The sequence below is a fragment of the Asterias rubens genome, chromosome 1 (genome assembly GCF_902459465.1).
Source record: "Asterias rubens chromosome 1, eAstRub1.3, whole genome shotgun sequence".
Classification (NCBI taxonomy): Eukaryota; Metazoa; Echinodermata; class Asteroidea; order Forcipulatida; family Asteriidae; genus Asterias; species Asterias rubens.
The window spans coordinates 17,062,922-17,337,526 of record NC_047062.1 but is presented as its reverse complement, the minus strand read 5'-3'; the positions used below and the strand labels follow the sequence as shown (position 1 = coordinate 17,337,526).

The 274,605-nt window shown below is 39.3% G+C and overlaps 16 protein-coding genes and 2 long non-coding RNA genes across 20 annotated transcripts; 9 read left to right on the top strand and 9 right to left on the bottom strand.

Annotated features, from left to right (window-relative positions):
• The first annotated feature begins 229 nt into the window (after window positions 1-229).
• On the top strand, window positions 230-17,084 carry LOC117289880 (Kruppel-like factor 18). The gene is made up of 12 exons (XM_033771072.1): window positions 230-381; window positions 2,987-3,115; window positions 5,754-5,906; window positions 7,064-7,248; window positions 7,785-7,962; window positions 8,569-8,766; window positions 9,189-9,431; window positions 9,754-9,935; window positions 10,669-10,895; window positions 11,182-11,483; window positions 12,046-12,280; window positions 13,731-17,084. The coding sequence occupies exons 1-12, from the start codon at window positions 330-332 to the stop codon at window positions 14,173-14,175; spliced, it is 2,529 nt and encodes an 842-aa protein (XP_033626963.1). The 5' UTR covers window positions 230-329; the 3' UTR covers window positions 14,176-17,084.
• LOC117289889 lies at window positions 7,958-9,295 on the bottom strand. Its single transcript, XR_004518993.1, has 3 exons — window positions 9,212-9,295; window positions 8,552-8,693; window positions 7,958-8,037 (listed from the first exon to the last, which is right to left on the bottom strand). It is a non-coding gene; the product is annotated as an uncharacterized LOC117289889 (long non-coding RNA).
• Window positions 17,085-21,773: 4,689 nt separating the features above from the next.
• LOC117292671 lies at window positions 21,774-34,734 on the top strand. Of its 2 annotated transcripts, XM_033774816.1 has the most exons (13): window positions 21,774-22,008; window positions 23,360-23,485; window positions 24,315-24,691; window positions 25,389-25,596; window positions 26,174-26,386; window positions 27,219-27,458; window positions 27,716-27,879; window positions 28,491-28,723; window positions 29,298-29,623; window positions 30,208-30,436; window positions 30,944-32,082; window positions 33,685-33,740; window positions 34,228-34,309. In XM_033774816.1, the coding sequence occupies exons 1-12, from the start codon at window positions 21,927-21,929 to the stop codon at window positions 33,714-33,716; spliced, it is 3,369 nt and encodes a 1,122-aa protein (XP_033630707.1). In that variant the 5' UTR covers window positions 21,774-21,926; the 3' UTR covers window positions 33,717-33,740; window positions 34,228-34,309. The 2 variants fall into 2 exon arrangements, with proteins under 2 accessions (XP_033630707.1, XP_033630699.1); XM_033774808.1 differs by lacking the exon at window positions 33,685-33,740 and having other exon boundaries at window positions 34,228-34,734.
• Window positions 34,735-50,749: 16,015 nt separating this feature from the next.
• On the bottom strand, window positions 50,750-70,417 carry LOC117290289 (dimethyladenosine transferase 2, mitochondrial-like). The gene is made up of 9 exons (XM_033771602.1): window positions 70,358-70,417; window positions 68,671-69,498; window positions 67,679-67,918; window positions 66,874-67,022; window positions 66,188-66,277; window positions 65,680-65,739; window positions 64,359-64,510; window positions 63,428-63,677; window positions 50,750-52,593 (listed from the first exon to the last, which is right to left on the bottom strand). The coding sequence occupies exons 2-8, from the start codon at window positions 69,227-69,229 to the stop codon at window positions 63,443-63,445; spliced, it is 1,485 nt and encodes a 494-aa protein (XP_033627493.1). The 5' UTR covers window positions 69,230-69,498; window positions 70,358-70,417; the 3' UTR covers window positions 50,750-52,593; window positions 63,428-63,442.
• LOC117298598 (galaxin-like) lies at window positions 52,691-55,386 on the top strand. Its single transcript, XM_033781920.1, has 4 exons — window positions 52,691-53,444; window positions 53,721-53,913; window positions 54,414-54,608; window positions 55,142-55,386. Exons 1-4 carry the CDS (start codon window positions 53,310-53,312, stop codon window positions 55,384-55,386), a joined length of 768 nt encoding a protein of 255 aa, XP_033637811.1. The 5' UTR covers window positions 52,691-53,309.
• Window positions 54,680-61,107, top strand: LOC117290279. Its single transcript, XM_033771591.1, has 8 exons — window positions 54,680-55,375; window positions 55,488-55,690; window positions 56,034-56,263; window positions 56,981-57,303; window positions 57,817-58,042; window positions 58,419-58,776; window positions 59,240-60,488; window positions 60,879-61,107. The coding sequence occupies exons 2-7, from the start codon at window positions 55,517-55,519 to the stop codon at window positions 60,485-60,487; spliced, it is 2,559 nt and encodes an 852-aa protein (XP_033627482.1). The 5' UTR covers window positions 54,680-55,375; window positions 55,488-55,516; the 3' UTR covers window position 60,488; window positions 60,879-61,107.
• A 344-nt stretch (window positions 70,418-70,761) lies between the features above and the next one.
• On the top strand, window positions 70,762-80,627 carry LOC117296525. Its single transcript, XM_033779500.1, has 11 exons — window positions 70,762-70,908; window positions 71,485-71,727; window positions 72,187-72,280; window positions 72,645-72,836; window positions 74,148-74,234; window positions 74,677-74,876; window positions 75,567-75,717; window positions 76,005-76,118; window positions 76,575-76,717; window positions 77,395-77,548; window positions 78,282-80,627. The coding sequence occupies exons 2-11, from the start codon at window positions 71,603-71,605 to the stop codon at window positions 78,618-78,620; spliced, it is 1,599 nt and encodes a 532-aa protein (XP_033635391.1). The 5' UTR covers window positions 70,762-70,908; window positions 71,485-71,602; the 3' UTR covers window positions 78,621-80,627.
• A 1,371-nt stretch (window positions 80,628-81,998) lies between these two features.
• On the bottom strand, window positions 81,999-83,214 carry LOC117298576 (potassium channel subfamily K member 5-like). The gene is made up of 2 exons (XM_033781898.1): window positions 82,953-83,214; window positions 81,999-82,597 (listed from the first exon to the last, which is right to left on the bottom strand). Exons 1-2 carry the CDS (start codon window positions 83,212-83,214, stop codon window positions 81,999-82,001), a joined length of 861 nt encoding a protein of 286 aa, XP_033637789.1.
• Window positions 83,215-85,093: 1,879 nt separating this feature from the next.
• LOC117298566 (potassium channel subfamily K member 10-like) lies at window positions 85,094-86,767 on the bottom strand. Its single transcript, XM_033781887.1, has 3 exons — window positions 86,437-86,767; window positions 85,541-85,872; window positions 85,094-85,261 (listed from the first exon to the last, which is right to left on the bottom strand). Exons 1-3 carry the CDS (start codon window positions 86,765-86,767, stop codon window positions 85,094-85,096), a joined length of 831 nt encoding a protein of 276 aa, XP_033637778.1.
• Window positions 86,768-93,915: 7,148 nt separating this feature from the next.
• Window positions 93,916-96,340, bottom strand: LOC117295988 (potassium channel subfamily K member 16-like). Its single transcript, XM_033778821.1, has 2 exons — window positions 95,977-96,340; window positions 93,916-95,343 (listed from the first exon to the last, which is right to left on the bottom strand). The coding sequence occupies exons 1-2, from the start codon at window positions 96,296-96,298 to the stop codon at window positions 94,511-94,513; spliced, it is 1,155 nt and encodes a 384-aa protein (XP_033634712.1). The 5' UTR covers window positions 96,299-96,340; the 3' UTR covers window positions 93,916-94,510.
• A 3,929-nt stretch (window positions 96,341-100,269) lies between these two features.
• LOC117297500 (potassium channel subfamily K member 16-like) lies at window positions 100,270-102,197 on the bottom strand. The gene is made up of 2 exons (XM_033780578.1): window positions 101,358-102,197; window positions 100,270-100,984 (listed from the first exon to the last, which is right to left on the bottom strand). Exons 1-2 carry the CDS (start codon window positions 101,674-101,676, stop codon window positions 100,362-100,364), a joined length of 942 nt encoding a protein of 313 aa, XP_033636469.1. The 5' UTR covers window positions 101,677-102,197; the 3' UTR covers window positions 100,270-100,361.
• Window positions 102,198-125,606: 23,409 nt separating this feature from the next.
• LOC117293150 (39S ribosomal protein L14, mitochondrial-like) lies at window positions 125,607-129,936 on the bottom strand. Its single transcript, XM_033775390.1, has 3 exons — window positions 129,835-129,936; window positions 126,983-127,065; window positions 125,607-126,413 (listed from the first exon to the last, which is right to left on the bottom strand). Exons 2-3 carry the CDS (start codon window positions 127,063-127,065, stop codon window positions 126,050-126,052), a joined length of 447 nt encoding a protein of 148 aa, XP_033631281.1. The 5' UTR covers window positions 129,835-129,936; the 3' UTR covers window positions 125,607-126,049.
• Window positions 129,937-133,419: 3,483 nt separating this feature from the next.
• LOC117299950 (farnesylcysteine lyase-like) lies at window positions 133,420-138,593 on the bottom strand. Its single transcript, XM_033783570.1, has 6 exons — window positions 138,486-138,593; window positions 138,170-138,363; window positions 136,389-136,464; window positions 135,448-135,878; window positions 134,524-134,736; window positions 133,420-134,377 (listed from the first exon to the last, which is right to left on the bottom strand). Exons 1-6 carry the CDS (start codon window positions 138,488-138,490, stop codon window positions 133,770-133,772), a joined length of 1,527 nt encoding a protein of 508 aa, XP_033639461.1. The 5' UTR covers window positions 138,491-138,593; the 3' UTR covers window positions 133,420-133,769.
• Window positions 138,594-142,630: 4,037 nt separating this feature from the next.
• LOC117288504 (neuroendocrine convertase 2-like) lies at window positions 142,631-177,850 on the top strand. The gene is made up of 11 exons (XM_033769391.1): window positions 142,631-143,093; window positions 158,969-159,073; window positions 167,251-167,424; window positions 168,955-169,063; window positions 170,118-170,232; window positions 171,365-171,453; window positions 172,607-172,782; window positions 173,788-174,003; window positions 174,621-174,721; window positions 175,657-175,884; window positions 176,288-177,850. Exons 1-11 carry the CDS (start codon window positions 142,899-142,901, stop codon window positions 177,114-177,116), a joined length of 2,337 nt encoding a protein of 778 aa, XP_033625282.1. The 5' UTR covers window positions 142,631-142,898; the 3' UTR covers window positions 177,117-177,850.
• A 4,669-nt stretch (window positions 177,851-182,519) lies between these two features.
• Window positions 182,520-194,883, bottom strand: LOC117298484 (protein piccolo-like). The gene is made up of 5 exons (XM_033781766.1): window positions 194,048-194,883; window positions 193,483-193,631; window positions 184,388-189,214; window positions 183,255-183,461; window positions 182,520-182,761 (listed from the first exon to the last, which is right to left on the bottom strand). Exons 1-5 carry the CDS (start codon window positions 194,881-194,883, stop codon window positions 182,520-182,522), a joined length of 6,261 nt encoding a protein of 2,086 aa, XP_033637657.1.
• Window positions 194,884-205,904: 11,021 nt separating this feature from the next.
• On the top strand, window positions 205,905-214,270 carry LOC117296115. The gene is made up of 4 exons (XM_033778990.1): window positions 205,905-206,413; window positions 211,131-211,650; window positions 212,234-212,298; window positions 212,823-214,270. Exons 2-4 carry the CDS (start codon window positions 211,137-211,139, stop codon window positions 213,954-213,956), a joined length of 1,713 nt encoding a protein of 570 aa, XP_033634881.1. The 5' UTR covers window positions 205,905-206,413; window positions 211,131-211,136; the 3' UTR covers window positions 213,957-214,270.
• A 3,723-nt stretch (window positions 214,271-217,993) lies between these two features.
• LOC117293894 (leucine-rich repeat-containing protein 58-like) lies at window positions 217,994-230,831 on the top strand. Of its 2 annotated transcripts, none has more exons than XM_033776381.1 (12): window positions 217,994-218,143; window positions 220,511-220,707; window positions 221,518-221,675; window positions 222,307-222,449; window positions 223,129-223,260; window positions 224,185-224,350; window positions 225,250-225,431; window positions 226,085-226,139; window positions 226,361-226,521; window positions 227,581-227,702; window positions 228,956-229,117; window positions 230,290-230,831. In XM_033776381.1, exons 2-12 carry the CDS (start codon window positions 220,623-220,625, stop codon window positions 230,457-230,459), a joined length of 1,536 nt encoding a protein of 511 aa, XP_033632272.1. In that variant the 5' UTR covers window positions 217,994-218,143; window positions 220,511-220,622; the 3' UTR covers window positions 230,460-230,831. The 2 variants fall into 2 exon arrangements, with proteins under 2 accessions (XP_033632272.1, XP_033632265.1); XM_033776374.1 differs by having other exon boundaries at window positions 220,506-220,707.
• A 34,507-nt stretch (window positions 230,832-265,338) lies between these two features.
• LOC117305053 lies at window positions 265,339-267,279 on the top strand. The gene is made up of 3 exons (XR_004520643.1): window positions 265,339-265,380; window positions 266,335-266,391; window positions 266,944-267,279. It is a non-coding gene; the product is annotated as an uncharacterized LOC117305053 (long non-coding RNA).
• The last annotated feature ends 7,326 nt before the right edge of the window (window positions 267,280-274,605 follow it).

The following is a 274,605-nucleotide window of genomic DNA, read 5'->3' as shown; positions in this document are numbered from 1 at the left end:
TGTGCTTTATGAAATTTGACCAAGGTCAGAATTGACCCGGTTTCCAGGTCACATGACAGCCTTGGCCATCTAGTGTGCCAGGCCGACCTGGAAATCGGCCACAAAAAGGGAGGGGGTTATATAGCCCTCCCCTATATCTATTTATGGGCAGTGACGTAATTACACACACAACCGCGATGTATAAAAAAACCCGATTGCATAGTTCTGTCACAATACAGCGACACATGCCTCAACGTGCGTGAATCCAGTCCATGCTCAAGGATTCTTCAGTGCTTTAATTCGTTTGCTTTTTGACAGCGGTGCCAGGGTGAAAATCGTCGTTTTTTGAAATGAGTGTATCCACCGCACACTTTTTACTTTTCATGATGGCTTTCGTAAGGGGTAAGTTGCATATTAATTATCATGAGAAACTTATTTTCAAGAAAGGGGGGGGGGGTACTTCTAAAGAGTACATAGGCCTACTAAAGAGTACAAGGATTTCAACCTAGCGAACATTGACAAAAATCTAAAAGTTCATAAGATAGGTATATAATATCTTGCAAATGAAAACAAAAAAGTAACTGTAATAACAAAACTAAAAGAGGAATATTTCCGCCTAACTACGAATCAAGTAGAACACCCAACCTCGTCTTTTAGGAGAACGGATCCCGGTTGTTACATTCGTTTCCTCGTTCAAAAAATTCCGTAACTTTTTATTTGTCCTGCTGATTGTGATTTAGAGAATCAAATAAAGAAGCAGACAAACTCCAAGCTTAAATAATGACCTTTTTGAACATTGAAACAAATTCTGGTAAAAAACTGATTGGGACAGAATCCTCTGACATTCATGAAATATAGACATCCTTACAATTTAAAATGTAGTGTTTTAACCTATTTTTGTTTTGCCCTTCGCGTTCCATGCCGACATTGAACGAGCACGTGATGCAAAAATTAAGTGCTGGCATGAAGTTAAGTATTCCACTCACTCTTATTATGATAATTAATAGCAAAAAGGGTTTTGTTGTTGTTGATATATATAAAATACAGTAAACTTTTAAATGATGAGATGTTAAAACGTTCAAGCGTTAGTTGAAACTAACGATCAGCACGTTGGAATTACATCTGAGTTAGTCATCTCCCAGAAAAGTACTTAGGAGCCTATGTAATTATGCAACGCAATTCAAAATTTCATCATAATAATTTTGAGACATGTGCAAGCTTGTATTCTTTGGGACAATCTTTTCAAAAATAAATCTCACAACATAACTTTCTCTTTATGTCAAAGGAATGCCAAATGTTCAACAAGTTTACGGTTCACAGTAAACTTTCATTTTTGTTGGTGTAATCTCTAACAAACTTTGACTTGTTTTTCTTTTGTTGATGATTCTTCAAATATAACGTCAATAGGACGTTCAATAATGATTGGTTTTAGAAACGACTCGGTAGTAAAATAATTGAATAGGCTTTATCACACTGCCGCCATCTTGGTCATGTTCCCCGTATATCCATCACAGTGGGTAACGCTAATACTCATTGCACAAAACAAACCCAGACCATTTCTCCTTCCTGCCTCGGTTTCGTTATATTTACTTATTAATTTATTTTAATTCTTCGGACAATACAATACTTATTATATAACAAGCAGAGGCCGTCTAAGGAAAGGCAAACAAAATGTCATCCAAAAAATGTGCCTTCCCAGCCCTTTCTCATAAAAAGAGCATATAATTAACTATTTGGATGAGAGAAAATCAAGATGGCCGCACTCAGATGGGAAAAATTGTCTTCCCACAGCCATCTGTATCACATCGAAAAGTGCCGTATGTGCGACATATGCTTTTTGCGCGTTTGATAACCTTCTGTTCGACACATTTCGGGGAAAAGTGTGAAACATGTTTTTGTAATAAGAAAGACGAAGTGATTTCCATTTACGAGACACTTAAACACACGAAGCAGTTTATTGTTTCAGTGGAACAAGTTTCTTCCGAATGAATGATCTCTATTTTCTAGGATTTTCTGAGCTACAGTGGACGATTCGATATAGGCAATAGATAATTTTAATCCAGTACTTAATCAAATGATTGCATAATAGTACTTGCAAAGTGTTGCATTTGGATATAATAAGCTGGTTACATGCATACCGTAATAAATGAGTAGGCCTGTAACCCTTGAACTCTTCACTATTATACTGTAGGCCTTATCAATCAGCAAATTAAAATGACTTCCCGGACTTTGAGAACAATTTACTCACGAGTGTATTAATGAATGGAAAACTTTATTAAACAACAAACTTATTTCAGCTTTCCATTCTCGTCTTGGTACCTCTTGAATGCTGAAACATCATGAGAGAAAAATGTAGCTTCAAGAAACCTCCTTTGCTCATTTATCACTAACATATACACGTGATGCTTAACAATTAACATTTTAGGCCTATTATTCTTTTATGTTCACACTAAACATTTTCTTCAGCAAAAAATATACCACAAATCAGAACAGAAACTTTAAAGCAGACATAATATAAAACACTTTTCTCCGCGAAGTGTTTCCACGGCCCATCGTTCTGAACGTAACCCGCATAGTTTTGGTTCAAGCATAGAAAAAGGACATTTCTCTATGGTTCAAGACGCCCTGTTATAAGAGTGAAGCTTTCTATCGGCGAAGGCACGAGCGTCTTGAACCTAGACTAATAACATAATATACGGAAGGGAATTTCTTAAAAACACACTTGTAATTTTGTTATTGCGTGGGGAAAACAACCTGCCTGCCCGGGTCAACTTTGCACATTGGCCTTTGTCATCAGTGCTTCAAAGTTTTCCATGGTGCCAAAACACATGGAAACACAATTTTAGGGGAGAACTGCAGACGACATTTCTTATGGATGTAGTCTTTATTTTCCCGTTAAAAATTGACATCGTGAAAAAGTACCTACCCATGGTTCAAAGGACAATGTTTGTATGTGTTTATTGGTTTGCCTATAATGTTTCAACAACTTGTGTTTTACTTTATTTAGGAACAAGAGTTCAGCATCTGTCATGCAAGGACCCCGTGACCTCCACTGAAATCGAGTACAGTCCCATCACCCACGTATGCTGTGATGGTCACGTACACGATGCAAGCGACGGCATTGGTCAAAACTGCTGTAAGTTTTATTTTTAAACAATAATGGCGCACGTGCTAAAAGCACATTTTGTTTTGTCCCCAATTTCATCATCTTGCATGGTGGGACGTCCCTTTTTAACATGAATGAGAAACATGGCAAGGGATTTACCTACAGTGATTATGAAATATCTGATAACAATGGCCATTTACAGAATTTGTTCACTTTTTGGTAAAACTAGTCCTAGCCTTGATACACACGATAGCACCATACCATTAACGGTTGAGTGACTCTCATAACATACCATTTTCGAAACAATGGCTTTGGCAAAATCAGTTATTTTAAAAAGTTATGCGCTTGAAGTAGTCCTAAAACTACTTTCAATATTACTGCATTGAATACCAATTAAGCGATATTTTTTATATACAAATAAAAAGAAAGCATTTTTGTACACAGTATTTCGAGCATACCATTTTCGGTTTTCAAAACATTCTCGCTAAGTTATTTCAAAATAAATAGATTTGAATTTCTTTCGGTTTACTTCAAAAAGCCTTTATTTGTGGGAATATTTTATCCTTCAAAGTTGAAACTTTAAAGTTCAAACCCTTGGAAGTTGTTTGGACTGGGCCTCAGCGATTAACCCACAAATCCAGAACAATGCCAAGTCTTACACCCCCGTACGTCTTCTGAGAAATGTCAATAAGTGGCAAGGTAAGTGGGCAAGCAAGTCAGAATTTACGTCATCGGACGAGTTATGTTAACGAGAACAAATTCGAAGAAGCCAACGCCAGATTTTTTTTATAAACAGAGAGCAATATCATAGAGCAGCTTAAAGGCAGTGGACAGTATTGGTAATTGTCAAAGACTAGCCTTCACAGCTGGTGTATCTCAACATATGCATCAAATAACAAACCTGTGAAAATTTGAGCTCAATCGGTCATCGAACTTGCGAGATAACAATGAAAGAGAAAAACATCGATGTCACACGAAGTTGTGTGCGTTTAGATGGTTGATTTCGAGACCTCAAGTTCTAAATCTGAGGTCTCGAAATCAAATTCGTGGAAAATTACTTCTTTCTCGAAAGCTATGGCACTTCAGAGGGAGCCGTTTCTCACAATGTTTCATACCAACAACCTCTCCCCATTACTCAACACCAAGAAAGGTTTCATGATAATAATTATTTTGAGTAATTACCAATAGTGTCCACTGCCTTTAAGCACATCAATGTAACCGAGAGCAGAATGTTTACTTACAAGGTTGCCAGCTAAGTTTTTTGTTTTTTTTTCCCCGCTCAGCTTGGGATTTTAAGCAGTGTCGTCTGCTTGAGTACTTCAAGGTATGCAGTGAGCAGAATGTTGCTTATAATGTATATACCAGAACAAGGTTACCAGCTCAAGTACCATGCCACACGTGCAATTTGTGACTGGTTTCCTGCTTATTTTCGCTCAGCTGGGAATTCTATAAAATTAAGACCCCCGGGGAAGGTGCTCGACACTTCTTAGTAAATCCCCCCTCCAAACTTTTAATGAGACGAAGAAGAAGGCAACTAAGGAATCAATCTTTAAAAACAACCAGCATAAAACCATATTATAAAACTTGTCCAATAAAAGCTGTGATTACAGTTTTGTCGTGAGAAGTCAAAGATGCCATGCTCGTACCTCTCCCTAAAACCAATGGTCTTCATTTTGGTGTTTGTTTGGTTAAGCATCGTGCCAACGTTGTGCCCCACTTAAAAACTTGAACTTCCCCTTCTGACGTCTACACTACGTCATTGACAATGGGCCAAGGATCAAATGGCAACACGTCACCATCACGAGTTGTTGTTGATGTTTTGTGCCGGAAGTGGAAATTCCCTATTTTCTTTTAATTGAGATTTTTTTTTTAAAGTTATGAATTGTAACTTTTTTTAAAAGCAACAGTAGAGTGAGAAATCAACTCGGGCGTGAATTCACGGTGAATCTGAACTGCAATTTGTACTTAACTTCCTTTTCCTGATGTTTCCCACTGCAATTTTTAATAAGCATTTGAGGGTTGTTATAGCTCCATGGTAACAGACAGTAGCAGGAACCCCCCAAAATGGAAACGAAAAATTCGTAAAAGTTTTGGTACATTAAATAACCCCAAAATTATGTCTTTGCTCCCACTCCCCTTCCCCGCCCCATCCCAGCCACCCCAAAGCGAAAGAGATGGTTATGATTCCACTTGTTCATATTATGCGACAAGCGGCATCCGGCATCGTTGGTTTTGAGACGAGTAATATTCCGTTCCCTCCCAAAGTGTTCTTCTACCACACATTATGATGAGCAACCTGGGGTCACATTGTGGACGCCAACGAAACACTCAGATTTTGTGTTCATTCTTCAGTAGTGTAGGCGTGCTGACACATTCGTTCTTATTATAAAAGAAGACTAGCAGATGCTATTTTATCTCTAAATTTGATAATATAGGCATTTTATAAACTGAAATTCAGAAGGAAATAAATAAGTGAGTTTTAAATTGTCATTCTATGAAATACACTAATTTTAAAGTGTTTTTTTTTGCGTAATACTATAATTACCAATTCTGGTAATAAAATAGCTGACAATGTTTATGTCATCAAGTACGTGACAATTTCAACAACCTAAACTGCTGTTTGAACACCACATATTGACTAAATGCAGACATTATTGTTCGTTTTTAGGCGGGAAACAGTTATACGACAATTTGTCATCTAGTTGCTGTGGGCAGGAAGTTCTGTCGGTGTCTGGTCAGCGACAGTGTTGCGGCGGCGACATCCCCTATGACGTCACAACCCAGATGTGCTGTGGCAGTAAAGTGTACACTATGACAGACGGTAAGCTAGTTTTGCATGAGGAAAAATAATAACCTTTAACAAGATTTTTCTTCTCCAAGGAATTCATTTACACCATCTATCGAGAAACGTGTACATGTATACCACCAGGCTTTGAAATCAGTTCAGCACATTTCGTTTAAAGGCACTGGCCACTATTGGTAATTACTCATTAGTTGTTAACGTAAAATCTTACTTGGTAAACGAGAGCTGTTTTAAGTATAAAACAGGCTCCTCGAAACGTAGTTTTTGAGAAAAATGTATTTTCTCATCCAATTAATAAAAATACTTGAGGCCTGTGAAGCCCTTCACCAGGCATCTGAACGAGTACAAATTTGTGCAACAAGGTTGTTTTCTTTCTTTCAATATTCTCTTGCAACTTCGATGACCAACTGAATTAAAATTTTCACAGATTTGTTACTTATGCATGTGTTGGGATACACCAAGTGAGAATTCTGTAAGGTGTCCAGTGCCTTTAGGAAACTGATTTTAAGGATGCTTTTATACAAAATTTGTCTTGTCTCTCTCAAATTACACGTTTTGATTCGGAAGATAAACACCAGTATCAACTTTATACAAAGCTTTTAAAATTGTCACTTTTATTTTGGTTCATGAATGAACCACACTTTTTACACCATGTCTTCAGCAATTTAACAAATAATAGCTAAAACAATATTTTTAGGAGATGTATTATTAAAAACATTCTGTGAAAAATGAAAAAAGAGTTCAGGGTGTCACAGTATGAATTTGAAAAACTGTTTTGAAGGCAAACAAAAAATTGTATAATCATTCAGTTTGGGGTAACAACATGTGTATATATATATACATATAAACTTTGCTGTGTAGAATTCTGAAGATTGATTAGTTCTGAAATGAACAAATCCAAACAGCAAAGAAGATATAAACATGTGGTACTACTGCAAACTAAAAATATATTGATACCTCAACATGCAATGCCTCAAAACTCATACAAAAGAAAATAAATTTTTACAAAATCTTAAGGAAAAGGGTTAGTCAATGGCCTGACGTTTCGACCCTAGCAGAGTCTTTCTCAAAGGCTAAAAATGATAAGGCTAATTCTATTTTCTCAAGAAAAAGATAAATACTGAAGATCTAGACTAGCCTGAAACCCTCTTGTTGCGCACAATTTCTATCCACAGACTTGACCACATGCTGCGGGGGACATGCTATGGATGCAGCCCATGATACATGCTGCTCAGTTACCGACTCCATGGGAATGTCTCTGGTACCTAGGAAGGGCAAAGGTCAATGCTGTGGCTCTGATTTGACCTTTGACCCTGTGATTCAAAGGTGTTGTCAATCAGGTGATGGAATACTCAGTGAGGTAAATTTTCAGAACATTTTATGGGAGAGTGGTACACAATAATTTGAGTCATCGTAACATCAAGTCAAAGTTACAAATTGAAAGAAAGAAATCACATCCTAATGCAGTACTGCCCTCTACTGTTTATATTAAACTAACAATGATATTCTACACAATCATTGTTCCTGATTGTATGATTATCCTTTCATCTTTTGGTAATTCACTCCAAGAACTTGGAGTACTGCCCTCTGTTGTTTGAAAAAAGAAAGTACTTCCAATTGATGAAAAACCCAGCATGATTCATTTCCTTAGAACAAAGGCAGTACTGCCCTCTACTGTTATGATATCACAATTAATTACACCAACAACTTTAGTTGTTTTGATACTTGTACACAAAACCTTCAAAACAAACCTAGTTTTTGCTCAGAAGGAAATCTTTAAAAACTGGGTTGACAACAAATTAAAGTTAAGAGGGAACATCAAAGGCAGCTCATAGAAGTTAATGGCAAAACCCTGTATATGTTACAACCTTACTGTATTTCCTTTACATGTTTTAGGTTGTATCAAGAAACAGTAGAATGGCTTGCTGTGGTGGACAATCCTATGACACGTCACACCAACTCTGTTGTGGTGAAACGGTATCTAACAGGACATCTGAAAGAATGGAGTGCTGTGGAACTGTAACTTATGACCCCAACACAGAGTTCTGCTGTGCTGATGCAGTTTCTCTTATCGGTAATCACATCTTCCATAGCTATAGAGATGCGTGTGGGGCTGGAGTTTGGGTGGTCCGATCTTCCTGAAATTGAACTAAAAACAGGGCATCCGTTTACAAAATGGAACCATTATTTTTGAAGATTATAGCTTTTACTCATGGTTGTTAAAAATCACTTTTGTCCATGGCAGCTGAGAGCTGAATAATGGGAAAATATTAACAGTAGGAGGAAGAGTCATAGATTTAAAAATTAAAGATCATAAAAAAGTAATTGGTGAGAACATCTGCAGCTGTTGATAGTATAAACTATTTTGAAGGAGGATTCCTTTGTAGTAACATGGTTTTGAATGATTTTTCACCTCAAAACATTTGAAAAGGAGAAGATTTTTTAGGGTTGACTGAAACTAGAGATGCGGTTGGTACCTACTCGCTTTACCTCGCTTAATGTTTTTGTGTGAAAACACTGGAACAGTTTTTTGCTCTTTTCTCAGAGAATAAGAGACTCAGCTGAAACTTTCACAGGTGACTTTGATTGATAATTATTTTGCCTTTATATCACCATTACGTGAAATTAGCATTATGTCGAGAAAAATCAATCTAAAACCCTACCTTTAATCCATCTGCAGGTAATGGAAAATGTTGCGATGGTCAGGTGTACCATGCTAACAGAGCATCATGTTGCCTTGGCATCCTTCAGGATGGAATACCGGAGGTTAGCGGAGTTCAGGGATGCTGCGGACAGCTCTCATACCTGCAAACAGAATCAATATGTTGTCAGGGTCGACTGCATCCAAAGACCGAAGCAATGCAGTGTTGTGGCCAAGGTAACGCCAAATTGTTTTAATAAATATAAGCTGATAATGTACAATTTTCTGCCCATGTGTACTTATAATCTTGTTGTTGTTAATAATTTGTGTTCCTTTACTGTTTCTTTTTTAAAGAAATTTAAAATTTCAAGCTCTGCTGCAGTTATGTAATACTCAGAGATGACAAACCCCCAATCCAATTTGGAATGTATGTCACAATGGTGCCGGGGTTTGCTCATCTAGAGGTTGCAATACAACATATTGCTAGAGTAAAAGAAAACATAATCAAGGTTGTGATGGGAATGTTAAATGGTCCACACACATTTTTGTGAATAATTTACTCACAAACTCAAAGTTCAAAATAAAAGCAATATATAAACCAAAAAAAATCAATTGATGAATTTTAAAAAACAACACTGGTTCCATTTCAACTTCAACAGATGCTTTCAACAGTAACACTCACCTGTGTTGTGCCGGTACCCTCCATGGTAAATCAACCCCAAGTGACGTTTGCTGTGGGGACAGGCCTTACGATCCCATCACACAAACTTGCTGCCCCATTAATGGTCGACATGGCGAGGAAGTGTTCCCAGTCGAGGGTGGACAGTGTTGCCGAGATAAGGAAACGGGCATGTTGGCGTATAATCCGAGCAAGGCAACCTGTTGTGTAGGAAGATCAAATGGTGAGACTTTTAACAATCTGAGAAATCTCAAAAGTTAACAGTTTCTACAAAATTTCTTTGTTAATGCAATTTATGAAATATTAGTTCATCAATTTCAGTATTAAATACAAACAAAATTAATGAATTGTATTTTACCAACTTTAGTTCAGCCCTAAAGATTTCAGATTGAAATTCTTAAAAACCAGCCTGTAACGGCAACATGACGTCTTTCCCCTCTCACTCTTTCTCGTCCCCCCCCCCTCTCTTAAACTCAATCCAAACTCCCCATCCCAAAACTCTCACAGCCATTGATAACACTTTAGCTTCTCCCTTTTCCCAATAGATGTATTCTACCCTGATGTTCCAGCGAATACAAGCTCTTGTTGTGGACGATATCTTCTTCAAGACACACATCTGTGTGATATAAACGCTAACCGTCCTGTGAAGAAGACATCTTTAACGGATGATCGGCTCTGCTTGAGCAGGAACTGGCGTCGAACAAGGAGCTATAATTCCCAAACGCAGGTAGGTTTTATGTTTTTGTGTTGATTAAAACCCTTCACAGGCCTACTTGCCTGAAGGGCCCAATTTCAAAAAGCTGTTAAGCAGAAAATACCCCTAGATGAATTTCTTTGCTTAGCAAAAATTAAGTGGGGCACCATTCACAACATTGCAAGTAATTTTGGCTGGGAACCTGTTTAGTGCTTGGCAAATTTGTGTGCTTATAGGCTTTACGCAATTGGGTCCAGGTGACCTCAAATATCCTCATCTCCTAGGTCATACCTCACCAACATTTTAGAATTTTGATGTGATTGGAATGACTGACCCAGTAATAAGCACTTGCTATTTGGGCATACAATGTACATGTATGATATATTTGATGTATTCTGAAAGCGCCATTATCATACAGTTGCATATAATCTTGTTATGTTCTCAAAAAGTGCCATAATGTGTAAGATGTTATCATGGGAGGGCACTCAGGAAATAATTTAAGCTTTAAGATGAAAAACGGCAACATAAATCAGCAAGATCTTGCTTTGGTGAGAAAGACTGTGCCAAAACATTGTTTCAACAAAATTTTGAAAAAGCATAAAGAAAGCTGGGCATTTTAGAATCAAAATTGAGAAAAAAGCGGGCACTTAAAGAATACAAATCAGTAATACAAAGAGGATTTTTGAGAGTTTGTGAGAAGTGCCTTGTGGCTGAGAAATAAAACTGTTCAATCATTTACTAACAATCATAAAATGTTGTATTGTAGGTTTGTTTTCATGGGATGGTGAGATCAAAGAACCGGATCAGCAATGGCTGCGGACCTCACATCCTAGACCCTCTGACTGAGATGTGCTGTATGGGCACCATTCATTCCCTTCAAGACAAGAATGGCAACCAAAAGATGTGCTGTCATCGAAGCACACGGTCATACGTACCAAGATACCAGAGTTGCTGTAGTGGGAGAGTGGACAACATACCTGCCCTTACAGCAAAGTATGTCAAACTAATCTAGTGTAAAAAATTCAAATTAAAGTTAATTTGCTCACGAAGGCAACTTCATGTTTATGATTTTGTCCAAGCACATTAAACATGTTTAAGTTTATATACGATTCATAACCTAGTACAAATGCAAACAGCAGTTAACAGCCTGAAGTTTTGACCCTGGCAGAGTATTTCTCTTTAAAATAATTAAATAAAGTTAGTTTGCTCACGAAGGCAACCTTACTAGTAGTGTTAAGATTGATATTTACGAACACCCTGAAATTGCCTTCATTTTTAGATGCTGTAGAAACAGAGCCTACGATACAACCACCCACACCTGCGATAAAAATGGAATCATCCGTTCGGTCTCGGAGATGGCGCTGTTTCCACTCCTGTGTGGGAACCAACCCTACAACCCGTCCGACCACAAGTGCTGTGGGCTGATCCTGATTGGTCCTCACCAGACATGCTGCCGAGGGGTGGTGTACGAAACGGGTGTCAACAAATTTGGGGCAGGGGAGTGCTGTGATGGGGTCAGAGGTTACAACCCAGAGCGAGACATTTGCTGTGGGGGTGTTCTTCATGAACGAGTTGCTAAAGGTAAATCTACTGTTTTGTTTAACGCGTTTTCTGCTATTGTTGGTTTCCAATATGCCCCAGACTCCTCCCCCCACTCTAGCCCTAATCCATTTTATAATTCAGAGTCATTTTAAAAGTCTGTCAAGGTTAAATCAAAGCAATTTTGTTATTAATTATTAAATAAAAATATTAACACACATTTGTAAAGCGCCATATCTGTCAGAAAAACTCTCCTGGCGCATAGAAAAAAAGAAATCTGCCAATGACAGTTTTTAAGGAAAATTGACAGCAGTGGGTGGAGAACAATACTGCGAAAAAAGAAAAACAATTGACAGAGATAATCGACTGTGACCTACAATGTTCTCCCATAAAAAGTTGGTCCGCCAGTTAAAACACCTGAGAACCAGTTAAAGGCAACAGGCTTGTTCAGAGTTGAAAATTATTCCTATGCTTTATGAAATAAGCTGAAAAAGATAACGGACTAGTGACATGACAAGCTTACTGCAGGAGACCCTGACCAACACACATTATGCAAATCAGATGAAACTTCATTAAATCTGTCTTCATTTATTTGTCTTTACAGGGACGACTTGTTGTGGCACAACTTTAATAGAGCAGGCTGATTTAAGTGTCATTTGCTGTGATGGAAGTCTCCAATTATCTTTAGGGGGTTTCAGGAGAGACTGCAATGGAGGGACAGCATTTAACCAACTGGCAGAAACCGTATGTGATGGAGTTGTCTACCCGCAGCCAAATGGTGACTGCTGTGGCAAATCCCTGTACAACAGCACCGGTGAAATCTGCTGCAGCGGAGTTATGTAAGCATTGGCCTGGTTCCCCACCCCAGCCCTTCTATCACTAAACAGCCTAACTCAAACATTTTCACCCGCTCACTCACTCACTCAGTTGCCCACAGGTGAGCTCGAGTCTGGCTTTTCAACTTCTGTCAAATATTTGGGTATTATTATAATATTATTATTATTGGTTTATTAAAGAAAATTCAAACTTTGCAGCCAAAAGCTGAATTGAGTTTAAAATACAGAGTATTTTTAAATGGTATGCTAAATTAGATACTTTCTGGGTAAACTGATGGCATTTTTGTTTTCATTCAAAATTTCAAAAAAAGCAGACTATAAGTGTAACATGTCCCAGCTAGGCCACTTTTTTACACTGTCACCTGTTTTTTTATGGCAGAGCAGCCAATCTCTGTGCATTGCTTTTATGGCAGAGCAGCCAATCTCTGTGCATTGCTTTTTCCTCTGCCAACTTGCTTTTCACAAATTGTACTTTTTTTTTTAGTTAGGCTGTTTTGCCATTGAAGGGCCTGCCCCTCAGGGGGAATAAAACAATAACAAAAACAAAACCTTTTATTCAGCGAGGAAACAAAAACTCTTCTTTAGTTCTGTTTTGCTTCCTGTCCGATTGATGTCACCAATCAGGTATTGACCAACAATAAATCAAACTTGCAAAATAAGAAGCAGTCCTTCCTCCAAACTATTTACGTTTATTTTCCTTCTCAGGTGATAAACAACAAATGAAATCTTGATTTTCCTTATCCAATTGACCTTTTCTTTCATTTTGTTCAACCAATTTCCTGCCACCATATTATTCTAGTGAGTTACCACAAGAAACAAATCAACCAATTTAGTATTGTTTGTCTCTTAATATCTGTCCACGTAATTGGTGGAGATTTTTTTTTTATGTGAAGATTCCATTTTTGAAAAAGGACATTGGTATACGATAACAGTTTACAAACATTAACATCTTTTGTCGCAACAAAAACCCATAATATCATCACAGTTTTCACACAAAAATATCAGCGGATAGTATACACAACACAGAAAGTAAAATCTGATTTTTCCACTTTCCTCAATGGCCATAGAGAAAGTGTTCCTCTATGCAATGTCAATAGAAAAAGGACCAGCCTACACACTGCCTGACAGCTATACAATGAAACCACATTTCCTCTACAAAAGCGTTCAACAGTTAATTTCCTTAATGAAAGTGCAACATAAAGTGGCACGTGTGGAATTTAGTACATGCCCACCCACCACACAAACATCAACAATAGTGAATCGGCCCACATATGATTTAAAGTTTACACAAGAAAAATCTTGTACCAATTTCACACTCTTTCAGTCAGTGGTGAAATTTAAATTGCTTAATTTTCTGAAAAAACATGAGTTAAATTTTTAAAGACTTGGGAGAGTTTAGCAATACTTTTAAATTTACGATAATTATCCTCATATTTTCAAACTTCCATGACAGATATCCTAAAGAGACACCAGATTTCATGTGCTGTGGATCGACGCCATACGACTCCATGGCTTCAGACCAGCAATGCTGTGAGGATACCCTGCATAACAACCCAACTGGGTCAATGAGTTGCTGTGGAAACCAACAATACAATCCTCAACGCCATCTTTGCTGCTCGGAGAACGATCCCACCAGGATCCCGGCCTTCTTACTAGAGGCTTCCGTGAGTAGAACTTGCCGGAGTTTACAGTCCGCCGACGATGACTCAACAATAATGTATACTCTATGTGATGGGAGAATGCATCTACCATCTGCTACCGGGGCGTGTTGCGGGGAGTTGTACATAGACACTGAGACATCGGTGTGCTGTGGGGGTCTAGTCAGAATGAAATTGTACGGAAAGAACTCGGTGTGCTGCAAGGGAATCGTTGAAGATGCCTCAGTGACACTGTGTTAAAGATTGTTATGGATTTTAGACAAAGGTACTTCAAGTACAGACTCAAAGAAAACATTATTTACACTAACTGTAAATAATAATTGCTGGTTGAAAACCTGGAAGTAAACATTTTTATTTATTACTAGGTAACAAATACCACAATTGTATCTTTGTGTTGCTATTTACCACGTATTCAATACTTTTCAGTTTTATTGCTTTAGTAGATATTTGTATGTAACTCACAATATTGAGTAAGGAGGAAAGGTCAAAATGAATTTTCGTTTTTGGACAATCAAATTTTAAAAAGAAACTTGTTGACAAAACTTGAACACATGATTTGAACCCAAAATATATTTTTATACTTAAATACACTGTGGTGGGAGTGAAGAGTTATTCTCACCAAAATACCTGCCCCTTTACTGTCATATTTATTTCCATACACTTTTCAAAAGTTACAACAGACAAAACATATTATTTTTTAATGTACATTGCACAAGACAAAATGAACAAGCACAAATATGAAGTGGGCAAAGGTCGAGGAGGAAACATTGCTTTTTGCCCCTAAAACCCAAAGGTTTCAATCTCCCCATCAACAGAACAATCCAACAAACTGGTGATTAAAAATAGACCAACTAAAATCAAAGAACGAAACAAACAAAAATTTGCAAGTTTCCATTTCCTGCTATATCAAATGTACAACAATTAACATTATCAAAACATGGCCCTCCGAATCTCCTGCAGTATTCAAAGATGGTACATATTTCAGGACAGTCCCCAAGTTCCACCAGCAAAACATTTCTTTTGTGTAAATGAGGAAAAGGTGTGTTCATTCCTCGCTTTAATTTTGCAAGTACAGGTATTGCTTCCTTAAGGAATGATAGCATTAAGAATGCTTTCGCAACAAATTATCACAATTGCAGCACTTGGGGAAAAATAAATGTTCCCATTCTGTGATTTATCTCTTACTGTTTTTCCGTTTTCTTTTGTTGCTTTAATCGAAACACTTTCAAATCAAAATACATATTTATGCCTAGCCCATTATGTACTACGTTGATTTGTCACTATTTTGTGCTTAAGCTGGTGTTTTGGGGGGTAAATTTATGAGTTATGGCTGTGAATAGTTTTTGTGTGAATAGATTTTTTGTAGGAAAGAAATGATATTGACTTCCCCTTCATAGGGAATAATAAAGTTGGTTGGATTTGCAGTGCATCTGGAATTTTTATTTAAAGAAGCATGTGTAATGGTGCTTAAAAGGTACAAATAGAAAGAATTGTTTCGTGTGTGAATAGTTTTTCGTTGTAGGAAGTTGGTTGGAATTGCAGTGGCATTTGAATTTTTTTCCTTTAAAATTAGTTGTGAGTATAAAATATAAGGATTCTTAAAAGGTACACAATTTTAAATTGTTTAGAAAGAATATTTTTGTGTATGAATAGTTTTTTGTTCAGGGAAAAATCAAATGTCGAATCAAGTTGAATGGTTGGAATTGCAGCGGCATCTGGAATGTTTTCTTTTAATTTAAGAAGTGAGTGTAATGATGCTTCAAAGGAACAGTACATTTCAAATTCTTCAAATATTTGTGTGTGTGTGAATATTTGTTTGTAGGAATGAAAGGATAGTGACTTTCCTCTATGGTACCAAACAATCAATTCGCTTGGAATTGCAGTGTATCTGGAATTTTTTTCATTTTAGTTTTAGAAGTGAGTGTAATAGTGCGTATAGGTACAAATTTTTCAGTGTTCAGAATGTAAAAAATTCCCAACACAGGAGTTATGTCGTAGTAGGCATATAAATTATGCCATATTGTTGTACAGTCATTCATTGGAGTCACATGGTTGATGAGAGACCCGGCCTGCACCCTGCATCAAATCCAATCACTTGTCGATTATCACTTTATTGGACATTGACCATTGCCCAATTTCACAGAGCTGCTTAAGATAACAGTGCCAACAAATTCATGTTAAGCAAATATTGGCAGGATACCAGTTGTGAATGGTAAATAAAATGTAATAGTTTGGCTGGTGACCTTTTCTGGTAAGCACACCTGCTTTGCACTTAGCAGTTTCTGTGCTTAAGCAGCTAGGAAATGTGGGCTTGTTGATTGATTATTGAGTTGAATTAACAAATTTGTAAGCAGCAAAAGCCCAGTGAATTGTCATTCATATTGTAGGCCTATGCTACTATTATTAGATCTGAGTAGTCATAATTAAATGATTTAATGTTAGCACAACTGTGCTATATTGGAACCAATACTTTCGATAAGACAAGGAAACGTCACAAGCAGAGAATCAAAGCTTCAGATTACACCCTGATTCTTATTGCATAAACTCTTTAACTGGTTGATGCCAATTACAGCAATAACACTAATAGCACACATCAATAAACGTCATCCCAATGTTTTGTTATTGTTTCAGTCTCACCTGTTAAAAGTAATATTTTTAGTAGCTAAGAAAAAGGCAAAAGTGAAATTTATTTTTGATAATCGCAGTTATGTATTTATTAAGGCTTGTGTAGGTTAAATATTTAAAAGGGTAGGCCTATTTTGTGTACACTTTGATTCAATAATTATTAGTAAGTATGAAATACCACAGTAATTGATCGCATTTCTGACCATTAGGGCGCTTTCAACAGAAACGTTCCGAGCATCACAATCTACAGTTTTATCATATTTTGACTGTCTGTACAGTATGTAATTTTCTTAAATTAAATGAAAAAGAGAGTTTATTTTACCCGTCGCATTGCGCAAATGTAGTTCACACACGCCCTCACATGGTCGAAAATACTTAAACTATGTTCATGGTTCCAAAGGAATCGTATACTGTAGCTCTGTAGAGCCATAAGTCCACGGTAGGATTTATACATTTTCTGAGTCCACTTTGTAATGTGCTTTCTATTTCCTCAAAATGTACTGAAATAAAATTTGGTTTTTGTGGTTAAATTGTTGTTGGTTATTTCCTTCCGTTTGTGCTTGAGTTGAGTGCAGTTCTGTATTATTATTCAGGCCTTCAGAATCCAACCTATTAATTATGTAACCTGTTTGGGGTTTGTGTCTGTTTGGCAGGACAGAAAACATGAGGTACGATTTGAAGCTAACCAATGCATATTTTAGGCATGTGAGAAAGGCAATTTGAAATGTCTTTTTTTTTTTGAAATTTAGTGAACTGTTTCAGATTATTATACAGTTTTTAAACATTTTCTTGAGGGTTGACAAACAAAATTATGTTATGGGGAGAAATTAGAATCTTTCAATGGGGAAAGGCAAAATGTGATAAATTACAATTGACAATGACGACATGAAAGGTAGCCTATAATAATATAAAATGTGAAAATACTGATTTACATTGTATGGTCCGTGACTCAAACTTGGACTTACAGGCAGTGGACACTCTTGGTAATTACTCAAAATAATTATTAGTATAAAACCTTACTTGGTAATGAGTTATGGGGAGAGGTTGATAGTATAAAACATTGTGAGAAACGGCTCTCTCTGAAGTGACGTAGTTTTCGAGAAAGAATTTAATTTCCACGAATTTGATTTCGAGACCTCAAGTTTAGAATTTGAGGTCTGAGCATCTGAAAACACACAACTTCGTGTGATCAGGGTGTTTTTCTTTAATTATTATCTCGCAACTTCGATGATAGCCTTGCTCAAGGCAGTCAAATTATTCACTCTGAAAAAAGACTGCCGCTGTATAAAAACCCACCCGTATATACTGTGCGTAAAAATAATGTGTGTAACTACATCGCATGACACGACGCCCCCCGTACGCTATCCGCAAGCGGGTTAGTGGTACGAGTGCGGATGACTTGTGCACAGTAGTCGTACTCGTACGGTGTACGTTGAGCGATATGACAGTGCATAAGGTTGGGTCATGCGGTGTGAATACACACACTAAGCACAGTGTATAATACGGGTGGGTTTACAGCGGCGTCTTTTCGGAGTGAATAATGCGACTGCCTTGAGCAAGGCTACTTCGATGACCAATTGAGCTCAAATTTTCACAGGTTTGTTATTTTATGCATATAATGTTGAGATACATGTACACCAAGTGAGGAGACTGGTCTTTGACAATTATCAGTAGTGTCCAGTGTCTTTAAGGCACATTTTTAATGGGGGTCGGAGTCAGTGGGTGGGTCCTCACACTCGGCCCCCCTACCCTAAATGTAACCAGTTACCTTAAGTGCATAAATCGCAGTTTAGCTTTATGTAATGTCTGCTTCGTTTACCTCGGCCCCCACGGTACTTCTCCAGAACTAGAAGTACCCCTACACTACATTTATCAGATATGATTAATCAGACACCAATGACAACAGGTTAGTTGCGATAATCGTAACCCTCCCTCCTCCAAACAGTTGCCGTTTTCATCCTGTCCTCCAGATGATCGCAAACTGTCGGGATCGAAGGAAGGAGGCTTACGATTATCGCATTTAGACAACCCAGCAATTGAATGCTTATATCTGATCCCTCGGACTTTGGTCTCCAATCCACTGCCAGAGTCTCCAGGTTATACTTATTGCATACTACAGAAAGTGAGAGTGCATCAAAGACACCTGGCTTAGCCTCTGATACATGACCGACATTCTTAAATAAGCCAATTAACGAAACCGCCAACTTAACGACTCTCTCAGCTCAGGAGGGGAACAAACATGAGCTCAGCACTGCCACTGGCAGTAAGTGCAGAATCCCACAATTACTATCTGTATGACAGTATCGGAAAACTTGCTGTACCCTAACACCACTTTTTTTTCAAATTTTTACCAAAAAGAAAATCTCATTTATTTGAGTAAATTAGATACTGTTTTATTTCTAAACCAATTAAAAAGTGGTGGCAGGATGGATACAGAAACCAGCATGATAAAATCATAAATAGTACATGGAAATATTATTTAAACACCACACATGTGTTGTAAACACTTTGCTTAGCAATAGATAGCAGTTACGGAACGTGTCGTTACGCCATGTCAACAAACTCTACTTCAAGAAACTATAAACAAGGCTCCCTCATGGGGGAGCCAAGATAGTTTCTAGAAGTAGCCAAATTCTACAATAGAAGTGGGACGCCATGTTTGTTACTGACTATACACGAATTACACACAGTACACCATGTACATATCACACCATCTAGTACATTGCTATTGTATAAAGGAATTTGTTCCTTGCTCTATGGATGTACAAACTAATGTATGTCGTGTGTGAAGCTAAATACTACCCATACTATGGATACAAAAACATTTAACTGGAGAATAAATCTACAATTACTTGATCAAGGTTACCTGTTTCTGTTCAGAACTATTAGATGACGTAATGAAGGCCCTTTTCAGTTCCATTTTGCCCAGAAAAGAGTTGAGTTCTCACCCCTTTGTTGTTGTTATTTCGCAATCGTAGCAGAGGCCGTGCAGTGTGTGTAGACGTCGTGCGTAATAACGCTACTACATATGGGGTTTCCCCTAATTATTATGTGCAGCCGCGTCATTGTGCGGGTTATGACGTACTTGTGGTTCCCAGTTTTTTCAGTTCACCAAGGGCAGGTACGGCCCATAACGCCCGAGACAGAAATCAATGCAAATATAGCCTAACTGTCATGAAGTAAAAAAAAATCAGATTTAGTCTAAAGTGTACGAAACACGAACAAAAACAAACATTGTTGAACATTGAACGATGAACCCGCCCGTTAAAGGCAACGACGGTTCGGTTTTTTTTAAGTTGGATTGTTTCAAATATATTTGCAAGGCTATAATAGGCCTAAAACACTGAAATTACTTCCCAAAAAACGAATTCCTAACAGGGGAACCACTTACAACACGGACATTTATATTGCGCAGTGACCTATATATAAATATACTCTACCACTTCTCAAATGGTATACATTATCGATAGCTGTGTTTTTTTTTTTTTTCTTATGAAGTAAGTTTTCCTATCGGTAATTAATTTTGGAGAAGGCCTAAATACCAAAGGGATACCCTCCCTGTAATATTACAATATCTTTTGGTGAAACTAAGATAGCCCTTAATTTGATTACGGGTTTATAAAGTCAATTGAGGTCCAATAGGTTGCATACGTTTGCAAAAAGGTGAAGGCAATTGAAATATGGGCACTATTGGTATTTTTTTTAGCATAAAAACTTACTAGGTAATGAGTAATGGAGAGCTGTTGATAGCATAAAACATTGTGAGAAACGAATTTTGATTTCGAGATCTCAGAATTATATTTTTTTGTATTCGAAATCAAGCATCTGAAAGCACACAACTTGTGCGACAAGGTGCTTTTTTCTTCAATTCTGCAGAAAAGTTCAGTGGCCAACGAGTCAAAATTTTCACAGGTTTGTGATTTTATGCATATGTTGAGATACACCAAGTAAGAAGACTAGTCTTTGACAATAATACCCAATAGGGACCAGTGAACCTGATCTATAATTGGGAACTACCAGGGTGACACAAACAACACTAAGAGGCTAGATTTAGGTTTAAGATTTAGGAAACGTCTTGATAAAGCCGTGCTATTCCATGCTCACTAATATGCCGCCCCCCCCCCCACCCAGCCCCCCCCCTTAAAATGATCCCGATAGTGTCTCACCTCCAAAAAAGAGAAAAAGGAAATAAGATTGTGTAAGTTTTTTTACCCCCTTCTCGTTCCTGGAACAAACTGCTATTAAAACATAAGGCGATGGCAACCCACATTGACCATACAAACAAATAATGAGTGGGGGGGGGGGAGGGGTGCACGCAAATTGATTCACACGACTCAACGATGTTATTTTGACCAACTATCTTACGTGGTTGGGGAGTTTGGTTAAAGTGTATGGTGCTGTTATCTCTCTTTATATAACATTAAGAATAAAAATCATGGTAGTAATTACAACCGTGCCCCTCAACTTAAAACACTGGGTTAGAGCGGCTTCAGTTGAATTACATATAGTATCAGATATTCCTGAACAACAGACATCTCCACCAAGAAAAAAAACCGGTTCTGTTTGACCTTATCTCTGACATCTTTTCTGAAAACCATTTATTTCCAATATCGACCAAAATTAATAAATATACCCTCCTCCCCCACTCCCCCACAGACACCCCCATGTCACCCTCCTCATCCGTCCCAAGACCCCAACTCCCCACACAGACACCCACATGTTATCCTCCTCCTCCACCCCAAGACCCCAACTCCCCACACAGACACACCCATGTCACCCTCCTCATCCGTCCCAATACCCCAACTCCCCACACAGACACCCACATGTTACCCTCCTCCCCACCCCGGGAACCCAACTCCCCACACAGACACCCATGCATCACAGACCACCCACTCCCCCTCCCCAATCCAGGGAGGGCCATTGAACGTGACGTTGACCTTGGAGGTACTATTTCTACCTCTATGGGTTGACTCAACACCCTCATTATGTGAGGCACGCGTAACCTTGATTGCCCAATATCCTTATCAAAAAGAAACCGCTCCGTGTAATTGCAGAAATACCTGTGCCAAATCGAAACAGCATAAACGGAAGCAGTAGTGTTTTTGTCTTGCGCGGAGCGCAAAGACCAGCTATTAATAAATCAATTACCTGTACATAAACTTTCACGTATAAATATTGGTGGATTTTCACTTACTTCAAACCGCCAAAGAAGAGAGACACGCTCACAAGCTCCGATTCTATCCTGGGAGTTTAATTAAGTTTTGTTAACTGACGTAAAAACAATTACCAAGCAATTTCAATTAGGCCTACTACTACCCGAAGCAGAGTTTTTGAATTATTTTGTACACACGTGGTCCATTGCAAGGATGCAGAAGATGAAGCTCCCGCCCATGTGTGCTTGGTTTTGCCTGTCAATAATCATCAACATTGGAATCTCGTCAGCCAAAGGTAAGTCCTCATTGATATCAATCTGAAAAGGCGGTAAACCGCATAGTCTGAGAGAAACTGAAGTTTGCGGTATAACAACATTGTAAATAAAGTTTTGAATGAGTTATGTATAGGCCTATGGGATTAATTTGGTTTTAGAATATTGGTGATCCCTGATGGGTGATCCCTCCTCAATTCTTGAGGGCGCGTCTTGAGCATTATATAGCTTATGGGTATGATAAGTTTACTATTAGTATAACTTGACTCTCAACGTTGAGATTCTCCTGAATGTCTTCATGAGAAAAGCTGTTTGATTTAAACAACTGCAGTGGTTCTGAAAATAAATGGTGTTTGTGAGACAACTTGACGTTTCGCTTGGTAAGTGTGACTTGACTTTTTTTTTTTTCTTTTTTTTTTTGGGGGGGGGAGGCTTAATGATACATTTGTGAAGTTTACTTTTTAATAGGCTTGCAACTTTTTGGCATAATCCAAAAGTCTTTGTGGAGTATTCCAATGATTATTCAGGTCTAATTAAAAAAACAAAAATTTATTAGATTGTTCAAACTAATTACTTTATATTTCCCCTAATTAATGTTTGCGTTTTGGCTAATTAAATTACAGTAAATTGCTGGAAAAAAAGGGTCCTTTAAACTGATGTGCATTGCAACATTGCAAAAAACGCAACATATTTATTTCGAAAAGTTAAATATTGAAAAAATGGGCGTGTTACATTGGAATACCGCATCTGAGCGATGCCGCAATATAAGAGTTTCAACATAGTGGTATTTCCCGGCCATTCAGAATCACTGGACCCGCAAAAGCATTCACAGTCGACCCACAAATGGCACACACAAATCAAACTTTTACTCTATCAATGGGGTATATGCCGAGTTTGAGGACATACGGAAAAACCCCGTAGTTTATTTTTAGACCAGTTTGTCGTCATCACTCTGCAGAGTGAAACTGTGTTCTCGATCGATTGAACACCTAAGGGTTACACCCGGAACATCCGACTAGGGGTACAAAGAAATATTTCGGGTCGCTTCGGGCCCTATTGTTTGTCCATTATCACAATCTTGTTGAGTAATGTTCACCCCGGAACTACTAAAGGTGTTGGGAACAACAAAATACAATTGTATGAGTCATGCCAACAAAACTTATTTGGCAGAACTACAGAGGGCGCTAGTCATGTAAACAAAACTATCATCTTTCCGGAAGTTAAATGTAAAACTTAGAATTGAGTAAGGGTAATTCATTTATCAATGGTAAATCATTTTGGTTTTACTGAATACAATTTATTTACCTGTCATTGTTTTTTCGGAGGGTCATCATGTCCAATTGTAATTATTTCTCGTTTCTTCTTTCTACGCAGGGTCACCAAAGTGGGAGAGTTGCATTGATGTTGTGAGGGGAAGGGAAAGTTTTTACCTCCCCGAGGAGGAGTCGTGTTGTCAAGGACGGATTCTCCGAAATACGATAGGAATCAGTGAGGAGTGCTGTAAGTTTAGTCAGCAGTTTTACTGTTAATAAAATAGGTTGCCTTGATTTTGGGTCAGTAAAATTCCCACTTTGAGCTGGGGGTTGGGGGTTGACCAATTTTGAAAAAGGAGTAGGCCTATGTTATGTAAGCTAAAAAAGTGCTGTGCTTGATATACAGCTGCAATGTTTGGTGGGGTTTATGTACTTCTAGAAACTATAAGGCTCCCCCTTGAGAGCCTTATTATAGTTTCTAGAAGTAGGTTTAAAATAACGTTATTGAAAGCACAGCAATTGGATAACTTTCTGTGTGGCGCCACCACCTTTTCTCTCATTTTTACAAAAAGGGATATCTCATTGAGGTAAATTAGATACTATATTATTTTATATCCAATGAAAAAGTGGTGGCGCTATGGAAATTTTTTCCAGCAATTGAGCTGGAAAAGTTTCCGTATGGCACCCACTTATTCATTCGATATGAAATAATATAGTATCTAATATACCTCAATTAGATATCCCTTTGTGTAAAAATGAGTGAAAAAGTGGTGGCGCCATACGGAATGTTATCCATTGAGCTGTGGGTGCGTGCTGTTGGTTATTTTGAGACCTGATGAGTAGTATAGCGCCCTGTAAAGGTTACTGACAAACTCGGGTCAGAAAGCCGAGCCAGTAGGCCCCTACACTACATGCCAAATCGCTGCAACATTTCTAAGAGAGGTTTGCGGTAACACTATGTAAAAATCTCTTTTGAGTGGTGTTGGTTCTGAAAAGAACCGGTGGTTAATGACTCAAAACCACAACATTGCATGGTTTTGAAACAGCCCCTCTCGTTTTGTTATTTATGCTGTTAGGTGGGGGACAACTTTACAATTCCAACACGGGTAAATGCTGCGGAGGTGAGGAGTGGTACAATGATGCATCGCAGGACTGCTGCGACGACACAGTGTTTGATCTGGACGGGCAGACGGAATGCTGTGGGGGCCAAGTTATAGATACCAGTATCACCGCCCTCATCCCCCGCACCTGTTGTGGAGATCACCCCGTTGCGGGGACGGGAGAGTGCTGCGGAGTCAACGCCGTCTACGATTCGCAAACGGAGCTTTGCTGTGAGGGGCTTGATGGGGTTGGACATGTGCACACGATTGGCAGAACAGAGGTGCTAAGTCGCTGGATGCAATGTTGTGGCGTTGAAACTATCGACACAAGAGTACAGCACTGCTGCAATGAGGTAAAGCTAATTTTCTCGGAAACAATGAATGATTACTGATATTTGTTGAGACACATTGGAGGGGTTTAAAACCAAACATGGCCTGAAGTGAATGGAAACATTTCATTCAGATTTTGACACTAATTACATTACCCGGGCTGCTGTTCTCCTTTCACAAATACTTTTTACCTCTTCAGTCGTACAAGCCCACCATAAAACTATTGGAAGTTCTGCCAGATTCTGCAATTTACTATGATTTTCTCAACCTTTTCCCTTTTCTGCCTCAAAATGATAAAAAGACCAAACAAAATAACTTGAAAATTGACTACAACGTTGCGCATAACTGAATTTAGGTTAAGTGCCTTGCTCACGGACATGACCGGGAATCAAACCCACACTCAGATGATTCAACCATCAGATATTGAGTCAGATCAGTATACCGCATGGCCTCGACCTACCACAAAATAAAACTTAAAATATCACACTCAAATTTTACATATGCCCCTTAAAAGTCAACTATAGTTCGATCAACCTCACTCACCCTAATGGATGATTCGATAACATCGATATGACATTCCCACCTATCAGAACTTGTCCGGCTCTCAAGTTGTCATTTATTTTAGAAAGATGTATGTACCAGCAAATGTTTTGTAGTTCAGCGATTTGATTTGAAAAATTGATAACATATTACTTTTTTGTTTTGTTGGTAACACACAAGGTTCCACGACCGAAGAATGATTTCAGTGAGTGCTGTGGACCAGAAACGTTTGACGTAACAACACAAATATGCTGCGTCGACAGATTCGCCGACGGAGTTGACTACAAGATCAGCCCATTGGTTGAAGGACGAACTGAATGTTGCGGACTAGAGCCAATCAACACGGACAATGAACAGTGCTGTGAGTCCAAAATCACCTACAACATTGGTAAGTTCCACATGATCCATTTTTTTGCCACAGGAGAGGTTCATTACGGGGAATACAGATGGAGGAAACAAACTTCATTATATGCAAGAGGAACACTTCAGTTTACACAAAACAATTTTCTGTGTCCCCCCCCCCCAAGTATTTCATAATAATGTCAATAGATTGACTGGGATTGGTTGCCTATATTGGGAGACTTTTTGGGGCGCTGGCGGCAGCAGACATTACGGTCCCTTTTGCAGGTATGTGCGTGCGCGCACATGCCCAGTATTGTGCGCGTGGTCTAAGCAGGCGCATTACTGGCGAGAACTGTTAATAAAGACCACCCAGAAGTCTCCTATTTGCCTCGTGTGGCATGACCTTTTTTAGGTACATCTTAGACCACAAAAGAGTAGGCTCAATCAAAGTTGACATAAACAAAACTATCTTCCTCCTTGTAACAGTGAACTATGTACACGGTGGATAATATAAAGTGCTTACACTGCCAGCAACCAGTTGTTAGCAAAAAACCGATTCTGTAAAGTTCCTTTAACTTTGGCTCAAGTGACAACTATTTTGTGTTTCCACTTTTGAACTGTAGGCGATGGACTGTGCTGTGCGTCACACGCCTACAATCCCCAGAGGTCCTCCTGCTGTTACAATGACTACTCATCATTTAATGTAACACTGAACGTTCCTGAGATTGTGGACTTGCAGGGCTGTTGCAGTGGGCAGTCTTTCTTGAAGACTGACCAAGTATGCTGTTCAGGGAGCCTCTATGATAAACAATCCGGTCATGATTGCTGTGGGACAGGTAGGTCAGATGAAACTGTTAAGCCAAGCCCAAGAGATCGATGGGAAACCATTCCTTGCGTTGATACGATGGGATGGCTAGTCTAGCTAATATGATAATAATAATAGTGGCTTCTATATAGCATTCATATCTGTCACTCAGTGATGCTCAAAGCGCTTCAACATTCAGTATTTTCCTGCAAGGTATGTGGAGCTACATTTGAAGTATAAGACGTACTCTTACATAGCACCGTGTAGTGGCTTACAAGGTGCTGTGGCGCAGTATGCTGCCAATCAAACCAGGAACACAGGGGGCGAACTCCTTCTCTTTGCGATAAGTGCACTGGGTTCTTTTATGTGCGTTACACAACACAAACAACCAATGGCTCAGATCCGAAGGGCCTTAACAAAATCAACAGTCTGCTTTGTTAGAAAAGGTTGCAAGGCTGACGAGCTGGTTTGAAAAAAATTGTTAGATGTTTTGCTTTTCCTTTAAATAAGAAAACATTTGTGGGTAGCGATACCATTGGTGTTCATTAGTAGCTCATAAATGATCAATTCATTTACAGACTATTCAGACTATTTCAGCAGACTATTTCACCATGAGTATCTTCTTAGATGAATTATGCATAAATTTGGAGTACCTGTTTTCAGGTGTGATTTTTTAACATTTAATTTAATCCTACTTGTTAATTTCTTAGTGTGTTAATACTATTAATTGCTAATTACTGATTGCACATCACATCCACTTTGGCCTGTGGGCTACAAAATGTGATGTTCATCAAAATAAATTGAAACAAAATCACAAAAAGTAAATGACTTTTTACCATCATTTATTCTTCTCCATCCTCTAGAATTGTACAACACTTTAGGACAACTTTGTTGTGAGGGTAACCGAATAGACAAAACCTCCCCATCTTCTCAATGCTGCGGACAACACTCGTACGAGGCGGACCGACAGACTTGCTGTTTCAGTCATGTGCTGGACGTGGCGAACGGGTCATGCTGTATGACCGGGGAAAACACCTACGAGGCCTACTCCAGCCTACACAATCAGTGCTGCGTCAAAGAAAGAAGATACACACCCTCATATGGTGAGCTTTATCTTAAAAAAGTTTAGACAAGAAATCATCTTCTTACAGCAGAAACCTCTATGGGTTAGTTGCAGAAAAGTATGAACCCAGATTTAGCCAGAGCCTTTCATCGTCCATGTAATTCTGGGTATTTGCACATTTCCGTCAAGTCTGCAGCCAGTAGAGTGTCAAAAGTTTCCACTTGGAATGAAACTTAAACAAGTGTTGAACTGCTTTCAAAATGATTGACGGTCCGATTGGTTTTGTTTGTCTTCAAGGCAAGGTGCACAGTAAAGATGTCAGGTGCTGTGGTACTGAGGAACTGAAAGAGTCTCACTTGTGCAGGAATGATATTGGACGTCAGATAGCCAAGGAGGAACCTACACATGATAGGCTCTGCTGCAAACCAAGAAAATGTCACACATTTGACTCTCAAACACAGGTTGGTTTGTTAAATTTGTAATATTAATGGATTATATGAATAAAAAAAATAACCAAAAGGCTGACACTATTCAAACTTACGAAGTTTTGGTTTTAAGAACATAGAAGGTAAGAATGCACAGGTAAAAAAATACATCAAATTCACACACACAAAAGGCACCTGCACCCGTTGACCTCCTATTTTCCCTCTTTTGTTTATACTACCTCCCAGCTCCCATTGGTTTCGTACGCGTGTTTTAACTGTGTGGACCTTCCCGAACGGTGGACCCTGTCGTCCTCTTTTGTTATAGGTCCACGGTTTGAATGTGGATACAAACCCACACACACACAAATGTGTATGCGCCTGCAACCGTGGACCTCATATATTGTCCCTCTTTTGTTAATACTATCCTTTTTTGCAACAGTTCCCATTGGTTTTGTACACATGTTTTAATTGTGTGGACCTTCCCAAGCCGTGGACCCTATTGTCCTCTTTTGTTATATAGGTCCCGGTTTGAATGTGTACCTACTCACATGAACACATTGCCGAGAGTCCAAGAACACAGTTTATAAGACTTGCACGGTCTATAATAGCCTGTAACCCCTCTTTATATTTATATTTGACACATGCAGGTTTGTAAAGAAGGCAGGGTGACACACCAACGGGATCTGACACCTGGACTGCGCCGTTGTGGTGGAGATATGTACAGTGTAGAGGATAAGCAATGCTGCAAAGGAAATATCCAGATTAAGACAAGAAGCTTTGGTGGATCCCCTCTGCTGTGCTGTGGCACAGGTACCTACAGTCCAGAGTTTCAAGTATGTTATAACGAGAAGAGTTATGACATCGCAGAGAAGTATGCTGAGTAAGTCAATATTTTGGTTCTCTTTGTGTCACAAAATAGTTAATGGCTTGACGTAGCGAGCATCCCCATTTATCCAGAATTTGTGTTCTTTCTGACTTCTTGTAAGGCGTGCCTGTCTGGGATACATATTCCTGTTTGAACAGGATCATTCAGTGTGGATGTTACAGTAAACTATGGCACCCAGGACAGTCTTCTTTGATGACGATACATAATATATGCAGTCACTTAACTTAATATTTCTAAGGGGCCGCTATCGCCGAGGTTAAACATGGCAGTTACGTGCCATGCGCATCACTCAGCCTATGATAGGTCTCGCTTTGATGTCAGTGAGGGCAATGTTTGCTACATAATATATGCAGTCACTTAACATCACGTTTCTCGCTCAGGCTGCCATCGCCGAGGTTAAACATGGCAGTACGTGCCTCGCGCATTGCTCAGCCAATGCTAGGTCTTGCCTTGACCTCAGTGAGGGTGCTGTTTGAGGGTATTATTCTGGCTGCACTGGTTATTCAGTTTTGGATTTTTTTTTGCTTTCTTGATTATCACTAAGATCAAATTATTTCTTTCCATGTAGGATTTGTCGCAATCAACCGTACGACAACAGAAGTCATGAGTGTGACCCTATGTACCAACTGATCCGTCCAATCGCTGAGCGGCAACAGGGTCTGACTGAAATCTGTGGTAGCAGCAAGGCAGATAGCGGCTACTACCCGTACAATCCAACTAAACATGATTGCTGTGGGGATATGCTGATAGGGCCAGGGGAGACATGTTGCAACGATGAGCGCTTTCAGACTCCAGGTACCGGGGTTGGTGAGGGACAATGCTGCGATGGAGGAGATGGTTTCAACCCTAACACCCACACATGCTGCGGTGGCAACATTCACAGCATATCTGATGGTAAGTGGAATGTTTGGAGTAAAATGTTTAAACTTGGCCTTAGCCAGTGTTCGCACTGGATAAACATTTTGGGTAACTGTACCATGATGCCGGTTAACATTCCGAGGGGTTAATCTTCCTACCGTCCGCACTTGGATTTAATTGACTTGGGTAGAATTTACGGAGACAATAAACCGTGTACAAAAGATGCAAGTTTAACGCGCATGATCTAGGCCAGTGAAAGGTCACTGGATTTTCTGGCTCGGTTAAACTGACCTGGTTAATCTTTCTCAGGGCACCTTTCCTGTGAGAGAAAGTTACCTTGGCTGTTTGCACTGGATTTGAAATGGGTAAGTTACCCACTGGCTCGGTTAGTTTACCCAAATTAAGTCCAGTTTGAACAGGGCTTCACAGAGATGAGAGGTATTGCAATTACAAACTAATTTTAGCCAAAACTATAGGTGTAAAATTTACTTTCCAAAATGGTTAGCATAAGGCAGACAGTAGCTGCATGTGAAATTGGCGCCACCATTTTTTCAACCATTTTCTTCCCCAAATTCCCTCAAACCGCTATTCAAAAATACTCCAAACTCTTCCACACACAGATCACCAGTGCTGTGGCGGCCAGCTGCTTGACCCAGCCAGCACAGCAGAGATGTGTTGCAATGACCGTGTTATGCCAGTGGAGAACGGTAGGACTGAGTGTACGTCAGGCGTGGCACACAGACCCACGGAGACAGTGTGTGACGGCGTGGTTTATGAAGAAGCCAACGGAGACTGCTGCGGGAAGGTCTTGATGAATACAAACCAACAGATCTGCTGTCAGGACAAGTTGTAAGTAATTTTTTTTTTTCTCCAGAAGACGATCAGAGCATACTGATCTAAACTTTGAGTTGAAACCAACGGTTCTTTTTAGAACCACCCAACTCATTTAGAGATTATCATTACATGGTGTTACCGCAAATCTTAGTATTTTGTATTGCCACCATGCAACATTTAAAATCCTACTTATTACTAATGTTGTAAAAGATGATTGAAAGACACAACTTTTGAAAACAAAATAAAACCTTTTTTTTTTTTTCCAGACATAAAGATTTGTTCAGCCTAACCTTACAGGAACTGTCTCAACGGTTGAAACATCCCTTAAATGTTTACTAATCTACGAGAATAATTAATTATTTTTTGCACATACATTTAAATGAAATTTAACATAATGAGTTCATGTATTTTATGCTTTTATCTTCAAAATTGGACACTGTATTACCAAACAAATTCTGGCTGAAAATATTATTTGAGCTCTTGTTTAATACCACTTTTACTTCCGTTATTTAATCTCTATAGCCTTTACGACAAGGCTACTCATGGGGACACTTGCTGTGGAAAAGTCGCCTATGATTCCTCTAACCCATCAGAAAAATGCTGTTCAGACACCTCTCTCTACCATCATGCCAACGGCTTTATCTGTTGCGGAAACAGTCTCATGGATACTTTCAAAGACGTGTGTCGAGAAGTCGGCTATGCTTCCTACATCTTCCCGAGACAGAGCGATTTGGTGGACTGTACTGAAGGAAGCTACGACCCAATACGCCAGACCTGCTGTGAAGGAATCCTGTACAACTTTCTCGGAGAATGCTGCGGGAGTCAAGTCTTCAGGGAGGGTGAGGGCTTGATCTGCTGCGGGAACAAGATGCAATATCGCATGTACGGAGAGAAGACGATATGCTGTGGAGAGGAAGTTAGGAGTAGCGAAAAACATACATGCTGTGGAGACAAAGGCCTGGCCAAGACACGTCGATGGGAGACTTGTTGCGACGGGGTTGTGATGAGAAGGCGTGATTGTCGTCAAAAGAAAAGAAAGAGGATCCCCTCTAGGCTTGGCCCATCAAATTGTGGCGGTCAACTCTATAATGCGTCTGTGCAAGGTTGTTGTAATGAAGTACTGTTTGACTCTGAGCTATTTGCATGTATAGACAGCAGTTTGCAACCTCTGTGCGCTGGTACCCCGTACGATGACTCCACCATGATGTGCTGTGCTGGCGAGGTACACAGTTTGGAAACCACTGGTTGCTGCAATGGAACACCGTACGACCTGTCATCGCCGAACGTATGCTGTAACAACGTCCTGCACCATGTAAGAAATGGAGCATGCTGCGGACCCAACAGTACGCCCTACAACCTCAATAGGAATCTCTGCTGCAAAGACAAACTTCGGAAGAAGAAGAACAGACGCAGCGAGTGCTGTGGTGAATTCGCATTCAACCCCAACACAGACACATGCTGTGATGGTAAAGTCACTCGCGATGTCCCTCACGGAGCGTGCTGCGGAAACAAGGCTTTTGATCCTGCCGTGAAGATGTGCTGTCCAGAGCAGGGGAAGCTGTTTAAGCGTCGCCCTAACACCGAGAACCTCCTGAGTGACAGCCTTTGCTGTGCAGCCGATATGGAGTACAACACAACCGCAGGAACTTGCGTACCCAAAGGTATTTTTCAAATTAAACTTCTCTATCCTGACTTTACAGGCCTGGGGCCAATTTCATAGAGCTGCTTAAGCAAAAAATTTGCCTAAGCGTGAAAATAGCTCGCATATTTTATACATGTTACTGGCCAAAATTTCACGCCATACACATTGCTTGTGACTGGTATTTAGCTGTTGTTTACTGAGCATAACAATTGAGTGGAGTCTTGGCCGGTACTCTGATTTTACTAAGCAGGGATTTTTTGGCTTAAGCAAAGTTTTGTGCTTAAGCAGCTCTATGAAATTGGGCCCTGGGCCTAATTTCATGGCTCTGCTTACCGCCGAATTCTGCGCTTATGATCACGATTCCCCGCTTACGTGAAAGCGCCAGCAAATTTCTGTGCTATCTATTTAAGCGTAGAATGCCTAGTCACGTGGAGTAGGCACGCGCAGAAGCCAAAATTTGCCGCTTATCTGTAAAATACGCTAGCCGTAATCACAGAATTCCCTGCTTCCATAAGCGCCGACTCCGTGCTTTTGGTAAGCAGAGCCTTGAAATTGGGCCCAGATGCTTCACAGGCCTCGATGCCTCTGGTCATCCAAATGTTCCAGTAACAATTTCCCTTAAAGAAGTGCCTTTTACCAAGGGAAAACTGCCTTGCCCTCCTGCAAAAGAGTATCTGGTATAAGTTCATAGAGTTTTAATGTCTGGTCATGCATCTGTAGTACAACAGGACCATGTGATTCTTCCATGAAAATTCCAGTGGATAAAAGGTTCAATAACAGCTCTACACAGAGTTGTTTTAAAAGCAACAAAACTATGCTTACCAGAATGAGGTTTCCAGCCAAACTTCCATGTCACATGTAGAGATCCACCATATAGAGAACCACTGTCTTTGTGTTTGTTTGTCCTGTTAGTGTTTGTCCATGTCTTTCCATGTGTAACTTTTTGTTGTGTTTTAAATATCCCAGGCATTGTTCTGAAAACAAACTACGTTTGTATTTACTCACATCCCTGGGGGACTCCACCCTACAAGCTTGCTTTTGGGAGTCCTCCACCACTTAATCTATTGTGTATCTTTACTACTCTATGTTATATCTTGTCATCTGAAATGATTGAGTGGAAATAAAACTGAACTGAACGTGCACAATTCTGCTCCGTTTCGGCATAGCAGAAAATGGTTAAGGAGTAGTTTTTGCTTAAGCAGCTCTGTTAAATTGGGCCCGTATGGATGATGATATATGATTCAAATTATCTGAGGGACTTAATTTTCACCTTACTGGTGTCCAACACCAACAAACTTAATTTAAACTTGTATGCTGCCATTTCTCCTCTAAAATATGCATCCCACCAAAAGATTTTATATTTTAATTTTAATAGTCTTGATTGCCGCTGTTGAGGCTAATGTCTGGTTTGCTTATACTTTCTTTTTATTTTACACTTCATTGGCTTGCACAAGTACCATTGATTTTAAATCCTTGCTCAAGTTTTAAAAAGTCGTTTAATGCATGATTTGCTTTTGCTATTTTGTCAACTTTTGTGTAATTGTGTTGTTTTCTTGCTATTTTATTTGCTCTGTATGGCATTGCATGTTATATATTTTATTTTGTTATTTTTTTTGCCCAGCTTTGGACGTGCATAGCTTAAAGTTGACTTAATGTAACAGCAGTTCACTGACTTAGGTAATTTATGTTTTATTTTATTTTATTTATTTATAAATTTTGTTGTTCCTCAAAGCAATTCAGGTCATCGACCTCTAAACTTTGACCTCTTAAGGGTGAAAGCCACACACACCTCTCTTTTGTTCATTTGCACTGTTTGGCATTGATAGCAACGTCTGAACAACTTGAAGAATTTCATGCCCTGAGTTACACAGAGGTCACAAAGAGCCATGCCCTCTGTTGATCTGCTCTTGGCCTTGACTCCCCTTCAAAGATTTCCCCTTGACTTTAAAATTTTCCCAAAGGGTAGTGCCCTTTGAAAAATAAAAATGGCCTTGCCCTGGAATTGGAAGCATCAAACCATTGAAGGAAACTCTAACAAAAGTGGCCCATTTCACGGAGGATCGGTGTTAGGGATGGGTTTATTCTGGTTTCAGAACATTCACTTATTTATTTACTGAAATTTTGAGAAAATTATCGATATGTGTTTGTTATGGTTGTTTTGCAGATTGTACAGTGTGCAAGGCCCCATCATCAAACAAAGCCTGGCGAGAACACACCACAAAGACTACGCTGATCCGAGGCACCATATCTCAAATCACACAAACTGACAACCACCATCTTACAATACATCTCACACGAGTCAGTCATCTCAACCTCGACAAACAATCATCCGACCTGGAGTTTAGAGTGACTGTGCCGTCTCAATGCGGATGCGAGGAACTCGTACTCAATAAAGCTTACATCATCATGAGCGATGGAGTCGTTGAATGGAACGAAGACTTTGATCATCTCACGCTTCGACCGACCGACTTCTTGGCCAGAGCCAAAGATCAACTCGGAAGAAAAATTAAACACTATGTATGTAAGCATAAAGATTAGGTGTCTTCCACATTCTACTGTTAGTATTTTAAAACATAAGGAAATAATATATATTTTAAACAAGATTTAAGATGAGACTATTTAATTCTGGTGTATTTATTCATTATAAAGACATTTTGTATGTATATTTTGAGCTTACCTATTTATATATTTATTTATTTATTTATTTATATTAGAAACTTGTTTATTTATTAATTTATGTGTGTATTATTTATTTTAAATAACGAAACAAATCATAGAATTTTGTGAGAGACAAACGCAATAAATTTAAAATTGTTTGTGGTGGTAGTATTATCAGATGAGGTTTTTGGTAGGACATAATTATGTAAGTGTTGATTCTAAGCCATAGCAAAAGATCAACCAACCTCACCTGAAATGCAAATGAATGTTTTTTTATAAGTAGAATGTATTTTTTACATCCATCAATATTTTCAAATTATTTTTTATATCTCAAAATGATTGCATTCATTTAGCAATATTTAAAACTACACTATCTTTTGGCAATAATGTACAAAAAAACAAGAATAGATTGAAAAAGTTTTGACAAATCTTTACATGAAGTGAGTTATTACAATTCATTTTGTTAGAAAACAGTAATTTTTTATGATTACTCCTAAATTCGGGTAACTGTGTAACTGAAGGCTGAATGTTGGGTTGAATTTATTGTACACTCTCTTTCATTAACTGTTTTACTCTGCAAATGTTTTCAAAAAGCAACTCACATCATCTTTGATTGAATGTTTAAAGGGAAAGCATACATTAGGTGTTTGGAACCGTTCATGTTTTTAATCTTATCAATTGTACGTGTCTAAAATCAAACTAACATGTGAACATGTCCCTACAAACAAGAAGAGTAATCCTTATAAGGAATACACAATATGAGAAATGTTACTGACAGTAATGCCTTTCAGGTTCAAATTTGGGGTGTTTAAACTGATATCTTTTTACATAACCATATTACTTCGAAGTGAAGTATTTTTCAAAATTAGTCATACTACCAAAAGTTTGTTTTTTTTGCGATAATTTTAAGAGTGATTATCAAACGTATACATTCCCTTTAAGCTTTCATGTAGGTTAAATAAAAACCGTTCAGAATGTTACTTTTATACATGGCACATTTCAAAGATGCAAAAAGTATTCAATTTTTATGTTTTATATCTGCACACAATTCACAAAGAGATGTACCTCAACTTTATGTTGCCTTTTCTTTGTGGCATTATTGGTTAATAATCTAACTTTTTGACAAAATTGGTGTGAAGTTATTTTAATTTTAATTTTTTATTTTGTTTATACAGAATATTGGTTTTTGATGAATTTTAAAGCATCTTTTGGGATGCGATATATGCAAGTAGGTTTTCACATTTGAGTTTCTTGAATGCCAGAAGAATCAATACAGTGCTGTTAACTTAATTCGTCCGAGACGCATGACTCTCAAATAAAAAGGTGCAACAAATATTATTGCGCCATTTTAGGAGTCACATGTGCCAGGGAAGTTATTTCGAAACTACGACTTCGGCCAGTTCAGACTATTTGAAGCCCTTAATGAAAGCGCAAGTTTTCTATGTAACTGACAGAGCCGAAGCTCAAACCGATTTGTAGTTTCGCAAACACCCTATAAAGTGATGTTGCCCCTGACTCCCAAAAGTGGCGTACGTATGACGTTGCCACCGAAATAAATCTCTCTGGAACACACTTACAGTACTTTCAGGTTTTTCAAGTAATACCATTTATAATTTGTGTAATACTGTTTATATTTTGTATATGATTTTATTTCAACTTATTGACGACTTATAATGCGTCATTATTTATTTCAACATTGTTCATGTACCACAAGTTGTGGGCTGTAAACCCGATTCAAGTGAATCTTTAATACAGTACAGTATAATACTGTACCTTAGAACTGACTTACCTTAGCTGCATGTTTATACCGAAATGTATGGTTTTCTCTTTTAACATTATATTTTAAGACTTAGTATATTTAGTATTTTAAACTAAGTTTTACAATGTATGTAGTTTTTTGTATGGATTTAAAATGTGATATATAAAGTAAATAGTTTTCAAGAAAAAAAGAAAGTATAGTTTTGTTCAGTAGAAATGTAAAAAATACTCAAATGATGACTAAAATGTTTGCTGTTCAGAAATAGACAAACTTGTGAAATTGTTGGCTTAAATCCGTGGAGTCGAGAGAAAAAAGTCCCTTATTTTGGTTGTAACAACCGAAATCGATTGCTGCGATGTAAAAAAAAAAAAAAAAAAAAAAAGAGGGGAAAAAAAGGTTTTCAGATACAACTTTCTCGATTGATGCCTTTCTTTCAGATGGAATTTTTTTCTCCGAAAATTAAGTGGTTATAATGCGAACTTCACAGGACGGCTTTAGACGGGGTTAAACAAGTGTTTTTTTGTGTATCCTTCACACAATCTTGACCTTTGATACTTCCTTCCAGCACTACATACTTGATAAATAAATAATCATTATTTAATATTAGTGCCTTTACTCTTATATATGCATTTTGTTTTATAATTTTCAAGAAGTAAAGCATGCTAGCCGTTAAATAGTTAGTGCCTTAATTCTTATATCTTCAAAAATCAAGCCTTCCGTTTGATAATAATTATTCACGAAATATAGTAAATATTTTGTAATCGTATGTAGTATTTTGTTAAAGCCTCCAAATATTTATGTACAGTTTTGCTACACAGTGTAGGCCTAGTCTAACTATTTTTAGGTAAAAATAAGTTAGTGAAACAAATGAAACAATGTCTGAATACTATGATTAAAATCCAGCAGTGCCTTAATTATGAATTTGTTCGCCACTTAATTCGAAAGGGTGTTCGTCTGTAGAATGACGGGGGGGGGGGGGGGGGGGGGGGCAGGGCCCTCGCACCCCCCCGTCGGGGTTGAAGTTACATGACATCACAGGTGTACACACATATCATGGGACAGATTCTACCAACAGAAAAATCTTGCTTAACAGAAATAGGTTGCCAGCCGAAAAACCCCACAGTTCACATGGCTGCGCCATAGGTGATTTTGCTTATATTCTGCTCAACAGCTTGATGAAATTATAACTATTGTATAGCTGTCTGGTAGTTTGAGTTAAACAGTTTTCACTTCCTTTCCCTTCATTTGTAAAAATCTGTAACAAGTGTATTTGCAAACATTTGATGCACACCCAAGCATTTTCACTTCCTTCCTCATCACACGGGGAGATTTCCTCAATTTACCTTGGCCCAATTTCATAAAGCTGTCAGCCGAAAATACAACTTAAAAGCACTGGCTTGATACCTTTGGTAGTCAAAGACCAGTCTTCTCACTTGGTGTATCTCAAGCCTTTAAGCGTTTTATTTTTTTTTATTATTTTTTTTATGTTTTGGGATGGGGTGGGTTTCAGGGGACATCCTTTGTGGCAGGACGGCTTTGTAGAGGTGCTGGTCACCTGTTCCTCCTCGCCACTCACTGGCTTGGTATTTTTAAGCTTTTTGGTACATTGTCTCTATATGTATCGTCTTGTATATTTACATTTTTATGCCAGTGTAAAGTTTAATAAAACTAAAACTAAAACAAAACATTTGCATAAAATAACACACATGCCAGTGTGAAAATTTGAGCTCAAATCGTCGAATTTGCGAGATAATAATCGAAGAAAAATAACCCTTGTCACACAAGTTGTGTGCTTTAAGATGCTTGATTTCGAGACCTCAGCTGAGGTCTCGAATTTAATTCAAATATTTTAGTGGGAAATTACTTCTTTCTCAAATACCACGCTACTTCAGAGGGAGCCGTTTCTCACAATTTGTATACTATCAATAGCTCCCATTGCTCGTTACCAAGAAAGTTTGTATAACAAAAATGATTTTGAGTAACTACCAATAAATAGTGTCCAGTGCCTTTAACCAGTATCTTAGCTAAGCAAAAAACGAGTGGGGCACCAGTCGCAACAATGTAAATTTGTGTCAGGACAGGATTAGACCATATGCACAATAACAACAAAAACAACAACAGAGCTTTGGATCCGGTGAAATGGACCTCTCTGCCAGCCAGACACGCAATGAGTCAAAACCAAACAGGCCTACTGAGTCATGCCCCTCGGTCATCACGGATGGAAAACCACAATATAAGATCATGCCCCAATTTCATGAGGAAAAAAAAATAAATCACCGTCTTTGCCGTCTTTGCCGGACAGAACTGGAAGTAATTAAACCTGGTAATTATAGGCATGGGAAATTTTAGGGATGGAAATATTTTGCAACTTTTATCTGAATTCAGACGTTTCAAATTCTGCCTGGTAAATACACACTGGAAATAGTATCGTGGTATATGGTCTCTCCAAATAGAATAATAATGACAAGTCATGCTTGTTGATCCACTTCTCATGTGCTATATGGTACTGTTCCCGTCGAAGCTCTTTGGAAATATAAAACACTATTGGGTGATCATAAGTTAGAAATGCCATTATTTTAATGTACCTCCTAAGATCTGGATCTCGGTTTTAGACTTTTTCATCGGCAGTGACTCCCGCACCCTGCAACTAAAATACCCCCACCCCCCCAAAAAAGGGAAGCGGAAGGGAAGCGGGTCTAAACTCAATGTAGACAAGTCCAAAGGCATGTGGCTTGGTAAGTGGACGGGTAGAGTCGACAAACCTTGTAACTTCCAATGGTGTGATAAGCTTAAAATCCTTGGGATTATATTTGGGAATGATGTCGTACCAAATGACAACTGGGGTCCGAGAATTACACAAATCCGTAGTACTTTAGATAAATGGTCTAAACGTAATCTCACCTATCATGGCAAGTCTGTTATTGTAAATATTTTGATTGGGCCGTGTATTAATTACCTTGGCAGCGTGTTAACCTGTCCCGAGGAAACCGTGAAAAAGATGAATAGTATGATCTGGAATTTCTTTTGGGATGGTAAAATCGAAAAAATTAAGAGGGCTACCATCATTGGTCCAAAAGACTCGGGTGGAATGGGTCTTGTTGACATTAACTGCAAATTAATGAGCCTCAAATTAAACTGGCTAGCTCGCTACCCCTCATCTCAAGGGAAATGGAAATATTTCTTTGACTATTGGGATTAATAAAGCTAGCGCCAGTGATCACTTGGAATGGTATATATTTGCCAATCAGAAAAAAAGCTCTGAAAACCACGTCCTTTTATATTGGATGTGATCGATGCCTTTGATAAAGCAGGAGGTATTATGGATTGTAAACATTCTAGTGTTTTAGAAACAAGAGAAATGCCTTTGTGGAATAATGTTAGCGTCACCAAGGACAACGTCACTTTTGGTAGTACCTTGCTTAACTCTTTTGGTATTAACAGGATAAAACATATTGTGAAACAGGGTAAACTGATCTCTTCTAAAGAAATTGCTGAAATGTGTGCATTACGTAATATTAATGCCGGTAGAATGCTAGGTCGCCTTAAGCATCATGTGGATTATAACCTTGTTGAAGAAAAAAGAGAAGTTCCAGCTACTCCTTTATGTAATTGGTTAGTCATCAAAGATCATAACGGAGAGGAGTCTGCTCCGATGTATTTAACTAAAGCCAAGACCAACTTCGGCAACCTGATTAGGAAAAAAACTGTCGTTCCTAGAGTTCAACCAATTTGGCAAAAAAATATTCAGTATTAGTCAAGATCTTGATTGGTCTGCGATATGGATCAGCGATTTTAAGAACTACTTAATGGATCCTGATGATAAGCAATTCATGTACAAACTTAGACACAGAATTTTACCAACTAAAGATGTTTTGCTTAAAATTGGTATTGTTAGAGAAGAATCTTGCCCGCTCTGTAATGTAGAAAGAGAAACTCATGAGCATATTTTCATTTACTGTTCTCACACATTGGATGCTTGGATTTTTGTAGAAAGATTGCTTAGCAAATATACAGGTAACAAACATTTTTATTTAAACGACTCTAACAGAATTCTTGGATATGCTCTAAAACCAGTTCAGGCCATCGTTGTTGCTAAATTGCTTAGGCTGATCTGGAATATTCGATGCAAAAAGGTGTTTAATAGTTATTCCAGACCAGCAGAAATCGACATCATCTCACAGTTAAAATATCTTTGAAATATTTTCTTCGAATGGAAAAGAACAGGTTAAAACCAGAATCATTCAAAAATTGCTATACTAGGAACAATGCTTTGTGTTTCACCACTAAGGACGAAGTCAGTTTAATTACTAATTGCCTGTTTTTACAAGGGCCAAGTTATTCCTTTGTCCCATATGATCATGTTTTTCTAATTTTTGTTTTTTGTTGTTGTCAGTATTGTTTTTTTTCCCGAACCACGTGATTCCCGAGTCACGCTAAATTGTAGATATTTGTATATAATAGACGGTATTCATTTAACTATATAATTATTTTGTTTATTGTTTATTATTGTTATTTTCTGAGCTTCTGTTACTTACTGTGCCTGTTATATTTTAGAAGTATTTACTGGAGTGTCTTTTGATAGTGTGTTTATTTGATGTATGCCTTTGCTGATGAATGTTGAATAAACGGAGTAATATAACTCCACATCAATAGATAAAAAAAATATAAAAAAATAAATAAATAAATAAATAAATAAATAAATAAATAGAAAATAAAAAAATACCCCAAAATATCTTGCATTTATTTGAAAGAAATCTCAGTATAACCATGGACATAATACATCCGTTGGAATGGAAAACCACACAATATTAGACCACCGTGAGAAAAAAAAATCCAAAACATTTCAACAGAAAATGACGACATCGACAAAAGGGTGCAGTTCAGTTAAAGTAAAATGCAATATCGGCTTGCATTGGCCGGAAGGGACAGGAAGCTAACCGTTTATTGGTAGTCAATTAAATGAGTCTGCAAGATTAGACATCATGATTCGTTTTCCAGAGAACCAAATTAAAAAGAGACTTTCAAAATAGTAGCCTTTAAAATTCTCAATGTTTTTTTTGTTTGTTTATTTGTTATTTCTTAAAGCTATGAGTTTCCTATATAAGGGACAATATTGTAAGAGAAACGCTCGAAAGAATTCTGGGGGAAAAGCAGAAAATAGTCTTAAGATAAAAATGGGATAAGCTTGAAAGTCAATGTGTCCAAAAGAATTATAAAATACGCTTACTAGCAACTCTATGATTTGTTTGTGTTGGTATAGTAAGGTACCAGCCAAAATTACCTAATTTCATCGCTGTGACTGTTGCCCCACTATTTTGTTTTGCTAAGCAAAGAAATTTATCAAGCATTTGTTTCCCTGCTTACCAGCTTTATGAAGTTTGGCCCTGGTCTGAACAGCCGATCAAGGTGCTCTATAAATTATGCAAAACTTCAGTGACTTTGTTTCCAGAGGTCAATAAACGTCCAAAGAGAGGGGTAAACTTGTACAACTTCTGTCATGAATTGAATAAATAAATAAAAAACTTTTTGTGATAGGAGCCAGACTATTTACAGCATCGGTTTAGTGTTCGAGTTGGTTTGAAGATCTGGAAGGGTGTTGAAATTGACATCATGGATGTGTTATTTTACTTCCTGTATAATTTTTTTATGTGGCTATGTGTGACAACACCCATGGTGTCAATTTAACACCCCAGTTTTTGCAATGTACAATGTATATCAAAATGGCCATATAAGGTACGAACCCATACCATCTTCTCCATATGTCATAAACAATGATTTCGTTGTAATCATTACACACTTTTTAGCGAATGTGTTTGGGTTAGTGAATTGCAAAGTCACTTTCATTACTTCGTATCACACTATTTTATGAACGAAACAAAAGCAATCATCACTGAGAAATGACAATTGGTGTTGCAAAATTGCTACGACTGAACATTGTTTTAGTTTTATTATTTTGAATAAGTATGACAGAAAGTCTGAATTCGAACGCTATTGCTTTCGATGCCTTCAATCTCTAACATTCTGCGAACCACACCTTTGATACCCCGCAAACATTCCGGTTACTGCTAACAGAGTTTCGCATTGTTTTTCTTTTCCGAAAAGGTGAGCTCAGGTTTTGATACTTTATTAGTTTCTAGAATACTGTATTCATGATAAGTCTGATACACAACAGCCGACCATCAGTGTCATGAAATTGACCACACCTAATGACGTCAAAAGCTCAATTCTCGTTTCATTGGACGAGGGTTGTGTGTGGCGCGGATGCATGCACGGGTTGCATTTTTTTCTGAAAATAAAAATTCCCACTGTCGTAGTGCTTTTCAATGGGGATTTTTTCTTCTTTTTCTAAATCGATTCAAAAAGGGAATTCTAAAAAAAACATCATTAAGGAAAATGTTTGAGATGGCAATTTGGATGTACAGGGAAAACAAAATTGCGCGCGGGTTCCATTATTTGACCTCAGCGATGATGGCGGCATGTGCAATGGTGTTTTTTTCTCAAGAAAACAAATCAAACTTACGACCTTCGTAAAATTAATATTCTTTATCCCGATGCAAATTTAGCATCTCTTATACTGTTGCGGTACCCGCTGCCAAAACATAGGATTTGAACTGCCTCTAGCTACCGGGTAACCTCGGTAGTCTAGTTGGTAAGACACTGCTCTAGAATTGCAAGGGTCCGGGGTTTTAATCCCGCCCGAGTAAAACGCCTGTGATATTTTTTTCACAGGACTCGGGAAAGTACTTAGTATACAGTGCTAACAAACATCGGTGTATGGGTATAAACCAAAAATTAATATTCTTTATCCCCGATGCAAATTTAACATCACTTAGACCTTCGTTTTGTTATACAATGCAACATTTCCCGGTATTTTTTTGGCAAAATATAAGAGGTTAATTTAAACGTCGCGTTATTCCAGTTTACGCGAATTTAAAAGCTGTCATCGAAAATCAACTGAGTGAGCAATTATGATGTTTTGCGTTTTCAATTTAACGATCCACTTAAAGGCACTGAACACTATTGGTAATTACTCAAAATAATTGTTAGCATAAAAACTTACTTGGTAACACGCAATGGAGAGCTGTTGATAGTATACAACATTTTGAGAAGCGGCTCCCTCTGAAGTAAAGTAGTTTTCACGAAGGAAGTTATTTTCCACTCAAACATTTGAATTTGATTTCGAGACCTCAGAATTAGATTTTGAAATAATATCTGAAAGCGTACAACTTCGTGTGACAAGGGTGTTTTTTCTTTAATTATTATATCTCGCAACTTCGACGACCAATTGAGTTCAAATTTTCACAGGTTTGATATTTTGTTCATATGTTGAGATACACCAAGTGAAAAGACAGGTCTTTGACGATTACCAATAGTGTCCACTGTCATTAAATAATTTAACCGCATTCACATTGGCAGCAGCTTTTCGCCGATCGATATAATTGCGCTACTTTTCTATTGAATGCCTGTATTTCTCAAAAGGAAAACCTTAAAAAAATTAGTATTTACATGTATAATACTATATAAATTGATGTGCCTCAACGTGGACCTAGATAACGACTTCAAGTGAAGAGGCAAAATTACCTAAAGGAATATTACATAGTTGGTAATAAGATAAAACTAGATTTCCATAAAACTTACACTGTCTAATGATGACAGAAAACATCCCTTGAAATATTTCTGTCTGAATGGAATATGAATTCAATGTTGTGGGCTTGTGGCAACTTTTTCGCTCATAGAAATAATGTCCGATCAAGTTATTGCACAGTGCACACAGCTTGTATTGGATGACAAGTAATCTTTCATAATCATGCAAATTGCCAATTCATGTTTTCGATTGTTGAAAACGTTATAGGCAGGACAGAACTAAAATCATTCGCAAAATGCCCTGTCAAACCGATTTCATATAAAGCTGAGCATAAACAAAAACCGCCTTAAACCAACAACATCTAAGCTGCCGTGGAATTAAAGACAGTGGACACTATTTGGTAATTGTCAAAGACCAGTATTCTCACTTGGTGTATCTCAACATATGCATGAAATAACAAACCTGTGAAAATTTGAGCTCAATTGTTCGTCGAAGTTGCGAGATAATAATGAAAGAAAAAACACCCTTGTCACACGAAGTTGTGTGCGTTTAGATGGTTGATTTCGAGACCTCAAGTTCTAACATCGAGGCCTCAAGTTCTAAACTTGAGGTCTCGAAATCAAATTCGTGGAAAATTACTTCTTTCCCGAAAACTATGGCACTTCAGAGGGAGCCGTTTCTCACAATGTTTTATACTACCAACCTCTCCCTATTACTCGTTACCAAGTAAGGTTTCGTGCTAATAATTATTTTCAGTAATTACCAATAGTGTCCACTGCCTTTAAAGGTAAAGAATTGTTATTATTGATGAACTGAACTGATGTAAAAAATTATCGTCTTAAACATATTTGAGACAACTTTCATCATGACATCACAAAGCGGAAACTGGTGTCTGGTTACACTGGTGTCTGATTCCAAACGAAACCAGAAAGTGAAAGATTAAATTCCTTCAAGAATAAAAACATGGAAATATTGCGTGATTTTGAAGCTAACAGGAAACTAGATGGGATTTTCACTGAAACTTTGTCCAGACACGGCAGGTTCTTTCAGTATCGACGCCATTTTGTTTATCCCGCCCTTTACGCTTTCATTGACGAGGGAGCGCGCAATTTTCTTGATTTCACTTGATTTGTTGTTAACTTAAAACGCAACTCGTCATTTGATACATCTGTGAGAAGTAGTTACAGAGGATGGGCATCGAATCGCAACAGGGGGTGCTCCCCCTCAATTATCCCGTTTGCTTAGGGTACGTTCAGACGTGGGGTTAAACTAGTCCTTAATCCGAGCACCGCGGGTGTCCAAAAGATAAACATGACTTAGTCCAAAATTGGCTTGCGTTCACACAGTGAGTTTATTCTGGTCAAGCGGACTAAACTAGCCCACGATGTTGTATTGGGGTCTGCATCGGCGAACCTTACCTTGCTGGTTCCGGTTTGTTACATTGTCCATGCGTTTTCCACAGGGTTTCGATCCGCTATCGTTTCTACGAACCTCATGGTCATCAGTATTCCATTCATTAAAGGACGGCAAATCACTTCATATCCTTGCTTGGCCCCAGCACAAACGCAATTCTATTGTGCCCGCTGAAGTTTCCGTTCCGCACTGCCCTCGATGAACGAAACATTTACACGTTGTTGTTGAAAGCTTCAAATTATTTTCGAGTGTGAACTTTTGTAAATATATCACAACTTGGTCATTGAGAAGTCGTAGCCTACACACATTCTCATGTTACGTTAAAAATTGTTTTTCAATTCAACATTAGTCTGCTACTCGTATAACTGTTACGTAAAGTTGTTGAGGGCAGGAACCAGATACAACCTAGTTTTCGAACCCAAACTTTGGTCTTAATTGTCGATCCCGTGTGTGTGGCTTAGCTGTGATTAGATGCCACTTTCTTCAAAGCAAAACCCGTTCGTTATCATAAAGTAGCGTTGCACACAGAAGAAGTGAATTTAAAAACTAAATAGTGCTACTAAAAATGAGAACTTGTTTTCGTGCGACGTCCATTTCAAACATTTTCGGCGAAGGGGAATACCGGGGCCCCAACACTTAATGGTAACATAAAGGGAAGGCAGCGGAGAGACGCAAGGAGATATTATATAGCTCCATGGATTCATGAAGACACCACCCAATACTCGCTGCCGATCCATCCATACACGTGGAATGACGTCACCTTTGTTGCCGCGGTCATTTGGGCTAAAATAGACCGGAAGTAGCAGGTCAGTTGCGTTCCAACGATGGTTTACTGGGCCTCGCAGCGGGGGGTTGGTCGTAAAACCTGGGCTAAGTTAGTCTAGTCCACCAATTTTTTTGGTTTAGTTTAGCCCAGCTCAGTGGGTCAAATTAACCCTCGCGGACCAGAATATTGCGTTCACACGCAGGGTTAGTTTAGCACTTTTGGATTAAGGACTAGTTTAACCCACGTCTGAACGTACCCTTAATGGTAACAAAATATCCGTACAGGGATTTACAACTCTAAAAATATCATAGACACTTGTTGTGTGTAATTTTAAATACAGGAAAAATTAACAAGTCGCAAAATTGCACACCTTGGTAGTTACTGACTGAACTATTTTATTCAAAATTAACACCTTGTATGTGTGTCAAGGCGGGTATAGTAATATATTTGGGTGGGTGCCCGTTAAAACCTTTACACCCCCCCCCCCATTTCACACCCCGAGCGGGTGTGTTCCTCTTTGTTTGTACTTTTTGTAAACAGCTTCAAATGGCTGTGTACACCATCTCCCACTGTGGCTTTCCCCAAATCGCATTGTTCTCTCAGCAGTGAAATTAAATTTATTGAAACCTTGAGCAATCTCCATCGTCATGATATTATAAGATTTCATGATCGTATAATATTATGATGTGATTATTATTGGTTTATTAAACATGTCAAGCATCACCAAATGCTGAATTGTGTTTAAAATACAGGGCTTTATAAAAATAGATTTCTAAACAGTTTTACAGAAAAAAAACATATACTAGAAATACTAGCATTTATTTACGAGTTTACTATTTGTATATTAACAAACGTATTCGACTTCCAAACACCACAAAGAATTGCAGAACATCCGTGAGTAGAAGCTCTCAAATCTACCCCGCGGCCGCAGCAGAATAAAAATCAAGACCAAAGGACAAAAATAATCAACATTAGCAAAGTTGATATCGAAAAGATTGGTATACCGCAAACCGCATTTACTTTGATACCTCTACAATGCAATGCCTCAAAATCTATATAGAAATTTATACATAGATAATGTAGAGTGTCCACATACAGTTTTACTCTGGGAAGATTTTTACTCTGGGAAGATTTTTAAAGAAAATGAATTCCTTAAATACAGAAGAAAGATTTTCCCCAAAGAAAGATTGATATTTCACTTGAAATAGATGTTGGGGAAGGTAAGGCCTGTATCGATGCCACTTAAAGTTATTATATAGCTTTTTGGAGACGAAAATAACAAAATATATATAGGCCTTTGCAGTATTCTAAATATTTCCGATATTGACACAGACGAATTGCAACACAAAGAATTAGTAGTCCTTTTAACGATACCCGTTACGCCTAATTTTGTTTCAAGTGCCCATTAGCGCATGCCATAAATGGGATATACGCGTGTATTACGAAACCAGGAACAACCTGGCAGGCTTTTTGACTAGACAGCGGTATTACCATACTGACTCCATGTGCAGTATTGCAGTACTACTGAGTAAAACACTGTACATTACAACGCACAATGCTTTAGAACCATCGCATAATAATTATGGTAAAATAAACTGAAACAATTCAGGACAACGTGCTATCACACTCTTGGATTGCTTTTGCATAATCTCTCTCAGATTATAACATCTTCCCGAACCTGAAACGTTCACACTTTGAACAGACACAACAGCCAGAAAACGACATCAAACGGGGAAAGTCGTTTCTAAAAATAGACCCATGATTCAGGGCTAGCGCGAACCAGATGGACATTAACATTAATCGCTCCATATTAAAATTAGGCGCATGCGTGTTTCATTGCATAGAGGTGCATCGATACTGCAATGCATTTGATGCGCGCATCAAGCTGGCGAGGTGTTGCACAATAATGATATCCGGCGCGCACGAGGCGCAACTAACTTCAAACACATCGTAACAAGTGTTGTCCAATAACGCCCTGATAAGTGAGAGTTTCAAACTATAGGAATAGATAATGGTGAAACCCCAATCTTCTTAGAAATAACAAATGATCACATCATAATGTCTGACGGAGGAGCTATCGTTGGCCTATGGTATTGTATAAATACCCAGGCGCTTTTCAACACAAAAGACAATTTAGCCAGACAACAAATCGTCAACATCATCAATTCGCTTCGGCAGTTACGAACAAACTACAGCGAAGGAATAACGTAGATAAATAAATTTATTTGAACTGACTTCACTTTTGGATAACCTCAGGAGCTGAGACTTTTTTATACACACTTTGCTCGAGTTTGGGTTGCGAGCCAATCCGAAATGATGACTTGCTCACGACCGTGCTCAACAACCACACAGCGTCTCGGAACATTTCGTATCGTCAGAGAGACAGAAATGATGCTATTGCTTATATTGATGATGCTACTCAAACAAGGTAAGCGTCTTTTTAGTTTCTGATATCAAACAATAATCGACCGAATGCCATAAAGAATGGCAACGATCAAGTTTTACACACCCAGAAAAAAAGTTCACTCGTTTTAGAATAATTAACTTTCAGAATGAGTGTTGACGAGTTCTGGAAAACGTAAACGAAGGCTCATCTTTTTGCGAGCGAAATTATACAAAACAAATGCAATAAAAATAAAAAAATAAAATAAAGAACAAAAAAACAACCGAAGAGTGAAAAAATTTTATTGCTGATAATAATAAATTGGTGTCGATATAAAACTGCCGAGACTGGCTATAAAAGTCAAATTCAGTTCCGTGATTCAATAATTTTTCCCAAAGATAAGTCTATATGAGAATGGAAAAGAAAATGACAAGTCAGGTTAAATTTGTGCAAAATGCCACTTTTTTGATAGGCCTATACGCTCAAGTACAATTTGTTGTCAAAATAAAAAACAATCGATAATGTCACATATCATTCATACGGTATGTATACCTTTTACAGATAATTTACGGTTCATTTCTGAATTCTGATGATATTCCATCAAAACGGCATTGAATTCGGTCGTTTTTGACTGGCGCAAATACTCTTTGAAAATGTAAGAACCAATTTGTTTTTATATCCGCTGACCATTTTTTTCAAATTTTGCTCTGAAAGACTGTAAATAAAATGTCGGTTTCGGCTTTTTCGCAAGAATGGGGCTTGAACCCCCCCCCCCCCCACTTTCACGAGGACTTTTATCTTTTTGAAAATAAGTGCGTCAAATTAATTTGATATTTTTTAGCATCATCTCAAAGTCATTTCATCACCGTAGCAAGTGCCTCGCTGCCATGTTGCAACCTAGCACTTATTATGTCGGCTTTCTGGAATCGCTGTGCAGTAATGAATGATTTCCTTCAGGAAAATCAAAAGAGTACACGATGTGGTAATACACATTGAAATCGGATTGTTTGTTGTAATATCAAAAACGTAGCTTCTTAACAAAACAAAAGGTGCAACTATTCATGTATAGTATTATACTTCTAAAAGTTATCGGTAAAACAAATAAACACACCAACAAACAACCAAGCAACAAACAAAAACCCTAACCACCTTTCTGTATCTATTCTTGTGTATATATAATTTACAATTATGTGAATAAATGCCAGTTTAGCGAACTAATATTGATCAAAATGAAAACATCCACAGCAACAACCACGTCATACATTTAAGTATGAATAAATTAATACAGACACCAAAACATTATGTTAAAATGTACTTATGCACCACCGCCCGTACTGCGGTGGTGCTAATCTATGTATTTTATAATTTATGTTTAACTTTTAACAACATTTTTACCATGAATGCCACATAAATCAGCTTCGTGCTGTCAGTTGGTTTGTTAATAACAAAAATAAAAATGAATGAATGAATGAATGGATGACAGGGGCATCATGTCAATCTGTGATGATGCAAACAATATATAAGAAGGGAACAATAGTGACAACCGTCTTTGTAATTCATTTTGTTGAGTTGAAATAATAACAATGCATTATTCAAATTCATTGCAGGTGTTTGCCTCCTCTGCCCAGCGCACGACTCAGGGGAGAAGCTGTGTTGCGGTGGTGTTCTACACTCCATACGATTCGATATCTCGCCTATGTCATGTTGTAAGTATTTTGACAGATTGACCCAACGACCTCTTTCAGTGTGATTTCCATCAGCGATGTGGATTAAAAAAAAAAAAAAAAAAAAAAAAAAAAAAACCTTTAAAATCTTGGCAGATTGGTAGGCATAGTAACCAGTTTGATTGACTCATCACCCAGACTACAGGTTTTTAGACCAATCAACTTTCCACTGAAAGGCACATCATTGAAGGCAAGCCAAGACCTATGTGGCAGGAGATTCGGCCCCAACCAAATCACAATTTTTTATTTATTCATTAAAAATTGGGGAATTGTTTTCTCCAAATCTATTCAAAAAAGTGAATCCTTAAAAAAAAACATCATTAAATTTGTTGGGATGGTAATTTTGATGTACAGAAAAACAAAAATGCCCCTCCACCCACAATCTGTCCCCAATTTGTAGACATTTGGTTTGATGGCACCCTCTTTTTCATCTACTTTCTTTAGCCCATGTTAATTTAACCATATGGAGGGGCAGAAGGGTGGGGGTTCACACATCAGGGGACAAGATCCCATATGACACTTCAAGGAAATCACAAATGTCCATACCACACCATGTCCATTTTTATATCATTTTTTTTGTACAATTTATTAACATTCAAAAGAATATTGAACATAAGTCTACATTAAAATTAATAGAAATGTTACAGAATTTAATTTGAGGACAAGCTAAGTATGAGATCATCATTTTTGTTGATATAATTTTTGAGAAATACAACTTGCAAACATTGCCTGATAAGCACAGATTGTTCGGTGGGCACGGAATGTGGAAAGCTGACTTGTACTAAAAACAAATGCATTTCATATTCTCTAATGAAACCAAAGGACGCTGCATGCTTTGTACAAATTAAACTCAAAGTGAAAAATTCTCCCAAGAAATGAAAATCTGGTTACAGGTAAAAAAACCCAATGACTATTCAGTATAAAAGCAGACTGATTATAAAGTTGATACAAGTTCATGCCTGTCCATTATATTTCCATCTTTAATGTACCAATGTTATTGACAAGAAATAAGTTTTTAAACTTTCCAAACTGGTGTTTAAATTGTAGCAATTTTGTGCGCTCTAATTTGAAGAAATGTTCACAGTTGGCGTGTTTATTGAAACGTAGAGGAAAGGGAATTAATTTAATCTGTGTCAAAGCTACTGAATATTATCCAACTGTTGTTACCTAATGATTTAGGTCCAATGACCTCCGGCAGGCACTCAACGTGCTGAGCTATGTAGCCCTATGTCAGCAGTCTCATCTGTGTTCAAAGGGAACATCGTTAATCCGGAGGATGTTGGTGTCAATCCCACTCTAGTCAATTTGTTCTTTGTTTAACCCCCAAATCATTTAAAATGTACCCAGTCAGTTTTTTCCTTGTGGTTTATTAGTTGTTTCTTAATGTTACAGGTGGCCAGTCGCTCTACGACTCTGCGAGTCAAAGTTGCTGTAATGATGAGATCATAGACCATGTGAGTTCCCCTACACTCGACTGCTGCGGACACGGCAGGGGGGAACGAGTGTACGATAGAGACTCAAAGATATGCTGTATGGGAACACTGGACAACAGAACTGCAGGTAATGCCATGATCTGATGAACCATTAATTAGTATTCATAAATACCTCAGACAGTTTCCCTATTCCTATTGGTGGAGAGTGCAAAAAGAAAAAAATGCAAAACACTCATAATAACATCCAAGTAGATTTTAGTCACTTGATTGGTGGATAAAACTACCAGAATAAATAAAGTACACAAGATTGTATTCTGACATCACCACTGAGGGTGTCTTGGTGTGCAGTAGTCACTTCGTGATTAGTTCCAAACTACGTGGTTTGTGATGTAGGCTATGCACTGGCTAAACTGATGAATGCCATGTGATCTACAATCCTCCAATCACTTGACAGAGATGGTTGACATGTGACCTACAATCCTCCAATCACATGACAGAGAGTGTTATGAGAATGCCTTCAAGAAGGAACAGTGTAACATTTAGTTCTTCGCCGTAAATGTGAATAATTAAACAAGTGAATGGCCGTCTCTTTATTGAGGAGGCTTAGAACTGGTAGCCTATACATCCCAGTGCCTCATGTGATATGACCCAAAGTGTTGTTGTGTAAGAGGAAGTTTTTATCAACAGGAAACTTAACCCTGCCTCATGAATTAATGGCAGTTCCTTGTCCCAAGTCTCTCTTGCACATTCTTGCATCATCCTCACTCAAAAGTCAAAGGTGCCAAATACTTTGTTGGTTTTGCGTACACCTGGAGGAAACACATATAAACACACACCAAACGGAAAGAAAGAGAAAAAGAAAAAAAAAACTAAATAATTTTGCAATTGAAAGAGGTGCCGCTGAAAATGACATTCACTCATGCATGTTGAACATCTTGTAAGGGTTAGTTGTTTTGCAGTTACTTCTATAAACATCTATCAATAGCAGAAACTCTTTAAGCAAAATGTTCTTAACAATATGAATTGAGCCCTTGTTGACAAAGGTCCAAAAGTTGCACAACAATTTCCTATGAACATTGCTCTTAAATATGAAGAGACGGAGTCTTCAATTTAACACATGAGGGTTTGATACATGAGGAAAACTTTCCTAATAATTTTTTTGGGTACTTATGTTGTATGGATAGATTTCGTAATAGATTGTCTTGTATCTTTGTTTTACATAATAGATTTCTTGATACATTTTCTTGTATATGTTGTATCGATAAATATCCCAATGCATTTTCTTGTATCTATTTCAAATTAATAGATTTCCCAATCAATTTTCTTGTATCTAAATGGATAAATTTCCTAATCCTAAACGATTGTCTCTGGTATCTATGTTCTATTAATAGATTCAGTATGCTGTGGTTCAACAGTGATAGACAGCTCCTATCAGACATGTTGCTTTAACGGTGTAGAGTACGCCCCAAGGGTCGGTCTTGGGTCCTGCTGCGGAGCGGACAAGCTCTTCAATCCAGAGACCGATATGTGTTGTGAACGACACCAGCCCAACCCTGCCAGTGAGGTTCATGTGATTGGTCAGGACGCAGTGATAGATGGAGACTTTGAATGTTGCGGACTGACTGCTATCAATACCACAAAGACAAGATGTTGTAATCAGGTACGTTGCTGTTGATCAATTCAGTCGGCTTTATATCATGTTTCATTTTGAATCATTCATTTCCTCATTGCGATCAGGAGGAATCAAGAAGTGATTAATAGATGAAGAAATACAACAAAATGTAGATTATGATTTGTTTGTTTCCTTGAAGCTTCAAATAAGTCTGACGTTGAGGATGTCAGTTGTTCGCTTTTGTTTGTCCAGTTTTATGTTTCGCAAAATTGTACAAAACTTTGGTTCAGATGATAAGTAATTTTTTTCTCCCCCCCCCCCCAGGCCCAGAAAGATAAAACTCCCTACAACGACTGCTGCGGCGGAACGACCTTTGACACTCGCTCACAAATCTGCTGCGAGGACACAGTAAGAGATCTGACAGATGGAGAAACAGAGTGCTGTGCCACCAACGCTTTTAACCCAGCCAATAAGGTGTGCTGTGGGTTTGGTACAAACAGAGTTCTATACGACATTGGTGAGTAATTGATGAATCTACCTAACATAACATTATACTTTTGAAAATTATATTTTTGAAATGCTCCGCCAGTAGAAATTTACAATTTCCTCACAGGGTGCCCTTTACCAAAAAGGCAATGCCTTGGTGCCCTTGCCCTTACATTTACCATTATAATTAATCACTTTATACTCTTTCCTGTGTTTTATGAAAATCATCCACAGGCAAATCACTATGGTGGGATTCGAACCCAAATCCAGTCCTCTGCAAAACTGTCATCATTCACAAGAATTATTTAAGACCCTGTCATTTTTCTTTTGAGAGATCATGTTATAGTACCCTCTACAATTCAAATGCAGAGAGTAAAGGAACATGGGCATTCTGAATCTACTGGTTCAATCTCAGCTTGATCTGAGGCCAACATTTTGTCAGACTGCTCCAAATGCTCTGAGATGAGTTCTGTACTAAGCGGGTTCTGAAACTAATGTATTAACAACTTCCTTTGTTGGAACTCGTTTTAGGTCATGGAAGTTGCTGCCGTGCTACGCCATACAGCAGTTCGCTGGACTCATGTTGCTATGGAAAGATCCATCATGTCCCTAAGATTAATGAAGTACAAGGCTGCTGTAAGCAAGAGTCGTATCTCAAGACTGATCAAGTGTGCTGCGAAGGAAACCTTCATGATAGACAGCCAGGGATGCAATGCTGTGGGAGAGGTAAGAGCCAGTGACTTAAGCCGTATCATTTATTTCTGTAGGATTTGAAACTTTGCATGGTGGAAGTATAACTAAGAGAAATTTGCGGTAACACCATGTGAATATCTCTTTTGAGTGGTGTTGGTTCTGAAAAGAACCGGTGGTTAAGGACTCAACGTTCCAAATCAGCAGACTCTGATTGTCTTCAGGAGAATTCTGGCAATGAAACCAAAGATTCCACATAAGTGAACTTAATCACATGCTTGAGGAAACCTGTAATTAAGAGTGCTTGCTATGTGGACCAGAAACATTGTTGTTGTTAACCCCTACTCTACCACAATAAGTGTTCTGAGATCGATTTCCTAAAGATAGTCCTAACTTAGGACTAGTTGGAGTTATTAAAATCTTAAGGCTAGTCCGAGTCACTCGTCCCTTTTCAAGATAGGACTAGTCTTAACTCTTTGTGAAATCCACCCAACTGTTCTTTTCCGTGCACTACCAGTCTTAGTACACAGGAACTACAGCTTAATGTTCTTTTTGTTTTAATATTCCAGAGCTGTACAACACAACCTCTGAGCTGTGCTGCGGTAACACCACCATACCACGATCAACCCCGTCCCTCCAGTGCTGTGGGAACACCAGCTACGACACTCTCCAAGAAACCTGCTGTCACCACGTTGGTCAAAGCTTCACGGGCCTGAATCTGTCTTGCTGCTACTCCACCCGATTCACCACAGTAGATGTATATAATCCTCTGACTCAGACTTGTTGTCGTGGAAGAAGAGATGGTATGTTTTAACCTCATTCCAAGTGGTGTACAATCTCACGGCGCCATTCAATGAATGTGACAACTAAACATCTCTCCTGATTGATCTATTATTCTTTTTTTTATTCCTTCAGTTGGTGTCTATCCAGAACCAAACAGCAGCATGAAATGTTGTGCCGAATCACTGCTACAGGATAACCAGTTGTGTGACAGGGCCCGACGTCAGCCAATCACCAAGGAGCACGATGAGGACAATGCCGTCTGTAGATCAACAAGGCTACGCACTGGACGCCCACGACAAGGAGGAGCGATACAAACATACAACCAGGAAACTCATGTGAGTACTTGATTCAATCAGTTCTAATTCCATACAGCGATGTGTGTATACGTTTTTTACACCACCGCTTTAACCCCAACTCTCCACCTTGTCCAAAAACCTCATACCAAAAGCACATGATTTTAAAATAATTACAGGAGCTAAACGACTCAACGACTCTGTTTAAAACCACCACAATCCAAAATGCGATTTTCCAGGTATGGTGTTTTGACTGGAAACCTTACATTTCCTTGTACCTCCACCTTGAGAAAGAAAAAAAAAACACAAACCATACTACTTGATTTAATTGTTTTTATCTATTATTAATTTTAACAAGAATATTTTATTTGATTTTTTTGTCTAGGTATGTACCACCAATGGCAATGTACTGGTGAGATTGCCCGGCGAACAAATCTGCGGTCAGAAACTGTTTAACCCCGCCTCAGAACTGTGTTGCGGTGGCCGAATCTTCTCCGTCAACGACCAGTACGGAAATCCAAGAGAATGCTGCGGCAACAGCGTCTTTGTTTACGCACCGAGTCTACAGTGTTGCTTCGGTAACAGAGTTGAAAACATACCACAGAATGTTGCTGGGTAAGAATCAGGAATACTTTGTAAATATCAAGATTGATGATCATGCCAACTTAATATCTATGCCCTCATACTTCTATGTTTTAAGAGCCAGCATATAAAGTAGTAGTAAACTGATTGTCACTGATCACTGTGGACCAGTGCTTAGACTGCAGGACTTGCAACTACAAGGTTGTGGGCTCGATTCCACCAAGCTTACGCTGATTTCACAATGACTAGAATAAGTGTTGTCGTCTAGTTACTGAATCACAAGTTCTTGATCGTTATGCATCACTCATAATCATAGGCGTTAAACCATTGTTTGTATGAGAGAGATTGGCTGTTGCCAGCTTGGTGTTTATATCTCCTTGTGGGAGTTTGCCGAGTTCCCTTGACGGAAAGATCATGTGAAGTCCCTTAACCTTCCAGGCTAGCATTGGTCACATGAGTTTCTGTCTGTAAAGCTGATACTATCAGTAAACCCAATGGCGTGTGTACTGTTGACTCAGTCTCCACAGTCTTCTGTGGAATGCTGTGGCAAGAGCCATTTGGGCAGGGGAAGTATACCAATAGTACTAAGGTTGTTAATGTGAAGATAGTATAGGTAAAGCACGCTGACAACTAGAGACAATTTGTCTTACATCCTAATTATGTAAAACAGATAAATAACCTGAGACTATTTACACCACAGGTGATATGACATGTAACATAGTGCATCATTTTTTTCATGTATATGTCCAGGTTGTGTAGGAATCGTGCCTACAACGTCAACACCAGTTCATGCTATCGAAACAGTGTGGTGCGACGCCGTTGTGACATCGATAACTACCCAGATCTCTGCAGCACTGGCTCCGATCCCAGTCTATGGATTCCATACAACCCACGAGACAACGAGTGTTGCGGCGAGACCCTGATCGGTCCCGGCCAGACGTGTTGCAGCGGACAGGTTTACGCAACACCGGGTACGACTATCGGCAGTGGTAGATGCTGCAGGGACGAGGGAGGATACAACCCGGCCGAGGAAATCTGTTGTAATGGGAGACTGTTTATGACAAATGGAACAGGTTAGTTTATTGTTTCTGAGCAGGTTTTAGGGTCATACATAATGAAAGCAGGCCTGATACTTTACGGAGACAATGAAGGGGATTGCCTCCATGCCTTGGTGCCCTTGAAATGTTCGAGTAGAAATTGATAATGTCCTCATACGGTGCCCTTTACAGGCATGTGAATGTTTGGGCTGAACAAAGAAAAGTTCTCAAGAATGGGATTTGAACCTGCGACTTCTGCATTAACATGAAAGCACTCTGTCAACTGAGTCATCAAGCCCTAAAGTTGGCGGTGTCCCTATTTGTCAATACCTCTGTTCGGGGGTGCCAGTCAGAAGCCATTCAAACTTAAACAGCCAGGGATCACACAACCACTTCTGGCTTATTTGACTTTCCATTTACATATAAAAACATCCTTCATTTCATTGATTACAATTTTGAAGTATACTAGATTCTCCTTCATCTAGTTTTCATTTCCAATGTCTGTTACAATACAATCCATTCTTAACCCTGACATTTCTTATCATACAGACATGGAGTGCTGTGGAAACCGACCCTTTGACCTGCTCGACGGCGCAGAGACCTGCTGCGATGACAAACTTTACTCCTCCGATAGTAGACAAACCCTGTGCACTGATGGGGTTGCACACAGTCCAATAGAGACAGTTTGCAATGGAGTGCTGTATGGTGTAGCTAACGGAGACTGCTGTGGAAGGTCCATCATAAACGATACCACGATATGCTGCGACGGCCACATGTAAGTCTGAAATACCTTCGTAATGCACACAATGCTAGGACAGATAAAATTGCATGTATACACCCAAACCAAACAGTGCACTCCTTTAGTGTCCGCCATATCTCAAAAAGGCTAATGTAGATCAGAAACAAAGTAAAACCAAAGCACTCATCCAACTCACAGTTCCAATGCAAAATCCGATCTTCTTGGATACACTAGTGCACCACAGGTATCTGTGTAATTTTGAAAAACAGCCTCAACATTTCGCTTAAACGATAATCATGTACCATCAAAAGTAACAACCCTTACTAAAACATAATTTTTTTTTAAAGCTCAGAAATAATTTGTTTCTACTGGAGTTTATTTATTTATGAGCGTTTACTTTGTTTACTGGCAGGTATTCCAAGGTTGATCATGGAACTCACTGCTGTGGTAGGGTGGCTTACGACCCAGCATCTCAACCCTCGCCACTCTGCTGTGGCGACTCCCTGTACACCGACGCCCCCACGCTACAGTGCTGTGGTAACCAGGCTATTGACACAACCGAGCGTCAGTGCTGTAGTACGGCCGGGCATCAGTTTGCCCTACTGAGGACCAGTGGACAATCCTGCTGCGGAGGGAGCGATGGCTACGATGAGACGCTCCACACCTGCTGCCAGGGAATGCTGCATAAGTTTATTACCGATGGGGAGTGCTGCGGGCAAGGGGTTGTGAGGGACCCGTCACAGGAGATTTGCTGCAATGGTAGAATTCAGGTATGTAGAAACTGATACTAGCATTTGATTCTGCCCAAAACACTACATGCCTCGAAATACATGCACGCCATGGCCTCAGTTGCCCCTGGTCTTGGCCTTGGTGCCCCTTCAAAAGTTTCCCCTTGACTTTAAGATTTTCCAATGGAAGTGCCCTTTGCAAAATGCAAAGCCTGGTCTACATATTCCTGGCCTGCATTATACACTGATGAAACACATTGTTTACAACTCTGATGGATCATTCTTAAAAGGATGCATCAAATTGATTCTGAAAGGACTTAGGGTTGTAGGCCCAACCAAGAATTGCTCATCGCTGAGTCAGGCATTCCAATCTTATCCAAGTCCAAACATAATGGTGTGGAGTGACACAGGAGAATATTACAGGATCGAGGTCACCTGTAGGCAAGTGAACCAAGGAAGTAAGGGGCAATGTTTCAGTATGATTTTTTGTTCTTCTCCTCTTCAGGCAAGAGACTATGGAGACCACACAATATGCTGCAATAACATCATACGTGACGCCCGTCGTGTCATCTGCTGTGGAAATGCTTCCGTCTCACGCCAATCCAAATGGCAAGAATGCTGCAACGGTGTCGTCATCAACAAGGGAGAACAACAATGCCCAGACACAGACATCCAAACTAGGGGTCTTCAAGACGCAGATATCCAAACTAGAGGTCTTGAAGACACGACTCATAGGATTTATGCCAGGCAGACGGAGCACGCCCAAAGGGTTGCCGGAAACGGAACAGACGCCATGGAGCTGGGCATCGAAACGACCACGAATGCTGACGGGAGGACACCTCATCTGGAGCGTATGATGCCGAGAGATGCTACCAAGACAACAGGGGTGGTGTGTAATGGTCTGGCTTACGATCCCAACACTCAGGGCTGCTGTCATGGTACTCTATACAAGCTAACCAATGAGACCTGCATGGGCGGACTGATCGGGGGAATCTGTGATGGCATCGCCTACAATCCCTCCACTCACGGATGTTGTGGAGTGATTGTGTTCAACCGCACCACTGAATATTGTGATGAAATAGTTTCTCCATCGGCTGACCAGGATTCTGAGATCAGTGATGGTACCCAGCCAACTGTAAACGCAACCCTGAGGCCACTGTGCGGAGGAGTCATCTACGATCGGCTTCAACATGGTTGCTGTGGTGACCAGCTCTACAATCTCAGCTCAGAGTACTGCGGCGAATCTGAAACAGTCATTCCCAGAATCGCAGAGCAGCCTGATGAGCTATCAACGACAAGAGTGACCACAATCTCTTCATATGAGACAAGCACTGTTCCCGACAGCACAGAGTACCCAGAAATATCTGAAGAAGAATGCAACGTTCTCAGAGCCCAAGAAAACGTAACGGATGACTATCAATGCTGCCAAAGCCTTCTGTACAGACCAGAGAATGCAACTTGCTGCCAGGGCATCTCATCTAGTAACAACGGTACCGCTGTGATTTGGAGCGCCGTGACGGTCGGTGTAGCCTACGGGCGTTGCTGTAACCAGACGGCTTACGATTCCTCAGAGGAAGTATGCTGTAACGAGAGGATCCTGGCCAAGACGTGGTTGACTCCGGACTCGTTCAACACATGCTGCAAACCGGGAGAGAAGTGGAATCGTTTCTTGGACTCATGCGAGACGGCACCGACGTATGAACCCTTCATGGAGGATGAAACAGAAACATCCGGAATGACACCAGAGGAGTAAGGTATGCGAACAGTTCTAAAAAACACAAACACTCTGCCTTATTCCAGTTGATTTATTTCTAGCATTCAGCTATTATCCCGGCCATATCTCGTTGGGCCCCTGTGCCCCCCCTTTCAATGTTGGCTTTCATTGCATGGTCTTCTGCGTTCCAATCGGTTGGGGGACGGGGAGAGAATTACTATTGAAAAAACATTCCAAAGGCTTATTTTTCGGGTGGGATTCGAACCCAATATCACGCTAGAGCAGATGTCTAAACACTAGACCACCGAGCTTGCCTGGTACCTAGAGGCCTGGTGCCAGGTACGCTTCCAAACCCATAGTTTAGGAGCTGAAACCACAATGATTCGTTTGCCGACATGTTCTAACCTTCAATATTTACATTAATTTTCAGAGTGATGGTTCCAGCCAGTTCTACCAAGAAACTCTGAGAGTGAGGCAGAACCGAAACAGACCAAAAAACAAAATAAAACATGTATGCTACATTAGCTATCAGTAAATTTGTTTTCCCCATTGTAAGTGTATTACACTGAATAATAAATAGTAAGTTTTTCTTGCACTAAGTATATCCAATAATTTTGTACGCACTATTTATTTTTGTATTTGAAATGTTTACCGCAATATTTAATATTTATTTATTGTTCTAGTAGAGTAACAGTTAATTATTTATTCATTCTAAAAATTAATTATTTATTATTGCATTAACAACTATTTATTGTTGATTTTTCACAAAGTAGGCGGGGTATATTCAAATCTCATGAAACAATTGATACAAATGGTGATGATTTGAAGTGAACTGTATACAATTTCACTCAAGTTTCAAGTTACAACTTACAATAGTGGTTAAATTTTTTGAAGTTTTCAAATTTAGCTAGATTGTTAGTTACAAGCGCATGTGTGCTACACAAGAATTTGTTTCATATTTATAATGAGAATTATTTCTCAAAGGAAAAATTTAGGGCATACAAAAAAAGTTGGTTTTCTGTTGTAAGATTATTCAGTAGAAGATGATTATCATAAGACTATTATTTTCTCTATTTTTTTCAATGTTCTGTTCCAAATGAAAGGCCCATTCACACTCAACCAACACTTATTGTGAGGTAAAAACGTCAAATAATGTGCCATGAAATGAATCTTCAAATCCGGCAGTAATGGACCCTGTGTGTGAAATTCTAGTGCCGATGAAACCCCCGTGTGTGACATGTTTTTTCTATTTAATTAAGTATATTTTCCTATGTCCGATAATGGTATTTTACTGCCGATTTATCAATAAGTAATTCAACGAGTTTATCCATAATTAACGAGTAACTTTAAAGGTTATAGCTTTATATTGTGTAAGTAACTTAATAATACTAACTTGAGGGGTGGAAGCATTGACACCTCAGTCCAGTTTATATATTTATATTTAGTAATTCTCTGTATTTTCTCTATTGTTATCTTCATGTATGCATTATCTTGATCTTGCCTTTGACTACAAGTGCAATGTAAAAAAAAAATTATAACAATTATAATAATTATAGTAGTAAATAATATATCTCTCCCTGACAGTTAAAAAAAAACACAATGTTGAAAGCTGGAAAATGTAAAGATTTTGATACTCCTAAACAGCAAACTTGTACAGTGGAGACCCCTCCACAAACATGATGACATAGTTTAAAGTAAAGTACTGAAATTGGTCTGTCATAATTAATATGTATGTAAGTTGAGATTTTCTCTGCCCCTTTTCTTTGAGAAAAGCCCCACGCTGTTTCATAAAAAATCCTGAATGTTTACCGTTTACACCTTTAAGGAACAAGGGTAATTGAGCCATTATTTGCCATTGCCTTAATTACCCTGTTGTTTTATTCTCGCCGAAGGGCATAGCTCTGGAGGGAGAGGGGTGGGTCTTTAGTCAACTTCCAAATGTTAGAAGATGTGTTTGAGTAAAATTAATGATAAACCACACTTTACCTCGACCAAGCGTCAAATATCGGGCTGTTGTTATGGAATATCGTAGAGACTTCCCGTTAAGAATTCATTGTTTAAAGTAATTCAAACCAATTCCTTCCAATGATATCGTTTGTAATTTGATATAAATAGTTAATCAATTTATTTATTTCGAAGTAGATTCTTAGTTAATGGTTTACTCTAATTGATATGAACTGTTAAATTTGTACAATGTTAGGTATCAGTATTGACTTTCAGATTAAATTTATGGAAATATTTTGAGCACCTTTTTCACTGCAATACTGTAATGTAAAACAAACCTCACCTTACCCTTTGCAATTTCCCATTAACTTTGCAATGTTTATATTTGCCAGTAAAGTATAATACGGTGTTATTGTTCGATATAAGCTACCAATAATGTGTGTGCTGCTTTTCAAAATAAAAGTTTAAAAATGTGATCATGTGTGTTTTCTGGAATTTATTATGAATGTTCTAATGGGGGTGGGGAGGGGGGGGGGCAAAATACAACTAACAATCTTAAACTCTACGGAAGGACCACTAGATGCTAATGACTAACGCCACCCAGGCAATATAATACCCATTGCCTGGTCAATATCAATAGTGCACATCTGTACGCAATGTGAGTGTCTGTTAAGGGTTTGGGTAGAAAGCTTCTCTCAAAATATTACTTATTTTGAGGTGCTGTAGTTTTTGAGAAATGAGTAAACCAATTTAACGTAAACAATGCTCATCTCAGTGAGTTATAAAGAAAAATAGCACAAATCAATATAAAACACTTAAGAATACATGTGACTACAATTATTAGCTCTGAATGGGCCAATATACCCTGTTCACAACGCGCATTGTTTGGAGCTGCGTAAACCAGTGTACCATCATTTTGTGCACATTTTGACACACAAAATGGCAAACAGAAGACGCGCGTGTATGTGCACTACGCATTGTGAAAGGGTCTATACATATAAATACTGCAAGTCCGTATACAACAATAATGCCTACCTGTGACTCTGGCCCTTAGTTCTGGATGCCCTGACTCATAATATTTTCGATGATGTCTTCCTCGTCAAGTTCTAGTGCCCTGGAGGCGTACTCAATCACGTCTTCTCCCATCCAGGAACCGTTGAAGCTCTCTAACTGACAGATCGAGGTGTAGATTCTTAGAAGGTCGGACGGCTGAACGTCGCCCGTCCGCGTCTTATCAGTGTAGCCAAACTGGTGGATAATATCTGCATGGCCTGGAGCCCAAGATCTGAATGTGTCGAACAAGCAAAAGAAACCCGACAATATAGAAGATTTGAAAATCAAACATCTTTTACACTTAACTGTTTCTTGTGACGATTATCCCTTCACATTTCGGCATGAATCTTGCTACCCAGAAAAGATACACTGTGCAATTCCCCGGGCAGATTAAATCAGCCAAATTTTGGGACTGAGTGTTGCTGGCAGGGCAGGTGTCAAATCGACCCTATTCTTATTGGCTACACCATCTATGTGACCTCAAAGTGATCCTTTTGAACGTTCCAAGTTGTAACCAAAAGTAAGAAATGAGAAGTAAGCTTTGAACTTGTGTGTGACTTGACTGCCATAATTTGTTCAAGAACTTAAAAACAAAAACTTAATTTTACAAATAAATGACAGGGCACTGGCTAGGGTACCTATGACAACACAATACCCAAACCTCGGCATGCTAGGGATTGAAATGCATCAAAATCTTGAATTCTTTTTGGGAATTTTGGATAAATTGGTAGTAGTTGGTTTAAATCATTTTACGATGTTAGAATTTAATAATGCAAAGAATTTAAGAAAATATAAAAAATGCAAGAATTAAATAATGATATTATAAAGCGCTTGGAGATGCCCTTACATAAAGAAATATATACAAAACTTATTATTAAGTGAAACCCACAAGACAGTGAGGAAGAAAACTCACTCTATTATCTTGGCAAGGTGTTGTTTCCTCTTGACAAGTAACTGTCGGACAAAGTAGACGAAGATAAACGCCTGCTGCTGAGACAGATGATGGTTGATGAACAGATCACGCTTAGGAGTGATCCTTACTAGGCAAAGAGTCTGGTCCTTTGTCTGGAGAATGAGGTCAAAACCATTATTAGAGACAGGGTTTCAAACAAGATGGCCGTCTATTACAGAGTAAATAATAAGATAATAATACTATAAGTCTTACTTAGCACACGTATCTACCAAACAAGGTACTCAAGGCGCTTAGTATATACATTTTGACAGGAAGATAGGTTATTGAAGTGATGAAATCCGAGACCCGATTATGTAGCACCTTTTTAAGGGTTTACAAGGTGCTCCGGTGCATTCAGCAGCCACAGCCAGGAACACCGGGGAGAACCCCTTCTCTTATTATACAAGACACCAGTTAAAAGTTATAATAAGCCTGAAGAAGTTTCTGATAAATATTTTTAAAATATTCACTAATTTTTTAATAATGAGATTAAAGTTTACAAGTAAAAATACATTCAACACAATAAATGTCTTACATAAATGACCATTTTAATCCATCTCTTGACTTGCTTCTGTGACCAAAAACCTTTATTTTTCACTCTTAAATTGTTGTTAAATCATCAATGAACTCCTTAGCAATTTCTTTAATGATGTGTTCAAAATTTACTTTAACACGGCCAAGATTTATATTTGTGTGAAACTTTTAGTTTTAGAGACTGAAGTGAGAAAAAAGGCAATGTTAGTCGAATCTGAAATCAATCAATCATTAAATACAAAAGACGCTAAACAAACATTCAATGCTCACTTGAATGCTAGACTTGAATAGTCTATTTTGAAAAAATGGCAATTATTAACAGAATGAATTGGTAATAAATAAATAAATGAATGAATGGGGCGATGAATCAATTAATCGTTATACATAAAGGTGCTATTCCAGCAGTCAATCCTCATTGCAACACAAAAATGGAATTGTACAGTCAAGCAAGAGAGAGAGAAACAAACAGGCAAAAACAGTAGAATGTAAAATAGACAATTTGATATATTCAATGCAAAACTAGACTTGCAAAGACTCGCAAGGTCTAGTGTGAGAACAAAGCAATACTACTAGAATCTGAAAAAGACAAATCTCCACAATGCAAAACTTGAACAGTTACAAACATCACACAAGATTTAAAGAAAACATTTTATGAACAAGATCCCATTGTTTTGTTCAGTTTACATAAACTCATAATGTTTTAAAACAGGCAAACTTTGGTTTCAACAGGGAAACAAAAGATACTTACATTTGAAGTGGAATTATTTTGTTCTCCGCTAAAATATGGATTGAAAGAAGTGAGTGGCTCCTACAAATCAATGAAAACAAACAAATATTAAGGACTTTGAAAAGAAGTTCACAAGTTTTGGTTGTCCAGTCGGCCAGTTATACTGTTGGCCATATTTCCTAGAAATGGTCTTATTCTCTGGTTTTCTTCTTTGATTTGATAATTTTTTATTTTGTTCATGTATTTCACTGCACATTTTTACTATTCCAGCAATGTAATTTAACTTTTATAGCCATAAACTAATAAACTACATTATAAAAACTAAAGTATTAAAAAAAAAAAAAAAAAAACAATCGCGCCCACGTAAAACTCAAAATAACTTGGTCCCAGAAGCTCAAATACGCACAAGATTTGCACAGACTATTTGTAAAGATTTCATGCAACCATCTCCAAAAGAATGTCAATGTACATGCAAAGCAATCCAGTCACAGGGCCTGAATAGCAAAGATCTGATAAACTAAACACTAACCTTGTGTAGAAGTTGAATATAACAGCTGAGCTGCATCAATGCCGACAGGGCTCGATACTTGAACATGTTTCCTGCTGGTTGAGACATCACCTTAGTTAAGAAAATAAACCGTAAATCAGTTGTTTAGAATTTGGTAGAAAACAAAAGTTATATATAACACTACAGAAACAAACCTGTATTAGAATAATAATTAGTATAATTTTCAGTCGAATAAAGAAAAAAAGACTAGAGCAGGACTTGAATCTGTGACCTCTAGATTAGCGTACCGGCGCTCTTTCAACTACGCTATCTAGCCCTGATGTTAAGCAGTTTCTCTTTTTGGTCAACATCTTTGTTCGAGGGTGCCAGCTATTCAACCTGTAACTGCTGCGTAGCCAGTTGTTTATGATACAACCTGGGAGGCAGCAGCACAGTCAGTTTCCTTTGCGGTTTGTTACTGAATAAAATAATACTATAATTAAATTTGGTTCTTGTCAAAGACATAAGTGCCTTGTTCAAGGACAAGAGTGTCTTTCTTGCTCAAGGACACAAATCCACCCTCTGGCAACAGAACTCGAGTAAGCTTGCCGATCGACCACAACACTCCACACCAATGGAAATATTTCAACAATTTTAAACAAATTTCTTGCTGCCCTTCCCCCCCCCCCCAAATGTCTGGACAGTCTAAGTATTGTATCTGTACTCACATCGTAACAAGCCTCCGACATGAAGATGTTGAATTCAACTCGACCATACTTGAATGAGGCCAATCTCTCCAACAACTGGCTCGTAATGATGTAAGCGTGGGTCCTTTCTTTCTTGTAAGGTATGCTGCCAATGACTTTGATGGGTATGTCTGGAAATATAAGAACATTTGAAATAAAAGAAATACTGGCTATTGATCCCTTGCACTGATGTCATATTTGACTACTGTCTTCCGATGGTATTCCGTTTTGGAATGTAGTTACAAATATTGTTTGTGGCTTACGTCACAGGCTTTGCCTAGAATGAACACTGTACAGTAACACACAGGGAATCTGAGTGTCCAAGTGGCCGGGCAAGAATGATCATGTGGTGGCATCATGGCCAATCTCATGACTCTGCCTCCTGCCGATTTCTGCATTTGCAATCAACAATCTTCACATACAGGGCAAGTGCCGAAATTTCTGCAAAAGCTGTTCAAGAGAAGAATGCCCAGTAACGTGAAGTACCCAAGCAAATCAGAAAAAGAGGTCTCTGCCAATTTGTTAAATACGCTTGACATAAGCGCGGAATTCCCTGCTTCTATATACACCGCTTCTTTGCTAACGGGGTACGGTAAGCCATGAAATTTTGCTCAGAATGAACTGGGCCAATAGAGAGCTATGACAGCTAATTATCAAGGAACTTGAGCCTTTCATCGAATGCACAATCATTAAAAGGTAAACCTTATTTCTGTTCCACATAATTTAACTAATGTATCATTCATAAAGAGGGTACAAAAAATATATGAAAAATAAAAAATGGGGGTACCTGCTTCCCATGGTACTGGTTCAATTCCCTCAAAGACCTGAGGAGTTCGAACAATCGGTGGCTTGATGACACTGGTACCGTGGTAATGCATTGAGAAGAAGTCAGCATGCATTGGTTTAAGTCTACCATCGGATAGAGAGGCTACTTTCCCTAGAGTAGGTAAGAAGACCTTCTCACGCTCCATTGCTAACAGTCTCTGGGCACCAGAGTTTAGGAGCTGCCTCGTTAGAATGCCTGGTCCTGAAAGGGGAGAAGAAAAATATTGGATTAACAGAGGGTTACATAAAATCAAGTCTCTGTATTTGTTTATTTTTTCGCATAAAACATCAAGAGAAAAACCATAAGATGCTCCAGATTGCACATATAAGGGCCTTATAAAAAAAGAATAACTCAAACTGCAGTCTTTAAACTTCCTTTGGAATACAAAGAGGCCATGAACTCCCTTTTGTCCCTGGTCTTGGCACCTCTTTCAAACTTTCCCATTGAATTAAATAAGAATTTTCAATGGAAGTGCTCTTTGCAAATTGAAAATAGCCTCACAATCAAAGATGAAACTCTAGCTGCCAATTTCACAAAAAATTACACAACTTTGTAAGTCTGCTTGCGCAACATTTATTGTATTTTAAAGTGTGCACCAATAACACAAGAACTCCTTTCACAAGTGGACTTGCGCAGTTGTGTGTAATTTTTTTTGAAATCGACCCCTTTTGAAAGGGCAAAGCCATTTTCATTTTGCCAAGGGCTCTTCCACTGAAAAATCTTAAAGTCGATGGGAAACTTGTAATGGGGCACCAAGCCCTATACCAGGGGCAACAGAGGTCATGGCCTCCGAGGTCTCTGGTCTAGGCATTGGTGCACCTTAAAATGTTTCCCATTGACTTTAAGATTTTCCTGTGGAAGAGCCAGATTTTTCAGTGGAAGAGCCCTTCGTAAAATGAGAATGGACTTGCCCTTTCAAACATGAAATTCCAGGCCTGTTTGTAGACACTCACCCGGACTGGTCTCAATAATCAGGGCCTTCTCCTCTTCCAGGCTTCCATCAGGGAACACCTTATCAACCATCAGCTCCGCAAGATCAGGATGAAGTACAAACCGAATCTTCTTTCTCCCAAGACACTTATATCTGTCTTTCATTTTCTCCAAGCTCTCAGCTGGAGGCAGGGCGAGAGCAGATTGACTACTCGTCCACCTTACACCATAGAAACGTCTCTCTGATAGTTCGGGACGACATTTCAGTTTGTCTTGGTCCTTCAATGAGCTACAGAAGGTACTATGGTGAGAGACCTTTGGCACAGATGGGCTGGAAGAAGTCTTTGCGTGTTGGCAAACTTTAACTTTGCATAAACTTAGAGTGTTGTTGTGAAGATTGTCACATTTTAGTGTTGAGTAGTTTCTTTGCGATAAAACAACAACTGGGACTGCACATTTTCTTAAATGTGACCGCAGGATTTCAGTCCTAGCAGAACAGGAAACGTTACTTTGTGACTGACTGAGTCTATGGCATAAGCAGGCTTTCAACAGTCTTGCGTTGCCCGAAGAGAATGACATCATGGCCGAGTCTTACAGCTAGAACAACAAAAGACTTCAAAACCACTTCATCAACTTTCAGAGCTTTGCGTTGTTGGTGTATGCTTCCATGAACGAATGCTTTGCGTCATCAGTGCATGTTTCCATGATTCGAATGAGTAAGTAAAATATTGTCCTTGATGAGTAAAACCTTTCACTACATGTATCTTGTTTAAAACTCTTCACTCATTCTAAGATATATCAACCTCACAGTGAGCTCCTTCACAAGTTGGAAACCCCATTTTTCTCAGGACCTGGGAAGATAGCAATAAATACAAATTGTTTAAATTTAATTCAGCATTAGTTGGGTCAAGCACCGATCTTTTATAACCCAAATTTCAATGAATCAGCACTCGGTATCACGCACAACAATTGGGCTAAATGGGCTCACTCCCATCATGCATCACTACTAGACTATGGTCTGTACATGTATTTATCCTACTGTCCTGAACAAGAATTTGTACAAGCTCATCAGCGACCCCATCTCAGTGGTCTTGCATTAGATAAGAGCAGCTGGGCCGAGTGACTGAAAAAGCACATTTGAAATGGGCCATATGTAATTAAAATATGCACATTATTATCGTGGAACTCTCTTGCACACACGTCTACTCAGTAGTGTCAGTAACTTGCCCAATTAATTTGTAACTTTTTAAAGTAAGGTTTAATTTGAAATTAAATAATGGAGACAAAATGGTGGCTGGATCATCGAATGTGAAATTTAATAATATTAATAATAATTTATATTATAAATTTAATATTAATTTTTTATTAATATTTATTTTTTGTATTGGGGATTCGCGGTTTGTTGGTAGGCCCAGGATGATCATGATGATGGTTCATGGACGGACTCAGTCACAACTAATAATACATCTGACGTAAAAAAACATGGAATCACAAAAAAGTAGGAATAGCCTCCAGCCAGACCGTGTGTGACTGTCCGCAATCTGGGCACACACACTATGAATGATTATGATCACTACCTATGTTAAACCTACCTAACCTAGGCCCTACGAAGCAAAGTTTCACCAGAAAGCACCAATTAAAAAAAGAAAATAATCATAAAGGTACATTGTACTCCTAGGAGTCCTATTGCTTTCTCTTAAACCGGCTTACCTTGCTGTTTTAAATCATGCGTTCGTTCATTTTAATTCTGCAGAGCCGGTCGATTTTCCCTACCCGTGCGTGACCTTTGCTCTCCATACGACATGATACGATACGAGATGTCAAGGAGAGGCGTTGCCTGGGAAGGAGGGGGGGTTGCAAATAAACTTATCAATTAGTTTTTGTACAAAAAAAATGCTCTTTTGTGTGGAGAAGAACTATCTAAAAAAGTTACAACCGGTGAAACATACAATCCTTCTTTCCAGTAATTATTTTCTCCAACCCCCCTTTTCCGGCCCGCCCCGCCCCAGCCATTGTCCATTTCAACCTCGTTTTTTTTGTGCACTGAATTTCATCACCCCCACGAAACAGAAATGTACCGAGTGTGAGAACGAGAATGTTTTTGTTATCAAAAAAACAATAACATGGAAGCGCCCACTGAACTGCAAAACAAGTGACAGATTGTTGTTGATGCCCAATAAACCCGCTTATAAAACCTCAGATTCCATGACTTGATCCGCTTGCACCATTTGAACATGACCCGAGAATCATTTCGTGAATCGGTAAATATTAATTCATTAATTCTGACCAAATTATGCAAAAACAAATTTATGATTTGCAACTAACTAGGCCTATATAGTACTACTCTAGTCTAGTACATGTATCCTGGTGTCTAGCCCCACTTGTGTGGCCAAGGATTCGGATTCAGCTATCCTTGGCCACACAAGTGGGGCTACCTGGTGTCATGTGTTTTCAGTAGGATAACAGGCAAATTATTCACAATCAAAAACTAAACGATTTAAACAAAAATCATCTATCCAACTTTTTTACAATGACACTTACACTTACAGTGACTTCATAGTGTGTTGAAATCTTTACAGGTTTGTTTTTCTGTTGCGAGAGATAATCCACTATTTACACTAAATTTACAGTGCCAATGCATGTACGACATTGGAGCGGCGTCATATGTTTTCAAACCTTTCATTGGTTGGTATTTTATTGAATATTCAGAAGCTAGTATGGCGTGCAAAACAATATTGAATATTGAGTATTTTAATGGTTTCTTTCCTCTTAAATGGTGGTACTTTTAAGTTTAATTTTAACTTTCAACTTTAAATTAATAAATTCTTCTGTCACAGGTTCGTCTGTAAGTAATTGTTGGGCCTCATCATCAGAGAAACAGAGTTTGGAAGACTTTATTAAGACGTTTCAACCTCCACCCCATAGAGAGGAGCCCCTCCATCTGTATCACAAATAATGGCCAACAGGGAGCTGTTTTCAGCGTCTCACTCCAAACCTCAGATCTCCTGTCTTGCTCCACTTGAACCAGAAGTTGTTGAGCCGAACCAGAGAATTATTCCCTGGGCAAGCCTTAGTTATAGGTAAAGTGTAAAGATGTAATTGTTTTATTACAGATGCAAAGATTGTTTAATTCATAAGCTCAAGCAAAAAATCTTCAGGGTAGGGTTGAGAGAGAAATCAGCTTTTCATGTCACTGGTTTGTTGTCTTTTGGACTTGATCATTTAAATTGCGTATTAAATCGGGATGCTTTTCAACACTGAACTAGTCGTCCGAAGCATTTGGATTGAATTCTGACTGGTCCACTGTCTGTTTTAACTGGCTTGTAGCCAGCGTACCACTGTTATTGTGAAAGACGAGTATTGACTTCCAGCAAATTTAAAAAAACATGTGTATGATAATGTATCAGAGTTTATGGATGCACCTCAAAAAAGTTGAGTTGAACCATGAGAGAGGTTTAAATTTACTATTTTCTGATGTGATTTATGAAAGACATAATATAACATTATAACATGAAATAAAACTCTTCACATGTCTGTAGATACAAAGCTCAGCCACAGCCCCCACACAGATCGGAAGTGACTACCAAGACCAAAAAAGCAAAATCAAAAAAGGGAAAGAAAACCAAGTCAAAAGTGAGTAAAAGAACCGGCTTGTGGTAGGACACTCTTTATGACCTGATTTCCTCCCTGATTTTCTTTGCTGACAGTTGGTAAGAGTTCTTAACCATCAATCCGATAATTGAGTTGAATCTGATTTTTTTATTATAATTTTTTTTGGGGGGGAAATCTTTTGTTTACTCACACGACCACATAGTACAACCCTGGTGCAGCAGGCCGGTTTTAAACAGCCACTTAAGGCAGTGTCCCCACTATTTGATTCCCTTAACAAATTATTATTATTATTATTATTATTATTATTATTATTTTTTTTTTTTTTTCATTCCATTTATTAAGATGCCATCAGTCATTTATACTTTGATGTTATTGACCTATTCAGGTGAAAACACGTTCATCCAATGGTGCCTCGTCAACCTCTACCAATGATCCAAGTGTGTACGGCAGTGATCACATCAGTGCACTGCCTCAATACTGTCTGCTTAGGATCTTCAACTACCTCTCTGCGAGTGACCTATTGAGGGTCGGCTTAGTTTGCAGAATGTGGAACCAGCTGTCTACAGATAAAAGCTTGGTTTGTAAACTTTGGTCATTTTTAAAATTATTGTACATTGGGTTTTTTAGTTTTTTAAAGAAAGCAAGTTATAAGCAGTCAGACTGCATGGAGACTGAGGGTTGAGACTGAAACTTGAGACTTACACTGGACACTGAGAGAATCCGGAGTCAAAGTCAACACTTAAGAGGCGGTACTCAGACTCAAGATGAGGGTGCCGACTGAGACTCTACACTGAGGACTCAAACTCAAAGTCAACACTAAAAACTCGGACTCGGACTTGAGACTGAGGGTTCAGACTGAGATTGAGACTTAGGGATCAGACAGAAACTTGACACTGAAAACTCAGACTCAAAGTCAACAGTAAAGGGTGGGATACTCAGAATCAAGATGAGGGTGCAGACTGAAACTCGCAACTGAGGACTCGGACTCAAAGTTGACACTGAGGACCTGGACTCAGACTAGAGACTGAGAAGTCGGACTCGGACTCGACACCAAGGAATCAGACTCAAAGTCAACACTAAAGACTCGGACTCAGACTCAACATGAGTATGCATCTTCGAAAGGAACAGATAAGATGGAGCACACACAGAAATCAATGCTGTAATTTAATCTATATTTATTTGTAATAGATGTTAAATTTGCATCGGGGATAAAGAATATTAATTTTGGTTTTTACCCATACACCGATGTGTGTTAGCACTGTATACTCAGTACTTTCCCGAGTCCTGTGAAAAAATATCACAGGCATGTTACTCGGGTGGGATTCGAACCCACGACCCTTGCAATTCTAATAATAGATGTTAAATTTAACATCTATTATATCGTTGCGGTACCCGCTGCCAAAAACATAGGATTCGAACTGCCTCTAGCTGCCGGGCAACCTCGGTAGTCTAGTTGGTAAGACACTGCTCTAGAATTGCAAGGGTCGTGGGTTCGAATCCCACCCGAGTAACATGCCTGTGATATTTTTTCACAGGACTCGGGAAAGTACTGAGTATACAGTGCTAACACACATCGGTGTATGGGTAAAAACCAAAATTAATATTCTTTATCCCCGATGCAAATTTAACATCTATTATATCGTTGCGGTACCCGCTGCCAAAACATAGGATTCGAACTGCCTCTAGCTGCCGGGCAACCTCGGTAGTCTAGTTGGTAAGACACTGCTCTAGAATTGCAAGGGTCGTGGGTTCGAATCCCACCCGAGTAACTTGCCTGTGATATTTTTTCATAGGACTCGGGAAAGAACTGAGTATACAGTGCTAACACACATCGGTGTATGGGTAAAAACCAAAATTAATATATTTATTTGTTTACTACATTTTGCAGTGGAAGAACGTGAGTCTGGAAGGTACACAAGTGAAGGACTATCCAAAAGCTGTCAAAATCTTTCAAGCACGTGGAACCATTGCATTGGTAAGTCAATCAAAGCAGGCTTATAGTAATAAAGAACTTTGAATTCAACTTCTCTCTACTTGACCTTGCGGAAACAATGTACATCACACTGAGAATCATTAGTTTGTGCGACTTGTTCATGGAGATATCTGTTTTAACCTGGTCATCTGTTTAAAATGAGGCAATTTCCTCTTAGATAAAAAAGAAAAAGACCAAAAAAGAATCAATAATACCATGTTGGTCTCATACTTCAAAACAAAGCTCTAAAATACCTTGCAGGAAAATACTGAATATTGAAGCACCTTGAGCGTCACTGAGTGATGGATATATTAGGGCTATAAAAGAAGTCGCTATTATTATTATTCTTATTATTAATTATAAGGCCATGTGTTTGCCCATTTTCTTTATCTTTATAATTGTCCATGATCTTTATAGTTGTCCATGAAAATCATCCATCTTTTAGGATTTTTACAACAACACGATGATGGAGTTTACTAGAAGCGTTTACATGAGGGACATCTACTCTATAATCAAGAGACTTCCTCAGCTGCAGTACCTTCACTTTGGCCACGCTTCCACCTCCGTCATCAGTCAGGTCCCACAGTGTCTACCAGACTTAAGAGTTCTGCAAGTACACTGGCTGGAAGGAATGTTCTCAAAGAGGTTAGTTAAACTCCAGATTGGGGTATACTCCTACCCTATTTGGCCTCCCTTGATGAGGGTATCACCAATCCCCAATGCGAAACTATTGGACAACAACATCATGAGCATCTTGGCACCACAACTCTCCCTCTTGAGGTATATGCCTACCCTGTTTGGTAACCCTTACCTCGATGAGGGTAAAATTGATCCCCAATGAGGAAACTAGGGGACAATTACAACTATGAGCATCTGCTTACCCTGATTAGTATAATCATTTCCCAAATGGACAAGGGAATCCGAATCTGGAAACCCTGTGATCTTTTTCACCCAAACTGAAACACCATTACAATACAGTTGGTGTTTTAACACTTGAAATATTTCCAAACCTTAAAGTTGGTTCTGATGAAAGCTGCCTTCTTCACCCCTTTTGAAGCATCACAAGGGTTTCTGTTTAAGATTTTTACTTTTGAAATGTCTGTGTGATGACCTGGTGATTCTATACGGATGTGTTGAGAACCCTCGGAAAAGGACAAACTGGGGCATGGTGCTCCAATAACCTAGTCTTGTGGGACCATTTCTATCTCTCCAATGTAGAATTCAGTACACTGTTTTCTGATCAATCCTGGACAAGGTATTTGGTAGACTCTTTCAGTGTGGTCCTTCCGTGCTGTATTAAAAAAAACACTATCGTTGTTTTGTTTTTTCCTGCAGGCCCAACGTAACCTTTGACCTTGGAAAGCTGAGCAAACTGTCCCAATTGCGAGTGTTGAAGATTCGCTCCATCAACAGCTTGGCACTGCCTCATATGTCATTTTCTGATGGGCTTGCAAGCCTGGGAAAGCTACAACACTTGCAGAAGCTGGTAAGAGACCTCACAGATAATTGCCATGTGCTACCAACCAGGCTACGGTGGCATTTTCGATGTTATGTTTACGACAAGTTTCAGTTATCAATCAACTATTTATGTTCATTATATTTTAAATGGGCCTTGCTTTAACAACTTTTTCTGACATTTGAAGATTCCTTTGATGAATAAGAATATTTTCCTGGAAAAAAAAGATAATTTATTTGGACTGTGTCAGGTTGATATCTCATCCATGTTTTTTTTTTTAAAGTTCAAAATCTTTTCAAACAATTTTTTTTCTGCAGTCGCTGACAAGTCTTGATGAGAATCGCATTTGCCCGCTGGACTACGAGTTCTTGACCAGACTTCCTGAACTGAGGGAACTGGAACTGGGCGACTGTGGGAACTGGAGGACTGAGGTTGTATGAATATAGAAAGTAGAAAAATGTACTCCCCGGAGTAGAATATATAGCAAGACATGTTTCCAAAAGAACATAATCTGGACAGCAAGTAGATATACGCATGGTGTTACCGCAAACCAAATATACATTGATACCTAACAAAAAGTCTCTTTCGAAGTGGCTGACCATTTGGTTCTCAAAACCACAACAACAGACCAAATACACACTCCCCAAGAAGGAAGTGCATTATCCACCATCAACCAAGCCAGGCAACTCAGAAAAAAAGTACAATGTATAAATTCTAGTACAAAACAAAGTAAAATCTGGACCTAAATAATGCTTATTTACTCAAATCAAGAACTAAAACAAAAAGACAATAATGCCCTCACTTTAATTATAATAGAGAACTATCAGAAGTTCTCAGTTGACACAATTTTTTTACATGCACGACGTATGTCTTTGGCCATCTTGCAGGTGTATAAGATCTTGGGCAAGCTGACCAGACTGCGCAGTTTAAGACTAGAGAACGGAGGCTGCTGGTGTAAGGGCGATTCATTGGCTAACGGACTATATATCTGTACATGTAATATCTCAGAGACTCTGAGCAAGCTGAAAGAGTGAGTAGTGCCAGTTTTTTAATATAACTGTATCAATGCGCGTAACATTAGTGCCCTGGTCAATGGGCCAATAACATTCCTTTAATATTTCTCAGCTCCCTGGGGAGTCTACAGCCCTGAGGTGCCGTGGTGCTCCAAAGGCTTTTTCATTCACAATATCAAACTCTACCGCCATAGGTGCCCAACTATACCCATGGGTGAAGAGAATCAATTATAGTAAACAAAGCATCTTGCCCAAGGAACCCACACTCCGATGACTTAACCACTAAAATTCCTTGCTCTAAACCACTCGACCATAACACCCTAGATAATTTCAATTTTTTCATTTTAGATACATGAATGAGTTGCTTGGTTAAACATATAATAACCTGTACAAATTAAAACTTGATCCAGTTATTGAAAAATAAATAGATGATAATGTGACATTAACATTTAGGAAAAAGAAGAAGCAAATGCTTTTTGTTCTCATTCCATGTAAAGACAAAGACAAAAGAAACGTATTTAAAGAAATGGATACCGTTACGTACACACAAAAAATGGAAACATGGACATGTTATGCATGAGTGAGACTGGGCAATACAAAATAGTTACTAATAAATTAGTGTATTAAAAATAAATTAGTGTATTAAAGATATAAGAGATACAAATAAATTAAGTTTGTTCTGATGTTCCATTAGGTTGGAGAAGTTGGAGTTGATAATGTACAGAATGCCAAGCGATATCAACCCTGCCCTGACGAGTCTACTCAAACTTTCCTCTTTGACATTTTGGCCCACGGCCAGCTTGCGAGGTTACACTCAAGGACCGTGTCCAACAGTATGTAGTGCTGGGGTGAGTGCAAACTAATGCTTTTTATTTCTTTGGGGGCATGGTTGGCTTGTGCGTCAAGTGCTTGCTTCTGGTTTGATTCCTGGCCAGGGCCATATGTGAGTTGAGTTGTTCGTTGGTTCTCTGTTGTGCCACGAGGGTTTTCCAGACCATCCGGTTTTCCTCCCTGGGGAAAAATCAAACACTTTGATCTCTGGCTGTGCGCCATGGTCATAATGGGTTGATATGGCTGGCTGCCAAAGGCGCCCTTGCATGCCTGCTTCTCGAACATGTTTTAGCCGCTCTTTCACAATTCAGCTCTAAGCTGCGAGTAAGGATGATTAGCCTCTTTAAATTATATTTATTTTCCCTCCTTGGTGGTCTGGTTTATACGTTTGGGTTGGCCTAGCACGTAGTGGTTCCTTCCATGCCCTTCCACCTCTAGGACTCTGGTTCGAATTCTGCTGGGGGCACTGCTTGTATTCTGTTTTCAGTCCCAAGATGATTGCATGTTTTTTTTTCTGGAACAGTTCTCTGGGGTTTTCTTCTTTGTGGAGAGAAGACAATTCTCTCCATTGAGTTCTTGGCTAGTATAGTGTCCAAGTTGGCCTTCACAATAAGTCAACATAAGTCTTCTTGTATTGTTTGTTCCCGTAGATCATTTGATTTGCAAATGTTCAATGTATTTTATGACTGTTTGCTGGCGACTAAAATAAAATGAAATGAAAATAAAATGTTTTTTTTCTCTCCAAAACAGCTGATTCAAACAAACTCTGAAAAGTGCCGAACTCTTGCAAACCTCCACAGTCTCCGTACTTTGATTTGGGGGGTGCCCATCATCACCTATAACGTACCTGAGAAGTTCTACCCTTACAACGTCACCACGGAAAAAGCAGTCAAGAGCGATAAAGTCAAGGCGCTGACGGAGATGCTTGGGAAGCAGTTTCCGAACACTGCAGTGAACGTTTTAATCGTACCAGTGGTGATCGTCAAGGATAGACAGTGCTTTTGCAGTGGCTCGTTCGACTCTTCGAGCTCATCGGAGAGCTGGACGGAGAGCGACAGCTCGGAGAGTGACTACGAGTGGGAGTGGTGAAATGATGATAACTCATAAACATTGCATGTCCATCACGGTCAAGTTCGCGCAAGGATCAATGATTAATTGTTTAGTGACGTGCGAAGGGGGCATGTGCACAGAAGTTGTAGTGTGAATGACTGTAGTCATGTCATCAGCACGACATTCGACTTAAACGCATGACACGTTATCATTTTGTTATAACTGGTCCACTCTGTGCTGTGCTAAGAAAACGGCTGTTGGTAACCAGTGATGCGACCATGACCGGTAGGTTGGTTCCAAATAGTCGACTAGCGTAGTCAAACTACACAGAGTTTGGGCAATGGTAGTCAAACTATGGTTAATGACAGCAAATTTGGCCGTTGCTGCTGCCTTTACTGTCTTGTTCCTTGCGTATAAAAGCACAAATGAAGGCTGGCGTCATTATACACAGAAAAGGGACCTGACTATTTTTCCACTTCAGTCTCATTTGTTTGTTTGATAACAATGATTTGAATGATTTAAATGGGTGGACTGTTTGATTCAATCAAGTTGACATTGTACACATCTTTCTTGGTGCTCCATCTCTAAAAGACTGCCGCCATTAGTGAGGTCAAACGATGGAAACATGCTCGCTTGTTTGCACCTACCCACATCTCTAATTAGCAAATAAAAGGTCTACATTTCAATAAATGAGGGCGCTGTTTTAGCTTGTGACATCATAGGCTAGGGGTCAAAAGCAAACACAGATACTGAGTTTTACGAGAAAAAAAAGGCCCGACAATAATTGTTGTGATCCAAATTTAAAGAGACCCAAATTATTCACCATCACTTTATCTTATAGGCAGGGTATACTTTTGGAAATTGTCAAAGACCAGTATCCATTTAGACATGAGCCCTAAGAAACTTTATTACTCTCGAAAAAGAAGGAATTATTGTTCCTATATTTTGTGTATCCCAACAAACCAGTGAAAATTTTGACTCCTGGAGTGAATCAGTAGTAACCGAAGTTGCACGAAAGTAGTGACAAAAACCCCACCTCGTTGCATAGAGTGGCCTGAAGCCTTTCTCAGATTCAAATTTTTTGGCTGAAAAATCTCTTTCTCTAAAACTACATTAATTACAGCTCTCTCATCAAGTACCGGTAAAGGGTATATTTTTATGGTCTATAGTTTTTAGAGTAATTACCAAAGGTATACCCTCCCTTTCACATGTTGGACAATTATTTGATTATGTTTTGATGTCGTTAAAATGAATAGTAGTTTTACAAGAAAAACTCTTTCCCAACTGATCAGTATGAGATGAGGAGGTTAAGGTCTTACAGCTAAGGTTCAAATCAAGAGCAACTAAAAAGGCCAGACAGGAAAACAATCTAGGAACGTACAACAAGTAACTTTGAAATCTCATTCAGTAGTTTTAAATTCTCATGCTAATGAAGGATTGTTCTATCAATTGTTTCATTTGAGAAAGGGAAAGAGATTCTTCCAAAACTTTACCACCATGTTCTGCTAAGCAAAAATAAAAAAGGGAACCAGTTACAAACAAGATACATTGCATGAGTGACATTTTAGCCGGTATCCTGTATAAAATGTATCTGTGCTTAGCAAATTTATCTGCTTAACTACTCGGAAATCAACCACACTGGACCTAATTTTCATAAAGCTGTGAAGCAAAAAAAAGTGCTTAGCAATTGTTATTACTGTTTTCTGCTAAGCAAAACTTAGCAGGGAATCAGTCACAAACAATGTACATACAGGAGTAATTTGTTTCTACTAAGCAAAACTTGTTCTGCTAAGCAGCTCTATGAAATTGGGTCATGGTCTGAACGAGTAACATGTTTTATCTTAGCCAGATTTCTGAGATAATCACAAACATTTTCCAGTCGATGTTCATCCATTTTGTTGAACTAGATCTAACCCATGCTTGTTACACCGTATAGCCTCAATCATTTCAGTCCATTCAAAGTCACTCACTGTGCACGTTTATCTTTGCATGAAAACACACATAAATGAAACAAAATAAAAGCGAGATTTTTTGTTCTGACAGAGATTCAATGATTTATGTGTCTTTTATTTTAATAAAATCTTTGGAATTACATGCATGTTTATTCTTCTTTCAGAGAAAACATTCCAACTTGTGGTATAAGTCATTAAAGATGCTATGTCAGATTTTTTGCCCCAAACATTAAAAAATAGATTTATTTTAGAGTGAATGGTATTTTAAAGGCAGTGGACGCTATTGGTAATTGTCAAAGTCTAGCCTTACAATTGGTGTATCTCAACATATGCATAAAATAACAAACCTGTGAAAATTTGAGCTCAATCGGTCATCAAACTTGCGAGATAATAATTAAAGGAAAAAACACTCTTGTCACACGAACTTGTGTGCGTTTATATGGTTGATTTGGAGACCTCAAGTTCTAAATCTGAGGTCTCGAAATCAAATTCGTGGAAAATTACTTCTTTCTCGAAAACTATGGCACTTCAGAGGGAGCCGTTTCTCACAATGTTTTAAACCATCAACCTCTATCCTTTACTCGTCACCAAGAAAGGTTTTATGCTAATAATTAATTCGAGTAATTACCAATAGTGTCCACTGCCTTTAAAGAGTATCACCCGCTCTAACGAAAACAAGTTTAACTTTTACTTTTAACGGTCAGGAACCGTGACAAAAATTTAAAACGTTTCTTATAAAACACATAAGAATTGGTCACGTGATATACACTGTCGGGATCCCGATAAAAACTAATTTTGAGCACTTTATTTCACTGCTACTAATAATTGGCGGAGTTTTTTTGAGCAATGGCTCAAATGAAAGCTTGTAACTTTCATCAAAATACTTATTGAATTTTAAATCAAAATCTTTTGGGTCAAATCGGCCAAAAATCTGACATAGCATCTTTAATATTAGCGATGTGATAGCAAAACTGCTTTTGAAGAATTTGAGGCCAATCCCTGGTCTTGGTCTTGCCATACCTACTTTCATCTCCTTAGTCTCAAGCCATTTGGCTAGACAAGTTGGTGTCTAGACAACCATACATGTTTATAAATTCAATTGAAGGTCTAAGTAGGACAAACCTGCCAGGGCCAAATTTCATAGAGCTGCTAAGCACACAAATTTGCTTAGCCAGAAATTTCTTCCTTAATTAAAACAGGATTACCAACCAAATTTCCACGTGATTTTCAGGAACAACAATCAACAGATGATGACAGTATTATCAAGCAAAATGCAACAAATGGAAATTTGATTGGTGATCCTGTTTTAATACAGGAATAAATTTCATGCTAAGCAAGTTGTTGTGCTTTGCAGCTCTATGAAATTCGGCCCAGATCAGTGACCAAACCTTTGCATCCACAGGTATGTTTACACACTGGTCCAATATGGTCCAACTCGTCATGCTAACTACTGATGAATTTAGGCCTAAGAGTCAGACCCAGTGGAGCTTACGGGAGAGTCGCCGTTACAAACCCGATATGGTTCTACTTCTTCATCAAAATCAATGTTCGTTTCCAACGTATTCCTTCGCTGACTGGCATCTTGTTGCTTCCTTCTCCTCTTTGATTTGAATTCTTTAAGCACCCTGGCTATACATGCAAACGTGATTGACATGACGCTCAGACAGAGCAGGATATAAAATATGAAGATCAGTTTCATGGTATTAGAAAAAGCAGAATACGGGTTCGGTCTTCGCGGCATCACATCTCCGAAGCCGATGGTACTGAGCGACATGACACTGAAATACAGTGCCGTCAAAAGAGGCCATCCCTCCGTCTGTATCAGCACCAGGCTGGGGAAGACGACTAAGACTATCCACAGTGCTATGACGGGAACGAGGAAGTATGAAATTCGCCGTGGGATTTTGTATCGCTGGCAAGAAGAGCTCAACATTGCAAACCACAAATCTCGAAAAGTCTTGCCTACGGTCAGTATCATGTAGTAACATAACGGGATACCAACAGCTGCGTAGATAATACAGATGAGTTGTCCTGTCTTTGTAATGGGTACCAATTCGCCGTAGCCTACAGATAAATGAGAAGGGTGGATAGACTAGAAAACCATAGTTGGCAACTAATTGATTATGAAGCATTATTCATTGTTTAATATGGCAAAGCAATCCACATACACCGAAAGGGAAGGGACATGGCTATTGAATTACCGTTTATTTGTTTGCTCTCAAATTCGATGTTTCAGTGTGCCCAAGCATGAAAGAAAGGAGTCTCTGTTAGTCCATATATGGTACGGCAAAAAAAGCGGTATAAAAGCTCTATTATGTATGAAAAATTGTACCCAAAGCCATCACTTAGAACCAAAGGATTTTTGTTTTTAAGAAAATGGCTACAACACGCTGGTTGGCACTAAAACGGATATACCCACCACAAGTAGTAAGTATCGACAGCGCGAAGCCCATCGAGTCAGCGATGTTCCACACCGGCTCTATACCCTTCGTAGTATCAGTGTCTGTACGGAATACTCTCCGGAGTTTCCAAGCTATCTCAGCCTGTTCCATGAGCCCTCGGAGGTTCTCCGTCGTGGCGTTACATTCCCGGTTCTCTTCGCTGAAGTTTTGCAGTGCGCGGTAAAGTTCCCGCCGAGAGAGTTTGGTCTCGGCATCGTCTGCTTCCCGCTCGATGGCCATGAAGGAAAGCGCGCCAAGTGCGAGGTAGATCCAGAACACGAGGCATACGAGTATCGTGCGGTACCTCCTTCGTATCCCCATTGGCTTTTTTTTTTAAAGTAATGTTTGATATTAGTGCAGTGTTTGGTTTAAGTGTTTTACAGAAGTGTACACAAGTCCATAGTTTTAGTGTCGTGGTATTGTGTCCACCATGATATCACAAAATTGCCTATAATTGTGTAGTGGTCACTCTCCAGAGCTACTGCACAAACAAGTCCCTGGTGCTGAAAGTTGAAATGCCGATTTGAGACAGATCACGAAATACACGATAACCATAATCTACAATCAGACATCTGCTGGTGGTATCGTGGCTCAGGCAGATTGTTCTCTTTATTTAAACATATAGAACTGGTAAATAATTTTAATGACCGTTATTGACACGATTTGGTAACCTATTAGTTCCTGTTGTTTTACGTGTGACCTCGATTTACCATCTGCTCCCATGGTGCTGGTATAAGCCCTGTTGATATAATGTGTGAGTGTGGTTGAAGCTCGCATAATATGCAAATGATGCACGAGGAATGTGTATGTTTAATTAATATCATTACTGGAAGCCCATGTTAGCCAGAGAGGATTTAGTATTATTCTGCTGCGGCAATATTTATGTGTCGAGGTTGGTGTAGAACAAAAATGAAACAGTGGAAAGGCGTGTCTACGCGCTCGCAGCGCACAGGGTGGGTCAATGAGCAAGGCACTCTCTTGACCTCTCTGGCATATAGGTGCCCTAATAATCTGACGTCATTTCCATGGTGCCATTGATCTCCATTAAGAATGAGGTCAAAGCAGAAGATATATTTCGGTCAGTCGGTCAATGGTTTGTTCTTGCGAATGCTAAGCAAACGTTGACGTCACACTGCTCCATCGTCAAAGCAGATACTTATCGATGTCGATATTACGGCACAGCCAATAAAAGGCAAAAGAACACTTGATTTTTGTTGTTTACATAATAAGCATTGCCTTTTAACTTTCTGTACAAAAATCATCTTACTTTGCTTGCCTCTACTTTTCAATGGGTGCGTTCGTTTAGCTTCCCTAAGTCGACCCCGGTGTGTGACGGTTTTTTTTTCCAGGACGAACGTGTGCAGATAATTACCCAAGTTCGTCCTGGAAAAAAAACCGCCACACACCGGGGATGACCCAGGGAAGCTAAACGAACGCACCCAGTGAAAGACTTATGAGCACACTTACCAAAAGGTAAATCCATAGCTCTTGGAAATGTGCGCATGCTCCAAACGATGTAAACAATGGAAATTTGCCTGGTAGGTCTGCTGCCCCCTTGCGTCCCAAAGTATCCCATTAGATTGCTGCGCATAAAAACATCAATGAAGGGATAACAATGCAAAGGTAAAAGCTCATGAACAACATTTGTAACTGTCAAAGACCATTGTATCATGTGAAGAAAATCTTATGCTCAATTGGTCATCCGAGTCACCAGAAAAATAAGGGGAATAATCTTATAATGTTTTCAGTTCTCAACCCGTTGCTGAGTTTGGGTCTTATCTTATCTCGCCAAACCAAATCTAATAGGAGGCTTTTGATCGATTTGTGGCAGCAGATTTACCAGGTTATTTTCCACCGTTATTTCGCTCCGAGCATGTGTTCAGGCAAACAAATTTCTAGGGAAGTTTGAACCAAGACTATCTTCTTTCGTGTAATTGACATTTTCAATCTGAAAAGGGTTTTCAAGGTGTATTGTTTTTGTATGTAACGCCTGATATTGTTGTTCTACTGTTGTTTGTACTGTTTATTTTATATTTTGATAAACATTTAAAAGCTGCTAACTGAGGCTTAGATGTTGTATGCGTATGTCTCAGATTAAACTACGACTAGAAGTTAGGCATTATTTGGCCAGGTTGCAAACTGTGTGACAAACGCAGTCACTGGTGATGTGGGCAGCTGTTTGGAGGGCTGCAGCTCCACTCTCACAAGCCCGACTTGCAATCAAACCCATCCGGAAGATGATTGCGAGGAATCGACCATGACCAGTTCCGGCATCATCGGCACCAATCTGCTCCGGGCATGGATGACATCAGGGTGAGGCTTAGGATCTTGGTCAGTCCTGAGTATTCAAGAATGCTAAATTAGAGGACCGTCTTCTAGAAGTGCAGTTTTTTCGCCTCCACGTTCGGAATCTGGCTCTGGTCTGCTGGATGTGGTTTTTGTGCCACCGAAACATAACCTTAAAGACGGTGGAGACAATACCAAGACAGAGGAAGCAGTACACGGTTGTGCCACCTTTGTAGCACCAGTCTAATAATACTGAGTCTTTGTATCTATGAAGGCTAACCTTCACGTCTCCGAAGCCGACTGTACTCATGCCTGTGAAGCTGAAGTATTGTGCCTTGACCCAGTTCCACCCCTCCGTCCTGGTGTAAATCAACGTTGGCAGCGTCACCGTAATCGACCAGAATACCAATACAATGACGAAGAGACGGGCAGCGTTCACTAGGAGAGCAAGTCGGAGACGCCTTCGGAAAACTCCGTCGATTTTATCGGCTAGGATGAGTGCCGCGTCACCGACGGCTGCGAGCATGAAGCCGCAGAGTGGTATGCCGAAGAGGGCGTATAAAATGCAGGCGAGACGCCCTCTGGCGGTGTAGGGTGTCAGCGTGCCGTGACCTTTAAAAGAGGAATAGGAAACAGTTTCGTTTTTATTCATTCTTATCTTCTTGTTCTACTTTCGTTGAAGACACACTAGATCAATATGTGGAACTTGTTTGTGCTGAGCAGCTCTATGAAATTGGGCCATGTGCGTTTTAAGAGTGTAATGTCTGCCCCGCACAATAGGACTTTATAAAAAGTATTGACATCAGAAAGATATGGAAAGGTTTGCGGTAACATCCTGTATGACTATCTCCAATGAGTTGGGGTGGTTCTGAAAACAACTCGACGTTTCGATCAGTATGCTCTGATCGTCTTCTGGAGAAAAGGAGGAAGTATTCTCCAGAAAACGATCAAAGCATACTGATCGAAACGTCGAGTTGAAACCAACGGTTTTTTTCAGAACCACCCCAACTCATTAGAGATAGAAGTCATTATACATGATGTTACCACAACCATTTCCATATCGTATTTCCACCATGCAAAGTTTCAAATCCTACTTAGACATCAGAAAGCCTTTACTAGAGTGAGAGAGAAAGTGTGATGCTATTCTGGACACCATTAAAGTTTCTAAATGCTCACCTATGGTAGTAACAATTTCGGAGGTAAAGACCAACGCATTAGTCATTGACCATTCTTCTTGAACCCCCTTCGAGGGATCTACATTAAAGTGGAACACACCTCTTGTCTGGGTGTGCCGTCCATTGTTTACCATGAACGTCAACAGACTGTCTCTGGTAACTCCACACGAAGAGTATTCGCGGGCAAAGTCTGCGACTGCCTCGTTGAACTCTGCACGTGCCTCCTGCTGCGTCGCAAGGTTTCCTTTCTCTATTGCGATGAAAGCCAACGCACCGAGACACAGGTAAATAATCCAACACACAAACAAAATGAGTGTTTTCTTGCAGCCCATGATAGTCTTCGTTTCAACTCTTTATGAAAGTGTAGCTATAATATGTAGTAAAAGTTCCCGACTGGCCTAGCTCCCCATAGCTCAACGTCATCAGCAATGCAAGAACTCTTTCCTGGTTATCAATTTTGTTTCCGGTTCAATTTCATTGTGTACCTACATCATTTACAAATTGTTACGATACGTGTTGGCCCATCCATCCGCACTCCGCGCTTGTTGTTGTTGTTCTCTGCCGAGCTGAAATTTGAAGATCACTGACTTTAGTTTTCGAAGAATGTGTTTATCATTCCTTACTTCCCATCCTAGTCTCAACATGGACGAAGAAAATTAGAGGTCCCAACCAGTGTTTGACTACAGCAAAAACTACGCTCAGACCCGTTCCTTCACTCACAATGTCATAAATATTTTTCCATCATGCTGGTCTGTCCGTTTATGTACAATATCGTAAATTCTCAAAACAGTCGATTAATTTATGTAGCCGGTATCCTGTTGTTAATCCAATTACGTCACACGACCCCGCATCTGTAACTCACCCAAAGTTGTCGCTATTTCCAGCACAATTGGACTTTATAAAAAGTATTGACATCAGAAAGATATGGAAAGGTTTGCGGTAACATCCTGTATGACTATCTCCAATGAGTTAGGCTGGTTCTGAAAACAACCGTTGGTTTCAACTCGCTATTTCCAGCTCCAAGTGCGGCATATGTTTGTGTGTAATTCTACAGAAAGTCACACAAACGTTCACACATTGTGTGGTTCTGAAGAGCGTATGCGAAAGCCAAGTTCAATCAACCCTTTTTTCACACCCCCCCCCAAAAAAAAAAAATAATAATAAAATTGCTGAATGTAATTCCTATTGGATTCTGGTAACCATTGGTGCCAGTTTGTATGATTTAACATACGAAGTATGGACTTGAGAAGTCCACATAATGTAGAGACTTGATGTGGACTTACGCATGTCCACACAATGTTATCCACAGTGTTGAGGAATAGGAATTTCTTTAGGTGTCCAGACCAATGAAAAGACTGCAATACAGACCTGCCTGAAATGGGCGTGGCTTAAAGTAGAACAATAATTGTTTCAATGCAGTTTCCTTCTGCAACTCAACTATGACACTATTATGACCAGGACCCAACTATGACACTATTATGACCAGGACTCAACTATGACACTATTATGACCAGGACTCAACTATGACACTATTATGACCAGGACCCAACTATGACACTATTATGACCAGGACCCAACTATGACACTATTATGACCATGACTCAACTATGACACTATTATGACCAGGACTTAACTATGACACTATTATGACCAGGACCCAACTATGACACTATTATGACCAGGACCCAACTATGACACTATTATGACCAGGACCCAAATTCTTAAAAGGCCTCTGTAAAGCCTTTGGACACTTTCGGTAAAGAGAAACAAAAGTTCACAGACTAACAAATAACTTACAGGGTTTACAGAAGGTAATGGTGAAAGACTTCTCTTGAAATATTATTCCATGAAATGCTTTACTTTTTCAGAAAACATTAAAACAATATCAATTCTCGATATCGAGAGTTACGGATTTATTTTAAACACATGTCATGACACGGCGAAACGTGCGGAAACAAGGGTGGGTTTTCCCATTATTTTCTCCAGACTCCGACGACCGATAGAGCCTAAATTTTCACAGGTTTGTTATGGAAGTTGTGATACACGAAGTGTGGGCCTTGGACATAACTGTTTACCGAAAGTGTCCAATGGCTTTAAGCAGACAATTACTTACAACATTTCTTCTGCAACATTTCTGTTGATCTTAAATAAGTAGGATACCAGTCCACAGATGACCACATTATGACATGGTATTTTGGCTTGTAACCCTTATTCTGGTAAATGATATTATGTGCATAGCTCTTTTTATGAAAGTCAAGTATTATTGCGGGTGTACCGAAACACATCAATACTTGTAACTAATTTGAATGGATACCAGTGGTTTGTATTGGTGTTGTTTTACGGTTGATTGGACAAACTATGCAAATCACCATAAATACATAGAGGTTCCTGCATTATACGGTATACAAATATCACGTTTACTACTACTTTATTATTATTATTATTATTATATTCTTTGATTCTACATTGGTTTGCTCATGATATTCATGGTCACTCCGTCGACACTCGACCTTGAATGTCTCTACTCCGCTTTATAATTTATGTGTAGATGGAGTTAAATTGTGACGAAACAATGAATATTTAGGTTTGTTGAGTACAAATGACTGTGTATAGAACGTACTATGTGAACACCCGGTCCCTCTTGTTTTTTGCCTCCTTTTAAAATCGTTTAGTTACGGAATACGGGTAACCGTTTGGTGACGATGCATGGCAACGTATGGCATTTCGTTTACATGTGACGTCAAAATTCGCATCGCATTCATTCGCAGGAAGTATGAACCTGGCTTTACAATACGAACATCCAAAATTACATAGAAGAACCGTTTTGTTTATACCATTACAAACATCCACACAGCTGAATAATAATGTACTAAACGTTAGTACTCAGCCACATAATATTTTGTTTCATTTAATATTCTGGTTGTTGAACCAAGGACTCACAGAAAGGCAAACTTTTAAATCACTGTGATAGCCGAGAGCCCTGTGGAGAAAAGATCAGGAAGGAAGTTTCAGTTTTATATGGTATAGGAAAACCACAGAAAACTATTTCAAGGAAAACACTGGGGACTGAAAGCCCAAATCACATGCCCCAGCTAGATTCGAACCAGGGCCCTCTAGAAGTGGAAGGCAAGTGAATATACCACTAAAGTCAATCGAACCATCCGTTCTACCTTAATCACTTTGTATTTTCATTTCAACGACATAGATAATACTATACTCAACGGATACCGGTATGAGATAGTAAAGGCCGATTTGGTTGACAAGGGTGTTGAAACTATAGCTCTTGGTCACGAACCTTAAAACTTGTAATTTCTAATAATCTTGTGATATTCACAAGGCCTAGTTGTCCTTTCTCTCAACCCTTTCAACTCGAGCCTATGTATTATTATTATTATTATTATTATTATTTTTTTGGTTTTTGTTTTGGTTTTTTTACCCGTATACACCGATGTGTGTCGCACTGTATACTCAGTACTTTCCCGAGTCCTGTGGAAAAAATCACAGGCATTTTACTCGGGTGGGATTCGAACCCACGACCTTTGCAATTCTGGAGCAGTGTCATACCAACTAGACCACCGAGGTTGCCCGGTAGCTAGAGGCAGTTCGAATCCTATGTTTTAGCAGCGGGTACTGCAAACGATTTAATAGATGTTAAATTTGCATCGGGGATAAAGAATATTAATTTTTTTTTCTTTTCTTTTTCGAGCCTATGTAAAATCAGTCACCGTTGACCGATACAATAAATAAACTAACATGAAGTCGAACAGCGGCCGAAATTTTCCCCATAAACCTAAACATCTCGTACAAAATCAGATTTGGTGGTAGCCATACATGCAATCATTATCTATACCGGTTTTATGAGACGTAAACAACGTTGTATATTTTAATTGGCACTTGTTACGCAATCAATCATCTTTCAAGCAACATTCCTGGTTTGTACGTACACAAACTGGCTCTATAACCAGAAGAGGCATAGAAAATGCATTGAAAAAGAGGGTCTTTTTGGACTCGCCTTGCTTAGTAACGCTTTGCAGAGTCTCGTGGTATTGTCAAGACAGGTGAATCGGTTTCTGACAAAATGCAATAATGCAACAAATGATTTTCTGTTGTTAAATCACGTTTCGGTGTCCTGAGAAAATCTGTCTGCGGAGATTCTGTCCCATGAAAAACTAATATGGACTGAAGGAGGAGGATTCAACAGAGGGCGTTATCAGAACAAATTTTTACACAATTTGCCGTATTGGGGGATGGGCAGAATATCCGGGGGAATCTCCTACCACACCCGGCAAAACGACTGGGTTTGCGTGTGTGTGGCGTATTGACTAAATTTGATTAGTTTAACCACAATCCATTATGATAAGTGTAAAAGCCCGGTTCATACGTCCAGCGAATGCGATTGCGATACGAATGTTGACGAAGTTCGCACTGTATCACAGCGAAAGAGGAGTTGTGACGTCCCATATCACATCAAATTTCGCATCGCATTCGCATTCGCAGGAAGTATGAACCGGGCTTTAGAATTTAAGAATATGGTTGAAGTAAGATAAAAACCATATAATTAATGCAATAGTGAAAACATTTCGCCTATTTCCCCCCTTAAATATAATACTAATTAATATTGCATCATAATGGAGCTCCTTCAGGGCAATTAACAAACAAAACATGAATAGATTATGTAGCAAATTAGAAAACAAAACGTTCCCACGAAATTATTTCTTTTAACGGAACGAAAGTTTATTCCTCTCTGTTCCTTATTTTTAACATTTAAGGGCTTTGCTCTTTTATGTTCTCCTTTTGAACAACATTTCTGACGAAATTTATCAGGCCGGACCGACGCATAAAACAAACCCCTCAATAGTCATTGAGAATAGAAACCAGATAAAGATATCCTGAAATAAAAACACTGCCATATCGTTGTAATTGTGTAAAGTGACTGGTAGCATACTTTGGGGTCATTGCACTGCAATAAAACTAAAAGGGCGCTGGTATTATACGTCACGATGGGTTTATCTAGAGGACTCTTGAGGGTGTCTCGTTAAAAATTGAATAGACCTTTTCGCAAATACTGGGGCGCGCGCGTAAAGCTTCGAATTAGGTGCATTGTGGTCTAGCTGGTGTCCAAATTTGATCCATATCTATCCCACAATGCAACTCATTCAACAGTCTGCGCCTGCGCAATGGTATTTGCGAAAAGGTCTATTGTATTAAAAGGGCACTCAACGACACCCTATGATGATATTAGTTATGCCACACCAATCAGTTATAATGAGCCAAAATATTTACATTTGTAAATAATGTGTCTAGCGACAGACTTTGAGAAAGACCATAAACACCCAATGCACATGTCAGACGTATTAATTTAAAATTCCTCACGAAACCTGTTATTTACAACAACAAAATTATGCTTGATTGCTCGTCGGTTGCATGACTGCTTGGTTGCGCACTTACTTAACTTAGAAGACAGTCAGAACTAGTTTGTGCGAGTGAAACAATCGCTCACTCTCGTTCTTATCCGATTGCACGAGTGAAGTTTTAGACTGGTCCCCTGTCTTTACCCACAGCATACATGTAATACAGTACATGTTCATGCATGAAATTCTTGCAAAATGAATAATATCACACCCAACCACGTGACCGTCAGGATCTTGACGTAGGCTCACGAGCCTCGAAATGTGATGTCAGAGGTTCAAGCTATAATAGACTGAGTAAAAAGGTCAACAAAAAGCACCAAACAACTTTGAAGGTGCTGTTGTAGTAAAGGAACACGTTGCCTTGGATCGGTCGAGTTGGTCTATAAAAAACGTTTGTAACCGTTTTTTTTTTATAAAATGCATATGGTTAGAAAGATGTTGTAAAAGTAGAATACAATGATCCACACAAATATGCCTCGAAATTGCATGGTTTTCCTTTTACCTCGTCGACTAGCACGGTCGGCCATTTATGGGAGTCAAAGTCTTGACTCCCATAGATGGCCGACCATGTTAGTTCGCAAAGGAAAAGGAAAACCCCGCAATTTCGAGGCAAATTTGTGTGGATCATTGTATTCTACTTTTAAAACATCTTTCCAATCATATTATGCATTTTATAACAAACGGTTACAAACGCTTTTTATAGACCAACTCGTCCGATCCAAGGCAACGTGTTCCTTTAATACACAGCTCTGAAAAAACTGATCAAGGGCTCAATTTACAATTAGCTAAGATTGATATTAAAGACACTGGACACTATTGGTAATTGTCAAAGTCCAGTCTTCTCACTCGGTGTATCTCAACATATGCATAACTTGTGAAAATTTGAGCTCAATCGGTCGTCGAAGTTGCGAGATAATACTGAAAGAAAAACACCCTTGTCACCTTAGTAAGCAAAGTGCGGCGGCACAATACAATCCACTAAAGTGCTGCTAACACCTCATTATTTTTGAGATGAATCTAAGTGCTTTATGAAGTGTGACGTCATGACTGCGCATGGGGCCACAGTGGGGTGTGTGTGGGGGGGGGATGGGGTACGTGTCTGTCACTCGAACTATTTACAAAAACGCTGACAAACTATAATCACCTCGGACCAATCATATTATACGAACTCAGGATAGAAACTTTTACGTTTATCCAATGAAGCTATTTTATCCAATGAACTGTCTGTCTTTGCCCTTGCGGATAAAGACAGAGGACCAGTTTAGTGTCCTGTGGTCTCACAATGTAAAGTATTGGGTTTAGCGTAGTACAAGGATGACAGGTGCTCATGTGCGCACCAGAAAAGGAAAACCACTCAACAGTACTCGCCCCCTCTCAAAGTAAATAAGTATAACACGAAACCGAAAACAAAAGCAAGAACCATTTTACATTTGTATCAATACCACATCTGTATTTCTGTTTGGCACCATTTATTAAAAAAAAAAACAGTTTTCGAAAAGTATGATCACATTACTGTATTAATTAAAAAAATACATGAATAAATATTGATATACTACACAAAATAAGAGGTAACAGACGAGTGTTGTTTAAATTATGAGAGATCACGATCGATAGTTATACAAAATAGTTATAGTAAATAAAACTAAAAGGGCATGCAGGAAAACGAAACATACTAATTTTTGTAGACTGGCACCATTTTATATGTGTCCCCTATACACTCTCTGGAAATTGGTTTGCAAGTTTTGTTGTGAAATTTCATAATAGCATTACATTTATATTATCACTTTGGTGATGAAATACAGCAAAATAACGAGGGGCACTTTTTGCTGTTTTTTTGTTAGATAATCTTCATAATGATTAAGTGAACATTAACTGAGCACTTTAAACTATTATTCTATTCCTAACTTAAATGTTGAAGACAAAAATCACAGTACGAGCCCCCAAACCCCGATTACACTGGGGATAAAATTAATAGAATTGATCAAAATTAGGAAATAGTGTTATGCATAATAATATTAACATGATATATGATTTGAGGCATTTTATGGTGAGGTATCAATGTATATATGGTTTGCGGTAACACCATGTGTGTATCTACTTGTCAGGTAGAGTTTGGTCTTAGAGAACTGTCTTGCTTTATTTTAGTATCGCGGAGTATAGATGTATCGGTTGTTCGGGAGACTTCTCAGTTCTTAAGATTAACATAATGACATTGAAAAACCAACAGCTTCAGTCAGCTTTTATGGCATAATAATAATCACTTGTTCTAATATTAGCAACTTTAACAATAAAGTCTGAATGGACTTTACCTCTACTGCCCTTCTCACTGGGCCAATAACATTCCTTTAGTTGTTTCTCAGCTCCCTGCTTGGGAGTATACAGCCCTGAGCTGCCATGGCGCTCCAATTCCAAGGCTTTTTCCTTCACAATATTAACCTCTACCCTCGCAGGTACCCATTTAAGCCCATGGGTAAAGAGCAGCAGTTATTCTAACTGTAAAAGATCTTGCTCAATGACACAGGTGTCATGGCCGGGATTCGAACCCACACTCCCATGAATTAACCATCAGAACTCGACGCTCTAAAAAAAAACCCACCGGCCATGCCACGGCACCCTTCAATTACAGTGAAATTTCCAGTTCAAGTTTAGTTTTTTTTTCCTGATTTAGAATTCATGCTCGCTTACAGTTGCATTGGTCTCTTCCTCTATGAGCGAGTCATTGTTCGACCAATGGCCCGAGTCATAGTTAGCCAGGTTTAAACCCATGACTTGTGTGTAAGACATTGTGAAGACAGAGGAGCGACGTCGGTTCGTCTCCATTGCATCCATGGCCATTGCGGCGTTCATATGATCCTCTTCTTCCGAGTTCTCATGAATCACAGCCAAGTCGTTGCTTGTTTTGAGCTGGACACCGCTACCCACCGAAGAGGACACCTCGGGATGTGCACCGAGGGAGTAGCTTCCATACCGTCCGCCCCTCTGCAAGAACCGACGGGTTGTCGCACCAGCCCGCTTCAATCGCGCCCGTTGAGCCCGCCATACTCCTCTGTAAACAATTGATATCACACTAAGACCGATCAAGAAATACAGCAGTATACCCAGCTTGTAGATCCAGTCTTGCTGTGTCGTCAGTGGTTTACTCTGTTCGATCCCAAAGGTGAAATCTCCGAAGCCGATGGTGCTCATTGAGATGAAACTGAAATACAGGGCATGACCGAAGTTCCAGTGTTCGGTTGCCACGAACACCAGAGACGGCAGAGCAATAGTAACCGTCCATATAACGATACAGGTTACCAGACCACCTATCACCAGACGTGATTTCTTGGCTTGGATGCAGATGAGGGATTTATCGAAGAGTCGTTTAGAGTGGTGCCAGAGACTCTGGAAGGTATCGCCGACTACGGATAGCATGAAGTAACACATGGGGATTCCAAATATAGCGTAAATGATGCAGAAGACTTGTCCACCAACTGTTCTAGGAACCAACCGGCCATATCCTGTGAAACGACAGAGATAACACAAAATGTATGTTTTAAATAAGCATGCTTGCCAATGGAAGACTAATTTGAAATATTGCATGACAAAGAAAAATAGCGACTCTGCTAAGCTTTGATGAAATTCATAATACTCTGGTGAGCATTTAATTCATGTTTATACCTTAGAGGAAATGGTCCTGATAAATACTTCGAACAGGAAAACTGTCACCATTACTTTGTTTAAAAAGAAGAAACTAAGTTTAAATCATCAGTGCCTAAACTAATTAGTTTCCAATAGTCATCAGTTTCAGATTGGTTTTTACTCTCGAAACCAATATTGTGTTTCTCCATTCCACTGCAAAAAACTGTCATCATTAAAAAGAAGAAACGAAGGTTAAATCATCTGTGTCTAAACTAATAAGTTTCCAATAGTCATCAGTTTCAGATTGGTTTTTACTTTCGAAACCAATAATGTGTTTCTACATTCCACTGCAGAAAAACTGTCATCATTACATAGAAGAAACTATAAGTTTAAATTATCAGTGCCCAAACAAATAGGTTTCCAAATAGTCATTAGTTTCAGGTTGTTTTTTTACTCTCGAAACCAATGTTTCTCCATTCTACTGCAAACACCACACAGTTTTCAAAACTTACCAATGGTCGTGACAATCGTGGAAGCAAACACAATGGAATTCGGCATGGTCCAGACGTTGGACACCCCTTCATTTAAAATGGTCTCGGGGTGCAGCAGCCCCTCAGCTTTCGCCACGTTGACGTGAGTAAGTATAGCTTTAAGGTCATCTACAGACATCCCGCAAGCCGAGTTATTCTGAACGAACAGCCGCAGAAAGTCGAAGTATTCATCCCTCACGGTCACTTGGTGTGGCCCCTCAATCTTAAGGAAGAAAGAGGACCCGATGAAAATGTAGCCAAGGAAGACTGGTAAAAGTACGAGGGATTTAACCCATGGTTTCATCTTTTCTATAAAGTGGGTACACTATTCAAAACCACATGATCACAGTTGAAACGCACTCTGACCGTTTATTACATGGGTGTGATGATTTTGTCGCTCAAGTTTATAATAATAATATTCAGATGCTGAATTGTTTCAATAGTCAATAAAAAAAAATCTGTGAAATGTGCTGGTTATAAATTTGTTTGGAGACACTCCGATTTACCTTTGTCTGTATATTATGCTGCTGTTTGAGAAAAAAGGTTTTCAAGGTTAGATAGGATTTGAAAAACCTCAAGGAAAGTGCAAACATATAAAAATAATTTTTATATTATTATCATTCAACCGTGACATAAATTCATATGTAATGTAATGGAGTCCGTGGAGATATAAGTTGTTTTTACAGTTATATATATACAAAAATAGTGTGACTGAAATAAATCTAAGTGATGTTTTTTTTTCTTTTGGTCTACACAAGCAAATTTGATAGGAAATTCACTTACCAGTTAATGAATGTCTAATCTTGTCCTGTTTTTTTTTGTCTGACTGCTGTTACTCATGGGAAATAGTGGGGTGCCATCCACCTTTGGACTCGTTACTTATTTTTCCAAACACTTCTTTCCATTTCCACATTTTCCTCTTATTTGTTTATAATTAGTTTAAAGGCAGTGGACACTATTTTTAATTTTCAAAGACTTGTCTTCACAGTTGGTGCATCTCAACATATGCATAACAAACAAACCTGTGAAAATTTGAGCTCAATTGGTCATCGAACTTGCGAGATAATAATGAAAGAAAAAAACACCCTTGTCACACGAAGTTGTGTGCATTTAGATGGTTGATTTCGAGACCTCAAGTTCTAAATCTGAGGTCTCGAAATCAAATTCGTGGAAAATTACTTCTTTCTCGAAAACTATGGCACTTCAGAGGGAGCCGTTTCTCACAATGTTTTATACCATCAACCTCTCCACATTACGCGTCACCAAGAAATGTTTTATGCTAATAATTTGTTTGAGTAATTACCAAACGTGTCCACTTTCATTAATGATCTAAATTGGTCATTACCAGCCATGGTTACAAATCCTACAGATTATAAGATTAACAGGATTTCGGATCAGCCGTATGGATGATTGATCAGTCAGAGATATGGAGTATCCAGCCAGGGTTACGGGTCATAGAGGAAGTAGATCAGTATGGTAAGGATTTGGATCATAAGAGCCACGGATCTGTCAGAGATATAGATTATCTGCAGCTGATTTCACGAAACGCTAGAATTAATCCTATCTCGAGTTAGGACTAGTAACCAGTCCTAACTTAGGATTGGTTCAATCGTCATAACGTCTTCGGATACATATAAAGTCCTAAGATTAATGCTAAGTTAGGAAGAGTTTGATGAAATCGACGGCTGGAGATATTACAGCCAGACGTAAATATTGGTCATCCAGCCATACGGTTTCACAGATCATCCGCAGGGAATTTGGATCAGAAGGGATTTGGATCAGCCAGAGATATGGATCAGCCGGAGATAATATGGATCAGACAAATTAGATAGGTTTGAGATATGGACTAGCCACAAATATGGACCAGACAGCTATATGGGTAAGTCAGATGGATCAGTGAGAGATATGGATCAGACAGATATTAAAGTAAGTTGTAGATATGGATCAAACAGGAATATGGATCAGTCACCGATTAGTCAGATTGGTTCATTCAGAAATATGGTTCAGCCAGAGTTATGGACCACAAAGATATATGGATTAGTTATATAGATCAGCCAGATATATGGATCAGACTGACGTATGGTTCAGTCAGATATATGGATCAGAAAAAGTGATGGACCAATCAGGGATATTGATCAACCATAGATATGGATCATCCAGATATATCGACAAGTCAGGGATAGTGATAAGCCGGAGATATTTATCAGCAAGAGATATTGATCAGCAAGAGATGTGGGTGTCTATGAGTCAGATTTATAATCCATAAAATCTGGATCATCGAGAAGTGCGGATCAGATAAATGGTGATATCGACCAGCTCAAAAAATCAGTTTATGTTACCGAATCAAATCAATTAAATGGAAACTGTTATTGTTGCCCTCTAAATTGAAATATGTCTGTTAAAGGATTCGGGTAGTTTTAAAAATGTCCACAGATTTACATTAAACTTACAGGGTTTGAAGATAATGAGATAATGATAGTGGAAAGCTTCCCTTCAAATATTACTAACTAAGGTTGTGTAGTTTTTGAGAAATGAGTAAAACAAGTCACAAAATAATTTTGGTCTCATGAGACCAAAATTATTTTAGCATGTAAAATCCCCTTAACCAGTTATGATATTATACCAAAACCATAGCATAACTGGTTAATACGTTTTTACATGCTAAAACTGAGACGAAAATGATTACTTTTACTTATTTCTCAAAAACTACAGCACCTCAGTAAGTAAAATTTCAAGGGAAGCTTTCTACTATAATAATCTTCAAACTGTGTAAGTTTAATGTAAATGTGTGGACATTGTGTTTTTTGTTAGGAAAAAGTACATATACCCTTTGATTAGCATTATATTAATATTGAAGACGGGTACAGGGATGGGATGTGATGAAAGTTACCTGATATGCGTTTTTCCGGATGTCCAATTGAACCTAAATGTATAAGTGGCTTCCTCAAGAATTCTTTATTTTTAAGACAATGACGCAAATGGTTACGCAATCGTTAATAACACAGGGTTTTTATTACAGCGCAAGGTTCTTATATAGGGCCTATAGTTATTTCTGACGTGGGTTCAGTTTAATAAAGCTGGTGAAGCACAAAAACAAAAACACAATTATGCTAACTACAGTTACCAGCCAGAATACCACGCCATTTTGTGCAAATTGTGACTGTTATCCTGCTCATTAATGCTAAAAAAGTAGGGATCTTTAAAGGCAGTGGAAAATTTTGGTAAATACTCAAAATAGTCGTAAGCATATAGAAAACTTACTTTCGAGAAAGAAGTTATTTTCCACGAATTTGATTTCGAGACCTCAGAATTAGATTTTGAGGTCAATAAATCAAGCATCTGAAAGCACACAACTTCGTGTGACAATGGTGTGTTTTTCTTCCATTATTATCTCTCATCAACTTCGAAGACAAACTGAGTTCAAATTTTCACAGGTTTGTTATTTTATGCATATGTTGAGATACACCAAGTGAGAAGATTGGTCTTTGACAATTACAAAAAGTGTCCAGTGTCTTTAAGCAGTACTTAATGTTTAATGTTGTCTCTCCATTATGGAATAACAAACCATTCACCCTATGCGAACTTATAGACAATCCCTCGACTCATATTAAAATCATACTGTTTTTGGTATAAAGGCTTAAAAATATAAAAGTCAACGTTCATTTGCTAAAGTTAAGAATTTTTATAGGAAAACGGTACAAAACAACAACCCAAATGATTTCTTTAATAAATGGTAAAATATTACTCAACATTAAACCAATCAAATGGAACAATATGATACACTCCCCCAACTTTTTGTACATTTTTATAAATAAACAGTAATTTTAAAGCGACATACCCAGATAAATTGCCATACATTAGGCCTAACCTGCAATACATACAATTAAAATAAAAAAAAAAATAAAAAAACACACATTCCCGCACCCAATATAAAAATGGTGCGTACATCAAAGGCACTTTTCATGTACAAAACGCACATTGTGTATAAGGGGAAAAAAGGTGGAAACAATGGCAGTTAAAACTGGCAGCAATTTCTTTTTCTGTACATCCAAATTGCCACTGTCGTAGTGCTTTTCAATGGGGGAATGTATTCTTTCTAAATCGATTTAAAAAAAAAATGAATCCTTTCACTTATAAGTAATTTCACTTCAAATCAATTCAAATATTTTACTGAGATATAACTACTTCTATCTCAAAAACTACGTTACTTCAGAGGGAGCCGTTTCTCCCAGTATTTTATACCATCAAAAGCTCTCTATTGCTCGTTACCAAGCAAGTTTTTATGCTAATAATTATATAAAGTAAGTAATTACCAATAGTGTCCAGTGCCTTTGATGTCGGTTTGTGATAAGTTCATTTTGAATCTGTCAGTCTAAACTGTCATCGAAGCAAGCCGTTGTATTGACCACTCCGTTACTTGTGTCTATTGTAGCGCTTGGGGAAGCATGTTGCTGCGGCTGTTGCTTCTGGAGTTCCATCAGCTTTTTGGCCGCCTTTTTGGCCTTCCACTTGTTAAGTGTTGACTGTTGCGAGTTCAGGAATCCCTTAAAGGCCACAGATAGAATGCTCAGACCGACTATGAGATAAGCTACGGTGCCGAGTTTGTACACCCACCGGTACAGTGGGGACAAGTCCGTCTGCTCGGCGGGCACAAAGTCACCGAATCCTATTGTACTCAAGGAGATAAAACAGAAGTACTGACTCTGGAAAAAGTTCCAATTTTCCAGGTAACTGAAGAGGAGAGCTGGCAGCGCCACTAGAATGACGTACAATACTGTCCCTATCATGGCTACTTCTAGGGTGGTGCGAAGAGCGTTGTTTTTGATGTTCTTCGTACACCGTCTGATAAGGCCATGACACGGCCGCCAACAGCCCTGGAACGTATCACCTACTGCTGATAGTAACCAATAAGTGAGTGGAATCCCTACCACTGCATAAAACATGCACACAACACGTCCGAGCGAGGTTTTCGGTGCCAGATTGCCGTAGCCTGAAATAAAATTATTCAATCATATATTTTATTCCGTCTGAAATATGCTCTTCTGTGTTGATGTTATTGTTTTTGTTGTATGTTGTGTCATCATCTTCGTCGTTGTTGTTGTTGTTGTAGTTGATGTTAGCCTATTTTTGTTGTTTGTTGTTGTTTGTTGTTGTTGTTGTTGTTGTTGTTGTTGTTGTTGTTGTTGTTGTTGTTGTAGTTGATGTTGTTGTTGTTGTTGTTGTTGTTGTTGTTGTTGTTGTTGTTGTTGTTGTTGTTGCTGTTCTTGTTGTTGTTCTTGTTGTTGTGGTGTTAATGGTGTTTATTTTCACAGGGTTTTAACTTTCTTAAACATTGTAAGTAACAATAACTTTGTTTGTTTTACCTATAGTGGTCACGACGGTAGTTGTAAAGAAGACGGCACCGGGGAAATCCCAAACCACCAGGTTATCATCATTGTCAGGGTCATTATCTATCTTGAAAGCCCCACCTCTTAGAGCTTTCTCCACCGCCTCAAACAAAACACGGAGTTCGTCTTGGGAGACGCAGGTGTGGTTATCCAGGAAGTCCTGAATGGCGTCTAAGAAGTTCTGCTGGGCGAGTTCATTGCTGTGGCTCTCCAGAATTTTGAATATCAAGGCACCGAGGAAAAGGTAGATGAACAGGGCTATGATGAGAACCACTGACTTCTTCCAGAGCTTCATGATACGGGATTAGAATACAGCAACATTCGAATCTCACACAGGAACGCGTACGTCATTGGCACCTGACGGCCATTTTCTTTTCTTCGGAGAAAACCCCCAAAATATGCCGGTGGGCGTTTTCACCAAGGAGTTGTTTGGTCCATTGACAGTTAGTTGTCTTGCCGTATCAATCCCATTATGTCGCTCCTCTTCTTGGTTGTGGAACTTTGATGAGAAGATGAAGTCCCCGAATTCGATCCTTATCAATGGAAACAACAATGTTATTTCAATAAATCATGACAGAGTAAGTTGACCCGAGATTAATGGCAGTCATCTATTGAAATGCATCTGTATTTCAGCGGTTCAACTGGTAGGGCTGTCCACTTCCAAACGTCTCATCACCCTCCCTACCAGCATCTCTGTCCGGTAGAGATTTGCGTATCGTGAATAAATTACTCACAGTCCTTGATTCGGCTGATCGACGTTGGTTTAACGTTTAACACAGTTCGAAGAATAAAAATAAATAAATAAATAAACAGGATAATGACCGATCGAAGGTTTCTTCCCATCCGCGAACACTTTTAAAACGGCGGTTTATTTCGACTTGGTAATTGCTAGGTTGGTTTCTAATCATGATTTGGGTTAGACGCAGTTCGTTGTTGTTACTTAGCGACTGAAGCACTTTGTTTGATTAAACAACAAAACACACACCAGATCCAGACACGGACCACGGCCCTGTTAAGTTACGCATTCCTCTACTAGCAATTAATAGGTACCCGCAAGTTTGCACCTGGCAAAAACAGCGAAACTGTTTTCATTGGTATCCATAATGAGTCTCGTGCAGTTCACATTGAGGGTAAACTTCAGAATACCAGTCAGCCCTTTTCGAAACCATGACTTTGGCTAGTGGGCTCTTGTCTGGTCTTGGCCCGTAACCGAATTGGCAGCTACATCTACGTCTACGATAAGTGTCTGGACAAGGACTTCCCAGACTTCAACGCATGATGACGCGGAAATCGAGTCATAGCTGTCTGGAAGCCGCTAATCCCAAAACGGCCTTAGCCTTGATTTGGGACGCTAGTTAAAAAAAAACAACCTATTGGTATAGAAGGCGCAACATCGACAGGCTCAGGGACTGAGCAAGTCTCTATACGAATCTTGAGAAAAACTGGAGCAAGTTTGAGCAGGGGGCTGTAGACCTTTTTAGCAACGTCACAGCCTGAGGTTTGCTAACCCAGGTTGGAAAACTATGGAAAGCCATAAATGCAAATCAAAAACTGATCGCCACTGTTTGTAACAATAGGTTGATTCAATAGGTTCGAATCAAGTTGAACACCCAGCAGGGTGGATACGTGCGCATTACAAGTCTTATTATTATTATTATTATTATTTATTACACAATATTCAAACATTGAGTTGATTTTGTTGAATTTTTTTACATTATTTTTCTCAAATGGTTTGTTAATATACAAAGCTTCATGGTTAAAACATTCATTGCAGTTTTTAAAACTGAATTGCACATGCAAACATCATGCTTATGGGAGGTATTTTATTTAATAATTGACAGTTTGAAGAAAATATTAAATTTCGTTAACAAGACTGAGTGCTTTACTAACATTCGGCCGTCCATTCAAGCCAAGGCGGTTTGTTTATAAACAAAAGAAAGGTCTGTTAAGTTGACTATAGTTGTCGACCATAATGCAACTTAGCCTGGTACCAAAGATGTATTGCATGCATATAGGTAGTAGAACATTGACTAGTGATGGACTTAAAGGCACTGTACACGTTTGGTAATTCCTCAGTATTAGCATCAAACCTTATTTGGTAACAAGCAACGGAAGACACTTGGACCCTTCTCAAACCACAGCTATGGGATTCGTTGGGCTTGGCTTAGGCTATGCTTAAGGCTTGGCTTGGACCTAGGATCCACCCGCCTGATTTAAACCCCGTAAGGAATGCGCATGTTTTCGTAATAACTGGCCATGCCTTAGCCCGTGTCGGTGTTGTCACATATAGATTTTTACAGTTTTTATAGTGTAGACCTGTAAATGTTTATTTTAATATTCCTTTCGATCTGTAATATGGAATAGTCACTCCATCCAAGCTACCTCACTCTACCAAAGATTCTTCTTCCCTCATTGATTTCGGAACATACTTTCTCAAATACCGGCAAGATTCAAGTTCCGAGAGATTCAACGGTTCCACGCTGATTCCAGCCAATGCTGCCGCCTCCGGAACATCTTGATAATACCGGATTAAGTCCGCAGTCGACGGATCTTCCTGCCGTACCCGGTTTCCCCTCAGGGCCAGCGACCCCCGTTCCCTTGAGCGTTCGGCTGCGTTCATCGGAACGCCATGAGATAGCCTTCTCCCCGGTGAGCTATCGTTAGAGACCGTCACCGATTCTGAGTCCAAAGCCAACCCGGTGTTCCCGTCCCCGGAATCCCCGGATTGGTACGCGGTCGAATCTAGAAATACGTTGGTCAAGTTTGGGGCTAGTCCCGTTCCCGCTTTACGGGCTTTCCCGTGGATTGCGGCTGAGATGCTAATCAAGGGAGCACTGTCGGTTGACACCTTTCGTACCGCCCTCTGTAGACTCTCCTGCGATGGGGCATGATGGGTGGATAGATGGATCTGCTGGGACCCAGTCGAGACTTTCCGTGAGTGACGTCTTTGATGGGACTCTAAAACGGACTCGGCATTGATGGAAGCAGTTTCATCGGAGTTGTTATCAGCCTGGTAGTAAGGCTCATGTTTTGTCTGACTTTGATCAATTGCTGACTTCATCCCTTCTAGACTTTCCCCTTCTTCGCTGTTTATTATAATGATTTTTCCAGGGTTGATCTGTGAAACCCCACGTCCACTGGAATCAGTAATCTCCGTGCATGTGTCCAACCTCTCGGCTTCCAGATATTTCCTTATTCTCGGAGACGATGGGCTCGGTTTTGGATGATGGTGTTCGGAAAGTTTCTCTGTCATTTTATTTTCAGTGTTTTGTTTGACCTCACTGCGGTCTTGCGAACCGATCAAGTTTACTCTTCCCGGTTCGCTTGGTGACAGCGGAGAGGTTGGAGTCTTTGCGGACCGTTCAAACTCATTCCCGTTCCGACTTTGGATTTTCAAAGGTCGAAGATGTCGCTGGCCGGTTACAGGCTCTTTATCAGAGGGACAGCGTGGGACATCCAATAGAACTTCACCTTTTCTTCGATCCACAGACTCACCACGGGGACTGCGAAGTGCGTGATTCCTAGTTTCTGATGGCGAAATTGGCGGGAGATGGTTGGTGGGTGATCTGGGACTGAGCCGTAAAGTGTGCAGACCTTGAAGTGAATGTTTCCTCCCGTTGTCCCAGCTTTTTGAAACAGACTCGTTGCTGCTCCGTTTCACCCGAGGAAGAAGATCGTAGCTTGTCATAGAATCATCGACGTGTCCAGCTTCTAGGAGTTCAAGTTCATTTGGTAGGTCAACCAGACTCTTGGACTTGGCTCTCGGGCGTCTGGAGATAGTGTCACCACCTCCTCTGGTGTCGTGAGACGGGACGTCGAGATAGCGATGAGTAGAAGACAGTATCTTTGCAGGTACCGAGTTCTTCCTGATGGCACCACCAGAAAGATTGGTCCGAAAGTCCGGGGGTGGAGACTGCGAACGCGGGGTCATTCGTTTCTTCTCCCGGGCAAAGTCCCGGAGCTCTTGGGCGAGTTGTCTCCTCTCGTGCTGGTAGGCGGCACTCTTCGAAATGAGCTGCTTATCGAGTCTGGCCGATGTCTCCTCCAGCTGCACCTCTGCCAGTTTGTTCTGATGGGAGAGATAGTCAGCCCGCCTGCCCGTTGCTTTTTTCATTTTGACGTGATGGACGACTGCTGCATGTCTAGTATTGGAAATGATGTTCAAACGTCACTCGTTAACTGATGCACTCTTGAACCAAAATTAGTCTGGAGAGGACAGAGTCACCAAAACTATCTTCTGCTCTTCAAGTAAACGTCTGCTTTCTTACAGTGAATTCCAGCGCAACTGTGTTTGTTGTATTCTTGGTATTTTGTTCTCGCACAGAACTGTATAATATACCTGGCCATACAAGCGTTATTAGTTATGATGGCCGACTCAAAATTACATATTTTTATCTGTTGTGAACACGAAAACATAAGGGTCATATACATTTAGCTGAAGTCCGTACAGAGAGTGCCGCTCTCTATGGTTACCATGGCCGGATGGATGAAGGGTGAGACCTCAGCAAATAGTATAAGGTTTACTTAATAAACTCAATGATTGATTATCAGGCTCAATGGCTCTTTCGGTATAGACGTTTCCCTAGACTGAACGCTTAATACACGATCATCCGAATATTATTGTTGTTGTACTTAAAGGCACTGGTTACTATTGGTAATAATTCGAAATAAATATTAGCACAAAAACCTACTCGGTAACGAACAACGGAGAGCTGTTGCTAGTATACAACATTGTGAGAAACGGCTCCCTCTAGTATAGTAGTTTTTGAAAAGGAAGTAATTTTTAATTTCTCACTTAAAAATTTGAATGTTAAAAAGCGACCTCAGCTGAGGTCTCGAATTTCAAGGCATCTGAAAGCACACAACTTGTGCGACAAGAATGTTTTTTTCTGCCATTAGTCTCTCACAACCGCGTGGACAAGTTGAGTCCAAATTTTTACAGGTTGGTATTTTATGCATCAGTTTAGATACACCCAGTGAGAAGACTGGTCTTTGACAATTATAACCAACAGTGTCCAGTGCCTTTAAAGAAAATCATGTTTTAAAATTTGAAGTACTTGTTTAAACAAAGAACTGTATTGCCGGATCGTGAGCCTCATCGGGTCATAGGAATGCAAACAAAGAGCAGGGAGTGTTTTCTTTATATGATTGTTTAAACACACTAGGTAGCTGTGGGGTGAGTTATGCTAACATCCTTGTCGACATGTTCCCTGTCTTGTATTAGTAGTATTAAAGTCACCTGGAAGTGATATTTTTTCAAAATAAAGCTTTTGTCACTAATTATGTGTTTTGATGAGTGGCATGTGAATAAACAGTTAACTAAGGTTTTAAAAAATCAGTTCTTATGTTATTTACAAGTTTAAGAGTAGACCCCGACCCGAGAGGGCGCTGTTCGTGACGTCAATCGAGGCAGACTTTGCCTGTAATGCGTAGAGTAATCACAATTGCAAAGTACATGTACGGACCAAGTCGTGAGTTTGTACGTTTCAAAAAAAGATTTTTTTTTTTTTTTTCCGGCAATGCCGACCAGGTGTATTGCGGCTGAATGCAGAAAAACACTTTTTGAAACGTACCAACTCACGACTTGGACGTACATGTACTTTGCACGTGTGTTTACTATACGCATTGCAGGCAATGTCTGCCTCGATTGACGTCACAACAGGGGTAGGCGGAGTCAGCCCCCCAAACAACTTTATATACTTTTTAAACATATAAATCGTGACAAACAATTACTAAAAAAATTGTTATTGTTCGTAAGCATATACTCTTATGTTTGAAAAGAAAAAAATTCTATTTCCAGGTGACTTTACACAGTGATTTTCAGTAAATACAAAAGAGGATCTGACTTCAGTTTGTTGTCCTTGTAGCCTAATGTCGGTTAGAGGTGATACATTTGGGTGTAGGTGCAAAATGAATGTACTGCTGAAGGGAAGGTATATATATACCTTTAGAATCACTCGTAAACGTAACGGCAATACAAACTGTTATCTCTAAATGTTGAAAAAGAGTGAAAAACACCACTCTTTACTTTTCAATTTGTCCCCCATATAGCTCTCTAAAAAGAGTGGTGGGTATTTCACTCTTTTAGAGGCGTTTCACTCCAGGACAGAGTGAAAAATCACTCAAAAAAGACGCAAACTTCAATCTAAAAGAGTGGAAGACCACTCGAAAAGGAGTTGTCCCTCATATGGATCTTCTAGAGTGCTTTTTCACTCTTTTGCATTTAGAGAGTTGGTTAGAAGCATAAAGCAGCTTGTGACTCTGAGAAGCGTTACTGACAGTAAAACGTTGTTTTCTTCTTCAGATTGTATATTCCAATTGCAGATTATTTATCATGTGGACATAACCGCTCCAGATTTTCGGTATCTCAAAAACGTGACCATGGGTTAGTTTTATATCAACAACTCTACAGGAGTGAAACAAATACCAGTGGGTTCAAGTTACCAAACGCATATCATTTTAAATGCAGGGGACACTATTTGTGGTTTGTCAAAATAATTGGTAACGAGTAATGGGGAGAGGTTGATAGTGTAAAATGGTATGAGAATTGGCTCCCTCTGAAATTACGTACTTTTCGAGAAAGGAAGTAATTTTCTACGACTTTGATTTCGAGACCTTAGATTTAGAATTTGAGATCACGAAATCAAGCATCTGAATGCAAACAACTTCGTGTGACGAGGGTGTTTTTTCTTTCATTATTATCTCGCAACTTCGACGACCAATCGAGCTAAAATGTCCACAGGTTTGTTACATATGCTAAGATAAACCAAGTGAGGAGACTGGTCTTTGACAATTACCAATAGTGTCCAGTGTCTTTAACTTAGAACTATTGTGACACAAAAGAACAGATAAGGCACCCTTTGTTATCACAGTATATGGGATCTTAAATATTTATTACTCAAGACACTTACAATAGCAAAAAAGGTTCAATACGGTGTTGAAGGAGCCACACCTAGTAACGGTAACCAACTAAGAACCTTGGATAGAGAAACTCATCATGATTGCGTTATGACACATTTCAGTATTCCTGCTCGATAAATATTACAAGAACGCACGGAATGCCACAACAGATATCTCTAATGTTATCACTTTCTAACCCTTCCCAATTGCGGTTGCCCCACCCCCCCCCCCCCCCGCCCACTGGCTCCACCAAAAGACCTATGGTACAAAGGGCCCCCAAAAGTAAATGGCCGGTGTCAGATGCAATTGTGTCCGCCATGTAATACTGTCCTCTTCGGACACTTTTTGCATATGCAATCGTGTCCGGGGCTATGCAAAAACCGTCCGGTGGACATGTACATGAATGTACATGTATGTGCGCGCGTAAGCGACCTTGCATGCACTGAACCTACGTATACATGTATGCAGCATGAATATTCACGTATTTTATGATTGCAGCGAATACCCAACGGCCGAACATTTCCCATGTCATTCATGACATGTACTTAGCTTGTAAAAAAAATGGCGAACAGGTTCCGTCGACCGAGGACGTTTAATTTACTTCAAGGACGGTTTTGCACGGGGGCGGACACAACTGCATATGCAAATGTGTCCGGGCGGACACAATTGCATTATGCAGCAGCATCCGGGCGGACAAGATTGCATATGCGAAACCGTCCGGCGGACATTATCGCATATGCAATAATGTCCTCCGGATAGTATTGCATAGAGGACATAATTGCATGCGACACTGGACGTAAAAGTTTTCTTTTATAAAACTAAACTTGTATCTGAAATACAAAGGTTCGTACCGGTAAGTGATACCCTACATTGGCATGAGAAGTTATCTCGTTCCACATGTCCAATATCTGGACATTATTTAATCATCCTTGCTTATCATCTTAAGAGGATTATCTCTTGTTGCTCCGGTTAAAGATTGTAATTGATATCATCAAACAAAGGAACTTTATTATGTTTTCCCAACCAATAATTATATACTTTATTATAAAAGACCAGTCGGAACACAGTTCATTCAAAAAGAGGGACAACAAATGTTTTTAAAGTAACGTCTTGACGAATTAACACTTTCCAATAAACGTTTCGTATACACCATCATTCATAAAAAATCTTCGAGCTAATCATTCTGTTTGTTGCAATTAAAAAACTTACTATAATAATATACTCCTTATTCAAGACCAATTTAAAAAACTCAGAAGAAATATATATTAAAGTATATTTTTATATATTTATGATTTGGGGTTGAACAAAAGGGATTTCAATTCATTACGGTCACTAGGTAACTGTAATTATATTATTTTTACTTTTCTCATACATTGTCTTTTGTTTAAAAAATCACACACACACACACATTTTTGGCTGATCTACATTCTTGATATATGTTTATATTGCTTTGGCTTTTCCCCAAAGAGAACTTGCTTAAATGTGTATTTACCTGCTCGTTTGTCTGTTTTGTCTGTTTGTTTGTCGTGACTTACTTTACTTCAATTCTATCATTCAGTTTTCAAAAGACATGGAAATGCCATCAAATTTGGTTGACCTGAATGGGTAAAAACTTCCGCTCTCCTATGTTCATTACCAAGTAAGTTTTATGCTAACAAACTGTTCGGAGTATTACAAATTGTTTCCAGTGCCTTTAATGCTACTTTGCTTTGATGATCTTTTGAATAAAAACAACAACGTTAGAGTGGCAGAATCAATTAAATGTATCTTTGAAGGCAATTATATATCCCATTCAAAGATTCACAGTATATACATTCAACGTATACATCGTGTGTGGTTGTTGTCATGGTGTTGCCATGGCTACGGAGTGGCTATTCGTAAGACCTTAGCAACGTCAACAAACCATTCAGATTGCACAGTCAGTAAAGGTTAATATCATGTTTGCAAAGACGACCATCTAATATCCAGTTTACAAGGACATTAAAGAGTTGTATAAATAGAGATAACTTTGGGTCACGTGAATCATTGCGGAGCGAGTGACACTTTCAGGCAGTTGCATTTAATTCCACTTAAAACTATCATTCAATTGTCAGATTGATTCAAATTGATAGATACATTTAAAAGTGAGGTCCTTGAATTGAAGTGTAGCGCTACTCTATGGTTGCCAACCCTTTGAGGAAACTGGGTTTTTGTTTTGTTTCCATGAGCCACGTTGATACACTATTATTGTCAGAAAGTTTAGTAGATTTCGAACTTAATGCTTCCGCCAAATTGTAGGGCTAAACAATTCTGTTTTTCTGTTTTTGATATGCGCCCCCCCCCCCTTTTTCTGGGGGGCACCACAATCTTATTCGGTTAGGTTTTCTGGTTTTCTCAGTTTCATAATTTCGCAATAAATTTGAATTGAGATTAGCTGCATTTTTTGAAATATGATTACAAAATTTAACACATTATTTATTTTATAAGACATTGGTCTGCGAGAATTAGAATTGTAGACTGAATGGACACTATTGGTAATTGTCAACGACTAGTCGTTATAGTTTGTGTATCTCAACATGTATATGAAAAAAAAAAAAAATACCATTGTTACAAGATGTCGGGTGCTTTCAGATGCTTGATTTCGAGACCTCAATTTCTAAATCTGAGGTCTCGAAATCAAATTCGTGAAAGATTACTTCTTTCTCGAAAACTACGTCACTTCAGAGGGAGCCGTTTCTCACAATATTTTATTCCTCGTAATCAAGAAAGGTTTTATGATAATACTTATTTTGAGTAATTATCAATAGTGTCCACTGCCTCTAACCAAACAGAGTAAACTCAATTAAACACAATTGATTGATGGAAGGGAACACTGTGAATGACTAACACACGAAGACAGACTACATACGGAAGATATTTCCTTCGAAACTAGACTAGTTGAGCAATTCTAACAATATGCACAGCCACAATCACGTGTGTAAATTTGTTTGCGTCTATTTTATAAACAACAGTTTAAAAACCTTTGATGTAGCAGTTGTCTCATTGTCTTTATATATCAATTACAGCAATCGCACAACATCGGTAAACAGTATTGTCCATAGGCCCACACTTTGTGTATTACAACTTATAATATATAAAATAACAAACCTGTGAAAATTTAGGCTCAATCGGTCATCGGAGTCGGGAGAAAATAACGGGAAAACCCACCCTTGTTTCCGCACGTTTCGCCGTGTCGTGGCATGTGTTTAAAATAAATCCGTTATTCTCGATATCGAGAATTGATAATATTGTTTTAATGTTTTCTCAAAATGTAAAGCATTTCATGGAATAATATTTCAAGGGAAGTCTTTCGCCATTACCTTCTGTAAACCCAGTAAGTTAACTGTAAATCTGTGAACTTTAAATTTTTGTTCTGTTCAGAAAGTGTCCAATGGCTTTAACAATCGCTGTCAATGATGAATAAAAAGTTCTTCACTTTGTTGACTACAAGATGTGCACAGAGTTACTCAATATTTATATGTTTTTCATTTTGGTGTCTTTGTAACAAAACAAGTACCACTGATTGTGGATGTGTACATGCAATCGTAACATTTAAAGTAAATCCTATATTTTAAAATAGTTATCCATATTAAAGGAACACCATATTAAAGGATCAATATTAAATTTGCCTCGAATTGCGTGGTTTTCCTTTTGCTTTGCGAACTTACACGGTCTGGGATTTATGTGAGTCAAAAATTTGACTCCAGTATAAATGGCCGATCGTGTTAGTCGACGAGGTAAAAGGAAAACCACGCAATTTCGAGGCATATTTGTGTGGATCATTGTATTCTACTTTTAAATTATCTTTCCAACCATATGCATTTTATAACAGACGAATACAAACGCTTTTCACAGACCAACTCGACCAATCCAAGGCAACGTGTTCCTTCAAAATATTAAACAATTTAAATGATTCTAAACAAATGCATTATCTGTGCTGTTTGTTCAAGTATTGAATAAGAAATATATTTCCTCAATTTGTTATCAGGGGTTTTCTGTTCAAGCTACTCTCCCCTCTTTGTAGTCTCTTCTTTTCAATCCTTACAGTGACATGCCGCCCCTGACCAAATTCACTCCTCCGTCGTCTCGGTGAGGACGACCCAGACTCCGTCTCATCATCCAGGCCGTAAAACGTTCCCTCTCCCAGGTAGTGAAGTGCCGAGGTGTTGACGCGATACCGGTCCGCCCGTGCCGTTCTCTCCTGATGCCTGGAGTACGCCATAATATTATCGACGAACAAGGGTCTCTCTTGATGGATATCACTCGGTGGATTTCCCCGGGTGATCGGCGGGAGTGTCCCGGCGCTGCATCGGGTCTGGGTGATGCCGATGTGTGGGTCTGTTTTACCGTCATCGGTTGAGGATAAAGCCGTGACAACATCCACGAGATTGGGCCTCCATGATGCGATGTCCCCAGTCTGGAGGTCCCTCTGTCTCATCTGGTTACTGAGCCATTCCACGCCGCGCTCCAAGGCTACCTGGTTTCCAGGCGTTCTGCTGTCCATCCTTGGTATCATTGGAGGAGGTAGATCATCAATGCCTTCCACCTCTCTCCCTTCGTCCATTTCATCTATCCGTCCAAGATGCTTCGGCTTGATGTAAGATGGAATCTCAATATCGGGAGGGGATGAGAAGACACTGTTATTGGAGTGTGCTACTGCTGATATGATGCTTTCCTCAGTCGGTACTACAGGTCCTAAACTCGGTAAAGATAACTTCTCAACAGAATTGTCTGAACTCGGTTCACCACTGAGCACCGAAGTCCCGTGCTCATTCTCCGCATGCTGCTGTTTCTCCACCGGGCCGCCTTTTGGGTCGTGCTTCGCTCGGTTCGCGGGGTGTCGTTTCTGCCCGGTCTTGCTCCTTGGGCTCCCCTTCGAGTTTGTTGAGGTGCTCGGGGATCTACCGCTGGTGAGAGATGTTTCGTGTCCTGGCTCTAGTGCCGTTACGTCGGTCTCGTCATTTGGTCTCATGCTCCTCTTTGCCTGTGTGAAGCGATACAATTCCTTCCTGATGTCAGACATCTCAGCATCGTAGGCCCGTATTTGCTTGACGTTAGCCCGGGCCATCCTCTGGCAAGTTTCCTCGTATTTACGGCGCTCGAGCTTGTTACACATCAGGACTCGCTTGGACTGCTCGGCCATCTCGTGGTCAGAAAAACTTTTGAAGTTCTCCATAATTTAAAACACATTTATCAGTCTTTTGAAACTAAACATTTTGACCAAACACTTTTCTTTTCAAAATGTTCAGGTAACAGTCACTTGCATTAAATCCGATTCAATACCCTTCAAAGTTTAGGCAGTGGAGTTTGAGCCAAAACAAGTTGTTGTAAACTACAACCATGATCACCTTTTGTAAACACAGTCTCGACTGGAAAGTGCCTCAGCTGCAAAATTATGATGCCCGTTTTTAAAACACACGCGGCTCTCAAAAAAAGGAAGACAAAAGTACCACCAAGGTTCCAAAAGCACAATGTGTTACTCAGAGATACATCAAAAGTACCAAAGGGTCCTTGCAAAATTCCCAGTGCACCATTTCACGTATCACTTCCCGGCCGTCTGAAACTCACAAGAGTCCGTTGAGAATTGCCAACTTCCGGAGTGGTTGTTTTTGCTCCAAAGTAGAAAAAATTACGACTTCCGTCGTTCATAACGCAAAGAATAATATTTTGCAATATATATCCATCCAAGTGTTCATTTCTCAAAGCGACTCATTTCCCGATCAGATGACTCGAAATTACCTATGCACAGGTGTTTTCTCTTACAATGCTCTCCAACAATATTGACCAAACAAATTGTCTTCAAGTGTCGGTACTCTCTCTCAAAACATTCCAAACTTAGAAGTGGTCCTCGGTGAGAAAAGCTTTTCCAAACCTCCCCGGATAGCTTGATATATCCCGTAGAAAACACAAACACTCGACAGTTTTACAAGTCAAAATGTTCACGCTTAATTCCAACGATCAACAAAGTTTCTGTTTGGTGTTGTCCCCCTCGAGAGAGCTTGTGAGTGTGGTTGGTAACCGGTATGATATGGGAGATTAGACCAGTAGGTTTGTTGTAACCGTGAATGATGTTTGTTTAATGGGATACTTTTGGAACAGTGGACTAATCCTTCGATTACCTCTTATACACTGCTGCCCAATGTTTGAATAACGCGCTGATTGCATGTTGTGTCATATCACTGTATACACCAAAAACACACACTCATAAAATGACTTGTTGAAAAGGGAACTGACGAGTAAAACAGTTATTCGCGAGCTGAATGTACGTTCATCTGCCAAAAATGTTCATTAGGAGAAGAGAGTGAAGACATAAAAATGTTAATGTGTCGAACCATTCATTTTAGGTGGATCTTTACTGGGGGGGGGGGGGCAATAATAAGGGTTCTAAGCGTTACCGCCACACTGCAAGTACCCCCAATATCCCCAATCATCGCCCGTCCCTATCTTTTAAACAAACCCCGCCCACACTGCGGCACGGCGGCACTGCGGCACTGCGGCACTGCGGCATTTGTTTTTAACAAATGTTGCTCAAAGGGACTGAACTAAATGCGTGAATGAGTTCAAGCCATTGGACACTTTCGAACAGAACAAAAACTAAAAGTTCACAGATTTACAAACAACTTACAGGGTTTACAGAAGGTAATGGTGACAGACTTCCCTTAAAATATTATTCCATGAAATGCTTTACTTTTTGAGAAAACATTAAACAATATTATCAATTCTCGATATCGCGAATAACGGATTTATTTTAAACACAAGTCATGACACGGCGAAACGTGCGGAAACAAGGGTGGGTTTTCCCGGTTTTTTTTCTCCCGACTCCGATGACCGATTGACCCTAAATTTTCACAGGTTTGTTATTTTATATATAATTTGTGATACACGAAGTGTGGGCCTTTTGACAATACTGTTTACCGATGTTGTGCGATTGCTTTAAAGGAATATAATATTTTGTTTTTGTCCCATTCGGCTTCGGATAGGGCTTATCTTCGTCACTTGAATGTGTGTTTTAATAGCAATGATTCAAACGCGCCGATTGAGCCTGAAATGGAACCAAAGCGAAGTTTTAAAAAGCGCTTATGGCTTTACGGTGTGGCATAAGATTATTTTTCCCAAGGGTTCTCCCCCCCCCCCTCACCCATGACAAACTATGTGCAACTACTTCTGATAGCGCCCTCTTTTGAATCATATTCCTCATACCAGCCCATGTTAATTTCCCATAAAGGGAGACAGAATCTCTGGCGGACGTAGACTCACGATGAAATCAATGCGGCATCCGCCTTCTCTAAAAATATCATAAGGGCGCCCTCACTATGTTTCACAACAGTGTGCCAAGGTATCCTTGGGGGTATTTTGAGGCTTCATAAACTCATGGTCGGGTGCTCCAGTAAATAAAACATGAGGGCACAAACAAGAGTCAGAAGACAACCTGACTTGGAAGCGCATAAACCAACCAAGCGGTAAAATGAAGCACTTCATGTGATGTTGGCATGATAATTACTTTGTGTCTATATTCACATGGTGTTGTGCTTGCTGAATGTTGAGGTTGCTAGTTAACTGCAACCCCCATAAAAATAAAGCACATCATCAAAAGGTTGACGAGGATACCGAGCCTCCTGGAAACGCTAATCCCAACCCAGTGCTAAGGGAACGAAAATTACAAAGGCCCGATCGTTTGTTTAAAGGCAGTGGACACTAATGGTAATTATCAAAGGCTAGCCTTCACAGTTGGTGTATCTCAACATATGCATCAAATAACAAACCTGTGAAAATTTGAACTCAATCGGTCATCGAACTTGCGAGATAATAATGGAAGAAAAAACACCCTTGCCACACGAAGTTGTGTGCCAACAGATGGTTGGTTTCGGACCTCACGATCTTAATCTGAGTTCTCGAAATCAAATTCTCGGAAAATTACCTCTTTCACGAAAACTAAGGCACTTCAGAGGGAGCCGTTTCTCACAATGTTTTGTACTACCAACCTCTCCCCATTACTAGTATAATAAAACTAGTCACCAAGAAAGGTTTTATGCTAATAATTTTTTTGAGTAATTACCAATAGTGTCAACTGCCTTTAAAGACTAAATAACTTCCGATCCTCTTTAACTATAGGTGTCGATTTCATATGTGGTCACCCTTTTGATGTTTTTTTTTTGGGGGGGGGGTAGCGGTTTACGGTGTTCTATTTTGTTTACATTACAGCAACCGAAAATAACCGTAATTTTCAGTGTCGACAAAAGCTATCTTTCAGCTTTATTTATGACAGAACAATAAATGTTTGTTCAAAAAATTACCATTATAATTTTAGAGACGCCGTCGTCTTGTTTCAGTTATAACCAACAGTCTTGAACATTAAATTTACCACATCAGTCTTGATATAATTTACAAGGTAAGACATTTGTATAATAATAATCAATTTTATGTTATTTTGTTTATTTATTGTTTTTTGACGGTATTAAGTAAAAGGGGACAGAGACAACATTTGATATATCGAACCAATTTTTTGTGAAATGTTCGATATCTCTTGGGGTATACTGAGGAAGACAAGGGGTATATGTTAAACCACAGATGCATGTTTTCTTCCTCCTTGAGTGGCCAGAGTCTCCAAGTGTATGGACAAGCTTAGATCATCTGTCTTAAAGACATGGACACCTTTTGTGATTGTCAAAGACCAGTCTTCTCACTTGGTGTATCTCAACATATGCAAAAAACCTGTGAAACAAACCTGGGAAAATTTGAACTCAATTGGTCGTCAAAGTTGAAAGATAATAATTGAAGAAAAAACACCTTTGTCAAACGAAGTTGTGTGCTATAGTTAGATGCTTGATTTCGATACCTCAAAATCAAATTCTGAGGTCTCGAATTTGTATGTTATTTTTTATATTTCATTGGAAAATTACTTGTTTTTCTCGAAAACTACGTTACTTCAGAGGAAGCCGTTTCTTACAATGTTTTATACTATCAAGAGCTCTCCATTGCTTGTTACCAATTAAGTTTTTATGGCAACAATTATTTTGAGTAATTACCAATACTGTCCAGTACATTTAAACCTTCAATATTGTAACCAAACAAAATGTTGACGATGCCAGCATCTTTTGTTTCCTCGGAAAAATGTTGTTCACATCGAAAACTCGTCAACATGATGTTTGAAGCTTTGCATAGTGTGGATTATGAGAGAAACTATAACAGTATTCTTGCGGGTACAACCGTGTAAAAAAACTCATTGGGAGAAGTGTTGGTTCTGAGAAGAAACGTTTTGGTCTCGATCAGTATTTAAACTCTGCTCGTCTTCAGGAGAAGACGAGCGGTGTTTAATTATTTGAACACACGGTTGCACCCGCAAGTTTACTTCAATCTATAATGTGTTTCGTTGAACATAACTTCCAAAACCATGGAAGTAAAACTTGTTAACCTCTCTGTAATAACTATTAGATAACGCAACCGAGAAGACATGCAAACAGATTAATATGATAATTTAAACTGCTTAGCAAAGTTTTAAACAAAATACCCTTCGGTTTCTGAATCAATGTTACATTTCACATTCGCAAGTTGTGACCGTTATATTTAGCAATGCATTCGAATTTGTGTTTATCCTACTACATTTTAACCCATTTAAATTTTAACCGACACACCTTGCTTTCATAATGCACTCAGATTTATCTTAAAGGAACACGTTGCCTTGGATCGGACGAGTTGGTCTATAAAAAGCATTTGTAACCGTTTGTTAGGAAATGCATATGGGTGGAAAGATGTTTTAACAGTAGAATACAATGATCCACACAATATTGCCTCGTAATTGCGTGGTTTTCCTTTTACTTTGCGAACTTACACGGTCGGCCATTTATGGGAGTCAAAAAGTTGACTCCCATAAATGGCTGACCGTGTTATTTGACGAGGTAAAAAGAAAACCGCGCAATTTCGAGGCATGTTTGTGTGGATCATTGTATTATACTTTTACAACATCTTTCCACCCCTATGCATTTCATAACAAACGGTTACAAATGCTTTTCAAAGACCAACTCGACCGATCCAAGGCAACGTGTTCCTTTATGATGAGTTTGCAGTATTGCCAAAGTGATTTGTATTGTCACATCACACTTTGCTTAGCAATTTAGATTGATTCACAGTTAAGATAAATCTTAGCTCTTTGTGAAATCGACCTCTGTATCACTTCCAAGGCCCTCATCCTTTTATAAACTTCTGATTCATGTTGTGTGTAACCTCCACTTGTTGTAAAGTCCTATTTTAAAATCTGTATAAATCTGTGCTGCTTTCTATGATAATGAACTAAATGAAAGGTACTTCACTGACACAACGGGGATTATTTTCTGCTCAACATAATAGGAGCACTTATGTTCAAATATATTAATTTCTTTTCTAAACATAATTACCATCAGCGAATAATGATTATTACTCACTTTGGTAATATCTAGTTTACATGTACTTTCATAGCTGAATATTTTGTGATATGAAGTTTCAATTCTTTAAGTTAGATCCAAACTGGAAAAACAGCATAACATGTTGTTTTTACTAGGAAACAGGCGTACACAACCAGATACAGTTTTGGCTCTGTTTCATAATTATCAAATGATCATAATGCTGAATCAAACCTGGTCTTTGAACATAATAATAACACATGTCTTTACCATTTTGTTGTGTCTTCAACGAAATACAAACCCCACCAGATTTTATTCCCCTCGATTCAGACTTTGAATCACAATTAGGTTTATTAGTTTTTGACAGAATCTATTGTTTCTTTGTCAGTCACGCTATTCTTCCTGTTTTGACCACCAGTACCTGGTTGGTTTGCGAAGAAAGGCTCTCTAGCCCAGACGGCTCCTTTAACACTACTCCCGTCTTCGCTCCCGCTGCCGTGGATCCTATCCCGTCGCTTATTCTGTATCTCGATGCATTCACCAGGGGTCATCAACCTCGTATTCAACTGCGACATGGTTTTCCTTCTCTGTAGAATCTGCTTCTGCGAGGCAACCATCACCTCCATCGACTTGGCGTGGGAAACTTTCGGTGCCGGGATTTTCAGGGAAAGAGAGGACCGGGGTGTTGGACCGGACGCCGTGCTACCTTCGTCCGATGACGAGTAACGGCGACCGGTCGGATCGACCGGTATGCTCGGGTCGTAGACCTGTGTGTCCATGGCAAAGCCCTCCGAGAGCTCCACACTCTTACGGATGGAGGTGGACGACGATATTGGGTGAGCGACAGAGTGCCGACGCATGGGCATCCCGGACATAGGGGAGGAGGAACGGCTTGAGGAGGAACTATAGTAGTCTGAGTGTGGCCCCTTAGGATGGAGGAGGTTGGAGGTGGGTGCCATGTAGCCATTAGATGTCAGGGGGAATGAGGCTGATAGGCGTCTATCACGATTGTTATTCAGGTCTAGTGACAAGCCGATGGATGACTTACGAGGAGGCGCATTATTATGACTGTCTAATGAAGTAGTCCGAGAGAGCCTTCGTCCACCCGCTTCTCCTTTCATATTGAACTCTACTGTAACTGTACTAGACTTACGGCGTTCACGGGGAGGGTTAGGTGCGTTCTTTGTGGGTGTTTCGTCAGATGATCGCCTCTTCCAGCTCGGTGTGTCCTCTTGTATGGGAGACGGGGGCAGCATGAGCCGTGGCAGTCGGTCCGATCCAGCCAGGCTCCCCTTGCGAGGAGAAGCCGGTTCACTGGTAGCTTCACTCTTCGATCGCAAACCCTTCCCGGCACCTCTTTCGGTGGTCACTGAACTCTCGCTTGCCGACCGCCGTCTAACGCCCTGATTAACGGTCTTGGGTCTGTTGGGTGTTTGGTGCTCCCCACCACCAGGTACCAGGGCCAGGCTTTCTTTATCCGGAGCCGTGACGGACCTTAGCAACTTGGTCTGTGAGCCAGGTACGCCAATCTCACCCTCCTCGTCGTTCACTGTTTGTACGCTGTGCAGGAACCTCTTCAATTCGGCATACTCCCTGTTGTGCAACAGCATACTATCCGTGTGATTCTTGTCGAGACGCAAGTTCTGCTTGTCCAACTTGAGCTGGGTCTGCTTAAAGGAGTTAGAGTTAATAACATCTACTTCAGCCACCGCGAAGCTCCGACGCTTATTTAACATCTTAGAATAGCTCATTTTCGGCGGTGCGTTAGTTCGTCTCAGCTGATTCAATTCGCCTTCTTTACTCAAATTCAAACCGAGCAACGGTAGTGTTTTTCGCTTCAAATTGTTTCAAGTTATAACATGAGTTTTGTTTCTCTAAATAGATTCACTGCCCCGTTCGAGAGACACAGAACTCACGATAGTTGTATGTGCAGTCATGGTGATGTCTGCTGAAGTGCCGAGTCCATGTTCCGTTATACACATGAGCAATGAGCATCTTAGGTTTGACAGTAATTTGTCAGTCTTGATTATTGATGACAAGCGTTGCTATATCAAACAAAATTGCAGGAAGTTCTATCTTGCGTGCACCATATTACACGTATTGTTGAAACGAAGTCCAGTCTTTACACGTGCAGTTTCCAATCAATCAATCCAACTCAAATAGTGTTTAGCTTTTGAAAGTTTTTCGGGAAGAGTTGACACTTTCGTAGGTAATTTTTGTTTCTCTCCGGTAACTGTGTTGAATGTCTTGTCGCACAGCAACCAATCTATGTCCTCATCAGACTGGTTGATCCAACAAAATTGCAGGACAAAGTTCTATCTTTCGTGCACCATAGTATAGTATTGTTCAAACAAAGTCCAGTTCTACACATCAATCAATTCACTTTCGAAAGTTGTTTGCAACTTCGTAGGCAAATTATGTTTCTCTCCAGTAACTGTATTGAATGTCTTGTCGCACAGCAACCTATCGACAGTCCATCCACGACGTCCTCAATCAGACTGGTCCTTACCAGGCAGCAGTTTCAATAAATGTGAGACAAATTTTCTCTTGTTGCGAGATATAAATATATAAATCCAATAGTCCTTGTGGTCGGATCGTCTGAAGAGTTCATCTTCTCTACTAAACAAAGCTGATTTATCCTTGGCACTAATTCCCAAACTGTTAGGGAAACAAAACACGGCACCTTATCCTCTAGTGGGATGTTCAGAATCCCCTCTCCACGGGGATTTGCTCAATCTTCACCGACGATTGTCACCAAACAATGGGGCACCTACTGATGGTTACAAGACAGCTACACAAAAGGGTTCTGGTGGTATCTTTTGTGGGTCGTCATCGGGGCGAGCAGTTACCAGGTGGACGAAGGGAGAGGACGGGCGCCCCGGGCGTGAACGAAAGCCCGAGCTTCCACAATCTGTTTACGCCTCACAGAAAACTGTTTTCTATTTTGGGTTTGGAAAGGGTCAGCATCTCTCCACCTCTTCAAAAAAGGCAACCAAATCCCTCTCGGTATGGATTAAATGTTATAATACACCCTTGATGAAATTAAGTACAGCAGTGTGGGTCATAAACAAATCAAATCTTTGACGCAAATATTTCTCTTCAGAGAGGGTTTTAAGAACTAAAATCCAGGGTCCAGCATCAACCGTTGTTGCAGGGAGGTAGCTAGATGGTCACATGAAACCGTGCAAGTGTTCAGTTAGTTTAACTGCTCAATAAAAACGGCAACTTATCTAAACACAATTTCGCTCTGTATTGTAACATGGAAGGACACAGCATGTTTTGCTTGTTTTGTTGACAAACATTAAACGTAGCAACCGCAACATGCTATTTCATTTATCTACCCCTGCCAGTATCGACCTGTTTGCTTTGGACTGTGCGTTAATTGAGGTTTGAGATAATTACTTAAAGGCACTGGACATTATTGGTAATTACTCAACATAATTTTAAGCATAACAACCAACTGACTTGGTAAACAAGCAACTTCGATAGGTGTTGATAGTTCAAAACGTTGTGAGAAACGGTCCCCTCTAAAGTAACGTAGATTTTAGAAAATAGGAATTTTCTCATTCAAATTAAGAAATGGCATCAGGTCTGAAACCTTTTATTAGGCATCTGAAGACACAACAATTTGTGCAACAAGGTTGTTAAAACTTATTATTCTCTTGCAACTTCGATGACCAACTAAGTGAAACAAATCACAGAGTTGTTATTTTATGCAAATGTTGTGATACACCAAGTGAGAATGTCTTCGACAATAACCGAATGTGTCCAGTGCCTTTAAATTGTCCAGGCAACCATGTCAACAACCAGAGTTATGATAAAGACTGTCCTCGATTGTGTAACACAATCATCGTGTTTTCCTAATGGTTTTTTTTTAATGAATTGTATCAATATATACCTTCTCGCTACCAGTTACAGAGGTAATTATTTCAACTGTCCCATTTATTATTACATAACAATACATTTTTTATAATGCATTGAATACGAAACACAATGAAACAAAAGGGATATGCTGTTCTTACACACAATTTAGAATTTACTTAAATTTTGGAAGTTGCAATGTTTGGGAATTAACATGTTGTTGTCGTGTACACGTTTTGAGTTTTAATTTGTATCGTTCAAAGTGTTGGATTTTTTTTTTTTTCATGAAGTTAATCATGGAAAATGAGAAACACCAAACGATTTTGAAACCCCTCTTTCCCATCAAGGCAATTTCTAAGACTCGCGATAACATTGTACTGAAATCGTTAACGAAAGAACTTTTTGTAGGCAATTTCTGTAACGGTGAAATGGTTGTACACGGTGTGATGGGTTGGCCGAATTGATGCTGAGGAATTTGATGACATTTTGCATCGAGAAGGGGGGGGGGGGGGGCAATCAACAAAGGCCCAGTGTCACATGTTCGAAGGGGGTACTTCAGAATAGTGTGACATAATACGAGCATTGGTGAGAGTAAAGGAATACTGTGAGTCCCCCAGCCTCACGCTAAACAGTGTCATCTTCACTTTATTTTGTACACTATCAAAACGGGCTCTGCAACAGTTTCCCTTTTTGTGACATTCACTCCTAATGGCACTTCAGTTTCTATAGTAACTTATAGAATAAGAAACCTGCTTCTTAGTTCTCTTTTATCCGATTGTTCGACGGGTGCCGTGTACTCATGAGCACATTATTGTCTATTGAGAAACCCCAAGGCGTGGGCTCCCGTTACCCGGCTCTAAGCCGGGTCTTAATCTGGCCAATTCTTCGCAACAATAGAAGCCATGATGACAAACAAGTTGGCTCCACAGATTTACGTGTAACTGCTGATTACAAACAAGTTGGCTCCACAGATTTACATGTAACTGCCGACCACTGTGCAGGATTAGGACGAACGCACGGACAATAACAATGGAGGAAAGAAATGACTGGAAAAGACTCCTCATACACTAGTTAGTCTCCTCATGGAGTAAAGAACTAATTATAAAGATGAGCACAGTGTACTGTTCGAAATTATTGAAAATCAACATTTTGCCCTTTTCATGGCCAACATTTCTCCCACGAGAGATTTACACGTTGTTGTACCGGTGTCAGATGCAATTGTGTCCGCCATGCAATACTGTCCGCTCCGGACACTTTTGCATATGAAATCGTGTCCGGGGCTATGCAAGCGAGCGTGCATGCACTGAACGGGCGGACACAATTGCATTATGCAGCAGCGTCCGGGCGGACACGATTGCACAAGCAAAACCGTCCGGCGAACATTATTGCATATGCAATAATGTCCTCCGGATAGTATTGCATAGAGGACATAATTGCATGCGACACCGGCAACTTACTATAATAGGTATTTCGTTTTAGTTTTATTTACAGCTTCAAACTTACCAACGCCTTGTTGACCTTCGGAATAAAACCACTGAAGATGAGCAGAGTATACTGTTCGATTTATTGAGACATCAGCATCGGCCTTTTTCAGAAGCAGATTTCACAAAGAACTAAGATTGATCAACTAATCAATTGAAGTTGCTAAGTAGGGTGTGATGTCACAATATAAATCACTATGGTAACACTGACATTTCGTCTTACGATGAATTTTATTGCTTTGTGAAATCGAGCCCCTAGCCAAGAATTCTCCCATTAGAGATTTACCCATGGCTGTACCCGTACCTTCACTAGGTATTTCCTCTAACCCAAAGCCTCAAACATTCCACCCATGGCTGTACACGTACCTTCACTAGGTATTTCCTCTAACCCAAAGCCTCAAACATTCCACCCATGGCTGTACCCGTACCTTCACTAGGTATTTCCTCTAACCCAAAGCCTCAAACATTCCACCCATGGCTGTACCCGTACCTTCACTAGGTATTTCCTCTAACCCAGAGCCTCAAACATTCCACCCATGGCTGTACCCGTACCTTCACTGGGTATTTCCTCTAACCCAAAGCCTCAAACATTCCACCCATGGCTGTACCCGTACCTTCACTAGGTATTTCCTCTAACCCAAAGCCTCAAACATTCCAACATTATGATGATCTTTAAAATAAAACTACTGAAAGTAAATTCAGTCTCCCGAAGACGAGCATAGTATACTGCTTGAAACGTCGAAACATCAACACTGGCCCTTTTCAGAACCCAAACTTCTCCCATTAAAGAGATTTACTCATGGTTTTAACTGCAAGTTTACCAGTAAGTATATATTTTTCTTGCACCCACATCAGCCTCAACAACACTTTGTTGACCCTTGAAATAAAACTGCCGATAGTAACTCGTCAATACAGTCAGTCTCCTGAAGACGAGCAGACATTACTGTTCAAAACGTCAAAACAGCAACAATGGCTATTTTCAGAGACAAGATTTACACCTGGTTTTTTACACATGGTTGTACCCGCAACTTTACTTGTAATAGTTATTTCTTATTTGTCCACAACCTCAAACATTACCGACACTATTATGTTGACCCTTGAAAAAAGCTACTGAAATTAAACTCGTCAACACACTCTGGATCCTCAAGGAAGATGAGCAGAGCATCAATGATACAGCAACAATGTCTTGTTGAGAGCGAACACTCCTTCCATAAGAGATTTCTTAAGAAATTTACAGATATTCTGAGTGCGAACTAATCAGAAATCGCACAAGACGGTAGAATATCATGTCGGACACTAAACACTGGGTCGACATTATACTAGGCGAGTACCAATTTGTCAAACTGTTCGCTGAAAAAACCATGTGCATGGTAGAATTTAACATGCAGTAATGGAATAATATAGGCTGTCGTGGTGAGCTAGCCACACACACTTAACACAATATTGGTTCGGTTGTAACCACTAATACATGTAGAAGTTATACAACAACACCACAGAAAACTTTGCAACATCCATTATAAAAGTTCACACTCATAATCGATAGAGGGCGCACTATTAAAATCATACACAGAAAAAAACAATTTTTTTTTTACAAGTTTATTAACACTGGTGTGGCTCTCTAAAGAACAAGAAAAAAAATGCAAATATAATGCCCTAAATTTCGGTATTAAGAAAAATCAACTCGAAACAGTGCATCATAGAATCTAATGGCATGGTCTCAACAAGTACTCATCTACTTCCAATGTACAATTAACAAGATTTTAACAAAGAAATACTTCTGACAGAATGATTATTTTTTTGTTTTTTTTACTTGTCTTCTAAAATTGGTTAATCTTATCATACCAACATTTTGAAAGTAAGGGTGCACAAAGTTCTTTACCCCTTTTGTGGTGTTTCATTTTTGTAAACACTACCTGCTTAATCAATTGTGAAGTATCGGGCCTAACGTTTCAACCCTAGCAGAGTCTTTCTCAAAGGTTGAAAATTCATGTAGCTTTTTCTTTTTACAGTCAGTGAAACTCAAGAGTGAGGATCATACAAATGTTGTGGCGATGGCAAATACTTTGGACAAATCTTTCCTACTTCTCAGATGTGACGGAATCGGAACCTTAATTCTCGTTCCTGTGGGGTTGCCGCTCTCCTCCAGCAACACAATGTTATTTGAGTCAAACCTTGGTGTCATCCTTGGTCCGACCTGTTTGACTCCAACAATCAGAGCCTTCTTCTTCTGCCCCTTGATTGCTACTAAGATCTTGTCTCCTGTCGTGCCGATGCGTTGTTTGTTGTAGACCATGATGCAGCGAGGTGGTTTGTGGACTGCTGACGCTCCTAGCGCGGAGTTGTCCACAACGCGTAACCTCGATAGAAGGATAATGGAGGAGGCTGGATTCGATGTACTGCAAATTCATTTCAAAGTGATAAAGAAGAGAAATCAATAATTTAATTATTTAAATACTGAAAGGGGGGGGGTGATATTCCCCGTTTCCTCCAATGCCGCAGCTGTTCAAAATTGTGTTTTAATTTAACTGTTTCAGACTTGAATGTGAAGTCAGGTTCTGAGTAGACTTGTGGACAAGTCGTTAAATCGGCCCCACGCGCTGAGATAGAGCTCCCCTTAAAAATGTAAGGAGAGCAACTTGTAGCATTCCTCAGTTTCATTAAAATTAGTTTATTAAATTATTTATTAAACTGTGAAGCGCTGGCAACTCATCTACACATGGGACATAGAACATGCCACTTGAATATTAACACATTCTAAATAAAAGTTATAAATATTTCTCAAGGGCCAGAACCAAAACAAGTTAAACAGATGAGACCCAAAACTTATACAGCTTATTCAAATAATTTATAGCCACCGTTAAAAAACATCAGATGTCATCAAAAACAAGACTGAGAACTACTAAAATCTCCAGACGTACTTAAAAGACTTGTTAACAAAATATATATATAAAAAAAAAATACACACCTAAAATGAGGGGCACATAAACGTGTTGGGTTTATGTGAGGAAGCTTGCTGACAAGTTTGTGGACACACTGCAGCACCGACATCTGAAGAAAAAAAACACAATACTGGTTTGTCTGTTTGCAACTTTATGAAAGCTCAGAATGAGTGATTATTCCTAAACATTCCTAAACATTATTTCAAAAAACCTATTCAACATAACACACAATTGACAACATTGACACAATCCACATGACAGAAACCATAAAAAGGGCCTGTGTAACTAGAACCATTTATAGTTAATCTTAAAAAATATTTCTACTGCTCTTAAATGCAGGCGCTTCACAGAGATTAAAAATATTAAGCAAGTATAGACCAATTTAAGGAAAACCAATTGAAGACAAAAAACAGGGTTAAAAAATGCTTAAGAAAATTACAGACGACCAAAGACAATTATTAAAAAGTTAAGTAAGAACAATCCTGGACAATATATATTACTAAAATGAAGCACTGTTGGCCTTTGCCTTAGCATCTGTACTAATATAATAGACAATTTAGTATAAACATGATACCAAAAAAAAGGCAAGGCAAAGAATTGTGAGAATTAATTCAGAAAAGCGATTAGAAAAATAGCAACCAATCAGAGTTCAGAGATGCAAGGACAATAAAGGAGGCTTATAAATAGCGGAGTGGATAACGGGAACACAAAGCTCAAATTTGACACTGGACCCACTGGCCTGAGGCCAGTTGATTTTGTGCTGGGCCTGTAAACTCCTGATTGGAAAAGTCCAGCAGTCTTGTGTTTTTAAATTGAATACTACTTGAATAAAACCTCACTGTGGGATACATCTGAAGAAGAAAAAAACAATTTATGTTAAAATGTCGACTTGAGTCGGATACACACCTTTCAATTCTATTGAGTAGTGCAGCATGTGTATCCAGCAAGACAAAATGAAAAAAATATTATGTTGTAACGTATGTCATAATAATTCTTGTTCAAATGTAGAGTATCGGAGGACCAGGTTTTACGATCATTGCAGCTACTCACAAGTGATTCCATGAAGTATCCTGGTTATTGATTTGAATTTATTGGGATAAACAAATTAGCAGGAAACAACCATACCATACAATTGAAATACAGAAGAAATTTATTAATGAGAAGTATTAATAATAAGAAAAGGTTATTGTTAAATATTAAATTCAATGTAAAAAAAGTATGTTCAGTTGTGACTCTTTTCACTTCAACAAGGCCAAATCAGACAGTGGAGGAAGGAAACAAACAACTATTTTCCCTTTTTCATGTTATCTTCACAGTACTTTACAAAACATGTTATCTTACAATATCTATCTGAGTGTTCTTATAACTATGCAGCTGAACGCAATAGTGTCAAAAATCTGTTTGCAAAAATGTTCTGCCAACACTTTTTCACTCTAACTAATTAATATTTTCTCAAGTCAAGTCATATACATTTATACATACATGCATGGGCCCATTGTATTGTTTGTTACCACACAAAAAAGTTACACTACAGCATCTCATTTGAAATAAGTTATTGTTTTGTTTAAAGGCACCTGGAAATAGGATTTTTTTTCTTTTAAACATAAGAGTATATATGTTTATTAACAATAAAACAATTTTTGAGTAAGTGTTTGTCACGATTTATATGTTAAAAAAAATGAATAAGTGCTTGGGGGTTGACTCCGCCTACCCCTTTTGTGACGTAGGAAAAGGAAGACTTTGCCTCGATGCATAGATAAACACACGTGCAAAAATACATGTAATTCTAAGACGTGAGTTTGTACGCTGCTGGATGCAGCAAAACAACTAAAGATGGGGTCAGTCTTCATCTGTTTCCTGCAGATCCCAAGTATAGGCAGTTGTGGGCTGCGAAAGTCAGATTAACTAGAGCAAAGTGGTCCGGTCCGACGTCTTTTTCAGCGCTATGCAGCGAACACTTCGAGCCGTCGTGCTTCGAATCCGGGATACACCACTCATTTGACATGACGAGAAGAGCCATGCTTAAACCTGACGCCGTCCCAACAATTTTTCCAGCTAGTGGGAAATCGAAAAAGGTATCTGAAAGACGTGACGAACCCAGAGGAGCATTTGCTAAACGTGACAAAATTCGGGTAAGTTTGAACTTTGAGGGTATGTTTTAAGCTTTTGCCAAGTAACACGATTTTGTGTTGGTGCGTGCGTGCAGTCTGCTCCGTGGCAGTATTTCTACAATAATACGTAGGCAGACCCACATCTTACAACCCATTTGGTCACTAAAAAGTCGCATAGTTAAATAAAAATAGCAGCAATAGCTTTTGTAAAAAACACTAGGCGTTGAACATGTTCAAGTTTCAATGTACGTATGTGTGTAAAATCATGTCTAAATTTGTTTTGATGTGCCATGTACCCAAACGTAATGTACGGGGGCCTAACTACACATTTTCTCTTCAAATATCGCGCCTTGAATTACGTCACGAACAGCGCCCTCTCGGGTCGGGGCCTACTTGTAAATTTGTAAATACAATCAAAACTAATATTTTTAAACCTAAGTTAACTTTTTATTCACATTCCTCTCATAAAAACACATATTTTAGTGACATAAGCTTTATTAAAAAAAAATACCACTTACAGGTGACTTTAATTATGAATGAAAACGTGGAGGCCGGATACAGAAATATTTCCTCATGGATTTCGAACAAAAACAGAAAATAGTAACTAAATCCATGAAGCCAAATCTTAATGTAAACATATATTATAATGATTGAAGAAGGTAATGTCCGGAAACTGGACCAAATTGATTCTGGGTTCTAAAATGAAAACGTTCACAATTAAAACATGAATTGCTTACCCTAACCATCACAACAAAAATAAACCATACCTTGTCTAGTAAATTGGTTAATGCTTCACAATATAGGACGTCTCCTAACCACAAATTTCACACCCCCAAAAGCCACGCGATTTCGTGTCCCGTGTTGGCCAATTTTAGCAATCTGTATACCGCCCTCAAGAGTCAAGTCGATCTAACGCTGGGGAAGGATATGGGACCGTTTGCAAGCATCGCCCCCGCCCCACCCCCCACCTCGTTTCTGCGGGGAGATCGCAAACCGAAGTCCATCATCTCTGCGACGACGTCGCTGATGCTGATGTCAATTCAATTCAATTCAATTCAATTCAATGAACATTTATTTTCATGTTGACAATAACAATTTAAGCATACACTAGAAAACAAATATCGATGAATAGAAGGACGGATGCAATGTATAGAATTTGTAGATAATAACTACAACAAACAACGTAATAGTCAACATGCAGGGAAAAAGTTTAAAGTCACCTGGAAATAGATTTTTTTTCCTTTCAAACATAAGAGTATATGCTTACGAACAATAATACAATATTTTTAGTAATTGTTTGTCACGATTTATATGTTTAAAAAATATATAAAGTTGTTTGGGGGGCTGACTCCGCCTACCCCTTTTGTGACGTCAATCGAGGCAGACTTTGCCTGCAATGCGTATAGTAAACGCACGTGCAAAGTACATGTTCGTCCAAGTCGTGAGTTGGTACATTTCAAAAAGTGTTTTTCTGCATCCAGCAGCAATACACCTGGTCGGCATTGAACATTTGAAACGTACAAACTCACGACTTGGTCCGTACATGTACTTTGCAATTGTGTTTACTCTACGCATTACACTACAGGCAAAGTCTGCCTCGATTGACGTCACGAACAGCGCCATCTCGGGTCGGGGTCTACTCTTAAATTTGTAAATAACATAAGAACTGATTTTTGTAAACCTTAGTTTACTGTTTATTCACATTCCACTCGACATCAAAACACATATATTAGTGACAAAAGCTTTATTTTGAAAAAATACCACTTCCAGGTGACTTTAAGCATAATGCTTTTGTATATTTCCCTGAGACAGACAAGGACTTGGACGACAAGGACAAAAAATTAAAGCAACCAAAAACAGAACAAAGAAACAAAAAACAAACAATGATACAGACCATACTAATCAATAAAAATAATTATCGACACCACAGTCTTTGTACAATTAGTGTTTATGCTACGGTTACAAATACATATTCAAGAGGTGCTGTTTCAATTTCTTTGAGAATGAATGAAGTGAACGAGACTTTTTAATATCAGAGTTAAGGTTGTTCCAGAATAGGGTGCCACGAGATACAATGTTGTTTTTGGAAAACGTGGTTCGGTTGAATCTTGTTTACAAATCGCCTTTTAAAACCGCACGAGTTGAATAATTATCGATTGATGAACACAGTGCAAAAGATCATTAAATCTGTTAGGCAAAGAGCCACTTTTTTATTTATACATTAGTTTACCTACACTAAAATTGTACAAATCGTCAAATTTAAGGACCTTTAATGCTAGAAACCTCACTAAAGTTGCAATGATCAACACGTTTTGTTCGAGGCTAAAATTAGTGACCTTAGTGACCATTAGTGACAAAATCATCCAGCAATATCTAAGGCTAGGACTACATTGGGCCTACATGTCAAGGTTTTGTTGCCACCAACAAAAATTGCATTTCTACAAAAATTGTATTTACAAAAATTGCATTTACAAAAATTGCAGTTGGAGGACTAATTAATGTTTATCATCTTGCCATTCATTTCCCAGAATATCCACATGAAATCAAAAAGGCAGTGAACACTATTGGTAATTACTAAAAAAAATTATTAGCGTAAAACCTTAACGGGTAACGAATAATGAGGAGAGGATCGATAGAATAAAACATTGTGAGAAACTGCTTCCCTTGAAGTGACGTAGTTTTCGAATTTGATTTCGAGACCTCAGATTTAGAATTTGAGGTCTCAAAATCAAGCATGCGAAAGCACACAACTCCGTGTGATAAAGGTGTTTTTTTCTTCATTATTATCTCGCAACTTCTATGACCGATTGAGCTCATTCACAGGTTTGTCAACTGTCCGAAAAATCCATCAAAACTGTTTTCACCGACACTTCTTTGAGCCATGCATGGAACATTGTGAAGGATAAGTTTTGGATGCAATGATCACTACATTAATTTTAGGCCAACAGTGCTGGTTAAAATAAACAAAGAGTTGTAGGATGTTTGTAGGCCACAAAAAGTGGTCAATTTGACATTCACGTTATTGATGTAGCTCCTGAGAAAAACAAATCAATGAGAAAAATTCAGGTTAAATTTATGAACGACAGTTCTATAAATCACATTAATTATTATAATTTCAAAATTACAAACGCATATAAAGTAGCCTACTAAAAGGATACTCCCACGTACAAAACTAAGCTACCAGCACATTTGTAAACGTACTTAAAGGGGCCTTTTATACAGCCTTTTAAAGGTTCCTTTTTGTTTATTCCTATTTTTTTACAAAACATTAAAAATTTGTATTCAAATAATAATGCTCAAAACATTCGTCAGAAAATGATGCCACCGACATGGTTGAGCCATTTTTAGTAGAACCATTTATAATATGAATTTGGGAAACACCATTTTGTGGACGCAATATCAGTTGGTCTATAGGAGTCGTCAAGTTAAGGCAATGTAGGTGCGTGAAATTACTGATCATGGGCGGAGTCTCACCCTTCCCCCTTATTTTAAGCTCACTTGGCATTATAAAGGAAAAAATGTGTATCTTTATGTTTAGATGGTACTGGCGGTGTATGTGTAGTATGTTTCTGACTAAAGAGAACAATATTGTTGCGTTGTAATGTAACAGGCAAAATGAACGGTTTTTCCAAGCGGTTTTTTTTTAAGCTGAGAAGGGATAACCACGACGCAGTTTGCTGATCACATCTTTCAGCTACCCAGCAACTGCTGCCGAGAGAGAGCAAAAAACAAAAGGAGACCGCCACCCATGCAGGAGTAATAAGTAAGTTTAACCAGCATTTGGCATAATTATTATTTTGGTGACAACAGTTTTGCCGAATATGTCTGGCATTTTATAAATTAATTACTTTGCAAATGAGGCCTCATAATAGGCCCCTTTGGGGATTTGATTTTTAAGCTATTATTACTCCCATCCCATCGTTTGAAGGAAATGAATTATATAAATTGTTCGTATTATGAGCTGGCAAGCTGAGTAAAGTAATGAGAGTACATGAAGCTTTTATTATGACGACCACTAGAAGATTATCACCAAAGTTAAAACACTATTAAAACGAAAATAAAAACCTTACCTTGAAAAGTATGGTATTTACAAACAAAGAGAACATCTAGATAAAACTTATGCAATATGTGGTTGTCTCATACAGACTCCAGCAAAACAGAAAGACACGAGTTATACAACAAAATTAGGGCGCACTTTACGCGATTTCTACATTTATTGCATGACTAATCATTTGATAATTAATTAGTTAATTTTTTGGGGGGTCTTCGAGGGCAGGGATTCAGAGCGGCTCCCGCCTCTGCCCTCGTCCCCTGTTGATTTATCACCACTACCACCCCCACCACCACCCCCCCACAGTAACCATCTATAAACATGAATTTATTGTAACCCAAAATAATGCGAACATTTCTGATTCTACATCGTTTATCTTTACAGGTTTTGACCACCGTGTGGTTCCATAACTATACAAAAACTGCCTAAAATCTGTAGGCGAAAAGAACCAATAACATTACTTTTCAAGCGTCTTTACTTTCGGGACTGAAGTACTTAGTCTGACCATGGAGGAGAGTACGTTCTGTTTCCTCCATGGTCAGACCACAATAGCACGTGGTGTTTTCCGGTGCTATCCTGTCCGGTAGGGTGGACTGAAATAAACCCTAACTGGATCCCCAATCACCTCTCGGAACCAACTTAATAACCACGTCATCCTATATTCCAAAGCATCAACAAGCGCCGAGTATAATAAAACAAGTTAAAGAGGATAACGCTCGTGACAATACGAAGTGATGACGTCAATGTGACGGCACAGCTACTCGTGTTACCCTTAGCGATCCATCTAGCAACATTTCGAGCACTGATGACCGAAGTCTCCATCTGCGAAGCCACACTCTCCATTCCATTCAAGTTGAACACGCGATCATCCAAGGCGAGGCTCTGGTAGAAGTACTCGTTGATGATTGGTGGACTCAAAGGGTAGACGTAATCCCAGCTCTTAGTCGTGACCTCTTGAACTCCATCAAAGAGGTCATCCAGTAGGTCATTTTGAGTGAGGTTTATAGGACTAGTCACCTGGTAGAGATTGAACCGTCCGGTTGTCTCTTGTAAATATATGGACACCCAAGGTAAGGTTGAACTAGATGTAGTGAGAAGAGGCAGCGGGCTTGATCCGTTAATGAAGTGCTCTTGGGTTGGGAAGTAACTGGGGCGAAGTGACTCTGCCACTACAAACGAAACGTATGTGTACAGCGTGTTCCAACTCCTCCTTGGCTGGGTTGTAGAAGGATCGGAATAGAATCCTTCAAACTTGATATCTGTTATCAAATACCAGGAACATTATTGTTAATTGTTCACCACTTATTAATTCGTTGCTGAAATTTCTGTCAATGAAATGAAATTACCCAATGTTGCATTCCGGATGTTTTACAGTGCAGTTGTATCTTGGGAAATATGGACTTACCCGCCCACTCTAACGGAGCTGCGATTACAACTGCGTCCGCATCTATCTCATGGTCGACCCCATCTGTAACGTATTTAACTGTATACTGCTGGCTGGCATCCTCCTGCGTCTTTCTGATGATGTGGGTAACGCGAGAGTTCAGGTTCAGATCTGCGCCTGATGATTCAACAAGTCCTCGTACCAACTGGCTCATACCACCCTCGATGTAAAATGCTGCGGTCAAAAACACATTGCACACAAAATTGTAACTTTTTATAGGATTCGCACTGCCTCCAGCTGCCGGGCAATTTTCGGTGGCCTAATTGGTAAGACCATGGAGCATTCTACCTCCACGGAAGACACTGCTCTATAGCATAGCAAAGGTCGTAGGTTCGAATCGCACCCGAGTAATATGCTTGTGGATTTTTCTTCTTCACAGAACTCGGGAAAGTGCTGAGTACACAGTGCTAACACATCGGTGTGTGGGTTAACCCCACCCCCCCCCCCGTAAAAAAAACGACAAATAAATAAAAATACAAAATAAACAAATGAAATAAATATTACATAAGTAAATAAGTAACAAATAAATCAAAAAAACAAGATCTCGTAACAATTGGAATACTTAATTCATAATGTGCCTCAAATCGCAAAGGGAGCAAACATTTGCGTACTAAATACAATTTTTCGAGCAGCTTGTGTTTGAAGCCACGTGTACAGTCTGGTACCTAAGCCACCCTGTTTTTGTACTTTAGTTTGAGCATTTATTTTCCACCAAAGTCTGCACCTCGATGGGCCGCGGCTGCACGATCCACACTTGACTGGGTCAGCGAATTTATGCCACAAATCATGAATGTTTCTTGGCTTAAATCGTGAATTATTTAACGCAAATATTTGTTTCGATATAATTTAAAGACACCGTACATTTTAAGGCATGTCCAAACTCACAATTTCTCAGAAGCCCTTCCAGGCACACCATACCAAGCATACTTTGGCTTTCAAGTCCCTGACCAAAGTATGGTCTGCTCACAGGTTCAATGAGGTAATCCTGTGCCTCCTGACTCAATGGTGTCGGGCCGTCAGAGAAGTAAGCCGAGGCTGACCTGCCAACGAACTCGTCCAATCCCCCGGCCCGCAGATAAGCATGGACGGACTCAAATACGCTCCTGCTGGCGTACTTGTCGTATGTTTCGTTTACGGCGGTCGAGTAGTCTGTGAGACGACTCTGCATCTCGGTTTCAGCACCGGGATTTCTCGCTAAAACATCGGTCGTTGTCTGGAGTTGATGAGCACCGTCCCAGACGAAGATCTTTGGGTAGCTCGTCTGCTGAAACGACCCCACGGTAAGGTTCAGAACTTTCGCCAGCTCAGCGATATGTCTACAAAATATACAACACATAGCTGCTGGTAGATTTTATAATAGAATGTCGTGGGTTTGAATCCCACCCGAGTAATATGCCTGTGATTTTGTTCACAGAAATCGGGAAAGTACTGATATAGTATGAAGTGCTGACACACATCAGTGTATATATGGGTAAAACACAACCAAAATTAATATTCTTTATCCACGATGCAATTAAAAGAATGTTTTAATTGTATAAAATATACACACATAAATCTTGCCAGACTGACTGAAAGTTTCTTCCATGTAGAATATTTGGAATTTGTCTTCAACACAAATGCTCTAGAAATATTTTGTAATACTTATAAAATGTTCTTATTTTCGAAAAGAAATCGATAATGCAGTTGCAAAGCTGCAAACCCTCATGACTAAAATGCGATTACAGTTCCACCAGATACATACACATTTATTTGTACAATATCAAATGCTGCACCATCGTCGTGTTCATGTTATAAGTGCTTTTTATCACCATATCGATAGGTATTACCTCTGACCTGCATTGAAATATTTTGCACCAAGTCCAACTGTGGTGTTCCAAAAAGATACGTCTTTGATTCGCCCACCTTGAAAAAGGAAGAACAATAGCAGTCATACTGGGCCCAATTTCATAGAGCTGCTAAGCACAAAAATTTGCTTAGCATGAAATTTATTCCTTGATAAAAGCAGGATTACCAACAAAGTTTCCATTTGTTGCATATTTCTTGTTACTGGTATTCAGCTGTTGTTTGCTTATCCTGAAAATCACTTGGAAATTTGGTGGGTAATCCTGTTATTATCAAGGAAGAAATTTCATGCTAAGCAATTTTGTGTGCTTAGCAGCTCTATGAAATTGGGGCCTGGTGATGGGGTTCTACAAAATCCTTAATGATGTTGCTAGTCTGTCTAACTGGTCCTCGCCACAAAATACCACAAGCGACTGAGGAGACCAAATCTACAATACAAAATACAAAACGGATAAACCCATGTAACAAATTCTAGCCTAGAAGGCATGGTAAGTTGTTGCAGTCTGTGCTACCAGTGTATAGGAGTAGTCTAAGCTTTGTAAACTAGAGAGAAAAAAAAACAGAACCATGAAGGAAAAAACCCAACAGGTACCTCTTTTCAATCAATAAATTAATCACCCAGATTATTATTAAAGGGTTAATAAATGATGGGGTCTCCAAAAATCACTTGTTGAGATAGAGACCCATATTTTAATATGTGTGTAGCTTGAAGATAAACAAAAATAAATCATATATAGAGTATTGTTCACGAAGATCAACGGCAGAGTGTATTATCACACTTACCATTAAATGCCCACATTTTTCCCTGCATACGCATGCTAATGCGCTTGTCAATATCTGGAGAATTCCAAAGCTATATTATTATATGCTTTTGAAAACGTATTCCTTTTTTCGGACAATAAAGTAGATGTCATTGCATGGTGGATGTGTTGTGGTGATGAACAATGGTATTTGAAATAAACAAAATATACTGATTTTGTTTTGCGAATGATCAGTGACAAAGTTAGCTCCTAGGATCGCAAAGACAAAGATGTAAGATTCATGCAAATCAAGTTTAAAGGCAGTGGACACTATTGGTAATTACTCAACATAATTATTAGCATAAAACCTTTCTTGGTGACAAGTAATGGGGAGAGGTTGATGGTATAAGACATTATGAGAAACGGCTCCTTCTGAAGTGCCATAGTTTTTGAGAAAGAAGTAATTTTCCACGAATTTGATTTCGAGACCTCAGATTTAGAATTTGAGGTCTCGAAATCAACCATCTAAACGCACACAACTTCGTGTGACAAGGGTGTTTTTTTTTTTCATTATTATCTCGCAAGTTCTCGCAAGGCGAGTCTTTGACAATTACCAATAGTCTCCATCTTTAAAGGCGCTGGTAATATAATGTAACTACTCAAAATAATTGTTAGCATAAAAAAATAAATAGGTAAGAAGCAATGGACAGCTGTTGATAGTATAATACATGAAGCGGCTCACTCTGAAGTGACGTAGTTTTTGGAAAAGAAGTAATTTCTCACTAAAATTTTTATATTCAATTCGAGACCTAAGCTGATGTCTCGAATTCATGCATCTGAAAGCACACAACTTGTGCGACAAGGGTGTTTTTTTTCTTCCACATTATTCTCTCGCAACTTTGACGACCACTTGAGTTCAAATTTTCACAGGTTTTCTATTTTATGCATTATGTTGGGATACACTATTGAGAAAACTGGTCTTTGACAACTACCGAAGGTGTCCGGTGCCATTAAAAGAGACTCACCCACGTCATCCTGAGCTTCAAAGATGGTTATCTTGTCAACGGGGTCCTGTTTCGAGAGGTAGTGAGCACACGAAGTTCCACCAATACCCGCTCCTATGATCACTACACTTTTTGTAGGGTGTCCACCGTGGGCCGTTGTGGTAGACGTGAACACCAGTGAGATCAGCACCAGACACAGACTATTACTACGGGACCTTCATGCGAAACGGATGGGGTTAACAATGATATGAAAATACATTCAGTTTTGCATTTTATGGTTGTAAACGTAGCTGAATTATTTTTGACTACCCGCTAAAATACATGACATCTCACTCACCTCATATTTTGTGCACCTGCGTGGTTCTATAGACAGACGATGCGAAGTTTGGACAGATTTTGGAAGTGTGGAAGTTTTAAAGTTCTGACCTGAAAAACAGACCGATCAAAATGCAACATACATTGACAAAGGCGTAAACCTTCCCTATCGCAAAATTAATATAACTATAGTAGTAGCAATATTTTAAAGGCACTGGACACCTTTAGAAATAGTCGAAGACTAGTCCTCTCACTTGGTGTAACTCAACATATGCATACAATAAATTAAAAAAAACCATGTGAACGTTTCAACTCAACGACCAATTTGGTCGTCAAAGTTGCGAGAGAATAATTAGAGAGAAGGCACCCTTGTTGCACAAGTTTTGTGCCTTCAGATGCCTTGAATTCGAGACCTCAGATGAGGGAGGTCTCGAATTTTAATTCAAATATTTTTTTAGTAAAAACTACTTCTTTCTCAAAAACTACGTTTTGGAGGGAGCCGTTTCTCATAATGTTTTATACTATCAACAGCTCTCTATTGCTATTTTGAGGTATTACCAATTTAAAGTGTCCAGTGCCTTTAAGGGAGGTTTACCACCAGGACCAACTTTACCTCGCAAGGTTATGTGTAAATATGTGAACTTATTCTCAAACGTGCCAATGTTGTAATGTTGTGAACATCCTAGCATAATAGATATTGCTTTTCAGTAGGCAAATAGGGCAAATATGTGACCTTTCCATGTGGATGAACTATATCGGCACTGGTTGGCATTGACGGCCATATGTTAGCAAATCACTCGATCGTGTTAATGCTGACCTATTTCAACATTTCTGCAAACTTGCAATTTTAAAATGTACATGTATGATTGGTTGCTTTGTTAACAAACACAACACTCTTTGAATAATGAGCAACGTAACATTTTTAATTTTGCATGCGCGACGGAGGTAATCCACAAGAGGGCGCTATTTCAGACAAGCATAAGCAGGGGATTCTGTCCCCCTCGGGAAGATTCTGTCCCCATATGGCACATTTTGTACAACCTCTTCTGATAGCGCCCTCTTTTGAATTATCCTCCTTCAGCTAGTTTCCCAGAATCCCTGGCGGACAGATTTCCCTTTAGGGGCACCGGCTATCAGGAAGACTAAAAACCACGAACACAGACTTGAACCAAGTCTATGGTTCAGCAGACAGCCCCGGAGTTCCATAACTATGCATAGGTTTGACACTTCTAGAGCTCCGTATGTTTTTTATTTCAACTATCCATCTTTAATTCGTTTCCCATGAGATAAGGAGCAACATGAACAAGACATTAGTGAACTCTACTGTTGAGATGTGTACATTTTGTTCGCAGGACTTCAGGCCTTCATTAGTAGAGTTCAAGGCATGTCACCTAATTGGGGAACTCGGAACACCGCAAGTCTGTGCCATTTTGGAAAAAGAAACAAGGGGTTTATACTAGTTTTGTAATCTTATAGAAGTCGTCATGAGATGGCCACAATACATAAACTACACAGCTCGTTACTAAAGGCACTAGATACCTTTGGTAGTTGTCAAAGACCGGTATTTTACACTTTGGTGTAACCAAATGCCTAAAGTGGGCTCAAATTGGTAATCGAAGTTGCCCTGTTGCACAAATTAATGTGTGTGCTTTCAGATTCATATAAAAAGGGTTTACTTTTAGTCTTTTACTGAAGTCTTTTACTTTGAGTGAGATATTGCCTCTTTCTCAAAAACTACGTACCTTCAGAGGGAGCTGTTTGTCACAATGTTTTATGCTACCAACAGCTCTTTGTTGCTCGTACCAACCAAGTAAGTTGTTATGCTTATAATTTATTTGAGTAATTACCAATATTGTCCACTGCATTTAAAAGTATTTTTTAACTAACCTTCCTGAAAACCTTACAAGAAGGATACCACCAATGTCTGATCTTATTGAAGTCGCTCCGTGGGGAGTTAAGACAACGTAAGATTGTAATTAGTCCCCTCCTACGTCAAACCTCCCTTGCAAATCACATTTGGGATCCGCCCCAATAAATGTATCTTCAAGGATGGGGGGCGGACTCGGATGTTGTCTTTGGCTGTGTGTTCGTTTGTAAAACTTAGTTTATCCATGATACCAAAAGCAATGAGCTGGACATGTTTGGTGATTACTCAAAATGATTATCAGCATACAAACTTACTTGGTACGAGCAATGGAGAGCTGCTGATGATGGAGCTTGTGAGAAACGTGTCCCACTGCTCTGACGTGCATAGTTTTTGAGAAAGAGGGAGTTTCTCACTAAAATGTTTGAAATCTCAGGCATCTGAAAAGCACACAAAGTTGTACAACAAGGGTGTTTTTCTTTCAGAACTCTTTCAACTTTGATGACCAATAACTAAGCCCAAACTTTAGCAAATTTGTCATTTTATGCAATACACGAAGTGAGAATACTTTATTATTTTTTTTTTTATTTTTTTTTTTTACATTACACAACGTGTCCTCACCAGTGCAAACTTTTTTTTTAAACATTTTTTATATCACCACTGAGTAGAACAATCTGTCATAATACAGTCACAGTGGCCTGGGTCTGGTCTTTTTGAGAGCCTGACATTAATATAAATCAAGACCAATTTCGATGTTTGATGGCGTAGACATACAATATGGTCGGCCAGTAATCAGCACGCAACATCGTGACGTAGGTTGCTTGGCTACAGCCAGAAACCACCGATGACGGGCAAAGAAATGATGACGTCACGGGCATAATCAGCAAATCATAATTTAACCCGTTTGTTCTGCTTATGGCGCGCTCTCTCGCTAGGGTTGCGAGCGTTCCCAACATAGTGATTATGTATTCAATTTTTAGCATAATTGCACAACAGCTTACTAGCGATTCACCATTACAAGGCGAGTTTTAAGTGATGTACTTTCTTGTCCATCGTATGCTCTACACAGACCGCATGGTGGCACAAAAGGGTACACATTGAATGCTATAGTCCCCCAAGCCTAAGTGACATTTTTGTAGCAGATTTTCGCATTCTATTGTTTTAGAAGGTGTTAAGTTTGCATCAGGGATAACAAAAATCATTCTTGTTCTTAACCCATGCGTCATGTGATAAGCACTATAGACCATATTCAGTGAATTAAAGCAGATGTTGTTGTTATAAAAAAGCGCCTTCAACGGCTTTTCTAGGCGGGTTTCGGTGCTATATATAAAAACTGTTTATTATTGTTATCAAGATAATTAACTTACGAACTAAACAAGGCCTACCATGCGTTTAATATGTAATTTTCTAAAAAAAATAATTACTTTACGGATCAAACTAGGCCCACCTGGAGTGTGATATAAATGAAACATTATTAATCAACATGTGTTTATAGTTCCAATTCTGCATTTCATTTTCATGTGGAGGTGATATCTGTCAACTCATGTTCAAAGAACCAGAATGTGACAAATGGCAAACAAAATGTGCGTATTCAAGTTGTTTTTGCTTATGACTCTAGTGATAACTGATATGTCACAGAGGTTAATTAAAAAAAGAAAACAGTAAACCAATCAGATCAAATCTATATCGAGAAAAAGTCGGAGGAAATTGAAAAATTATTTGAGTTACCTCCCCCCCCCCCCCGGCAGAATGGTGTATTAAAGATTAACACCCGACAATTGAGAAGTATTAAATATATCACTTTTTAGCATCGGGTAAAATCTACCATTAAAACACTAAAAATATTGATTTAGGTTTGTTCGTTCTGTTTCAGTGTGATGGGGTTTTTGCCAATAAACTTATATTGTTATTAATCAGACTTAAATAGTTAATAAAATTGATGATTTATGTTGATTCGAGGGAGGAATCACAATAGATAATAATAACATCACACCACACCCACTGAATAGACAGTAGATGATACTAAAGTACAAAGCTAATTATCGAATCGTGAGACCTAAATCAAGTTGAATGCTACGGGGACACACACAATCTACCGCATCGTAGAACCTCATTAGGCGTGCTTTGGCTGCATGGGTAGCCATAATAACCAGCGAATTCTAATTAACACACTCAGACCCCAACACTGCAAAGAAACACTCGAGTTTAATGAGATGTATTCTACCGTGCGTACGGAACCAATGGTTGGTGGGCAAGACGCCTCATTATGCGTGCGACGTCTAACCTCCCACGATGATGATGTGTGGTGCATCGCTCCATGTCAAGTAACCACTCTGACTCAAATCCGCATCTTCGCGTATAGCTACAGAGAATCTCCAAACACAGAGCTGCAGGTAGATATTTTTAGGGGATTTATTTGGGTGTTTTTAAAAGTTCCCTAACCTCAAATAAAAAAAATACAAATCGTACGGGAAGAAAGACTGTGAGAGGGTCGTACCGGGCTCAGCGGAGGGGGTGTATTTGGTGAAATCGTCGGCGGAGCGCAAAGTGGTTTTGTGTTTTTCTCGGAGGATGGTTGCTCTGCCATCATGCGGTGTGGTTAAGACGTTGCTAGCGTTTGGTCTGTGCTTCGTTGCCTGGGCTGTTGGGACAGCATACGGTAGCGAGGATGTGTTCACCAATAGCTTCGTGGTGGAGATGAATGAAGGGGACAGCCATAACATACATAGCATTGCCAAGAGGCACGACTTCGAATATCTTGGAACGGTAAGTATTATAGGCTCAAACAGGAGACTTAATTTTACATAAATTGTTTCCATCTGTTTGTTTGGTATTTAACGCAGTAAAAATAATATCCACAATGATACCACATTGTTGTGCGCATTTCACCATAAACAAGCTCGAAAACACATTTAAATTTATATTTTATATTTTTTATTTATTTTTATATTGCGCATTTCCAAAATAAGACGATTGTGAAAAGTCAACAAAATTGAGTAAAAGAGCAAAGAGTAAAACAATAACAACGCTACCCAATCGAGTATAAAAGAACAATAAGCTAAACAAACAGCTTGTATAAAAAGGAACGCCCTTAGCCTTAATCAGAAGAAATGGACTGTATCGATTTAAATACGAGAGGTAAGTCGATTGCAAAGTGTCGCAAATAAAAAACAATAAAAAAAGCAAAATCAGTCAAATAAGATTTTAAGAAAAAAATAATTTTACCAGAGAATTTTTTCCCCCAAAACAGAAAGAACTAATACTTTCAAATAATAATGATGAATAGTGTACATATCAAGTTCTAGAAAAATTAACAAACAAATAAAGTATATCCGAAATGTTGCAGTCATTTTCCTCAACATGTAGACACATCAATGAACAAAGGCCACTCTGAATTTGTTTAAAATCATTACGCAATTTAAGAAATACAAAATATTAAGGTTGCCAACACAACAGGGGAAACAGCAAGCATACACAAGTCGTTTTCGCGTACAGTGTAAACTCTCAAAAAAACAAAAAAACGTTCTTATATTACATATTGCTATTGTCAACAAAATAGACAATACCGTAAGCAGTGTCTACTCACAGGTAAAATTACAAAATAACGAATTTTTAAAAACGGAAAACCAATAAAAAAAAACGAGCCGCAAAATATATTATATTAACGAAAACTTTAAAGTGTGCCATAATTTCAAGACAGCACATTAAGAGGTATCGGCCCCCCCCCCAAAAAAAAAGAACCCCAAAACAATCAGCCCCACCCAACGCGCTCGTATGTTTCGAATCTACCCACACACAAAAGTCACGGAAATGGCAATCAAAATGTTTTCACAAACAACCCACAAAATTCAAAGGCTACTCCCAGGGCATATCAAACTAATTGCTTCTGGACCACGAGGAACCATGAAGCGTAGGTTGTAATGAACGTCACCCAACCACTGAATCATTAAATATGAAGAAAAAAAACCAAAAAACCAAAAAACATTATTATAACAAAAACAACGACAACCACAGCAGCAAACAGCAGAAGCGGCAGCAGCAACAACGACAACGACAACAACATCAACACCAAAAACAACGCATAGATATATACAAAGATGAATTGACCCATTAGCATTTTGATTCTGCCATGCAAAAAACTCCAACGTTTTGGATCAATAAAGTATGCTTGAAAACATATTACAAAATCGTTAATTAAAATGTCAGTCGGTACAAAGGTTTGCAACGGTGCCATAGAAACCGATCAAAACATTATTAAAAAAGGCCAGTTCTAATACAAGGTAATAGTTAAATTATAATAATAGTTAAATTATTAAAAAGACATTCCAACACAAAAACCTATGCTAGCCAGACATAAGAAATATCCCCCTATAATAACTATGATATAAATTCAACTAATAAAATAATGTTGTGTTCTGAAAAGAAAAGCAATAACAAAACATTTCAACGCTTAGATTAAGTGTACGCTTATGACGTCGTTTTTACACAAATAAAATGTGTGTTTTATGGTAAATGTTTCCGATCGTCTCAAATTATTTGAAAGCCAAAGCATTGTTCACGAGGAAACAATTGGCTCTAAGAAGATTTGGAATGAAGCTCACATATCTGAACTATCTCAAAGACGGCGTGTAACATCTGGAACATTTCTTACTTTAATATACACGGCGTTGTAGAATTGAACAAGTAATAAAACCAGACATCATGTCTGTAACTGATGTTGACGTAGTTGTGGAGTGGTAATTAACGTTTGGTAATGGCGAGTTTTCGGCACAGATGAGAGAGTGTCAAAATGTGAAGCTTTTTGTCAATAAATCATGATCAATATTGAAGGCTGCTCTTGTGGTGTCGTTTGATACGAGATTCTTGGCCGGGATTTTGGTATAAATTGGTGAGATTTGTGTGTGTTTATATAGTAGTTCCAACTGTGTTTTGTTTTTGGTTGTGGCGCTTAAGGGGTGAAGATATGACACTTGTTCCATGAGTAGTATATTAATTTATGCAAGCTAGCCAGCTGATGGGAAAATGCAAAACTAAACTACAGGTTATAAATATGAAGACGATCAGAGCATACCGATCGAAACCTCGAGTTGAAATCAACGGTTCTTTTTAGACGCACCCCAACTCAATAGAGATTGTCATTACAGGTGTTACCGTATACCTTTGAACCATGCAAAGTTTCAAAGTTATACATTGAAATAAATGTTTAAACTCTTCAACGGAACAGGACAATTTTGGCGTCAGTTCCAAGTTCATGTCCAGCTTCCAAAAAAACAAAAACGAAAACAAAACGAGCAATGCACTGATATCAATGACCAACGCTAGGTCTTGAAAGCTGAGCAAAGTAAAGTCAGATATTATAATAGGAAATTAAGATCGGTGCCCGTGTTTAATACCAGCTGCACTCTGGCATTCAACATTAATCAATGAATGACCGGCGACTGCGAGAGAGTTGAAATTGTTGATTAGTCTTCTTGGACCGTTCAAGGGGACCAGATTCCCCGGTCACCCAGCAACCTAGTTCTGGTCTCTCTGATGCCCTCATCGAGACCGCCATATTGCACATGAAAATCAATTGCATTAATTGAAAATGTTTAAAGTCCTTATTTCCAAAGTAAACGATGAATTAAAGGCATGCTTCAAATCATTCGTCACTTGCGTAAAGCGTTTGTCCAAACTAAACTGTGACGTCATGGATTCCCTATTATATTTGCAAAAGCCCTATATACATACTTAATCTTTTTTTTTTAAATGTGAATTTCCAATATTCCAGAAGCCCAGCCTTCTTTAACAGTCTATTTATCTCTTCAAAAAAGTTATATTACTATTTTTGCTGACGTTGTTCTAGTGACACAGACAAACAATGGGATCCCCGTTTGAATTTTGTTTTACACAAGAATCACTTAAAGGATGCTTTTATTATAATAAAGTACTCGCCCAAACCAAATCTTGAGGAATCATGGCTCGATCCAACAAGTACAAAGTGCTTAGATTGATCTTCAAATGAGAACCAATGTTAACTGCTAAGTAAAGTGTGATGCCACAATACAAACTGCCGAGTGGTTGTAATGAACCGATGAAACTTTGTGCTTTGTGAAATCGAGCACTGGGCAAACACTATAACGTTGGTTTATAGATCCGTAGCTCAAGTTCGTTGGTTACTCTCTTGATTAAAAGTGGCAAGAGGATACAATGCACTACAACGATGTGCCATCCGTGATAGCAATTGGAAAAACCGGTTAGGCCTACATATAAATTGCGCCAAGTCTCAACACGGTTGTCGTCTTGAAAACATAAATTATTGATTCTGTTCCTACATGAAACCAGTCTAAACGTTTAGGTTGCTTTTAGAAACAGAAGCATTTGACCATGATGATCTAAGTTGAAACACAGAACCATTGCTTCGCCGTAGCACATTGTAAACTCTTGTGCTAAATAGTTGGGACTCAGAATTCATCACTGCAATAACCCATCTTTCTGAAATACTCAGCGCCTTGAGTACCTTGTTTGGTAGGACTTCGATATTATTAGAACAAAAGGTGTTTTTTCTGTTTTCAATTTCAGCGAGACAAACCCTTATCACGAAGTTTTTGTTCTTTTCGTTAAATGACAGCCAAACACACAGCACAAATCTTGGGGAAAGTGTAATTAAAGTGAAACACCTTCCCCATCAACTTGATGTTGATATCAGTCGGTTTTTCCGATGTCAATGTTTTCTTAACGATGTTGTTTCAGACACAAATCTAGGATACTCCGCCGTTGAAATTTGAACGAACGTCTGTTGTTAACAAAGTGACCCATAATAAACAAGTTGAAAAGTAAGCTGGAAAATCGGAAAAATATATCAAAAATAATTTATTATTAAGTATTATTTTTTCCTTGAAGGAGGTGAAGTGGTCTCCTATGAGTTATTATGGATAAATCTGTAACCAGAGGAAGAAGCCCAGGGAAGACAGGAAACACGACCGCATGCCTGCGGGTATGAATGAACACCTGTCGTTAGTCTGGTTATAGCTTTGGAGGAAATTGTTCGGTCATTATCACTAGCTAGAATTGTGAGCCAAATCGATTTATTTTGCAGTAGGGGATGGCAACCCTTTAGTACATTCGTTTCAATACCATTTGGTTTTGCAATGAGTTCAATGAATTCCAGTGAATGATCATTGCACTTCAAAATTTATAAACACATCATCCTCATATTACAAATGCATTGACGTTTCGTACAAAAAAAGAAAGAAGCTAAACCCATTATGAGTATAGAGTTGAATAGAGTACACCCAAAAAGGAAGGTAAACATTTCAACCGAACCTCCTGAACATTTGTTTTCCGAATGTCAATATATAGCATATGTAAAATCAACTCATCGGCATGATGTATTTCCACAAGGACTCGTGTCATCTTTTTCTAAATTTGACAACTCAATATGGACAAGTTATATTAAATTTCATATATGCCTTTTTCCTCAAAAGTTCACCCTATTTAAAAAAAAAAAATTATTTCAGTTAGAGTGAAAAACAAAACAGAGACGTTGAAATCCAACACCTCCGGGTGTTCATATTATTTTCGAAACTAATACAGTAAATAGAACATTTACCGGGGAATATAACGAAATGCTACGGGTGCCGTTTTTGGAAAATCGATCGAGGGAATCGACAAACTCCAAGTCTCCAGAGGAAATTTAACCTTTACAATAAATTGAAGAAATCAAAGAACCATGCCTAAAAATAGCCTGACATCTTATCAAATCAATTTACACAAATACTACATGAACAATCGCTCTTTATTCTATAGTATTCCATAGGGAAGAATGTATAAATATTCCACTACAGTTTTTGGTGTGTAAGATCTTCTTTTTTTGTAGACGAAGGAAAGAAATTAAGTGCTCTGCAAATAACATGAGTGTTTGAGTATTCACTATACATTATCGAGACCGAGGACAATACAGAATAGGGAAAACAAAGAGCCTCCCTTGGGAAATCTAAAGACTGGAGTGCTCCACAATATGGCTGCGAAACAAGAAACACGAAGTAATAATGTAACATGGTGCACTGAACAAATAATAGGGTGGACATTTTATTTACGTCACAACGCAGAAGAGTATAACGTAAAACACGGCGCCAATACAACATGGTACAAACAAGGTAGGTACCCAGTCAAAATACCGCTAACGTAAAACAAAAGCTATACTCAAAACGAAACGATAGGCCGCAAAGTATACGTTTTGGTCTTTGGAACATTTTGCTTGTTTTAATCCTAAAAAGTTAGATATAACTACAATGATTAAAGCTAGGTGTGCAAGTTTAATTTCAAAGGGTGGTCGCGTGGTTGAGATCCGAAAATCCGGAATATTCTCGCGAAGGAAGAATAATCCAATTGGAATACATAATCTGAGAAACTTTACAGTCACTCTTTTCATAGATGTAAAGTTTGGGGCATACAAACGGGTATCGCCATATCACTTCGGAGTGAAATGTTTCTCAAAATGCTTTATACTGTCGAATGATGCTTTATAGCCCAGCAGTAAATGTTCGCTCTCCCTGCGCAGTCTGCCCTGACAACAAGAATATCCTTTGGAGAGCTGGAAGGCCAGGAGTGTAATTTTATTGTCAAAATGTTCCAACCATTTCGGCCGGGATTGTCTCTTAGTTTATCTATAAAAAGCATTGATTGAATGTGGACAAACTTGGGAGCTGGGCGACTATATGGACGCTATTTTATATTGTACAACCAGTTCGGCCATGATTTCGGCCAGTGTTTCGACACAAAATAATATATTGGCTACAAACAAAACAGACAAAAACTACAGTAATATAATCCTCGACGAAACCGACCACACTGTGACAGATCGCGTCTATACATAAACAAGATTTTGCAGGAAACACACATTCTATTTTTACATGACTTGGGAGACATATTTTCTTCTTTCCTTTGTCCCTCAACATCCTCCCCTATGCATTGTAAACACAATTTCTATTGGAGAGCACCAGGTTTTTAGAACTCCCACATGGCTATAATATTAATTTGTTTTCCCATTTTAGTTGTATCCTCTGTTTCAATCCTCGGCTAAACAAAAGTATTCCGTACCACAAAACATTGTGTGCTTCGACAAGTGAAATTACACAATTTGGAGTTTGTGTTTAACCCTCTTACTGATTGCCAAAACCAGTCCGTTGTGTTTAACCCTCTCACTGATTGCCAAAACCAGTCCTTTGTGTTTAACCCTCTCACTATGATTGCCAAAACCAGTCCATAATCCTTTTTGAGCCCCCAAGTTAGTAAAATTCCCACATGGCTACCTAATTTGTTTTCCCTTTTTAATGTTGTCCTCGGCAAAACAAAGACTTCCGTAACTCACAACATGGCGTTCCTCGACAAGCGAAATTACACATTTTGTCCAACCTCTCAATGAGAGCCTAAACCATTCCAGAAGGGGCACAGATCTCACCCTCATGCCTACAGGTCCGGATACATTATTTATGCATAATGTGAACAACCATCTGACTATCATTTTACTTCATCTCCAGCGCGGTGGTGCTTTGCTTAACCCACTCACGTTAGTCTGGTCCCGGGGACATGTCACATGAGCTCCCGTCTCCAATTATCTCTGAGCCCCGAGTTAATACTCGCCTTTAGTCGAGTGAGGTTTACTTTATGTAAATTCACAGATCGCATTGGATTGTATGAAAAATGCTTCGGGGAGTAAAGATGCAAACTGCATCAAACAGATTACACCGTCTGATGAAGTTAATATAGGAATACACAAGCAATGCATGCAGACTATGTTTATGGCCTCAATTTTAAGAAAGTTTTTCCTAAAACATTCGCAAAAGTAAGGCAGTCTCTATCTTCCACAAAATTATCCGTCACAAGAAAGTGAAGCTGTTGCCCACAACCATCTCAGGAAGTCAAGTTGCCGATTCCAAGACAAAAGTGTTTCTCGTTTTCGCTTCGGTTACTGTACACCTTTCGTAATTACTCCAAACAATGAATGACCACAAAAACTTAATTGATAAGAAGCAAGGCAGAATTTGATGGTGTATAACATTTTGAGACACGATTCCCTTCAAAGGAATGTGTGTGTTTTAGAAAGAGGAATTCAAAAGCATTTCAATCTGAGAAACGTCTTTGTATAAAACCTTTTTGCATGAAACGTTTATCCGACTGTGTATTCCAATGTATACGGATTATTCCGCGGACGTAACCGCTCCAGATTTTCGGCACTATCTCTGAAAACGTTGTCACCTTTTGAAATGAATTGTTCACATGTAAGTTTTTAATGTATATATCATTATTTATGTAGGAATAATACAATGTCATGTCAGTAACGACTCTCGCATTCGAACTTTTTGGAATAAAAACTGATTTATTTTTCCATAACCAAATTCTTCAAAGTGAAATGATTATATATGATTTTACAATCGAAAGCTGTTGCACTTCTCACTAGGCATGTTTTTATAAAGTACTTTCAAAGGTGATTACCAAACTAATCCCTTCTTTAATGGACGTTATTATGCACAATTCACACTAGTTTGCTGTCTGATCAGCATACACAATCTTTCTCACGGACGCAAGAAAAGGACGCACTTAAATGGAGGTATTTCCATAGTAGACAAAAAATAGTCGCACAGATAAGTAAAGGGATTTCAGGAAATAGAAAATAAATCTTGTGGTCATTTTGTTCTTGTTTACGACCATGCAGTGGTTCAACCTCAGATCAAAGGTTGCATACATTAACAACTAGTTTGATAAATACTTTATCACATATGCACGTTATACTCAATCTATTATTCATGGAATACAAACGTGTTGTATAATAGGCGCTTAATGGGTTGACCAATAACATGTCATGAATTGCGGAGGAGTTCATTATTCATTAAGAAATTATTAAGTTCATTAAGAAATTATTTTTATCGGCTGTTTTTATATAAATTTTTCTTTACAATAAATCTTTGACATCTGTGTCAGATATTGAACTATTCCTATAGTTTCAACTAACTTTATTATTTAATAATAATAGATAATACTGAACTTTATTTCCAAAACAAACACAAGAAAGTGTGTAAATACAGAAAGAAGTATAATACATGATGCGGAGGAAAACGTTTCTACAACATTGACAAAAACTAATGGGTCTTTACTCTCCATGAAGGAATATTTTGTTGGACAAAATGTGCAATAAAGGCCGTTTTATTGAATATTGGAAGTCAGGAATGAACCAAAACATCTGTACAAAAATATACAAACCATTTTTCATAGAATTGGTCGTCGAAGTTTCGAAAGAATAACGGAAGAAAAAAACACCCTCTCACACGAAGTTGTTTGCTTTCAGATGCCTTGAATTCGAGACCTCAGCTGCATGAGGTCTCGAATTCAATTCAAATACTTGAGTGAGAAAGAACTTACAAAAACTACGTCATTTCAGAGGGAGCCGTTTCTCACAATGTTTTATACTATCAACAGCTCCCCATTGCTCGTTCAAGTACGTTTTTATGCTAACAGTTATTTTGAGTTAATATCAATAGTGTCCAGTGCCTTTAACGTGAGGTTTTGAGACTTGTTAATTTCCCACACTTTAACGTGAGGTTTAGAGACTTGTTAATTTCCCACACTTTAACGTGATGTTTAGAGACTTGTTAATTTCCCACACTTTAACGTGATGTTTAGAGACTTGTTAATTTCCCACACTTTAACGTGATGTTTAGAGACTTGTTAATTTCCCACACTTTAACGTGAGGTTTAGAGACTTGTTAATTTCCCACACTTTAACGTGAGGTTTAGAGACTTGTTAATTTCCCACACTTTAACGTGAGGTTTAGAGACTTGTTAATTTCCCACACTTTAACGTGAGGTTTAGAGACTTAAATTTCCCACACTCACTAAGAACTCTATCTATAGGAAAATTAATGCATCACAAAATTGAACTTGACATTTCCCTCGTTCTGTTGAGGCTTAGGTGGAAAATATGTATATCATAAAAAATGCATCAGTAAATCATTCTATTTATTGCAGACCAAATGCGATTATCAAAACCAGGAACGTGACTTTGGCTGGAGTAAGAGCATTTGGCGCTTATCACCATGATAATAAATACCATCAAATGGCCGTGAGATGATGTTTCTCGTGGTATGAATTTAATGAAGCGGATTGTGCTCATGGAATATTTAATCAATTGAATTATACAAAATGGAACCCCTAAAATACAGGTTGACAAATGTAATTCAGATTGCCATTCGGAAAAAAGCCATCAAAACAGTAAAACGACGGCATAAAACAACATCAATAACGATCAGCTAAATGACATACAACAAAAGCAATGACGACGACAACACCACAAACACAGCAACGATGACGACATCAACAACGACAGCAGCGACAACGACACCAGCGACAACATACAACGGAGAGGCACGATGAACAACATCAACGGCAATACCAAAGTTAAAGAAATGAGACACCGCACAACAGCAACGACACGTCCAACAAAGCAAATACAACGAAACCACCGAAACATTCACGACGCCGACACCACCACACCAAGCAACACAATGACGACAACAACAACAACAACAACAACAGTAGCGACGACGACATAAGAACAGTAACTGCTACAACAACAACGTACACAAGAGTATTTCAGGATACATAACCTATTTTTTGGCGGGAAATCAAAACTTAATTTTCACAGGTGGTAAAAATGTGTGCATCCGCGTAACAGCCAGTCAGGAATGACGTATTAGGCATTTTGTTCGGTACAATTTAGCAAAACTTAATACGATAACAGTATTCTGAGATTCTGATGACCAAAATGTCTCAATTTCATTTGAATTCGTTCCCTCAGTTGTGTTCATGAGGTTTTATTCCTTTGTAAAAACGTAAGATCGAATGGCATTTGGGGTCGTGCAAACATTTCAACCCAAACACTAGAAGCTCATAGAACATTAAGGTGTCGGCCATTGCATAGACGTCGTGCATTTATGACACTCTAACACCGAGTACATGACTGCACTTCATGAGTTGAATTAATAATAATGTATCTCTATACCTTGATTTCCATAGCCAAGTGACTTAGTCGGTGAAAACTTGACAGCATGGCAGTTAGAACCGAGGCCGTGTCGTTTATCAGGTCGATAAAGGCCACATCGGTACACAGTGTGGCGAGGGTGTTAAACGATCGAGAACGGCACACGACTCGGAATTGTCAGGTTCTGTACACATCCAGGTTTATGTGACAATGGAGCTTCAATAGTTTGGGATTACACTGTGGAATCAAGATAGGGAACATGGAATGGTTTAATTTGTGAGATTTGAGATAAATCACGATATTGCACAGGGAGAACTATTGCAGCATCATTAAGGACAATAACGGAGGTAACTTATTCTTCCCATACAAATACGTGCAGTAAAACCGGGGCTGTAATGAAAATAGACTGGTCCGTTTTAAGGTACGAGTCATTTGTTTGCGCAGGTGCACAGGAAACTTGACAACCGAATCCCGAGTGGAAAGTCTATCGCAAATAAAGCATCCATCCCATTTGCTCCTTGTTATCGACGTGTCCGAGCTACCGCAGTTTCCCTCTCGAACATTTCCCATTTTCCCCGTAGAACCTCTTCCCCCGTCCTCCTCTTCCTTTCTTCTTCTTCTTTTTTTTCTTCTTCTTGTCTCTCTGTCTCTCTTTTTTTTTTGTCTCAACTCGATTTTCTTGGAGATATCAGTGTCTTATTTCCTCACCCGTATCTTCGCATCTATGATCCTCTACTCCTTGATGCTTTCTCGTCTTTCCATTTCCTTGTCTCGCTGGGCAAACCTACACCACTTTCCAGTATTTGTGATCTCCCCCGATTGGCATTTGCTATTCCCAGAGAAAGATGACATCGGCCATAATTTATTCAAACTTTATCTTCTTGGTTTGGCCCAGCTAGCCCGGGAGGGTTGAGTGGGGATTGGAGGAGTGACTAGCCGTCAAAAGGTCATATCTGCTGATCCGACTCAGGTTTTGTGTGATACAACAATTGGCTTAAGAGTAATTGAGAGGGGACTTGTGAAGACATGAGAAGAACGAGGCGGTCGTCGGGTCTGCTTTGCTGACGAAGGAAGAAGCGACCGTGACGATGTGGTCGTTGTTCTATTTTTGTTTTGGAATATTAGAATAAAGTTATGATGAAATGAATATGACGACGGTAATGGTTATCATGACTGTGATTGGTATCATTGACGTCATCACCACGTCACCGTGGTCAGGTGGTTATTGACTGCAGGACTTTCAATCACAAGGTTATGGGTTCGAATCCTACCAAGTTAACCGCTGATTTCACAGTGACTCGAATAACTGTTTGTATGGAGCTGCCTAATCATTTGTAATTGCCTAATCCTAGGATAAATAAATAAAAAACTGAAGTATAAATCGAATTGGAAAAGTATTGTCGTAAAGTTACCTAATCACTATTTCTTGATTTGTGCAATTCATAATCATTTACGTTTAAAAACCAATTGTTGTTGCCAGCTTGGCGTTTATATCTCCTTGTGGTCTATTTCCACTTAAGATAACCAACAAGCAAACAAACAGCGAACAAACAAGCACACATCATCATCATAATTAAGACGAAAATATTTATGAGACGACATGTTCCATAATCTATTCAAACCAAATGCTCTATTTGAACCAGCCTGCTTCAGGATGGGACGACTAGAGTTGTCATCCCAATCATCACCATCATCATCATCATCATCATATTCATACTCATAATCATAATCATAATCAGAATCAGAATCAACATAATCATAATCATGACGGTGATCATAAATCCTGATTTCCTACCACCAGAAAGAACAATGTACTAATTTATTAAGACGGTTTAAAGAATCAGACCAAACTTGCCATACCGCGATGTCAGTTGAAAAATTGGCCTCTTAAACGCCCATGGCCAGATGCAAAAACCAAAGTGCATTACAGATTAAGGGGCCACGGTTGTTCCATATGGTCCGTAATCATTGTGTTACGCTGAGCGAAAAGCAAGAAGGGAGGCCTGCGTATAACAAGATATTCCTACGTCAGAGCGCCTATTTTTTACTCTCAAGTGAACAACCATCTCAGTGTATTGGGATAGCGCAGGGGCATACTTGAAACGGTACAGAAAGGCGACAGTCTCTGCCCGTTGCTAGAAAGACCCGTGTCTTATTGAAGTCTCTGGGAAATTGGAATTGGCGGGAAAATAATTGGCGGGAAAAATATTTCCACTGGATGAAGCCTGCATGGCAACGAGCGAGGTGATTGTCCACGTCTTCAAATAAAGCAGACCGAGGGAGGGTGGGTTCAGAAATGCTAGTTTTAGTTTCTCTCCAGTAGCCGACAATTGCGTTTGACACATATCATCTTCCTGTGGGATATGTTTTTCATTAAAATTACATGTAACAAAATAGGTCCCCTTGTTGAGATGTCAAATTGGGTGAGATTTTTCGGGTCGCTCAATCGCTTTGAGAGAAACTTAAACGACAGGCTGAAGAACACTTTTTTAGAATGCATAATCTGTAAGATGAGGAAATCATTTCAGCGTATAATAATGTAAAAACTTATTGGATACAACTTCAGAGTTTAAACAGGAATAAGTTAAATGGGCCGTTAAATGGTTTACCCAAACATTTTTATATAATGCGTTCGTTCAAATGAGGACACGAAGATTTTTGCCACACGTAAAAAAAATACACCAATTTCACATGATCTTGAAAAATCCTTGAGTAATTACCGAAATGAATCACAAGCTATTTTCCATGACTGGTCAGAGAAATCTGTAAGCAGTATAAAACTTAATGGACAAACAAATATTGAAGGAGAATGTAAAATGGATGTAAACACAAAGAAGACACTGATTTCAATTATGTGATGTTATTCGTGTTGCATTTCTTATTACTCAACACGAAAGCTAGACAAATAATACAAATACATATAAACCATGCCCTCCGAGTAACAGCATGACTGAAATTCACGAACAACGATGTGCCATATGTTTTAATAACCTATATTACAAATCCCAAGATCCTTTACAAATGTTGTTTTTTGGTTTATGGTCTAGCTCTCCTCTCCAATCAGTTTACGCTTTAAAGCTAAAGTTTGTCACGCCACAAGGAGTCTCTTGTTTTTCTGTCTCATTCACCAACCCCCCCCCCCCCCCTTGCTAGGTTTAAGAAAGGCGTTAAAGGCACTGGACACGATTGGTGATAACTAAAACAGTTGTTAACAAAAACTAACTAGGAATGGAGAGCTGTTGAGAGCAACGGAGAGCTGTTGGTAGTCAAAAACATTGTGAGAAACGGTTCCCTCTGAAGTAACTTATTTTTTGAGAAGGTAATTTCTCACTCATTCAACTTCAGCTGAAGCCTTTTAATCTTGCATCTGAAAGCACACAAAGTAATGCAACAAGGGTGTTTTTCCTTTCATTATTCTCTTGCAAAGTCGATATGACCAATTGAGCCCAAATAGTCAAAGGTTTATTTTGTTTACGCATATTATGTTGGGGTACACCAAGTGAGAATACTGGTCTTTGCCAATAACCAAGCGTGTCCTGTGTCTTTAAAGTAAAGTTTACCTCTTCGTGTGGTTAATTAACCACACGGTCCGTACACATGGTGTGACGCACGAACTAGCAGAGCGAATCACTGACGCAGATATAAAGCCAAATGTGAAAGTCTTGGTTTATTGGTTCAACAATAACAAATCTCATTGTCACTGCAATCTGCAACAACTCCAATTCTGTAGCTGTTTTTGAGGGTGTAAATGAGGTTTCAATATGTCACTGCTGTCTTGTTGATTCGATTAACTGAAATCCCTCCAAGCTGTTTTCTCAGAGTGAATTTAAAACGATTCCACTGCCCACACTTTCCTACGAACAATTTAAACCAACACAGCACTAACAAAAAATTTAAAAACTTACAAAGAAATGTTTGTAAACGCCAGTAGCAAAATTGTGATATATTTTCACGGAAAAATTCATTTTATGGTGGTAATTTTTATGACGTATACTGTTGAAACCTGTCATTATGCGATCGCATTCATAACAAGAAGGGAAAATGCGATCGCAAATCAAGTGGAGCCAGTAGCCAAGACCAATACTCATTTACCAAATACATTTTGTATTAATTGAAAAACAATTAATATTATATTAAATTATTGCAATAATATGGTATAACTTTAGGCCTACGGTTAGATGTATGTTACACCAAGTATCATCCTTCGATTTCGAAAAAAACCCCACAATTTGTATGACCACCAAATTTGATATCAGATTATGAAATGTAATGACCATTGTATATTCGCTCATGTTAAGATGATTTCCTTTGTGTTGTTAATGCCGGTTGCCGGCAGTCAACATCAACACGGCTTTGCTTGCTTACGTCAACGATTCATGTTGTCATGGTAACTGAGGATGAAAATTAATTGTAGCATTGTTATCAGAATTGTGCGTGTGTGGGTGATTGTGTATAAATGCAAGTGGCCATGGTGTTGTCTCTGTTTTGCCATCGCAAAAATACAATTTTACTGACATGATGATGTTCTCAGATCAATTCACTCCTCGTGACTGTGTCTTTATACTATGGAGTTCAGATTATTTCATACACTAACAAAATAAAAAATATGCCAAAAGAGAGACATAATAATATGACTGTATGACTATATAAAACCAGCAGGGAGATGTCCTGACTTATGTATATATAGCGTAGCCCTAGCTTTCGATCCAAACCAGACATTTCCCAGAGGCATAAAGAAGCACTAAAAACATATCCATTTAAAGCGGAACAGAGGAGAAATGGGGAGGAATATCTATAAAAGGCGGAAAATTATTGAATTTTTTTATAAAAAAAGTAAAACGAACCCCCAAAATCAATATTGACATAAAGAAAAAACGCATGTACTGTATTCTCAGAAGACGAATTTCTCCTGGGTAGCAGCTGCATGCTTGCTCACTTAAGGAACTCCCATTTTGCCTCTCTCTATATTTTGAGAAGCATGTTTCAAGACATACTTGAGACGTTTTTCCATTGATTTAAAGTGACATTCAAATCGTCGAAATCAGAACACGAGGATTTAGTTTTTGATGGACTTAAGTAAAAAGAACAACTTCAGGAATCATATTAATATAAACATGTTTGCTTTTCAGAAGAGATCACTACCTTTTTGTGTTTGACATTTTCTTTAAGGCCTGGGGTAGTGGGCGACTATGAGAGCCAGTAAACTTTTTGCTCCACAGATATTTTGTTAGAGATATAATATCGACGCCATCTTTTATGCTCATTGAACTATTCTATATCGTTTCAAAGCAAGAAGGACAATATTAAATTATTATATGCGTTTTTTTTTTTATAAATGTAGGTAATAAGCTAAAATATTTATTACATTTTTAGCCATGATCGTAATTTTTGTTGTGGATTAAAACAACTTTACTCATTAGATTTTACCAATGTTCATGTATTAATATCACATCCATCAACACTTCCCAAAACGACCTGAAATCGGAATGTTTGATAGGCTCGACTTCAAACTACATTCGAAGCACTGCATCAATTAATTTTCCTCATCTCTCTCATTTGCATTATTAATGCATTATTGATGAGTTTAATTTTTCTCTTTCTCTTTTCTGATGTGACATTGTAGGTACTTGGCAACGACAATCTTCACCATTTAGTACACAAGCGCAGTCCATCACACCGACGACGCCGCAGCACTGAACATCTGGACACGCTTGAAGCCGAGCCTATGGTAAGCAAAAGCCCTTTCTTTTAATGTGCATGAATCATTGTCATGTGGCTACGGATACGACTGCGGCTTTCATACCTATCGATTTGCTACTTTAAGAGCTAAAAGGTTAAACAATACCCGAGCCACATTGTATAAAAACAAAATTCCAGCACTTTACCTTGCAGCATGGGGTAGCCAACAAAAACAATCATACCATGCAATTTACGGTCAGCGTTTTACGAAAAAAATACACCATTATCAAACGTAAAACACGGCACTGCTGCTACTGCTGTTCCATTGAGATAGATCGAATATTGTTTTATAGTGTAATTTGTTCCTTTTGTACCCTGCAAAGAGTTCATATCTCTAACCTACACATTTTTACATGAATTCTTAATTCGGATTTCCTATAGACATCTATTTCTAAAGATATATTATTCAGAACAAAGATCAAATGTGATGTTTTGTGCCACTGTGTTGGCGTGTAGGCTACTGTGTGCATTTTAAGCTGAAGGGATTTTTGTCAAAATACACCGTCTCAGGAGAATTCTTGACAATTTACCGCTACGTTCTGGTTGGAAAGAAGACGTGGATAACAATCTTCTTATATGTTGATCTTACCTGAGGTACTACACTCTCGTTGTCAATGATGATCATTCAGAAAAATGGTTTCTGATTTTCCAATCGGCTTGATTCAAGCCTGCAGTACATGTACATCCAAAACTCTGTTTTGTCCAAAAACAAGAATTAGGTGTGAGTAAGTTTACTGACAACACATAAAGGTCATAGTTCAAAAATACGGATAAATAATGCAATGAATGAAAAGGTGGGTTATTGATATTAAAAATGTACTTTGTTATCAGCAATTCAGCTTTTTGTGTGGTGAAATGTTAAGAGGTGACTGGGTCACATTGTCAATGAACCATGGAACTAAACAATGTGTTCATCTGTGGGATTGAAACAAGTGTAATCATATTTACTTTTCTCTGTTTTGTGTGCTACGGATGGAATTTTTGGTAGTTTTGTAGCTTATGCCCTACTTGGCATTATTCCATTGGTAAACATTAGTGATTGCGTAATTTGGCAACAATCTTGGACTTCAAATTGGCTGCAATTTTTATATTTTTGCCCTTAACATTTTTGGTGTAATACAACGATCTAAGGAATAAACGTCGTGAGGATCAGTAAAGTGAGTTTTAAAAAGTAAATTGGGGTGTTTTTGTTGTGTTTGTTTGTTGGTGGCTTTTGTTTGGGGATGGGGGTTAGAGGTGACAGGGAGAGGTGTGGTAAGCCCCATGAAACCTGACTGACTTTGACACAAAAAGTAGTTGACTTCAACCAATCTGGCTCACGGAAATAATGACACGCGTACCGCCTGAGACCGCCATGCTGCTCTTGTAATCCTAAGCTGCTCTTGTAATCCTAAGACCGCCCTGTCCTGCTCTTGCCGTTTGATAAATACTTCCTTCTTAAATGTTATTATGCAATACATGAGTTTAGTGTTGTTGTCCTTCAAGTTGTTTATTAGTTCGAGTTGGGGACAGCTAATACAATTTCACATATTGATCATGCCATAATAAATCGTATACCCTGCTCCAGAACTGCATCGCACAACAATTATTATAATTATCGTCTGGTACCTAGCCGTCAAGGCAGTGATAATTACTAGACCAAATAACCTTCATCGTCAAGTAATCAGTCTCTTTTTTTTTGTCAACTTTTCGAAAGAAGTCATCTTCGTGCAATTCGAGACAAGAACTCTCCTGCAGTCGTGTATAATTCGATTTGTGCCATGTTCAGTGGAACTAGCAACCGGGCGAAACATTCGTAGCGTCGGTTCAATATTAGATTAGACTCTCGCTCTGCTGGCCCGACCGGTCCCCAGCGGTTGGACCATGGTGCAATTTAGGGGAGATCAGTTGTCGTGCGCACATTTTTTTTTGTAGGAAAGAACTGCCATCCTTAAAAAGTTGTCCTGCTTTTGTTTTGTAAGGATTCCCTTTTATCTGAATCGATTGAGATGAAACAAAATTCCCAATTGTAAAGCACTACGACAGTGGCGGCATATCACTTCCGGATAAATCATGTGTTTTTCTCCCTTCAGCGTTGAGAACAATCAGTGCCGGTCCGATGGCTTAGAATGATCTTTTTTTGACTTGGTTAATGAGTATAAGTTGCTACTATAAAACAATAAGCTTTGTCACGCTGTCACCAATCATAGTCACCATCTTGGTCATGTACCCTGTCTCCCAACACAGACTATTATTTAGTCCAGCCTAAGTTTGGTTACAATGAGTTGGAGTAAATGGAATGGAGTAAAGTATATTGTCCCTTTTTTAAACAATAATTCAATAAAATAATAGAACAGCTATAAGCCTACCCCTTGTAGGCTTGCCTACACTAAAAAACAAAACAAAACGGTGAAACTTACGGCACCTTACCGTGGGTTGACGGTAGAAAGTTTGCAAACTACCCCTTTAAGGCATAATTGACAAAACTTCCACTGTAAAATTTACGGCACTTTACCTGGCAGCTAGGGTGCCAGGTAAAGTGCCAGCTAGGGTGCCAGGGAAAGTGCCGTAAATTTCACGGATACTTTTTACAGTGATTATAAAAACACACAATTAGCTACTATAGCTTTTCTTCCATAATGGTTTTCAAAGAAAAAACAATTACAAACAGAAACAAATATATTGATATTATGCATGGCGTGTTGTCAATTCACGACCAACACGACGCACGTGTCAAACATCGTGCTTGAATTTTAGATTGGAATGGCGGGAAGCACGTTGCATCCGGCCACGTCCTCTCTAGCATGGCTTTCTCTCCTGCTGGATTTAGTAGCTCTGACTATCATGTAATGCCAAACGGATACGGCTACAGGTACGGCTTGAAGAAGAGCAGGACATCACGATCTATTTGATGTATTCTGAAAATGCCATTACCTTACATTTACAATCTGTTTTACGTACTCTCCTTAGCAGCCGTATAGCCGTAGCCGCCACTTAGGACGGCCAGTATCCTATACGGCAGCTCAAGCCACAGCCGCAATATAATATGATCCACGGTGTTGTGTACTTTTTGCTCAGTTCTGTTTGCCAGCTGTACACTTCAGCCATGTCACTTGATTGTATTAGATCGCATGCCCGATTAAGATTGATCTTCTGCATTATGCTGCTACATAACGGTGTATTAACCAAACACCGATACCGTGCAGCAGGGTTTCTGCGAGCAACATGGAATACAATAAAGGTCTAAGCGTCACAGATTGTGACATAATCCACAAATCTATCACCATAAATTTACTTGGTTACCAGCACAGCAGCTGTGAACACTAAATAGTATAAAGTATTTTAAGAAAGGATCCCTGTCGAAGGTTTTGATTAAAAAAAATCACCCCAAAATGTTTGAATCTGATAAACTATTTCATGAGCGAATCGTGTCTGAGATCTTATGGTTGGTGTCCGTTCGCGAATACTGCGGCCAGAGATGCGGTTAGTACATGCTGTCGTGGATGGACTCAATTAATTTGTTCTTGTAAAAATACTGTGCCCTATTTTTACCCACCGCAAGTAGTCACTGTTTTTAGCTTTATGTTCACATTATGATTTATATTATTATCTAACACATCGGTGTAGTTTGGTAAAACCATAATGAGTATTTTCCCCAAATCTGTTATGTCTTTCTTTATCATTTTGCTCATGAATAAGCATGACATTGACAAAAAACAATCTATGCCAAAACATTTATGTTTTTATAGACATCGTGTCATTGTAACAAGATATATTAGTGCTTGGTCGAAGTACTTTTCGTAACATAACACCGAAGTCGTGTCATTATGGAGGGATTTTCCCGAGTTTTTTCTTCATCATAGCCTTTGGGTCTGCTCAAAGTGCAACATTTCATCATCATCAGTCATAAAAATGTTTTTATCATCCGACACCGTTGAACCTCTTCAAGAAATATTGTATGCATTTATGCACGAAATGGCTGCCGTTGATAAGCCCCGTCTTCCGCAGTGTCTATATATGAATTATTATGTAAAAATTAACAACAGCGTCCGTTATGCTTGCCCACCTTCTGCATGAGGCAATGTAGGCATATGAAATCATACACAGCAATCTAAAGGGGGCGCGGACATCATGTCCGTGACCCACGTCCCTCGATCCAGTGTTCCCAATTTGAAATATGGTATTTTTTCCAATAAAAAATTGTGACAGTGACATCACAAACGGACTCCATGAATCTCTAAAACCCAAACTTGCCTTGATGGGAGTTTGGCGATTTTGATTTCTTGACATACTTTTATTGCTTTCAAATTCTGGGGGCACTTCGAACGAAAACATATCGCCGGGTGCTTACTTCCATCTGTATAAGCTTTTGGTTTTAAATTAAATAGAAAAATTGGGGGTCATAAGTGAGGTATGACCTTACCTTTAAGGTTTTCTCTCGCATTTAAAACTGTATATCAAGCCTAAATATTCATTTCTTATTCTCCTCGCAGTATCCTATAGAATCCATTTTTTTTCTAACACGACTTAGACTGCCAGTCTCTATTCATGTTTATACGTCAATTATTAATAAACACGACAATGTGCATAAATAGACAGACTGTCCAAAGTGCCATTGGGTGTCAAACATGCATCCATAGAGCGTGTATAAATAAGACACCGTCTCTTGTACCCAAATTACTTATTATGAATCTTGAAAATCGATTGGGTTTACAGTACGGTGGGTCTGCAAGTTCATTAAGTCAACTGGTATGACTAGGAATCCGCGGCATATGGTGCATGCCCTATGACGTTGGTGTAGGCAAGAGCAAACGTTCAACGGAGGCAAACAACGCGTTGCCTCCCCCTGAACCTCCATCCCACACGACCCCCGCGTATCGGATGACTGTACATCATGGCCGGTCATTATGTTGGCTCGAGGTTGCCATTATTGTATGGCATCCTATACCGGATATGATTACACAAAATGACGTCAACGTACATTCGAAGTAAATATACCTAAAACGGAATCAAAGGCGGTATGGATTTTTGTACGCGCCAATAAAACAATGACACCAAACTATTTACGGCTCTCAGCGCCCACGATTTAATTGGATTTTACGAGGACGCCTTTAATACAGATCAATCGCTCGTCAATTTCATTCAAGTGACAGCTCTAATAGTGGACATTGAAATTGTGGTCCGTTTCCACACACAAAAAACACCCGGAATAAATTCATAATGTGTGATATTCTTAGTCGCTTTCAGCCGATATTGCTTGCATCGATATTTCCGTACATTATTGACTCAGGTGTGGTTTGTACAAGCTTGGACATATTTTGGTTTTGTATAACGCATAGGATGGTCTAACGCATTTGATTGGTGGAACATGTGTCATGTTTGTCGTATTGTCATGGAGCCTTCGAGAAAGACTCGATGGTCGAAACGTATACCAAACTTTCGGTTGGTAAAGAAGTTTGCAACAGCTATGTTTGTGTCCCCTGTTTTACTGTGAATACTGCCACGACGGTCCAAAATATAATACAGGGGTCCTATATGAATATGTATAGGATGCACTGGACGCTTCGCGCGTCGTTTCCAATGTGGTCACGGTCTGTTTGGCCAAATAAAAGGCAAGGGCGTGTCACGGGGATAAGGTTGGTGTCTGCTGAGTCTTCAAGTTTAGAATGTGTTTGTTTAATTTGCACTGTATTGGGGTGGTCAACATCTTGTGTATTTTTTAATTATTTTGACAAATTAAAAGGACCTTTTCATGAGTTTTATATTAAGTAAAATAAAATATCCAATGCATTTCGTTTGTCCATTTGCCTCGAGAAAAGAAATATCTCGGTATATGCTGGTTATAGTCTGCGTCAATGCACTGATATAGCATCCAGTATACTATGTTTGTGTCTGAACTTTGATAAATTGCAAATTAATTGCTCTGTTTTTGCGGGGGCACTGGGGTCGATTTCACTAAGAGCTAAGATCAATCTTGTGAGGTGTATCAATCTTTAACGCAAAAGCAAAGTGTGATGTCACTATAAATCACTGTGGTGGATGGCCGTGATAACTCATGATGAATCTTGCTTGATAAAACTGAGTCCGTGGGCTCATGTTGGTCATCAACGAACTGTTTTGTTTCTAATAATGGGTGTTTACAGGTGGACTATTTGTTGTGTCGAGATCGCAGAAAATATCGACCTTTTCGCTAACACTTGCGTGTTACATACTGCGATAGGCGATAGCACAAGTTGAATCAATATGTGTTTTTTTGACACAAATTTATTCCATTTGTTTACAGGACGTAGTTGGAAATGTGCCTGGTGTTTTTTGAAAAACGCGTAAGACTATTACGTGTTTACAAAAAAAAACATTCATACCAGACCCGTTCGTTGTCTGTATATAATGCACTTCTGAAGGTGCATATTATTTCTAAATACTGGTCTGTCGTGACGTCACTGATAATGATACTTTTACTTTGCATAAAACAACAATATAACAAGTACAAATCTATATTTAGTGCTCATAGAACAAGATGCTTGAAAACATTATTACCAAAACCTCAGGGTCAAAACGCCAGGACATGAACTGTTTTTCGGTTGGTAAGATGTTTGAAGAGCTAACTCTATTTCAACATTATCATCTGGCATACTTTTTCTCTAACCTTTTCAACCCGACGGGGGGCATACACCCCCAAGTTGCTTAAAATTAGCCTTAAGGGGGTTCATGCCACACTCTACTCTTTCAGCCCTTTCAGTCTCCCATTGAAATACACTTGAATTAGATAAACAATTATAATCAAGTGACATGACCGGGACTCGAACTCACACTCGAAGATTCAGCTCTTAGAAATTGAGTACGATGAAGAACCTCAGCCAAAGAATATCATATAATGGTTATAGACCTTTATCATGGTGCAGCCATCTTGAATTTCTCCCATTGATATTAATGTTACCAAACCGAGGCTGGAAGAACAAAAATAGTCTGGTTCCTATTTGCAAAATGATTATTAGCTTTCATTATTGTTATTTTATACGAGGAACATTAATACGATCTATTATAATCAATGTTCTGCTCATTGCCTCCACATTAAGTTTGATACCGAAGTGTACATAGGCGCTGTTTGTTCCAAAGCTGAGTTACGGGTTTAATAATTAACGTAAATTCGCACGTCAATAAAACTCTCCAACCACTAGAGAGCCAATCCAACAATATTTGACGAACTGAAATTTACATTTGAACTGCCGTCGATTTCTCTCTCTGTGTAGTCTTTGCTACGTCGACTGGAAATTAACTATGCACCTTTCGTCTCTTGAGGACGATTAATCCTGCATGCATTACGACATCGAGCTAGGAAATAAAACCTCGGTTAAGGGAAGATAGTATAAATTGGTATGCACTCCACGGAAAGAGACTGCGAATAAAAACTGTAATGCCGGGGACTAACACTGCATCTACAGAGACAAGCGGGACTGTTTCGTGCACTGATGTGTAATGCTCTAATAAATTCCCATCAAAACTATAGAAGAAGCGTGGTGGGGGATATAAAGCTTGTCCATGCAGTAGTGGCTGACACTGGGGAATGACAGATTATTTGCTAATCGGATAAAGAAATAGCTTGGGATTGGATTTAGTTTTATGTGGGGTGGCGGCAATGTCATGAATTAGTTGAATTAGATTGATGATTCTTATTATTTCACTTGACAACATAAGGAGAAGGCATGATGGAGAGTGTTTGGAGAAATAAATTATACGGTCATGACTGTGATGTGAAGACTAGTAAAAAACACACCTCGTTAATTGACAAAATTAAGATTTGTTGACAGTATTTTGTAATCTTGCATAATAATCTCAGGGAAACTGAACGAATCTTTCACTTTTCTGTCCGTTATTACATTATATGCATTCTGTAATAATGTGTTCAGTTTTGACAGTATGGAAATAAATATAAATTGAATTGAATTTAATCTAGATGTAAGAATAATTATTGATAACGCATGTTATCTTGTTCTGACGTTCGCAGTTCTTAGGGGGAAAAGGGGGCTTTACCTCAAAAGGCATACGATGTATTTTGAAATACGGTGCCTCAGGAAGGTCAAGTTGTAATATAATATCGATTGATTTATTCCAAAACAATAAGGGCTCAAAGGAACCTCACTAGGAATATAACCATTTTGTTATTGTTGTTGTTGTTGTTGTTTGTAGGTTAAACGGGTAGTACAACAGAAAGGATTCAAGAGAGATAAACGAGGATTTAAGGATCTCAGCGAGATCTTCAAAAGACAGAAGCGAGAAGTCCCTGAGGAGGAAGCTACGACAAATGAAGAAGCAAAATGGACCGAGTTCAACGATCCGCTTATACCAAAACAATGGTTTCTGGTGAGTCTCAAATTTAAGAAATATTTTTGTTGTATGATCACATTAAACATTTCGACACAGTTCGACACCTGGTAACGTCATCATGTCGTCATTGTTCGAGTGTCGTCTTCATACGGAGGTTCAATTATCTGATGGGTTTTAAGCTTCAACTCAGTTTCAATCATCAGTTATGAATGATAGAAGAGTTCTAGGGAAAAAAAGAAAAACTAGTCGAAGCATTTGAAAGTCATTTCTCTCTCTCTCTCTGTTTCATGTTGTGACAACATTAAAGCTATCGTGCTCTTCGTTAAGCCCTTTTACTGTTCTATAGGTTTCCCGCCAAATTTCAACGACAAACCAGGCTCATTCAATTTGGTTTGACATGAAGGCTACATTGAATTAACATTAACAGTAAAAAGGAGAAGTGCAGTTTCACAAGTTTAGCATTCACTGGTCAAATAAAATTGCTCTGTTTCATTTGGCCGCAAGGGTTCAGTCAACTTCGTGAAAGCCATCAGCAAGAGCTGGTCAACCATTCAATTTTGTGTAAAATATGTTGTAGAAATCCAACTTAATAATGGTCTCGAATGACAATGTGGAATAGAATGACCGAAACAAATCTTTAATGAGAAAATTGAGATCGCGTGTGCACCAAAATTAAATTGAATGCAACAATAGCTACAAGAATTCCTTATTTGAGTGAATTGTGGGAAAATGCGTGCATATGAATGCGTGTTGTTGAAACTTGCTGATTTTGCTGAAATTGCTAAAAAAAACTGTAATAATTTAAACACAACTTTTATTACCAACTCCATTTCAACAAAACATAAAATATATAAGTAAACGTGTAGTTCCAACCTAAATAGATACAGATTTCAAGCAATATGGAACTAACCAAACGTGAAATTCAAGCTTCTAGTTCGAAGACGTTTACGGGTGACTGGGATTATGAATGGATGATATTTATTATTACTATTTGTATTGAATACAAAGATGACATTTAAATAAAGAATTATTCATAATAAACTTAACTAGAGACGTGGTTAAAGGGTGTGCATATAAATATTGGCTAGATAAAAAATATCAATGTTACAGATATACACATATGACATAAAGTTGGCCATGGTGGGAAAACTTCTCCTAAAATATTGAACCGTGCTGTAGTTTTTAAGAAATGAAAGTTAGTTTTCCAAAACGACACGTTTAAAAAACAGTGCAATACTTTAAAGGGTTTTCCCCACATGTTACTCACTCGTGAATCTGATGACCAATTGTCAGGTTTTCAGGTTTATTTTACTGTGTCACACAAATTGATGATAAGACTATTTTGACAATTATCAAAAATGTTCATGTGCTTTCAGAAAAAAAACATGAAAGACGAGAGTAAAAGAACGAGGACAAACAAGACATCATGGACGACATGTTCGAAATCAAAATTTCAAATCAAATCAATATTTCAGTTACATGCGAACTGCTTGTCAGCCACCAAGTCACAACTGATATCATGCAAACATCGAATCTTCAATTAACCCATTTTTTACTCTCACACAGAAAAACACCGGACAAGCCAATGGAAAGAAGGGTCTCGACCTGAACGTAGAAGCCGCCTGGAAAAAAGGCTACACAGGAAAAGGTGTGACGATCGCAATAATGGATGATGGTGAGTACTCTGGTGTATGATCCCGCCAATGACGTCACGAGGAGCAGTGGCTGTTTTCGACCGGAGCACATCCTTACATTATCCGTGCTTATAGGCCTTGATTGAAGCGTGATAAAAAGCCGTTTCCATTTTGCAGTTTCTTTGCCAAAAGTAATATGTGACAATCAAACAAAGTCGATACATTACATTTTTGCAAACTAGAAAGAGAGAATGTCACAACAAACGAACACAAATGAAAACAATATTATGCCTAATGAACAAGGTTTTTTTTATAATAGAAAAAAATACTTAAATTTTCCACATTACGGAATACATCTCAGACTGATGATGTCACAGTTTGAGAAGCTATACATTTGTACGGCCATCTTGATTTTTTCCCATTAAATTTCGTATAAACAAACCGAGGCTGCAAAAAGAACTTAAGTCTGTTTTTTTTTTTGCACAATGAATATTAAAATTCATTGTGATATAAGGAACATGTCGTGTGTCAAAGATGGTGGCAGCCTGATCATGGTGTATTATGTCTCAAATTATTCTATAGCTCTATAGACCTTTTCGCCAATACCCATTGCGCAAGCGCCAACTAAAAATGAGGTACATTCTGTGATCAAATTTGATCCCTAGTTATCCCAGCATGCACCAAATTCCACGCCTAACGCGCGCGCCCGAGTATTGGCGATCAACAGGGCCTAATTTCATAAAGCCTGTAAGCACACAAATTTGCTTAGCATGACATTTTTTCCTAGATAAAAAACAAGATTAACAACTTAATTTTAATTTGTTGCATATTGCTTGTTACTGGCAACAAAATCACGTGAAAATTTGGTTGGAAATCCTGTTTTTATTAAGGAGGAAATTTCGTGCTTAGCAAATTTTTGTGCTTACAGGCTTTATGAATTTGGGACGAGGTCTATGGTCTCTGCTCAAGAGTCGGATATCAGAACCCGGTTACAAAAACTTAAGCAATGCGGTGATACAAACCGTGACGTCATTAAAGAGTTCTATAACACACTTTAAATTACAATTTGTTACAAGTGCTTGTGTTTGTCCGTAGGAATCGATTACATGCACGACGATCTTGCTCCCAACTTTAACCTTGAAGCAAGCTTTGACTTCAGCAGCAACGATGCATTCCCGTATCCAAGATACACCGATGACTGGTTCAACAGGTAAACTCGAGGAAATACAGAATTTGATTGAATTGCCAATCCAGCCACGAATTGGTAGAAAGGATGTGTGTATAGGAAATAAAAGAAGATTGCTGTACTGCAGGGAAAGTTAACATGGATCTAAGGGTCATCGAGAGATAACGCAAAGTTGACTTGATGAGATTAAATCTTGTGCTGGCATTACGGGACTCCGTAGGGAGTCTTGCCACGCCTTCCACCTCTGGGACCCCGGTTCGAACCCTACCGGGTGCACTATGTGGATTGGGTTTTCAGTCCCTACTTTGATGGTTGGGTTTGCATAGTGTTATCTTTCCTTGCCTTCCACCTCTGGGACCCCGGTTCGAACCCTACCGGGTGCACTATGTGGATTGGGTTTTCAGTCCCTACTTTGATGGTTGGGTTTGCATAGTGTTATCTTTCCTTGCCTTCCACCTCTGGGACCCCGGTTCGAATCCCACCGGGGCACTATGTGGATTGGGTTTTCAGTCCCTACTTTGATGGTTGGGTTTGCATAGTGTTATCTTTCCTTGCCTTCCACCTCTGGACCGAGGTTCGAATCCCACCGGGGCACTATGTGGATTGGGTTTTCAGTCCCTACTTTGATGGTTGGGTTTGCATAGTGTTATCTTTCCTTGCCTTCCACCTCTGGGACCCCGGTTCGAATCCCACCGGGGCACTATGTGGATTGGGTTTTCAGTCCCTACTTTGATGGTTGGGTTTGCATAGTGTTATCTTTCCTTGCCTTCCACCTCTGGGACCCCGGTTCGAATCCCACTGGGGCACTATGTGGATTGGGTTTTCAGTCCCTACTTTGATGGTTGGGTTTGCATAGTGTTATCTTTCCTTGCCTTCCACCTCTGGGACCCCGGTTCGAACCCTACCGGGTGCACTATGTGGATTGGGTTTTCAGTCCCTAGTTGACTGCGTGGGTTTTCCATGGAAGAATTCTCGGGGGTTTTCCTCCCACATCTAAAACTAAAAAAGTAATTTTAATGTTAGGGGCCAAGTTAAAACTAGTTGCTTACCTTTTCTCATCACCGTTAGTGCTTTCCAACTTTCTTGCTTCTGAAAATGTTGGGCATCAGGGAATAATACAGTATGAAAGTAACACTAATGATTGATTGGTTTTCAGTCACGGGACGAGGTGTGCCGGGGAGGTGTCCGCTGTGGCCGACAACGGAATCTGCGGCGTCGGGATCGCTTACAACTCTAAAATCGCAGGTAAATATTCAAGCATGAAATATAGTGGACACTATAATGAGTGCACTGTTTAGTGTGGGTCTATACAGACAAATTGACCCAAAACAAATAGTGTCATAGTATTGGGTCCACCATATCAAAAAGTCACTTATTGAAGGTTCCGGGTCAAGTCTCCGTAGCCTTTTTGAGGTATGGTTGACACTATAGGAGTACCGCTGTTTGGTTTGGGTGTCTACAGACAAATTGACCCAAACGAAATAGTGTCATAGTATTGTGTCCATCATACCTCAAAATGGCTTATGGGCCACAATGGAGAGATCTGTTCATTTGCTGTAAACTATTCACAGAGTGTAAATATAATTATTTGGTACTCAATTTGGGGCATGCTGTACCCCGGTCCCTATTATGTCTTCATTGTGTGCTTGGAATCTCAGGAATTCTCTAGAGGATTTTATGTACGAGAGGAAAATATAGTGTGTTAATGTATGGAAACATGGGGGTACCCTTTGTCCCTTATCGGGCATGGTATTATACAATCTAGAAAGAAACCAAAAGGCACATTCTTGGCGCCTTTTCTTGCTTTGACAACAAAAAAAGACCAATTAATCTGCATAATTATCGTCCGCTACGTTATGTGTAAGCTGGTTACATGGCTGATTTAATACCAAAGAGTAGGTCAATGCAGGGGGTCATTGAAGGTTCAATGGGTGTGACTGATAGAATCTGTAGCCACTCGGAACATTATGGTCCTCCTCTTTGTTCATCAAACCATTTGGAGAGACTTTCGCTGCTTCCACAAAAAACTTGATTCCAAATCTGTCTGCTTGATGGCCACTGCAAGTTTTGCTAAAAATGAGCCAGAGGGCAAAGAGCGTTTTGCGTGCATGGCTGGATGCAGACAAAAAAACATCGCGATCTCATACTTGAAATCAATTATAATTATTACATGTATATTTCAAGAGTCTTAAACTTGCAATTGGGATACTCTTTTCATCAAAGTTTTGTTTGTCAAAGGTCAATATTAACATTTAGACAACTGTGTAGTAAGTAGGATTTGAAACTTAAGATGGTGGGAGTACAATCAATCACTGAGGTGTGCTGTGACACCATGTGCATAAATCTGCATTAATATGGTTACATGAAATGTGTATAACGTGTATGTATCAACCACCAGGTATCCGTATGTTGGATCAGCCATTCATGACTGATCTGATCGAGGCATCTTCAATGAGTCACAAACCTCAGCTCATTGACATCTACAGTGCAAGCTGGGGACCTCAGGATAACGGTCAGACCGTGGATGGACCTAGAGACTTGACCCTTGAAGCTATTGCCAACGGGGTTAACAAGGTAAGGTGTTTTGAAGTGTTTTGCTAACTCCTTGTGTTTTGGTGTTGTTTTGTTTTCAAAACAATAATGAGACCTAAAAATGTGGCATAAAAATTAATGCTTAGCCAAAAGATATCACTGACTTCTTACAAACTAAGTACACGTCGTCATTATATAAACATGTGTCTTTCCGAATTTCATTAACGAGAAATCTTTGACAAGTGTTTCATCAGTTTTTAGAAAACGTGAGAACTCATTTTTGTAAACTGTTCCAGTACAATGCACTCCGAGAACTAATGTTTTTTTGTGTCTGTACTTTCCTTCAAACGGGAGCCTTCGTGTATAAGCCATTTTGAGATATGGTGGACACAACACTAAGGTTTGGGTAAATTTGTCTGTAAACACCCAAACCAAACAGTGCACTCCTAGTGTCCACTATACCTCAACAAGCCTAATAACGGCGTCTTGCTGGATTAATAATTTAACGGGGAACGTCCCAAAAGTGCTTGAAAAAATCACAGAGCAATTTATTATCCAAAGTGGCCATGGCGTTGATAACCAAACAATAATCTCGAGATACCGACACCAAGAGCTAATGGAACAAATCTATTTGACTCTGTGGCATACTACCGCCATTTTAAATTGTGTAGTCAACCGTTGTTATAAACAGCACGGCTAAAAGGGGTTCTTCTTATTATAAAGAGTACATTTTGAAGTGAAAATATAATATTAATAATAGTATAAATTTATAAAGCTCACATTTTAAAGTACATTACTCATGGCATTACAGCAAGATGAATATAAATGTACAATGATTCTAAACACCGAAAACTCATTTTCAAATCTCAATTCTGCTTTGTATTTCCTTGTAGTTTGTTGTCATCTTTTAATCAAATATTCCTGTTTCAGCTTGGGAATTTGGCCCGTCTCATCAACCTTTGTTATAGCTAGAGTCGAGTTTATTCAGAATGACCGTTATTTCATAATGTCACAAACTATTTACCCCCCTTTTGTTTTGTTCTAAAGGGACGTGCTGGTAAAGGAAGCATCTACGTCTGGGCCTCAGGAGACGGTGGACCCAATGATGACTGCAACTGCGACGGCTACGCATCCAGCATGTGGACAGTATCCATTAACTCGGCCATCAACGATGGCCGAACTGCCCTCTACGACGAGTCATGCTCATCTACTCTGGCGTCCACGTTCAGCAATGGGAGAAATAGGCATCCAGAAGCTGGTGTGGTGAGTTGTTAAGCATGTTCTAACAATTAAGTTTAATCTCCGGAAGAGAACAATCTTGAGAAACGTAATTGAAAGTTTGAGTGGCCCTGGCAAGGTACTTTACCTGCTGGATTTTCTACAACATAGACAGTTCCGCTGTCTCGAGTTTCCCCATAATAGACTCGTAAAAAACGAGCCTTCCTCGCTCTGTTGTGTAGAAATATCGTACACAAAAGAGCCCTTCCCACTATCATGTAGAGTGATATTATTCGATACACCAGACCCCACCCGTGCAAACGTTCATGGGCCCGCCCCTGCAATGGTGAAATGCAATCTCTATAGACCATCTCGAAGACTGTGGCATTGCTATTAGTTTATCCTTTGTGACTAGTATTTTGAAATTAGCATTGACAGTTGTCAAATGGCAAGGTTTTTTTCAATGTCCCAAATGGATGCGATGATTTCAGAGCTAGTTGTAGACAATCGTGGACAAGGAAATAAGAAAGTCAATTTCCACAACGACATTCAAGCTGTTTTCTTCAATATTAAACAGCAAACAAAATAATATGTTCTGAGGTGATGGACTCTGTTCCAAGACTTGTGAAGACATTTAATCTTCTATTGTTTGATTTGTTCAGGCGACTACGGATCTTTACGGAAATTGTACACTAGCTCATTCCGGTACGTCAGCAGCTGCGCCTGAGGCAGCTGGAGTATTTGCACTGGCCCTAGAAGCAAAGTGAGTAGATAATCATTCAGTTCGCTGACTCTGTCTCAATATACACACGCATCATCACTCGCAATATCGTCACATGAAGCACAAAGAAGATGTGCATATTATAATTTGTCTACTTTTCCTGAGTAGACTTCTCCTTTTTGAAACTAAACTCGATGGTTCAATGAACTATAGCTTGGGTGGGTTACATCGATAATAATTAGAACTTGTGTCGTCACAGACGGTAGCGACATTGGTGGTATCCGCATTATCATCATCATTATCATTTAGGCTGTGCTCATCCATTGTATTGATGTATAGTCCTCCTCGTGTAAATGCCTTGAATATGTATTCCTTGCAGCTCTGGTCCATGTTGTTCCTGAATATACCCTGATGTCATCTCTCATCTTCTTCTCTGTCTACCACTTTTCCTTTTTCCTGTTCTTGGTTGCTAATCCATATCTTGTTGTATATCTCATTTTTTGTTTGTTCGGGCAGTGTGTCCAGTTTCGTATTTCTGTGCATGTAATCCTGTCTCTAATTTGCCTCTCCATTGCTCTTTGTGCTTTGCAGAGTTGATGTTCTATCAGTTTTGTTATTGTCCATGTTTCTGCTCCGTAAAGTTATTGTAGCTATAGTAGTATAATAATAGGCTTGTACCTGACGATGAGACAATTCCAAAACCGAGGCCTCAAGTTCGAAGCCGCCTCGAAAAACTAGGGTTTCTTATAGGGTAAGCAAGTAATAAACCACGCATAATAAAATGAATCTTATACGTGATTTGGGTGGATACTCTCAGCTCCATTGAGATTCGATCCAGACGTTAAACGTTCTTTCATCCATTATCAGAGGCCTGCAATGATATGGCAATGAGCAGAGGTAGTCTAGGCCTGTAGAAAGGATTTGTTGTTGTTTTGAAAGAGCTTCCATTTACCATGTTCATTATTTTCCTCTTTCAGTCCTTCCTTGACATGGCGAGATATTCAGCACCTTACCGTATTGACTTCCAAGCGTAATCAGCTGTACGATGACAACTACAAGTGGCAGTGCAACGGGGTCGGTCTGGAGTTCAACCACCTCTTTGGATTCGGAGTCCTCGATGCTGGTGCCATGGTAGAGCTGGCTGAGAAATGGAAGACTGTTCCGGAACGGTTCCACTGCTCTGGGGCTACATACAAGGGAGTCAGGTGAGTTTGGGAATTGCGGTTTCACTTTGGAGGGAGTTTATTGTATTTTAATGTTTGAAAACCGGTGTCCTAAGGAAAATTTGTTTCCCGGAGGTTCTGTCCCCCTTAGTGGTTATTAATGGGCATAATGGGAACTAATGAGAAGGATGACAGTTCAACAGAGGGCGCTAGTAGAAGAAGTTTGTACACAGCTCGTCGTTTTTGGGAAAGAAACTCTCAAATCAAGGGGACAGAATCTCATACACCACCGGTATTTGCGGTTTTCCCTCGAGAATAGATGTATAGGGTACCTAGATGTATGCCTTCCTTATTCCGTTTTCAGTTTTGTTAAATACATTCTTAGACTTTGTAAGCAGAAACAGAGGAATTGTTGGGATAATATTACTTTATGTTTCGTTTACAGTCAAGTTCCAGATGGTCAGTCTGGCGAGAAGTTGGTCCTCCGCCTCAATACCGACGCCTGCGACGGCCAGGACAACATGGTCAACTACATTGAACACACCCAGGCCATCATCACCATCAACAGCACACGCCGAGGTGACGTCACCATCCACCTGACTTCCCCAATGGGTACCAGCAGTATCCTCCTGAGCGAGAGACCTGGGGACAATGACGTCATCGATGGGTTCCAGCGCTGGCCGTTCATGACGTCTCACACATGGGGTGAGGATCCAAGAGGAGAGTGGGTCCTGGAGGTAGCCATGGCTGACGGTAGCCCACACACCGCAACGCTCACCGAGTGGACTCTGGTCCTCCACGGTACCAAAGAAGCCACGTATATCGAGGAAGCCAAGTCCAAGTCAAGCTGCAAGCAGGCTGTTCTAGAAGCATTCAAGGTGCAGGAACAGGAAGAGTTGGAACACGCCAAGATGGACGCCCAGAACAGCAAGCCTGACTCCATTGATCTCTCTAAGGAAGTCGAACTCCTCAAGAGCCTTGAGGGCGCCATTGAAGATGATACAGAGGAGGAACTGGGACAAGCAATTGACGAGAAGGATAGTGACCTCCCACCCTTCTCACCGGAAGATGTACTGCCCAAAGAGGAAGAGGGCATACCCGACTCGTACTACTACCGCGATGCCGATGAGTCCACTTCATGGTACGGGGAAAACGAGGTTCCATACGGCAGTGACATCAGCAGAGATACCTGGGAGGATCCTGAAGTCTGGGAGAAATTAGAGGAGTTATTTGACGAGAAGTACGGGCGGCAAAAACTATCGTACCCGTATTAAGGGCGTCAACCATGCTTGGTTTGGCTCGAAGTGGGTTTATAGAAAAGTTCCACAGATGAAAGTTGATTTTTGTTTTCAGTAATAATTCGTCCATGCAAGTCCAACAAAAATTTCGACCACAATATAAACTATAATAATATTTTTTAAATATTTATATAGTTGAGAAAAAAACAATTTGTTTTAAAAGAGTATAAACATCCTTTACAATCGTTGCCAAAAGCCAATGGAAAAACCAAACACCTACATCTAAAAATTGCAGTTAAAATTCAAAGTGAACTTTTGCACCAAACGACATTCCATATTATATGGTTTTATGTTTTTAACCAGCTTGGAGGGTGACTAACGTTTTTTAACAGTTTTGTTTTTCTTTTTTTTCTTTTATTTTCCTGTTCACTTGTTCAGTATTTTTATTTAACCAGTAAATTAAACCATCGAAATTAGATATGCATGAGTGGTTGAATAAGTACTTAAGTATTTTAATAAAATAGAAACCTAGATTAGTGGCCCGGGGCCCTTGGGTGATTCCGTACAGTAGGTATTGATAAACAAAGACACTCTTAATGAACCACGGCTGTAAAAGTAGTCTGAGGTAGAGTGTGTTCCATTTTATCACAGTGAATGAATAAAAGCACGACACGACAAGTATCAACGACATGGATCACCTCAAACTTCCACTATAATACTTTGTGATGGATTAATCCCATACTTTACTATATCAACAAAAATCTTAACAACAAAATACCGCACAGAGTATTACCGGGACAGCTGTGGAAATCATTGCGGGAGTGTCAATAGCCGGTATGTTGTGGGAGTGTGTCTGATTTCTCTCTGTGTCCACATTCATAGAGCTGCTTAAGCACAAAAAGTAGCTTTAACATGATAAAATAATGTTTACGGCTATACCAGCCAAAGTACCATGCCACATGTATAGTTTGTGACTGATATCCTGCTTTGTTTTGCTTAGCAGAAAGGTGTTAAGTACAACTCTCTGCCTAAGCAGCTCTAGGGAATTGATCGTTGGCCTTTTTAGATTTGGTGGACACTATAGCAGTGCACTGTTTGGTTTGGGTCTACAAGGACAATGTACCAACGCCAATGTCATGGTATAAATGTGTCCACTATATCTCAAAATGGCTTATGGAAGTAGATCTGATCATCATAGAGAAAGGTTATTGTCTGATGGTGTGTAGTTTACATGCAACAATGCGGCATTGTCGTATAGGTATGGAGATGCTGTGAAACACCATGCAGCTGTTCTTAGCAGGGCTTTTTGTAGGTATGTAATATGTATTTCGTATTGGAGATTCAATATTGCTCAATTCATTTCACCTTGATTGATTCCAACCCATATCGTCCTATATGAAATCGAAGTGTAAGACGCTCTTCCTTGTAAATATAATTAAATATGGGATATAATATGTCTACGAAATGATATATTTGTAACTAATAAAAAAAGTTATAGCTATGCTTTCTTTAAAACAACCAAACATAACAACAAATAGTATTAACTTAATATTTATTTCTTTATTAAGGATGTTTTGGATGAAGTAAGCATGACCAATTTCATATTGATGTAAATTTGAATGTTTATTTCATCTGACAGTAAATGTGCACATTTTCACATTGCTGGTTGAGGGGAAAAGCTCGCAAACACAAGAGCGAGGGGGTAGGGAACCATACCGGTACCATACTATAATTTATGTGGAAGTCACAGATTTAACAAAACAAAGTGCTGATGTATTTCAAAGGGAGCTTTTTGTTGAAATCTTTTAATGAAATCTACACAGAAGTTATACAATTGCAGCAGGAGACAAAGTCTAGGAGATTTATTGTTGTTAATATTATAATTTCACAATCCCGCATCATAAATTCGGTTCATTTGATTTCAGCATTAAATCAACTCATTGAACGCAAGAGCATTTTTCGAATGCTGATATTCTTGTTCAACTATCTTCCTCTTTGAAACTTAAAATCCTGTACGGCATGTACTTAATGATAAGCCACGTCTTTGTCTTTAGCGTAGAAAAGCTTAAGTTAATTTGATATAATTATTGCAAATGGCGTTTACTAGAACCATGGATTTCATCGATGCTAGAACTATCAGTGAAGAAAAACTACAAACTACAAGCCCGGCGTAAACAAATAATGTTTCATTAACGCGAGACGGGCGCAATATTCAAACAAATGAATTACATCAATATTACTGGACCCTTTTTAATTGATATATATTTTTGCATGACCTAACTTGTATAATACCGTAAGGTAATAGACTAGGGGCGGCACTCCTTTAAAAAAAGTGACAAAATCAAGTGTTCAGTCTATTTCAACATGTATACCTACAATTGGGCGACCTGTAGATGGAGTTGTTCGTTCAATTTGGTCCTCCTTTCATTTACTATCCTGTTCTTTGAAATAGAATTCTTGCCAGATTAAAAAAAAAAGTGCCGCTAAACTAAAATACAAATTAGCATAATGCGTCTGGTGATAGCTGTATATGTTTATAAATGTTATAAATAAAATAAAATATTATTCTAAAAGAGTATTATTGTAAATCTGTCATATTAAAATCTAAATGGTGTTGTAAAATTTGTAAAAGGCAACAAATTAAATTTAGGAGCAAAGCATGCTGTATTATAATACGCTATACGAAAGGTAAACTAAATGTGTTAACATCGATGCTTGCTCCAGAAATTTGTAATAATTGAGAATTTTTAACTAACAAATTATCAGTTATATTAGACACTAATTATATGAAGACTTGCAAATAATATTAATATAATAATAATTAATTACTGGTAAATTTAAGACAAACGCAATGCCACACAGCGTAACAGACAGCCATATATCTTTGCATATTAAACTCGGTTCGGTTTAGTGAAAACAAAACAAAGATTTCACCAAGTATTTCTAATCACTTTCGTTGTCAATTCGTCAAAGTATAATTGTAAGCCTTCATTCCTTGATAACAAGTGTTTTCTTAGAAGGAAAACAATGCTGAGATGCACTTCTCTCTCATCATTTTGTTAAAATTTCTTGACGAGGAAACTTAAGAGTGGTAATGAGTTTAATCATTAGCTTGTGGTTTGTTCTGATTGCAACATTATTATATCAACACTAAGTTACTGAAAATCTCCCTCTGAAACATGTCAAGACTTTATAATCAGTGTGATCATTCTTCGTTAACATAATCAAGCTGCGTGGTTTAGTTAAGTTTGCGTCGTGTGGGTTTTACGTGCATGGCTTCCAGGACCAAATTTAATAGAGCTGTTTAATTCAAGCACATAAAGTACCTAAGCGTAAGAAGACACGCTAACCAGAATAAGGTCACTTGCTGGGACAATGTCACAATGTACAATCTGTGGCTGTATCCTGCTTATTTAAATTTGCTTAGCAGAAACAATGTTAAGCAATATTTTCTGCTCTTTGAAATTGGGCCCTGGTTAATTTTGATTTATTAGGCATTAATCACTATCATAATTGCTGTGTGGATAAATCATGTTCGATAATTATATTGATCTATTAATATATATTAGTTGAAGCACTTAATTCGGTGTGTGTGTCTTTTTTTATTTGGTGATCATTTATTTCTTAGTATTGCAGCGTGGTAGATGGTGGTGGGAACTGGGATATACCCCTTGTTTGGTTCGGAAAACAAAGCCGTCGTTCATTAAAGACACAAAGCACTATTGGTAATTGCTCAATTGGTCAATCTCAACAAATGCACAAATTAACAAACCTGTGAAAATTTAGCTCAATATTGGTCGTCAGAGTTGCGAGATAATAATGAAAGAAAAAACACTCCTGCCAAACAGAGTTGTGTGCTTTCATATGCTTGAATTCGAGACCTCAAATTCTAAATCCGGGGTCTCGAAGTCAAATTCGTGGAAAATTACTTCTTTCTCGAAAACTATTTAGAGGGAGCCGTTTCTCACAATGTTTTATACTATCAACAGCTCCCCATTACGCGTTACCAAGAAAGATTTTATGCTAATAATTATTTTGAGTAATTACCAATAGTGTCCACTGCCTTTTAGACCCTTAAAGTGCAGCGCACTTACACGCGCTTATCTTGTCCGCCATTTTGGGAGTCAAATTGTAAATTTTGAGAAAGGAAAGCTCACCCCTTCCCTCCTTCACAAATATATTTCCCCCACAAAACTTCCGCAAACGAAAACAGTCTAACCATCCACGGACTATATAAAAAATATCAAGAATAAAACACGCGATTACAATCATGTTTATGGTATTAAGTTTTTCATTATATTTATTTAATCTCATAAGACTTTTTATAAACAGGTTTTTCCCCACGGTTAATATTTTGAGCACTCCAGATATCAAAGTTGTTTTCTTTTTAAGTACATTCGGTTTTGAATTGAAACAATGATTTATAAACGACCAGAATGCAGTTATTTAGTTTTACACGGAATGGTGCAGTTTTGGAATGTGAATTTAGTTTACAAGATCTTTTACATTTATAAGATCTTTTACATTTATAACAACATGAATATAAAGCATGAATGCATCGCCAATTATGTTTTGTTTCAGAAAGTTATATTAATTAAATGAAACGATCGTGGCAGACCAAGCACAATTTGATATCATTCATTCATTATAGCAATAATTTTTATAGCTTTGCTTTGGGTTTTGAAAAGAACCGGTCTAACAACTAGAACCAACCCTACTCATAAGAAATGTTCACATGGTGTTACCACAAACCTCACCTAACTTCCAGCACGCAAAGTTTCAAATCCTACGTAAAAAAGTGGATGATAAATTATTTTGGTTTTACCCTTGCCAGGTTTTTTTTCACAGGACTTGGGAAAGTATAAAATACAGTGCCTTTTACACACATCCCTGTTATGGGTTACACCAATTGAAATTATATCAGTAAAAATTGCCTTTTTAAAGATTCCATGATTGTATGGCGTGTAAGTTACACGGTTTGCGGTAGTTTTTCATGATGTTTAATCTATATAGTTTTTTTTTTAAATTCACATTGTTGAAAAAAGATTGCTTGCTAGAGCCGATAAACACTTGATTCATTATTTGAAACATGAACATCATGAGACAGCAAGTTTCACTGTAAGGCATGTAATGAGTTCAACAAGTTTAGATCCGTAATGAGAAACAACTTTACTTAAAAAACTTCGAAATTTGTTTACATATTTTTTATAACTTTTTTTTCCTTTTGAAAATTAAATTGTACATGATGCTTATCTGCCACTTTTACGAATTTCATGATTTTGATCATACATTAATTTCCACAGATAAATTCACTGCAGCCAAGTTTTCATAAGCATGAACCTTAGAAACATGATGAATACATGAATATCCAATTGAGTACATGATTATTCATGAATGCATGAATACTAAACAGTGCATACAATGGCTAGGTGATCCAAATTATTCAGTCTCAAAGGTGCAGATCGTAAGACCAGCTGAAATCTGTAATCGTTCGTTGTACACTGGAGCCACCCGCATCTGTGCGGCATGTTTCTTCTCCGCAGCCAGGCCGTGCTCCCGGGCTGTCTTGGCATCTTCCACGGCTCTCATGGCTCGCACTGTCTCGGCTGGGCATGGAGAAAAGGAAGGCATTTCAACCCATGGGCGAGGAGAGGATCTTCGACGTCGGCTTTTGTCTACGACTGAAAGAGGATACGGAAAGTTATGGGTATGTGAACGCCTGATGTAAGGAATGTGGTTCAAGACCCAAATGTATAGTAAGCAAATATCAAACCTTTGAAATGTTCGGCCAAGTTTTTAAAGTTTTTATTAAAGATCTTAAACAGAATATCTCGGTATAGAATTAATGGAAACAAGAATATAGATTGTGTGTCTTGCACTTATAGACTAACTTCCAGTACATAGTTCCACTAATAACAGCTTTTTTTCTGTACTTGAAAAACGACTTTGTTTCAAATGGTTATGCTGTTTTGGGTTAGGTGTTTTTTTTTTCTTTTCTAGAACTTTGTCTAAAAATAATTTAAACAGAATATGATTCCTTAAAAGAAAAAAATACAGCCTGCGTTCGATTACGATCACGCGCAAGACTTTCAAATTCCATTTTCAGGGGAAAACTTGAAACATCAACGCCGTGGCAGATCATTGGTTTAGTAAACCCAATTCACCCAAATTTACCTAGAATTCCCTTCGGAGTTGGTGACGATTTTGGTTTGGTTTTGTAGCATTTGGGAAGAATGACCGAGTCCCGGACATTCCTTAAAGATGAGTTCTGGACGATGAATGCCGTCATGAGAAGCGAATCACCGTCTGCAAAACTCACTGATGGTCGCTCTTCTCTCATCATACCAATTGGTTTGTCTTGGGCAACAGCTGGCTTGGTTCCTGCACAATAAAGCCATGCAAATTGATTGTCAAAACTGTCATAAGTACGATTGCATGATTGAAGAATAACTAAGGGAGGTTCGTGGTAACACCATGTGAACGTCTGTTTTTGAGTAGCTTTAAATGACCCGGTGTGGCGGTTTCAGTCTTCCGCCGTGTTCAGTTTTCCGGGTGACGTAGCCGGACATTTCAACCCGTTGTTCGAACGGTTTTAGCTTTCCGGCGTGTTCAGTTTTCCGGGTGACGTAGCCAGACAAAAATACCGCCGCGAGTAGCCTGGCAAGTACTGTAGTTCAGTGAAATTAAAAAAATAACTAAACAAATAAAATAAAATAAAAAACGGTAATAAATAAATTTAATAAACTAAACCAGAATAATAAAAAATTCTTCGGTATAAATACACAGGATAATTTGCTTGGTCTTCACACCAAATTCTCTCATACGATCCACGCGTTCGCCGCTCGTTGTACTCGTGGACGCCGCCATGACAGCTACCGGAGAGCAACACGGATGACTCAATACGGCACTAATAATGGACTACTTTCGCTTGCTGTGCGCAGGCATCGCATGACGTAATGTTACCGTATTTGGTCATTCGGAAAACTGAACACGGCGGAAAGTTGAAACCGCCACACCGGTTTGAATTGATGTGGATGAAGAAACACATAGCCTGCAAGTTCAATGCTTTGTCCAGGTGTGTTTTGACAGGGCAGTGTGTCCCAAGAATTTCGCACGAACTCTTATTTCAAACAGTGATGGCAACGGAAATGTTTCCAATGATATTGTGTTTGTGCTTTATGCACTATTTTTTCAACAAACTCAGGGGGTCAGTGGGGGTGAAGTGTTTAAAATGATGACAACAACGGTTTGAAAGATATTTTAAAGAAACATGAGGTGAAAAATCAAGTTAGATTTGAGATACCCACCTTCGGTTTTAGCAGGTTGACTCATAGGACATTCTTCTGGGATGGTAGTCGTCACCTCTTTGGTGTGTCCCCCAGGACCAACTTGTTGTAGCTGAGTGGCCTCTAACAGCTCCGGTGTTGCTGCCTCATTCGGTTTCGGAGTTTGAAGCAGAGTTACTGACTTACTGCATGGATCAGGTTGAGGTTGTGGTGTCATGTCGTTTTGGGTTTGAGATGGAATTGTCTGCAATGCAACTGCCATTCCACTCCCGATGGTTCGTTGAGGTTGTTGTTGGATTGACTTTGCCCATTCACTTCTTTTGAAAAGCAAACGCGGTTTCATCGGAACCAAAGGTGCTGGAGTCTGAAGAAGTGGAGTCGATTGAGAGCAATTTGATTCAATAATCTGCTGCTCTGGCTTGTACTCTCCAGGTCCGTTGACGGGGGAAGACACTGAAAAAGATCTCCCATTTGGTCTACTTGGTTGTGGTGGTTTTCTCTGTAGCATGGACCCTGCAGACGGTGATGGCCCTCCAAAATTCAGATTGTTGGTCAGAGTGGTCTCATTATACCGTGGAGACTGTTGAGGTGGCAGAAACAAATCAACTGTAAATGTCTGGGCTGATTGAGTAGGTCCGTTGTACCTTGGAGCCTGTTCAGGTGAACTGGACACTTCAGATGGTATTGGCTTACTAGACTGCTGAATTTGAGTTGGTTCATCAAACCAATGAGACTGATGAGGTGGCTGGGACACTTCCTCGGGTGGTATTGGTTTTGTAGAATGCTGAAGTTGAGATAGTCCACTATACCTAGGAGGTTGCTGAGGTGGTTTGGACACTTCAGATGGTATTGGCTTGGCAGAATGCTGAGTTTGAGGTGGTCCATAAAACCAATGAGACTGCTGAGGTGGTTTGGACACTTCCTCCGATGGTATTTGCTTGGTAGACTGCTGAAGATGAGTTGGTCCATAAAACCAATGAGACTGCTGAGGTGGGTTGGACACTTCAGATGTTGTTTGTTTGGTAGAATGCTGAAGTTGAGTTAGTCCTTTATACAGTGAAGGCTTCTGAGGTGGTTTTGACACTTCCACATATGGTATTGGCTTGGTAGACTGCTGAAGTATAGTGGGTCCATAAAACCAATGAGACTGCTGAGGTGGCTGGGACACTTCATATGTTACTGGCTCGACAGACTGCTGAAGTTGAGTTGGTCCATTACATCGTGTAGATTGCTGAGATGGCTTTGACACTTCAGATGGTATTGGCTTACTAGACTCCTGAAGTTGAGTTGGTCTATTACATCGTGTAGATTGCTGAGATGGCTTTGACACTTCAGATGGTATTGGCTTGGCAGAATGCTGAATTTGAGTTAGTCCCTTATACAGTGGAGGCTGCTGAGATGACTTAGACACTTCAGATGTTTTTGGTTTGGCAGAATGCTGAATTTGAGTTGGTCCATTGTACAGTGGAGGCTGCTGAGATGGCTTAGACACTTCCTCGGATGGTTTCGACTTGGTAAACTGCTGAAGTTGAGTTGGTCCATTATACGGCGGAGGCTGCTGATATGGCTTGGACACTTCAAATGATATTTGTTCGGTAGAATGCTGAGTTTGACTGGCTCCATAATACAGTGGAGACTGCTGAGGTGGCTTGGACACTTCAGTTGGGATTGGCTTGGCAGTCCACTGAAGTTGAGTTGGTCCATTAAATCGTGTGGATTGCTGAGATGGCTTAGACACTTCAGATGTTTTTGGATTGGCAGAATGCTGAAGTTGAGTTGGTCCATTATACAGTGGAGGCTGCTGAGATGGCTTGGACACTTCAAATGGTTTTCGCTCGGTAGAATTCTGAGTTTGACTGGCTCCATTATACAGTGGAGGCTGCTGAGGTGGCTTTGACACTTCAGTTGGTATTGGTTCGGCAGACTGCTGAGTTTGAGTTGGTCCATTATACTGTGGAGGTTGCTGAGATGGCTTGGACAAGTCAGATGGTATTAGCTTGGCAGACTGCTTAGTTTGACTGGCTCCATTATGCAATGGAGGCTGCTGAGATGGCTTGGACACTTCAGATGTTATTGGTTTGGCAGACTGCTGCATTGGAGTTAGTCCATTATACAGTGGAGGCTGCTGAGATGGCTTGGACACTTCAGATGGTGTTGGCTTTGCAGACTGCTGCATTTGAGTTGGTCCATTGTACAGTGGAGGCTGCTGAGGTGGCTTGGACACTTCAGATGGTATAAGCTTGACAGACTGCTCAGTTTGACTGGCTCCATTATACAATGGAGGCTGCTGAGGTGATTTAGACGCGTCAGATGGTATTGGCTTTGCAGACTGCTGCATTTGAGTTGGTCCATTATACAGTGGAGGCTGCTGAGATGGCTTGGACACTTCATATGTTATTGGCTTGGCAGACTGCTGAGTGTGAGTTGTCCCATTATACAATTGAGGCTGCTGAGGTGGCTTGGATACTTCAGATGTTATAAGCTTAGCAGAGTGCTGATTTTGAGTTGGTCCTTTATACAGTGGAGACGCTTCAGATGACATTGGTTTTGGTGACTGCTGAACTTGCTTTGGACCATTAGTTGGTGAAGACGGCTGAGTAGGCTTGGATCCTTCATTCGGTGTTGGCCTGGCAGCCTGCTGAACTTGAGCTGGTCCATTACATTGCGGAGGCTGCTGAGTTGGCTTGGATACTTCAGATGGTATTGGCTTGGTAGACTGCTGAACCTGAGTTGGTCCATTCCATGGAGATGTTATTGGTCTGCCGGACTGCTGAACTTGACTGGGTACATTGCATTGTGAATGAGGCTGAGGTGGCGTAATCTTTCCAAGTACAGAAGAGTTCGTTAGTGAATCGATCACTCCAGGTCCAACAGTTTGTTCAGTCGACTGCACCGGGGTTGGCATTCTAATTCCAGTGTTTTGTGGAGACCGTTTTGTCGGCTTTACCCAACCACTCATTCTAAACAGCCAGCGCGGTTTCATTGGTAACAATGGTCCTGTTGGAGTCTGCAGAAATGGAATCTTCAAATTTGAACAATTTGATTTCATCGTCTGTTGTGCTTGCATAGACTTTCCAGCTCCGTTAGGTCCTGGGGACTCCTTGACTGACATGGATCGTTCGTTGCGTCCGATTGGGAATGAAGATATCTGTGGCAGTGGAATGGACCCTTCAGATGCTATTGGTCTGACAGACTGCTGCCTTGGTAAAGATCTACCAGGTACACTGTACTGAGTCAAGGAGGCGATCTCTTCAGCACCATGGGCTTGTGGAGTTTGTAACAATTCAGGATGCTCTAATCCTCTAGGCTTTGGTGTTGTTTGCTCCAACGGATCATTTTGCTGCGTCATGTCTCCCTTGTTTTGCAAAGAAGAGTTGAGTTGCCTTTTGGACTGAAAATACTCTTGATTGATTCTTCCATATCCTTTATTCTGCATAGCATACAATGGTAGAGACTCTCTGAATGTTATGCCTATCGGTTTTGGCTTCAACTGAGTCAACTCCGGCCTTTTCTTCAACGTTTGTGACGAAGGAAAACCACCAGATCCTGTTGGTATTTGTGTTTGATGAGCAAGAACTGGTCTTATGGATGCATTCCGCTGTAAGTTATTTTTAAGTGAAAGGTACACCCCAGATTCCCTCAATTCCTTCGGCGGTGAGGAATGCGCATGGAGAAGAGACTCTTGAGCTTGTCCATTATACCAGTGAGATTGCTGAGTTCGCTTGGACACTTTAGAAGGTATTGGCTTGACAGATGGTCGAATATGAGTTCGTCCGTTCTGCTGAGATGGTTTGGACACATCAGATGTTATTGGCGTGGCAGACTGCTGAGTTTGACTTGATCCATTAAATCGTGGAGACGCTTTAGATGTCGTTGGCTTGGTAGACTGCTGAAGAGACTCTTGGCATCCAGTAACACTCGAAGGCTGTTCGAGAAGCACAGTTCTTTCATGTGTCTTCTGATGCGACGGCCGTGGCACAGAACTTCCATTTCCAACGATCTGTTGATGCTGTTGATGAGGACGTGATCTTACAGGTATGTTGAACTCCGGAGAGGGTTGCAAGGTAGCCAATCGTCCAGATCGTTTGAATCGTGTTGTCTTCTCTTCTAGAATGGAAGTTTCGGAGTCGTTATGTTGAGACGACAGCTGTTGAAGCGCAGGCTCTCCATGTGTCAGCGTGTCCAAAGGAGTCTGTGATGGAACAGGGCTTCCAGATCCATTGGGTTGTGCCGAGTTCAGGTTAGTAGTCACGGATACGATCTCTTCCTCCAATGGAGTCTGTGGTTCTTTCTCTTTTTCAGATCCATTGAGCTGTGATGACTTTAGCTCTGAAACGATCGTTTCTAGTTTGTCCTTTGAATATCTATCACAAACCTCTGCTTCCAAATGGGGCTGCAATGATGATGTTGAACTTCCAGATTTAGAGTTGTGAGAAGATTCAGATTCAGAGAAGAGTTGAGGCGACTTTGGTTCCGAAACGACAGCTTCTGTTACCGATGAAGACGTCTGTGACAACAAGGTCCCGTCACATGCCTCTGGATCACCAAAAGACATTGGTGTTGAACTTCCAGACCCAACCGAAAGTACAGGCTTCTGTTCTGAAACGGCGGTTGCATTTGATTCATTTTCCTGACTCAGCTGCTGTTTGGTCACTAGATCCTGTGATGTTTTGACGGATTCGGTGGTTGATGTAGACGGCTGTTTTTGCAATGAGCGTCCGGTCGGCAATAATTCCTGCGGTGTCTCGGTCTCTCCAGAAACATTCTGAACAGGCTGGTGTGGTATTCCACCATCGGTCTTTGTTTCGGATTCGTCACTTGAGTACTCAGCATCCAACAGCGGAGTAACTGCAAAAGTTAACAAGGACAAAGAAAAACAAACTTCTTTGAAGCATTTGCTGCATGCGTTAAATTAAAAGAGATTTTTATGGCTGTTGGCAAAATGGCATTATGCAAATTTCTATGTCTCTCTCTGAACCAATCTAGATGTTAGTAATGTGGGAACCTGAAAACAGGCCTTGATACTGCCCCTTTCAAGCCATTGGACACTTTCGGTAAACATTATTACCCAAAGCCCGCACTTCGTGTATCACAACTTATATATAAAATATATGACATGTGTTTAAAATAAATCCGTAATTCTCGATATCGAGAATTTATGTTGTTTGAATGTTTTCTTAAAAAGTAAAGCATTTTAGCAATCTATACACTGGACTTGACTTGATGTCATTGATTTGTCGTCAGTAGTCGCACTGGCGATGTTGGCTGAGTTTTATAATATATACTGATGTACTCAGCTTTATTGTAAACAGACACTTACAACAATAATTGGGTGTGGACAATTATATTAAAGCAATATTGGTTTGTTCTGTTCGTCTTTGACCATATAAAATTACAAACCTGTGAAAATTTAGGCTAAATCGGTCATCGGCCGAGTCGGAAAAACCCACCCTTGTTGCTGCACGTTTCGCCGTTTCATGACATGTGTTTAAAATAAATCCGTAATTCAATTGATATTGTTTGAATGTTTTCTCAAAAAGTAAAGCATTTTATGGAAATGGAATAACATTTCAAGAGAAGTCTTTCACCATTACCTTCTGTAAACCCTGTAAGTTATTTGTAAATCTGTGAACTTTTAATTTTTTTTCTGTTCCGAATGTGTCCAATGGCTTTAACACATGGGTTGAGTTTGTTTACATCAGTGGTTGTTGTGATTTTCCACCATGGAAACAGGACGGACGTCACCGTCGTTTGGTATACATGTAGATTCAAAGAATAATCTCCTTTTCATGATGTATAAATGATTTGATTATGTTCAGTAACTTTTGATGTGAATATTACTGCCCAACTGCCGTTGTAGAGGCCATTATGTCTTTGTTTAGGCTGCGCGCATTAATATGCGAACGTGTGAGTAGGCCGAGTGCGAGCTATGTGCAGTTGGATTCACAGTGTTGTTTTGGCGTGCGATGTAACCACACCATTTCTACTGCTGGCAGTTGGTGAGTGGATTTTCATTTAGACATAATTATTGTAATCTTAAAGCCAGTAGACACTATTGGTAATGGTCAAAGACTAGTCTTCTTACTTGCTGTATCTCAACATATGCATACAATAACAAACCTGTGAAAATTTGAGCTCGATTGGTCATCGGAGTTGCGAGATAACTATGAAAGAATAAAACACCCTTGTCACACGAAGTTGTGTGCGTTTAGATGGTTGATTTCGAGACCTCAAATTCTAAACTTGAGGTCTCGAAATCAAATTCGTGGAAAATTACTTCTTTCTCGAAAACTACTCCACTTCAGAGGGAGCCGTTTCTCACAATGTTTTATACTACCAACATCTCCCCATTACTCGCTACCAAGTAAGGTTTTATGCTAATAACTATTTTGAGTAATTACCAATAGTGTCCACTGCCTTTAAAAACACTATCGTTGTGTACTCTTTTCACCAGTAGCAATCTATACACTGGACTTGACTTGATGTCATTGATTTGTCGTCAGTAGTCTACTGGCGATGTTGGCTGAGTTTTATAATATATACTGATGTACTCAGCTTTATTGTAAACAGACACTTACAACAATAATTGGGTGTGGGCAATTATATTAAAGCAATATTGGTTTGTTCTGTTCGTCCTTGACCATAGGGATGAAGATATGGATATATAGAGAGACATATTTCGAGAGGATTAATAAATAAAGGTTGATGAAGAGAGTTCTTGGTGTAAACGAGTGGTGAATTGATCTCCTGACCGGGGGAACATCCCCCAAACCCGGCAACGATCAACCGTAGCCAAACCAAGGGACCGCGCCGCCTGCGAATCCCTACAGTAATAATGTTTTTTTTTATACAATACAAATCATTCAACGAGCAAGTTATGTAGATTTTTGTATATATTATAATGTTTATCATGATACGTAATGGGTCTCTCGGGGACACAAACAAGAACCAAGGACACACAAAAGAATGGTGAGGTATGGCACACAGGGGCTGAATATTCCTTAATTGTAATCCTTCGCTCTATCCCCGATAGAGTAAAGGATTACAATTAAGGAACATTCTGTTTTTACTTTATAGCAGGATACAAACATTCTGAATCTGTTTACATAACAATACTGTAGGTCCTACCATTCCTTGCAACACCAGTTGTAATCTGTAAAAATGTACTCTTCCCCTCACTCCGATGTGTCTTACCTAAAGACACTGGCACTATTAGTAAGTACTCAAAATAATTATTAGCGTAAAATTGTACTTGGTAACGAGCAATCGAGAGCTGTATGGTATTTAAACATTGTGACAAACAGCTCCTATGATTTATGAAGTTACGCAGTTTTTGAGAAAGAGGTAATTTCACACTAAAAAAAATACTTATGTCTTTTGAAAGCACACAAAGTAATGCAACAAGGGTGTTTTATCTTTTATTATTCTCTTGCAACTTCGATGACCAATTGAGCCCAAGTTTTCACAGGTTTGTTGTTTTGAGCATATGTTGAGATACACTAAGTGAGAATACTAGTCTTTGACAATTATACCGAACGTTTCCAATGCCTTTTAGGAAATGGTACCCTAATAAAATGACACTATAGACCAATTACATCTAACACAGGAACCTCTGGGGGAAACACCTTCATATAAAAAAATTATTGATAAAGAAAAACCTTATTTGCCATTTTGCCATCAACACCCAATTTGAAAAGCAATTATGACCTAAACTAAAAACTTAAAATCATGGATGGTGCAATCCGTGTTTTATTTGTTTGTTACGATTCATAGTAATGATTAATATCCTATTATTTTGTTTTTGCTGGCATTGTCTTCGACTGAAATATTTGTTTTTCTTTTCTTCAACGACACTGTATCTGTAAAGGAACAATCATTATCGAGAACAAAATTCGTTCTAATTTTGATTGGTTGGTCTGATTCAAGGAAAAAAGTTGTGGTTCAACTTAATGTGGTTCAAAGAAAAGCCTCACTGGCTGGATAAAGTGCATAACGCGTACTCATGTACAGTTTCCATTTTCAACCTCAGCCAAGGTGGCCTATGCCCCTATGCAGGTAAATAATCATTTTCACATGTAGCTTTGGAAAAGTTTCGCTTGGTTGAAGTAAAAACTTATGTAGTGTACGTGTAACCTACAAAAATTACCCTGTACTCTGAATTTGTGTTAATAATAATAATATAGCGTACGTATAACCAACAAGTAGCCCTGGTGGTCTTACACTATCGTATTGTACAGAGAAAGAGTCCTATATAGGGCTAAAGCAATAAGGTACTCGTGGCACTGAGAGTATTATACATTTTTACAGAAAGGTAGTTATTGAAGTTAAAAATGTTGAGACTCAATTATATAGCACCTTATAAGGGTTTACAAGGAACACCGGGGCAAACCCCTTCTCTTTTTGATAAGTGTACTGGGTTATAATGTGTTACACAACACATGGGACCAACGGCTTTACGTCCCATCCGAAGGACGAAGCAATGGTGAAGTGTCTTGCTAAAAGACACAAGTGTACGACTGGGGGATTCAACCCACACTCTGCTGATCGGCAACACCGGAGTTTTGGATTCAGTGCTCTTTACCACTCGGCCACGACACTTATTCACGACTTTTTCGATTCATGAAATAAATGCCTTTGCTGCCGGACTTTTACTAGACTTGACTTTATCATAATTACTTTCAACGGCTGCATATTTTGTCAAATGTGTAGGGGGGACACTTTGGTAAAGTTTGTTTTCTTCTTATACACCCTTAGGGCCCTTAAAGGCAGTGAGCACTATTGGTTTACTAAAAGTAATTATTAGCATAAACCTTACTTGGCAACGAGTAATGGGGAGATATTGATAGTATAAAACATTGTGAGAAACGGCTCCCTCGGAAGTAACGTTGTTTTCGAGAAAGAAGTAATTTTCCACGAATTTGATTTCGAGACCTCAGAATTAGATTTTGAGGTCTCGAAATCCAGCATCTGAAAGCACACGAGCTCAAATTTTCACAGGTTTGTTATTTTATGTATAATGTTGAGATAGGCATACCCCAAGTGAGAAGACTGGTCTTTGTCAATTATACCAATACAATAGTGTCCGTGTCTTTAAAATGATTTTATTAAACTCTTACCTCCCGGGGTCTCGTGGTGATCTTTAGAGTGCTTGAACCTTTCTTGAGGAATAACCGATTGTTCATAGCCAGATTGTTCGTGTCCATCGAGGGTTACAGAAGTCGTATTTCGGGTGTGTAAAATGACCAGACATTCACCCGTAGGTCGTCTATATTTAGGATAAAGGTGTTGGACAATATTATTAAAACCCCAACACATAACTCGATTTGATTTCATCATGATAAAGGATGCTATTGCTATAAGATATCTTTCAAAAACGAGTAGCTTATCTCCCAATAGGTATGCATGGTTTCACGGATTTTTTAGTCATCACTTGTATCTCAACATTTTTCTTTTGAGACCATTTTGTACCCGTGTTTATCTTTGTATTGTAATAATTATTTATCTAAGTTAATTAGGCCTATACAAATAATTATTAGGGTTTTTTTGTTTTGTTTTCTATTTTATTCTAAAGGCACTCCACTACAACAAGCCTTGGCTTTGGTGTGTACTGTATGTAAATGTTTGAATTTAGTTTAATTAAATAGCATTCTTTTAAGGATTGACAACAAATGTTTGACTCACTTGACGTCACTTGTTCTCAGAAATAAGGCACTGAACATCCAGATGAAGAAGCAGCAGAATATTGGCGCCAAGCATAAAGAGACAAACAACCCTCTCACAGCTTCTTCGGGTGTTGCCGCTGAGCTCAGTAGAAGATGTCCAACTCTGTGCGACAAATCGGTAGTTGGTTTAATGGCGAGATGCAGGAGACGAGCGGTCGATGAACCAACAGGCTTTGTTAGGTTGAACAGAAAGGTACCGAAGCTAACCTGGAATGGCCAGAAGGCCTTCACGAACAGCACCGGCACCATGTATTGTCTGAGGCGAGGCATCATTCGTCGCCACATAGATGGGCGGTAACTGCCACGGTTGAAGCCTGACGAACCACGCCCCATGAAGTAACGGGAATGACGTCTTGCTGGCGGGCGAACCCAGCAAACAAACCCGACAAGGGCTGCTGCGCACAGGCACCAAATGACAAAGGCGAACACAGCATCCCGGACATCGTCAGAATCTAAGATCTTGAAGATGATGTCACCATAGATGAAACCCTGTCCGAAGAAGTCTGGGACTTCAGAAGATGGTGCAGATGATGATGACACTGAGTCATAAAGGTGTTGGAAAAGAGACACCCAGACTGAAAGCAGTTCTTGGGTGAGGGATTGTGCCTCATCACACGGGTATTTGATGATCAGTATACCGCTGTGTGTCTGCCGTGATGTAGTTGAGATGGAGACCACATCATGAGGCGAAGCGACTGGAAGTTTTCCAACCTCCCAACCGCTTATCGGGCAAAATAGCAGGCACAGGCTAACGCTGGCCACAAACAAGTTGAACAACTTGATGACGGAAAGCATAACTATTAGCTTCCGGATGAAATCAGAATTTTGTTTCGCTTCTTGAAGATTTATCACAAAGATATCTCTGTATCGTACAATCGTTGACTGTAGTTTGACCTATGGGTCGTTGTATGTAAAGGTAGCGTGTCATGTTTTTGTTGTCTTCAAGCGAATGGTTAGATACCAAACATAAACGTAAACATGACAGCCTTGCAACCAACCGTGGACTTTGTAGACATCATAATCACGCTGCTGGTAGTGTAGGCGTCAAGAACGCAGTAAACGTTCTGTGCGCAAACTACGCGCACGCGCGCACGCAATGGTTAATGAACAATGGACCCTTCCCACTGATCTCTATTATACTGACTGGATAGCGCTTCGACGCATACGCAGTGCACGCAGCCGTGAAGCACGCGCGATGACGCAGCAGCCATTTGTATACTCGCAAAAGAAGCCACGTGAGCGGGAATTCTGTGCTTTGAAATAGTAGGATGAGGCCTGCTTTCACATGAGGTTTAATAATGTTTTATAGCCCTTTAGTTTCGTCCACGCCCGCGATGCAATGTCTTTATAATGGAAGCGCTTGAATGTTGCGTTTTAGCTAAACCCCCTTTCAGCAAAATAGTTTCGTCCATATTATGAAGTCTGCATTATTCTCTGGAGGTCGCCCTTTTACAGTTTCAGCTCTGGTTTCAGTGGCAACAAACCCAGATGTCGATTATGTAAACAAACGCGAAGATGCGAACGGGTGTGCGATCTGATCTCACCCTTTACTTTATTCCCTGTTCTATTCCCACCAGCTGGCCAAGAATTATCTGTGAAGACTGTTTTTTAAGGTAAATGTCAACTTCTCGGATCCATTACTGACTGCCAAGATTACATCGCAATTTGTGTAGGCATGAGTGAGAAGAAGGTGATCGGATCGATAGTATACTATAGTGCTACTTTTTTGTGTACTACTGATCCTGATGATCCGCATTATTTCAAAACAGCGCATGGATGGACTAAACTGCTTAGAACTTAGATTCTATAAGATTTTCTTTGGATAACTTTCCGTATGGCGCCACCACTTTTTCACTCATTTTTACAAAAAGGGATATATCAATCAGGTAAATTAGATACTATATTATTTTATTTCGAATGAAAAAGTGGTGGCGCCATACGGAAACTTTTCCTTTTCTTTTCTAAAACGCTTCAATTGCTGGGTCTATCATATTCACAGACCTACTGGGTCGCTGTACTCCTCTTTGAAGTTTTGACTTCGACAGTCAAACTCAAAATTTCGAAAAGACTAAACAAGCCTATTCGCTATTGCAGCTGCACTTGTCCGTTACTGCTGACAACTCAATTTGTTTATCTCCCGTGACCTTTTGACAATACCCGCACCTGCAATAGCGAGTAGGCTTATTAAGGAGGAGCATCCACAGTCTACTGCAACCATTGACAAAATTGTTGTCAGTTGTTACAGCAAAGGTGAAAAAAAAGGATAAAAATAAGGACAAAATCGGGTAAAAAAAAAGATAAATGTAAAGGCATTTTTAGAGAACACAATATAAAAAACATGGTGTTTAACAGAGGTGTGCAGTACACATTTATTCTGATATTTTCAAGGGTTTAAGGTTAACTTATTTTAGAATACATCTTTACAGTTTAGACTTCACGAACTAGATAAAAACAAATATAACACTGCAGAGGGATCCACCTTAGAAGCAGAGCTTACAAAGTAGGCAATGGTCGCTAAAGTCATGCACTTGCATTGAGACGCAGAGAAACAAATTTAAGTGAACCATGGAGGTCCGTGGTCAATCAAACCACTAATGAACAAAATATAATAAGAGGTCTCAATGCACATGTGCATGTTAATAAAAATGAATAAGACACTAATAAGTAATACAAAATAGACAAAAACAAACGGCAAGTACAGCACCGACCGAAATCGAGTCCCCAGCGTATTTAAAATAATCACCTATGGTTAAACAAATTTGGTACAATTTTCAACAAATTTATCTTTTAAAAATCCGCAACAAATTTATCCAATCTAACAATCCGCAACAGTTTTATTCTATTTAACAATCCGCAACAATATTTTATTTAATGAGTCCGCAACAAATTTATCCTTATAAACAATCTGCAACCAATTTATCCTAATAAACATTCTGCAACAAATTTATCCTTATAAACAATCCGCAACAATTTATCCTTAGAAACAATCCACAATAATTTAATCCTTAATAACAATCCGCAACAAATTTATCCTTATAAACAATCCGCAACAATTTATCCTGATAAACAGTTATTAAAGCCATTTATGGTCTTTTCAAATGTATTAAAAAAAAAAAAACATTCACCTGGGTCGACACTGCATTTTAAATTGTTTCAGGGGGATGATATACAGTAATTCTTTAAAGTAACTCACTTTTTACAACCTGACATATCCCAAAGCAACACATGAAATCAAGTCTTATAAAATAATGTTCTACTGTACTAATACAATTATCATATTTAAAAAAAAATTAAATCATGACAATTTCAATCTATTCTATTCACCTACTTCATAAAAGCCTATTCAGCATCTAGACATTACTAATTCAAAATATATGTATATCAAGTAATAAACCACAGGGGAAACTGACGGCAGATTTAATTCCTTTTTGGGGTAATCAAAGTCGGATGGGGGTTATAACATTTGACCTCTGGAATCAATATCATGTCAGGGCTCTACCAACATCTTGCCCTTCGGTTGTTTTCTCAAAAGACAAATTTAACTTGCAACAATAAGGTGGCAGGTTAAATCCCCAAGTATATTTGTTCACCCCAAAGTTTATTTAAAGTAACTCGATTCAATTCAATTCAATAAACATTTATTCTGTAACGGTACAGAATTGGTAAGAAACAAAAATCGTGAAGATCACAGATTTACATAAAACTTACACGGCATAATGATGATGACAGTAGAAAACATCCCATGAAACATTTCTGTCTGAAATGTCATATTTGATGAGAAATAAATAATCTAATTTTGCGTTTGGAGTTTATTGCCAAGTGAGAAGACTGGTCTTCGACAATTACCAATAGTGTCCACTGTCTTTAAAACTTGTTCAAATAATAGAGTAACACATACATTTAAATGGCAAGCAGGGTTTAAAATTGCACTGTACATGTAAATGGCAAGCAGGATTTCAAATTGCACTATTCTGGCTACATGTGTAAATCAGCAAAGGTTACATGAAAATGCAATCATATGTACTAGTAAATGTTTACTGCTATACACTGTCAAAATAATTTTCCCATAGAATTAGATTTGTTCAATGTTTTCGCTTGACAGCAAACCCATCAACAGTTGGACACACTCCTATATTGGGCTCGTCAAAATAATATAGGGTAAATATTTCAATTTACATATTTCATTGTTTTTTTCCGGCTAAACAAGTGGGATGTACATGCTTATTACTGCAAGATCAAAACCTTTTGTAATTTACTGGTGTCTGAACAGAACAAGCTTTGACAACTGTTTGCGTACTTTTGGCCCGCTGATCTTTGCATTGAACTGTTTTGTCAAATGATGCATCCGTATTTTGATGTAGCATGCTGCCAAGCACTTTATGAGCAGGAACACATGATTACATTCAGGAGAACCATTAAGTGTATGTTCATACAGCTGATCAAACACACCATCAGGAGCAACTTCACCCAAAACAGCTGTTGAAATGGCTGCAGCTATCCCTGGTGACTGAGGAAGTGCACCGTCTGTTGTCTTCAGAAGCCTCTGTATGCACTGCTCGGTCACCCCACAAACTTGAACTACATCAGGTGATGCTTTGAGAAGACCACCCCTGTTTTTTCGATTCAGCAGACTTCCATGGAAAGCACCACTACTGGTCAATGCACCCACACAATCTGCACAAGCAACCCTCTTTGATGCCATACGTACAACATATCCAGCAATGTATGCTATAACTTCTTTCTTGTACAACGTCAGAGGACAAAGGTTAGGAATATCGGTGTAATCATGCTCTTCTTCAGCTGGAGTACGATTCTGCATGTCATACTTTCTTATCAAAAACATATCATGTACTTCAGAATAAGCTTCTGCTTTCTTATTAAATGCACTGGTCGCATGTAAGATACCAGTATGGTCCTGTGCAATACAGTTGCCTCCCAATCCCTTTACCTCATGACGAATCAACAGCCTCTTGTAAGCAGCTGAGAACTGGCCAGATGTAGGGTTATTGTTGGTGCCACCAGCTGAACGCACAGCACAGAAAAACAACTCAAGGTGATCTTGACTCATCTTGTATGTCAGCAAGTACTTGAGTTTTGGATGTGCACAACGTACAAGAGAGTCATACATGGCTTGAAGACTCTTGATTGCCGCAAGGAAACCTATGAAGGCCGTCTTTCTTGGTGTCTCATACATGAAGTTACCTTCAAGGTTTTTCAGTGATGAGATGTAGTCGTACATATTACTCAGGAAAGGGCGCCACTGTTTCTCATTGCAGGGATGCATTGGTGCTTTGAAGTTTCGTGCAAGAGGATTCCTAGAGTTCATTAAATCAAATAGTTGGTCAAACTTGCGAATAAACTCTACCGTTGCTTCACAGCCTTTGAATTGGGTAAGCTTTAAGTCCTTCTGGCAGAATTCTAGGGCATCAGCAACACTACTACTTAGAGTTTGGGCCGCCAAGTTAACCTTCATCTTCTGCCTTTGCCACTCAATGTGTGCTGATCTTAGCTTGTTTCCAGCCCTCAGCCCTTCCTCCTGTTGTAGGTTATGGAGGTTCTCGATGTATGACATTTAATTTTCTTTCCAGAGCCATTGACAATCACCCCTTTTGCTCCTGAGGTATTCCGAAGCAACTTGAGCATATGGCAAATATCAAGAAGAACACTGATACGATAAGATGGATTAATGGGATGAGGGAATGATGGATCCAGTGTGGGAATCTTCAGGTTGGCCCCAAGACTTGACAACATTGTGAAATGGCAGGATGGACCATCACAGGTGAGTGATACAACCTGCACTCCAACATCGCTCAGCTTACTGATACACTGTTTTACTAGGTTAGCTCTGTCTTCTCCAGACATTCCATTAATGAGGAAATATCCCACTGGAATTTTCCAATGCTTGTTTAGACATACAACCATGAGAACTAGTGCCTCTGTAGCAACAGGTGTACTGTCGTCACTGATTTCAGTTCCAATGTCAACATATCCTCGTACCTTCTTCCCGTCCCAAGAGACATGTTTTCTGATGGCCATTTCGTCAAGCATCAGTGCACATGGAATTTCCATCTTTGTTGCTTGTGCTTCCTTTACCTTACACTGAAGTGCTGTGAAAGCTTCCTGTGTGAAGCCAGGTTCCCCATTGATACCACTGTACCATTTTCGAATTACTGTGGGGTGTGGAAGTGCTAAGTCAAATGACTTACGGACGTACTTGTAGGCCTTGGTGGAGTAGAACTGAAGAGTCAATGCAAAAGCTCGAAGCACAGGTGGGTACTGCTCACGAGTGACCTTTCCTCTGTGTTTATTTGACATCATTCTCTTCATGATCTCGGACGGAACACCTGAAAATGTCTTTGACAATACATCAGCCCCATTATTAGAGACAAGTTGCTTGTCCTGTAATGACTTAACAACAGTTTTTAACGAATCTACCTTTTTATGAAGGCGTCTTGTTTTCTGTTGCGAGACCTTCAATCGTTTCTTCATCTCGCAAAGCTTGGCAGATGTGACGTCCAACGTATGCTTCATAGCTCGTGGACTTTCCTTGGTGAAGTATGTGTGATCTGTTTGTATGATTGAAATATCACTGCGGGTAGTCATTTCTTCTGCCATGGGTTCCTTTGCACATTGTATGTCAGCATCCGGTGGGAGAAGTCTTTCCTTGGGTTGCTTTCTTTTCTTTGTACACTGCAACATACGTTAAATAAAAGAAAATGTTACAAGCTGTTTCTGTATGATCTGTACTCTTTTAGATTTTTAAATTTATATATTTTTAGGTCCCTACTATGTAAAGTCTTACCTTTTTGTCAAAAGATTAATAAAGTTGGTAATAAAGACATTTCAAAACCGAAATTGTTTCCTAATTGCCACGCCTTATGTTTTAATTTGAGAGGTCCACTTCTGTAGGGTTAGAAATACTAACAATTATTAATAAGGCTTACATAAATTGACAACATAATAAAACATCCTGGTTGAAGGTCCCACAGAGAAAAAAATAAGTCAAATGTTCATGAGTTCTCTGTATTAACCACTCTGACGTGGGGGGTTCATCAGGAACCACCCGACTCAATGTCACCTTCTTTGAACTTATTAAGTTTGTTTCCCTCTAAAAGCAGAGTTGTATATTGGACATCTACATGTAGGTTGAAGGTCCCCCAGAAAACAAAACAAGTCAAATGTTATGAGTTCTCTGTATTAACCACTCTGAGGTGGGGGTATCATCAGGAACCACCTGACTCAATGTAGCCTTCTTTGAATTTATTCAGATTTTTTTCACCTAAAAAGCAGTTATATATTGGACACATACGCACTATATTTTTCCGTATTCCACAAGTTTAGTGTGTGTGATAACAAATTTGCAGTCACTCTGTGGACATCCTTTGTTCGGTACAAAATCATATTCTTTAACACTGTAAAAACACTATGTGGGGTGTGCGTATGTCCACATAGTGTTTCAGAAGTCCTTACATTATATGGACCTCTTTAGTTATCAGGTCCATACTGTTTATGTAGCATTAAAACACACAAGCTCACACTCACACACAAACGGGGAAAGACATGTTAAAAACAGTATGCCCCTTCGGTGGCGAGGCATAAAATTTACCTTCTGAAGGTGCACTGGAAATTTAAATGATGTTGGCACAACACCTGCTTTGAGTCTGGTTGTCTGTCCCATTCTATCAAAGCATGACTGCTCAAAATGATCGGAGCAAAGCACACTTTTCTTTGAAGGGCTCCAATTGTCCCGCTTCATGCTGATTACCCATTTCTTTAAAATCTCGGGTTGGCTGAATGGAAAGCTGAAACACATGGAAAGAAACAGTTTAAATACTTTGTTCTTTCTTTCCTTTGATTTTTTTGCAGTGAACAAAATAAGAACAAGAGGAATTATACAAATTTAGTGTTAATTATGATTGTCTACATTAGTCTAGCACCATATGTCACTGTTAAATGGCTGATGAAAAAGCCTCATCTCCAACCTGCATGCTGGAAAGATTTATGCCATGATTTTACAAAAAGGAATTGCACACAATCTTATATCTTATCTGAAAATTATCCTTTCGGATAAGTATGGGTTTTAAAAGCTACAAAGTGGAGAAAATAGGCAAGCTTGAAGCGATTTTACCTAGCCCCACTTTTGTGGCCAGTTGGCCACAAAAGTGGGGCTATGATTTACCTTATTTTTTGTACTAAAATTCTCAGTTGGTCATCTGCTCTGGTCTGGCATTGCATCTGTCCCTCTTTATCGAATGTAGAACAGTAAACCCCACCTTTCTCTCTAAATATACACTTATTGCAATACTTTCTGATAGGTTATGGATGTCAAACGAAAGGGAGAATTTGTAGTCAAGTCAGTGAATGTGTACACAGCCATGGATGTTTGTCATTTTGCCTTATAAAACAATATGACCAAGGCCAAGTATGTGCAAGCCCGGCCAAGACAGTGTTGTTTGTTAATACAGATAAAAAATTGTTTACTCATTCATAATCATAATCCTATTTCTTTTGATGAGTTTGTCACAATAATCGTTTGTATCGTTTCATATTCATAAAAACTACCTCCAATGTAACACTAACAACCTTCTTCACCTTGACCTTGAAAGGAAATTGTGTGGTGTTTAATCATGGTTTAATTATGAAAACGAAAAGGCAATTCAGGGCCAGGCGACATTATCGCCGTAAAAAGTACAAATGACATGACATGTACCAACGTCATAGAACGTAAGGAATACACACGTTTTTTCGACGTCAACCATGTAAACGTACCAATAATAAATATACCAAATTCCAACCAACATACATACACAAAAAACAATACGTTTACAAACAAATTACAAAGTTTTAAAACCTGTTTATTTAATTTAAATGCTTACACATGAAATGTCTTTCCACATCCTCGTAGTTGTCTGTTTGTGCAGTTTATAGATGCACACGCCGGCATTTTAAAAGTGAAGGACGGAGACACGACAGATCATTCTCTACACATTATCCGCCATTTGTTGACCATGGTTACCGGACCGACCAAAAAGAGATGATGTGCGTAGTAAAATGGCGGGCCGATCGAAGCGGCGCCCTCATCGCACGATCCCGAAGTGCTATCCAGTCAGTATATATAGGTCAGTGACCCTTCCCCATGAAATATGCTAATTACATTCACGCATGCGTACAGACCCTGTTGGTTGGCAAACGCCATAGAGTTGTGCACTAAGCAGACGCGCAATCGCGTCTGCGTCACGCACCCATTAGCCGTGTACAAAACAGCGCGATGTTCCCTCATTTTGCCAACCAAAACGTTAGTGCGCACGCGCTATGTGCAATTTACATATTTCATGGGAAGGGTCTAGTTATTAATTGTGTTTATGATTTATCATTGCATTGGATCCAGATAATGGGGGCTTCGTCTTGTTTCTATAGGCACGTCCATCATATCCGTCTTAATGTTTGGCACATCTCACAGCCTTCTCGTTTGCTGCCATTTTTTTTACAGCCAGCTAGTCGCAGCTCTAAATGTTGGTTGAGCTCACATAACCTAGGGGTAGTGCCAAATAAAAGGCTACATCATCAATACATACAACACCCCCAAAGATGTAACTATTGAGTAGGCCTAGGTCTACTTAAAGCAACAGTGAAAATTAAAATAAAATAAAAAATAAAATTTATGACGGAAAGGGTACCAGGAAGAACGTCATAGTTTGCACTAAAGAGCATCTAGAATGAAAATGACTCGGGGCCCTTATGCTGCACAGAACCCCACGCCGTTATGGAGAAGATTTGCTATATTAAAGTGCTGGATTAAATGCCCCAAATCGGCACATAATTTTCACTTTTCACTGGCAGCCCAAAACGTTAGTTGAGCTCATAATTCCAGGCGTCAAGCCACATGCATCAATACATACGACAACCCCCCCCCCCCCCCCCCCCCATTTTGAAGATGGAAATATGGGTAGGCCTACTTAAGAAAGTTAAAAGGAACTTAATTTAAAATGCTAAAAAAATAAGGGAAAAGTAGGCCAGAAATTACGTCATATTGCACCACAGAGCATCTTATTTTTTTTTACGTATGGGAGGACATTTTTACAGGCCCCTTGTGCGGGCCCCGAACTCGTTGCTGCAGCCGATTTCACGAAACGCTAGGATTAATCCTACCTCAAGTAAGGATGAGTAACCCGTCCTAACTTGGACGGGTTCAATGCGTCGTATAAAGTTCTAAGATTTATCCCAAGTCAGGTAGAGCCATGATGAAATCGATGGCTGGGCCCTTAAGCGGGCCCCGGACCCCACGCCGTAATGGCTTCGCGCCTCCTGCATGCTCGCATTGACTCGTAAACTTCGCTTCTCATGATAAGCCTGACCAATGTACTGCCTGCCGACCATTTTACTGATCTTAGTCTTGGTCCCCTACCCCTTTTGTATATCGGTCTCGGACCAATGAGGTTGCGTGGTACTTATTGTGGAGATTGCATGTGAAATGACCCCAGTTAATATATATAAAGTCGTTCAAACTACCACAACAGCCAATTTAAACCAACCTCGCATCCGCATTGAACTATACCTAGTAATACATGTGTATTTCAATGTGTGTGTTTGTGAAGTGCGTAAAGTAAATTGCTTGACTAAAGACACTTTCGAAATACAATAAAATCTTATCGTGTACGTACACAATAAGTTATACCAGATCGTACGTACATGGTATATCAAAAGTTATCAGGTACGTACACGATAAATTATCGTGTAAAGAGAGAGATTTTTGTTTTTGTATGTGGCAGCAGAACTCTTTCGTACACCGCATGTGCTGTAATATGCCCTTTTTTACCGAAATTAATAAATGCTGGTGCTGTCCAATCCAGTGATGTTGTATCTGTTTGCTTGTTGTAATTAGAAAGTTGTATAAATTTTGTCACAAGTCCAATAAAAAATTATGGTGACTTTGCAGGACTATTTACTTTTGCGTTATTTTTAACAGGGAAGTATTCATGGGCAGATAGTTCAACCAAAAGGAAACTACCCCTTTAGGACCTTTATGAACACGTCAGATATGTGAACGAGCATCCTATATTTGTTCACAATGAGCGCATTCAGCAGATCGCATAGAAAGGGAAATAAATTCTTTTATTGTCATAAAAATTGCATTTTCGATTCTAAATTTAGTACTTCCAATAAAGTGTTATTGTTCCCCGAGTTCATCCTTATTATAACCATCGTTGGTGAGAATCTAATTATGATATCTCGTTTGTTCGAAGCTGGAATACTTCCAGCTGTAGTGGAACGAGGAGAGCGTTCACATTGTAGTTGAAAATACTTTAAAATATAAAAAATACCCAATACAAGCTTTCCGCATGCTTGAGCACGACCGGCTGAGAATGCAATCCAATGACGGCATGGTGCAGCCATCTTTAATTTCTCTCATTGATATCAATGTTACCACACCGAGCTGGGAAGAACAAACTATAGTGTGGTTCCTATTTGCAAAATGATTTTAGCATAATTTAATTAGATCACGGAATTATTTCCCCGAAAAATACCCAGGGAGATTACAGGAAAGGTAGTGACGATCTTCCGAACGGCTGCAAACCAACAACACAACACAACGCTAACTATTTAAAAAATTGCGCGTGTTTGTTCGTTTACAAGGACAGTGCAAGGAAGGGACTTTGACAAGTCTAGAGAAAGGGATAGATGGTTGGTTTTTTATTTTGGTCCGCATGTTGTGGCACGTTGTGATACACGTGCCACGTGCAACCTGCCGATGTTCGCTCCGTGTTGTGTGTGTTTTCTTGTTTGATCAACACGTTGAGGTACACGTGCAGCCGGTCGAATCGCTCAGTCTGCACGGCAGCTACACTGTGCCATCCAGTTTGAACGTGTTTTGTAGTGCACGGGAGATCATTATCAGGCACGTGTATGTACATGCTTGGGGTAGAGTCTCTAGTATTTGTTGTTCGCACGTTTATCCAGCATGGCTTGCCGGTTATCCTTTCACACTACCTATAACCTCATCTGAAAGATGACTCTTAGACACTGGGATGGAAGAGATATTTGCAGCGATTTTTGTGTATCACTTGACCATGCTGCATCCATCACATGAACATGTATTAAATGTCGTGTCTCAGAAGCGCATTCTTCATCATCGATCAATGTTTTGTTAGTCTGTTTTCGATTCGACCAAACCGTATCATAGACCAAACCATAACAACTAGCCCATTGAGGATATACAAACTACGGGATTTACTCTCATTTTAGTATTGCTGCATTTTATTCAGCCTGTTTGACATTCTTGTACCAAGGATATACTCTTTCTGGATATGCTGCAGATAACAATGAGGTGAGTTACTTAAAATACAACCAAAAGAACACTTTAAAATGTCTTTCGTCTTATCTTGACCACTTCTTACCCTATACTATGGACACTTCGTATCTTCTATGGACACTTCATACTAATCTTCTTTGGACACTTTAATGATGTCTTTAGACATTTCGTACCATGGACACTTTGCGGGACCTTTCCCAAATGTACGCAGTATCGGCATCGGACACTTGACCAGTATCGTATCGTACCTTGACCACCGCACCGTTAACACTACGACACCCTTGGCAGATTCTAACATTTCCAGTTTCAATCCTCTAACAGAAAACTTTCTGTCTTAATAAATCTGAAGTTAAACTACAACACGAATTCAACTAAAAGTCGAGCAAACTGAAAACCTCTTACTTTTTTTTAATGAACATTGTTTGCACGGAAACAGGAATACAAAATTTGATGAAATTTTCACTTGTCGATTGGACAATGAATAAATATTGGCATAAAATTCCCAACAGCCGTCGATGTACTTTGTCACGCCGATGTAATAACCTCGACGTCTTGTGTTTGCTATGATCGCCGAACTTGCTATTCTAGATCTATGCATTATTAGATGTAGTTATAAAGACGACCCCCTCCCCAAACACACCCACGTCCGACAGTTTGAAAAGAATTACCTTATACGGGAATTTAATGTGTCTAACCAAAGTTATAAATGCGGTGTATATGAAATAAGTGAATAAATAACGAAGATTGGGATCATTATTATTATCTCGTGTATTCAATCTATGAACTAATTTAAGACCTGTCCAGTAGTTTGGGTTTATAATATCCCGCCAGATAGTTGCGATAACGTAACCCTCCAGGAGGGTTACGTTATCGCAACTACCCGCCAGATACCTCCATGGGTTGGAGCCACTACTTGAACATTATCCGCGATTTACATACAAATTCGGAAATGCTGATTTGATGTATATATAGGCCTAAAGAACGGTCCTACTACTTGCCGTCAACTCGCCGACTTGCGTCAACTCGCCGTCAACTCATTTTCGTGCCGTCAACTCATTAAATTTACATAACAATTTATAAATGGGACACGGAAGTGTTAAGTCTGGGCTAAACTACATATTTCTCATGGTTTTCGGTAAAAATTCATTCACAAAAACGAGTTTTTGTTGATAGAAAAAAAGTACCAATCATTGACATCTTGGACCAAGACTAATCAATGTGAAAAAGCAAGATGGCGGCCGACGGTTTTGCTGTTTCGAGATAATTTTTTCACGAGAAAAAAACTCAATTTTTATTCCGAAATATGACCTAAAACTTTCGCGAATTCTTTTTGAGCTGATACTTTACAGTTCTATGCTTCTTTTGTGGATTTTAAATGTATATTGGAGGAGTTGACGGCGAGTTGACGGCGCAAGTGAGTTGACGGCGAGTTGACGGCGAGTTGACGGCAAGATAGTAGGACCCCTAAAGAATGTCAAACCTAAACACAAATTCTGCATCTACTTTGTTCGTGGAGTTTTCACCGAAGCCGCACGGGACGAACAACGTGTAATAGTGGATTAAGTGACTTTATTATCGAGCTCTGAACAACCGCATGTCTCTGAGGTATTTTCTTGAGGCACTAAAGGTAGTTGTGAAGACCTCCTAATGTACTCTCACTTCGTGTATCCCAACATAAATTTTATGCATTAAACAAATCTGTGAAAATTTGGACTTGATTGGTCATCGAAGTTGCAAGAGAATAATGAAAGAAACCACCCTTGTTGCACAAATTGTTTTGCTTTAGGTGCCTGAAGTCTTTTACTATTTTAGTGAGAAAAGCTTCGTCGGAGCCGTTTCTCACAAAGTCACTTATTAAATCAACATCTCTGATCTCTCCCTTGCTCGTAAAAGTAAGTTTTCATGCTAACAATTACTTTTGACTAATTACCAATAGTGGTTAGTGCCTTCAAGAAGCCCTGTGTCGTTTATAGAAGAAACCAAACATAATTTGCCCTTGCACACGATCTAGTTATTAAAAACGTTGCTATGGGAGACCATCAACAATGGCTAGACAACTTCGTTGAAAGAGCACCGGCCGTTAATCCGGAGGTCGTTGGTTCAAATCCCGCCAAAACGAAAAATTTTGCTGAGTGGAACAAAACCAGTGTAGACCTACGTGTCTTAATTTTCTGTGTGAAAAACAAATTACTGCGTGAGGACGTAATAGACCTACGTGTCTTAATTTTCTGTGTGAAAAACAAATTATTGCGGGAGGAAGATTTTGAAAGGGTGGGAGACCATAGTTTTTGTTTACCCATATCATTGATAATGGTATCACATGGAGGTTTTTAACCAATCATAAAAATGTTCGACAGGCTCGGAGTCGGGAGTAGTTATACAGTATGATTTTATCAAGAGACTTCGGGGTGTATGTTTTTTTTTCCTGAACCAATCCATTGAAATCTCAGTAAGACACTTTGGTAATTGCTTCTCACTTGGTGTGTCTCAGCATATGCACCAAATAAATAACCTGTGAAAATTTGAACTCAATTGGTCGTCGAAGTTGCGGGATAATAAAAGAAGAAAAAACACCCTTATTTCTTCCAGATGCTTGATTTCGGGATCTCAAAATTTAACTCTGAATCTCGAAATCAATTTCAAATATTCATATGATTTAATAAATTCTTCAACTAAATAGTGTTTTCAAGGTGTGTTTATTGTGTGTCCTACAATAAAGTGAAACTGTATTTCATGCGTATGAGCGCAGCGAAGGAGCATGAAATTCAAATATTCTAGTGGAAATTACTTCTTAATCGAAAACTATCGTGTCTTCAGAGGGAGCCGTTTCTTACAATGTTTATATACTATCAACAGCTCCCCTTTGTTCGATAAAAAATAAGATTTTATGCTCACAACTATTTTGAGAATTACCAATTGTGTCCAGTTATTTTGAGAATTACCAATAGTGTCCAGTGCCTTTAATGCAATAAGGGCCTGTTAATTAATTGAAAGGATATAATTGATGTTCCCATGGCAGTCATCTAAAACAAACTCGAGCCGTGTGAATGATATCTAAATGAATTAGTTTACCCTATATTATGAAGTATGAAAAGTAATACACGAACAAACGAGGTGTTCCGGTTCTATACTTAACCACAATATCAAATGGTTAAGTATAGAACCGGAACACCTCGTTTGTTCGTGTATTACTTGTTATGGGATTGTGGAATTCGGTTTTTCACGCCGGTGTCGCATGCAATTATGTCCTCTATGCAATACTATCCGGAGGACATTATTGCAGATGCAATAATGTCTGCCGGACGGATTTGCGTATGCAATCGTATCCGCCCGGACGCTGCTGCATAATGCAATTGTGTCCACCCGGACACTTTTGAATATATATGAAGTTGTGTCCGCCCCGTGCAAAACCGTCCTTGCAGTTAATTAAACGCTTGCATATGCAAAAGTGTCCGGAGCGGACAGTATTGCATGGCGGACACAATTGCACTTGACACCGAACGGAACCCCCATATTGTTGTGCTTGAGCCCCTTCAAAACGAATTAAGGGTAAAATCTCTTCAGTTCTCTTAAAACTTCCGGATTCTTAGTCCACACTCCACAGAGGAATTTTAAAAGCTGACTCGAAATACAAGTAACACTACGGTCCATTTGCATTTAGGGATGCATTTAGGCAAAATTATTTATGGTAGATAAACAGATAAAATAGTTCATTAAAAAACTGTCCTCGCAGCACGGAGAATAAATAACAAAAATTTCACATAAATGTAAAAAATAATTTTAATTTTTGTACATTTACAAAAAAAATACAACTGTTTTTATTTTATTTTATAATTCCTCCTTGAAATAACCGTCCAGCATTCAAACATCTACCATCTGCGGTCATGAAAGCCAGTAATACGGCACGTATGGATTCTGAAATGACAATAAATCCCCTACACGTGAATTCTGTTGGTCATTGTACGTTTTGCTTTGTTGTCTCTCTCGGGATTACCCACATCCGTATGCCAATACTGACATTTGAGGTTAGGCATCGTTCGTCCGGTGTGGCAAGAGATTCTGTCCTCTGGAGATTCTGTCGTGTCCCACCCCCCCCCCCCCCCCCCCCCCCATTTGGTGAACTGTGTGCAAACTACTTATGATAGTGCCTGCCCTCTTTTGAATTATCCTCTTCCAGTCCCAAGTTATTTTATTTTTTCATAACTAGGCCTACGTTTATAGGATTTGAGGCATTGCATGGTGAGGTATCAATGTATATTTGGTTTGCGGTAACACCATTTGTGTATCTACTTGCCAGGTAGAGTTGTTCTTAGGGAACTGTCTTGCTTTATTCTACTGCCGTGAGTAGATAATCGGAGGTTCTGGAGACTTGTCAGTTCTGAAAAGAACTGTCCTGCTTTTAACTATTACCAGGGCGGATGGTATAGAAATTAGACTGGACTACTACTTTAGCCTATAGGATCGTAATTAACTGTACTGCCGCGGAGTCAGTTCTGAAATTGGTCTCAACGTTTCGACTAGCTTTGCTCTAGTCATCGTCAGGAGACTACGTTGTTTTTCAGATTGAAAGTAGAAATTACTTAAAAAGGCCTACACGATGACTTGAATGTTTTGGAGCACGACTAAGACTCTTAACAAAAAGTCCCTTTCCAGAAAACTGGATGATTTCGTTTTCCTTGTGTATTAATTTATATGCATAATAATAACAACAATATTCTACTCTGCTTGACAGGTTATAATGGCCGGCTTCTACTCTCAAAATAAACTCGCCGAAAGCGCTACGAACAGCATTGAGGAGGAATTCCTGAACACTTCAGCATGTTCCTCATGGGTTGATAACTGGTGCGCAACTGCTGAGCTGAATAGACAAACTAAAACCATAAGTACCTTGCTGGAGGATGGGCATGATGTCCAGACTTTTGAAGATGTGGATGTAACCGACAACCACTGGTCATCTTCCGCAGCACTACGTGGGGAATGTTCAACGAGCTTTACCAAACCCAGTAACCTGAACCAGAAAGACTGTACACCACTTGGGTTTAGTGGCTCGAACGTCCGGGAACCGGCGGCGAACTATGTTGACCCGACGAAACATCAGTCCGGCCCCGTGGAATCCGTACCGAATACGGCGGCCATGAACGCCGCCAATGGAGGCGTGGATGGGTCACGGGAGGGGTGTCGCACGGACCTCAAAACATTGTCTCCGGGAAAACACAGACACAGACCGAGGATTGGCGAACCTGCTTCACGAAGTGAGTTTTTATGCTCTTAAATATGCTCTTAAATAGGTGCCAAAATGGTCTTCAGAACGTAAACATAAAATAGCAAAATGCACACATTTAGGATCTGTGCTGTTCCTATAGTCATTTCTGGGTCAGTTATTTACATTTTGGTAACTCACAAATGATTTGTTTCCCTCCACTGGCCGTTACACAAACGAATTTTGTACAAGTGTTGATAACGATTAAATCAGTTGTTTTGGTCATTCACCGTATTCCTATGAAGATGCTGTTGTGGCAGGAGGGATAGCAACCCCCCCCCCCCCTTCCCGAGATTCCGTGTCTCTCACATACGCCGAATTTTGTACATACTATTATTTGTCTGATGGCGCCCTCCTTTGAATCAGTTTCCTCAAGCATAGCACACTGGGGACACACTATGGCACTGCCGCTATCATAATGTGGCCACTGCACTGTGCTGGTCCTATATTTTAGACCAACAAAAAACCGCCAGCGTTTTATGACACATTTGCTTTGGGTTTTTTAACTAGGTAAAGAATAATCGTGGTATATCAAAGCCTGTTTTCTCTAGTGATACAATTTTCTTTGTCCACAGGTAGCAGTCCCTACTCGTCCGACTCGTTATCGTCATCCAGTCTGTCAGATCGCTCTGCATCAACTGTAAGTATATTATTATAACTACCAAAGACCTTATCGCAAATTCTCGGTATAGACGTGTAATGGGATGCACAATGGTCTAGCTAGCGATTTACTTTGATCGTTAGCCAGACCAGCATGCACCTCATTCAACATTTAGCGTTTGGTATTTTCGAAAAGGTCTATTGGCGTCAATCTATAGGAATAAGATTTCCGTACGTAGCCCCTGTGTTAACCAGACCCCTTCTGGTATCAAGAGGGAAATTTGATTCTGGGTATGCCGAAAAGGGGCAATAGGTCTAGGTATATCTGACTCAAAAATAGATTGCATATAAAGAAGATAAACGAGTGCTGACATGGGGTTCTTTAATTGATGGGAAGCAGTAGTGGGTTGAAAAATGTTGTATTTGCGATAATGGAGTTAATCAAAAGTCTAAATTGAAAAACTTTAAAATTGAGACCTCCTTGGTTTTTGTTCCCCCAATTTTACCAACGTGTGAAAATAACTGATTGATTCATTCTGTGTTTTTTGTTTTTTCAACTTTCAGACCCTGAAAGACACCTTCTCCAACGAGACAAATGAGAATTCGTCCAGTGGCTTTGACACGAGCGGCAGCAGCGACAAAGAGAAAACAACTCCCTGGTCCATGGCTAACTTTGACCGGGTGCTCCACGACGCTCCCAAGCGGGAACATATCCGCTCCAGGAAGGTCACCGACAAATCGCGATCGTCAAACAACCAGGGGACTAATAAGGTGGGCTACCAATCAGACTCAGGATCGTCAAGTTCCCAGTCTAGGAATAAGCCAGCTAAAGCCTCGCAAGGGACACGAAGCAAACTGCATCTTCACACACACGGAAGAACGGCCGATATACCCACGAACTACTCGGGAACATCCACAAGCAGTGGCAATCAGGGTCACGGACATTTTGATAAGAGCAAAACGAAATTTGACGGCATTGCAGAGGATGCGTCTCAGGGTGATGATACTGGTATTTCCACCGCTAACACGAGCGGGCAGTCCACGCAGTACCAGAGTAACTTTAGTATGTCGTCCTCGTCCGGCGCTTGTGTGGAGTCGTCCCGGAAAGGCGGCAAAGAACGGACGAAGAACTTGCCGGGAAAAGTTAGTACACACTACCACAGCATTAGGACACAGAGTATAAACAAAGTGACTCCAGACCTGGCGGGTTCTACACCTCATCACAATAATCATTTCCATCAGGGTCACCTGGAGCAGAGTGGCCCGAGTAATGGCGATTCTGCGAGCAACAGCGAGTCGGAGCGCAAGCGGCGTCGCTTCAACCGTACATTCGTCTTGCTGCGTAACTGCGGGCTACTGGAACTCACTATGCAGACTGCGTCACTGATGCAGCAGAACTGCGTCATGAACCAACAACTCTCTGCACTGCGGCAAGAGACAGGGGTGCTGTACAATGCCATCAGTCACCTCTCCTCAACGCAACCGTCGGCGTCTTTCGATATCGTCACCGCTCATGGGATATTGAAGAACTTGAAGGGTATTATGAACCATGATGCGCCACCACACGGCAATAATCTGCCGAACAGTCAACATGTCCGCAGGTTTACAGTTAAAAGGAACAGTTCGGGGGAGACTGTTAGTCCTGATAGTCACACGCAGTCTTCATCGGCACCTTTGAACAGTGGCAGTTCTACGTAGCTGTTTGAGATCCCACTTTGCATTCGTTTTCTAATCTTCTGATTGTGTTATTTTTTGTACAGTATATTATAAGTTTTCATTTTGACTTAATCAGGTATTTAAGTGAAAGGCTTCCGATCGTATGGTAATACTGCAGCTTCTTTTTGACCCGTTCACAAGTACAGACATGTATTTCGAATTAAAGAAGTAAACTTATTTAATAAATGACTTCTTTTTATGTAAAATAATGCCAGATATGGGTATTAAAGGCACTGGACACTATTGGTAATTACTTAAAATAATTGTTAACATGAAAACTTACTTGGTAACGAGCAATGGAGAGCTGTTGATAGCATAAACATTGTGAGAAACGGCTCCCTCTGAATTGACGCAGTTTTTGAGAAATAAGTATTTTCTCACTAAAATAATATTTGAAATGAATTCAAAACCTCAGCCGAGGTCTCGAAATCAGTCATCTGAAAAAGCACACAACCTGTGCAACAGGGGTGTTTTCTGCCATCTCGCAACTTCGACGACAAATTGGATTCAAATTCTCACTTGTTTGTTATTTTATGCATGTTGAGATGCACCAAGTGAGAAGACTGGTCTTTGACAATTACCGAAAAAGGTCCAGTGCCTTTTAACACTTTTAAGGATAGTGTTCTTTCCGTGGGTGGTAACACATTTTGCAATTTTTTTGTTTTCGTAAGTTGTCATCGTTACCGGAGATGCTGCTCATGTTATGTTTTATGAACGCATTGATTGTACTGATTTTTGTAAATATTATTTTCTTTTTAATGTGAGATCAAGGGATCTACTATGTAGGCCCTACTACTCAAAACTTTGGTATAAAGACGAAATCAAACACACTCTTCGTTATTAATTCCATATTTTGAGCTAAAAGCCCAAGCTTATCCTATTCCTGTCCCGCCTTCCTATGAAGGAAGATAATCCATTCACATTTAAATATGTAGATATAATTTTTTTTCTTGGGAATAGTTGGTGATTGTTGGAAAACAAATTCGTGGGCTACCAAGTTGACTGCCTCCAAGTTGCCCGCCCATTAAGCATCGCGTCCCGGATGCAATTTTTGTTGTGTACATCAAAATTGCCACTGTCGTGCTTTTCAATGGGGATTTGTATTTTCTAAATCGATTCAAATAATGGAATCCTTATAAAAAAAAAAATCGGCAAAATATTTGAGGCTGGTAATTTTGCACCACAGGAAAAAAAAATTGCGACCCGGTCGGGACTCGCGTGAATGTAAAACTGGGCTCCAACCTGCGTAATTTGTTGTGTTAAGTTGAGAAAATATCGACGTCAACTGGTCTGAAATCAAAATATGAAGTGAGGATGCATGTTCAAATAGGAGCAAGACTTTTTGCTCAATCAAATATCGACATTTATTTGCTGAACGCAGCGCCCTCTGTCGAAAAAGTGTCGCTTTACTGACGGCTCGAACATGCCGCTGATGAGACTGAGAAGCTGTTGTATCAAAATAAAACATTATTGTTGGGTTAGGACACTTCACAGTTTGTTTGATAAAACTGTGTGAACTTATCTTTTCTCAAGGGATAGGGGCCTATCGTAAGATGTGATGTGTTTTAAAGCACACTATTGACTGCCATATTTCGGTCACGAGTACACGTCCGATCGAGTCGCCATTCAACATTCGTTGTATATCAGTGTGGACCCGAGTCCCGTACCCACCCACCCAAAAATAGACTTTAGATTTTACATCCCATTCCAACATGATCCTACGTTATCATTTTGTTGTCAATTTATCTTCGCTATTAATGAATGTGTATGAACTCAGCAGTCCTCGAGTTTGGGATTAGTTCAACCTTTTCAGGAACGTATATTATTCATGATAATATAATATTGTTTAACATTTATTTTATTAAGTTACATTTTTCATAGAATTTACTGTTCGTGATTTATACCTTCAGAAACAATAATAAAATAATGAAACCTTAAGACACTTAAAATAGAGTTTGTTTTGTGTCAATTATTACCGAAGTGTACAATTTTAACTGGATGATAATAATTATTTCTTATACCATGTTCGTTCGTTGCACATTATGGGGAGTAACGCAAAGTTGCTTTATTTGTTCCCGTTTCTTCTCGTTGCAAGAATCAAATGTGGCGGCATTGAAAAAAATAGAAATGTTATTTATGTTTTTTAAGTGCTATAATATGGGGGGGGGGGGGGCTCGGTGTGTTTCGATTTTAACACTTGTCAACGTATTTGAATGGCAACAACCTGACCCTTGCTTGTTAAGTTATAGAAAGTTGAATTAAGGGAACGAAAACGTGAACAAGATAACATGTTTTTTTTAATGTTATGACTGAAATTTCTAGACATGAGCCGGATCCGATCGATCTGTCCCATGTGTGTACATTGTGTTCACAGCAAGCGTACATTAGGCTACAGTATTGGCTTGATAATGAATATCCGGAGAGAAAAACTGGCTGCTTGTCTAATGTGTGATATGAAGGAGCTTGTGTTGTGCAGCCGTAAAGGTGCAGTAGTTTACAAAGTGCGAGCCAAAACATCTCGTCATCTCGAAGCTGCTGATAGGTGGTGCAGTGGGACGCAGGTCTCTCACCGCAAGGGCCACTGCCTGAAAAAACCGTCAATGGTACTGTCCTTGCTGATTTGAAAGGGGGCACGCTGCCTTGAATCAGGCGAGTTGGTCTATGGAGAGTGTTTGAAACCCTTTGTTGTGAAATGCAATTATGGTTAAAAAAAGATGTTTTAAAAGTAGAGTATAATACACAAAAATTTGCCTCGAAATTGCGTGGTTTTCCTTTTATTATACTTCATTTGCGAACTTACACGGTCGGCCATTTTGTGGAGTTCAAATAATTGACTTCACAAAATGGTTGTGCCGTGTTAGTTCACGACGTATAAGGACAACCGTGCAATTTAGAGCCCCAGGTGTCAGCCACATCAACAGGGCCTAATTTCATAAAGCTGTTCAGCAGTTTCATAAAGCTGTTCAATGACAAATTCCTTCGCTAAGCGTAGTCGGACACAAGCCACGACAATGCAACTTTATGTCATTTGGGCTGCAATAGCAATACTATTATTTGTTTTCTGCGCTTATTGCATGTAGGCCTCAGCTTTATGAAATTAGGCCAAGCTCACGAGCGGGCCTCCCTGGTGGATGACCAGGTGTGTATTGACAGTTGCCGGTGTCAGATGCAATTGTGTCCGCCATGCAATACTGTCCGCTCCGGACACTTTTGCATATGCATTCGTGTCCGGGGCTATGCAAAAACCGATGGGTGGACATGTACATGACTGCGTAAGCGAGCGTGCTCTGAATATTCACGTATTTTATGATTGCAGCGAATACCCAACGGCCGAACATTTCCCATGTCATTCATGACATGCACTTAGCTTGTAAAAAATAAATGGCGAATGTGTTCCGTCGACCAAGGGTGTTTAATTTACTGCAAGGACGGTTTTGCACGGGGCGGACACAACTGCATATTCAAATGTGTCTGGGCGGACACAATTGCATATGCAAAACCGTACGGGGACATGACTGCATATATGCAATAACGTCCTCCGGATAGTATTGCATAGATGACATAGTTGCATGTGACACCGGCTGCAGGCGTATCAAGCACAAGATAGCGGGGACAAGTTGTCGAATTCGACATGATAAAAAACTATTACACAGATCTATCGTCCATGAAACATGAAAACAGAAATTAGGTAACATGTGGCTCTTCGTCGTCTCATTGTTTTTGGGTTAGGTTTGCGCCCCCCCCCCCCCCCCCCACCACCACCCACCCCACCCCAAATGTCACAGCATAAACCAACACCACCATAAGATTTCTTTAAGAGCAGAATCAGATTGTATCAAAGAATTAATAAGCTTATTAAACGATTCAAGATAATGCTCAGGTTATTTCCAAGCAGAGCCACGCCCAATATCATTGACCCTTGCTTGTGTGTGTGTTTACTCTCTAATATCCGTCACATGGTGGCGCTACACACGGTGTTAATTTAGGAATTTTTCCGTCTGAAGTTCATAACAACAGCGCGAGCCTAGCTAGCCGCAAGCAAGCATCAGTCACAATACAAAATAATAATTTCTTTCGCATTTTACGCTTTTCCTTTTAAACTTGGTATCCACCACTTGATTGTAACGTGACTAGGGTGAATGTGCTACCTAGCTACTTGGTGCTTTCGGGTATGTATTACGTTTTATTTTAATAATGATTGATACAAATAATATAAAAAGGGTTGATGTTCATCATTTTTTTCATGGTCCATGCTCCATGGTATTTTTGTTAAAATAAATGTTGATCTGCTTTGTTTGCAGTTTTACTTTTGTGAGTGTTTTTTAAAATCTGAACTAGCCGCGGACATTTCCTGTCTGCTCAATTTAGTCACTGTGGAATCCGTCACTGTTTCGAGTGGACTGATGATCAGTACATCAACAGTCACACTTTACACTTGCACATTATTGTGGAACCTTCATATATACAGCTGGGAGTGTAGTACAAGTATTGATGTAAACCATAGAGCTATATATTGACTAGAGCGCTTACTTATATCATGGAGCTATATGTCAATGTAATTCACTTCAATTGTTTATTGTCACACATATAAATACATATACAGTGAAATTCACTTTGGCTTGCGAGTCTAAAAATATTTAAAATTACAAAAATTACAAAAAATACAGAAAACCCTTAAAGTTAAACCACATAGGCATACAATAACGAACAAATAAACAGTATGCGTACATTATGCAGAGAGACAATTACAGTTACAAAATTGCAAACCCCCCCCCCAAAACAAATTAAAAAGAATTAATCATTAAGTAACCTTATTGCACTGGGATTAAAACTATTGCGAGTATGGTTGGAGTCGGCTCTGATCGCTCTATATCGCTTACCTGATCTCATTAATTCAAACAAACTATTCGCAGGGTGAAATTCATCCGAAATAATAGATCTAGATTTCTTCAGAACCCGTGCAACATAAAGTTTATCCAAAGCAGGAAGCTCACGACCAATAATAAAACTAGCAGTGCCGACTACACGATTGAGGCGTTTTCGGTTATCTGCCGTGGTGTTGCCATACCAGACAGTGATCGAGAGTGTCAAAATACTCTCAACAACTGCCCGATAAAACTTTACCAGCAAATCTTGGCTGACACGAAAAGTCCTCAATCTTCTAAGAAAGAACAACTGTTGCTGGGCCTTCCTAACAATGGAATCAACATGAGTCACCGCTCTGTGTTTGACGCACATGATGCTCGCAGTTTGTGCGTTCACATTTGCTGCATTGTTTGGTTCGATGACACATAAAAAAGAACAAATGCACTATCATGCAAATAGCCGTACAATTGCTGTATAAAATCTCAAGCTTTTGTATTGGTTTGTACATAAACATGGATGCGCCCACACAGCTTCAAAACCTTAGTGCGTGTATAACGGGGTGTTATTGCTCTAGTCAATATGTATAGCTCTGTGATGTAAACACATACCACAGCATAGCCCAGGGCATGCATGAGGTTGGACGTCCTACCAGGGCTAACCACAGCACTGACAGTTTACTTGTTTAAAAATTTAAAAATAAAATTCTGGTATTCGTGTGGTAAATACTTGGCTTGGTTCAGTCATATTTAACATACTTTTTTTTCAGCAAAACTTTATGAAGTCATGTCAATAACATTTGGGAATCCCCCCTCCCCTCCCGCCAAGAAGTTGCACAATTTAAAAGGGAATTCCCCTCAGGTCCAGTGAAAATAACAAGCTTTCTGGCTTTACATAATAGGATTATTAGAAACTTTGACCTCAGTTGTGGGTGCGTATATCTTTGTAGATGTGAACAATAAATCTAACAATAACATGTGAAAATTTCATTTCATTTCATTAAAAAACTGTGAGCAAATATCCTTTATTTAGGAAGAATAATCCCTGATTGATAGGGTACAAAGAGGCGCTTAATCATTGGTGATGGTATTCTGCAACCGTTGATCAAATTTGTCATCGGTTATAAACTCTTTAAAGCAATCGGTGATGTATCACGATCAGTGATGGCATTTTGCAATCGGTGATCACCGTTTGCGAAAGACCATCACAGATCCCTAAAGTTGATCACCGATTGCAAAATGCCATCACCAATCCCTAAAGTTGATCACTGATTGCAAAATACCACCACAGATCGCTTAAGTTTATCACCGATTGCAAAATACCACCACCGATCACTAAAGTAGATCACGAATTGCAAAAAAACTACCACCGATCCCTAAAGTTGATCATCGATTGCAAAATACCATCACCGATGATTAATTGGCTCTTTAGTGATCCAGAGTTTGAGGGCAAAAAAAAAGATATTTGTTGACATCACCACATTACTTCGAAGTGAATGTTTCACAAATATGCTTTATACTGTCGAAAGCTGCTCTATAGCCTTCTAACCAAAAGTTTTGATTTTGAATAATTAATTTTAAGAGTGATTACCAAACATAATACCTTAATCAAACATTTCCTCTCGTCCTATTGTCCTATACTTGTTTCAACATTCTCATTTCTTCGCAGACTAGGATGGACACCAGTTTGAGTTAAATTTAGAGGATCCTGTTTAAGACTGCGGAGAGCTCTCAGCTGTGGACCTCTTGAGAGGTCACTGGGGATGACCACCACCCCAACATTGCCATGGGTTCAAGCATCGGAGGTTTCTTGGATGACCTCTTCAGGCACGGGGATGTGCAAATGTCCAGCATAGCTATATTCATAATAGGTAAGGCTAAGGCTTTCAATGTTTGAAATTCAAAAAACTGCAAATCTACTCTGCAGTTGTAATGATGATAAAAGTTTGATACATTTACCCGGTATATGGCGCCTATAATGCAGGAGCCTCTATGCGCAACACTAAACATAGAACAATGAAAAAGAGTCTCCCGAATATATAGCATATCAAGTTATCAAAAGAACATAATACCGCAAGTAGATGGTGTTACTGCAAACAGAATAATGATAACAAAGAAACATTTTCAATTTTGGAGACTGTTGACTGCCAACTCTACCGATTCTGCAGAAAGCTCCCTTAAAATTAAGCAATCTTTTCATGCTCTGATCTACAAATAGGAAATCTTCCTGATAATTGACACTCTCCCCTTTTATATTTTGTCTAATGTAATTCTAAATATCTCTCTGACTGTTGTACAAAATCTCCCTTGTTGCAAGATGCAAACGTTGGCAGCTCTGCTCTATGTGCTCCATGAATTAGAAGACCTGGGCCCAATTTCATAGAGCTGCTAAGCACAAAAGTTTGCTTAGGATGAAATTTCTTCCTTGATAAAAACAGGATTACCAACCAAATTTTCATTTCTTGCATATTGCTTGTCACTGGTATTCAGCTGTCAGTTGCTTATCCTGAAAATCACATGAAAATTTTGTTGGTAATCCTGTTTTGATCGAGGCAAACATTTCATCATGCTAAGCAAATTTTTGTGCTTAGCAGCTCTATGAAATTGGGCCCTGATGTCTAGTAGCTTAGGCCTCAACGTAGAAGTCAATGTTAATTATCTTTGTCCTGTTATGAAAACAGGGTTGTTATGCTTCACGGTGCTGTGTCTTATCTTCAACCTGCTGTTCCACAAACCGCCTCCATCACTAACAAAGAGAAAGAGGAGGAAGTCTCTAATCGGCTGCGCCGTCCATAGCCCCTCGGTGCCTAGCACTCGCCACAGAGGAAACTCTAAAAGGGTAAACATTACTGACAGAGAGTGAAAAACAAACTTTTATTTTTGGATTTTGTTTTTTTAAGCCCATGTGTATTAAGCACTGTACACTTGTGTACTTTCCTGAGTCTTGTTAAAAAACATCCAGCATACCACAACATGTATATCACTAGGGTTGGATTCGAACCCACAAACAGATGTCTGAACGAGCTGAAGACAAGGTTCATTTACAGAAACCAGCCACCAACCAAGGCCATTTACAGGCAGTGAAGGCTTGCTCCTAACACTGTTTTCGCCTTTAATAAATCCCTTTAACTACAAAAAAAAACCAGTACAAATGATCAGAATTGTGTTTTTTTCTGTTCACAATGGCATTATTTTAGGCTGTTAAATGATTTTGTTTTGCAAGAACCAGACTATGAAATTTGAAAGTTAACATCACCATAGAAAAAGTTTGGTTGGTGTTCGGCTGTATGTTTTGCCTACCAGCTGGCGTAAATGGATACAATGTCTGCGCATTTTTGCGTATGCGCTGCATTCGCGTGCGCCCGACAACATCTGTCATTGCCATAAAACACAAAACAATACGCATAAACCAGAACAGTTGATTTGGTGCCACCACAATATGCTCAACATGTACTATTGTTTGTTCTCAGGTGCATAAGAAAAACAGGGCCTCGGTCAACGACAACAACTCATCATCTAAAGTAGTGCTCGTCACGTGTAGAGAGGTCCCCAGGTACCAACCACATGCATTATGTGTTACCTGTGGTCGGGTACCATCCAAGAAAGCTTGCAGGTAAATGGGATGAAGGTTGAGATGGCATTCTCGTTTTCGTTTATTATCAAAAGTATATGAACACGCCTTGAACACCCAGCAGGGTGGATACGTGCGCATTACAAGTCTTATTATTATTGTTATATATTAGCCAAATCTTGATTCTTCTCTATCTGCTATAGACTGTAAAAGTAAGGTAAGGATAGTTTTGATTAGCAACCATATGAACGAATTAGATTTGTAAAAACTACATCAAAAATGACAGAATACATCACGTAAACCGAAAAGCCAGTCACAAACTTATTTTAATACAGATGTTACTGAGGTTAGAAAAAGTTAACGTTAGTCTTCAGATATGGCCAGTTATATTACATAATAAAATGGATTCTTGACAGTCAAAGTTACAAAAATATTATCACAGCCTACAAATTTGCCCTTTTGTGGGTCAGCAGAGTTTCATGCAAGATATAGCAAGTGCTCCCTCTTGTTCTAATTATATACCTCTATGACTTCTACAAATGATTGCCTTTAATCAATTTAAATGCATTCTTATTCCGGGAAAACTGCCCACTTGCAAAATGGAAAGATGGCCACCTCGCAGTATCATCGATTACCGCAATTGCCATATCCTAACCCCTACAGCCCCTTTTGCTTTTTATTACGAGTAAATATATAGCTTCATTTTGTGTTTTAACTTAAGATACAGTCGATGTGGGGAGTGCTGTAGGGCTAACAAAGCTTCCATCTGTGCTGCTCATGGGACGGGAGTCTGTGCTGCTGTAGGGATCGTTGAGGGTGCATTGGATGATAAACCACTGGAGCTTGACCTGAGGTAAGAGTGTAGTTACCAATTTTGTATTTTTGAATATTTTTTGTGTGAGATATTGCCCAACTAAGTACGCACTACGCACGACTCTCAGCCAGTGATGGCTCTTCACGCGTACACTACACATTTTATCAAGGATGACGGCCGATGACGCGTGTTGCGGTCCGTCTATTGTTCATTGCCTAATGCTTATTGCTTTTAAATATTTTATTGTATATATTGACACAATTTAGCCATGGTTTACAAGTTCAGTTTTTGATAAATCATGAATAATAAATAATAATAAATTGTAATAAATAATAGGCTGGTCGGCCACTTTGAGGTGAGGGTAAACTGATTATGGCTGTCCACCCAAACCAGCTTTCACCAGGGACAGGTTGCCACGAACTCCTAAGGCTAAAACAAAGTTACCCCCTTCACAGTCCGTAAAGATGTAGGCATGGGTTTCATCCACTATAGGAGCCTGGTTGGTCGAGCAGCATGCACTACCTTCCCACTTTTTGCAAACCAATTTTGCTCAAGGGCACAAGTGTCATGACCGGGAATCGAACCCACACTCTGCAGCTGACCACACCAGAGCTTGGGTCCAGTGAACTAGATCGCTCAGCTACAACTCGCCGCAAAACACACCCAACATTGCATACCTGTCAAGTATCAGCAATTGCCTTAGTGGTCTAGGTGGTCTAGTGGTAAAAAGGTCGTGGGTTCGAATCCCACCTAAGTAATATTTCTTTGGATTTTTTTCCTGGGAATCAGAGGGGAGGGGGGGGGGATACTGAGAAAATAGTGCAAAAAAGTACATTGGTGTAAGGGTAAAACCAAACTATAACAATCATTAAACATCTATTATAACAATCATATTATTTGAAAAGGTGTTCTAGTTTCTTTGAGAACTAGTGACACTCAAATATTTTTGACTTCACCTTGTAGTTACATGAATCTGAAGAAGTGCCCGCCCCGCATCGGCTACGTCGGCACCCAGCTAGTCTGCCTGAATCTCATCAACAACAGACTGACGGAGCTTCCTGAGGAGATTGGTCTCCTCCGTGGGCTTGAGGAGCTATTTCTTCAGTACAACTGCCTGGAAGAGCTACCGGTGAGGATAGGAGGGATACGATTAAAACTATTAGAAACCATAGCGGCCACAGGCGGCCTATACCCCCCCCAAAAAACAAAAACAAAACTGCCGCAAGGGTTGACCTACTTCTATTCACATAAAGAGGTTAAAATAAAGGTCATCATGTCTGGCTATGAAATTGCTCAATGTAGTTAAGTACAATGTAGCATGGCTTCTGACTGGCAACCCCAAACAAAGAAGTTGACAAAATAGGGTGACCGCCAACATTTGGCTAGATGGCTCAGTTGGCAGAGTGCCGGCACATTAAACAGGATTTTGTTGGTTCAATTCCCGCTCTAGTAAATTTGTCACCGTTAAACCTAAAATTATGATAAAAAGGGGGGGTACTCATAAGCATTTCATGAGATTTTCAGGTATGAAATCATTTCAGATTCAAAGGTATACAGGATTGGGCAGGATAAAAGACATTGGTTAATTTTAGACTGAAAGCTTACTGAATATGAAGTTTCATACTAGAACAATTTTTCCTTCTGAAATAATTCCCTCTGGAATGAAGTAATAAAAAAAAAAGTAACTGAAAACTGCCAAAATGCAATAGCTGATTTCGATGCACGAGTTACCGAATTATGTCAGTCAAAAGTGCATCAAAATTAAGGACATTATGTTTACATGCTGAAAATTGTGCACTCCTTTGGCTTACTTTCTCCTGACTCGCCCAACGGAAGCCCAAGTTTTCACAGGTTTGTTATTTCATGTTCATGGTTAATCAACAACCCATGAACACTTGTTGTCAGCTCTATACCAATCCTATATTATAAAAGCCACTCACCAAAACACTGTCTTGTACCATTTCTTGAGAGTGTTAATTGCTATCATGTTTTCTTCCCCCTGTCCTTCTGGTATCTGCATTCAATCAGGACACAATTGGCCAGTTCCACAAGTTACAGGAACTAGACTGTAAGAACAACCACCTATGCAGGCTACCAGCAAGCATCGGCAATCTCAGCTCCCTGTCCATGTTTAACGCCACTAATAATCTGCTGCGGTCCCTACCGACGGAGCTAGGAAATCTCACTAGACTAGAAGAACTTTGCCTACAGTAAGTTGTTTTTTTTGGCGGATGGGAGACTCTGAAATTCTTGGTGGCACTGTGCGGCAGTGACATAAGTTCCGTTGTTTAAGCAGTTTTGAGCGTGCAAATATTTCCAAAAAACAATGCATTGACCTAGTAAATCTGCTGCCACCTATAGACCAATCCGACGAAACAAAATTGGTAGCGCCCTCTATTGAAAAACATTAACAACTGCGGTGTCTTTGTTCATAATCTAGGCACTGAAGACACCGCAGCAAATGGGCGCGCGGTGCTCAACACTTGCGCGCCTGGTGCGCACCCAGATTGATGTATAGTGTCCCGGAAGGAGTATCAAAATTGCCTGACCTCTCATAGTCAATTTGTTTCATCTTAAACATTACGTGACACCCTTTCAATTTACAGCCACACTTACACCACCCCACTCTTTTGAACAGTATGCTTCAAAATAGCATCTGCTTTTGTTTTCCATAGTTTTCCAACTGGTTGGCATAAACTCGGGCTCTCACATTGCGATAGAGGGGTCAATAAAAAAGGTTTTCTTCTCGTTTGTCTTAAGACAAATTAATTTTCCACTGATCCGGAACGTTGCTCTGAGCTGTCTTGGGAGTTACTAACATTTTACAGAGATTGCTCTCTTGGTTTTTTGTTCTTGTTTGCAGTTCCAATCAGTTAACTGAACTACCAGACTCAATATGCAACTTGGTGAATTTAACGGTGAGCAAAAATGTTACTGAAGTATTTTACTAAATTTGTACAAATTCTCGGGTTTATATTCATACAGCGCTTAGAAAGTTTCTGCTTAACAATAACAAGCAGGTTACCAGTCACAAATGCTACGTGTGGAATGGTATTTTGGTAACCTTATTCTTGTAAGCATGATTTTGTTAGCCTCTTTTTGTGCTTACTGGGTTTTTTTTTCAATATTGTTATCACAGGCGCTTTACTTAGGTGAAAACAGAATCACAAAGATGCCAGCCAAATTGGGGAAACTGATCATGCTGACAGAGCTAGATCTGTCATCGTGTGAGCTGGTCGAGCTACCAGATTCGTTATCAAGATGCACTTCACTTATTAAAGTATGGCTGTCCAATAACAAGTAAGTACCAATCTTTGTACTTCATCTAAAATATACATGAATTCTCTCTGTTTTGCGTCCTCGTTTTCTTTATTTTTTTTTTTTATTTTTTTTTTTTTTGGGGGGGGGCACATTACCACTTTTTCCTGTTAATTTACACAACTGATTTTCTTCTGTATGTGCAGACCATAGAGTTATATATAAGAACTAGAGGGCGCACTGGTGATGCTTCTTGCACAAACGCGACGGGATCGCAAGGAGTCAGCGCGCACCATTCTGTACGCGCGTTGAATAATGAAACACACGTTTGAGTTTGTATTTATTGAATGCTACATGATGCTGTTTGGTCAACTTACAAAATGGCCGCAAAAACACACGCTAAGCCATGCCTGTTTTGTCAACTTAGAAAATGGCCGCCTGCACGCCAGTGCGCTCTCTAGTTCTTATTTATAACTCTGTGGTGCAGACATACCTCCTGAATTGTAACATCTGGGAGGTTTCAGGTCTTGAATAAGAGGGAACCCTTGTTTGTTGTGCTTAGTTTTTTGCTCATCAAGCAGCTTTATGATATTCGGCCAAAATAAAAGCTGGATATTGACCACTGTTGAATCACTTCCTTCTCTTCTTAGTGGCCAATCAACGTTTAATGTTTAACCTTCTTTGTTTTGAAGTTGTTTGACCCGTCCACACAAAACTTGAGTAATACTGAAGAGCAAAGTAAGAATGCCTCGAATGAAGCAGATGTTTTAGATTCAAAGTTCTCCCAGCTCATGAGCTTTTTAATGGCTTTCCCGGTCGTCCAGCATGCAACTTTTGTTGTAGTTGAAACAGAAAGGCAAACTTTTGCCATCTCCCCTCCAGGCATGGAGGTTGGCTATCCTAATAATGCTGACCGATAAAAACGGAAAAGCGCAGACATGGACGATCTGGAAGAGAACGTTCAGTATTTTTCCCAATATTTTTAATTTCCTTTATTACTAATGTAAATTTAATGTGAATTTCAGTTATTTCTTAAGATCCCTTGACCCGCAATTTCAAGAGAAAAAAACCCAAACTTCTAACCATCTATCTTTTTTATAGGCTATGTACATTGCCTGATCAAATGGGGCGTCTTCATCAACTCAAAGAGCTGCATGTTAGAAATAATCGTATCAAATACTTCCCTGCCTCCCTGTCGTATCTACAACTCTACACATTCAGTGGTAAGTATTCAGCGACCAACCAGGGCCCAATTTCATAAAGCCTGTCAGCACAAAAACTCTCTAAGCACAAGACAGTATTGCTTAGCAGAAACAGCCCAAATAACATTAAGTTTGTTGTGGCAGTATTTTCTGCTTAACAGCTTTATGAAATTAGGCCCATTTGTTGTGTTTTTATATCTATACATTGATGTCTCCTGAAGACGAGCAGAGTATACTGTTCGAAACGTCAAGAACAAACTGGCTCTCTACAGAGCCAACCCTACCTCAACAAAGTACCAGTTGTTGTGTTTTTATTTCTGTACATTGTTTTCTCCTGAAGACGAGCAGAGTACACCGTTCGAAATGTCAAGACCAAACTGGCTCTTTACAGAGCCAACCCTCCCCTAAATTAGATTTAATACGTGGTACCAAAGTACCAGTTGTTGTGTTTTTATTTCTGTACATTGTTCTCTCCTGAAGAAAAGCAGAGTATTAACTGTTCGAAACATTGAGACCAACCGGCTGTTTTGGGAGCCAACCCTCCCCCAACATAGATTTAATAGATGATACCAAAGTACCAAGTACCAGTTGTTGTGTTTTATTTCTGTACATTGTTTTCTCCTGAAGAAAAGCGGAGTATACTGTTGGAAACGTTGAGACCAAACCGGCTCTTTTCGGAGCCAACCCTCCCACAATAGAGATTTAATGAATGATTGTATCCCCAAGTTGACTGTTACTTATAGTTTATTCTTACAATGTTTTTCTTGTCGATTTATACTTCACTGTCTTCATCTCAGTTGAGTTGCCTGTATGTTCCCTGTTAAAATGATACTAAGTGTACATGTATAATTGAAATGGAAATTTGTGGCACCCTTATCTTACCCCATGCATTCGTTAAATATTTGGGGGAAAATACTTTTCTTCTTCATTTTGTATGGTGTAATGTTTTAATGATTCATTCAAAAGTTTTCATTTAGGCCTACTTTTTAAGTTTTCTCCTTGTTTTACCAGAAAAATAGATAAAGCATTTGAAATTTAAAGGCTTATTTAATTTGGTATAATACTATATGTGTATAAAGATATTGGCATGTAATTACACAGAGACCATGGCCTCTGTCTTGGCCTTGATGCCTCCTTCAAATGTTTCTCGCAGACTTCATAAGATTTTCCATTGGAGGTACCCTTTGGCCTGCCTGCATAGTTTTTTACCAGTTTTGTGAAGTGCCATTATAATGGTCATTATTATAGATCTAACCATGTTTGTATACCCACAGCCAATCAAAACCGACTTCTAGATGAGTGGGACAGATCCATAAAAAGGAAGTTCACGGTTAATCCAGACTCAGACATTCCTCCGTTGTTGGAGCTGACCGCTAGGACCATTGCCAGCTGCAATATAGAGTGGCAAGATGGAGATTTGCCATCTGAACTAGCAGGTAGGACTTTTACTCATCTATATCTATGTTTATTTGTGTCATGGTCTAGGGTTTAGAGCACCGGGATTCAAGCTCTGTCGTTTGATCAGTAGAGTGTGGGTTCGAGTCTCGATAGATCGTGACACTAGTTTCCTTAAGCAAGACACTTAACCATGATTGCTTCGTAGGGTTGGGGAGGTAGTGCTTTGTGCTCTACCAGACAGGCTTCTGATGGATGATACCCAAGCATACATCCGTATATGGACTGTAAAGGGGGTAACCCTGTTTTAGCCCCAGGAGTAGGTAGCAACGGCCCCTGGAAAATTGATTGTAGCCCCACCTTGGAGTGGCCTTCAGGTGTGTCAGGCGACTTGCATAAAAAAAATATTTAAAAAAAGCCTGTTCAGCGTCTTGACAAGGTGAGAAGACAATGAAGAACATTCAGTTTAATTTGTGGGAGGAAAACCCCAAGAGATTGATTTCGGGCGAACTGAAAAACCCAATCCACATAGTGCCCCCGGTACGATTCGAACCGGGGTACCAGAGGTGGAAGGTGAAGGAAAGACACCAATACGCCGACCTGGGCCCAATTTTATAGAGCTGCTTAGCATAAAAATTTGCTTAGCATGAAATTTCTTCCTTGATAAAAACATGATTACCAACCAAATTTCCACGTGATTTTCAGGATAAGCAAACAACAGCTGAGTACCAGTAACAAGCAGTATGCAACAAATGGAAATTTGGATGGTAATCCTGTTGTTATCAAGGAAGAAATTCCATGCTAAGCAAATTTTTGTGCTTAGCAGCTCTATGAAATTGGGCCCTGATTTTTGCACATTTTGTGACTTTATACACCGAGGAGTCTAAAACTCAAAGGAAAATATGTGTAGAGTCAATTGGACTTTTGGGACGCTAGGTGGCAGCAGACTCACTAGGTAAATCCATTGTTCTCATTAATGTGCACATGCGTAAATGTACAAATTCACAGAGTAAGTCTATTGCCAGCTAGCGTTCCAAAGTCTCCCAGACTAATGTGAAGATTATTTGTTTCAAATTTTGTTTTTCTTATATGTTAACAACTCATAGGGCTAGGAAGCTCAGTTGGCAGAGCGCACTTGCACATTAATCTGAAGATCGTTAATTAAAACCTCACTCTAGTAAATTAATCTTTATTCTTTTTTTTCTCTTCTCAGATTTGTTGAGAAGTCGCAGGCAGTGTTCTAGCTGTGAGGGTCCCTTCTTCAGGTTCTACCAGTCAGAACTGGTCTTTGCCAATATTGGTATTTTCCATCGAGTGCCTCTGTATCAGCAAATCTGTAGCCCGTTCAACAACATGCACTGTCAGCCAGTTGATCTGGCCTGATGGTCATGGTCAGCCAGTTGATCTGGCCTGATGGTCATGGTCAGCCAGTTGATCTGGCCTGATGGTCATGCATATGTCTTAATGATATACATGTAGGTGTTTGTTAGGCCTGGGCGACTAGTGAAATTTACTACTCAACTAGTAGCACCTGAAATACAGTCTCAACTTATACTATAATTCACGCTGAAAGGATTGAAGGATTTTGTCACTGATGTCTGATTGTGTTTCGTAAGTAAATTATGTTGTCGTGAATAGTCGGAGTGACACAATCGGTTCACCTAACGGGTTTGTAGTAGTCAGACTATTTTTGTAGTACCGGTATAGACGATGTGACCTCTGACGTCACTCGAAAACCATAACATGATTCGCACGCATACCACTGGGCAAAACCTTTGTGTTTTGGCAGCCAGCTAGAAAGTGTATGCAATCTTACCATGACTACGCGTCTTTTTGCCCGGCGAAACATGACGTATCCAGTGTTTTGTCAATAGAGGGCGGTTTGAATGTAAACAGGACACATCGTCTATAGTCGTGGCGGCACGATTAACTGATGAGTAGTTGAAAAATTGTAGTTGCGACATGACTTTAAAGCAATCAATAGTCTCAACTACAACACAAGTCGCACTGGTCGCCCAGGCTTAGTGTTTGTTGTTGGAAAGTTTTGTGCAATGTTGTGAGTTAGTTCCATGCCAAATAAAGTTATTGTCAATTAATGTTTACTAAATCAGCTTTGAGTTTCAAGCAATTTTTTTACAATGAGCCATTTGCAATTTCGAAATGACTGCCCACACTTTAATTCCTCAGATTAAAAGAAACCGTTTTTTAAAGAGAAGGCATACACCCACATGGTATAACATTTTGAATGGATGTGTATGGCACAATGGTATCAGGGTTTGCTCATCTGGAGGTTGCTATACAAAAGCTTGCCCCGGACCATTTGACGCTTCAACTGTCTTTATAGTCAGGGGAATTTAAATTGAACCAGTTACTTGGGACTTAGTCTTTATTTTTATTTGTTTAAATTCGCGGAGGAAATTATTCATTCACACTTAAGACAACTCCTCATTTTACAAACTTGCTGAAAATCAACATCAAAATAAAATACAAAATACAAAGTTAACCTAACAAAGTCTTTGTACCAGACACTATTTAAATCAAACTTGGAAATGGTTTATTGATTGATGTTTTTAAAGTGCATTTTTTTTGAAAAATTGAGTGTCAAAAATCCATACAACATTTTATATCAGTCTATTTTTTACTATTTATATATCTATACATTGAAACAGCAAATTATCTAGCTTATCATGCCAAAAAGTATAATGACTTTCAGTCTGAGCGTTTACTATGTAGAGACTTGAAACCGGGCCAAATTTATGTTGAGTGAAGATAATCAGGGTACCAGTCATAGAGGGTAGATGGTAACCTCTTTCTGTGAAACATGATTATTTCCTGCTAAGTTACTTTGTGTACCCGCAAGCTGCTCTATGAAACTGTGCCCAGGCTAGGGCCAAGTGTCCGGCGAAATGTGTATCCATCTGAAATACTTGGATATGTGAGAAAGCAACCCCCCCCCTCCCTTCCTGCTCCATCACACAGGTTTCTTATTTTGTTGCCAAACGTGTCGGACCTTTAGAAGATTCCTGACCAGACATGAACCTTTGTTTTCTTGGTCAGATATAAACCCATGCTTTCTTGGTCAGAAACCTGTGTTTTCTTGGTCAGACATCAACCCATGTTTTTCTTGGTCAGAAACCTGTGTTTTCTTGGTCAGACATAAACCCATGTTTGTCTTGGTCATGTGGCTAAATCAAATGAAATCATCATAGATTTGTTTTATGGTATGTTTATTGAGAGTATAGCAGGTGGAAAGTCATGTATAGTTTATTCAAGTTACAACAATTAAAGTGATTTGAAAAAAATACAAAATTTCATCCTTTTAAATGTGTTGTACAAAAAAATGGTAAATGCAATGTTTTTGAATTGCCATAAAAGTAAACGTCCAAACAATTTGAATGTGACTTTTGTTGTGCTTTCGTAATTGTGATGTTTTCCTTGTTGATCTTGTTCGATCTTTGATCAAGTGACTTAATGTTAGACTGAGACCATTTGAGGATGGGGTGTGATTTTATGATTCATTAATGGCATGAGGCCATGGGCGATTTTACATTTTATAAAAGGGTTCAACAGTGAACATTGCCAATGCTGTGATTTTTTTGAGTATGACATTTCTGATGATATTTTTTTTTATCTGAAGGGCAATTTTTTGAGGACAAAATATTTCCTTTTGGCCAAACGTTGAGCCATCTGACCTTTCCCAAAATGGGTTTTGTGTTTCTATTATCAACGCAAGAGTTTACATTTTATAATGTTGTGTATTGTTTACAAAATAACACATGCCAAAATGCCATTCTGATAATTCACTTGTTACTCTGTGAAATGTATAAAGTACTTCCTTTTTTATATGCCAAGAAAACGTGTTGCCTTGGACTTCATCATCGTGACAGGCACTGAGCTCTTTTTTTTCTCCCAATCATCATGGAGGTAGCCTCCATGCAATCATCAAGTGAACTAGTGCAAAATGGTCCGACTTCTTCAGGACATAATGAGAGGGGAAAATGATTTGTGTATGTTGTTTGAAGAGAACCAGCCAACAAATGCAGCTTGAATGGTTTTACTAGAGATCTTGAAATTAAAACGTTTGTCATGTGTTGTTGTGAGTATAAGCCTTGTGAGGCTTTGCAGTTTATTTCAAATATTGTGCAAACTAAAGTTAAATACTTTGTTATGCTTTGTTATTATGAATATGAATTAAACAAAAAATAAGAAAACCTTACTTTCAGTGTCTCATTAGGCTGATTTATCAGAGTTGTTGTTTATAATTGCCCCTTAACACCAATACCAAACGCTTACAGTCGTCATTAATAAGTTGTTTCATAGTCTTTAGTCGGCAGCGGGCAATTGTTGATGTTAAACAGTTGATAAACCATGGCATGGCCTGGACGGACGATATTAGTATGTAAATCATTTTAATGATTTAAACATCGTGTTAAACTATTTCTGTGACGTCACTAGTTTGTTGAAAGTGTAGACTATTTTTACGAATCTACACTTTCGTTACGAATAAGTGTAGATTCGTAACATAATCTATAGTTGAGTGTAGATTCATTTCCAACTTCAGTAACTGGCTAGCCTTGCTCAAGGCAGTCGCATTATTCGCTCCGAAAAGACGCCGCTGTAAACCCACCCGTATACCCTGTGCGTGGTGCGTGCGATCACACCGCATGACCCACCCGTATACACACTGTCACATCGTACGACTACTGTGCACTAAGTCATCCGCACTCGTACCACTAACCGCATGCGGATAGTGTACGGGGGGGCATCGTGTCGTGCGATGTTACGCACAGTGAATACGGGTGGGTTTTTATACGGTACAGCGGCGGTCTTTTTTCGGAGTGATTAATTCGACTGCCTTGAGCAAGGCTAGTAACTGGCTCAACTTCAAAACTACTGTCTTTCCAAGCTGAAAGACGAAGTGCAACAAAAACACAGCTGAATTTAAAAAAACATTTTCCAGCTAAGAAAAATCACTTGTAGCAAGCATTAGTATGCCTACAATTATATTTAAAGATGTGACCAGCTGTCGTTTGACAACGTACACGAAACTAGATAGACTACAACTCTAGTGTTGTTACTATTGTCAATGAGAAATCAAATTCATTGAAACTAGTACATAACCAATGGGGAAATAGTTTATGTCAGAGAATAATACTCTAAAGTGTAGATTCGTGAATATTAATGTACTCGCCTTCGGCTCGTACATTTTATCACGTATCTACACTTTCCCGTCCATTCTCCTTAACGTAACAGACGTGACGAATGAGGACATAAGAAATCAAGAGTGCATGATAAGACCACTACATCGAACAAGTGGAGATAAAGAAACTGAATAAGAAAAAGCGGCAGACCCCCCCCCCCTCCAAAAAAAAAAGATAGGGAGATTAACTAAGTACATAAAGGGTCATTTCTTGGCAACATTGCTGATTTGGCTCCCCCCCCCCCCCCCCGCCAAAAAAAAACCTTTCTCTATTTCCAATAGAACTAACAACAGTTTTGTTTATTTATTGTTAAGCTGTGACATTTTTTTGCATTTATGGCTTTCCATAGTTTTCCAATCGGGGTATTTCCAGGTGAGTTTTACGCAATTGGCATTGTGTGTGATTCAGGAAAAAAATATAGTGAACGGTTACACCCAGTCGCCATCATTCGTACATTGGTGGTTGGGAGGTGCGTTTTGGTCATCAGTTGCCACATTTTCTTTAGCAAGCTACAATTACAAACATATCAACAAATATCCTAAAGATGGCCTTCTCCTCACCAATGGATTCCAACAACGGAGTTGCAGTAAGTTGACGTTCAATTTTCGGCATCCGATTGTCAATTGAATTATTAGTTTAATATTTAACATTCTTGTGACAAAAACCAATAATTATGTAGACTTGTGGACAAGTCGTTAAATCGGCCCCACGCGCTGAGATAGTGCTCCCCCGACAACGCTGCTCTCGCGCGAACTCACTGCTCTCGCGCGAACTGATGGCTCCCCTATTTCGAGGAGTCGAAATCGGGGAGCCATCAGTTCGCGCGAGAGCAGTGAGTTCGCGCGAGAGCAGTGTTGACGGGGGCACTATCTCAGCGCGTGGGGCCGATTTAACGACTTGTCCACAAGTCTAATAATTATGTTGAAGCTTTTTACCCAAGACCACTTAAGCCAAGCATCACTAAGGGGATTGTCCAAGGGAACACACCCACGGGTCATCTTGACCCAGCTGAATATTTTGTATAGGTTTTTAAAACGCTACTATTTTTGGCAATTATGAAAATATCCGACGTAAATTATTTGTGCACGTTATCAACGGAAATTGTTCAAAATTTTGAACGGTATGTTTCATAAGTCAAGACCATAGGGCCGGGGCGCGAATTTGTTTTCCCCGAACGACATTGCAATATTTTTTCCCCTTTCCGTCAAAATTGGCTCTTTCCGTCAAAATTACGTCACAATGAAATTTGGCCTGCTCTTTCTCCAAATCATTGCAATGTCGTTTGGGGGAAAAAATAGCTGCCGGGGCGACCCTAATACAACAAAGGGGAGTATCCACGAAACACATTTTTTGGTCTCCTTAGCCCGGCCCATGGGGCTTTAGTATTTCTTAATGAAATTCTGAAAAACAATTATATTTTGACATGAAACCGTACATTATTTATGACATCAATTCAAACAATCAAAAGTTTTGCACGGTCAGTTATTAGAGCAATACAAGGCTTGCTCATTGTTTTACATGGGCACGTTGCCTTGGATCGGTCGAGTTGGTTTTTGAAAAGCGTTTGTTATAAAATGCATGTTGGGTAGAAGGATGTTGTAAAAGTAGAATACAACCATCCACACAAACATGCCTCGAAATTGCACGGTTTTCCTTTTACCTCGTTGACTAACACGGTCGGCCATTTATGGGAGTCAAATTTTTGACTCCCATATCAAAAATTTGACTCCCATAAATGGCCGACCGTGTTAGTTCGCAAAGTAAAAGGAAAACCACGCAATTTCGAGGCAAATTTGTGTGGATCATTGTATTCTAATTTTAAAACATCCAACCATAATGCATTTTATAACAAACGGTTACAAACGGTTTTTTATAGACCAACTCGTCCGATCCAAGGCAACGTGTCTGTTTAAAGAGGAGAGTCCAAGCTACCTCCATGTTGATAAAATGTACGAGCCGAAGGCGAGTACATTAATATTCACGAATCTACACTTTAGAGTATTATTCTCTGACATAAACTATTTCCCCATTGGTTATGTACTAGTTTCAATGAATTTGATTTCTCATTGACAATAGTAACAACACTAGAGTTGTAGTCTATCTAGTTTCGTGTACGTTGTCAAACGACAGCTGGTCACATCTTTAAATATAATTGTAGGCATACTAATGCTTGCTACATACTACTAACGTTGCTCAGCTAACAATAATTGTGTTACTAAAGTGATTTTTCTTAGCTGGAAAATGTTTTTTAAATTCAGCTGTGTTTTTGTTGCACTTCGTCTTTCAGCTTGGAAAGACAGTAGTTTTGAAGTTGAGCCAGTTACTAGCCTTGCTCAAGGCAGTCGAATTAATCACTCCGAAAAAAGACCGCCGCTGTACCGTATAAAAACCCACCCGTATTCACTGTGCGTAACATCGCACGACACGATGCCCCCCGTACACTATCCGCATGCGGTTAGTGGTACGAGTGCGGATGACTTAGTGCACAGTAGTCGTACGATGTGACAGTGTGTATACGGGTGGGTCATGCGGTGTGATCGCACGCACCACGCACAGGGTATACGGTTGGGTTTACAGCGGCGTCTTTTCGGAGCGAATAATGCGACTGCCTTGAGCAAAGCCAGTTACTGAAGTTGGAAATGAATCTACACTCAACTATAGATTATGTTACGAATCTACACTTATTCGTAACGAAAGTGTAGATTCGTAAAAATAGTCTACACTTTCAACAAACTAGTGACGTCACAGAAATAGTTTAACACGATGTTTAAATCATTAAAATGATTTACATACTAATATCGTCCGTCCAGGCCATGCCATGGTTTATCAACTGTTTAACATCAACAATTGTCCGCTGCCGACTAAAGACTATGAAACAACTTATTAATGACGACTGTAAGCGTTTGGTATTGGTGTTAAGGGGCAATTATAAACAACAACTCTGATAAATCAGCCTAATGAGACACTGAAAGTAAGGTTTTCTTATTTTTTGTTTAATTCATATTCATAATAACAAAGCATAACAAAGTATTTAACTTTAGTTTGCACAATATTTGAAATAAACTGCAAAGCCTCACAAGGATTTGTTGTAAAATGTTACTCACAACAACACATGACAAACGTTTTAATTTCAAGATCTCTAGTAAAACCATTCAAGCTGCATTTGTTGGCTGGTTCTCTTCAAACAACATACACAAATCATTTTCCCCTCTCATTATGTCCTGAAGTAGTCGGACCATTTTGCACTAGTTCACTTGATGATTGCATGGAGGCTACCTCCATGATGATTGGGAGGAAAAAAGAGCTCAGTGCCTGTCACGATGATGAAGTCCAAGGCAACACGTTTTCTTGGCATATAAAAAAGAAAGTACTTTATACATTTCACAGAGTAACAAGTGAATTATCAGAATGGCATTTTGGCATGTGTTATTTTGTAAACAATACACAACATTATAAAATGTAAATTCTATACATAGAAACAGTTAGTCTACGATTTGTTGTAAAATGTTACATCTGTAATTCAGTAATTGCTATTTAGCCTATTAATATTATTTGTTAAAAAAACCAAAACAGATTAAGTATTTGTTTGGTGTTAAAATTTAAATTGAGCGACGTTAATAAAATCATTTACCAAAAATTTGAACTTTGTGCATGGAGTTTATTATTATTGGTGACTTTTTTCCTCAAGCAGACTTTAACTTATATTCTTTCCAATACAATAATTAAGCCATTACCGAAAGAATATTTAATTTCCACAAAGTATCCACCATAGAAACAGTTAATTATTTTCTGGGGGCGACTTCGTAAGGGGGCGACATTGGCCGGGGCGACATTGTCAGTAGGCTCTACTTTATATTCTTTCCAATACAATATTAATTGAATACACATTGTACTACCGCAAGAATCCTTACTTATTTTCTGGGGAGACTTTGCCAGGGGGCGACATTGTTTGGGGCGACATTGTCAGGGGGCAACTTTGTAACGACCCGTGCGATGAGCCGGTTAGGGGAGACTTTGCAGGGGGCGGTGGCGAGCTTGCTGGGTGGCGAGATGATGACCAGCATTCCTTAAGGTATACCTGCAGTCTACACAGTATCAAATCCATGACAAACCATAATACACCATTTTTTATTTGCTTTTGAATTAATTGTGGCCATGGATTTGATGAAGTTTTAATCAATAATGATGAATAAATACAATGTCAAAGATTTTATTTATGATGTGCTTATTCATAGAGCTGAGTCAGCAGAAAATAATATTGCTTCAAAATTTACTGCTTAGCAAAACTGAACAGGGTCAGTACTTGTCACAAATTATTGTACACGTCTTTGGCATACAATTTTAGCTGGTAACCTTGTCTAGTAAGCTTATTTGTTTGTGCTTGGCTACTTTTTGTGCTTATCAGCTGCTTCAAGAAATTGGGCCGGGGTCAAACCAACAGAAGCAAAGAGGCACCGCAGTCTACCCGCAGTACATTAATAAGTCTCCTTTGTGATTTTCCTGCGCGAGTTGGCGTGATTTTTCATGCGTGACCTCGGTTTGAATACTAATTAGTCCAAAGGGCTTCTGAAATTCAGTCTTTTTCGGCCTTATCTGAAAAGTATTGACATAAATAATGTAGAAGTACACTGAAATGGAAAGCATATCTGTCGTGTTGTATGAACAAATATCTTGTTGCGTTTGAGTTGAACCGCTTGTTTTTATACATGACGACAGATATGCTCTTCGTTTCAATTTACTGGTACATTTAAATATTTTGGTTGAGACTTTTCAGAAAAGGCTGAAAATGACCGAATTCCACAAGCCCTTTTGACTAATTAGTATACACATGATAGAGGTCACGCATGAAAAAAACGATGCATATCCTAGTCTTGGTGCAAGACGTTTCTCGTTTCCCTTTTCACGCACACCGCGGCCAATTCACCAACAGCGCCCGCACCGACTCAATCCGCACCGACTCACGTGACTTAGTTCACTCACCGCTCCCCCCGGAGAAACGTCTTGGTCCGTGTACCATGTTTGAGTTATGTGACCTCCGTATACATATTCAACGTGTGGGTCAACAAAATACTACGCACGCGCACAACTGGAAACAGAGAAGCGGGCCAGCCTGGTAACCTGCATGCATCGTTGTCCGAGTAAACATCGCTGCTGCCGCGGGAACCCGGGAAATGCACATGTGCGTTTGTTGTTGTGCGGTGGAAATCCGAAAAGTTTGCAATGTATTTATAATAACAATGACTTCCCTGGCCACTGGACCGCCGCCGAGCCGTGGCCGCCTCGGCAAAACTCAATGGTGTTTATTTGCGGCAGAGAACTTGTAACTTGTAGAAGATATTGCCAATAATTTCGAAATTAAAGAAAGACAGTCAGTTATTATCGGTATTAAGCACAATTTTGGGAGAAGAAATCACACCAACCGCCAGTATGAATATATGTGAACAATGTGATTCCAAAGATGCCAAGTGGCGAAAGGGCAAAGTGATAGGGAACGAAATTAAACAACAGTTCTCGGCCAATGTTGGTTGACATCCAAATGTTCACTAAGTTGGTAATGTCTTATAAGTTATTGTACACTACACTAACTTCTGAAGAAATTTAAGTCGTAACCACACTGCTTCTCTAAGAAATGCAACTCTTCTTATAAAATCTTTTGTGATTATTTAAAAATCAAATGTCTCTTTGTTTTTTTCCTGTGGCAAGTTTCATTAAAAGCAAGAGATATAATTTAATTGCGAAAAGGGACTCATTAGCCCTTTCAAAAACAACGTGAATTACCGCAAGATAAACGGGCCAGACAAAATATGACTGGTCTTTTGATCATTGTTTGGACAGTGTGTGTACAGCTTAAAGTTTGCTAATAATAGTCCACACTTGATTGAATCTGAACAAAGATACACAACAGATAAGTGTTTCATTGATTGAAAGACATTCATTTTAATAACATCTATTTCAAGTGCCATCAAAATAGTTATGTACATATTTACATGTATTTTTTAGTAAAAGAACTTGTATGTAAAACTTAAAACAACAGATGAAGCCTTTGTAACTCGATTGTAAATAGTTGCAGGTAATCATTTAAATTTTGAAAGGTATACATTTACTGCCTATTAGTTGATGCTGTCCAGTGATATATAGCCACATACATGTAAACTGTTTTTGACTAGGAATTTACATGTGACCAGCACACCACAAGATAAAACTATGTCTCAGTCTGACTTCATGTGCAAGAGACAGTAACTTGTTGGTTGTTACAGTAACAAAAGGCTATGCACAATGTGTCAGTTGCTTTTCAAAATCATCATTTGCTACTCAATATTACCATTCAGGATGCAAAAATGCTGGATGAAATTGTTCACTGCTATTATACATAGAATGCCATGAAAAAAAGCAATTTTGAAAGGTATACATTTACTGCCTATTAGTTGATGCTGTTCAGTGATATATAGCCACATACATGTAAACTGTTTTTGACTAGGAATTTACATGTGACCAGCACACCACAAGATAAAACTATGTCTCAGTCTGACTTCATGTGCAAGAGACAGTAACTTGTTGGTTGTTACAGTAACAAAAGGCTATGCACAATGTGTCAGTTGCTTTTCAAAATCATCATTTGCTACTCAATATTACCATTCAGGATGCAAAAATGCTGGATGAAATTGTTCACTGCTAGTATACATAGAATGCCATGAAAAAAAGCAGATTTGCATTGAGGTTGGCAAACTACAACATACTATACAACTTTTTTTTCACCAACAATCTTACTTGGTTGTTAACGTTTTCAGCAGCCTTTTTTTAATTTGACTACATGTTGAGCAGTTTGAAAAAGAAAAAAACAAGAAGACCTAATCAACATGTTTTTGTCTTGAACCTTTGGCAATGATACAATAATAGTTGTTTAAAAATTGAGACAAGTTCACTGTGCTTATTATTACAACAGGATGAAGAAAGGACAATCATTGTTTGGTTTCAGTGTAAAAACTCACTGTTCATGAAATTAATATAATAACACATGTTGACTACTTCCCTCTAAAATAGTGTCGTATTGGAGAACACACAGTTCTATCTGAATTGGACTTGTCTTTTGATCATTGTTTGGACAGTGTGCCTACAGCTTAAAGTTTGCTAATAATGGTTCACACTTGATTGAATATGGACATAAACAAATACATGTACACATAGTCATTGACTACAACCAAAAAATCACCATTTAATTGAATATGGTCAAAATTCAAGTGCCATTAAAATAATTATGTACAGTTATTTTTGGTTTTAAAAACAACCTCAGGTGAAAACGTGATATTAAACAATTGACTGGTTCAGGATGGAGCGTAGCTGTCCCAGCTGGCCATAGCACTTCCGGAATGCTGAACTCTTGGTTGATGAATTACCCCTGTTAAATTAAAAAGAAAAATTATGTTAAGTTAAAAATGTGGATTATCCATAATTTTTTTGACTAAAAGTTCTTGGCTTTTTCCTGTTCACAGTAGAAAAGGAAGTAATTATTATTTGGTTAAAACAATAGCACAAACAATGTACATGTATTGATATTTGCAAAACATCATGGAGATAATCTAGCTCTCTTTTAAATAATTAAAATAAAATCCCTTTCATGACATTGCTGCAAACAATTACAAGTATTTTAAAAAGTTGGGTAAAAACAAAACCTTGTAAAGCTTGATTGTCAATTAAGGCCACATGTATACAAAAAATATATGTTGATAGTCCCGGCTTTTCAAAAAAAGAGGGGGATGAGGACTGTTTATTTTTGTATTTTTTTTTTCAAAGGTTGCTGCCAAGCATTGTAGTTCAAACTAAGTTTAGAGTCATCATTTTAAATAGTTTTCAAAAGATTAGTGTTGTTTTCAAGTGCCCTTGAATTACTCTAGAAACTTGAAGAAATTACAAAATTCCTCATTATACTATAATTTTTAGAGTGCCCTTTATTACCAAGGAGAAAATGAATTGGTACCCTTGCCCTTTGCAAAAAAGGAGCATACATGCCTGAATATTTATAAGCTAAAGCCATTATAAGAGACTATGGAGAATGGTTCACTAAAGAACAGAGGCTGAGCCACCCATGTGAATAGGTCATAAAAACATGAAAGGAATGAAAGCCTGGGCATGCAAAAAGCTTGGTTGAAAGAGCTTGCTGGGTATTAGTTGACAAAGCTTTTCACAAGAAGCCATTCACAGGTCTGTCATAAACTCCAAATGGCATAAAGGAATAACCCTCTAAGTACTTGAGTTTGTAAATAGGTAGAGTAATATAAAAATCAGCCACAATACCATTCTTGGAAAAAAGCACTGACTCTTGAGCAATGAATTGAATAGAACATCAATTACTAATTATCAAAGTAGAGATTATAGTTATACACCATATATACCTTGTTTAAGCCAAGAGACTATGGCAAAACTCTAAAAAAAAAAATAAAAAAAAAAACTGCCTACCACTATGCTATGTCACTGTGATTTTCTTCAAGATGCCTAAGATTATTGGAATGTCACACAATAGTCAGATAGTAATCATTTTTAAAAGGTACATACCATTTCGATACGCAATGACTTTCGTCAACAAACAATCCACAGCATCTGTTTTTGACCAGCAACAGTAGTTCCTTCCCTTTGCTTGAGCAAAGACTCTCTAGACTTGCAAACAGGATCGAGTACTTGGGCGATTGTTCCAAAACATGATCTGGTATATCCGAAGTAATATCAGCAGCCTCCAGACCGAGTTTTCTTACTCGGTCTAACCATGGCGGAATACATTCCTCCATGGTCTAACTGATCTACAGCCAGAGCCTTAAGCGGCAAGACGACAACAACCAATGATTTCTCGTCAGCGCCGATGTCGTCGTTATCATGGTTATCGTTTCCACCAACAACAACTTTCAAAAAGTCCACAATAACTGTGGAAGCTTGGAAGATCAAGCTTTTTCCAAACCCCGTTGGTAAATTGATAAATATATCATTACCCTGGGCGAAGAGCGTTAACTTGTTGGCTCTTAAACTTATCAAGACTTAACTTTCTTGCAGCAAAATCGCACAAATGCACCGTCGAAGCTTTTCCATGCGCGACGCTTTTGTTGTCGTCGTTGTATTGTACAAGTAGATGCCATGCCACGCTGTTCCCACCAAAGACGTACAGATACCAGACTGATGCCGATACTGCTACGTCAGAGTTATGCAGGCCAAGCGCAGCGGCATGGTTGGAATGTGCAGTCAAGGCGCACCGGTCAGAAAAACCTCTCATTTCATCTGTTTCGTATTCATGACCGTCGCGGCTATGAATATATAATGAGCTCGGAGGACACATTTTAAAAAATCCAATTCGGGAATATTATATACTGTAACAGACAAAAACTCTTGTAACACGGAGCAACAGGGTTTTATTGTACCTACAAAAATTATTTCATCATTTTATATATCAAAAAATAAGAAATATGGGACAAAAAACGTTACCCTCTTTGTGCAGAAATAAGGGTCTCCAAAAACGTAATTTTTTAAATATTTAACGAAGTCGTGCAGAAGAATTTTACAGATGGACTGTTAGGTAAACTATTAATGTAGTCTATCGCTATATTCATTATTTCTAAGGTCACTCGAAACAGTCAAGTTCACCAAAAGAATCCGTCTTCGTCAGCGTGACCGTTCAGAATCGAGAAGTCCGCCATGTCTCGCTTGTAAAATGAGAGCCCACACGTGATTGGTCAAAACATGGACAATGCTCACTGTCCTATGTAAACAATGAAACCAATCAGCTGCTGTGTAAGGAAACGCTAGGCATTTTCCTAGCGTTTCCGTACATAGCAGTCATGTCTTGTTCCCTACTTCAAACGTCACACTGATTAATGCGGTGTTGGGTAAACATTGAGGTGCCAGGCTTTTCAAATGGTTGTGAATTTGTCTAAAAGGGATTCGTTTAAAGTAGGTCTGCCGTACAATGGCCAAGCCCATTACAATTATATTTGGAAGCATTTTATTATGCCATTCCTCCGAAAATAATAGTAGATATGCACCGTGGTTTACACCTTTATTTCAGAAACACTATTGCCTTCAAAGGACCACCATTACTTGCCCATTCTCACATGCTTTTACCCTGTCAAGATTGGTCAATTGTTCACAACATTTTTATTAAAACACTGCAACATTATTTTCTTGTTTCATGAATTAATTTATTTATTTGATTTCTTCTTTCAGCTGCAGGAATTTCTCATGCAATTATCCACATTTTACAGAGTCTTGATTATTTAAATAAATTTTTAATGCTAGGTCAGCACGGAGAATTAATAACAAAAAAGTTGTTACAGGAACACCCAGGTAATTAAGAGATCTGTAAACATTATACTTTCTAATTCAACTAGTTTCTTATTTTCCCTATTATCTCTAAATATCAAAAGCAACTTGCAATACAACATTAAGTATTCTTTGGTCTGTCGTTGAATATTGATTAAAACAATGTAATTTATCTTGATGAGAACCCCGTAATGCAATAATTGAACAATGCTTACTCTTTACGTTAAAATTATTTTACATATACAGTACTATTGGCAAAGATCTTTTTGTCGAAAAGCTGGTTCACATTTTAACTATCTTTTTTCTGTCTCTGAAACGAAGTTTGTTAATATCAAGAACTACATGAATGACAACATATCATCGGCAACTGAGCAAAACATACCTAATATTGTTTTTAAAAAAAATTACCTGAAGGTTCCTATCTAGATTGTTTTTGTTTTTTTCAAGTTTATGAATATTTTTTTAATTTAAATCTTAAGCCTCAAGCCTGGTTCATACTTCCTGCGAATGTGAATGAGATACGGATGTTGATATAAAAAGTTCACAAATAATTTGCAGAGGTTGAATTGTGCGAATATTGCTTTACGTGCGAAAATTGCGTTACGTGCGAATATTGAGATGTGCGAATATCCCAGCGAAAACAGAGTTGTGATGTAAAATTCACGTAAAATTCGTATCGAATTCACATTCGCAGGAAGTATGAACTAGGCTTGAGGCTTTAGATTTAAATTTAAAAAATATTCATAAAGATAAAGTCGTAAGCACGCAAACTGAATTCGCAGGGTCTGTTAGCTTGAGAAAAAAAAACCACCAAGACCTTTTACTTAGTACGAGGTTCTTAAGTGTCTTGTAAGAAGGTACGAAGTGTCCAAGATACGAAGTGTCCAAGGTACGAAGTGTCCAAGGTACAAAGTGTCCAAGGTACGAAATGTCCAAAGTCACTTCGTACCTTGCAAAGGTACGAAGCGCCAAGGGTGCGAAGTGCCAAAGGTACGAAGTGTCCCGACACCTTTCATCTCGGAAGACTGTTTTTTGACCCATCCATGCCTAGCGGTACCAACTACATCTCTGAGCACGGCAATCCTGAACAGGCATCATTACACCACCCCGTAGAAATCTGGCTGGGTTACAACATCAGGAAGAAACCATGCAGTCAATGTTCAACTTCACGTTCTCCGACAAGTACTTTGTGATGGAATTATCCAAAAGCTAGAAACAACGGTAGGTCATCAAGGGTAGGCCTGAGGTTCGGAGGAAAAAAAAGTAACATAATATTTTAATTTTACATTGTTTAGATCCCATCATATAGTTTAAATAAAAAAATATTTGACAAAAATAACCAGGCTAATTCTCATTGTACACGGACCTAAACTGGGGGCACTGTACTCCGTAGCACGTTAATATAAGGTTTGCGGTATAAACACATCCGGTTATTAAATATTAAACTTCAAATAAGAGGACAACTAACACAAAACAAAAGAAACAAATCAACTGCAATCATAAATTATATAAATGCAATAAAACAAAGAGCAAGTTGAAGACAGAAACTTGTGTTTTGTAAACATCGTGTGCAAAATAACCTAGTACTGTCACTGTAGTATGAGCATTGAGGGTCTATTTCTACCTCCATGGTATGAGCATTTAAACAATTATAACAATGTTTAGTGGATTCAGGTCCCTACTACTTCTTGCTGATATTTAAAAAAATATTTTATAAATACATGCCACGACGACGATGTCCAACGACAAAACAAATAAAAAGCAGCACCAGAAAAATCGTGTTTACTGTGACGTCACGCTACAATGAGTGCCGCAACAGCGGAGAAATTTGTGATTTTTCTTGAAATTACGAGGCCGAAAACACGACAGCGGTTGAACGTGCAGAAGTGAATGTACCATCAATAGGACCGCAAACCCTTCGTCTACCATAATATCGACCTCATTTGTCTCCATTATGCTCGAAACAGTCAAGTTCACCAAAAAAGTGAGGCTACTCTTCGAAAAGTGTGAAAACTTAAGTACACTTCAGTTGAAAATATAAATGTCTTAGAGGGGTTAAATTCGGCAAAAATTGGGTTCTAAATCTACGTTAGATTGTCGAGAAGGCTACTTACCCCACCATGTTGGTCTTACTCTGATGGAAATGTACTTCCCATCGGTTTCAAGGAGCAGTGTCGGAACGCTCGCAATTTCACGCGAAATCTCGAAGGGGTCCGAGGCCAGCTCTCGCTGCAAATAAAATCGAGCTCCGCGCTTCATTATCGAGCACGCTGCGCCTAGACTGTGTGCTCGGAATTTCCCGAGCGATTTGTACACGGACCAAGACGTTTCTCCGGGGGAGCGGTGAGTGAACTAAGTCACGTGAGTCGGTGCGGATTGAGTCGGTGCGGGCGCTGTTGGTGAATTGGCCGCGGTGTGCGTGAAAAGGGAAACGAGAATCGTCTTGCACCAAGACTATGCATATCCCTGCAGATTAATAACAAAGGAGATTAGTGTACTCCTGCGGGTAGACTGTACTGACCGACAAGACTTAATTCTTCGACGACCGACTTACTTGTTTGTCTCCCTCAACGTTCATTTAGCAATTTCGCGCCAATTCAAAAAGGCTGACCAAGCACTGAAGTAAAGGATTTATCGCTAGCGGTGGAGACGGAACTTTAACTCGTTGTAATTGATGAAAACAAGGTTTATACGGAAACGTTGCCATATCATATGTGGTAACCCTTCTTCTCAGGTAAGAAAACAATTCAGTGGTTTTGGAGTTAGTTAACGCTAGATAAATTGGTGGCGACATGCGGAAAATTATCATGAGGGTAAAATTTAATAAGTGCTGGCACAAGTTGTGGCAGTTGCACTGGCACTATACACAAAAGTTTCCGTATGGTGCCACCACTTTTTCATTCGATATGAAATATGCCGCAATGGAATGTGAATCTGTTGAAATAAATGGCTTGATGCAGGTAAGATTTTTAGTTATGAAGCTTTGAAAATTTTCCGCCCCAGAAACGGGCCTTAATAATTAGGATTCTGTATCTGTGTACAGAGGAAGAGTCCTAATTAGGGCTATGGTGCCCTGTGCTTTTGTTGTGGTTCCCTCACTCTTCAAGGTTCCAATACAAAAGTACATTTTCCCCATAGAAGTGACCCTTACCAGACCAGGGCCCAATTTCATAGAGAGAGCTGCTTAAGCAGAAAATATTGCTGAACAATTTTTCTGCTAAGGGGCTAAGCAGAAATGAGCAGGAAACCAGTCACAATTTGTTCGTGTGACATGGTATTTTAGCTGGTAACCAGAGTCCAGTTAGCATAATAATTTGTGCTTAAAGACCATACAAAATACCCCCCTTCAGCCATCTACATTTAAAAGATCTGTATTTTAGTACCTTACCTTATTCCTCGATTTTTACACTCATCTTGTATTTGAGAAAAAAACAAAATTCGCAACATAAGGGCTTCCCCAAACACGAGCACCTTTCACCGATGGTGGCAGCAAACATATTGCCAAAAATAGTGACGTGTCTGGACGTGTGGTTTCTTCGGGTTTATTCGCTGTCGCCTGCACACGACCCGCTAGTGCACAGCAATGGTCTGGTTGCCAAGCAATGCCCCTTCATGTACTTAGTTCATCTCTCCATCTTTTGTTTTGTCTTGCTCTTTTTCGTAAAGGATTCCAAAGTACAGTGAACGGCAAAAGAGCGCCTTCCAGATGCGCAAGGAGGAAGGGGGGTCGGTCTTCATGGCCTCATTCCAAGAGAAACAACTGCTACTTGAGGAGAGGAAAGAAAACAGTAAGTAGAGACCTGCATCATACTGCCATCATATCGGTCATGTTCAATGTATCCAATAACAGTATTGAATGCTAATACTCAGACCATACATCTTCCAGCCTTGGTTTGGTTACATTGATTTCCATGGAAGAAAATCAAGATGGCCACAGCATAATAAAAGTCTGTTGTATCTTACAATTTCATTATTGGCCTGTGGACATCCATTTCAATTTAAAACTGTGTGGAAATATTTGAGGTTTCTTATAAGTCTGTTTAATGAGAGGCGTCCTTGGGTCTCATATTTCAAACATAGCGCTCCAGGCATGCAACTCTTCCGCCGGTCCGCGGTTTATGCATTTTAGCGCTTTGCATCCTTTGGAAAAGGCGCTTTATAAATTCGGTTATTATTATTAATTATTATTATTATTATTAAGTATTATTAATTAATATTATTTATTACAGCTGTTGCTGTTGCTGTTGTGGCATCAGTTGTGGCATCAGTTGTGGCATCAGTTGTGGCATCAGTTGTGGCATCAGTTGTGGCATCAGTTGTGGCATCAGTTGTGACATCAGTTGTGGCATCAGTTGTGGCATCAGGTGTGGCATCAGGTGTGGCATCAGTTGTGGCATCAGTTGTGGCATCAGTTGTGGCATCAGTTGTGGCATCAGTTGTGGCATCAGTTGTGGCATCAGTTGTGGCATCAGTTGTGGCATCAGTTGTGGCATCAGTTGTGGCATCAGTTGTGGCATCAGTTGTGGCATCAGTTGTGGCATCAGTTGTGGCATCAGTTGTGGCATCAGTTGTGGCATCAGTTGTGGCATCAGTTGTGGCATCAGTTGTGGCATCAGTTGTGGCATCAGTTGTGGCATCAGTTGTGGCATCAGTTGTGGCATCAGTTGTGGCATCAGTTGTGGCATCAGTTGTGGCATCAGTTGTGGCATCAGTTGTGGCATCAGTTGTGGCATCAGTTGTGGCATCAGTTGTGGCATCAGTTGTGGCATCAGTTGTGGCATCAGTTGTGGCATCAGTTGTGGCATCAGTTGTGGCATCAGTTGTGGCATCAGTTGTGGCATCAGTTGTGGCATCAGTTGTGGCATCAGTTGTGGCATCAGTTGTGGCATCAGTTGTGGCATCAGTTGTGGCATCAGTTGTGGCATCAGTTGTGGCATCAGTTGTGGCATCAGTTGTAGCATCAGTTGTAGCATCAGTTGTAGCATCAGTTGTAGCATCAGTTGTAGCATCAGTTGTAGCACCAGTTGTAGCACCAGTTGTAGCACCAGTTGTAGCACCAGTTGTAGCACCAGTTGTAGCACCAGTTGTAGCACCAGTTGTAGCACCAGTTGTAGCACCAGTTGTAGCACCAGTTGTAGCATCAGTTGTAGCATCAGTTGTAGCATCAGTTGTAGCATCAGTTGTAGCATCAGTTGTAGTATCAGTTGTAGTAACAGTTGTAGCATCAGTTGTAGCATCAGTTGTAGCATCAGTTGTAGCATCAGTTGTAGCATCAGTTGTAGCATCAGTTGTAGCATCAGTTGTAGCATCAGTTGTAGCATCAGTTGTAGCATCAGTTGTAGTACCAGTTGTAGTATCAGTTGTAGTATCAGTTGTAGCATCAGTTGTAGCATCAGTTGTAGTATCAGTTGTAGCATCAGTTGTAGCATCAGTTGTAGTATCAGTTGTAGCATCAGTTGTAGTATCAGTTGTAGTATCAGTTGTAGCATCAGTTGTAGTATCAGTTGTAGTATCAGTTGTAGTACCAGTTGTAGGATCAGTTGTAGGATCAGTTGTAGCATCAGTTGTAGTAACAGTTGTAGTATCAGTTGTAGTATCAGTTGTAGCATCAGTTGTAGTATCAGTTGTAGCATCAGTTTTAGTATCAGTTGTAGTATCAGTTGTAGTATCAGTTGTAGTATCAGTTGTAGTATCAGTTGTAGTATCAGTTGTAGTATCAGTTGTAGTATCAGTTGTAGCATCAGTTGTAGCATCAGTTGTAGCATCAGTTGTAGCATCAGTTGTAGCATCAGTTGTAGCATCAGTTCTAGCACCAGTTCTAGCATCAGTTCTAGCATCAGTTGTAGTACCAGTTGTAGTACCAGTTGTAGTACCAGTTGTAGCATCAGTTGTAGCATCAGTTGTAGCATCAGTTGTAGCATCAGTTGTAGCATCAGTTGTAGCATCAGTTGTAGTATCAGTTGTAGTATCAGTTGTAGTATCAGTTGTAGTATCAGTTGTAGTACCAGTTGTAGGATCAGTTGTAGTATCAGTTGTAGCATCAGTTGTAGTATCAGTTGTAGTATCAGTTGTAGCATCAGTTGTAGCATCAGTTGTAGCATCAGTTGTAGTACCAGTTGTAGTACCAGTTGTAGCATCAGTTGTAGCATCAGTTGTAGCATCAGTTGTAGCATCAGTTGTAGCATCAGTTGTAGCATCAGTTGTAGTATCAGTTGTAGTATCAGTTGTAGTATCAGTTGTAGTATCAGTTGTAGTATCAGTTGTAGTATCAGTTGTAGTATCAGTTGTAGCATCAGTTGTAGCATCAGTTGTAGCATCAGTTGTAGCATCAGTTGTAGCATCAGTTGTAGCATCAGTTGTAGCATCAGTTGTAGCATCAGTTGTAGCATCAGTTGTAGCATCAGTTGTAGCATCAGTTGTAGCATCAGTTGTAGCATCAGTTGTAGCATCAGTTGTAGCATCAGTTGTAGCATCAGTTGTAGCATCAGTTGTAGCATCAGTTGTAGCATCAGTTGTAGCATCAGTTGTAGCATCAGTTGTAGCACCAGTTGTAGCACCAGTTGTAGCACCAGTTGTAGTACCAGTTGTAGCACCAGTTGTAGCATCAGTTGTAGCATCAGTTGTAGCATCAGTTGTAGCATCAGTTGTAGCATCAGTTGTAGCATCAGTTGTAGCATCAGTTGTAGCATCAGTTGTAGCATCAGTTGTAGCATCAGTTGTAGCATCAGTTGTAGCATCAGTTGTAGCATCAGTTGTAGCATCAGTTGTAGCATCAGTTGTAGCATCAGTTGTAGCATCAGTTGTAGCATCAGTTGTAGCATCAGTTGTAGCATCAGTTGTAGCATCAGTTGTAGCATCAGTTGTAGCATCAGTTGTAGCATCAGTTGTAGCATCAGTTGTAGCATCAGTTGTAGCATCAGTTGTAGCATCAGTTGTAGCACCAGTTGTAGCACCAGTTGTAGCACCAGTTGTAGCACCAGTTGTAGCACCAGTTGTAGCACCAGTTGTAGCACCAGTTGTAGCATCAGTTGTAGCAACAGTTGTAGCATCAGTTGTAGCACCAGTTGTAGCACCAGTTGTAGTACCAGTTGTAGTATCAGTTGTAGCATCAGTTGTAGCATCAGTTGTAGCACCAGTTGTAGTACCAGTTGTAGCATCAGTTGTAGCACCAGTTGTAGTACCAGTTGTAGCATCAGTTGTAGCATCAGTTGTAGCACCAGTTGTAGCACCAGTTGTAGTACCAGTTGTAGCATCAGTTGTAGCATCAGTTGTAGTATCAGTTGTAGTATCAGTTGTAGTATCAGTTGTAGTATCAGTTGTAGCATCAGTTGTAGTATCAGTTGTAGTATCAGTTGTAGTATCAGTTGTAGCATCAGATGTAGCATCAGTTGTAGCATCAGTTGTAGCATCAGTTGTAGCATCAGTTGTAGCATCAGTTGTAGTACCAGTTGTAGCATCAGTTGTAGCATCAGTTGTAGCATCAGTTGTAGCATCAAATGTAGTACCAGTTGTAGTACCAGTTGTAGTACCAGTTGTAGCATCAGTTGTAGCATCAGTTGTAGCATCAGTTGTAGTATCAGTTGTAGTATCAGTTGTAGTATCAGTTGTAGTATCAGTTGTAGTATCAGTTGTAGTATCAGTTGTAGTATCAGTTGTAGTATCAGTTGTAGCATCAGTTGTAGCATCAGTTGTAGCATCAGTTGTAGCATCAGTTGTAGCATCAGTTGTAGCATCAGTTGTAGCATCAGTTGTAGCATCAGTTGTAGCATCAGTTGTAGCATCAGTTGTAGCATCAGTTGTAGCATCAGTTGTAGCATCAGTTGTAGCATCAGTTGTAGCATCAGTTGTAGCATCAGTTGTAGCATCAGTTGTAGCATCAGTTGTAGCATCAGTTGTAGCATCAGTTGTAGCATCAGTTGTAGCACCAGTTGTAGCACCAGTTGTAGTATCAGTGGTAGTATCAGTTGTAGCATCAGTTGTAGCATCAGTTGTAGCATCAGTTGTAGCATCAGTTGTAGCATCAGTTGTAGCATCAGTTGTAGCATCAGTTGTAGTATCAGTTGTAGTATCAGTTGTAGTATCAGTTGTAGTATCAGTTGTAGAATCAGTTGTAGCATCAGTTGTAGAATCAGTTGTAGCATCAGTTGTAGCATCAGTTGTAGCATCAGTTGTAGCATCAGTTGAAGTATCAGTTGTAGCATCAGTTGAAGTATCAGTTGTAGTATCAGTTGTAGCATCAGTTGTAGCATCAGTTGTAGTATCAGTTGTAGTATCAGTTGTAGCATCAGTTGTAGCATCAGTTGTAGCATCAGTTGTAGCATCAGTTGTAGCATCAGTTGTAGCATCAGTTGTAGCATCAGTTGTAGCATCAGTTGTAGCATCAGTTGTAGCATCAGTTGTAGCATCAGTTGTAGCACCAGTTGTAGCACCAGTTGTAGTACCAGTTGTAGTACCAGTTGTAGTATCAGTTGTAGTATCAGTTGTAGTATCAGTTGTAGTATCAGTTGTAGTATCAGTTGTAGCATCAGTTGTAGCACCAGTTGTAGTATCAGTTGTAGTATCAGTTGTAGTATCAGTTGTAGCATCAGTTGTAGCATCAGTTGTAGCATCAGTTGTAGCATCAGTTGTAGCATCAGTTGTAGCATCAGTTGTAGTATCAGTTGTAGCATCAGTTGTAGCATCAGTTGTAGCATCAGTTGTAGTATCAGTTGTAGTATCAGTTGTAGCATCAGTTGTAGCATCAGTTGTAGCATCAGTTGTAGCATCAGTTGTAGCATCAGTTGTAGCATCAGTTGTAGCATCAGTTGTAGCATCAGTTGTAGCATCAGTTGTAGCATCAGTTGTAGCATCAGTTGTAGCATCAGTTGTAGCGTCAGTTGTAGCATCAGTTGTAGCATCAGTTGTAGTATCAGTTGTAGTATCAGTTGTAGTATCAGTTGTAGTATCAGTTGTAGTATCAGTTGTAGTATCAGTTGTAGTATCAGTTGTAGTATCAGTTGTAGTACCAGTTGTAGCACCAGTTGTAGCACCAGTTGTAGCACCAGTTGTAGCACCAGTTGTAGTATCAGTTGTAGTATCAGTTGTAGTATCAGTTGTAGTATCAGTTGTAGTATCAGTTGTAGTATCAGTTGTAGCATCAGTTGTAGCATCAGTTGTAGCATCAGTTGTAGCATCAGTTGTAGCATCAGTTGTAGCATCAGTTGTAGCATCAGTTGTAGCATCAGTTGTAGCATCAGTTGTAGTATCAGTTGTAGTATCAGTTGTAGTATCAGTTGTAGTATCAGTTGTAGTATCAGTTGTAGTATCAGTTGTAGTATCAGTTGAAGCATCAGTTGTAGCATCAGTTGTAGTATCAGTTGTAGCATCAGTTGTAGCATCAGTTGTAGCATCAGTTGTAGCATCAGTTGTAGTATCAGTTGTAGTATCAGTTGTAGCATCAGTTGTAGCATCAGTTGTAGCATCAGTTGTAGCATCAGTTGTAGCATCAGTTGTAGCATCAGTTGTAGCATCAGTTGTAGCATCAGTTGTAGCATCAGTTGTAGCATCAGTTGTAGCATCAGTTGTAGTATCAGTTGTAGTATCAGTTGTAGTATCAGTTGTAGCATCAGTTGTAGCATCAGTTGTAGCATCAGTTGTAGCATCAGTTGTAGCATCAGTTGTAGTATCAGTTGTAGCATCAGTTGTAGCATCAGTTGTAGCATCAGTTGTAGTATCAGTTGTAGTATCAGTTGTAGCATCAGTTGTAGCATCAGTTGTAGCATCAGTTGTAGCATCAGTTGTAGCATCAGTTGTAGCATCAGTTGTAGCATCACTTGTAGCATCACTTGTAGCATCAGTTGTAGCATCAGTTGTAGTATCAGAGGGTGCCTGAATACAAGCCACATCCCAGAGGGTGCCTGACTACAAGCCACATCCCAGAGGGTGCCTGCCTAGAGGACATCATCCCATGTGATTGAAGCGCACCAAACATAGGTAAATTTCCAAATTCTGATCCTAATTAATCAAAAGGGCTTATGTACAGACCCACGTAGAGACATGCAGTGTTACACTTGTTGATTTGACTCGATTTGTATATATTTCAGGAGTCTGTAGTTCTGCTGGAGATGTGGTGCTACCTGCTGCTGACAACATCCCAGAGGGTGCCCGGCTACGAGCTACATCCCAGAGGGTGCCTGACTACAAGCCACATCCCATAGGGTGCCTGACTACAAGCCACATCCCAGAGGGTGCCTGCCTAGAGGACATCATCCCATGTGATTGAAGCGCACCAAACATAGGTAAATTTCCAAATTCTGATCATAATTAATCAAAAGGGCTTATGCACAGACCCACATAGAGACATGCAGTGTTACACTTGTTGATTTGACTCGATTGGTAAATATTTCAGGAGTCTGCAGTTCTGCTGGGGATGTGGTGCTACCTGCTGCTGACAACATCCTAGAGGGTGCCTGGCTACGAGCTACATCCAAGAGGGTGCCTGACAACGATCCACATCCCAGAGGGTGCCTGACTACAAGCTACATCCCAGAGGGTGCTTGACTACAAGCCACATCCCAGAGGGTGCCTGACTACAAGCCACATCCCAGAGGGTGCCTGACTACAAGCCACATCCCAGAGGGTGCAAGCCACATCCAAGAGGGTGCCTGACTACAAGCCACATCCCAGAGGGTGCCTGACTACAAGCTACATCCCAGAGAGTGCCTGACTAGAGGATATCTTCCCATGTGATTGAAGCGCACCAAACATAGATAAATTTCCAAATTCTGATCATAATTAATCAAAAGGGCTTATGTACAGACCCACATAGAGACATGCAGTGTTACACTTGTTGATTTGACTCGATTGGTATATATTTTAGGAGTCTGCAGTTCTGCTGGGGATGGGTGCTACCTGCTGCTGACAACATCCCAGAGGGTGCCTGGCTACGAGCTACATCCCATAGGGTGCCTGACTACAAGCCACATCCCAGAGGGTGCCTGCCTAGAGGACATCATCCCATGTGATTGAAGCGCACCAAACACGGGTAAATTTCCAAATTCTGATCATAATTAATCAAAAGGGCTTATGTACAGACCCACATAGAGACATGCAGTGTTACACTTGTTGATTTGACTCGATTGGTATATATTTCAGGAGTCTGCAGTTCTGCTGGGGATGTGGTGCTACCTGCTGCTGACAACATCCTAGAGGGTGCCTGGCTACGAGCTACATACCAGAGGGTGCCTGACTACGAGCCACATCCCAGAGGTTGCCTGACTACGAGCCACATCCCAGAGGGTGCCTGACTACAAGCCACATCCCAGAGGGTGCCTGACTACAAGCCACATCCCAGAGGGTGCCTGACTACAAGCCACATCCCAGAGGGTGCCTGACTACAAGCCACATCCCAGAGGGTGCCTGACTACAAGCCACATCCCAGAGGGTGCCTGACTACAAGCCACATCCCAGAGGGTGCCTGACTACAAGCCACATCCCAGAGGGTGCCTGACTACAGCCACATCCCAGAGGGTGCCTGACTACAAGCCACATCCCAGAGGGTGCCTGACTACAAGCCACATCCCAGAGGGTGCCTGACTACAAGCCACATCCCAGAGGGTGCCTGACTACAAGCCACATCCCAGAGGGTGCCTGCCTAGAGGACATCATCCCATGTGATTGAAGCGCACAAAACATATGTAAATTTCCAAATTCTGATCATAGTTAATCAAAAGGGCTTACGTACAGACCCACATAGAGACATGCAGTGTTACACTTGTTGATTTGACTCGATTGGTATATATTTTAGGAGTCTCCAGTTCTGCTGGGGATGTGGTGCTACCTGCTGCTGACAACATCCCAGAGGGTGCCTGGCTACGAGCTACATACCAGAGGGTGCCTGACTACGAGCCACATCCCAGAGGGTGCCTGACTACAAGCCACATCCCAGAGGGTGCCTGACTACAAGCCACATCCCAAAGGGTGCCTGACTACAAGCCACATCCCAGAGATGCCTGCCTAGAGGACTTCATCCCATGTGATTGTAGCGCACCAAACATAGATAAATTTCCAAATTCTGATCATAATTAATCAAAAGGGCTTATGTACAGACCCACATAGAGACATGCAGTGTTACACTTGTTGATTTGACTCGATTGGTATATATTTCAGGAGTCTGCAGTTCTGCTGGGGATGTGGTGCTACCTGCTGCTGACAACATCCTAGAGGGTGCCTGGCTACGAGCTACATACCAGAGGGTGCCTGACTACGAGCCACATCCCAGAGGTTGCCTGACTACGAGCCACATCCCAGAGGGTGCCTGACTACAAGCCACATCCCAGAGGGTGCCTGACTACAAGCCACATCCCAGAGGGTGCCTGACTACAAGCCACATCCCAGAGGGTGCCTGACTACAAGCCACATCCCAGAGGGTGCCTGACTACAAGCCACATCCCAGAGGGTGCCTGACTACAAGCCACATCCCAGAGGGTGCCTGACTACAAGCCACATCCCAGAGGGTGCCTGACTACAGCCACATCCCAGAGGGTGCCTGACTACAAGCCACATCCCAGAGGGTGCCTGACTACAAGCCACATCCCAGAGGGTGCCTGACTACAAGCCACATCCCAGAGGGTGCCTGACTACAAGCCACATCCCAGAGGGTGCCTGCCTAGAGGACATCATCCCATGTGATTGAAGCGCACAAAACATATGTAAATTTCCAAATTCTGATCATAGTTAATCAAAAGGGCTTACGTACAGACCCACATAGAGACATGCAGTGTTACACTTGTTGATTTGACTCGATTGGTATATATTTTAGGAGTCTCCAGTTCTGCTGGGGATGTGGTGCTACCTGCTGCTGACAACATCCCAGAGGGTGCCTGGCTACGAGCTACATACCAGAGGGTGCCTGACTACGAGCCACATCCCAGAGGGTGCCTGACTACAAGCCACATCCCAGAGGGTGCCTGACTACAAGCCACATCCCAAAGGGTGCCTGACTACAAGCCACATCCCAGAGATGCCTGCCTAGAGGACTTCATCCCATGTGATTGTAGCGCACCAAACATAGATAAATTTCCAAATTCTGATCATAATTAATCAAAAGGGCTTATGTACAGACCCACATAGAGACATGCAGTGTTACACTTGTTGATTTGACTCGATTGGTAAATATTTCAGGAGTCTGCAGTTCTGCTGGAGATGTGGTGCTACCTGCTGCTGACAACATCCCAGAGGGTGCCTGACTACAAGCTACATCCCAGAGGGTGCTTGACTACAAGCCACATCCCAGAGGGTGCCTGACTTCAAGCCACATCCCAGAGGGTGCCTGACTACAAGCCACATCCCAGAGGGTGCCTGACTACAAGCCACATCCAAGAGGGTGCCTGACTACAAGCCACATCCCAGAGGGTGCCTGACTATAATCTACATCCCAGAGAGTGCCTGACTAGAGGATATCATCCCATGTGATTGAAGCGCACCAAACATAGATAAATTTCCAAATTCTGATCATAATTAATCAAAAGGGCTTATGTACAGACCCACATAGAGACATGCAGTGTTACACTTGTTGATTTGACTCGATTGGTATATATTTCAGGAGTCTGCAGTTCTGCTGGGGATGGGTGCTACCTGCTGCTGACAACATCCCAGAGGGTGCCTGGCTACGAGCTACATCCCAGAGGGTGCCTGACTACAAGCCACATCCCATAGGGTGCCTGACTACAAGCCACATCCCAGAGGGTGCCTGCCTAGAGGACATCATCCCATGTGATTGAAGCGCACCAAACATAGGTAAATTTCCAAATTCTGATCATAATTAATCAAAAGGGCTTATGTACAGACCCACATAGAGACATGCAGTGTTACACTTGTTGATTTGACTCGATTGGTAAATATTTCAGGAGTCTGCAGTTCTGCTGGGGATGTGGTGCTACCTGCTACGAGGGTGCCTGGCTACGAGCTACATCCCAGAGGGTGCCTGACAACGAGCCACATCCCAGAGGGTGCCTGACTACAAGCTACATCCCAGAGGGTGCTTGACTACAAGCCACATCCCAGAGGGTGCCTGACTACAAGCCACATCCAAGAGGGTGCCTGACTACAAGCCACATCCCAGAGGGTGCCTGACTACAAGCCACATCCAAGAGGGTGCCTGACTACAAGCCACATCCCAGAGGGTGCCCGACTACAAGCTACATCCCAGAGAGTGCCTGACTAGAGGATATCATCCCATGTGATTGAAGCGCACCAAACATAGATAAATTTCCAAATTCTGATCATAATTAATCAAAAGGGCTTATGTACAGACCCACATAGAGACATGCAGTGTTACACTTGTTGATTTGACTCGATTGGTATATATTTCAGGAGTCTGCAGTTCTGCTGGGGATGGGTGCTACCTGCTGCTGACAACATCCCAGAGGGTGCCTGGCTACGAGCTACATCCCAGAGGGTGCCTGGCTACGAGCTACATCCCAGAGGGTGCCTGACTACAAGCCACATCCCAGAGGGTGCCTGACTACAAGCCACATCCCAGAGGGTGCCTGCCTAGAGGACATCATCCCATGTGATTGAAGTGCACCAAACACGGGTAAATTTCCAAATTCTGATCATAATTAATCAAAAGGGCTTATGTACAGACCCACATAGAGACATGCAGTGTTACACTTGTTGATTTGACTCGATTGGTATATATTTCAGGAGTCTGCAGTTCTGCTGGGGATGTGGTGCTACCTGCTGCTGACAACATCCTAGAGGGTGCCTGACTACGAGCCACATCCCAGAGGTTGCCTGACTACGAGCCACATCCCAGAGGGTGCCTGACTACAAGCCACATCCCAGAGGGTGCCTGACTACAAGCCACATCCCAGAGGGTGCCTTACTACAAGCCACATCCCAGAGGGTGCCTGACTACAAGCCACATCCCAGAGGGTGCCTGACTACAAGCCACATCCCAGAGGGTGTCTGACTACAAGCCACATCCCAGAGGGTGCCTGACTACAAGTCACATCCCAGAGGGTGCCTGCCTAGAGGACATCATCCCATGTGATTGAAGCGCACCAAACATAGGTAAATTTCCAAATACTGATCATAATTAATCAAAAGGGCTTATGTACAGACCCACATAGAGACATGCAGTGTTACACTTGTTGATTTGACTCGATTGGTATAAATTTCAGGAGTCTGCAGTTCTGCTGGGGATGTGGTGCTACCTGCTCCTGACAACATCCCAGAGGGTGCCTGGCTATGAGCTACATCCCAGAGGGTGCCTGACTACAAGCCACATCCCAGAGGGTGCCTGACTACAAGCCACATCCCAGAGGGTGCCTGACTACAAGCCACTTCGCAGAGGGTGCCTGACTACAAGCTACATCCCAGAGGGTGCCTGACTACAAGCCACAACAAGATTTGTGAAGATTTCACATTTCGTTGGCCTGTTTAAATCATTCTTGGAAGTATATGTGCTTTTCGAATTGTTGTCAACGTACTTGAAATGAGGTACTTCATTACAAGTATGTAGACAGAATACATGTTAAACTTGTATCGAGGTACTATACAAGTTCATGTATTCACATACAAAAACTGCATGTTTGTAATGAGGTACTTCATTACAATCATGTAATTATAACATGCTTGCAATGAAGTACCTTATTGCAAGTATGTAAACGTTTCATGTGCGTAATGAAGTACCGCATTACAACCGTGAAACAAGTTAAGTTAATTTGTAATGCAGTTTGCTCATTACAAAATACGAAACAACATAAGTTTATTTGTAGTAAATTCATAACAAATAAAAAGAGAACAATATGTTTAAGGAGTGTTTTTAAGTGTTTATTAGACATTAAGTTTTGTATTGTTACTACTTAATTTGTCTTTCAATTATTTATTAGTCTAATTGTTTACATGGTATTTGTTCTGGGGTAGCTTACATGGTGGCCACCATCCTGTTTTGTTGGTAACTCTTAAAGCTTTTAATGTGAAAGGTCATGACATTGTGTTGTGTGAATATGGAGGTTGTTTAAGAGTACTCATTACCGAGGTTATTTAATTACAAAGGTCATGACAATGTCATAGAGTCCTCATTAACGAGGTGATTTAATTACAAAGGTCATGACAATGTCATAGAGTACTCATTAACGAGGTGATGTAATTACAAAGGTCATGACAATGTCATAGAGTACTCATTAACGAGGTTATTTCAATTATAAAGGTCATGACAATGTCATAGAGTACTCATTAACGAGGTGATTTAATTACAAAGGTCTTGACATTGTCTCAGCTGTATAGAGTACTCATTAATAGGTTAATATAATTATAATTATAAAGGTCATGACATTGTCTTAGCTGTAAAGAGTACTCATTAACAAGGTTTTATCATTACAAAGGTCATGACATTGTCTTAGCTGTATAGAGTACTCATTAACAAGGTTTTATAATAACAAAGGTCATGACATTGTCTTAGCTGTATAGAGTACTCATTAACAAGGTTTTATAATTACAAAGGTCATGACATTGTCTTAGCTGTATAGAGTACTCATTAACAAGGTTTTATATTTACAAAGGTCATGACATTGTCTTAGCTGTATAGAGTACTCATTAACAAGGTTTTATAATTACAAAGGTCATGACATTGTCTTAGCTGTATAGAGTACTCATTAACAAGGTTTTATAATAACAAAGGTCATGACATTGTCTTAGCTGTATAGAGTATTCATTAACAAGGTTTTATAATTACAAAGGTCATGACATTGTCTTAGCTGTATAGAGTACTCATTAACAAGGTTTTATAATAACAAAGGTCATGACATTGTCTTAGCTGTATAGAGTACTCATTAACAAGGTTTTATAATTACAAAGGTCATGACTTTGTCTTAGCTGTATAGAGTACTCATTAACAAGGTTTTATAAATACAAGGCCATGACATTGTCTTAGCTGTAAAGAGTACTCATTAACAAGGTTTTGTCATTACAAAGGTCATGACATTGTCTTAGCTGTAAAGAGTACTCATTAACAAGGTTTTATAATTACAAAGGTCATGACATTATCTTATCTGTATAGAGTACTCATTAACAAGGTTTTATAATTACAAAGGTCATGACATTGTCTTAGCTGTATAGAGTACTCATTAACAAGGTTTTATAGTTACAAAGGTCATGACATTGTCTTAGCTGTATAGAGTACTCATTAAAAGGTTTTATAATTACAAAGGTCATGACATTGTCTTAGCTGTATAGAGTACTCATTAACAAGGTTTTATAATTACAAAGGTCATGACATTGTCTTAGCTGTATAGAGAACTCATTAACAAGGTTTTATAAATACAAGGCCATGACATTGTCTTAGCTGTAAAGAGTACTCATTAACAAGGTTTTATCATTACAACGGTCATGACATTGTCTTAGCTGTAAAGAGTACTCATTAACAAGGTTTTATAATTACAAAGGTCATGACATTATCTTATCTGTATAGAGTACTCATTAACAAGGTTTTATAATTACAAAGGTCATGACATTGTCTTAGCTGTATAGAGTACTCATTAACAAGGTTTTATAATTACAAAGGTCATGACATTATCTTATCTGTATAGAGTACTCATTAACAAGGTTTTATAATTACAAAGGTCATGACATTGTCTTAGCTGTATAGAGTACTCATTAACAAGGTTTTATAATTACAAAGGTCATGACATTGTCTTAGCTGTATAGAGTACTCATTAACAAGGTTTTATAATAACAAAGGTCATGACATTGTCCTAGCTGTATAGAGTACTCATTAACAAGGTTTTATTATTACAAAGGTCATGACATTGTCTTAGCTGTAAAGAGTACTCATTAACAAGGTTTTATTATTACAAAGGTCATGACATTGTCTTAGCTGTATAGAGTACTCATTAACAAGGTTTTATAATTACAAAGGTCATGACATTGTCTTAGCTGTATAGAGTACTCATTAACAAGGTTTTATAATTACAAAGATCATGACATTGTCTTAGCTGTATAGAGTACTCATTAACAAGGTTTTATAATTACAAAGGTCATGACATTGTCTTAGCTGTATAGAGTACTCATTAAAAGGTTTTATAATTACAAAGGTCATGACATTGTCTTAGCTGTATAGAGTACTCATTAACAAGGTTTTATAATTACAAAGGTCATGACATTGTCTTAGCTGTATAGAGTACTCATCAACAAGGTTTTATAAATACAAGGCCATGACATTGTCTTAGCTGTAAAGAGTACTCATTAACAAGGTTTTATAATTACAAAGGTCATGACATTGTCTTAGCTGTATAGAGTACTCATTAACAAGGTTTTATAATAACAAAGGTCATGACATTGTCTTAGCTGTATAGAGTACTCATTAACAAGGTTTTATTATTACAAAGGTCATGACATTGTCTTAGCTGTAAAGAGTACTCATTAACAAGGTTTTATTATTACAAAGGTCATGATATTGTCTTATCTGTATAGAGTACTCATTAACAAGGTTTTATAATTACAAAGGTCATGACATTGTCTTAGCTGTATAGAGTACTCATTAACAAGGTTTTATAATTACAAAGGTCATGACATTGTCTTAGCTGTATAGAGTACTCATTAACAAGGTTTTATAATTACAAAGGTCATGACATTGTCTTAGCTGTATAGAGTACTCATTAACGAGGTGATGTAATTACAAAGGTCATGACATTGTCTTAGCTGTATAGAGTACTCATTAACAAGGTTTTATAATTACAAAGGTCATGACATTGTCTTAGCTGTATAGAGTACTCATTAACAAGGTTTTATAAATACAAGGCCATGACATTGTCTTAGCTGTAAAGAGTACTCATTAACAAGGTTTTATCATTACAAAGGTCATGACATTGTCTTAGCTGTAAAGAATACTCATTAACAAGGTTTTATAATTACAAAGGTCATGACATTATCTTATCTGTATAGAGTACTCATTAACAAGGTTTATAATTACAAAGGTCATGACATTGTCTTAGCTGTATAGAGTACTCATTAACAAGGTTGTATGTATACAAAGGTCATGCCATTGTCTTAGCTGTATAGAGTACTCATGAACAAGGTTTTATAATATAATAATAACATAAAATAATAATAATAATAAATAATAATTAGAGGGGGTAACATTACAAAGAAGCAATTGTTGTAATGGTTACACACTCAGATGTATTACGATCCCTTTTGTGGGGTGGGAGATGACAACCTTCACGTGGTCCACCCTGTTGTTAACTAATTGTCATCAGCTGTATATACGTATGTATATATAGCTCTATGCATCTAACCAATCTACCCCATCAGGTAAGATGGAATTTGACTCGATGAACTTTCAAGAATGTTCATGATCAGTCCATGAACATGCCTTAAACAGTTCACAACATGTTCATTAGAGCAGTTCATGAACCAAGTTCAAGAACTGTTTATCTGTTCAATTGATGGACATTTGATAGGGGAACAAAAGGGAAGCGAAGAGTTCTTTATTGGCCGTTTAAAACCAGCAGGGTCGTTGCCAGGTGATAAAGGCCCGAGCAGAAGGCGAGGGCCTTTATCGCACGGCAACATACGTTTAAGAACAAGTCACTACTCTTTTATTCCCATTCATAAATGCCCTTTTGTTAAAAAGCGCGCTTAGAAATAGATATTCGCGCGCGCTTAGAAATAGATTACGCCCTGTTACTAAAAGCTATGAATTGCGCGTTCGGCATGAGTATATTGGCGTACGTAGGCCTGACACGCGGAAGCCGGCCGGTTATAAACAGCTCCAGCTGGGCCCAATTTCATGGCTCTGCTTACCGTAAGCAAAAAATCAGCGCTTACGGAAGCAGGGAATTCTGTGTATACGGCAAGCGTATTTCATGGGTTAGCGGCGAATTTTGGCTTTTGCGCGTGCCTACTCCACGTTTCTAGGCATTCTACGCTTAAAAGGCTAGCTCAGAAAGCCGGTTATAAACAGCTCCAGCAGGGCCCAATTTCATGGCACTGCTTACCGTGAGCAAAGAATCAGCGCTTGCGGAAGCAGGGAATTCTGTGTATACGGCAAGCTTATTTCATGGGTTAGCGGCGAATTTTGGCTTTTGCGCGTGCCTACTCCACGTTTCTAGGCATTCTACGCTTAAAAGGCTAGCTCAGAGCGGGGGAGCAAAGAATCAGCGCTTACGGAAGCAGTGAATTCTGTGTATAGGGCAAGCGTATTGGGAATAGTGTCATCAGTGGTCATTTCAACTTGGTTTTAGGTGGTTCCTCAGATGTTTAACCCAGGAGGGGGGGTGTCTGGCGGGCCCAATTCAGCAAATCTCAAGTCTGGCGGCTGATACTGGTATAAATTATAGTATTATTGGTCCTTTCTCTATCTGGTCATTTCAACTGCAGTTCCTCTGTTGTTTAACCCAGGGGGAGGGGGGGGGGGGTTGCAGGCCAATGCAGCGAAATTATTGTACTACTACTAGCATACTTGTTGTTATTAAATTATGGGCTCTCACGTTTTTAAAGAATACCAGGTCGACGCGTGGGGCCAGGGCTGGAGCTCCAGAAAGGGGGAGTTTTTAGAATTATGTATTTCAAGAGGCGGTATCACTGAGTATGGATTGAATTTTTGGTGCGTCTTCATAAACTCTTGGAGTATCAAGAAGACGATAGGCCTACCCATGCCGGATTAACATGAGTTGAGATTTGTGAGTTTGGTGTTATTTACCGAGCTTTGTTTGTTTTGATTGACTGTTTGCAGGGAAGAGGTTGAATCAAGGAAGAGGCTGAGTGAGAAGAATGCAGAGGACTTGAAGCATATGGATAAAAGACGAAGAGACAACCAGGTTATTACAGTTTGGAGAAATCTTTCCATAAAGCTTTGTCCTTTTTCTTGAAACTGTACTTAATTTTGGTCCAATTCCAATCCATCAAGTAATTTATTTATTTGTTTATTTATTTATTCACTTAGGCTTTAAAAACTTCAAAACACACAGCAACAATAAGTAGAAATGTGTAATTTTTACATTATTAGTAAAATAATTAGAGACATATCAACAAAAAGCAAGCAGAAGCCTATAGGGATTGCCCAATAGGGAACCAAATCACTATCCAGATCTTGAATTGGTCTCAACGTTTTGACCAACTTGCTATAGTCATCGTCAAGAGATTGACTCCGCGGTAGTGCAGTTAATTATGATCCTATAAAGCTAAAGTAGTTGTCCCAGCCAATTTTCTATACCTTCCGCCCGGGTATAGTTACAAAGCAGGACAGTTCTTTTCAGAACAAGTCTCTCAAAAATCTGATAATCTACTCTTTGTGGTAGTAGAATAAAGAAAGACAGTTCTCTAAGAACAAACTCTACCTGGCAAGTAGAAACACACATGGTGTTACCGCAAACCAAATATATATTGATACCTCACCATGCAACGCCTAAATTCTTTTGTACCCTTTTCACTGATGAAAGAGGTTTCTAAAAAAATAATTGCCTTGTTAATGATTTCCAATCCATGTTTAGTTTCACCTCACATGTAGGTACTTGTGAAATTTGTGTGTAATTTCTTTTCCCAAAAGACTTTGATGCTTTATTTGTCGTTAAAAAGACAAATAGTTAATTATTTTCTGCAAATTATTTATTATGACCCATCAAAATGAACTAGGCATATCTGAGCTTTTAAGGAACTGGTGGTTCTCAAATGTAATACTGTAAAAAATTAACTATGCCTAGTGATCAAATGCACACAAAACGTGCAACTACACAGCTGATGTAAATTTGTCCGATATTTGTCGTTTATTTTAGGTTGCGTAGAGAACCCTACTGAAGTACTTTCGACGAGCAGTAGCGTCTAGACAAACAGTAAGTACAGTCTTTCTTATGATTTTTCTCCTGTAGATGATCAGCGTATATTAATAGAAACATGAGTCTTTAACCAATAGTTCTTTTCCGAACCAACACAACTCATAAAGAGATTCACATAGTGTTATCGCAAAATGTTCTTATAGTTACAATTCCACCATACAAAGTTTCAAATCCTACTAATGGTGGTGGGCATCAAATAGGTAGGGGTGGGGTGACAAGGGGAGGGGGGCACAATATCAAATGTCCCCCCATCTTTTTGACCACCTTAATCATGAAGCCCAAGTATTGCACTGTGTAAGACCAACCCTGTGTCTCGCCATGGGCATTAATCCTGGGGGCTATAAGGATGACACAACTTTTTAGAAGGGTGGGGGACACTATATCAAATGTCCCCCCTCAAAATTTACCAAAGATTGCACCACAGAGCATCTAAAATGCAGAATTTTCCCGTGCCTATATCCGCTTAGGGCTTAGATGAAGTGTCATTTTTAGTAACAATACAAAGTATGAGAATACTAGTGAATTCTTTTTTTAAACCCTGACTTGCAGCTGCCCCCAAGCCGGTTTCCAATGCATCAGCTTTCTACAGTAGAGGGCGCCAGATTGCTGGTTACTCTGCCACGGATGCATTGCTACAATCAAGGTGAGTTTATTGGGTTTTTTAAAGTGGGGCCTTAAAAAAACATGTTATTTTTTATATGGCATTAGTTCTATTTGTCCTCACAACCTGATGTTGATTTCTTTAGAGCACAACAACTTTTTTTTAATTCGGGAGACTTCTCTACTACCTCAGATTAGATTCTCTGAATGGACCCTACCCATGAAATATGCTAATTACATTCATGCATGCGTACAGACCCTGTTGGTTGCAGACGCGCAATCGCGTCTGCGTCACGCACCCATTAGCCGTTTAAAAAAACAGCGCGATGCTCCCTCATTTTGCCAACCAAAACGTTAGTGCGCACGCGCTATGTGCAATTTACATATTTCATGGAAAGGGTCTATTGGGGAGACTTCTCAGTTCTGAAAAGAACTGTCCTGCTTCTTAAATACTACCTAGGCAGAAGGTAGGAAATCTACCTAGCAAGTAGATACGCATGTTGTTATCGCTAACATTGATACCTAGGTTATTGATACCCCACCGTGCAATGCCTCAAGTCCCATATTCTTAATGTTGTTTGTCCCCTCAGGCAAACCAGCTCTAACGTCACGGTAAAGCGTACCGCTGGATTCCTGAGCGTCTCTAATAATACCTGGCGCTTTGTATCCTTTGTATCCTTTGGCAAAAGGCAAAAGGCGCGTTATAAATACGGTTATAAACTCAAAGAGGTTGTACCCGATCACAAGCTACCCGGCTGGAGGCAGAAGAGCATCCCCACAGCAGTCAAGACGTCTCAGATCAGTCTACAAGGGTAGGTCATTCACACACTTAAAAAAAAAAAGTATTATTACTACTTTTTTACCCTTTCACCGATGTGTGTTAGCACTGTATACTCAGTACTTTGCCGATTGCTGTGGAAAAATATCACCAGCATGTTACTCGGGTGGGATTCGAACCCACAACCCTTGCAATTCTAGAGCAGTGTCTTACCAATAAGACTACCGTGACTGCCAGTAGCTAGAGGCAGTTTGAATCCTATGTTTTGGCAGCGGGTACCACAACGATATAATAGATGTTAACATAGGATTCGAACTGCCAATATGGGTACTGCATTAATATTCTTTAGCACCAATGTAACATTACCATCTATAACAATAATAACATTAATTAGTTTTTATCTCAAATGTCTCAAAGTGCAATGTGCTTTTTATTTTTTGCTTATTTGTTGTATTATCTGGTGTCAGTTTGTGAAAACGGAAAATGCCTTTTTTGCAATCTTCGACGTATGTATAAAGTTCAAAGCATCAAGAAACCATTGTTAGAAAGCTAGTTGAAAATACCCATAACTTTTTTTACAGAGCTTGATTTTAAAAATGTTCATTGCTGTTTTCCCGGATTGCTACTTTTTACTTGTATTTGTGTGTGTCCGTTTGTAATGTTGGTGACGATTAATTTTGTCTGATTTGTGCACTTTTTCCGCCAGATTCTCAAATCTTGGTAATACGTGTTACATGAACGCCATTCTCCAGTCGCTATTCTGTCTGGAATGCTTCACTGCAGACATGCAGAATCAAGACATCATTCCACTCATGCAGAAATCAAGTCTCTACTGGTAAGACATTTTGGGCCCCTCACGATTGAGACTTGTCAGAGAAGATGTGGCGTAAACACTGGCATAACTGGGGTGGGTGGGTTGGGGCATCATATTCTTCAACACTTTCAAATAACACTGTGTGAATGTGTGCAAGTTCACACAGTGATTCAATCCCCTACATTATGTGGACTTTTGTTATCAGGTCCACTCTTGTTATGTAGTGTACATGAGTTTTAACCCAATTCACCTAACGTCATCATCAGAATAATCTTGGATGCACCATTTTGGTGGTCAATGTAAACGTGTGTTATTCAGTGAAGTGCGCATTTTAGGCGACGCGGCATTTACACGTAAACCTATTGACCACCAACATGGTGAGCGTGGCATCAGTTGCTGCATGTGACGCGCTTGCAAGGGTTCAACTACCATGATTGAAAGCTATTCTATTTACGTCCACGTCATTGCTGATCAGTATTACAGATACAATCGAATCAAGACAATGTAACCATTGATGGGCTTTACCCATAGAGCTATATCTAGACTCTATCTAGACCAGGACTAAGAAATGTTTTTATTTTTTGTAAAACAGTCATGACAGTCCTCGATCATCATGACCATGGCAATGTTTCTCTGTTTTGTAACAGAAAAAAATGTCTTACTTTTGTCATGGAGGTCGTCCATGCTTTTGTCGAAGTATTTATCTGCACAAATCGGAGTCACTGGTGGGAAGTTTTGGTTGTTATTTCCGATCCTTCGAGGGTGACGGCAATTGGTAAAAGCCGGAACTGCCTGATCTGCCTGATCTGCCGGAACTGCTAAAAAAATTAAATTTTTCGGATAATTGTATTGCATTTGAAGTCGGAACTCAGTTGGAATGGTCAAATACATCAGTTTTTGTTATAACTACTCACTAACCTGTGCAAAAGATTATTCCTGGAACTCAAAAACATTAAAATTTGACTGACTTTGTTGATCGCATGACGGACAAATCGGACAGCAGGTACCAGACTATGCAACAGACGCACGCAAAGTGGCACTGTTTTCGTAATCGGGCGGTGCGTGGGTTATGGGATGGTCGCTTATAATATTGCAGGTCGGAACTCACATTGCTTGCAGTCCTACGCGGTCGCACATTGCAGGTCGGAACTCACATTGCTTGCAGTCCTACGCGGTCGCACATTGCAGGTCGGAACTCACATTGCTTGCAGTCCTACGCGGTCGCACATTGCAGGTCGGAACTCACATTGCTTGCAGTCCTACGCGGTCGCACATTGCAGGTCGGAACTCACATTGCTTGCAGTCCTACGCGGTCGCACATTGCAGGTCGGAACTCACATTGCTTGCAGTCCCACGCGGTCGCACAATGCAGGTCGGAACTCGCATTGTAGTCTAAGCTGAATGGGGAAATTCAAGACTTTCACCGTGGAAGAATCTGTCCATTTAATTTGTAATATTGTAAATAAATCAGTTGTATATAAAGGTGGCGATCTATGTTACAAGTTTTGGAATGGCTTGTCAATTAATATCTTATTCATTCTGGTTTTCTGTATCAGGGGGGAGATCGTACACACACGGCCATACGTTGTACTGTGCGGTATTCGGTGGGTAAAAGCCGGAGCTATCATTTTATGTTTTACTACGACGCTTAGGGAATCCACGAAGATTCTACACCCATACGTTGTGCGTTATGCGGTGGGTAAAATCCGGAACGATAGCAGTTTTCTGTTTTACTACGGTGCTTAGGGTATATCAACACCACGTGGTAGTATAGTTTCAGAGTAGATCGTAGGCATATACATACACACTGCGCCATTTGTGTTTAATATTTCAATGTTGGCAACAACAAAAGCATCAGATGTAATTCAAGCATTACACAGTCTACAGAATTAAGACACATGGCTAAAGATACTCAGTTATTTGTTACCAACATGCAGAAAATTTGAAGGTCGGGACAGCCAGTGTTGATGTTAATTTTTTTTATCAAGTTTTTGCACAATATTATTCAGAACTCAATTTGTACAGGTTTAACATTCATCCGTTTAATAAGCCAGGGCCTAATCTAATATTATAGACCCTCGTCCATTGTTTGGAAGTCGAGGTCTCCATGCCCTGCGTCCATAGCTTTGATAGTACATGGTATGGGGGGGGGTCCAATAATATATGATTTGAGGGTAAATTTTTACAAAAATAAATGTTTGCAATAATTGTATTACATCAAGAAGAATGTGGCTAAAGAACTGAAGCTTGTAAATACGTATTGAACTATTTTGAGCGCTTTCAGTTCGGCTTCGCATCTTAATGTGGTTGGGGTAGGCTGTCGTCGTCCGTCAAGTCGTCTGTCACATTAAATGACTATTTCAATTAATGTCAAGTTCAATTCATTCAATCATTGAGGTTATAAAAACAATTTTTTTTTTTCACTGTCACCATAATGGTCATAATTGTTTGCAATATTATGAAGTTTTAAATTTTATTCGGCAGCTTTTTTTCTATGTCAGTTATAACAGCCCATGTATAAAATATTACGTATATATAGTGGGGGTCCAATCAATATGTATGTCTACAAGTTGTGTATAAATGCGAAGGTCGGTAAACCAGGTCGGAACTCTCATTAATTTCTGCAGTATAGTGAAGTAACGTCATGTGTACATAATTCAGTAGATTTTGGGTGGCAATTGAAACAATCCCTGTTTTATGTTATCTACACTATTTTTCATGATTCGCACGCATACCACTGGGCAAAACCTTTGTGTTTTGGCAGCCAGCTAGAAAGTGTATGCAATCTTACCATGACTATGCGTCTTTTTGCCCGGCGAAACATGACATATCCAGTGTTTTGTCAATAGAGGGCGGTTTGAATGTAAACAGGACACATCGTCTATAGTCGTGGCGGCACGATTAACTGATGAGTAGTTGAAAAATTGTAGTTGCGACATGACTTTAAAGCAATCAATAGTCTCAACTACAACACAAGTCGCACTGGTCGCCCAGGCTTAGTGTTTGTTGTTGGAAAGTTTTGTGCAATGTTGTGAGTTAGTTCCATGCCAAATAAAGTTATTGTCAATTAATGTTTACTAAATCAGCTTTGAGTTTCAAGCAATTTTTTACAATGAGCCATTTGCAATTTCGAAATGACTGCCCACACTTTAATTCCTCAGATTAAAAGAAACCGTTTTTTAAAGAGAAGGCATACACCCACATGGTATAACATTTTGAATGGATGTGTATGGCACAATGGTATCAGGGTTTGCTCATCTGGAGGTTGCTATACAAAAGCTTGCCCCGGACCATTTGACGCTTCAACTGTCTTTATAGTCAGGGGAATTTAAATTGAACCAGTTACTTGGGACTTAGTCTTTATTTTTATTTGTTTAAATTCGCTGAGGAAATTATTCATTCACACTTAAGACAACTCCTCATTTTACAAATTTGCTGAAAATCAACATCAAAATAAAATACAAAATACAAAGTTAACCTAACAAAGTCTTTGTATCAGACACTATTTAAATCAAACTTGGAAATGGTTTATTGATTGATGTTTTTAAAGTGCATTTTTTTTGAAAAATTGAGTGTCAAAAATCCATACAACATTTTATATCAGTCTATTTTTTACTATTTATATATCTATACATTGAAACAGCAAATTATCTAGCTTATCATGCCAAAAAGTATAATGACTTTCAGTCTGAGCGTTTACTATGTAGAGACTTGAAACCGGGCCAAATTTGTGTTGAGTGAAGATAATCAGGGTACCAGTCATAGAGGGTAGATGGTAACCTCTTTCTGTGAAACATAATTATTTCCTGCTAAGTTACTTTGTGTACTCTAGCAGCTCTATGAAACTGTGCCCAGGCTGGGGCCAAGTGTCCTGCGAAATGTTATCCATCTGAATTACTTGGATATGTGAGAAAGCAACCCCCCCCCCCCCTCCCTTCCTGCTCCATCACACAGGTTTCTTATTTTGTTGCCAAACGTGTCGGACCTTTAGAAGATTCCTGACCAGACATGAACCTGTGTTTTCTTGGTCAGATATAAACCCATGCTTTCTTGGTCAGAAACCTGTGTTTTCTTGGTCAGACATAAACCCATGTTTTTCTTGGTCAGAAACCTGTGTTTTCTTGGTCAGACATAAACCCATGTTTTTCTTGGTCAGAAACCTGTGTTTTCTTGGTCAGACATAAACCAATTTTCTTGGTCAGAAACCTGTGTTTTCTTGGTCAGACATAAACCCATGTTTTTCTTGGTCAGAAACCTGTGTTTTCATGGTCAGACATAAACCCATGTTTTTCTTGGTCAGAAACCTGTGTTTTCTTGGTCAGACATAAACCCATGTTTTTCTTGGTCAGAAACCTGTGTTTTCTTGGTCAGACATACCCCCATGTTTTTCTTGGTCATGTTTTTCTTGGTCAGAAACCTGTGTTTTCTTGGTCAGACATACCCCCATGTTTTTCTTGGTCGGAATCCTGTGTTTTCTTGGTCAGACATAAATCCATGTTTTTCTCGGTCATGTGGCTAAATCAAATGAAATCATCATAGACTTGTTTTATGGCATGTTTATTGAGAGTACAGCAGGTGGAAAGTCATGTATAGTTTATTCAAGTTACAACAATTAAAGTGATTTGAAAAAAATCCGAAATTTCATCCTTTAAAATCTGTTGTAAAAAAAAAATGGGAAATGCAATGTTTTTGAATTGCCATAAAAGTAAACGTCCAAACAATTTGTGACTTTTGTTGTGCTTTCGTAATTGTAATGTTTTCCTTGTTGATCTTGTTCGATCTTTGATCAAGTGACTTAATGTTAGACTGAGACCATTTGAGGATGGGGTGTGATTTTATGATTGATTCATTAATGGCATGAGGCCATGGGCGATTCCACATTTTATGAAAGGGTTCAACAGTGAACATTGCCAATGCTGTGATTTTTTTGAGTATGACATTTCTGATGATATTTTTTTTTATCTGAAGGGCAATTTTTTGAGGACAAAATATTTCCTTTTGGTCAAACGTTGAGCCATCTGACCTTTCCCAAAATGGGTTTTGTGTTTCTATTATCAACGCAAGAATTTACATTTGATAATGTTGTGTATTGTTTACAAAATAACACATGCCAAAATGCCATTCTGATAATTCACTTGTTACTCTGTGAAATGTATAATGTACTTTTTGTTTTATATGCCAAGAAAACGTGTTGCCTTGGACTTCATCATCGTGACAGGCACTGAGCTCTTTTTTTTCCTCCCAATCATCATGGAGGTAGCCTCCATGCAATCATCAAGTGAACTATAACCAAACTCATCAGAAGTGCAAAATGGTCCGACTTCTTCAGGACATAATGAGAGGGGAAAATGATTTGTGTATGTTGTTTGTAGAGAACCAGCCAACAAATGCAGCTTGAATGGTTTTACTAGAGATCTTGAAATTAAAACGTTTGTCATGTGTTGTTGTGAGTATACGCCTTGTGAGGCATTGCAGTTTATTTCAAATATTGTGCAAACTAAAGTTTAATACTTTGTTATGCTTTGTTATTATGAATATGAATTAAACAAAATATAAGAAAACCTTACTTTCAGTGTCTCATTAGGCTGATTTATCAGAGTTGTTGTTTATAATTGCCTCTTAACACCAATACCAAACGCTTACAGTCGTCATTAATAAGTTGTTTCATAGTCTTTAGTCGGCAGCGGACAATTGTTGATGTAAAACAATTGATAAACCATGGCATGGACGGACGATATCAGTATGTAAATCATTTTAATGATTTAAACATCGTGTTAAACTTTTTCTGTGACGTCACTATGTTGTTGAAAGTGTAGACTATTTTTACGAATCTACACTTTCGTTACGAATAAGTGTAGATTCGTAACATAATCTATAGTTGAGTGTAGATTCATTCCAACTTCAGTAACTGGCTAGTCTTGCTCAAGGCAGTCGCATTATTCGCTCCGAAAAGACGCCGCTGTAAACCCACCCGTATACCCTGTGCGTGGTGCGTGCGATCACACCGCATGACCCACCC

Excerpts from the sequence above, each read along its gene's own strand:
- LOC117298484 (XM_033781766.1), bottom strand. The coding sequence starts at position 194,883 with ATGCTTTCCGTCATCAAGTTGTTCAACTTGTTTGTGGCCAGCGTTAGC. Across the intron at positions 189,215-193,482 it reads TCACCACGAGACCCCGGGAG|TTACTCCGCTGTTGGATGCT; the intron begins GTAAGAGTTTAA and ends TAACTTTTGCAG. Across the intron at positions 183,462-184,387 it reads TCAACCTGCTAAAACCGAAG|GAACCAAGCCAGCTGTTGCC; the intron begins GTGGGTATCTCA and ends TTTATTGTGCAG.
- LOC117288504 (XM_033769391.1), top strand. The coding sequence starts at position 142,899 with ATGGTTGCTCTGCCATCATGCGGTGTGGTTAAGACGTTGCTAGCGTTT. Across the intron at positions 171,454-172,606 it reads TTACAACTCTAAAATCGCAG|GTATCCGTATGTTGGATCAG; the intron begins GTAAATATTCAA and ends ATCAACCACCAG. Across the intron at positions 174,722-175,656 it reads GCACTGGCCCTAGAAGCAAA|TCCTTCCTTGACATGGCGAG; the intron begins GTGAGTAGATAA and ends TTCCTCTTTCAG.
- LOC117292671 (XM_033774808.1), top strand. The coding sequence starts at position 21,927 with ATGCAGAAGATGAAGCTCCCGCCCATGTGTGCTTGGTTTTGCCTGTCA. Across the intron at positions 23,486-24,314 it reads AGGAATCAGTGAGGAGTGCT|GTGGGGGACAACTTTACAAT; the intron begins GTAAGTTTAGTC and ends TTATGCTGTTAG. Across the intron at positions 25,597-26,173 it reads CAAAATCACCTACAACATTG|GCGATGGACTGTGCTGTGCG; the intron begins GTAAGTTCCACA and ends TTTGAACTGTAG.
- LOC117290289 (XM_033771602.1), bottom strand. The coding sequence starts at position 69,229 with ATGATGTCATTCTCTTCGGGCAACGCAAGACTGTTGAAAGCCTGCTTA. Across the intron at positions 67,919-68,670 it reads GATTATTGAGACCAGTCCGG|GACCAGGCATTCTAACGAGG; the intron begins GTGAGTGTCTAC and ends CTCCCCTTTCAG. Across the intron at positions 67,023-67,678 it reads ACCAGTACCATGGGAAGCAG|ACATACCCATCAAAGTCATT; the intron begins GTACCCCCATTT and ends TTATATTTCCAG.
- LOC117297500 (XM_033780578.1), bottom strand. The coding sequence starts at position 101,676 with ATGAAGCTCTGGAAGAAGTCAGTGGTTCTCATCATAGCCCTGTTCATC. Across the intron at positions 100,985-101,357 it reads TACCGTCGTGACCACTATAG|GCTACGGCAATCTGGCACCG; the intron begins GTAAAACAAACA and ends ATTTTATTTCAG.
- LOC117298598 (XM_033781920.1), top strand. The coding sequence starts at position 53,310 with ATGTGTTGTGAACGACACCAGCCCAACCCTGCCAGTGAGGTTCATGTG. Across the intron at positions 53,445-53,720 it reads AGACAAGATGTTGTAATCAG|GCCCAGAAAGATAAAACTCC; the intron begins GTACGTTGCTGT and ends CCCCCCCCCCAG. Across the intron at positions 54,609-55,141 it reads GATGCAATGCTGTGGGAGAG|AGCTGTACAACACAACCTCT; the intron begins GTAAGAGCCAGT and ends TTAATATTCCAG.
- LOC117296115 (XM_033778990.1), top strand. The coding sequence starts at position 211,137 with ATGGCCGGCTTCTACTCTCAAAATAAACTCGCCGAAAGCGCTACGAAC. Across the intron at positions 211,651-212,233 it reads TGGCGAACCTGCTTCACGAA|GTAGCAGTCCCTACTCGTCC; the intron begins GTGAGTTTTTAT and ends CTTTGTCCACAG. Across the intron at positions 212,299-212,822 it reads CAGATCGCTCTGCATCAACT|ACCCTGAAAGACACCTTCTC; the intron begins GTAAGTATATTA and ends TTCAACTTTCAG.
- LOC117293894 (XM_033776381.1), top strand. The coding sequence starts at position 220,623 with ATGGGTTCAAGCATCGGAGGTTTCTTGGATGACCTCTTCAGGCACGGG. Across the intron at positions 224,351-225,249 it reads ACTGCCTGGAAGAGCTACCG|GACACAATTGGCCAGTTCCA; the intron begins GTGAGGATAGGA and ends GCATTCAATCAG. Across the intron at positions 227,703-228,955 it reads ACAACTCTACACATTCAGTG|CCAATCAAAACCGACTTCTA; the intron begins GTAAGTATTCAG and ends GTATACCCACAG.
- LOC117295988 (XM_033778821.1), bottom strand. The coding sequence starts at position 96,298 with ATGAAACCATGGGTTAAATCCCTCGTACTTTTACCAGTCTTCCTTGGC. Across the intron at positions 95,344-95,976 it reads CACGATTGTCACGACCATTG|GATATGGCCGGTTGGTTCCT; the intron begins GTAAGTTTTGAA and ends GTCGTTTCACAG.
- LOC117298566 (XM_033781887.1), bottom strand. The coding sequence starts at position 86,767 with ATGGGCTGCAAGAAAACACTCATTTTGTTTGTGTGTTGGATTATTTAC. Across the intron at positions 85,873-86,436 it reads CGAAATTGTTACTACCATAG|GTCACGGCACGCTGACACCC; the intron begins GTGAGCATTTAG and ends CCTCTTTTAAAG. Across the intron at positions 85,262-85,540 it reads TCGGCTTCGGAGACGTGAAG|ATTGGTGCCGATGATGCCGG; the intron begins GTTAGCCTTCAT and ends TGCCCGGAGCAG.
- LOC117293150 (XM_033775390.1), bottom strand. The coding sequence starts at position 127,065 with ATGTCGGTGCTGCAGTGTGTCCACAAACTTGTCAGCAAGCTTCCTCAC. Across the intron at positions 126,414-126,982 it reads TTATGTGCCCCTCATTTTAG|TACATCGAATCCAGCCTCCT; the intron begins GTGTGTATTTTT and ends ATGAATTTGCAG.
- LOC117290279 (XM_033771591.1), top strand. The coding sequence starts at position 55,517 with ATGAAATGTTGTGCCGAATCACTGCTACAGGATAACCAGTTGTGTGAC. Across the intron at positions 57,304-57,816 it reads GTTTATGACAAATGGAACAG|ACATGGAGTGCTGTGGAAAC; the intron begins GTTAGTTTATTG and ends CTTATCATACAG. Across the intron at positions 58,777-59,239 it reads GCTGCAATGGTAGAATTCAG|GCAAGAGACTATGGAGACCA; the intron begins GTATGTAGAAAC and ends TCTCCTCTTCAG.
- LOC117298576 (XM_033781898.1), bottom strand. The coding sequence starts at position 83,214 with ATGGCCATCGAGCGGGAAGCAGACGATGCCGAGACCAAACTCTCTCGG. Across the intron at positions 82,598-82,952 it reads GTCGATACTTACTACTTGTG|GCTACGGCGAATTGGTACCC; the intron begins GTGGGTATATCC and ends ATTTATCTGTAG.
- LOC117289880 (XM_033771072.1), top strand. The coding sequence starts at position 330 with ATGAGTGTATCCACCGCACACTTTTTACTTTTCATGATGGCTTTCGTA. Across the intron at positions 9,432-9,753 it reads TTGTGTAGGAAGATCAAATG|ATGTATTCTACCCTGATGTT; the intron begins GTGAGACTTTTA and ends TTTTCCCAATAG. Across the intron at positions 10,896-11,181 it reads ATACCTGCCCTTACAGCAAA|ATGCTGTAGAAACAGAGCCT; the intron begins GTATGTCAAACT and ends CTTCATTTTTAG.
- LOC117296525 (XM_033779500.1), top strand. The coding sequence starts at position 71,603 with ATGGCCAACAGGGAGCTGTTTTCAGCGTCTCACTCCAAACCTCAGATC. Across the intron at positions 74,235-74,676 it reads CACGTGGAACCATTGCATTG|GATTTTTACAACAACACGAT; the intron begins GTAAGTCAATCA and ends TCCATCTTTTAG. Across the intron at positions 76,119-76,574 it reads GTGGGAACTGGAGGACTGAG|GTGTATAAGATCTTGGGCAA; the intron begins GTTGTATGAATA and ends GCCATCTTGCAG.
- LOC117299950 (XM_033783570.1), bottom strand. Across the intron at positions 136,465-138,169 it reads TGAAGCTCAGGATGACGTGG|GTGGGCGAATCAAAGACGTA; the intron begins GTGAGTCTCTTT and ends TCCTTTTTCAAG. Across the intron at positions 134,737-135,447 it reads GGAAGGGCTTCTGAGAAATT|CATTTTACATCGAGGGTGGT; the intron begins GTGAGTTTGGAC and ends TTTTGACCGCAG.